This window comes from Catharus ustulatus, chromosome 35 (assembly GCF_009819885.2).
Source record: "Catharus ustulatus isolate bCatUst1 chromosome 35, bCatUst1.pri.v2, whole genome shotgun sequence".
Lineage (NCBI taxonomy): Eukaryota > Metazoa > Chordata > Aves > Passeriformes > Turdidae > Catharus > Catharus ustulatus.
In genome coordinates, this window is record NC_046255.1 from 1,210,707 (window position 1) to 1,416,447 (window position 205,741).

A 205,741-nucleotide genomic window follows, 5' to 3' on the forward strand; every position below is an offset into this window, starting at 1 on the left:
GCCGTACTTGCCGCACTCGTCGCGCACAGTCCTCGACGATCTCCTCGTACTCCTCGTCGTCCAGCAGCTCCTCGGGCAGGACCATGTTGAGCAGGCACAGCACCTCGGTGGGGTGTCCCCCCATCTGCACCTGGGAGCTCATCAGCCCCGGCACCTGCAGCGTCACCGGCGTCTGGTTGATGGTGCTCTGGGGGGGGGGAAATTTGGTTAAAAATTGGGGTTTTTAAATGATGTTCTGGCAGGGAAATTTGGTTAAAAATTGGGGTTTTAAATGGGAGGGGTGAGGGAAAAATTCTGAAAAAAAAGGGGAATAAAATTGGAGGAATTGGAAAAAAAATGGGATTTTTAAATGGGAGGGGCGAGAGTAAAATTGAGGGGAATTCTATAAAAAATTGGGGTTTTTTAAATGGGAGGGGTGAGAGAAAAATTTAAAAAAAAGGGGAATAAAATTGGGAGAATTGAAAACAAAATGGGATTTTTAAATGGGAGGAGTGAGGGGGAAATTGGGGGAATTCATTAAAAAAATGGGTTTTTGAATGGGAGGGGAAAATTGAGAGAATCAAAAAAAAAAGGATTTTTAAATGGGAGGAGTGAGAGGAAAATTAGGAGAATTTAAAAAAATAATTATTTTAAAAATGTTTTTTTTAAAAGGGAGGGGTGAAGGGAAAATTGGGGAGAATTCTTTAATAAATGGGGATTTTAAATGGGAGGGGTGAGAGGAGAATTAAAGAAGAGAAGGGGAATTAAATTGGGAGAATTGGGAAAAAAAATGGGGTTTTTAAATGGGAAAGATGAGAGGAAAGTTGGGAGAATTTAATAAAAATGGGGTTTTAAATGGGAGGGGTGAGGGGAAAAATCAGAAAAATGGGAGATAAAAATTGAAGAAATTAATAAAAAATGGGATTTTTAAATGGGAAGGGTGAGGTGGAATTGGGGGGAATTTGTTAAAAATTGGGGTTTTTAAATGGGAAGGATGAGGGGAAAATTTTTAAAAAATGGGGGATAAAAATGGGAGAGATGGTAGGAAATTTTTAAAAACAGGGAATAAACGGTGGGATTGAAAATAACGTGGAAATAAAAAAATCAGGGAAAGGGGGTGACCCTGGGGTGACTTTGGGGCAGTTTTTGGGATGTTTTTGGGGTGATTTTGGGGCAGTTTTGGGGTGATGTTTGGGATGATGTTTGGGATATTTTTGGGTGTTTTAGAATGTTTTTGGGGTGACTCACCAGGGTTGCTTTGGGGTGATTTTGGGTGATTTTGGGATATTTTTGGGTGTTTTTGGGGTCACTCACCAGGGTTGCTTTGGGATGATTTTGGGATGTTTTTTGGGGTGGTTCTGGGGCAGTTTTTGGGTGTTTTTGAGGTCACTCACCAGGGTTGCTTTGGGGTGATTTTGGGATGCTTTTGGGATGTTTTTGGGGCAGTTTTTGTGATGATGTTTGGGTGATTTTTAGGGTGATTTTTGGGATATTTTTGGCGCAGTTTTTGGATGTTTTTGGGTGACTCACCAGGGTTGCTTTGGGATGATTTTGGGATGATTTTTGGGATGATTTTGGAGCAGTTTTTGGGATATTTTTGGGTGATTTTGGGTGACTCACCAGGATGTTTTTGGGGTAGTTTTTGGGGTATTTTTTTGGGTGTTTTCGGGTGGTTTTGGGGTGATTTTGGGGTATTTTTTTGGGATGTTTTTGGGGTGATTTAGGATGTTTTTGGGTCACTCACCAGGGTTGCTTTGGGATGATGTTTGGGATATTTTAGGGTGATTTTGGGGTGATGTTTGGGATGATGTTTGGGATGTTTTTTGGGTGATTTTGGGCTGTTTTTGGGGTGATTTTTGGGCTGTTTTTGGGGTGATTTTGGGCTGTTTTTGGGGTGATTTTTGGGCTGTTTTTGGGGTGATTTTTGGGCTGTTTTTGGGGTGATTTTTGGGCTGTTTTTGGGGTGATTTTTGGGCTGTTTTTGGGGTGATTTTGGGCTGTTTTTGGGGTGATTTTGGATGTTTTTTGGGTGATTTTTGGGATGTTTTTGGGGTGATTTTTGGGCTGTTTTTGGGTGTTTTAGGATGTTTTTGTGGTCACTCACCAGGGTTGCATTCTTGGCCCCCACGCTCGCCCTCTGCACCAGCAGCTTCTTGTCCCCGAGCTGCATCCCATTGAGCCCCGCGATGGCCTGGGGGGGACAGGGGTGCACAGGTGTGTGTCAGGTGTGTGCAGGGGTGTACAGGTGTGTCAGGTGTGTACAGGTGTGTGCAGGTGGGTACAGGTTTGCACAGGTGTGTACAGGTGTGTGACTGAGCTCCCCAGGTGTGCACAGGTGTGTGTGAGTTCCACAGGTGTGTACAGGTGTGTCAGGTGTGTACAGGTGTGTCATTGAGCTCCCCAGGTGTGTGTCAGGTGTGTACAGGTGTGTGTGAGCTCCCCAGGTGTGCACAGGTGTGCACAGGTGTGACAGGTGTGTACAGGTGTGTGCAGGTGTGTGCAGGTGTGTACAGGTGTGTACAGGTGTGTGTGAGCTCCCCAGGTGTGTCCAGGTGTGTCCAGGTGTGTGACTGAGCTTCCCAGGTGTGCACAGGTGTGTGTCAGTTCCCCAGGTGTGCTACAGGTGGGATTGGGGATCAGGTGTGCACAGGTGTGTGACTGAGCTCCCCAGGTGTACACAGGTGTGTGTCTGGGGGGCCCAGATGTGCTACAGGTGTGTGCTTGAGTGCCCAGGTGTGTGACTGAGCTCCCCAGGTGTGCTACAGGTGTGTGTCTGGGTCCTCTAGATATGTCCAGGTGTGTGTTCGAGGTCCCAAGTGTGTGTTTGGGGTGAATTTGTGTTCCCCAGGTGTGTCCCAGGTGTGTCCCAGGTGTGTTACAGGTGTGTGTTTGTGTGCCCAAGTGTATCTCAGGTGTGTTTGATGTCTCAGGTGTCCTTACCAGGTCAGTGACATTGATATCCACGTATTCACAGCAGGCTCAGCCCTTGCTCAGCCCCGTGGCGCTGTCACTGCGGTGTGTGTGTGTGTGGTGTATCTCAGGTGTATCTCAGGTGTATCCCAGGTGTGTTTAGGGTTATTTACCTGGTCAGTGACGTTGATATCCACGTATTCACAGAAGGCATAGCCCTTGCTCAGCCCCGTGGCGCTGTCACTGCAGTGTGTGTGTGCACTCAGGTGTGTGTGGTGTATCTCAGGTGTATTCCAGGTGTGTGTTTGATATCCCAGGTGTATCTCAGGTGTATCTCAGGTGTATCCCAGGTGTATGTGGTGTATCCCAGGTGTATCTCAGGTGTATCTCAGGTGTATTTTGGGTTCATTACCTGGTCAGTGACGTTGATATCCACGTATTCACAGCAGGCTCAGCCCTTGCTCAGCCCCGTGGCGCTGTCACTGCGGTGTGTGTGTGTGCCCAGGTGTGTGTGGTGTATCTCAGGTGTATCCCAGGTGTATCTCAGGTGTCTCAGGTGTATCTCAGGTGTGTGTTTGATATCTCAGGTGTGTATTTACCTGGTCAGTGACGTTGATATCCACGTATTCACAGAAGGCATAGCCCTTGCTCAGCCCCGTGGCGCTGTCCTTGACCAGGTTGAAAGCCTTGAGGGGCCCAAAGGACGTCAGGAGCTCCTTCACCTGGGGGAAAGGGAATTTGGGATTGGGGGATTTGGGAAATTTGGGATTGGAGGATTTGGGGAATTCCCTCCTGGGATTGGGGGATTTGGGATTGGGGCAACCCCCCAGAATTGGGGAATTTGGGATTTGGGGGAGCTGGGATTGGGGAATTCACACCCCTGGGATTGGGGGATTGGGGAATTCCTTCCTGGGATTGGGGATCCCCCCTGGAATTGGGGAATTTGGGATTTGTGGGGGTGGGATTGGGGGATTTGGGATTGGGGGAACCCCCCAGAATTGGGGAATTTGGGATTTGGGGGAGCTGGGATTGGGGAATTCACACCCCTGGGATTGGGGGATTGGGGAATTCCCTCCTGGATTTGGGAATTTGGGATCTGGGGATTTGGGGAATTCCCTCCTGGATTTGGGGATTTGGGGATTCCCCCTGGATTTGGGAATTTGGGATTTGGGGAATTCCCTCCTGGATTTGGGAATTTGAGATTTGGGGAATTCCCTCCTGGATTTGCGAATTCCCTCCTGGATTTGGGGATTTGGGGAATTCCCTCCTGGATTTGGGAATTTGGGGATTTGGGGAATTCCCTCCTGGATTTGGGGATTTGGGGATTTGGGGAATTCCCTCCTGGATTTGAGGAACCCCCTGGAATTGGGGAACCCCCCTGGGATCAGAAATTTGGGATTTGGGGAACCCCCCTGGGATTGGGGAACCCCCCTAGGATTGGGGAATTCTCTCAGGAATTTGGGAATTCCCTCCTGGGATTGGGGAATTTGGGATTTGGGGATTCCCCCCTGGATTTGGGAATTTGGGATTTGGGGAATTCCCTCCTGGATTTGGGGATTTGGGGAATTCTCTCCTGGATTTGGGAATTTGGGGATTTGGGGAATTCCCTCCTGGATTTGGGGCATTCCCTCCTGGATTTGAGGACCTCCCTGGAATTGGGGAACCCCCCCTGGAATTGGGGAACCCCCCCTGGAATTGGGGAACCCCCTGGGATTGGGGAATTTAGGATTTGGGGAATTCCCTCCTGGATTTGGGATCTTCCCTGGAATTGCGGAACCCCCCTAGGATGGGGAATTCCCTCAGGAATTTGGGAATTCCCTCCTGGGATTGCGGAATTTGGGATTTGGGAACTCCCCCCTGAATTTGGGAATTCCCTCAGGAATTTGGGAATTCCCTCCAGAATAGTGAAACCCCACCAAAAGAAAATCCCAAAAATTCAAATTTTGGGCTTTTTTTTTTTTTTTTGAGAGGATTTTGAGGCGTTTTCCCCCCAGATTTTCTGGGATTTTTTGGGATTTTTTGGGATTTTTTTGGGGTTTTTTGGGGTTTTTTGGGTTTTTTGGCCCCACCCCCTCACCTGGTCATCGTTCAGGTAGTTGGGGAGGCCCCCGATGAAGAGTTTGTGGGCGGAGTCCGGGACCACCGTGGAGACAACGCCTGGAAAAGGGAAAGGGGACAGATGGGGTCACACCTGGGATCCCCCAAAATTCATACCTGGAAACCCCAAATCACACTTGGAAAGGGGAGGGGACAGATGGGGTCACACCTGGGACTCTAAAATCCCCAAAATTCACACCTGGAAAGGGGAGGGGACAGATGGGATATCACCTGGGACCCCAAAATTCACACCTGGAAACCCCAAATCACACCTGGAAAAGGGAGGGGACAGATGGGGTCACACCTGGGATCCCAAAATCCCCAAAATTCATACCTGGAAACCCCAAAACTCACACCTGGAAAAGGGAGGGGACACCTGGGGTCACACCTGGGACCCAAAATTCACACCTGGGATCCCCAAAATTCCCAAAAATCACACCTGGAAACCCCAAATCACACCTGGAAACCCCAAATCACACCTGGAAAAGGGGAGGGGACAGATGGAATGTCACCTGGGATCCCAAAAATCCCAAAAATTCACACCTGGGACGCCAAAATTCACACCTGGGACCCCAAAATCCCCAAAGTTCACACCTGGAAAGCGGAGTGGCACACCTGGGGTCACACCTGGGACCCCAAATCCCCATAAATCACGCCTGGAAAAAGGGAGGGGACAGCTGGGGTCACACCTGGGATCCCCAAAATTTACCTGGAAACCCCAAATCCACCCAAATCACACCTGGGGTCACACCTGGGACCCCAAAAATCCCCAAAATTCACACCTGGAAACCCCAAAACTCACACCTGGAAAGGGGAGGGGACACCTGGGGTCATACCTGGGATCACCTTGGGACCCCAAAATCCCAATAAATCACACCTGGGACCCCAAAATCCACACCTGGGATCACCTTGGGACCCCAAAATTCACACCTGGAAAAGGGGAGGGGACACCTGGGGTCACACCTGGGATCGCAAAATTCACCTGGGACCCCAAAATCCCCAAAATTCACACCTGGAAAGGAGAGGGGAACACCTGGGGTCACACCTGGGACCCCAAAATCCCCCCAAATCACACCTGGAAAAGGGGAGGGACACACCTGGGGTCACACCTGGGACCCCAAATCCACACCTGGGATCACCTTGGGACACCAAAATCCCCACCTGGAGACCCCAAAATTCACACCTGGAAACCCCAAAATCCCCAAAATTCACACCTGGAAAAGGGAGAGGGGACACCTGGGTCACACCTGGGATCCAAAATTCACACCTGGGACCCCAAAATTCACCTGGGACCCCAAAATTCACACCTGGGATCACCTTGGGACCCCAAATCCCCCAGAATTCACACCTAGGACCCCCAAAATCACACCTGGAAAAGGGGAGGGGACACCTGGGATCCCAAAATCCACACCTGGAAACCCCAAAATCCCCAAAATTCACACCTAGAAACCCCAAATCACACCTGGGGTCACACCTGGGGTCACACCTGGGACCCAAAATTCACACCTGGGACCCCAAAATCCCCAAAATTCACACCTGGAAACCCCAAATCACACCTGGGGTCACACCTGAGGTCACACCTGGGATCCCCAAAATGACACCTGGCACCCCAAAAACCCCACCTGGATTTATTTTTTGTGGAGAAGGAAGTGATTTTTTTGGGGATTTTTTTTTTTTAATTTTTGGGGGATTTGTTTGGGTGTTTGTTTTTTATTTCTTTGATGATTATATTTAGGAATTTTTTTAGGATTTTTAGGGAGGATTTTTTTGGGTTTTTTTTCAGTAATTTTGGGTTTTTTGGGGTCTCACCTGGCACAGACACCGAGGGGTTCTCAGACATGCCAGGCAGGGGCTGGGGGATTTTTGGGGATTTTTTATGACAATAATTTTGACGATAATTTTATTTTTGTGGGGATTTTTTTCAGGATTTTTTTGGGATTTCTCAGGGATATTTTGATGTAATTTTGGGTTTTTTTGAAGGTCTCACCTGGCACATAGACAGAGGGGTTCTCAGACATGCCAGGCAGGGGCTGGTAGTCGTGGGGCCGGCGGATTTTCAGGGACTGCCCCTGGAAGATGATCCCGTCGAACGCCATGGCCTGGGTGGTCTCGTCCACCGAGCGGAACTGGGGGGAAAAAACAAAATTTGGGGTCAGGGAGAGACAGAAAATCACAAATTTGGGGTCAGGGAGAGACAGAAAATCACAAATTTGGGGTCAGGGGGAGAGAAAACACACCTGGGGGGCCCAAAAATGGGTCTGGGGGATCGAAAAATGGGTCAGGGGGGTAAAAAAACCCAAAATTTGGGGTCAAGGAGAGACAAAAAAATCCCAAATTTGGGTCAGAGAGACCAAAAAAATCCCAAAATTTGGGTCAGGGGGGTAAAAAAACCCAAAATTTGGGGTCAGGGGGAGACAAAATGGGTCTGGGCACCCCAAAAATGGGTCAGGACGGTAAAAAATCCCAAAATTTGAGGTCAGGGAGAGACAAAAAATCCCAAATTTGGGTCAGGGGGAGGCAGAAAATCACAAATTTGGGTCAGGGGGGGTAAAAAAATCACAAATTTGGGTCAGGAAGCTCCAAAAAATCCCAAATTTGGGTCAGGGAGAGACAAAAAGTCACAAATTTGGGTCAGGGGGAACCAAAAAATCCCAAAATTTGGGGTCAGGGAGAGACAAAGTGGGTTTGGGGACCCCAAAAATGGGTCTGGGGGGCCAAAATTTGGGTCAGGGGGGTAAAAAAAAACCCAAAATTTGGGATCAGGGAGCTCCAAAAAATCCCAAATTTGGGTCAAGGGGAGGCAGAAAATCACAAATTTGGGGTCAGGGAAAGACAAAAAATCACAAATTTGAGTCAGGAGAGTAAAAAAACCCAAAATTTGGGGTCAGGGAGAGATAAAAAATCACAGATTTGGGGTCAGTGGGACCAAAAAATCACAAATTTGGGGTCAGGGAGCTCCAAAAAATCACAAATTTGGGTCAGAGGGGTAAAAAAAAACCAAAATTTGGGGTCAGGGAGAGATAAAATTCACCTGGGACACCCAAAAATGGGTCTGGGGGGCAAAAAAATGCCAAAATTTGGGGTCAGGACCCCCAAAAATTCCCAAAATTTGGGTCAGAAAACTGAAAAATCCCAAAATTTGGGTCAGGAGCCCCTCTGAAAAAATTGAGAGAATTTGGCAAAAATTTTTGGAGTTTTGAGGAAAAATCCTGAGTTGATTTGGAGGAAATTTGTGGGAATTTTGGGGCAGAATTTGGGATGAATTTATGGGAATTTTTGGGGCTGATTTTGGGAAGAATTTCCTGAATTTTAGGTCAGAATTTGGGTGAAATTCCTGGAATTTTGAGATGAACTTATTGCAATTTTTAGTGTTGATTTTGGGAAGAATTCCCTGAATTTTAGGTCAGAATTTGGGTGAAATTTGTGGGAATTTGGGGCAGAATTTGGGATGAATTTATTGCAATTTTTGGGCTGATTTTGGGAACAATTTCCTGAGTTTTAGGTCAGAATTTGGGTGAAATTTGTGGGAATTTGTGGGAATTTGGGATGAATTTATGGAAATTTTTGAGCTGATTTTGGGTGAAATTTGTGCAAATTTGGGGCAGAATTTGGGTGAAATTCCTGGAAATTTGAGATGAATTTATTGCAATTTTTGATGCTGATTTTGGGAACAATTTCCTGAATTTCAGATCAGAATTTGGGTGAAATTTGTGGAAATTTGGGGCAGAATTTGGGTGAAATTTGTGGGAATTTGAGATAAATTGATGGGAATTTTTGGGCAGAATTTTGGGGCAGAATTTGGGTGAAATTCCTGAAAATTTAGGATAAATTTATTGCAATTTTTGGGCTGATTTTGGGAACAATTCCCTGAATTTCAGGTCACAATTTGATGAAATTTGTGGGGATTTTGCCCAGATTTTGGTGCTGATTTTGATTTTTTTGTGTTTTTTCCCTCCCCCAGCCCCCAAATCCCCTGAATTCCCCCCAGAATTCCCCAAAATTCCCCAAAATTGCCCAACTCACCTCGAGGAAGGCGAAGTTCTTGTCCTGGTTGATCTGCACGGCCAGGACGGGGTTCCCTGGGGCCTGGGTGAGACCCCCCAGGCGCATCTGGGCGTTGAAAAAATCCATCATTGCCTCCTGAAAATAAATATAAAATATAAATAAATTAAATTAAAATAAAAATAAACATGATCTGGGGTTAAACACCAAATCTGGGCGTTGAAAAAATCCATCATTGCCTCCTGAAAATAAATATAAAATAAAAATATAAATTATTCTGGGGTTAAACACCAAATCTGGGGTTAAACACCAAATCTGGGCGTTGAAAAAATCCATCATTGCCTCCTAAAAATAAATAAAAATAAAAATAAATAAAAATAAAATAAAAATAAACATGATCTGGGGTTAAACATCAAATCTGGGCGTTGAAAAAATCCATCATTGCTTCCTGAAATAAATATAAAATTAAATTAAAATAAATATAAAATAAAAATATAAATTATTCTGGGGTTAAACACCAAATCTGGGCGTTGAAAAAATCCATCATTGCTTCCTGGAATTAAATAAAAATAAAAATAAATAAAAATAAAATAAAAATAAACATGATCTGGGGTTAAAAATCAAATCTGGGCGTTGAAAAAATCCATCATTGCCTCCTGAAAATGGAATAAAAATAAAAATAAATAAATATAAAATAAAAATAAACATGATTTGGGGTTAAACACCAAATCTGGGCGTTGAAAAAATCCATCATTGCTCCCTAAAAACAAATAAAAAGAAATAAAACCCCCCCAAAAAATCCCCAAAAAATCCCAAAAAAATTCAAAAAAATTCCAAAAAATCCCCCAAAAATTCCAAAACTCCCAAACCCCAAATAACTCTCCAAAATCCCTGACTAACTCCAAGAAAAATCCAAATCAATCCCAAAAAAACCCAAAAAAAACCTCAAAAAATCCCCCAAAAATACAAAAAAAATCACAAAAAATCCAAAAAATTTTAAAAAATCCAAAAAAAACCCCAAAAAAATCCCAAAAATCCCAAACAACACCCCACCCACCTCAGTGATGCCCAAGGGGACGTTCCCCACGTGGAGCCTCCTGGTTCAGCTGTGCTGCAAACCCCAAATAACCCCAAAAAACCCAAAAAACCTCAAAAACACCTCAAAAAAATCCCAAAAAAATTCCAAAAAAATTTCAAAAAAATCTCAAAACTCCCAAACCCCAAATAGCTCTTCAAAGTCCCTGAGTAACTCCAAGAAAAATCCAAATAACCCAAAAAAAATCCAAAAAAACCTCAAAAACCCTCGAAAAAACCCAAAAAAAACCCCAAAAAATTCCAAAAAAATCCAAAAAAAATCCAAGAAAAATTCCAAAAAATCCCAAACCCCAAATAACTCTTCAAAGTCCCTGAGTAACTCCAAGAAAAATCCAAATAAATCCAAAAAAACCCCAAAGAAAACCCAAAAAAATCCAAAAAAATCCCAAAAAAAACCCAAAAAAACCCCCCAAAAACCTCAAAAAAACCTCAAAAAAATTCCAGAAAATCCCAAAAAAATCTCAAAACTCCCAAACCCCAAGTAACTCTCCCAAATCCCTGATTAACTCCAAGAAAAATCCAAATAAATCCCAAAAAAAACCCCCAAAAAATCCAAAAAAATTCAAAAAAAATCGTAAAAAATTCAAAAAAAATCCCGAAAAAACCCCAAAAAAATCCCAAAAAATCCCAAAAAAATCCCAAAAAAATTCCAAAAAATCCCAAACCCCAAATAGCTCTTCAAAATCCCTGACTAACCCCAAGAAAAATCCAAATAAATCCCAAAAAAACCCAAAAAAACTCCTAAAAAATCAAAAAAAATTCAAAAAAAATCCAAAAAAAATCGCAAAAAATTCAAAAAAAATCCCCAAAAAATTCTAAAAAATCCCTAAAAAAACCCAAAAATCCCAAACAACACCCCACCCACCTCAGTGATGCCAAAGGGGATGTTGCCCACGTAGAGCCTCCGTGCCTGCTGCGTCATCTGTGCTGCAAACCCCAAATAACCCCAAAATAACCCCAAAAAAACCTCAAAAAATTCCAAAAAAAATCCCAAAAAAATCCCAAAAAATTCCAAAAAATTGCAAACCTCAAAAAACTCACCAAAACCCCTAACTACCCCAAAAAATCCCCAAAAAAATCTAAAAAAAAACCCCCAAAAAATTAAAAAAAATTGCAAAAAATTAAAAAAAAATCGCAAAAAATTCAAAAAAAATCCCAAAAAATCCCAAAAAAAATCCCAAAAAAATCCCAAAAAAATCCCAAAAATCCCAAACAACACCCCACCCACCTCAGTGATGCCAAAGGGGATGTTGCCCACGTAGAGCCTCCTGGCCTGCTGCGTCATCTGTGCCCCAAACCCCAAATAACCCCAAAAAACCCCAAAAAACCCCAAAAAACCTCAAAAAAATCCCCAAAAAAATTCCAAAAAAATCCCAAAAAATCTCAAAACTACCAAACCCCAAACAACTCTCCCAAATCCCTGAGTAACTCCAAGAAAAATCCAAATAAATCCCAAAAAAAACCCCAAAAAATCAAAGAAAATTCAAAAAAAATCCAAAAAAAATTCAAAAAAAATCGCAAAAAATTAAAAAAAAAATCCCAAAAAATTCAAAAAAAATCCCAAAAAAATTCTAAAAAATCCCAAAAAAACCCCAAAAATCCCAAACAACACCCCACCCACCTCAGTGATGCCAAAGGGGATGTTCCCCTCGTGGAGCCTCCGTGCCTGCCGCGTCATCTGTGCCGCAAACCCCAAATAACCCCAAAAAACCCCAAAAAACCCTCAAAAACATCCCAAAAAAATCCCAAAAAAATTCCAAAAAATCCCCAAAAAATCTCAAAACTCCCAAACCCCAAACAACTCTCCAAAACCCCTGATTAACTCCAAGAAAAATCCAAATAAATCCCAAAAAAACCCCCAAAAAATCCAAAAAAATTCAAAAAAAATCGCAAAAAAATTCAAAAAAAATCGTAAAAAATTCAAAAAAAATCCCAAAAAAATTCTAAAAAACCCCAAAAAAATCCCAAATAACCCCAATCAACACCCCACCCACCTCAGTGATGCCAAAGGGGATGTTGCCCACGTAGAGCCTCCGGGCCTGCCGCGTCATTTGGCTGCCGACCACGGGCACCGGCGTGGGGGTCACGGCCAGGCCGTCGGGGGTCATGGTGGGCAGCAGGGCTGTGGCTGGGATCTGACCTGCAGCTGGGGGGGGAATAGAGATTGGGGGGTCAGAGAGGTCACACAGGGGTCACAGGGGTCACACAGGGGTCACAGGGGTCACACAGGGGTCACAGGGGTCAGGGGTCACGGCCAGGCCATCGGGGGTCATGGTGGGCAGCAGGGCTGTGGCTGGGATCTGACCTGCAGCTGGGGGGGGGAACAGAGATTGGGGGGTCACACAGGGGTCACTGGGGTCACACAGGGGTCACACAGGGGTCACAGGGGTCAGGGGTCACGGCCAGCCCGTCGGGGGTCATGGTGGGCAGCAGGGCTGTGGCTGGGATCTGACCTGCAGCTGGGGGAGAAATTAGAGATTGGGGGGTCACACAGGGGTCACTGGGGTCACACAGGGGTCACACAGGGGTCACAGGGGTCAGGGGTCACGGCCAGCCCGTCGGGGGTCATGGTGGGCAGCAGGGCTGTGGCTGGGATCTGACCTGCAGCTGGGGGGGGGAACAGAGATTGGGGGGTCACACAGGGGTCACAGGGGTCACACAGGGGTCACACAGGGGTCACAGGGGTCAGGGGTCACGGCCAGGCCGTCGGGGGTCATGGTGGGCAGCAGGGCTGTGGCTGGGATCTGACCTGCAGCTGGGGGGGTAAAATACAGATTGGGGGGTCACACAGGGGTCACACAGGGGTCACAGGGGTCACACAGGGGGGTCCTGAGTGGATCTGGGGGTCCTGAGGAGGTCACAAGGGGTTTGGGGGGGTCACAGGGGTCACACAGGGGGGTCCTGAAGGGTTTCTGAGGGGTTTGGGAGGGATTTTGGGGGGTCACAGGGGGGTTTGAGGGGTCACAGGGGGATTTGGGGAGGTGTTGAGAGGGTTTGGGGGATCACAGTGGGGGTCCTAAGGGAGTCTGGGGGGTCCTGATGGGGTTTGGGGGGATTACAGAGGGGTCTGGGGGGGTCCTGAGGGGGTCTGGGGTGGTCACAGGGGGGTCCTGAGCAGATCTGGGGAGTCACAGGAGGGGTCTGGGGGGTCACAGAGGGATCTGGGGGGGTCCTGAGAGGATTTGTGGGGGTCCTGAGGGGTTTTGGGGGTCACAGAGGAGTCTGGAAGGGTCACAGGGGGGTTTGGGAGGTCACAGAGGGGTCACAGAGGGGTCTAGGGGGGTCATGAGGGGTTTTGGGGGGGTCACAGAGGTGTCTTGGGGGTCACAGAGGGGTCCTGAGATGGTCTAGGAGGTCACAGGGGGGTCACAGAGGGGTTTGGGGGGGTCACAGGGGGTCCTGAGGGGGTCTGGGGGGGTCACAGAGGGGTCCTGAGAATATTTGGGGGTCACAGGGAGGGTCTGGGGGGGTCCTGAGTGGATTTGGGGGTCCTGAGGGGTCACAGAGGGGTCCTGAGGGGGTTTGGGGGGGTCACAGAGGGGATTTGGGGGGGATTTGGGGGGTCACAGGGGGGTCTGGGGGTTCACAGGGGGGTCTGGGGGGGTCCTGGGGGGATTTAAAGGGGTTCTGGGGTGATCACAGACAGGTTTGGGGGGGATTTGGGGGATCACAAAAGAATTTGGGGGAGCACAAAGAGGTTTGGGGGGGTCCTGAGGGGGTCACAGAGGGGTTTGAGAGGGGTCACAGAAGGGTTTGGGGGTCGCAGGGGGATCCTGAGGGGATTGGGGGGGGTCACAGGGGGGTCCTGAGCAGATTTGGGGGTCACAGGGAGGGTCTGGGGGGTCACAGATGGGTTTGAGGGGGGTCCTGAGGGGTCACAGAAGGGTTCCTGAGGGGATTGGAGGGATCACAGGGGGGTCCTGAGAGGATTGGAGGGGTCACAGGGGGGTCCTGAGCAGATTTGGGGATCACAGGGAGGGTCCTGAGGGGCCACAGAGGGGTCCTGAGCAGAATTGAGGGTCCTGAGGGGTCACAGAGGGGTCTGGGGGGGTCCTGAGGGGGTCTGGGGGCATCACAGACAATTTTGGAGGGGATTTGGGGGGTCACAGGGGGGTCCTGAAGGGATTTGGGGGGGTCCTGAGGGGATTTCAAGGGGTTCAGGGGGGATCACAGACAGGTTTGGGGGAGATTTGGGGGATCACAAAGGAATTTGGGGGGGTTTTGGGAGGGTCCTGAGGGGGTCTGGGGAGGATTTAAAGGGGGTCTAGGGGAGATGTGGGGGGCAAAAAAAGGGTCTGGGGGCACCTGAAGGGAGTTTTGGGGGATTTAAAGGAGTTTGGGGAGGGTCTGGGGGGCTCACAGAGGAGTTTCGGGGGTCCTGAGGGATTTTGGGGGGGGATTTGGGAGATCCTGAAAAGTTTTGGGGGTTCTGAGAGAATTTGGGGGGGATTTTGGGGGGTCCTGAGGGGTTTGGGGGGGATTTTGGGGGGGTCCTGAGGGGTTTTGGGGAGGATTTTGGGGGGTCCTGAGGGATTTTGGGGGGGATTTTGGGGCCCTTTGAGGTCTCCAGGGGGATTTTTGGGGCAGTTTGAGGAGATTTGGGGTCCCTGAAGGGAACCTGGGGGGGGATTTTGGGGGTCCCAGGGGTAATTTGGGGAGGGGTCTCACCCTGCATGGCCTTGTACTGCATGGGGGTGATGTGCTCGAAGCCAGGGGGGGTTTGGGGGGGGGTCCCTGTGGATTTTGGGGGGTCCCTGTGGATTTTGGGGGGATTTTGAGGGGGTCTCTGTGGATTTTGGGGGGGTCTCTGTGGATTTTGGGGGGGTCTCTGTGGATTTTGGGGGGATTTTGGGGGTCCCAGGGGGTAATTTGGGGAGGGGTCTCACCCTGCATGGCCTTGTACTGCATGGGGGTGATGTGCTCGAAGCCAGGGGGGGTTTGGGGGGGGGGTCCCTGTGGATTTTGGGGGGATTTTGGGGGGGTCTCTGTGGATTGTGGGGGGGGTCTCTGTGGATTTTGGGGGGATTTTGGGGGTCCCAGGGGTAATTTGGGGAGGGGGCTCACCCTGCATGGCCTTGTACTGCATGGGGGTGATGTGCTCGAAGCCAGGGGGGGTTTGGGGGGGGGGTCCCTGTGGATTTTGGGGGGGTCTCTGTGGATTTTGGGGATCTCAGGGGGGTCCCTGTGGATTTTGGGGGGATTTTGGGGGTCTCAGGGGGGGTCTCTGTGGATTTTGGGGGGATTCTGGGGGGGTCCCTGTGGATTTTGGGGGGATGTTGGGGGTCCCAGGGGTAATTTGGGGAGGGGTCTCACCCTGCATGGCCTTGTACTGCATGGGGGTGATGTGCTCGAAGCCAGGGGGGGGCACATCCCAATATTTCCGAATTTTCTTTTTCTTCTCGTGCCGGGGGGAGCGGCTGGGGGGGAGCAAAAGGGGGGAATTTGGGGAGGGGGCAGCAGCCCCTGGACCCCCAAAAAACCCCCAAAAAATACCCCAAATATCCACTAAAAAACCCCCAAAAATATCCCAAATATCCACCAAAAAAACAAAAAAAAATCCCAAAACTCTCCCCAAAAAATCCAAAAAAACCCCCAAAAAATATCCCACATATCCACTAAAAAACCCCCAAAAAATCCCAAAAAAATCCCCCAAAAAATCCCAAAAATCCCTAAAAAAATCCCAAAAAATCCCCAAAAAAATACAAAAAATTCCCCAAAAAATAAAAAAAAATCCCCCAAAAAATCCCCAAAAATTCCCCAAAAAAATCTCAAAAAATCCCCAAAAATTTCCAAAAAATCCGCCAAAAAATTATCAAAAAATCCCCCCAAAAATCCCAAAAAAATCCCAAAAAATCCCAAAAAAAATCCCGAAAAATTCCCCAAAAAATCCCAAAAAATGCCAAAAAAATCCCAAAAAATCCCCCCAAAAATCCCAAAAAATCCCCCAAACCCCCCACTCACCTCAGGGGGCCCGAAAGGCTCAGGGGGGACCTGTGGGAAGGGGAGGGGGGGGTTAGAAGGGCTGAGACCCCTCCCCAAATTGGGGCTGGGGGCGTCCCACCCTGACCTGGGGCTCCCACCCCCATTTTTTGGGATCCCACTCCCATTTTTGGGGGCTCCCATCCCGTTCTTGGTGTCCCCAGGGCCATTCCTGGTGTCCCCAAGGCCATTCCTGATGTGTCCCACTGTTTTCCTGGTGTCCCAAAAGGCTTCCTGGTGTCCCCAGGGTGTCCCCATCCCATTCCTGCTGACCCCCTGGTGTTTTATTCCCATTCCTAGTGTCCCCCTGGTGTCCCCAAAGCCACTCCTGGTGTCCCCAGGGCCACTCCTGGTGTCCTCACCCCACTCCCACTGTCCCCATCCCAATCCCGATGTCCCCAGGGCCGTTCCTGGTGTCCCCATCCCACTCCTGGTGTCCCCCCAGTGATTTCCTGGTGTTTTATTCCCTTTCCAAGTGTTTTCCTGGTGTCCCCAGGGCCACTCCTGATGTGTCCCAGAGTTTTCCTGGTGTCCCAAAAGGGTTCCTGGTGTCCCCAGGGTGTCCCCATCCCAATCCCAATGTCCCCATAGTGTCCCCACCCCAATCCCAGTGATTTCCCAGCGTTCTATTCCCAATCCTGGTGTCCCTAAAGCCATTCTTGATGTGTCTCACTGTTTTCCTGGTGTCCCCAGGGTGTCCCCATCCCATTCCTGGTGTCCCCAGGGTGTCCCCATCCCATTCTCGGTGTCCCCAGGGCCATTCCCAGTGCTCTCCCAGTGTCCCCATCCCACTCCCAGTGTCCCCACAGTGTCCCCATCCCAATCCCAGTGATTTCCCAGTGTTCTATTCCCAATCCTGATGTCCCCAAGGCCATTCCTGACATGTCCCAGTGTTTTCCTGGTGTCCCAAAAGGGTTCTCAGTGTCCCCAGGGTGTCCCCAGGGACATTCCCAGTGTCCCCACAATGTCCCCATCCCACTCCCAGTATCCCCATCCCAGTCCCAGTGATTTCTTGGTGTTCTATTCCCATTCCCTGTGTCCCCACAGTGTCCCCATCCCATTCTCGGTGTCCCCCTGGTGTTTTATTCCCATTCCTGGTGTCCCCATCCCACTCCCAGTGTCCCCACAGTGTCCCCATCCCAATCCCAGTGATTTCCCAGTGTTCTATCCCCAATCCTGGTGTCCCCAAGGCCATTCCTAATGTGTCTCACTGTTTTCCTGGTGTCCCAAAAGGCTTCCTGATGTTCCCAGGGTGTCCCCAAGGTGTCCCCATGCCACTCCCAGTGATTTCCCGGTGTTCTATTCCCATTCCTGATGTCCCCAGGGCCATTCCCAGTGTCCTCACAATGTCCCCATCCCACTCCCAGTATCCCCATCCCAATCTCAGTGATTTCCCGGTGTTCTATTCCCATTCCTGATGTCCCCAGGGCCATTCCCAGTGTCCTCACAATGTCCCCATCCCACTCCCAGTATCCCCATCCCAATCATTTCCTGGTGTTCTATTCCCATTCCTGGTGTCCCCCTGGTGTCCCCATCCCATTCCCGGTGTCCCCCTGGTGTTTTATTCCCATTCCTGGTGACCCCAGGCCCATTCCCAGTGTCCCCCTGGTGTCCCCATCCCAATCCCCGTGATTTCCCAGTGTTCTATTCCCAATCCTGGTGTCCCCAAGGCCATTCCTGATGTGCCTCACTGTTTTCCTGGTGTCCCAAAAGGGTTCCTGGTGTCCCCAGGGTGTCCCCAGGGCCATTCCCAGTGTCTCCCCGGTGTCTCCCTGATGTTTTATTCCCACCCCCAATCTTTTATTGCCACTCTCAGTGTCCCCATCCCATTCCTGGTGCCTCATTCCCATTCCACCTGTCCCATTCCTGGCGTCCCCATCCCACTCCTGGTGTCCCCCCGGTGTCCCCAGGGCAATTCCCGGTGTTCTATTCCCTTTCTTGGTGTCTCCAGGGCCATTCCTGGTGTTTTATCCACAATCCTGGTGTCCCCCTGGTGTTTTATTCCCATTCCTGGTGTCTCCCTGGTGTCCCCATCCCATTCCCAGTGTCCCCAGGGTGTCCCCATCCTATTCTTGGTGTCCCCATCCCATTCCCAGTGTCCCCAAAGCCATTCCCAACGTCCCCAGGGCCATTCCCAGTGTCTCCCCGCTGTCTCCCCGATGTTTTATTCCCACCCCCAATCTTTTATTCCCACTCTCAGTGTCCCCATCCCATTCCTGGTGTCTCATTCCCATTCAACCTGTCCCATTCCTGTTATCCCACCCCCATTCCCAGAGTTTTATCCCGGTGTTTTATCCCATTCCCGGTGCGTTACCGGCGCCGCCGGCTGTCGCTGCGCTGGTTGCGGTTGTGTCCCCGTTATCCCACCCCCATTCCCGGTGGTTTATCCCCGTTACTGGCACCGCCGGCGGTCGCGGCTGACGCTGCGCTGGTCGCGGTTGTGTCCCCGTTATCCCACCCCCATTCCCGGTGGTTTATCCCCGTTACTGGCACCGCCGGCGGTCGCGGCTGACGCTGCGCTGGTCGCGGTTGTGTCCCCGTTATCCCACCCCCATTCCCGGTGGTTTATCCCCGTTACCGGTGCGTTACCGGCGCCGCCGGCGGTCGCAGTTGACGCTGCGCTGGTCGCGGTTGTGTCCCCGTTATCCCACCCCCATTCCCGGTGTTTATTTTACCGGCGCCGCCGGCGGTCGCGGCTGACGCTGTGCTGGTCGCGGTTCCGTTCCCCGTTATCCCACCCCCATTCCCTGTGGTTTATCCCGGTGGTTTATCCCGTTCCCCGTGCGTTACCGGCGCCGCCGGCGGTCGCGGCTGACGCTGCGCTGGTCGCGGTTGTGTCCCCGTTATCCCATTCCCGTTATCCCACCCCCATTCCCAGTGTTTATCCCCGTTATCCCACCCCCATTCCCGGTGGTTTATCCCGGTGGTTTATCCCGTTCCCCGTGCGTTACCGGCGCCGCCGGCGGTCGCGGCTGACGCTGCGCTGGTCGCGGTTGCGGCGCTCGCGGGAGCGGCTGCGCCGTTTGCGGTCGCGGCTGCGGGAGCGGCTGTGGGAGCGCTTGCGGTGCCGGTTCTCCTTGTCCCGCTCTGCAAACGGAACCACGTGGGGTCAGGAAACACAGAACGAGCAGAGAAAAACAGAAATTGTACAGGAAATAAATAAATTCTACGGAAAGAAACAAAATTCTAAATAAAAAACCCAAAAATTCCACAGAAAAAAACTAAATTCTACAGAAAAAAACAAAATTCTAAATAAAAAAAACCCCAAAAATTCCACAGAAAAAATCCAAAATTCTACAGAAAAAACCAAAATTCTACAGAGAAAAACCAAAATTCTACAGAGAAAAACCAAAATCCTACAGAGAAGAACCCAAAAATTGAAGAGAAAAAAAATCCAAAAGTGCACAGAAAAAAATCCCAAAAATTGCACAAAAAACCCCAAAATTCCACAGGAAAAAACCAAAATCAACAGAAAACACCCAAAACCCACAGGAAAATAAAAAAACAAGTTGCACAGAAAAAAACAAAGTTCTACAGAAAGAAACAAAATTCTAAATAAATAAAAACCCCCAAAAGTTCCACAGAAAGAAACCAAAATTCTACAGAAAACCCAAAAAACTGCACAGAAAAAAACAAAATTCTACAGGAAAAACCCAAAATTGCACAGAAAAAAACCCAAAATTCCACAAAAAAGAAACAAATTGCACAAAAAGAAACAAAATTCTATAGAGAAAAACCCCAAATTCCACAGAAAAAACCGAATTCCATAAAAACAAAAATCAAAGTCCTACAGAAAGAAACAAAATTATACAGAAAACCCAAAAAATTGCACAGAAAAAAGATTAGAATTGCACAGAAAAAAAACCAAATTCAACAGGAACAAAATCCTACAGAAAACCCCAAAAATTCCACAGAAAAATCCCAAATTCCACAGAAAAAAATTCCCAAATTCCACAGAAAATAATCCCAAACTCCACAGAAAATAATCCCAAATTCCATAGAAAAAAACCCAAAATTCCACAGAAAATAATCCCAAATTCCACAGAAATTTAACGCCAAATTCCACTCAAATTAACCCCAAAATCCACCCAAATTAACCCCAAAATCCCACTCAAATTAACCCCAAATCCCACTCAAATTAACCCCAAAACGCCCCAAATCAACCCCGAAATCCCCCCCAAAAATAACCCTGAACCCCCCTCCCCAAATAACCCAAACCCCCCAAATTAACCCCGAAACCCCCCAAAAACCCCCCAAAAAATCCCCCAAAACTCGGGGGAACCCCAACTTTTCCCCGAGCCTCCCCTTTCTGTGAGGAGACCCCCCCCAAAAAAAACAAAAATAAAACAAACGGGGCCACCCCTCAATTTGAGGGGGGGGTCACCCCAAAATTTGGGGGGGAATCAAGAACGGGACCCCCCTCACGGGGAGGAGGGGGAGGGGTGAGGGGGATGCGCCCCCCCCCCAAAATGGGGGTTCCCTCGTGAGGGGATGGGGGGGGTTTGTGTGGGGAGGGGGGGCGGGGCGCGGCCGCCGGTACCTTGCTTGTTCTCGTTCAGCTGCCGCTCGAACTCGTCGAAGTCGGACATGGCGGCGGGATCGGCGCGGCGCTCCCGGAGCCCTGGCGGCGCCTCCCGGCCCCTCCCGGTGCCTCCCGCTCGCTCCCGGCCCCGCTCAGGCCGCGGCGGCTCCGTCCGCGCTCGGCTGCGCTCGGCCACTTCCGGCCGCGCTTCGCCACTTCCGGCGCCGCTCGGGCCGCGCTCGGCTCTTTCCGCCGCGCTTCGGGGGCCTTTCCGCCTCGATTCGGCTTTTTCCGCTGCGCTTCGCGTTTTTCCGTCAGCGCTCGGGTTTCTCCGTCGCGCCTCGCTGCTTTCCGCCGGTGCTCGGCGCTTTCCGGCCGCGCTCGGAGCTTTCCGAGCTCGCCGTTCTCGGTCGCTGCTCGCCGCGCTGCGGGCACGCTCGGATCTTCCCCGTCGGTCTTCGCCGCGTTCCGCCGCCCTTCGGGGCACTTTTAGCCGCTTTCCCTCGCTTTCCGCCGCTTTCCGTCCCCGCTCCTCCCCTACGTCACTTCCCGCTCAACTTGCGGCCGAAGCCCGCCGGTAAAACCGGGCACCGAAAGCCCCGCCCCCTCCGGTTTGGCACCGCCTCTTTTCCCCTGATTGCCCCGCCCCTTTTCCGTGCTGGCCCCGCCCCTTTCCCCCCTCAGCGCCGCTTTTGGCGGGAAACGGGAGCGGTGAGGGCGCCCCCTGCCGGCCCCGGTGCCACCGGGAGCGTGCCCCGGGAATTCTCGCGGGAATTGCCCAAATCACGCGGGATTTACCCAAACCACGCAGGATTCACCCAAATCTCGCGGGATTTGCCTCAGTTTATTCGCCTCTTTTTGAGGCGCTTTTTTTTCGGGTTAAAAATGGGGAAAAATGGGAAAATCCCGAACCCAAATTTCGGGAGGGGTCTCCGGGGGGTGCAGGGGTGAGGGAGGTGAAGCCCCCTCCCCATTTTGGGGTATTTTTGGGGATTTTTCGTCTCTGTCCGGGTCCGGCTCTTGCACAACGCTCCCCGAGCTCCCCCGGCCCCGCCCGCTCCCGCCCCAGGGAGCGTCGGAAAATTCCCAGCCCCGAAAAATCCCGAAAAACAACCCCGGGGACCCGAATATTTTGGGGGTGGGGGCGCAAAACCCAAATTTGGGGGAGGGGGGCTCAGCCCTCCCTGGGGGGGTCACGCGTGGGGTGGGGGAGGGGGTGGAGGGGGAGGGCGGAACTGATGAGCGCGGGCGGAGTTTCCGGCCGGAACACAAACGCTGCGACACCGGCTCGAGGTTTTTTTGGTTCCCCTCCCCCCCCCAGCGCCCCCCGCCCCCACCGGGACCCCGGAGCGGAGCCCCCCCCCCAAAAACCGCCGGAGGAGCCCCCCAGGAGCGGAGCCCCCCATGAAGGGGAGCCCGGGCCGGAGGTAACGGGGGGAGGGGGGCGGAAATTGGGGAGGGGGCTCGGGGGGGGAAGGGGCGGGGACCCCCCAGAGCTCACCCCCTCCAAAATCCCCCCAGGATTTTGGGACCTGACCCCATCCCCCAAAACCGGGACTCCACCATTCCCTCTCCCCCCCACTTCCATTTTTGGGACCCCCAAATCTTCACAGAACCCCCCAGGGGACTCCCAGACCCTCCCCCAATTCACGGGACCCCCTCAGCAAACTCCACCCCCACCCTCGTGGACCCCAAAATCCAGAGACCCACCCCCCCCCAAAGGACCCCCGGAACCCCCCCAAAATCACCCCAAAACCCAAAAAAACACCCAAAATTACCCCCAAAATCGGGGAAACCCCACCCTTCCCCCTCCCCAAAAACCCACGAGGGGGATGGAAAAGGGGGTGGGGCTCCCCCATAACCCCTCCCCCCATTTTTTCTCCTTTTTCCGCAGCCCCCCTCGCCCCTCCCCCCACCCCGCCCCCTCCCCTTCCCCTCCCCCCTCGGGGGTGGGGCGGTACCTCTTGATTGACAGCCAGGGCCTGCCCTACACGGTGCTGGTGGCAACTTCCGGTTCCTGTGCCACTTCCGGTTCCTGTGCCACTTCCGGTTCCGGCTCCTGTACTGGTCTCGGTGCAACTTCCGGTTCCTGTTCATGTGCTGTTTCCGGTTCCGGTTCTTGTCCCGGTTCCGTTTCCGGTTCCTGTCCCGGTTCCGGTTCCTATCCCAGTTCCGGCTCCTGTCCCGGTTCCGTTCCCGGCCCGGTTCCGGTTCCGGTTCCGGTCCCGCCGGGCCGGGCGCGGTTCTGGTGCCCCGAGTGCGGGCGTTGCTTCGCGTACCTGTCGTACCTGCGGCGGCACCGCATCGCGCACTCGCCGCTCAAACCGCACCTGTGCTGCACCTGCGGGAAGCGCTTCAAGCGGGCCTCGCACCTGGAGCGGCACCGAGGCACGCACGGGGGAACCGGAACCGGGACCGGAACTGGGACCAGAACCAGAACCGGGACCGGGACTGGGATCAGAACCGCCTCGCACCTGGAGCGGCACTGCGGGACACACGGCGGGACCGGGACCGGGATCGGAACCGGGATCAGAACCGGGACCGGAACCGCCTCGCACCTGGAGCGGCACCGGGGCACGCACGGGGGAACCGGAACCGGAACCGGGACCAGAACCGGAACCGCCTCGCACCTGGAGCGGCACCGAGGCACCCACGGGGGAACCGGAACCGGGACCGGAACCGGGACCGGAACTGGGACCAGAACCGCCTCGCACCTGGAGCGGCACCGGGGGACGCACGGCGGAACCGGGACCGGGACCGGAACCGGGACCGGGATCAGAACCGGGACTGGAACCGCCTCGCACCTGGAGCGGCACCGGGGGACACACGGCGGAACCGGAACCGGGATCAGAACCGGAACCGGGACTGGAACCGGGACCAGAACCGGGACCGGAACCGCCTCGCACCTGGAGCGGCACCGGGGCACGCACGGGGGAACCGGAACCGGAACTGGGACCGGAACCGGGATCAGAACTGGGACCGGAACCGGGACCAGCACCGGGACTGGGACTAGAACCGCCTCGCACCTGGAGCGGCACCACGGGACGCACGGGGGAACCGGAACCGGGACCGGAACCGGGACCAGGATCAGAACCGGAACTGGGACCAGAACTGGAACCACTTTGCACCTGGAGCGGCACTGGGGCACCCACAGGGGAACCGGGACCGGAACTGAAACCAGAACCAGGACTGGGACCAGAACTGGAACCGGGACCAGAACTGGGACTGGGACTGGAACCAGGACTGGAACTGAAACTGGAACCGGAACCAGAACCGGGACCAGAACCGGGACCAGAACCGGAACCAGAACCGGGATCAGAACCGGGATTGGAACTGGGATCAGAACTGGGACTGGAACCAGAACCAGCATCGGAAGTGGGACTGGGATTGAGACCGGAACCAGGAGGACTGGAACTGAAACTGGAACCGGGACCGGAACCAGGACTGGAACTGAAACTGGAACAGAAACTGGAACCGGAACCGGGACTGGGACCAGGACTGGGATCGAGACTGAAACTGGGACTGGAACCAGAACTGGGACTGGAACCAGAACCATTATCGGAACCAGGATTGGGACTGGGACTGGAACCGGGACCAGGACTGGAACTGAAACTGGAACCGGGACCAGAACCGGGACCAGAACTGTTATTGGAACCGGGATTGGAACTGGGAGCAGAACTGGGACCAGAACCGGGATCAGAACCGGGACCAGGACTGGGATCAGAACTGGGACCGGAACCAGAACCAGCATCGGAAGCGGGACTGGGATTGGGCCTGGTGGTGGAACTGGGACTGGGATTGAGACCGGAACCGGGACCGGAACAGAAACTGGAACCGGGACCAGAACCGGGACTGGAACTGAAACCAGAACTGGGACCAGGACTGGGATCGAGACTGAAACCGGGACTGGAACCAGAACTGGGACTGGAACAGAAACCGGGACTGGGACTGGGATCGAGACTGAAACTGGGACTGGGGCTCCCAGCTCGATGTGAATTTTTTTTTTTTTTTTTCAATCATTAAACCACTGACCTCTGACCCACTGACCACTCGCTAATGACCTCTGACCCCTGACCCAGTGACCCCACTGACCTCTGACCCCTCCACCACCCACCCAAACTGGAGATGGAGAGGGAGGGGTGTGAAAGAGACCCCAAAAAACCCCAAAATCAACCAAAATAAAGTGCAAAAAACAACGAAAAATAACCCCAAATAAACCCAAAAATAACCCAGAAGTAGCCCAAAAATAATTAAAAAATAGCCCCAAAAAAATCCCCAAAACCAAGCAAAATAAACCCAAAATAACCCAAAAATAACTCAAAAGTAGCCCAAAAATAATAAAGAAAATAGCCCCAAAAAAATCCCCAAAATCAACCAAAATAAACCCAAAATAACCAAAAAATAATGGCCCCCAAAATCCCCAAAAACAACAAAAATGAACTCAAAAGTAGCTAAAAAATAAACCCAAAAATAGCCCCAAAATAGCCCAAAAAAACCCCAAAACAACCCCAAATAAACCTAAAAAAAGCCAAAATAAACCCCAAATCCCCCCAAAACAGCCCCAAAAAAACTCGAAAAAATAACCCCAAAAATCCCCGGACCCCGAAAACAGCAAATTTCCTTCAAATTCCCCCAAAATTCCCCCCAAAATCCCCAAAAATCCTCCCCCGGAGCGCAGCGCCGCCATCGCGGGGGGCGGGGCAAACCCTGAGCATCGGAAATGACGTCACGGTGACGTCACTGAGGGGGCGGGGAAACCCCCCCCCGAGGGCCGGGAATCGCGGATTTGGGGCGAAAAAACCGGGAATTGGGACAAAAAAACGGGGAGCTGGGAACCAAAAACCGGGAATTCGGGGTGAAAATCGGGAATTTTGGGGAAAAAAAACGAAATTCAGGGGAAAAAAACCGAAAATTTCACCCCAAAAACGGAAACACCGCACCGAAAAACGGCGGTGACGGCGCTTTACGACACCCCGGGTCACGTGCTTTACGGCGGTCCCTAGCAACGGCGTTTGCGACAATTCCGTGCTTTACGGCGCTCCATAGCAACGGCGTTTACGACACTTAAGTGCTTTACGGCGGCCCATAGCAACGGCATTTACGACACTTCCGTGCTTTACGGCGCCCCCTAGCAACCGTTTCCTCCCAAAAAAATCCGAATTTCCCCCCAAATTTTCAACATTTTACCCCAAAAACCCCCGAATTTCTCCCCTCCCAAAAAGTCCCTGAATTTTCTCCTGAAAAACTTCAAATTTTACCCCAAAAATCCCCAAATTTTCCTTCATCACCTCCAGCACTGGCACCACCCCAAATCCCCCTCCCCAAATAAACCCCCCCCAGCTGCAATTAATTAATCCTTGATTGCTCTTTATTGATCAGCACAAAATGGGGGGAGGGGGGCTGGGGATGGTTCTGGGGGTCTCCTCCCCTTTTTTGGGTAAATTTGGGGGGGTCCCTGGGGGTCTCCTCCCCATTTTTTGGGGTTCCTGGGTGTTTTTTTGGGGGTCTCCTCCCCATTTTTGGGGGTCCTGAGGTTCCTTAGGGGGGTCCTGGGGGGGTTTTGGGCACCTCTGAGCTGGGGGGGGTCACGGGGAGGGGGCTCCTGGGGGGATTTTGGGGAACCCTGAGAGGTTTTTGGGGTACCCTGAGGGGATTTTGGGAGGTCCTGGGATTTTTTTGGGGGGCTCTCCCTTTTTTTAGGGGGGTCCTGAGGCATTTTTGGGATATTCTGAGGAGTTTTTGGGGGCTCCTGGGGGGATTTTGGGGGGTCCTGGGGTTTTTTTTGGGGGGTATCCCCCTGATTTTGGGTTTCCTGGGGGGTCTCCCCCATTTTTTGTGACCCCTGATGGATTTTTTTGGGGGTCTCCCCCTCTTTTTGGGTTTCCTTGAGGGTCTCCCCCTGATTTTGGGGCTCCTGGGTTTTTTTTTTGGGGGTCTCCTCCTCTTTTTGTGACCCCTGATGGATTTTTAGGGGGTCCTGAGGGGTTTTTTTGGGGGTCTCATCCTTCTTTTGGGACCCCTGATGGATTTTTTTGGGGGTCTCCCCCATTTTTTGGGGTTCTTGGGGGGTCTCTGGGGTGGATTTTGGGGGGTCCTGATGGATTTTTTTAGGGGTCTCCCCCATTTTTTGGGGTCCCTGGGGGGTCTCCTCCTCTTTTTGTGACTCCTGGGTTGTTTTTTGGGGGATCTCATCCTTTTTTTGGGACCCCTGATGGATTTTTGGGGGGTCCTGGGGGGTTTTTTCGGGGGTCTCCCTCGTTTTTTGGGTTTCCTTGGGGGTCTCCCCCATTTTTTGTGACCCCTGATGGATTTTTTTGGGGTTCTCCTCCTCATTTTGGGACCCCTGATGGATTTTTGGGGGGTCCTGGGAGAATTTTGGGGGGTCTTGAGTGGATTTTTTGGGGGTCTCCCCCATTTTTTGGGGTTTCTGACAGATTTTTTTGGGGGTCCCATCCTCTTTCTGTGACCCCTGATGGATTTTTGGGGGGTCCTGGAAGAATTTTGGGGGGTCCTGGGAGATTTTTTTGGGGTTCTCCTCCTTTTTCTGGGTTTCCTGGGGGGTCTCCTCCTGATTTTGGAATTTTTGGGGTTCCCCCCCCATTTTTTGGGGTTCCTGGGGGGTCTCTGGGGCCGTTCCTGGGGGGTCCTGGGGGTTTTTTTGGGGGGTCTCCTCCTCTTTTTGGGTTTCCTTGGGGGTCTCCTCCAGATTTTGGATTTTTTGGGGTTCCCCCCCCATTTTTTGGGTTTCCTGGGGGGTCTCTGGGGCCGTTCCCGGGGGGTCCCAGGGGAAGGAGACCCCCAGCCCCTCCATGCGCTCCCGGTACACGAGGTCGAAGCGCCGGCTCTGCTCGGGGCTCAGGTGGTTCCTCCAGTCCCCTGAAATCCCTGAAAAAAAGGGGAAAAAATGGAATTTAAAACTTGCAAAAATATCCTGAAATTCCTCAAAAAAATGGGCAAAAAATGGAATTTAAAATCGCCCAAAATATCCTGAAATTCCTGAAAAAAATGGGGAAAAAATGGAATTTAAAAGTTAAAAAACACCCTGAAATTCCTGAGGAAAATGGGAATAAAAATGGAATTTAAAAGTTAAAAAAATACCCTGAAATTTCTGTGAAAAATGGGCAAAAAATGGAATTTAAAACTCCTAAAAATACCCTGAAATTCCTGAAAAAAATGGGAAAAAAATGGGATTTAAAACTTCCAAAAATACCCTGAAATTTCTGTGAAAAATGGGGAAAAAATGGAATTTAAAACTTCTAAAAATACACTGAAATTTCTGGAAAAACGGGAAAAAATTGGGCAAAAAATTGGAATTCCTGTGTAGAACTGTCCCTGTCCCCAATGTCCCCAAATCCCCTGGGTGTCCCTGATGTCCCCAGAGTGTCCCCAATGTCCCCTGAGTGTCCCCTGAGTGTCCCCTGAGTGTCCCCAATGTCCCCTGAGTGTCCCCTGAGTGTCCCCTGAGTGTCCCCTGAGTGTCCCCAATGTCCCCTGAGTGTCCCCTGAGTGTCCCCAATGTCCCCAATGTCCCCTGAGTGTCCCCTGAGTGTCCCCTGAGTGTCCCCAATGTCCCCAATCCCCCATTATCCCTGCTATCCCCTGGATGTCCCCAATGTCCCCTGGATGTCCCCAAGTGTCCCCACCTTTCCTGAGGAAGGGTCCCCTGTTCTGATCCAGGATGAACCTGGGGCTGAGGCTGAAGCTGTCCCCAATGTCCCCAGTGTCCCCAATGTCCCCATTGTCCCCAATATCCCCAAATTCCCTTGATGTCCCCTGAGTGTCCCCATTGTCCCCACTGTCCCCTCAATGTCCCCAATCCCCCATTATCCCTGCTGTCCCCTGGATGTCCCTGCTGTCCCTGCTGTCCCCAATGACCCCAATCCCCCATTATCCCTGCTATCCCCTGGATGTCCCTGCTGTCCCCAAGTGTCCCCAAGTGTCCCCACCTTTCCTGAGGAAGGGTCCCCTGCTCCTGTCCAGGATAAATCCCGGGCTGAGGCTGAAGTTGCTCATGGGGTTGTGGCTCATGGCGGCGAACGAGGCGTTGGTGACAACGGCGTCCAGGGCGGCGGGGGACAGCGGGTGACACAGGAAGGAGCAGAGGCGCTGCACACTGCCACGCAGGTCCTGGGGACACAGGGGACAGTGGGGACACTCAGGGGACACTCAGGGGACATTGGGGACACTCAGGGGACATTGGGGACACTCAGGGGACACTCAGGGGACACTCAGGGGACATCAGGGGACATTGGGGACACTCAGGGGACATTGGGGACACTCAGGGGACACTCAGGGGACACTCAGGGGACATCAGGGGACATTGGGGACACTCAGGGGACACTCAGGGGACACTCAGGGGACATTGGGGACACTCAGGGGACACTGGGGACACTCAGGGGACACTCAGGGGACATTGGGGACATTGGGGACACTCAGGGGACACTCAGGGGACACTCAGGGGACACGCAGGGGACATTGGGGACACTCAGGGGACATTGGGGACACTCAGGGGACACTGAGGGGACATTGGGGACACTGGGGACACTCAGGGGACATTGGGGACATTGGGGACACTCAGGGGACACTCAGGGGACACTCAGGGGACACTCAGGGGACATTGGGGACACTCAGGGGACATTGGGGACACTCAGGGGACACTGAGGGGACATTGGGGACACTCAGGGGACACTCAGGGGACACTCAGGGGACACTCAGGGACACTCAGGGGACACTCAGGGGACACTGGGGACACTCAGAGGACATTGGGGACACTCAGGGGACATTGGGGACACTCAGGGGACACTCAGGGGACATTGGGGACACTCAGGGGACACTGGGGACACTCAGGGGACACTCAGGGGACACTCGGGACACTCAGGGGACACTCAGGGGACATTGGGGACACTCAGGGGACACTCAGGGGACACTCGGACACTCAGGGGGACACTCAGGGGACACTCAGGGGACACTCAGGGGACACTCAGGGGACAGTGGGGACACTCAGGGGACACTCAGGGGACAGTGGGGACACTCAGGGGACACTCAGGGGACATTGGGGACAGCGGGTGACACAGGAAAGAACAGAGGCGCTGGACACTGCCACGCAGGTCCTGGGGACACAGGGGACACTGGGGACACTCAGGGGACACTCAGGGGACACTCAGGGGACACTCAGGGGACACTGGGGACACTCAGGGGACACTCAGGGGACATTGGGGACAGCGGGTGACACAGGAAGGAGCAGAGGCGCTGGACACTGCCACGCAGGTCCTGGGGACACAAGGGACACTGGGGACACTCAGGGGACACTCAGGGGACATTGGGGACACTGGGGACACTTAGGGGACGTTGGGGACACTGGGGACACTCAGGGGACACTCAGGGGACATCAGGGGACACTGGGGACACTCAGGGGACACTCAGGGGACATTGGGGACACTCAGGGGACAGTGGGGACACTCAGGGGACACTCAGGGGACACTCAGGGGACATTGGGGACACTCAGGGGACACTCAAGGGACACTCAGGGGACACTGGGGACACTCAGGGGACACTCAGGGGACATTGGGGACACTCCGGGGACACTCAGGGGACACTCAGGGGACACTCAGGGGACATTGGGGACATTGGAGACACTCAGGGGACACTCAGGGGACACTCAGGGGACATTGGGGACATTGGGGACACTCAGGGGACACTCAGGGGACACTCAGGGGACATTGGGGACACTCAGGGGACACTGGGGACACTCAGGGGACACTCAGGGGACATTGGGGACACTCAGGGGACATCAGGGGACATTGGGGACACTCAGGGGACACTCAGGGGACACTCAGGGGACACTCAGGGGACACTCAGGGGACATTGGGGACACTCAGGGGACACTCAGGGGACACTCAGGGGACATTGGGGACACTCAGGGGACACTCAGGGGACACTCAGGGGACACTCAGGGGACAGTGGGGACACTCAGGGGACACTCAGGGGACACTCAGGGGACATTGGGGACACTCAGGGGACATTGGGGGTGACATTGAAGTGACATTTAAGTGTCCCCACCTGTCCTAGGTGTCCCCAGGATGTCCCCAGGATGTCCCCAAATGTCCCCAAGTGTCCCCAATGTCCCCAAATGTCCCCACCTGCTGCAGCTCCTCGTAGCTGATCCAGAAGAAATTTTCCCTCCCCCGGAGCTGGAGCCACCCCCGGACGTGCTGGAACCAGGAGCCAAAGGGCACTGGGGACAGAGAGGGGACATTGGGGACAGGGAGGGGACATTGGGGACAGTGAGGGGACAGAGAGGGGACATTGGGGACAGGGAGGGGACAGCCCTGGCACTGCCAAAATCCCCAAATCCTGAATTTCCTGCCCTAAAAATCCCAAAATCTCTTCAAAAAAATCCAAAATCAGCCCCAAAATCCTGAATCCCCAGACCCAAAAAACCCCAAATCCCAAATTAACTCATCCCAAAAAACCTAAATCCCAAATTCCCCACCCCAGAAAACTCCAAATCCTGAATTCCCTGCCCTAAAAAACCCAAAATCCCTTAAAAAATCCCTAAAATGTCTTAAAAAAACCCCAAATTCCACCCAAAAATCCCCAAATCCTGAATTTCCCACCCTAAAAATCTCCAAATCCTGAATTTCTTGCCCTAAAAATCCCCAAATCCCTTAAAAAAATCCCCAAAATCTCTTCAAAATAACCCCCAAATCCACCCCAAAGTCCCCAAATCCCAAATTCCCCACCCCAGAAAACCCCAAATCCTGAATTTCCCATCCTAGAAAATCCCAAATCTCAAATATCCTGCCCCAAAAACCCCGAATTCCTTCCAAAAAACTCCAAAATCTCTTCAAAAAACCCCAAAATCAGCCCCAAAGTCCCAAAATCCCAAAATCCCAGAGCCAAAAAACTCCAAATCCTGAATTTCTTGCCCCAAAAATCCCAAAGTTCCTTACAAAATCCCCAAAATCTCTTCAAAAAACCCAAAATCAGCTCCAAAAACCCAAATCCCAAATTCCCAGAGCCAAAAATCCCCAAATCCTGAATTTCCTGCCCCCCAAAACCCCAAATTCCCTCAAAAAAACCCCAAATCCACTCCTAAATCCCAAAATCCCAAATTTCCAGCCCCCAAAAACCCCAAATCCTGAATTTCCTACCCCAAATCTACTCAAAATCACCCCAAAATCTCCCCAAAAATCCTCAAAAAATCCCTTTAAACCCCAAAATCCCCAATTTTATCTCCCCAAAACCCCCCAAAATTTCCTTTAAAATCCCCAAAATTCCCATTTTTACCTCCCTAAATTCCCCCAAATCCCCCCCAGTTTTTTTAAAACCCCCCAAAAATCCCAAAAATTCCCATTTTCCCCCAAAAAAAACCCTTTAAAATCCCAAAATTCCCAATTTCACCTCCCCAAAAATCCCCCAAAATTCCTTTTAAACCCCAAAATTCCCAATTTCACCTCCCCAAAAATTACCAAAAATCCCCAAAAATTCCTTTTAAATCCCCAAAAAATCCCAAAAATTCCCATTTTTCCCCCCAAAAATCCCCAAAATTCCCATTTTTCCCCCCAAAAAATTCCCAAAAATCCCCAAAAATTCCTTTTAAATCCCCAAAAATTCCCATTTTTCCCCCCAAAAATCCCCAAAATTCCCATTTTTCCCCCCAAAAAATTCCCAAAAATCCCCAAAAATTCCTTTTAAATCCCCAAAAAATCCCAAAAATTCCCATTTTTACCCCCAAAAAATCCCCAAAAATTCCTTTTAAACCCCCAAAAATCCCATTTTTCCCCTAAAAAGATTCCCAAAAATCCCCAAAAATCCCTTTAAATCCCAAAAATTCCCATTTTTCCCCTAAAGAAATTCCCAAAAATCCCCAAAAATTCCTATTAAACCCCCAAAAATCCCATTTTTACCTCCCTAAATTTCCCCAAATCCCCTCCAATTTTTTTAAAACCCCCCAAAAATCCCCAAAAAATCCCAAAAATCCCAATTTCACCTCCCCAAAATCCCTTTAAATCCCAAAATTCCCAATTTCACCTCCCCAAAAATCCCAAAAAATCCCAAAAAATTCCTTTTAAATCCCCAAAATTCCCATTTCACCTTCCCAAAAATCCCTTTCAAATCCCAAAATTCCCGATTTTAGTTCTCTAAAAATTCCCAAAAATCCCCCAAAAATTCCTTTTAAATCCCCAAAAAATCCCAAAAATTCCCATTTTTACCCCCAAAAAATTCCCAAAAATCCCCAAAATCTCCCCAAAAATCTCCCAAATCCCCAAAATTCTCATTTCTACCTCCCCAAAAATTCCCAAAAATTCCTTTTAAATCTCCAAAATCCCATTTTTACCTCCCCAAAAATCCCAAAAATTCCCATTTTTCCCCCCAAAAAATCCCAAAAATTCTCTTTACACCCCCAAAAATCCCATTTTTACCTCCCTAAATTTCCCCAAATCCCCCCAACTTTTTTAAAACCCCCAAAAATCCCCAAAAATCCCCAAAATTCTCAATTTTACCTCCCCAAAAATCCCTTTAAATCCCCAAAAATTCATTTAAACCCCCAAAAATCCCATTTTTACCTCCCCAAAAATCCCAAAAAATCCCCAAAAATCCCTTTTAAATCCCCAAAAATTCCCATTTTTACCTCCCTAAATTCCCCCAAATCCCCCCCAATTTTTTTTAAACCCCCCAAAAACCCCAAAATTCCCAAAAATCCCAATTTCACCTCCCCAAAACCTCCCAAAAAATTCCCCAAAAATTCCTTTTAAATCCCAAAAAAATCCCAAAAATCCCCAAAATTCTCAATTTTACCTCCCCAAAAATCCCCAAAAATCCCCAAAAATTCATTTAAATCCCCAAAATTCCGAATTTTACCTCCCCAAAAATCCCCAAAAATTCCTTTTAAATCCCCAAAATTCCCATTTCACCTTCCCAAAATAATTTTAAATCCCAAAATTCCCAATTTTATCTCCCCAAAACCTCCCAAAAATCCCCCAAAAATTCCTTTTAAATCCCCAAAAAACCCCAAAAATTCCCATTTTTCCCCCCAAAAAATCCCCAAAAATTCCTTTTAAACCCCCAAAAATCCCATTTTTCCCCTAAAAAGATTCCCAAAAATCCCCAAAAATCCCTTTAAATCCCAAAAATTCCCATTTTTCCCCCCCAAAAAATCCCCAAAAATCCCTATTAAACCCCCAAAATTCCCATTTTTACCTCCCTAAATTTCCCCAAACCCCCCCCAATTTTTTTTAACCCCCCAAAAATCACCAAAAATCCCAATTTCATCTCTATCAAAATCCCTTTAAATCCCCAAATTCCAAATTTTACCTTCCCAAAAATCCCAAAAAATTCCCAAAAATTCCTTTTAAATCCCCAAAATTCCCATTTCACCTTCCCAAAAATTCCCAAAAATCCCCAAAAATCCCCAAAATCTCCCCAAAAATCCCCCAAATTCCCAAAATTCTTAACTTTACCTCCCCAAAACCTCCCAAAAAATTCCTAAAATTCATTTAAATCCCCCAAATCCCCAATTTTACCTCCCCAAAACCTCCCAAAAATCCCCCAAAAATTCCTTTTAAATCCCCAAAAAATCCCAAAAATTCCCATTTTTCCCCCCAAAAAATCCCAAAAATCCCTTTTAAACCCCCAAAAATCCCATTTTTACCTCCCTAAATTTCCCCAAATCCCCTCAATTTTTTTTAAACCCCCCAAAAAACCCCAAAATTCCCCAAATTCCCCGTTCTGGCACCGTCCCCCTGCAGGAATTTGTCCATGAAGTCCCCGAGGCTCCCGGGGTCTCTGTAGGGCCGGAAGATTCGAGCGAAGTGGAAAAGGGAAACCAGCACGTCCTTGGGGTCCCGCACCGTGTAGATCACCTGGAGCACAAAAAAAATCAAATTTTAATTGAAAAATAAAATTTCTATTAAAAAAAATAAAAATCCTGAATTTTTAACTCAAATTGGGGCAGTGTAAATCACCTAAAATGTAAAAAAAAAAAAAAATTCAATTGAAAAAACTAAAATTTCAATTTAAAAAATAAAATTTCAATTAAAAAAAATAAAATTTCTGAATTCAAACAAATAAAATTTCTGAATTTTTATCCCAAATCTGGGCAGTGTAAATCACCTGGAGCAGAAAAAAAATCAAATTTCAATTGAAAAAATAAAATTTTAATTAAAAAAATAAAATTACTGAATTTTTTATCACAATTCTGGGCAGTGTAAATCACCTAAAACGTAAAAAAAATAAAATTTCAATTTAAAAAAATAAAATTTCTATTAAAAAAATCAAATTTCAATTTAAAAAAATAAAATTGCTATTAAAAAAATCAAATTTCAATTTAAAAAATAAAATTTCTATTAAAAAAATCAAATTTTTTGATTTTTATCACAATTCTGGGCAGTGAAAATCACCTAAAACACAAAAAAAACCCCAAAAATTCTGAATTTCACGCCAAATCTGGGCAGTGTAAATCACCTGGAACACAAAAAAAATCAAATTTTAATTTAGAAAAATAAAATTCCTGAATTTTTAACCCAAATCTGGGCAGCGTCAATCACCTAAAACACAAAAAAAATAGAAATAAAGAAAATTTAACCCAAAGCTGAACACTGTAAATCACCCGGAAACAAACAAAAAAAAATTAAACAAATTTTAAGCCAAAGCTGGACAGTGTAAATCATCAGAAACCCAAAAATCCTGAACTTTACCCCAAATCTGGGCACTGTAAATCACCTCAAACCCAAAAAAGTGAATTTCAATCAAGAAAACCCAAAAATCCCAAATTTTTCCATTAAAAATCCCCATTTTTTACCCCAAACCCCCCATATTTTATCATAAAATCCCCCACTTTCCTCCCAAAAATCCCTATTTTTTCCCCTAAACCCACCATTTTTTTTTGAACCCCAAATCCCCCTTTTTTCCCCTAAAATCCCTATTTCCCTCCTAAAAACTCCATTTTTTAACCCTTAAAATCCCATTTTTTTAAGCACAAAACCCCCGTTTCCCCCTAAAAACTCCATTTTTTCCCCTAAAAATTTCATTTTTTTCCCCCAAATCCCCATTTTTCCCTATAAAATTTCATTTTTTCACCAAAAAGCCCCATTTTTTAGCACAAAAATCCCCATTTTTAACCCTTAAAATCCCCATTTTTTTCCCCTAAAATCTCCATTTCCCCCCCTAAAATCCCAATTTTTCCCCTAAAACCTCCATTTTTTAACCCTTAAAATCCCATTTTTTCACCAAAAACCCCATTTTTCCCCCTAAAAATTTCATTTTTCCCCCTAAAACCCCCATTTTTTCACCCCAAACCCCCCATTATTTTTCCCCCCCGAACCCCAAAACCCCATTTTCCCCCTAAAATCCCCATTTTTAACCCTAAAACTTTTATTTTTTTCCGTAAAAACCACATTTTTTCCCCCTAAAACCCTCATTTTCCCCTAAAAACTCAATTTTTTAACCCTAAAAATTCCCTTTTTCCCCCTAAAAATTTCATTTTTTCACCAAAAATCTTTATTTTTCCCCTAAAACCTCCATTTTTAACCCTCAAATCCCCATTTTTAACCCTAAAAATTCCATTTTTCCCCCTAAAATCCCCATTTTCCCCCCAAAATCCCCAATTTCCCCCAAAAATCCCCATTTTTAACCCCAAAAATCTCTATTTTTCCCAAAAATCCCCATTTTTTAACTCTTAAAATTCAATTTTTCCCCTAAAAATTTCATTTTTTCACCAAAAATCCCAATTTTTCTCCTAAACCTTTTATTTTTTAACCCTTAAAATCCCATTTTTATCCCTTAAAATCCCCATTTTTGAGCCTAATAATTTCATTTTTTCACCTAAAATCCCCACTTTTTCTCCTAAAAACTCCATTTTTTTAGCATAAAATCCCCATTTTTTCCCTCCAAAACCCCAAACCCTCCATTTTTTCCCCCAAATCCCATTTTTTCCCCCCAGACCTTGGCCTTGGACCCAAAAAACGCTTTGGGGAACATGTGCACGGGCAGGTGGGAGCTGATGATTCGGGGCCGGGCGTTGGCGCGGGCGCGGCGCAGCCCCAGCAGCGTCTCCAGCCACGGGCCCCGGTCCCAGTTGGGGACAGAGCGGCACCAGCGCGGGTCCCCGTCCTGCCGGATCAGGGACAGGATCTCCAGCATCCACACTGTCCCTGGAAAAAAAATTTGGAATTTTTGGCATTTTTTTAGATTTTTTTCTGATTTTTTTTGCATTTTTTTCTGATTTTTTGGGGTTTTTTTGGTGATTTTTTGGGTTTTTCGGGGTCCCCGTCCTGCCGGATCAGGGACAGGATCTCCAGCATCCACAATGTGCCTGAAAAGAAAAACTTTAGGAATATTTTAGATTTTTTTTCCCATTTTTTGGTGATTTTTTCAAGATTTTTTAGTGATTTTTGCAACTTTTTGGTGATTTTTTGGGAATTTTTTGGTGATTTTTGGGGGGTTTGGGGTCCCCGTCCTGGCGGATCAGGGACAGGATCTCTAGCATCCACACTGTCCCTGGAAAACAAATTTCAAATTTTTTTAGATTTTTTTTCTGATTTTTAAATGATTTTTAAATACTTTTTTTGTGATTTTTTGGTGATTTTTTGCGATTTTTTGGTGATTTTTGGGGGGTTTTGGGGCTGATTTGGGTCCCCGTCCTGGAGGATCAGGGACAGGATCTCCAGCATCCAAACTGTCCCTGGAAAAGGAAAATTTTAGGAATATTTTAGATTTTTTTCTGATTTTTTTTGCATTTTTTTTTATATTTTTGCGATTTTTTCGTGATTTTTTAGGGGTTTTGGGGCTGATTTGGGGTCCCCGTCCTGCCGGATCAGGGACAGGATCTCCAGCATCCACACTGTCCCTGGAAAAACAAAATGTTAGTATTTTTTAGATTTTTTTCTGATTTTTTGTGAATTTTTTCTGATTTTTAAACCATTTTTTGGTGATTTTTTGGTGATTTTTAGGACTTATTAGATGATTTTTTTGGGTCTTTGGGTCCCCGTCCCAGTAGATTACAGACAGGATCTCCAGCATCCCCACCATGCCTTAAAAGGAAAATTTTAGGATTATTCTAGATTTTTTTTCTGATTTTTTTAGTAATTTTTTGGATTTTTTTGTGATTTTTTTGTGATTTTTTTTGAGATTTTTTGGAATTTTTTGTGATTTTTTTTCAGATTTTTTTATGATTTTTTGGTGATTTTTTGGGCGCGGCGCAGCCCCAGCAGCGTCTCCAGCCACGGGCCCCGGTCCCAGTTGGGGACAGAGCGGCACCAGCGCGGGTCCCCGTCCTGCCGGATCAGGGACAGGATCTCCAGCATCCAAACTGTCCCTAAAAAATAAAATTTGGGAGTTTTTTAAAAATTTTTTTGCATTTTTTTCTGATTTTTTTTGCGATTTTTTGGTGATTTTTTGTGATTTTTGGGATTTTTTTCATGATTTTTTGGGGGTTTTGGGGCTGATTTGAGGCCCCCATCCTGGTGGATCAGGGACAGGATCTGCAGCATCCACACTCTCCCTGGAAAACAAAAATTACAATTTTTAAAGACTTTTTTCTGATTTTTTTGGTGATTTTCTGGGATTTTTTTGGCTTTTTTTCTGATTTTTTTTCTGGTTTTTTAATCATTTTTTTGTGATTTTTAAAGATTTTTTAATGATTTTTTTGGGGGTTTCGGGGTCCCCGTCCTGGCAGATCAGGGACAGGATCTCCAGCGTCCAAACTGTCCCTGAAAAACAAAATCTTAGACAATTTTAGGATTTTTTTAGATTTTCTTCTGATTCATTCTGTGATTTTTCCCTAGGTTTTTTTTCAGATTTTTTTTTGCTATTTTTTGGAGATTTTTTGGGGGGTTTTCACTCCTCCCAAAAATTCAGAATATTCACCCCAAAAATCTTTGTATTTTCTCCCCAAATTTCAGAACTTTTCCCCCAAAATTTTGCGACTTCCCCTCCAAAATTTCAGGATTTTTGCTCTAAAATTTGAGATTTTTTACCCCAAAATTTCTTGATTTTTGTCCCAAATTTCAGGTTTTTCTCCCCAGAATTTCAGGTTTTTCTTCCCAAAATTTCAAGATTTTTACCCCAAAATTTCAGAATTTCCCCCCCAAAATTTCAGGATTTTCTCCCCAGAATTTTAGGATCTTTGCCCCAAATTTTAAGACTTTTACCCCAAAATTTCTTAATTTTCGTCCCAAATTTCAGGATTTTCACCCCAAATTTCAGGATTTTTTACTCCAAAATTTCAGGATTTTTTTCCCCACCCCCAGATTTATTTTTTTTCCCCAAATCCCCGTTTTTTTACCCGATTTCTGGTAGGTGACGTTGAAGACGTCGTCGTCCTCCACCGGGAACTCGCGCGCGGCCTCGAGGCTCCGGGGGGAGTAAAGGAGCCCCGGGAACGTCACCCCCCCGTGCTGGAAATACCCGTGGGACATCGGGGACACACCTGGGGACACCTGGGGACAGGTGAGATACACCTGAGACACACCTGGGCACACCTGGGGACACCTGAGACACACCTGGATACACCTGGGACAGGTGGGACACACCTGGGGACACCTGGGACACAACTGGACACACCTGGGGACAGGAACGTCACCCCCCCGTGCTGGAAATACCCGTGGGACATCACCTGGGGACACACCTGGGGACAGGTGGGACACACCTGGGGACAGCAGGGACACACCTGAGATACACCTGGGGACACCTGGGACAGGTGAGATAAACCTGAGACACACCTGGATACACCTGGGACAGGTGGGACACACCTGGGGACAGCAGGGACACACCTGAGACACACCTGGATACACCTGGGGACATCTGGGGACAGTAAAGGAGCCCCGGGAACGTCACCCCCCCCGTGCTGGAAATACCCGTGGGACATCAGGGACACACCTGGGGACAGGTGAGACACACCTGGGGACAGCAGGGACACACCTGAATACACCTGGGACACACCTGGATACACCTGGGACAGGTGGGACACTCCTGGGGACAGGTCAGATAAACCTGAGACACACCTGGGCACACCTGGACACACCTGGGACAAGTGGGGACAGACCTGAGACACACCTGCGGACACCTGAGATACACCTGGACACACCTGGATACAGCAGGGACACACCTGGGCACACCTGGGGACAGGTGGGACACACCTGGACACCTCTAAGATACACCTGGGACAGGTGGGGACACACCTGGGGAGAGCAGGGACACACCTGGGACACAATTGGACACACCTGGGGACGGGAACGTCACCCCCTGTGCTGGAAATACCCGTGGGACATCACCTGGGGACAGCAGGGACACACCTGGGTACACCTGAAATACAGCTGGACACACCTGGACACACCTGGATACTCCTAAGACACACCTGGGGACAGGTGGGACACACCTGGGATACACCTGGATAAACCTGGGGACACCTGGACAGGTGAGACACACCTGGGCACAACAGGGGCACACCTGGATACAGCTGGGATATACCTGGGCACACCTGGGACAGGTGGGGACACATCTGGGGAGGGAGCCCAAAAATCCCCGTCCAAACCTGATCAAAAATCCCGAAATTCTGCTCGAAATCCACGTGGAATTCTTGAAAATCCTGACTCAGGTTCTGCCCAAAAATCCCCAAAAAATCCCCGTCCAAACCTGCTCAGAATTCCTAAAATACCATCCAAAAATGTGCTCAGAAATCCCAAAAATTCCAACTCAAATCTGATCAAAAACCCCAAAATTCTGCTTGAAATCTGCATAGAATTCTTGAAAATCCTGACTCAAATCTGACCAAAAATACCCAAAAAATCCCCATCCAAACCTGATCAGAAATCCCTAAAACTCTGCTCAAAAATCTGCCCAAAAATCCTGAAATCCCATCCTAAAATCTGCTCAGAATCCCTGAAATTCTGCTCAAAAATCTGCTCAGAATTCCTGAAATTCTGACTCAAATCCATCCAAAAATCCCTGTCCAAATCTGATCAAAAATCCCAAAATCTGCTCAAAACCCGCGCAGAAATCCCAAAAATCCGCGGCCAAATCCAACTAAAAACCCCAAAATTCTGCTCAAAATCTGCTCAGAATTCTTGAAAATCCTGACTCAAATCTGACCAAAAATACCCAAAAAATCCCTGTCCAAACCTGCTCAGAATTCCTAAAATAACCACTCAAAAATCTGCTCAGAAATCCCCAAAATTCCAACTCAAATCTGATCAAAAACCCCAAAATTCTGCTCAAAATCCGTGTTGAATTCTTCAAAATTCTGACTCAAATCCACCCAAAAATCCAAAAAAAATCCCCGTCCAAATCTGATCAGAAATCCCAAAAATTCTCAAAGTTCTGACTCAAACCTGCCAAAAAATCCCCACCCAAATCCGACTAAAAATCCCCAAAATCTCTGTCCAAATCTGACCAAAAACCCTGAAATTCTGCTCAAAAATCTGCTCAGAATTCCTGAAATTCTGACTGAAATCGGTCCAAAAATCCCTGTCCAAATTCACCCAAAAATCCCAAAACTCCACTCAAAAATCTCACCAGAAATCCCAAAATTCTACCAAAAAATTTGCTTCGAATTCCTGAAATTCCTGAGTCAAATCTGCCCAAAAATCCCAAAAAATCCCCGTCCAAATCCACCCAAAAATCTGAAATTCCGCTCAAAATCTGCTCAGAAATCCCAAAAATCCCCGTCCAAATCTGACAAAAAAATCTCAAAATTCTGCTCAAAATCTTCTTGGAATTCCTGAAATTCTGCTCTAAAATCCGCCCAAAAATTCCCATCCAAATGAGACCAAAAATCCCAAAATTCTGCCCAAAAATCTGCCCAGAAATCCAAAATATTCCTGTCAAAATCTCACAAAAAATCTCAAAATTCCACTCAAAAATCTGCCCAGAAATCCCAAAATATTCCCGTCAAAATCTGACAAAAAAATCTCAAAATTCTGCTCAAAATCTGCTCAGAAATCCTGAAAATTTTAACTCAAATCTGCCCAAAATTCCCAAATTTCCACGCAAAAATCTGACCAGAAATCCCAAAATTCCATCCAAAAATCACCTTGGAATTCCTGAAATTCTGACTCAAAAATCCTAAAAAATCCAGGTTCAAATCTGACCAAAAATCCCAAAATTTCACTCAAAAATTTGCTCAGAATTCCTGAAATTCTGACTCAAAATCCGCCCAAAAATCCCCAAAATTCCATCCCAAAATCTGCTCAGAATTCCCAAAATTCTGCCCAAAATCCACCCAAAATTCCAGAAAATTCCTCACCCAAAATTCCTCCCAAAATTCCCAAAATCCCCCCAGACCCCTCGGTGCCCCCAGAAAAATTTGGGGAGATTTTAGGAACTTTTTTAATATTTTTTTCCATTTTAAGCTGAATTAAATTCAAATTTTCCTTGATTTTTAGGAAAAATTAAAGAATGTTTAAATCTGTTTTTTTTCTCTTAATTTAATTTAAATTTTTTGATTTTTTAGCAGAAATTTGAGAATTTTTTTTTTTTCCCCTTTCACTTAACAATAATTTTTTTCGGTTTTTTAAGGAGAAATTTTTTTCCTTTTTCTGTCGTTTTTTTTCTCAATTTGAATTTTTTTTCCCCTTTTTCCTTTGAATTTAAATTTCTGTTTTTTAGAAAAAATTACGATTTTTTTCCTCAATTTAATTTAAATTTTTTTCTGTTTTTTAACAGAAATTCGAAATTTTTTCCCCAGTTTTTCTTCAATTTAATTCAAATTTTTTTTAAGAAAAAATTTTGATTTTTTCCTTTTTTTTCCCCAATAAATCTAAATTTTTTTCTGTTTTTTAAGGGAAATTCGAAATTTTTTCCCCTTTTTTTTCTCAATTTAATTTAAATTCTTTTTAAGAGAAAATTTCGATTTTTTCCCTTTCTCTCCTCAATTTAATTCAATTTTTTTTCTGTTTTTTAACAGAAATTGGAAATTTTTTCCCCCTTTTTTTGCTCAATTTAATACAGTTTTTTTTAAGAGGAAATTTTGATTTTTTCCCTTTTTCCCCTCGATTTAATTCAATTTTTTTTGTGTTTTTTAAGGGAAATTTAAAATTTTTTTTCCCATTTTTTCCTCAATTTAATTCAAATTTTTTACAGAAAATTTTAATTTTTTTCCCATTTTTTCCTCAATTTAATTCAAATTTTTTACAGAAAATTTTAATTTTTTTCCCATTTTTTGCTCAATTTAATCCAATTTTTTTTCCGTTTTTCACGGGAAATTCCAAAATTTTTTCCCATTTTTTCTTCAATTTAATATAAATTTTTTTTAAGAAGAAATTTTAATTTTTTCCCTTTTTCCCCTCGATTTAATTCAAATTTTTTTCTGTTTTTAAAGAAAATCCGAAATTTTTTTCCCCTTTTTTTTCCTCAATTTAATATAAATTTTTTTTAAGAAGAAATTTTAATTTTTTCCCTTTTTTCCCCTCAATTTAATTCAAATTTTTTTCTGTTTCTTACGGAAAATCTGACATTTTTTCCCCTTTTTTTTCTCAATTTAATTTAAACTTTTTTTAGAGAAAACTTTAATTTTTTCCCTTTTTTCTCCTGATGTAAATTCAAATTATTTTTGTTTTTTTTCCGCCCCTCCCCCACCGCGCGCGGCTCCCGGGGCAACGCCGGGGGTGGGGGAGGGGCGGGGAGAGCTCAAAAACCTCGGCGGGTGGGGGAGGGGCAGCGAAACAACAACCTGAGGAGGGGGTCGGGACCTCCCCCCGCCCCTCCCCCACCCCCCAAAAAACCCCAAAAAAATTCCCACCCCTCCCCCACCCCCAAAAAAACCCCAAAAATCGATCCCGCCCCTCCCCCACCCTCACCTGCACCCGGAGCCGCGGCCGCACCTGAGCCGGGGTGGGGGAGGGGCGGGGCCTCGCTGGCCACGCCCACCCCCCCTCTGCCCCTCCCCCACCCCAGCCAAAAAATCCCCAAACCCCCCGGACCGGTTCTGCCCCTCCCCCACCCCGCCCCTCCCCCACCCCGCCCCTCCCCCTTCCAGAAATTTCCCAAATTTTTTGGCCCCTCCCCCACCCTCAATTTCAATTTTTTGGCCCCTCCCCCACCCCAAATTTTCCCATCCCGAATTTTTGATCCCCCCCCAAAAAAATTTTGGTTTCTTCCACCTTTTATTTCCAGCTCCCCCCTCCCAAATTTATTTTGGACCCTCCCAAATTTTTTTGACCCCCTCCGAACTTTTTTTTTGACTCCCCCAAATTTTTCTCCACCCCCAAAAATTATTTTGGACCCTCCCAATTTTTTTTGACCCCCCCCAAATTTATTTTGGACCCTCCCAAATTTTTTTTGGACCCTCCCAAATTTTTTTTGGACCCTCCCAAATTTTTTTGACTCCCATAAATTTTTTTGGACCCCCTTCCCCCCTAATTTTTAGACCCTCCCAAATTTTTTTGACTCCCCCTGAATTTTTTTTGGAATCTCCCAAATTTTTTGGACCCCCTCAAGTTTTTTTGGACCCTCCCAAATTTTTTTTGACCCCCCCCCAAATTTTTTTTTGGAATCTCCCAAAATTTTTGGACCCCCTCAAGTTTTTTTGGACACCCCCCTAAATTTTTTTGGACCCCCCCTGAATTTTTTTTGGAATCTCCCAAATTTTTTTGACACCCCCCCTAAATTTTTTTGGACCCCCCCCAAATTTTTTGAACCCTCCCAAATTTTTTTTTGGACCCTCCCAAATTTTTTTTGGACCCCCTCAAATTTTTCTCCACCCCCAAAAATTATTTTGGACCCTCCCAATTTTTTTTGACCCCCCCCAAAATTTTTTTGGACCCTCCCAAATTTTGACCTCCCTGAATTTTTTCTTGGAATCTCCCGAGTTTTTTTGGACCCCTCCCAACTTTTTTGGACTCCCCCTAAATTTTTTTGGACCCTCCCAAATTTTTTTGGACCCCCCCTAAATTTTTTTATCACCCCCCAAATTTTTTTGGACCCCTCCCAAATTTTTTTTACCACCCCCCAAATATTTTTGGACCCTCCCACATTTTTTTTTTACCGCTCTGAATTTTTTTTTGGAATCTCCCAAATTTTTTGAACCCCTCAAATTTTTTTTAGACCCCCCCTGAAAATATTTTTGGACCCCTCCCCCAATTTTTGAACCCCCCTCAATTTTTTTTTGGACCCTCCCAAATTTTTTTTGACCCCCCCTGAATTTGTTTTGGAATCTCCCAAAATTTTTGGACCCCTCCCAATTTTTTGGATCCTCCCAAATTTTTTTTGGACCCTCCCAAATTTTTTTTGACCCCCCTGAATTTTTTTTTGGACCCCTCCCCCAATTTTTGACCCCCCCCTAAATTTTTATGGACCCTCCCATATTTTTTTAAACCCTCCCAAATTTTTTTTGGACCCTCCCAAAATTTTTTTTACACACCATAAATTTTTTTTAACCCCCCCAATTTTTTTACCCACCCCCAAATTTATTTTGGACCCCCCCAAACTCTTTTTTAGATCCTCCCAAATTTTTTTGACCCCTGCCAAATATTTTTAAACCCTCCCAAATATTTTTTTTACTCCCCCAAATTTTTTTTACCCACCCCCAAATTTTTTTTTTGATCCTCCCAAATATTTTTTTTACTTCCCAAATTTTTTGTTGATTCCCCCCAAATTTTTTTAACCCCCCAAAATTTTTTTTACCCCCAAAAATTGCACCCAGAGCCCCCCCCCTTTCTTTGCTTTTATTTGATATAAAAACATAACTTACAAAGGGGGGGGGAGGGGCGGCCCCAAACCCCCCAAATTGGGGGAGGGGAGACCCCAAAAATCCCCCAAAAATTCCCCAAAAATCCCCAAAAATCCCCCCAAAATTTGGGGGGGGGAGGGGAGGAACAGCCCCAAAATCCCCCAAAATTCCCCCAAAATTTGGATTTTTTTGGGTGAGGATTTGGGGAGGGGGAGGGGAAATTTGAAGACCTAAATTTTAATTTTTTTTGGAAAAAATGAAATTTTGAGGTTTCCAAAACTAGAAAAAATTAAATTTTTAGGGGAAAAAATAAACAGGAAAATTCCCCAAAATTTTTTGGTGAAAAAAAAAGATTTGGGGAAGGAAATGAGGGAAAAATCCCAAATTTTGGGGTTTAAACGTGGGAAAAAAAACAAAAATTTGGGGTTACAAAATGGGAGAAAAAACCCAAAAATCTGGAGGGAAAAAATCCAATTTTGGGGTCCCAAATTGGGGATAAATCCAAAATTCAGGTTCCCAAAATGAGGAAAAAAAATCCAAATTTTGGTTCCCAAATATTAAAAAATCCACAAAATTCAGAATCCCAGAATGGGGAAAAAAACCAAAAATTTGGGGTCTCAAAATGAAGAAAAAAACCCAAAAATCTGGGTCCCAAATTTCTTCAAAAACCTCAAATTTTGGATCCTAAATAATGAAAAAAACACCAAAATTTGGGTCCTAAAATGAGAAAAAACACCCCAAAATTTGGATCCCAAATTACAAAAATTTGGGTTTTAAATCATGAAAAAAACCCCAAATTTGGGTCTTAAATTATGAAAAAACCCCAAAATTTGGGTTTTAAATTATGAAAAAAACCTCAATTTTGGGTCTCAAATTACGAAAAAACCCCAAAATTTGGGTTTTAAATCATGAAAAAAACCCCAAAATTTGGTTTCCAAATGGGGAAAAAAACCAAAAATTGGGTCTTAAATTATGAAAAAAAAATCTTAAAATTTAGGTCTTAAATCATGAAAAAAACCCCAAATTTTGGGTCTTAAATCATGAAAAAAATCCCAAAAGTGGGATCCCAAAATGAAAAAAAAACCCCAAAATTTGGGTTTTAAATAATGAAAAAACCCCAAAATTTGGGTCCTAAATTATGAACAAAAACCCAAAAATTTTGGTTCTCAAATTAAGAAAAAACCCCAAAATTTGGGTTCCAAATCATGAAAAAAACCCCAAAATTTGGGTTTTAAATTATGAAAAAAAACCTAAAATTTGCTTTTTAAATGGGGAAAAAAACCTCAAAATTTGGGTCCCAAAAAGAAGAAAAAAGCCCCAAATTTGGGGTCCCAAACAGAAGAAAAAAACCCCAAAATTTGGGTTTTAAATTATGAAAAAACCCCCAAAAATTTGGTTTCCAAATGGGGAAAAAACCCAAAAATTTGGGATCTCAAAATGAAGAAAAAAACCCCAAAATTTGGATTTTAAATTTCTTCAAAAACCCAAAATTTGGATTTTAAATCATGAAAAAAACCCCAAAATTGGGATCCCAAAATGAAGAAAAAGAGCCCCAAAATCTGGATCCCAAATTACAAAAATCTGGGTTTTAAACTATGAAAAAAACCCCAAAATTTGGGTTTTAAATTATGAAAAAAACCCCAACATTTGGGTCTTATATCATGAAAAAAAACCCAAAATTTGGTTTCCAAATGGAGAAAAAACTAAAAATTTGGGGTCTCAAAAATGCAGAAAAAAACCCCAAAATTCGGATTTTAAGTCATGAAAAAACCCTCAAAATTCGGGTCCCTAAATTATGAAAAAAAACCCAAAATTTGGTTTCCAAATGGAGAAAAAAACCCAAAAATTTGGGATCTCAAAATGAAGGAAAAAACCAAAAATTTTGGATCCTAAACTTCTTCAAAAACCCAAAATTTAGATTTTAAATAATGAAAAAAACCCCAAAATTTGCTTTTTAAATTATGAAAAGAAACCGAAATTGGGATCCCAAAATGAGCAAGAAACCCCCAAATTTGGGATCCCAAATCATGAAAAAACCCCAAAATTTGGATTTTAAATGATGAAAAAAACCACAAAATTTGGATTTTAAATTTCTTCAAAAAACTCAAAATTTGGGTCCCAAATCTCCCCCAAAAACCCCAAAATTCGAAATTTTCCAGCGTGCTTTTGCCGCCCCCTGGTGGCGACATCGCGGAACTGCAGCGCCCCAAAATTTCATTTTTTTTTTCGATTTTTTTTTAAATTTTTGGGAATTTTTTGGGGATTTTGGGGGGGATTTTTAGGGGATTTTTGGGGGGTTTTGGGGCGGATTTTTGGGGTGGGTTTGGGGGATTTTGGGGTCCCTAACGCATGCGGTAGTCGGTGGAGCAGGAGAGTTCACAGAGCTGCCCCTTGAAGTCCAGGTCGATGGTGAAATCCAGGTCGCGCTTTTGGGGGAAAAATTTGGAATTTTTGGGACGATTCCAGGCACAGAAATTCAGTATAAACCCTCCCAGGAAAAAATTCCACCCCAAAATTAAAAAATTGTATCCCAGGATGACCAAAATTTATCACAAAATTTAAAAATTTAGCCCAAATTCCCTCCCAAAATATAAAAATTCTATCCCAAAATCCCCAAAATTTACCCTAAAATATTAAAATTTACCCCAAAATAAAAAAACCTCCTCTGAAATCACCAAATTTATCCCAAAATATTAAAATTTATCCCAAATTCCCTCCCAAAATTAAAAAATCTTATTCCAAAACCCCCAAAATTTACCCCAAAATAAAAATATTCTCCCCTGAAATCACCAAATTCACCCCAAAATATTAAAATTTACCCCAAATTCCACCCCAAAATAAAAAAATCATATTCTAAAATCCCCAAAATCTTCAATTTTACCCCAAATTTTCTCCCAAAATCCTTCCCAAAATAAAAAATCCTTCCCCAGAATCCCCAAATTTACCCTAAAATTAAAAATTCTCCCCTGAAATCACCAAATTTATCCCAAAATATTAAAATTTATACCAAATTCCCTCCCAAAATTAAAAAATGCTATCCCAGAATCCCCAAAATCTTCAATTTTACCCCAAATTTCCTCCCAAAATCAAAAATCTTTCCATAAATTCCTCAAATTTATCCCAAAATATTCAAATTTACACCAAAATCCCCCCCAAAATAAAAAATCCTCCCCTGAAATCCCGAAGTTTACCCCAAAATTGTCCCCAAAAACCCCCCAAAATACTAAAAAATCCCTTAAAAAAACCCCCCAAAAAATCTCTTTTAAAAAATCCTTTAGGAACCCCCTAAAAACCCCAAAAAATCCCTCAAAAAACCTTAAAAAATCCCTTTAAAAAATCTAAAAAATCCCCCCAAAAACCCCTTAAAAAACCCTAAAATAAACTTTAAAGTCCCTTTTAAAAACCCTAAAAAATCTCTTTAAAAACCCCAAAAAATCCCTCAAAAACCCTAAAAAAACACCTTTAAAAAACCTAAAAAATCCCCCCAAAAAACCCCTTAAAGACCCTAATAAACACTTTGAAGTCCCTTTTAAAAACTCTAAAAAAACCCTTAAAAAACCTCTAAAAACTCTCTAAAACCCCTCAAAAAATCCTAAATATCCTTTCAAAAAACCTTAAAAAACCCCTTTAAAAAACCCTAAAAAACCCCTTTTAACAGAACCTAAAAAATCCTACTAAAAAACTAAAAAAAATCCCTTAAAAAAACCCCAAAAATCCTTTTAAAAAAAAAAAATCCCTTTAAAGATCATTAAAAAATCTCCTAAAAAATCTCTTAAAAACTCCAAAACACCCTTTTAAAGAACCCTTAAAAATCCCCTTAAATATCCTAAAAATCCCTTAAAAAAACCCTAAAAATCTCTTTGAAAAAACCTGAAAAAACCCTTTAAAAAACCCTAAAAACCCCTTAAAAATCCCTTTAAAAACCCCTAAAAAAATCCCTTAAAAATCTCTAAAAATCCATTTAAAAACCCTAAAAATTCTCTTAAAAAACCCTTAAAACCTCCCTTTAAAAATCCCTTAAAAATCCCATTAAAAACCCCTAAAACACCCTTTTAAAAAACCCCAAAAAATCCTTTTTAAAAACCCTAAATAACCCCTAAAAAAACTCCTAAAATCCCTTTTAAAAAACCCTATAAATCTCTTAGAAACTCCCAAAAAAACCCTTTATAAAACCACTAAAAAATCCCTTTAAAAAACCCTAAAAAATCCCTTTAAAAACCCCAAAAAATCCTTTTAAAAACCCCTTAACAATTCTTCAAAAAATCCCTTAAAATCCCTTTAAAAACCAAAAAACATCCCTTTAAAACGCCCAAAACCTCTTAAAAAAAACCCTAAAAAATCTCTTAAAAATTCTAAATATTCCTTCAAAAAACCCTAAAAAAAATCCCTTAAAAAACCCTAAAAAAATCCCAATAAAAATTCCTAAAAAATCCCTTAAAAACCCTAAAAAATCCCTTTAAAAAACCCTAAAAAATGCCAATAAAAATCCCAATAAAAATCCCTTATAAACCCCTAAAAAATCCTTTAAAAACCCTAAAAAATCCCTTTAAAAAACCTTAAAAAATCCCTTTAAAAAACCTTAAAAAAACCCTTAAAAACCCCAAAAATCTCTTTAAATCCCCCCAAAACCCCTTAAAAAAACCCCTAAAAAATCTCTTAAAAATCCTAAATAACCCTTTAAAAAACCCTAAAAAAATCCCTTAAAAAACCCTAAAAAATCCCAATAAAAATCCCTTAAAAACCCCTAAAAAATCCCTTAAAAACCCCAAAAAATCTCTTTAAAAAACCCAAAAAAATCTCTTTAAAAACCCAAAAAAATCCCTTTAAAACCCCCCAAAACCCCTTAAAAAAACCCTAAAAAATCTCTTAAAAATCCTAAATAACCCTAAAAAAATCCCTTAAAAAACCCTGAAAAATCCCAATAAAAATTCCTAAGAAATCCCTTAAAAACCCTAAAAAATCCCAGTAAAAATCCCTAAAAAATCCCTTAAAAACCCCAAAAAATCCCTTTAAAAAACCTTAAAAAATCCCTTTAAAAACCCCAAAAAATCATTTTAAAACCCCTAAAAAATCCCTTTAAAAACCCTAAAAAACCCCTTTAAAACCCCAAAAACCCCTTAAAAAAACCCCTAAAAAATCCCCCAACCCCCCAAACTTCCCCCAACCCCAATTCTGGGTCGGGAAATCCAAATTTTGGGTGTAAAAATCCGAATTTTGGGTGTAAAAATCAGAATTTTGGGTTCTCTCACGTTGTTCTTGGCGTTGGGTTTCATGGTGATGGTGCCGAAAATTTCCTCTCCGCTCTTCACGGTCAGGTATTCCTCCATGTAAAACACAGTCTGCTTCCAGTGTGTGTACGGGGATTCTGGGCCTGCAAAAACACAAAAATCATTCTTAAATTTTATCCCTTTTTTTGGGATTTTTTTCCCATTTTTTTCTATTTTTTTCTGATTTTTTTCTGATTTTTTCGCGATTTTTTTCTCATTTTTTTAGCATTTTTTCTGATTTTTTCGGGTTTTTTTCAGTGATTCTTAAGCTATTTTTTTGGGGATTATATTCTGATTTTTCAGTTAATTTTTTACATTTTTTTCCTGATTTTTTTTGACTTTTTTCCAAATTTTTTCTGATTTTTTTCTGATTTTTTTATGATTTTTTTCCCATTTTTCGCGATTTTTTTCTGATTTTTTCAGCATTTTTGCCCATTTTTTCTCTAATTTTTAAGCTGTTTTTTTGGGTTTATTTTCTCATTTTTCACTTAATTTTTCTCATTTTTTTCTAATTTTTTTTCCAATTTTTTCTGATTTTTTTTGGATTTTTTTCTGATTTTTTCGCGATTTTTTTCTGATTTTTTCAGCATTTCCGCCCATTTTTTCAGTGATTTTTAAGCTATTTATTCCTGATTTTTTTGAGTTTATATTCTGATTTTTCACTTAATTTTTCTCATTTTTTTCTAATTTTTTTTCCGATTTTTAAAGATTTTTTTCTGATTTTTTTCCCATTTTTCGCTATTTTTTTCTGATTTTTTCAGCATTTTCACCCATTTTTTGACAGATTTTTAAGCTATTTATTCCTGAATTTTTTTGAGTTTATATTCTGATTTTTCAGTTAATTTTCCTCATTTTTTCCTGATTTTTTAGTGATTTTTTCCCATTTTTTTCTGATTTTTTTCTGATTTTTTTGCCATTTTTTGCTATTTTTTTCCTAATTTTTTCAGCATTTTCGCCCATTTGTTCTCTGATTTTTAAGCTATTTATTCCTGATTTTTTTGGGTTTATTTTCTCATTTTTCAGTTAATTTTTCTCATTTTTTCCCTAATTTTTTAGTGATTTTTTCCAATTTTTAAAGAATTTTTTGTGATTTTTTAGCGATTTTTCCCCATTCAGTGTCAGGTATTCCTCCATGTAAAACACAGTCTGCTTCCAGTGTGTGTACGGGGATTCTGGGCCTGGAAAAATCCAAAAATAATTCCAAAATTTTATCCTTTTTTTTGGGATTTTTTTCCCATTTTTTTCTATTTTTTTCTGATTTTTTTCTGATTTTTTCGCTATTTTTTTGTAATTTTTTTAGCATTTTTTCTGATTTTTCCGGGTTTTTTTCAGTGATTTTTAAGCTATTTTTTTGGGGTTTATTTTCTGATTTTTCAGTTAATTTTTTACATTTTTTTCCTGACTTTTTTCAGATTTTTTTCCAATTTTTTCTGATTTTTTTTGGATTTTTTTCTGATTTTTTCGCTATTTTTTTCTCATTTTTTCAGCATTTCCGCCCATTTTTTCAGTGATTTTTAAGCTATTTATTCCTGATTTTTTTGGGTTTATATTCTGATTTTTTAGTTAATTTTTCTCATTTTCCTTCAGATTTTTTAGCGATTTTTTCCAAAAACCCAAAACCCCGCAAAAAAACCCCCAAAAAGTTCCATAAAAACTCAAAAAAATCCCAAAAAATCCCCCAAAAAACTGCAAAAAAATCATAAAAAATCCAAAAAAAATCCCAAAAAATCCCCCAAAAAATCCCAAAAAATCCCTCCAAAAAATCCTCAAAAATACCAAAAAAATCCCCAAAAAAACCTCAAAAAAATTCATAAAAAATCCCCAAAATTCCTCAAAAAACCCCCAAAAAATCCCCAAAAAAACCTCAAAAAAATCATAAAATATCCCTAAAAAACCACCAAAAAATCCCCAAAAAATCATAAAAAACCCCCAAAAAATCCTCAAAAAATCCCAAAATCCCCCCCCCAAAATCATTAAAAAATCCCAAAATTCCCAAAAAAATCCCCAAAAAAACCTCAAAAAAATCATAAAAAACCCCAAAAAAATCCCCAAAAAATCTCCAAAAATCCCCAAAATATCCCCAAAAAACCCTCAAAAAATCCCAAAAAATCCCAAAAAACCCTCAAAAAATCCCCAAAAAAATCCCAAAAAATCACAAAAAAATTCCAAAAATCCCAAAAAAATCCCCAAAATTTCCCCAAAAAGTCATTAAAAAATCCCCAAAATTCCTGAAAAAAATCCCCAAAAAAACCTCAAAAAAATCCCAAAAAATCCCAAAAAATCCCCAAAAAATTCCAAAAAAATCCCAAAAAATCCCAAAAAAAATCCCAAAAAAATCCCATAATTCCCAAATAAATCCCAAATTTCCCCAAAATCCCATTTTTTCCCCCAATTTGCTCACTGGTGGAGAAGCCGGTGCGCTTGTGGCAAAAAATCCTCCAAAAAATCCCAAAAAATTCCCCAAAAATAAAAAAAAAATCCCCAAAAATCATGAAAAAACTCCCCCAAAAAATCTCCAAAAAAACCCCAAAAAATCATTAAAAAATCCCCAAAAAATTAAAAAAAAAATACCCCAAAAAATCATAAAAAATAAAAAAAAATCCCCCAAAACCTCCCCCAAAAAATCCCAAAAAAAACCCCAAAAAACAAAAAAAAATCCCAAAAAATCCCCCCAAAATTCCCAAAAAATCCCTGAAAAACCTCAAAAAAATTCATAAAAAATGCCCCAAAAATCCTGAAAAAAACCCAAAAAACCCCAAAAAATCCCCCAAAAAATCCCCAAAATTCCCAAAAAATTCCTCAAAAATTCTTCAAAAAAATCCTCAAAAATTCTTAAAAAAACCCTCCAAAATTCCCCAAAAAATCCAGAAAAACCCCCAAAAAATCCCCAAAAAATCCCAAAAAACCCCCAAAAAATCCCCAAAAAATCCCAAAAAAAATCCCAAAAAATCCCCCCAGAAAATCCCAAAAAACCCCCAAAAAATCCCCAAAAAACCCCCAAAAAACGCCAAAATTCCCCCAAAAAATCATTAAAAAATCCCCAAAATTCCCCAAAAAACCCCCAAAAAATCCCAAAAACCCCTCAAAAAAATCATTAAAAATCCCCAAATAAATCCCAAAAAAATCCCCAAAACACCCCCAAAAATCCTCAAAAAAATCATAAAAAATGCCCAAAAGACCCTCAAAAAACCCCAAAAAATGCCCAAAAAATGCCCAAAAAACCCCCAAAAAACCCCCAAAAAATGCCCAAAAAATGCCCAAAAAATCCCCAAAAAATCCCCCAAAAAACCTCAAAAAAATCATAAAAAATCCCAAAAAAATTCCAAAAAATTCCAAAAAAATCCCAAAAAATGCCCAAAAAATCCCAAACCCCCCAAATTTCCCCAAAACCCCCAAATTTCCCCCCAATTTGCTCACTGGTGGAGAAGCCGGTGCGCTTGTGGCAGCGCGTGAACTCGATGTTGAAGTACGCCACCAGCGCGTGCACGTAATCGTTGCGCTTCACCTGCAGGCAGAACGGGGCCGTGAACGTCAGCTCCTCCACCTTCACTGTGTAGATGTCCACCTCCTGGGGGGAAAAAACAAAAAATTGGGAAAAAAGAGTGAAAAAATAAAAAAAAAAATGGTGAAAATCGGTGGAAAAATGGCGAAAATCTGCTAAAAATGGAGAAAATCCGTTAAAAAATGGCCTAAAAATGGAGAAAACGACCCAAAATGACCCAAAATGATCACAACTCCTCCACCTTCACCGTGTAGATGTCCACCTCCTGGGGAGAAAAAACAAAAAATTGGGAAAAAAGAGTGAAAAAATAAAAAAAAAAATGGTGAAAATCGGTGAAAAAATGGCGAAAATCCGCTAAAAAATGGAGAAAATCCGTTAAAAAATGGCCTAAAAATGGAGAAAATGACCCAAAACGACCCAAAATGATCACAACTCCTCCACCTTCACCACGTAGATGCCCACCTCCTGGAGAGAAAAAACAAAAAAAATGGGAAAAAAATGGGAAAAAATTTTAAAAAATGGTGAAAATTGGTGAAAAAATGGCGAAAATCCGCTAAAAATGGAGAAAATCCGCTAAAAAATGGAGAAAAAATGGAGAAAATTGATTAAAATGACCCAAAATGACCCAAAATCAACCTCAGCTCCTCACCCTGACTGTGAAATGTTCAATTCCTGGGGAGAAAAAACAAAAAAATGGTTAAAAATGGGAAAAAATGGAAAAAAATGGTGAAAAAATGGCGAAAATCCGCTAAAAAATGGAGAAAAAATGGAGAAAATTGATTAAAATGACCCAGAAAAAATGGAAAAAATGGAGAAAATTCCTGACTGTGAAATGTTTAATTCCTGGAGACAAAAATGGGGAAAATAGTTAAAAATGGTGAAAAAACAAAATAAAAATGTTGAAAATCGGTGAAAAAATGGCGAAAATCCGCTAAAAAATGGAGAAAAAATGGAGAAAATTGATTAAAACGACCCAAAATTGATCCCAAACTCAGCTCAATCCCAGCTCCTCCACCTTCACTGTGTAAATGTTCAATTCCTGGGGAAAAAACAAAAAAATGGTTAAAAATGGTGAAAAAATTTTAAAAAAATGGTGAAAATCGGTGAAAAAATGGCGAAAATCCGCTAAAAAATGGAGACAATCCGTTAAAAATTGGGTTAGAAATGGAGAAAATGACCCAAAATTGATCCCAAATTCAGCTCAATCCCAGCTCCTCCACCCTGACTGTGAAATGTTCAATTCCTGGGGAGAAAAAACAAAAAATGGTCAACATGGTGAAAAATGGAAAAAAAATGGTGAAAAAATGGCGAAAATCCGCTAAAAAATGGAGAAAAAATGGAGAAAATTGATTAAAATGACCCAAAATCAACCCCCAAATTCAGATCAATCCCAGCTCCTCCACCCTGACTGTGTAGATGTTCAATTCCTGGGGGGAAAAACAAAAAAATGGCAAAAAAGAGTGAAAAAATAAAAAAAAAATTGTGAAAATTGGTGAAAAAATGGCGAAAATCCGCTAAAAAATGGAGAAAATTGATTAAAATGACCCAAAATTGATCCCAAATTCAGCTCAGCCCCAGCTCCTCCACCCTGACTGTGTAGATGTTCAATTCCTGGGGAAAAAACAAAAAAATGGTTAAAAATGGGAAAAAATAAAAAAAAAATGGTGAAAATTGGTGAAAAAATGGCGAAAATCCGCTAAAAAATGGAGAAAATCCGTTAAAAAATGGCCTAAAAATGGAGAAAATTGAGTTAGAAATTATTAAAATGGAGTAAAATGACCCAAAATCAACCTCAGCTCCTCACCCTGACTGTGAAATGTTCAATTCCTGGGGAGGAAAACGGGAAAAATGGTTAAAAATGGGAAAAAATATTTTTAAAATGGTGAAAAAAATGGCGAAAATCCGCTAAAAAATGGAGAAAAAATGGACAAAATTGATTAAAATGACCCAAAATCAACCCTCAAATTCAGATCAATCCCAGCTCCTCCACCTTCACTGTGTAGATGTTCAATTCCTGGGGGAAAAAACAAAAAAATGGGAAAAATGAGTGAAAAAATAAAAAAAAAAATGGTGAAAATCGGTGAAAAAATGGCAAAAATCCGCTAAAAAATGGAGAAAAAATGGAGAAAATTGATTAAAATGACCCAAAATGACCCAAAATCAACCTCAGCTCCTCACCCTGACTGTGAAATGTTCAATTCCTGGGGAGAAAAAACAAAAAATGGTTAAAATGGTGAAAAATGGAAAAAAAATGGTGAAAAAATGGCGAAAATCCGCTAAAAAATGGAGAAAAAAATGGAGAAAATTGATTAAAATGACCCAAAATTGATCCCAAATTCAGCTCAATCCCAGCTCCTCCACCTTCACCGTGTAGATGTTCAATTCCTGGGGAGAAAAATGGGAAAAATGGTTAAAAAGAGTGAAAAAATAAAAAAAAATGGTGAAAATCGGTGAAAAAATGGCGAAAATCCGCTAAAAAATGGAGAAAATCTGTTAAAAATTAGGTTAGAAATGATCAAAATTGACTAAAATGACCCAAAATCAACCTCAGTTCCTCACCCTGACTGTGAAATGTTCAATTCCTGGGGAGAAAAAACCAAAAAAAATGGTTAAAAATGGGAAAACATGGAAAAAAATGGTGAAAAAATGGCGAAAATCCGCTAAAAAATGGAGAAAAAATGGAGAAAATTGATTAAAATGACCCAAAATCAACCCCCAAATTCAGATCAATCCCAGCTCCTCCACCTTCACTGTGTAGATGTCCACCTCCTGGGGGGAAAAAACAAAAAAATGGGAAAAAAGAGTGAAAAAATAAAAAAAAAATGGTGAAAATCGGTGAAAAAATGGCGAAAATCCGCTAAAAAATGGAGGAAATCCGCTAAAAATTGGGTTAGAAACGATCAAAATTGATTGAAATGACCCAAAATCACCCTCAGTTCCTTCACCCTGACTGTCAAATGTTCAATTCCTGGGGAGAAAAAATTAAAAAATGGGAAAAAATGAGAAAAAAATGGGAAAAAAATGGTGAAAAAATGGAAAAAAATTAAAAAAAAAGGTGAAAAAATGACAAAAATCATTGAAAAAATTAAAAAAAAAGGGAAAATCCCCTGGATTTTTGGGTTAAATTCTCCCAATTTTGGGTCATTTCCCTCTGAAATTTTTTTTTAATTTTTCAGTGAATTTTTGGGTCGAATTCTGTGATTTTTGGGTCATTTCCTCATTGATTTTTAGGATCATTTTCCCTTTTTTTCGAGCGATTTCCTTCAATTTTTTGCCATTTCTCCCTGAATTTTTGGGTTAAATTCCCCCAATTTTGGGTCATTTTTCCCTGGATTTTTTTTATAATTTTCCCAGGATAATTATTTAAAATTTTTTTGTGATTTTTGGGTTGAATTCTGTGATTTTTGGGTCATTCCCTCATTGATTTTTAGGATCATTTTCCCTTTTTTTGGAGCGATTTCCATCGATTTTTTACCATTTCCCTCTGAATTTTTGGGTTAAATTCCCCCAATTTTGGGTCATTTCCCCCTGAATATTTTTTATAATTTTCCCTGAATATTTTCTATAATTTCTCATGAATTTTTGGGTTAAATTCTGTGATTTTTGGGTCCTTTCCCCTGGATTTTTTGCCATTTTCCCCAGGATTTTTGGGTTATTTTCCCCAATTTTGGGTCGTTTTTCCCTGGATTTTTTTTATAATTTTCCCTGGATAATTATTTATAATTTTTTGTGATTTTTGGGTTGAATTCTGTGATTTTTGGGTCATTTTCACACAAATTTTTTTTCCCTTTTTCCCTTTTTTTGGAGCGATTTCCCTCAATTTTTTACCATTTTCCCCCGGATTTTTGGGTTCAATTCTCCCAATTTTGGGTCATTTCTTCCTGAATATTTTTTATAATTTCCCCTAAATATTTTCTATAATTTCTCATGAATTTTTGGATTAAATTCTGTGATTTTTGGGTCCTTTCCCCTGGATTTTTTGCCATTTTCCCTTGGATTTTTGGGTTATTTTTCCCAATTTTGGGTCATTTTTCCCTAAATTTTTTTTATAATTTTCCCAGGATAATTATTTATAATTTTTTGTGATTTTTGGGTTGAATTCTGTGATTTTTGGGTCATAGTCACATAAATTTTTTTTCCCTTTTTCTCTTTTTTTGCAGCGATTTCCCTCAATTTTTTACCATTTTCCCCAGGATTTTTGGGTTAAATTCCCCCAATTTTGGGTCATTTCCCCCTGAATTTTTTTTATAATTTTCCCTGAATATTTTTCTATAATTTCTGTTATTTTTGGGTTAAATTCTCTGATTTTTGGGTCATTCCCTCATTGATTTTTAGGATCATTTTCCCTTTTTTTGGAGCGATTTCCCTCAATTTTTTACCATTTCCCCCCGGATTTTTGGGTTAAATTCACCCAATTTTGGGTCATTTCCCCCTGAATATTTTTTATAATTTTCCCTGAATATTTTCCATAATTCCCCATGAATTTTTGGATTAAATTCTGTGATTTTTGGGTCCTTTCCCCTGGATTTTTTGCCATTTTCCCTTGGATTTTTGGGTTATTTTTCCCAATTTTGGGTCATTTTTCCCTGGGTTTTTTTTATAATTTTCCCTGAAATTTTTTTATAATTTTTCTGTGAATTTTTGGGTTAAATTCTCTCATTTTTGGGTCATTTTCACATAAATATTTTTTCCCATTTTTCCTTTTTTTGCAGCGATTTCCCTCAATTTTTTGCCATTTCTCCCTGGGATTTTTGGGTTAAATTCTCCCAATTTTGGGTCATTTCCTCTTGAATATTTTTCTATAATTTCTCATGAATTTTTGGGTTGAATTCTGTGATTTTTGGGTCATTTCCTCATGGATTTTTAGGATCATTTTCCCTTTTTTTGGAGTGATTTCCCTCAATTTTTTACCATTTCTCCCTGGATTTTTGGGTTAAATTCTCCCAATTTTGGCTCATTTTCACATGAATATTTTCTATAATTTCTCATGAATTTTTGGGTTAAATTCTGTGATTTTTGGGTCCTTTCCCCTGGATTTTTTGCCATTTTCCCCTGGATTTTTGGGTTATTTTTCCCAATTTTGGGTCATTTTTCCCTGGATTTTTTTTATAATTTTCCCTGGATAATTATTTATAATTTTTTGGTGATTTTTGGGTTGAATTTTGTGATTTTTGGGTCATTCCCTCATTGATTTTTTTTCCCATTTTCCCTTTTTTTGAAGCGATTTCCCTCAATTTTTTACCATTTCCCCCCGGATTTTTGAGTTAAATTTCCCCAATTTTGGGTCATTTCTCCCTGAATTTTTTTTTATAATTTTTTTGGGTTGAATTTTGTGATTTTTGGCTCCCACCTTGATGAGACAAGCGTTGGTCACCAACTGTTTGGGATCCACCACGTCCACCAGGGGCTCCTTGATGGCCACGTCCTTGATGCACGACATGTCGAACCCGTAAACGTTCTCCCACCCTTTGGGGCAAAAAAACACAATTTTGGGCAAAGTCACAAAATTCAGAATTTTAAAAAAACAATTTCTGATGCAAAACAGAAAAAAATTTGGGGTTTTTAGGGGTTTTTATGGTTTTTTTCTCATTTTTTTGGGTTTTTTTTCTGATTTTTTTCAGATTTTTTTAGTGATTTTTTTCGGTTTTTTTCTGATTTTTTTCTGATTTTTTCTGGTTTTTTTTGGGTTTTTTTGGTTTTTTTGTCTGATTTTTTGGGGTTTTTTTTGGGGTTTTTTTCTGATTTTTTTCGGTTTTTTTTCTGATTTTTTAGTGATTTTTTTCGGTTTTTTTCTGATTTTTTTGGGGTTTTTTTGGGTTTTATTCTGATTTTTTTGGGGTTTTTTTCAGGTTTTTTCTGATTTTTTTTGGATTTTTTTCTCATTTTTTTCTGATTTTTTTGGGGTTTTTTTCTCATTTTTTTCTGTTTTTTTTGGGTTTTTTTGGGGTTTTTCTCTGATTTTTTAGTGATTTTTTTCGTTTTTTTCCTGATTTTTTTGGGGTTTTTTTGAGGTTTTATTCTGATTTTTTTCGGTTTTTTTCTGATTTTTTTGAGATTTTTTTGGGTATTTTTCTGATTTTTTGGGTTTTTTTGGGGTTTTTTTCTGATTTTTTTTGGTTTTTTTTCTGATTTTTTAGTGATTTTTTTCGGTTTTTTTCTGGTTTTTTTGGGGTTTTTTTGGGGTTTTTTCTGATTTTTTAGTGATTTTTTTGGGGTTTTTTTCTGATTTTTTGGGGGTTTTTTTGGGTTTTTTTCTGATTTTTTAGTGATTTTTTTTGGGTTTTTTTCTGTTTTTTTGGGTTTTTTTTCTGATTTTTTAGTGATTTTTTTTGGTTTTTTTCTGGTTTTTTTGGGGTTTTTTTTGGGTTTTATTCTGATTTTTTTGGTGGTTTTTTTCTGATTTTTTTTCGGGTTTTTTTCTGATTTTTTTGGGGTTTTTTGGGGTTTTATTCAAATTTTTTTGAGGTTTTTTTTGGTTTTTTTCTGATTTTTTTTCGGTTTTTTTCTGGTTTTTTTGGGGTTTTGTTCTGATTTTTTGGGGGTTTTTTTCTGATTTTTTTGGAGTTTTTTTTCGGTCTTTTTCTGATTTTTTTGGGGTTTTTTTCGGTCTTTTTTTGATTTTTTTGGGTTTTTTTTCAGTTTTTTTCTGATTTTTTAGTGATTTTTTTCGGTTTTTTTCTGATTTTTTTTGGGTTTTTTTGGGTTTTTTTTGGGTTTTTTTGGGTTTTTATCCTGATTTTTTTTGTGGTTTTTTTCTGATTTTTTTTCGGTTTTTTTCTGATTTTTTTGGGGTTTTTTTTGGGTTTTATTCTGATTTTTTAATGATTTTTTTGGGTTTTTTTCTGATCTTTTTGGGGTTTTTTTGGGGTTTTTTCTGATTTTTTTGGGTTTTTTTGGGGTTTTTTTGGGTTTTTGGAGGTTTGAGTTTTTAATGAAATTTATTGGAATTGCCTCCAAAAAATATTTCTAAAAGTTGGTAAAAATAGCCTTAAAAATTGGTAAAAATATTCCTAAAAATTGGTAAAAATATCCTTAAAATTTTTTTAAAATAGTCCTAAAAATTCCTAAAAAAACCCAAAAAAACCCATCCAAAAATCTCTAAAAATTCCTAAAAAAATCCCAAAAAACCACACCCAGAAATCCCAAAAAAATCCCCAAAAAATCCCTAAAAATTCCTAAAAAATCCCCAAAACACCCCTCCAAAAATCCCCAAAAAATCCCAAAAAATATCCCTAAAAATTCCTAAAAAATCCCAAAAATCCCCTAAAAACATTCCCCAAAAAATCCCTAAAATTCCCTAAAAAATCCCAAAAAACCACACCCAAAATTCCCCCAAAAAATCTCTAAAAATCCCCTAAAAAATTCCCAAAAAACTCCTAAAAAAATCCCCCAAAAAATCCCAAAAATTAAAAAAAAAAAATCCCAAAAATTTTTGGGGTCCTCACAGCAGATTTGATCGTCTTTGTACTGCCTGTACATAATTTGGGGTCCTCACAGGGGATTTGGTCGTCTTTGTACTGCCTGTACATAATTTGGGGTCCTCACAGTGGATTTGCTCGTCTTTGTACTGCCTGTACATAATTTGGGGTCCTCACAGGGGATTTGGTCGTCTTTGTACTGCCTGTACATAATTTGGGGTCCTCACAGTGGATTTGGTCGTCCTTGTACTGCCTGTCCTTGATCCCAATAATGCCCAAAAAATTCCCAAGAAATTCCCAAAAAAATCCCCAAAAAATCCCAAAAAATATCCCTAAAAATTCCTAAAAAATCCCAAAAATCCCCTAAAAACATTCCCCAAAAAATCCCTAAAATTCCCTAAAAAATCCCAAAAAACCACACCCAAAATTCCCCCAAAAAATCTCTAAAAATCCCCTAAAAAAATCCCAAAAAACTCCTAAAAAAATCCCCCAAAAAATCCCAAAAATTAAAAAAAAAAAATCCCAAAAATTTTTGGGGTCCTCACAGCAGATTTGATCGTCTTTGTACTGCCTGTACATAATTTGGGGTCCTCACAGGGGATTTGGTCGTCTTTGTACTGCCTGTACATAATTTGGGGTCCTCACAGTGGATTTGCTCGTCTTTGTACTGCCTGTACATAATTTGGGGTCCTCACAGTGAATTTGGTCGTCTTTGTACTGCCTGTACATAATTTGGGGTCCTCACAGTGGATTTGGTCGTCCTTGTACTGCCTGTCCTCAATCCCAATAATGCCCAAAAAATCCCAAAAAATTCCCAAAAAAATCCCAAAAAAATCCCAAAAAAATCCCAAAAAATCCCCAAAAAATCCCAAAAAATTCCCAAAAATTTTTGGGGTCCCCCTCCCCAAATTCTGGGGTCCTCGCAGTGGATTTGGTCGTCTTTGCACTGCCTGTCCTCAATTGCAAAATTCCAAAAAATCAAAATAAAATTCCTAAAAAACCCAAAAAAAATCCCAAAAAATCCCCAAAAAATCCCAAAAAAATCCTAAAAATCCCCCAAAAAAATCCCAAAAATTTTTGGGGTCCCCCTCCCCATAATTTGGGGTCCTCACAGTGGATTTTGTAGTCCTTGTACTGCCTGTCCTCGATGGCCGTCACGTAGAGCGTGGCGCGGTCGGGGAAGATCAGCCCGTCCGGGGTCTGAAAAAATGAAATAAAAATTTAAAATTTTTGGGGTTTTTTTTGGGGATACCTAAAATTTTTAGGGTTGGTAAAAAGTGGGAGAGGGGTTTAGAAATTTGGGGGGATTTTTGGGGTTTTTTTTGGGATTTTTTTAAAATTTTTTTAATTTTTTTGGGATTTTTGGGGGAACTTTTTGGGATTTTTTTGGGGATTTTTTTAGGATTTTTTTTAAACTTTTTGGGATTTTTTGGGGGAATTTTTGGGATTTTTTTTGGATTTTTGGGGTGAATTTTTGGGATTTTTGGGATTTTTAGGGTGAATTTTTGGGATTTTTTGGGGGAATTTTTGGGATTTTTGGGGTGAATTTTTGGGATCTTTGGGGTGAATTTTTTGGGATTTTTTTGGGGAATTTCTGGGATTTTTTTGGTATTTTTGGGGTGAATTTTTGGGGATTTTTTGGGTGGATTTTTTTGATTTTTAGGGTGAATATTTGGGATTTTTGGGACTGAATTTTTGGGATTTTTGGGTGAATTTTTGGGATTTTTGGGGTGAATTTTTCTGGATTTTTAGAGTGAATTTTTTTATTTTTAGGGTGACTTGGGATTTTTGGGGTGAATTTTTGGGATTTTTGGGCTGAAGTTTTGGGATTTTTGGGGTGAATTTTTTTTTATTTTTGGGGTGAATTTTTGGGATTTTTTTTGGGATTTTTAGGAATTTTTGGGGTGAATTTTTTTGATTTTTTGGGGACTTTTCCCTGACAATTTTTGAGATTTTTCCTGGGATTTTTGGGGTGAATATTTGGGATTTTTGGGGTGAATTTTTTTGGATTTTTGGGGTGAATTTTTAAGATTTTTAGGATTTTTGGGGTGAATTTTTAGGATTTTTGGGGTGAATTTTTGGAGTTTTTGGGGTGAATTTTTGGGATTTTTGGGATTTATCCTGACATTTTTGGGGTGAATATTTGGAGTTTTTGGGGTGAAATTTTTTGATTTTTAGGGTGAATTCCCAGGATTTTTGGGGTGAATTCTTGGGATTTTAAGGCTGAATTTTGGGGGTCTTTGGGTGCATTTTAACCCCAATTTTTGTCCATAAATCCAATTTTCCAGCACCATTTTGGGTGATTTTTGAGTTCTGGTTCCTGAGAATTTTTGAGATTTCTCCTGGGATTTTTGGGGTAAACTCCCAGGATTTTTAGGGTGAATTTTTGTGATTTTTGGGGCTCTCTGGCTGCATTTTAACCCCAATTTTTGTCGATAAATCCGATTTTTAGGCACCGATTTGGGACGTTTTTGGCTTTCATTTCCTAAAGATTTTTGAGATTTTTCCTGGGATTTTTGGGGTGAATATTTGGGATTTTTGGGGTGAATATTTTGAATTTTGGAGCCTCACCAGCCACTTGTCCCTGGCATAGATGACAGTGTTGAGCATGGACTCATAGAACAGACAATATCCCATCCACTCGCTGATGATGATGTCGACTTTCTCCACCGGCAGCTCCACCTCCTCCACCTTGCCCTTGATGATGGAAACCACTGAGAAAAAAAAAATTAAAATTGGGAAAATTTGGGAAAAATGGAAAAAATTTAGGTTTGGGATTATTTGGGAATTTTTTTGGATTTTTTTGGGATTTTTTTGGGGATTTTTTGGGATTTTTTTGGATTTTTTTTGGATTTTTTTTTGGATTTTTTTGGGGTTTTTTTTGAATTTTTTTGGGATTTTTTGGGGGTTTTTTTTTAAATTTTTTGGATTCTTTTGGGATTTTTTTTTATTTTTTTGGGATTTTTTTGAAATTTTTTTGAATTTTTTTTTACTTTTTTGGGATTTTTTGGGGGTTTTTTTTGGATTTTTTGGGGGTTTTTTGGGGGTTTTTTTGGGGTTTTTTTAAAATTTTTTTGGATTTTTTTGGGGATTTTTTGGGATTTTTTTTGGGATTTTTTTGGGGTTTTTTTGGGATTTTTTTTTGATTTTTTTGGATTTTTTTTTAGTTTTTTCAGGTTTTTTTGGGGGTTTATTTGGTTTTATTTTAAACTTTTGGGGTTATTTTTAGGAGTTTATTTGAGTTTTTGGGGGTTATTTTTTGGGATTTTTTTGGGATTTTTTGGGGGTTTTTTTGGAATTTTGTTGGGTTTTTTTGGGATTTTTTTGAGGTTTTTTTGGATTTTTTTTGGATTTTTTTCAGGTTTTTTTAGGGGTTTATTTGGTTTTATTTTAAATTTTTGGGTTTATTTTTAGGGGTTTATTTTGGTTTTTTGGGGGTTATTTTTTGGGATTTATTGGGATTTTTTTTTATTTTTTTGGGATTTTTTTTGGATTTTTTTGGGATTTTTTTGGATTTTTTGGGGATTTTTTTGGGATTTTTTTTAATTTTTTTTAGGTTTTTTTAGGGGTTTATTTGGTTTTATTTTAAATTTTCAGGGTTATTTTTAGGAGTTTATTTTGGTTTCTTGGGGGTTATTTTTAGGGATTTACTTGTTTTTTTTTTTAATTTTTGGAGTTATCTTCAGGATTTTTTACTGGTTTTTGGGATTATTTTTAAGGATTTATTTGGGTTTTTGGGAGATTTTTTTAGGGATTTTTTTTGGTTTTTGGGGGTTGTTTTAAGGGCTTTATTTGACTTTTTAAGGTTATTTTTAGGATTTTATTTGGGTTTTTTGGTTCTTTTTGTTTTTTATTTTTTATTTTTGGGGGTTTTTTTAGGAGTTTATTTGGGTTTTTTATTTAATTTTAGTGGGTATTTTTAGGAATTTTTGAGGTTATTTTTAGGGGTTTTTGGGGATTTTTTTTTAGGGGTTTATTTGGGTTTTTTTCCAAATTTTAGGGGGTATTTTTAGAGATTTTTTTGGGCTTATTTTCAGGTATTCTTTTGGTTTTTGGGGTTATTTTTAGGGATTTATTTAGATTGTTTTGGAGGGTTATTTTCAGGATTCTTTTTATTTGGTTTTTTTTGATTTTTTTAGTGGTTCATTTGGAGTTTTTTATTTTTTTGGGGTTATTTTTAGGGATTTTTTTGGTGTTTTTTGGGCAGTTTTTAGGCTGTTTTGGGGCTGGTTTTGGTGTTTTTTTTGTTGTTTTTGGGCTGGTTTTGGCTGTTTTTTGGTGTTTTTCATTTTTTTTGGCTGTTTTTGGGATGTTTCTGGAAGTTTTAGGATATTTTTGGTGGTTTTGGGGTAATTTTTGGTGTTTTTTGTTGTTTTTGTCTCACCATGGTCCAGTTTGTTGGCCTTGACGATTTTCACGGCGTAGTCGGAGATGCTCGAGCACTCGATCTGGGGAGGGGGAGAGGGGCAAAAATCACCCAAAATTCACAAAAATCCACCCAAAATAATCCAAATTCACCCAAAATAATCCAAAATTCACAAAAATCCACCCAGAAAAACCCAAATTCACCCAAAAATCCCCCAAAATCCACCCAGAATGACCCAAAATCCACCCAAGGATCCCCAAATCTGCTCCAAACTCCCCCAAATTTTGCCCAAACTTCCTGAAACTTTTCTCAAAAATCCCAAAATCTCCAAAATCCCCCAAAATCCCTCCAGGACCTCCAAAATCTCCCCCAAAATCCCTCAAATCCCCCCCAAAAATCCCCAAAATCTGCTCCAAACCCCTCAAAATTTTACCGAAAATCCCTCAAATTTTACCCAAACTCCTCCAAATTTTGCCCAAACCCCCAAAAATTTTCCTCAAAAATCCCAAAATCTCCACAATCCCCCAAATTCCTCCCAAAATCCTTCCAGGACCTCCCAAATTTCCCCAAAATCCCTCAAATCTCCCCAAATCTCCCCCAAAAATTCCCAAATCTGCTTCAAAATCCCCGAAATTTTACCGAAATTCCCCCAAATTTTGCCCAAACTCCCCAAACTTTGCCCAAACCCCCAAAAATTTTCCTCAAAAATCCCAAAATCTCCAAAATCCCCCAAAATCCCTCCAGGACTCCCCAAAATCCCTCGAAAAATCCCTCAAATCTCCCCCAAATCAGCCTCGAACCCCCCAAAATTTTGCCGAAAATCCCCAAAAATCCCTCAAATTTCCCCCAAATTTCTCCCAAACTCCCTCAAATTTCTCCCAAACTCCCAAAAATTTTTCTCAAAAACCCCAAAATCTCCAAAATTCTCAAATTTCTCCCAAATTCCCTCAAGAACAGCTCAAAAATCCCTCAAATCTCCCCCAAAACTCCCCCAAATCTGCTCCGAATCACCCAAAATTTTACCAAAAATCCCCCAAAATTCCCCCAAAATCCCTCAAAATTCCCCCAAACTTTGCCCAAACCCCCTCAAATTTTTCCCAAAAATCCCAAAATCTCCAAAATCCCCTAAATTCGTCCCAAACTCCCCCAAATTTCCCCCAAAATCCACCAAAATCCCTCAAATCTCCCCCAAAAAATCCCCAAAATCAGCCCCAAACCACCCGAAATTTTGCCGAAAATCCCAAAAAATTCCCCCAAATTTTCCCCAAACTCCTTCAAACTTGTCTCAAAAATCCCAAAATCTCCAAAATTCCCCAATTTTCCCCCAAATTCCTTCCAAGACCCCCCCAAAATCCCCCCAAAAATCCCCAAAATCAGCCTCGAACCCACCGAAAATTTACCGAAAATCCCCAAAAATCCCTCAAAATTCCCCCAAATTTTCTCCAAATTTCTCCCAAACTCCCTCAACTTTTCCTCAAAAATCCCAAAATCTCCAAAATCCCCCAAATTTCTCCCAAAATCCTTCCAGGACCTCCCAAATCTCCCCCAAAATCCCCCAAAACTCCCCCAAATCAACCCCAAATCCACCCAAAAATCCCCAAAATCTTCTCTGAAATCCCCAAAATTTTACCGAAAATCCCCAAAAATCCCTCAAAATTCCCCCAAATTTTGCCCAAACTCCCCCAAAATCTCCCCAAACTCCCTCAAATTTTTCTCAAAAAACCCAAAATCTCCAAAATCCCCCAAAATCCCTCCAGGACCCCCCAAAATCCCCCTCAAATTTCCCCCCAAAATCCCCAAATCTCCCCCAAAAATCCCCAAAATCAGCCCCGAACCCCCCAAAATTTTGCCGAAAATCCCTCAAAATTCCCCCAAATTTTGCCCAAACTCCCTCAAATTTTTCTCAAAAACCCCAAAATCTCCAAAATCCCCAAAAATCCCTCCAGGACCTCCCAAAACTCCTCTGAATCTGCTCCCAAAATCCCTCAAATCACCCCCAAAAATCCCCCAAATCTTCTCCGAAATCCCCAAAATTTTGCCAAAAATACCCCAAAATTCCCCCAAATTTTGCCCAAACTCCCTCAAATTTTCCTCAAAAATCCCAAAATCTCCAAAATCCCCCAAATTCCTCCCAAAATCCCTAAAATCTCTCTCAAAATTCCCCCTAAAAATCCCTCAAATCTCCCCCAAATCAGCCCCGAACCCCTCAAAATTTTACCGAAAATCCCCAAAAATCTCTCAAAACTCCCCCAAATTTTGCCCAATTTTTTCTCAAACTCCCTCAAGTTTTTCTCAAAAATCCCAAAATCTCCCTAATCCCCCAAAATCCCTCCAGGACCCCCAAAATCCCCCCCAAATTTCCCCCAAAATCTCTTAAATCACCCCCAAATCAGCCCCAAATCCACTCCAAACCCCCCGAAATTTTACCGAAAATCCCCCAAATTTTGCCCAAACCCCCCCAAAATCTCCCAAATTTTTCTCAAAAATCCTAAAATCTCCAAAATCCCCCAAATTCCTCCCAAAATCCCTGCAGCACCCCCAAAATCCCCCCAAAAATCCCTCAAATCTCCCCAAAATCTGCTCCAAACCACCCAAAATTTTACCGAAAATCCCCAAAATTCCCCCAAATTCCCCCCAAATTTCTCCCAAACTCCCTCAAATTTCTCCCAAACTCCCTGAAATTTTTCTCAAAAATCCCATAATCTCCAAAATCCCCCAAAATCCCTCCAGGACCCCCAAAATCCCCCCCAAATTTCCCCCAAAATCCCCCAAAAATCCCCCAAATCAGCCTCGAACCCCCCAAAATTTTACCGAAAATCCCCCAAAACTCCCCCAAATTTCACCCAAACTCCCCCAAATTTCACCCAAACTCCCTCAAATTTTTCTCAAAAACCCCAAAATCTCCAAAATTCTCAAATTTCTCCCAAATTCCTTCCAGGACCCTTCAAATCCTCTCCAAATCTCCCCCAAAATCCCCCCAAAAATCCCCAAAATCAGCTCCGAAATCCCCAAAATTTTGCAGAAAATCCCCAAAAATCCCTCAAATTTCCCCCAAATTTCACCCAAACTCCCCCAAAATCCCCCAAACTCCCTCAAATTTCCCTCAAAAATCCCAAAATCTCCAAAATTCTCAAATTTCCCCCAAATTCCCTCAAGAACAGCTCAAAAATCCCTCAAATCTCCCCCAAAACTCCCCCAAATCTGCTCCGAACCACCCAAAATTTTGCCAAACATCCCTCAAAATTCCCCCAAATTTCACCCAAACTCCCCCAAACTTTGCCCAAACCCCCAAAAATTTTCCTCAAAAATCCCAAAATCTCCAAAATCCCTTAAAATCCTTCCAAGACCTCCAAAATCTCCCCCAAAATCCCTCAAATCCCCCCCAAAAATCCCCAAATCAGCCCCGAACCCCCCAAAATTTTACCAAAAATCCCTCAAAATTTCCTCAAATTTTGCCCAAACTCCCTCAAATTTTCCTCAAAAATCCCAAAATCTCCAAAATCCCCCAAATTCCTCCCAAAATCCCTAAAATCTCTCTCAAAATTCCCCCTAAAAATCCCTCAAATCTCCCCCAAATCAGCCCCGAACCCCCAAAAATTTTACTGAAAATCCCCCAAATTTTGCTCAAACTCCCCCAAAATCTCCCCAAACTCCCTCAAATTTCTCTCAAAAATCCCAAAATCTCCAAAATCCCCCAAATTTCTCCCAAATTTCCTCAAGGACTTCCCAAAACTCCTCTGAATCTGTTCCCAACTCCCCAAAATCCCCCCAAAAATCCCCAAATTCTGCTCCAAACTCTCCCAAAATCCCTCAAATTTTCTCCAAATTTTGCCCAAATTTCCCACAGTTTTTGCCTAAACTCCCTAAAATTTTTCTCAAAAATCCCAAAATCTCCAAAATCCCCCAAAATCCCTCCAGGACCTCCCAAATCCCTCCAAAAATCCCCAAAATCTGCTCCAAAAATCCCCAAAATTTTACCGAAAATCCCCAAAAATCCCCCAAATTTTCCCCAAACTCCTTCAAACTTCTCTCAAAAATCCCAAAATCTCCAAAATCCCCCAAATTTCTTCCAAAATCCCCCCCAAAATCCCTCAAATCCTCCCCAAAATCCCCAAAATCAGCTCCGAAATCCCCAAAATTTTACCGAAAATCCCCAAAAATTCCCCAAATCAGCCCCAAAACTCCCCCAAATTTCCCCCAAACCCCCCCAAACTTTGCCCAAACCCCCTGAATTTCGCCCCCAATCCGTTGCTCACCCCGATGACCCTCCTGGCGCCGGCCTTGGCAGCGAACATGCAGAGGATGCCGGTGCCGCTGCCCACGTCCAGCACCACCTTGTCCTTGAACAGGTGCCGGTTGTGGAACATGGAGTTGCGGTAGGTGAGCGTGCGCACCTCGTCCTTCAGCATCTCCTGGGGGGGGGAAAAAAGGGAGAAAATTATTTGGGGGGAGGTAAAATATAGCTGGGGGGTGTGGAAATATAGCTGGGGTTCAGAGAGTTGGCAAAAAACCCGAAATTTCCAGGGAAATCTGGCAAAATTTGATGAATTTTGAGCAAAATTTGGCAATTTCGGTTCAAAAATGGTTCCTAAAAATTCACCTGGGAACCCAAAATTTACCTGGGGAACCTTGAAGTTCACCTGGGGAACCTTAAAATCCACCTGGAATTTAAGGAGTTGGTAAAAAAACCCCAAATTCTCAGTGAAATCTTTCAAAATTTGATGAAAATCCAGCAAAAATTGGGGATTTTTGAGTAAAATTTGGGGATTTTGGATCAAAATGGTTCCTAAAAATCACCTGGAAAGTCCAAAATTTACCTGGAAAACTTAAAATACACCTTGGGAATCTGAAAATGTACCTGGAGTTTATGAAATTGGCAAAAAAAACCAAAATTCAGAGAAATTCTGATGAGATTCCAGCAAAATTTGGGGAATTCGGATCAAAATTGTCCCTAAAAATCACCTGGAAACCCAAAATTTACCTGGGGGAAACAAAAATCACCTGGGGGAACTTAAAATACACCTGGGGGATTTGAAAATATATCTGGGGTTTGTGGGGTTAATAAAAAACCTGAAATTCCCAGGGAAATGTGGCAAAATTTGATGAAATTCCAGCAAAATTTGATGGAAATCCAGCGAAATTTGGGGATTTTGGATCAAAATGGTTCCTAAAATTCACCTGTGGGACCCCAAAATTTATCTGGGGAACCTTAAAATACACCTGGGGAACCCCAAAATCCACTTGGGGGACACCAAAGTTTACTTGGAGTTCATGGAGTTGGCAAAAAACCCCAAAATTTAAAAAAATTTTGATGAAATTCCAGCAAAATTTGATGATTTTTGAGTAAAATTTGGGGATTTTGGTTCAAAATGGTTCCTAAAATCCCATCTGGAAACCCAAAATTTTCCTGAGGGACACAAAAATTTACCTGGGGGAACTTAAAATACACCTGGGGGATTTGAAAATGTACCTGGGGTTTATGGGGTTAATAAAAAACCTGAAATTCCCAGGGAAATGTGGCAAAATTTGATAAAATTCCAGTGAAATTTGATGATTTTCGAGCAAAATTTGGGGATTTTGGATCAAATTGATTCCTAAAAATCACCTGGGAACCCCAAAATTTACCTGGGGGAACTTAAAATCCACCTGGAGTTTATGGAGTTGGCAAAAAACCCCAAAATTTAAAAAAATTCTGATGAAATTCCAGTGAAATTTGATGAATTTCGAGTAAAATTCGGGGATTTTGGATCAAAATTCCACCCAAAATTCCCAAAAATTCCCCAAAAATTCTCTTTAATCCCCCTAAAAATAAATCCATAATTAATTTTAAATTAATTACAGATAATTTTGGGTTGATTTTAATCAATTTTGGGTAAATTTTGGGTTTTTTTGGTTAAATTTTGGGTGTTTTTACCTCGTGGATGTTGACGCGAGCGCAGGAATCGAACCCAAAAATCCCCAAAAATCCCCAAAAAATTCACTTTAATCCCCCTAAAAATAAATCCATAATTAATTTGAGATTAATTACAGATAATTTTGGGTAAAATTTGGAAAAATTTTGGGTAAATTTTGGGTTTTTTTGGCAGTTTTTACCTCGTGGATGTTGATGCGAGCGCAGGAATCGAACCCAAAAATCCCCAAAAAATTCCCAAAAAATTCCCTTTAATCCCCCTGAGAATAAATCCATAATTAATTTGAGATTAATTACAGATAATTTTGGGTTCAATTCAATAAATTTTGGATAAATTTTGGGTAAATTTTGGTTAAATTTTGGTTTTTTTTGGCAGTTTTTACCTCGTGGATGTCGATGCGAGCGCAGGAATCGAACCCAAAATTCCCCAAAAAAAATCCCAAAAAATTCACTTTAATCCCCCTAAAAATAAATCCTTAATTAATTTGAGATTAATTACAGATAATTTTGGGTAAAATTTGGAAAAATTTTGGGTTTTTTTGGTTAAATTTTGGGTGTTTTTACCTCGTGGATGTTGATGCGAGCGCAGGAATCGAACCCAAAAAATCCCAAAAAAATCCCAAAAAATTCACTTTAATCCCCCTAAAAATAAATCCATAATTAATTTTAAATTAATTACAGATAATTTTGGGTTCAATTCAATAAATTTTGAAAAAATTTTGTGTAAATTTTGGGTTTTTTTGCCAATTTTTACCTCGTGGATGTTGATGCGAGCGCAGGAATCGAACCCAAAAATCCCCAAAAAAATCCCCAAAAATTCCCTTTAATCCCCCTAAAAATAAATCCATAATTAATTTGAGATTAATTACAGATAATTTTGGGTTCATTTTAATAAATTTTGGAAAAATTTTGGGTAAATTTTGGGTTTTTTTGGCAGTTTTTACCTCGCGGATGTCGATGCGAGCGCAGGAATCGAACCCAAAATTCCCCAAAAAAATCCCAAAAAATTCACTTTAATCCCCCTAAAAATAAATCCATAATTAATTTTAAATTAATTACAGATAATTTTGGGTTCATTTTAATCAATTTTGGGTAAATTTTGGGTTTTTTTGGTTAAATTTTGGGTGTTTTTACCTTGTGGATGTTGATGCGAGCGCAGGAATCGAACCCAAAAATCCCCAAAAAAATCCCAAAAAATTCACTTTAATCCCCCTAAAAATAAATCCATAATTAATTTTAGATTAATTACAGATAATTTTGGGTAAAATTTGGAAAAATTTTGGGTGAATTTTGGGATTTTTTGGCAGTTTTTACCTCATGGATGTTGATGCGCGCGCAGGAATCGAACCCAAAAATTCCCCAAAAAAATCCCAAAAAATTCACTTTAATCCCCCTAAAAATAAATCCATAATTAATTTTAGATTAATTACAGATAATTTTGGGTTTAATTCAATAAATTTTGGATAAATTTTGGTTAAATTTTGGATTTTTTTGGCAGTTTTTACCTCGTGGATGTCGATGCGAGCGCAGGAATCGAACCCAAAAATTCCCCCAAAAAATCCCAAAAAATTCACTTTAATCCCCCTAAAAATAAATCCATAATTAATTTTAGATTAATTACAGATAATTTTGGGTTCAATTCAATAAATTTTGGAAAAATTCTGTGTAAATTTTGAGTTTTTTTGGCAGTTTTTACCTCGTGGATGTTGAAGCGAGCGCAGGAATCGAACCCAAAAAATCCCAAAAAATCCCCAAAAAATTCACTTTAATCCCCCTAAAAATAAATCCATAATTAATTTTAAATTAATTACATATAATTTTGGGTTCATTTCAATCAATTTTGGGTAAATTTTGGGTTTTTTTGGTTAAATTTTGGGTGTTTTTACCTCGTGGACGTTGATGCGAGCGCAGGAATCAAACCCAAAAATCCCCAAAAAAATCCCAAAAAATTTTCTTTAAACCCCATGAGAATAAATCCATAATTAATTTTAAATTAATTACAGATAATTTTGGGTTTAATTCAATAAATTTTGGGTAAATTTTGGGTTTTTTTGGCAGTTTTTACCTCGTGGATGTTGATGCGAGCGCAGGAATCGAACCCAAAAATCCCCAAAAAAATCCCAAAAAATTCACTTTAATCCCCCTAAAAATAAATCCATAATTAATTTTAGATTAATTACAGATAATTTTGGGTAAAATTTGGAAAAATTTTGGGTGAATTTTGGGATTTTTTGGCAGTTTTTACCTCATGGATGTCGATGCGAGCGCAGGAATCGAACCCAAAAATTCCCCAAAAAAATCCCAAAAAATTCACTTTAATCCCCCTGAGAATAAATCCATAATTAATTTTAGATTAATTACAGATAATTTTGGGTTCATTTTAATCAATTTTGGAAAAATTTTGCGTTTTTTTGGTTAAATTTTGGGTGTTTTTACCTCGTGGATGTTGATGCGAGCGCAGGAATCGAACCCAAAAATCCCCAAAAAAATCCCAAAAAATTCACTTTAATCCCCCTAAAAATAAATCCATAATTAATTTTAAATTAATTACAGATAATTTTGGGTTTAATTCAATAAATTTTGGAAAAATTTTGTGTAAATTTTGGGTTTTTTTGGCAGTTTTTACCTCATGGATGTCGATGCGAGCGCAGGAATCGAACCCAAAATTCCCCAAAAAAATCCCAAAAAATTCACTTTAATCCCCCTAAAAATAAATCCATAATTAATTTTAGATTAATTACAGATAATTTTGGGTTCATTTTAATCAATTTTGGGTAAATTTTGGGTTTTTTTGGTTAAATTTTGGGTGTTTTTACCTCGTGGATGTCGATGCGAGCGCAGGAATCGAACCCAAAATTCCCCAAAAAAATCCCAAAAAATTCACTTTAATCCCCCTGAGAATAAATCCATAATTAATTTTAGATTAATTACAGATAATTGTGGCAGGTTTTACCTCGTGGATGCCAAAGTGGGCGTAGGAATCGAAGTAATAATCCTTGGAGGTCATGTCCTCGGCCGAGGGTTTGGCGCTGCCCTCGGGGGGAGCCGAGACCTGGGGGATAAAAAAAATTAGAAAAATTCAAAATAATTAATTAAAAAATCATTAAAAAGTTGAGAGTTTGGGGGGATGGGGATAAAAAAGGGATAAAAATTCAAAATAATTCGTTAAAATCTCAAAGAATCCCCAAAGTCCAGAGAGAAATACAAAATTCCCAAGGAAATTCCATTAAAAATCTTATTTAGAATCCCATTAAAATGCCATTAAAATCCCATTAAAAATTTTATTAAAATCCCATTAAAAACCCCACTCAAATCCCATTAAAAATCCCATTAAAATCCCATTAAAATCTCAAAAAAACCCCATTAAAATCCCACTAAAATCTCATTAAAATCCCATTTAAAATCCATTAAAAATCCCATTAAAATTCCATCCAAAATCCCAATGAAGTCCCATTAAAAATCCCACTAAAACCCCACTAAAATCCCATTAAAAATCCCATTAGAAATCCCACTGAAATTCCATTAAAAATCCCACTAAAATTCCATTAAAAATCCCATTAGAAGCCCACTAAAATTTCATTGAAATCCCATTAAAAATCCCCATAAAAACCTCATTAAAAATCCCATTAAAAATCCCATTAAAAATTCCACTAAAACCCCACTAAAAATCCCATAAAAATCACATTCAATCCCACCAAAATCTCACTAAAATCCCACAGAAATCCCATTAAAAATCCCAACAAAATTCCACTGAAACCCCACTAAAATCCCATTAAAACCCCACTAAAATCCCATTAAAAATCCCATTAAAAATCCCATTGAAAATCTCATTAAAATCCCATTAAAAATCCCATTAAAATCCCATTAAAATCTCAAAAAAATCCCATTAAAATCCCACTAAAATCTCATTAAAATCCCATTTAAAATTCATTAAAAATCTCATTAAAATTCCATCCAAAATCCCAATGAAGTCCCATTAAAAATCCCACTAAAACTCCACTAAAATCCCATTAAAAATCCCATTAAAAATCCCATTAAAAATCCCACTGAAATTCCATTACAAATCCCATTAGAAGCCCACTAAAATCCCACGAAAATTTCACTGAAATCCCATTAAAAATCCCAATAAAAACCTCATTAAAAATCCCATTAAAAATCCCATTAAAAATTCCACTAAAACCCCACTAAAAATCCCATAAAAATCGCACTAAAATCCCATTAAAAATCCCTTTAAAATTCCATCAAAACCCCATTGAAATCCCTTTAAAAATCCCATTAAAGCCCCACTAAAATCCCATTAAAATCCCATTAAAATTCCATTATTAAACACCATTGAAAATCTCATTTAAATTCCATTAAAATCCCATTTAAATGCCATTAAAAATCCCATTGAAAAATCCCATTAAAGTCCCACAAAAATCCAACTAAAAATCCCACTAAACTCTCATTAAAATCCCATTAAAATCCCATTAAAAATCCCATTAAAATCCCATTAAAAATCCCATTAAAATCCCACTAAAATCCCCATTAAAAATCCCCAAAAAAATTCCATTAAAAATCCCACAAAAATCCCATTAAAGTTCCAAAAAATTCAATTAAGATCCCATTAAACTCTCATTCATTTCCCACTGAAATCCCATTAAAAATCCCATTAAAATCTCCTTAAAATCCCATTTAAAAATCCCATAAAAACCTCACTGAAATCCTATCAAAAACCCCATTAAAACCCAGTAAAATTCCCATTAAAATCCCACTAAACTCCCACTAAAATCTCATTGAAATCCCATTAAAAATCCCACTGAAATCCCATTTAAATTCCATTAAAATCCCATTAAAACCCCATTGAAATCCCATTAAAAAATCCCACTGAAATCCCATTAAAAATCCCATTAAAATTCCATTAAAATTCCACTAAAATCCCATTAAAATCCCATTGAAAATCCCATTAAAATCCCATTAAAATCTCATTGAAATCCCATTAAATATCCCACTGAAATCCCATTTAAATTCCATTAAAAATCCCATTAAAACCCCATTAAAATCCCACTAAAATACCACTAAAAATCCCATTAAAAACCCCATTAAAATCCCATTAAAACCCCACTAAAATCCCATTAAAATCCCACTAAAATTCCATTAAAATTCCACTGAAACCCCCCAAAATCTCATTAAAAATCCCACAAAACCCCACTAAAATCCCATTAAAATACCATTAAAAATCCCACTAAAATCCCACTAAAAATACCATAAAAATCACATTCAATCCCACCAAAATCTCACTAAAATCCCACAAAAATCCCATTAAACCCCAATAAAATCCCATTAAAAATCCCATTAAAAAATCCCAAAAAAATCCCCCAAAATCCCAAAAAATCCCATTAAAAATTCCATTAAAAATCCCATTTAAATTCCATTAAAATTCCATTTAAAATCCCACTAAAATCCCATTTAAAAATCCCACTAAAATCCCATTAAAAATCCCATTGAAAATCCCATTAAAATCCCTTTAAAAATCCCATAAAAATCACATTCAATCCCACTAAAATTCCACAGAAATCCCATTAAAAATCCCATTAAAAATTTCACTAAAACCCCCCAAAAATCCCATTAAAAATCCTAAAAATCCCATTAAAAAATCCCAAAAATCCCATTAAAAATCCCATTAAAATCCCATTAAAATCTCAAAAAAATCCCATTAAAATCCCATTAAAATCCCAAAAATCCCATAAAAATCCCACTAAAATCCCATTAAAAAATCCCAAAAAATCCCATAAAATCCCAATAAAAAATCCCAAAAATCCCATAAAAATCCCACTAAAATCCCATTAAAAAATCCCCCAAAATCCCATAAAATCCCATTAAAATCCCATTAAAAATCCCCCAAAATCCCAATAAAATCCCATAAAAATCCCATAAAAACCCCACTAAAAATCAAAAAAAAATCCCATAAAAATCCCAATAAAAATCCCAATAAAAATCCCCAGAAACCCCAAAAATTCCTGAATTTTTTGGGGCATTTTTTGGGATTTGGGGTTTTTTTGGGGGGGAGAAATTTTGGGATTTTGCCTCCAAATTTTGGGGAATTTTTAGGGGAATTTTTGGGGTTTTTTTTTTATTTTTGGGATTTTTTTCTGAGATTTTTGGGGTTTTTTTCTGGAATTTTTTGGGATTTTTTTCCTAAAATTTTGGGATTTTTTTTTTAATTTTTGGGGTTTTTTCCCTTCAAATTTTGGGATTTTTTTTCTGGGATTTTGGAATTTTTTCCCTCAGATTTTGGGGTTTTTTTAATCCAAATTTTGGGGTTTTTAATCTGAATTTTGGGTTTTTTAATCTGAATTTTGGGTTTTTTAATCTGAATTTTGAGGTTTTTTTAATCTGATTTTTGGGGTTTTTTTAAATCCAATTTTTGGGATTTTTAATCTGATTTTTGGGGGTTTTAATTTGAATTTTGGCGTTTTTTATAATCCAAATTTTGGGTTTTTTAATCTGAATTTTGAGGGTTTGAAATCTGAATTATAGGGTTTTAAATTTTAATTTTTGGGGTTTTTTTCCTCCAAATTTTGGGGTTTTTTTAATCTGAATTTTGAGGTTTTTAATCTGATTTTTGGGTTTTTTTAATCTCAATTTTGGGGTTTTTATTTTGAATTTTGAGGTTTTTTAATCAAATTTTTTTGGGTTTTTTCCTCCAAATTTGGGGTTTTTAAATCTGAATTTTGGGTTTTTTTAATCTGATTTGAGGGGTTTTTAATTTGAATTTTGGGGGTTTGAAATCTGAATTTTGAGGTTTTTTTTATTTGAATTTTGGGGTTTTTTTAATCCAAATTCTGGGTTTTTAAATCTGAATTTTGGGGTTTTTTTAATCTGAATTTTGAGGTTTTTAATTTGAATTTTGAGGTTTTTTTAATTTCAATTTTGGGTTTTGTAATCTGAATTTTGGGGTTTTTTAATCTGAATTTTGAGGCTTTTAATTTGAATTTGAGTTTTTTTAATCTGAATTTTGGGGTTTTTTTAATCCAAATTTTGAGGTTTTTAATTTGAATTTTGAGGTTTTTTTAATTTCAATTTTGGGTTTTGTAATCTGAATTTTGGGGTTTTTTTAATCCAAATTTTGGGGTTTTTTTAATCTGAATTCTGAGGTTTTTAATTTGAATTTTGGGGTTTTTTAATCAAAATTTTTGGGGTTTTTTAACCAAAATTTGGGGGTTTTTTAATGGGAATTTTTTTGTTTTTTAATCCAATTTTTGTGTTTTTTAAGGGAATTTTGGGGTTTTAATCAGAATTTTGGGCTTTTATTCAGATTCTTTGGTTTTTTTAATGAGAATTTGGGGGTTTTAATGAGAATTTGAGGTTTTTAATGAGAATTTTGGGGTTTTTTAATGAGAATTTGAGGTTTTTATTCAGAATTTTTTGGTTTTTAATGAGAATTTGGGGTTTTATTCAGAATTTTGAGCTTTTTTATGGGAATTTTGCTGTTTTTAATCAGAATTTTGGGGGTTTTTAATGAGAATTTGAGGTTTTTAATCAGAATTTTTGGGGTTTTTAATCAGAATTTTGATATTTTTAATCAGAATTTTGGGGGTTTTTAATGAGAATTTGGGGGTTTTATTCAGATTTTTGGGGTTTTTAATGAGAATTTTGGGTTTTTTTATGGTAATTTTGCTGGTTTTAATCAGAATTTTGGGGTTTTTTAGTGGGAATTCTGTTGTTTTAATGGGAATTTTACTGTTTTTAATCAGAATTTTGATGTTTTAATGGGAATTTTGGGGGTTTTAATCAGAATTTTGCTGGTTTTATTCAGAATTTGGGGGTTTTTAATGAAAATTTGGGGGTTTAATCAGAATTTTGGGTTTTTTAATGAGAATTTTGGGGGTTTTAAATCAGAATTTGGGTTTTTTAATGAGAATTTGTGGTTTTTAATCAGAACTTGGGTTTTTAAAATGAGAATTTGGGGTTTTTAATCAGAATTTTTGGGGTTTTTAATGAGAATTTGGGGGTTTTTAATCAGAATTTTGGGGTTTTATTCAGAATTTTGGGGTTTTTAATGAGAATTTTGGGAATTTTTTTAAGGGAAATTTGCTGTTTTTAATGAGAATTTTGGGGTTTTTAATGAGAATTTTGCTGTTTTTATTCAGAATTTGGGGGTTTTTAATGAGAATTTGGGGTTTTAATCAGAATTTTGCTGGTTTTAATGAGAATTTTGGGGTTTTAATGGGAATTTTGGGGTTTTATTCAGAATTTTGGGTTTTTTAATGAGAATTTGAGGTTTTTAATCAGAATTTTGGGGTTTTTAATCAGAAATTTGGGGGTTTTTTAAGGGAATTTTGCTGTTTTTAATGAAAATTTGGGGTTTTTAATCAGAATTTGGGGGTTTTTATTCAGATTTTGGGTTTTTTTAATGAGAATTTGGGGGTTTTTAGCAATATTTACATCTTCCCGAGGCGGCTGCAGGCTCATCCCGTTAGCCAGGGTGGCTACAAAACTCTGGGGAAAGAGGAACGGAGAGATGTCACCCCAGGGACCCCAAAAACGGGGTGGGGGGGACAAAAATGGGATTTTGGGGGGAAAAAATGGGATTTTGGGGGGTAAAAATGGGATTTTGGGGGGGAAAATTGGGATTTTGGGGGGTAAAAATGGGATTTTGGGGGGTAAAAATGGGATTTTGGGGGGGAAAAATGGGATTTTGGGGGGTGAAAATGGGATTTTGTGGGTTAAAAATGGGATTTTAGGGGTTAAAAATGGGATTTTGGGAACCTAAAATGGGATTTTGGGGGGGAAAAATGGGATTTTGGGAACCTAAAATGGGATTTTAGGGGCTAAAAATGGGATTTTGGCGGGAAAAATGGGATTTTGGGGGGGAAAAGTGGAATTTTGGGGGTTAAAATGGGGTTTTGGGGGGGAAAAATGGGATTTTGGGGGGTAAAAATGGGATTTTAGGGGCTAAAAATGGGATTTTAGGGGTCTGAAATGGGGTTTTGGGGGCTAAAAATGGGATTTAAGATCCCAAAATTGGGGTTGAAGACCCTAAAATGGGATTTTAGGGGCCAAAAATGGGATTTTAGGAGTCTGAAATTGGGTTTGGGGTCCCAAAAATGGGATTTTAGGGATCTGAAATGGGGTTTTGGGGGCAAAATTGGGATTTTGGGGGCCAAAAATGGGATTTGGAATCCCAGAATTGGGGTTGAAGACCCTAAAACTGGATTTTAGGGACCTAAATTGGAATTTTAGGGGTCTGAAATGGAGTTTTGGGAGTCAAAATTGGGATTTTGGGGGCCAAAAATGGGATTTAGGATTCTAATATGGGTTGGGGGGAGCCTAAAATGGGATTTTAGGAACCTAAATTGGGATTTTAGGAACCTAAAATGGGGTTTTAGGGGCTAAAAATGGGATTTTGGGGGCCAAAAATGGGATTTTAGGGGTCTGAAATGAGGTTTGGGGTCCCAAAAATGGGATTTTAGGGGTCTGAAATGGGATTTTGGGGGCTAAAAATAAGATTTTAGGGGTTAAAAATGGGGTTTGGGGTCTCTAAAATGGGTTTGGGGTCCCTAAAATGGGGTTGAGGACCCTAAAAAGGGATTTTAGGGACCTAAATTGGGATTTTATGAACCTAAAATGGGGTTTTAGGGGCTAAAAATGGGATTTTTAGAGGTTAAAATTGGGTTTGGGGTCCCAAAATTGGGGTGGGGGTCCCTAAAATGAGTTTGGGGTCTCTAAAATGGGGTTTGGGGGACAATAAATTGAGATTTTAGGGGTCAAAAATGGAGTTTTGGGGACAAAAATTGGGATTTGGAATCCCAAATTGGGGCTGGGGGTCCCTAAAATGGGATTTTAGGGATTAAAAATTGGGTTTGGGGTCCCAAAATTGGGGTTTGTGTCCTTAAATTGGAATTTTGGGAACCTAAAATTGGAATTTTGGGGTGGCTGGGGGAATCATGACCCCAATTTGGGGGGGATTCAAATCCCAAATTTTGGGAATTTTCGTGAATTTTGGGGGGGGGGTCTCAGCCCAAATTTTGGGGTCACCCCCAGATTTTTGGGGGAGCTCCAGCAGCTCCCCCCATCAATCACGACATCCCCTCAATATCGCGACAGGCCCCGCCCCTATCGCCTCCCCCACAAAAAAAAAAAATTAGATTTTTTTAAATTTTTTTTTTTTTAGGGGGGTCCGGACCCTCCACGTGGCTCTTGAGTCACGCGGACCCCCCAAAAAATTCGCTTTTAGACCCCAAAAATCGCCCCCAGACCCCAAAAATCGCTCGGATCCCCCCCAAAAATGAGCCCAGACGCTCAAAATTCACCCCTAGACTCATTAAAGTCTCCTCCAAGCCCCAAAATTTCCCTCAAAAATGCCCCAAAGTCGCCCCCAGACCCAATTTAACCCCTCAGGCCTCACCGAGCCCCCTCAGAGATTCCCCCTCAAAAATCTCCTCAAATCCCCCAAAACCTCCCTAAAACCCCCTCAGAGCCCCCCCAAACCTCATTAAATCCCCCCCAAACCTCATTTAAAAACCCAAACCTCACTAAAAAACCCTAAATCTCATTAAAAACCCCCAAATTTCATTTAAAACCCCCAAAATCTCATTAAAACCTCCCGGCCCCCTCAGCGGCCCCTCAGCGCCGCCCCCCCCCCACAGCTCTGAGGGCCCCTCAGAGCCCCCCCCCCCCCCCCCCCCCCCCCCCATCTCCCGAGCCCCTTCCGAGCTCATTTTCCGCCTGTTCGGGGTCGTTTTTCCCTCAGGCCCGGCGGATTTTTGCCCGATTTCGCCGTTTTTTCCCTCATTTTCGCCGCTTTCCCGCGGAGCCCCGCTCACCTCCATGATACAATTGGCCGCCTCCGCCATCTTGTGAGCGCGAGGAGCGGCCCCCACCCCCCTTTCCTTTTATAGCGGGGGCGGGGCCGCCGCGCGCCCCCCGCCTCTCCCCATTGGTTGGCGATTCCCGGTTGCCGCAGTCTGATTTGACAGTGGTGATGCCAATCAATAATAAACCACGCCCCACAGCGCTGATTGGATCATCTAATCAGCGAAACCACGCCCACAAGGTGGCGGGGTCAAAGCTCGTTTTCTGCGCGTTGATTGGTCGGGAGATGTGTCAATCATAGAGCCACGCCGGCTCGCTTAGCGCCGCCTAGCGGGCGAGGCGATCATTACAAATTCCATTTTAAAATCCCCAAAAAATCAAAAAAAAATCCGAAAAAATCCCCCAAAAATCACAAAAAAATCACAAAAAAATCCACTAAAAAATCACAAAAAAATCACCCCAAAAATCCCTAAAAAAGTCTCCAAAAATTCCAAAAAATCTTCCAAAAAATCCCCCAAAAATCCCTAAAAATCTGTAAAAAAATCACCAAAAAAATCACTAAAAATCACCAAAAAAATTCCCCCAAAAACCCCGAAAAAAATCCCCCAAAAATAAAAAAAAAATCCAAAAAAATCTCCCCCAAAAAAATCTCCAAAAATCCCCCATAAAACCCCGAAAAAAATCCCCCCGAAAAATCCCAAAAAAAAATCCCCAAAAAACCCCCCCAAAAATCCCCAAAAAATTTCAAAAAAAATCCCAAAAAATCTCCCCAAAAAATTCCAAAAAATCCCCCAGAAAATCCCAATAAACCCCCCCAAAAATCCCCCAAAAAATCCCAATAAAACCCCCCAAAAATCCCAAAAAAAAATCCAAAAATAAACCCCCCAAAAATCACCCAAAAGTTTCAAAAAAAATCCCAAAAAATCCCCCCCAAAAATCCCAAAAAAACCCCAAAAAAATCCCAAAATTTCCCAAAACTATCCCAAAAAATCTGCAAAAAAAATTGCCAAAAAATCCCCGAAAAACCCTCCAAAAAATCCCAAAAAATCCCCCAAAAAATCCCAAAAAAATCCCCAAAAAATCCCAAAAAACCCCAAAAAAATCCCAAAAAACCCCCAAAAAAATCTCAAATAATCCCCTAAAAAATAAAAAAAAATCCCCAAAAAAATCCCAAAAAATCCTCAAAAATCCCAATAAACCACACACAAAAATTTTTACAAACCAAACCTTTATTAAACTTTCCATACAAAAAGAGGAGACCCCAAAACCTCCCAAAATTTGGATTTTTTGGGGTTTTTTTTGGGGTTTTTGTCACCAGTCTGGGCTCCCAAAGCGCCCCAGCAGCTCCTGCTGAGCCTCCAGGTCCTTCTGAACCTTCCGGCGCATGTAGAAAATGGGGCAGTCCCGGCTGGGGAGGAAAAAATTGGGATTTTTATTTGAGATTTTTATTGGGGATTTTTATTGGGGATTTTTTTGGATTTTTTGGGAATTTTTTTTATTTTTTGGGGTTTTTTTGGGATTTTTTTTGGATTTTTTTGGGGTTTTTTTGGATTTTTCAGCATTTTTTCTGGGATTTTTTTATGGTTTTGTGGAGATTTTTTGGGATTTTTTGGGGATTTTTTTGGGATTTTTTGGGGATTTTTTGGGATTTTTTTGGGGGATTTTTTGGGTATTTTTTAAGATTTTTTGGGGGATTTTTTGGGATTTTTTTTGGGATCTTTTTATGGCTTTTTGGGGATTTTTTTGGATTTTTTTGGATTTTTTTGGATTTTTTTGGGATTTTTTGGGGATTTTTTTGAGATTTTTTTTGGGATTTTTTGGGATTTTTTTTGGGATTTTTTTGGGGATTTTGGGGGATTTTTTTTGGATTTTTTGGCATTTTTTTCCGGGATTTTTTTATGGTTTTTTGGGGATTTTTAGGGATTTTGGGGGTATTTTTCAGGGGTTTTTGGGGGATTTTTTAAGGTTTTTTGGGGATTTTTTTTTGGGTTTTAAGGGATTTTTGGGGATTTTTGGGGGATTTTTTTTAAGATTTTTTGGGGATTTTTTGGGGGTTTTTTGGGATTTTTTGGGGGATTTTTTTGGGATTTTTTTTGGGTTTTTTAGGGATTTTTGGGGGATTTTTCGGGGTTTTTTGGAATTTTTTTGAGGATTTTTTGGGGATTTTTTTGGGATTTTTTAGGGATTTTTGGGGGATTTTTGGGGTGTTTTTTGGAATTTATTTGAGGATTTTTTGGGGATTTTTTGGGGGATTTTTTGGGATTATTTTGGGATTTTTTTGGGGATTTTTGGGGGGATTTTTGGGGAGATTTTTTTTTTTTTCCGGCATTTTTTCTGGGATTTTTTTTTATTTTTTGGGGGGTTTTTTTGGGGGGAATTCAGGTGACACAGGTGTGACACAGGTGACACAGGTGACACAGGTGACACAGGTGACACAGGTGACACACAGGTGACACAGGTGAGGTGACACAGGTGACACAGGTGACACAGGTGACACAGGTGACACACAGGTGACACACAGGTGACACACAGGTGACACAGGTGACACAGGTGACACAGAGGTGACACAGGTGACACAGGTGACAGGGAGGTGACACTCACCTGGTACAGAGGACATCCTGGAGCAGGGAGCCCTGGCACCGCTGGGGGGGTTTGGGATGGGACAGGTGTGACAGGTGTGACACAGGTGACACAGGGAGGTGACACAGGTGACACAGGTGACACAGGTGTGACACAGGTGACACAGGGAGGTGACACAGGTGACACAGGTGACACAGGTGTGACACAGGTGACACAGGGAGGTGACACAGGTGACACACAGGTGACACTGAGCTCACACAGGTGACACAGGTGACACACAGGTGACACACAGGTGACACAGGTGACACACAGGTGACACAGGTGACACACAGGTGACACAGGTGACACTCACCTGGTGCACAGCACATCCTGCAGCAGGGAGCCCTGGCACCGCTGGGGGGGCTTGGGATGGGACAGGTGTGACACAGGTGACACAGGGATGGGACAGGTGTGACACAGGTGACACAGGTGTGACAGGGAGGTGACACAGGTGACAGGGAGGTGACACAGGTGACACACACCTGGTGCAGAGGACATCCTGGAGCAGGGAGCCCTGGCACCGCTGGGGGGGTTGGGATGGGACAGGTGACACAGGTGACAGACAGGTGACACAGGTGACACAGGTGACACAGAGGTGACACAGAGGTGACACAGAGGTGACACAGAGGTGACACAGAGGTGACAGGGAGGTGACACACAGGTGACACTCACCTGGTGCACAGCACATCCTGGAGCAGGGAGCCCTGGCACCGCTGGGGGGGTTGGGATGGGACAGGTGTGACAGGGAGGTGACACAGGGATGGGACAGGTGACACAGGGAGGTGACACAGGTGACACAGGGAGGTGACACAGAGGTGACACTCACCTGGTACACAGGACATCCTGGAGCAGGGAGCCCTGGCACCGCTGGCATTGGCTCCACAGGCGGGAGAAGCTTCGCTCCAGGTGCCAAACCTGGGACACCTGGGGGGGAAACAACAAAAATCCCAAATTTGGGAAACTAAAAATACCAAAAATTACAAATTTGGGATCTCAAAAAACACCAAAAATTCCAAACTTGGGAAATTGAAAATACCAAAAATCCCCAAATTTGGGAAACAGAAAACACCAAAAATCCCAAATTTGGGATCTCAAAAAACACAAAAATCCCAAAACTGGGAACCCAGAATCACCAAAAATTGCAAATTTGGGATCTCAAAAATCACAAAAATTCCAAATTTGGGAAATCAAAAACAACAAAAATCCCAAATTTGGGATCTCAAAAAACACAAAGAATTCCCAATTTGGGAAACCAAAAACATCAAAAATTCAAAATTTGGGACCCAAAACCAACAAAAAACACAAATTTGGGATCTCAAAAACAACAAAAATCCCAAATTTGGGAAACTAAAAACATCAAAAATCCCAAATCTGGGAAAACAAAAATCACAAAAAAATCCCAAATTTGGGATCTCAACAAAAAAATCCCAAATTTGGGGAACCAAAACCACCAAAAATCCCAAATTTGGGATCTCAAAAAACAGAAAAATCCCAAATTTGGGAAAACAAAACCAACAAAAATCCAAAATTTGGGATCTCAAAATCACCAAAAATCCCAAATTTGGGAAACTAAAAAACACCAAAAATCCCAAATTTGGGAAACTAAAATCACTAAAAATCCCAAATTTGGGAAAACCAACCCAACAAAAATCCAAAATTTGGGATCTCAAAATCACCGAAAATCCCAAATTTGGGAAACCAAAAACAACAAAAGTCACAAATTTGGGAAACTAAAAATACCAAAAATCCCAAATTTGGGATCCCAAAAAACACAAAAATCCCCAAATTTGGGATCTCAAAAAACAGAAAAATCCCAAATTTGGGAAACCAAAAATACAAAAATTGCAAATTTGGGAAACTAAAAATACCAAAAATTCTGAATTTGGGATCTCAAAAACACCAAAAATCCCAAATTTGGGATCCCAAAATCACAAATAATTCCAAATTTGGGAAACTAAAAACACAAAAATTCCAAATTTGGGAAACTAAAACCAACAAAAATTCCAAATTTGGGAAACCAAAAAACACAAAAAATTCCCAATTTGGGAAACAAAAAACACAAAAATTCCAAATTTGGGAAACCAAAAACAACAAAAATCCCAAATTTGGGATCTCAAAAATCACCAAAAATCCCAAATTTGGGAAACCAAAAAACAACAAAAAACACAAATTTGGGAAACAAAAATACCAAAAATCCCAAATTTGGGAAATCAAAAATACAAAAATCAAAAATTTGGGATCTCAAAAATGACAAAAATCCTGAATTTGGGAAACCAAAAACAACAAAAATCCCAAATTTGGGAAAACAAAAATACCAAAAATTACAAATTTGGGAAACCAAAAACAACAAAAATCCCAAATTTGGGAAAACAAAAATACCAAAAATTACAAATTTGGGATCTCAAAAATCCCAAAAATCCCAAATTTGGGAAAACAAAAGTACCAAAAATTACAAATTTGGGATCTCAAAAATACCAAAAATTCCCAAATTTGGGAAACCAAAAATACCAAAAATCCCAAATTTGGGATCTCAGAAACAACAAAAATCCCAAATTTGGGAAACCAAAAGTCACAAAAAATTCCACATTTGGGAAGCTAAAAATACCAAAAATCCCAAATTTGGGATCTCAAAAAGCACAAAAATCACAAATTTGGGATCCCAAAAACACCAAAACCCCAAATTTGGGAAACCAAAATTCCTAACTTGAATCCCAAACCCCCAAAACTCCAAAATTTTGCCCCAAAATCCCCAGATTTTGTCCTCAAAACCCCCAAATTTTTGCCCCAAAACCTCAAATTTTTACCCCAAAATCCCCAAATTTTTGCTCCAAATCCCCAAATTTTGACCCCAAACCCCCAAATTTTACCCCAAAATCCCAAATTCTTGTCCCAAAATCCCAAATTCTTGTCCCAAAACCCCGAAATCCCCAAATTTTCCCCAATTCCCCCCCCACCTCTTTCTGGTAGAGCTCGGACTCCCTCTGGCGGCAGAAATCGCAAACTGCACCTGGGGGGGGAATTAATGATGGGGTTGTTAATTAATTAGGGCTGGAATATTTAATTAATTAAGGCTGGGCTTGTTAATTGGGGCTGGGTTCATTAATTAATTAGGGCTGGGGTCGTTAATTAGGAAAAAAAGTTTCAATTTTTGGTGATCCCAGACAAAATTTTTGATTTTTTTGGGTCATTTTTGGCCGTTTTGGCCCCGTTTTTTTTTTAAATTTCAGATAAATTAGCCCTGGAGATGATTAATTAATAGCTAATTAACACAGGAATCATTAATTAGGGCTAGACTCATTAATTAGATAAAAGAATTTCAATTTCTGATGATCCCAGACCCCATTTTTCTGGTTTTTGGGTCGTTTTTGGGTCGTTTTTGGGTCGTTTTTGGCCGTTTTGGCCCCGTTCTTTTTTTAAATTTCGTGTTAATTTCGCCCTGAAGATGATTAATTAATAGTTAATTAGCACTGAGCTCATTAATTAGATAAAAGAATTTCAATTTTTAATGAACCCAGACCCAATTTTTCTCTTTTTTGGGTCATATTTGGGTCATTTTTGGCCGTTTTGGCCCCATTTTTTTTTCAAATTTCGTGTTAATTTCGCCCTGGAGATGATTAATTAGAGATTAATTAACACTGGGATCATTAATTAGGGCAGAACTGACCGTGGTGGGGCAGCAGGGCCCTGCAGCCCACGCAGCTGCTGCGCTTGGAGGTGAAGGCCGAGAGCGCCCCGGCCTTGGCGGTCAGGAGGGTTTTGCACCGCGTGTGTTCCCCCTCTGCAAGGAAAATTTGGGGTCAGAAAGGTGTCAAAAAATTTAAAAAAACCATAAAAAAAAATCCCTAAATTTTTGGGGTTATGGGAAGGTCAAAAATCTCAAAAATTTCCACTCAAAAAGTCAAAAAAAAGCAAAAAAATCTCATTTAAAAAGCCTCAAACAGCCCCAAAACAACCCCAAAAATCCCCCCAAAAAAACCTAAATTTTGGGTTTATAGGAGTCCCAAAAATCAAAAAAATCCCACTCAAAAATCCCAAAAACCAAAAAAAAAATCCCACTCAAAAAACCCAAATTTTTTGGTTTCTGGGAGGCCCAAAAACCGCAAAAATCCCCCCAAAAATCCCACTAAAAAAAAACAAAAAACAAAAAAAATTCCACTCAAAAAATCCCCAAAAACCCCCAAAAAATCAATTTAAAAACCCCCAAAAACCCTCAGAAATTTGGGATTTCTGGGAGCCCCAAAAACACCAAAAATTGCCCCAAATTCCACCCCCAAACCCCCCCGGACTCGAGGGTTTTGTTCCCCCTCTGGAACAAAAATTTGGGGTCAGAAAGGTCCAAAAAATTTAAAAAAACCATAAAAAAAATTCCCAAATTTTTGGGGTTATGGGAAGGTAAAAAAAATCAAAAATTCCCACTCAAAAAGGCAAAAAAAGCAAAAAAATCCCATTTAAAAAGCCTCAAACAGCCCCAAAACAACCCCAAAAATCCCCCCCAAAAAAATCAAAATTTTGGGTTTATGGGAAGGCCAAAAATCAAAAAAATCCCACTCAAAAATCCCAAAAACCAAAAAAAAATCCCACTCAAAAAATCCCAATTTTTTGGTTTCTGGGAGTCCCAAAAACCCCAAAAATCCCCCAAAAATCCCACTAAAAAAACTCAAAAAACAAAAAAAATTCCACTCAAAAAACCCCAATACCCCCCAAAAAATCCATTTAAAAACCCCCAAAAAACCCCAAATTTTTTGGTTTCTGGGAGTCCCAAAAACCCCAAAATTGCCCCAAATTCCATCCCCAAACCCCCCTGGACTTCAAGGTTTTGTTCCCCCTCTGGAACGAAAATTTGGGGTCAGAGGGGTCTCAAAAAATAAAAAAAAAATCCCCAAATTTATTCAACCCTCCCCCAAAAAATTTGGGTTTGTGGGAGGATCAAAAATCTCAAAAATTCCCACTCAAAAAGTCAAAAAAAGCAAAAAAATCCCATTTAAAAAGCCTTAAACAGTCCCAAAACAACCCCAAAAATCCCCCCAAAAAAATCAAAATTTTGGGGTTATGGGAAGGCCAAAAATCAAAAAAATCCCACTCAAAAATCCCAAAAACCAAAAAAAAAATCCCACTCAAAAAACCCAAATTTTTTGGTTTCTGGGAGGTCCAAAAACAGCAAAAATCCCCCCAAAAATCCCACTAAAAAAACCCAAAAAACAAAAAAAATTCCACTCAAAAAAAACCCAAAAACCCCCAAAAAATCCATTTAAAAAACCCCAAAAATCCTCAGAAATTTTTGGTTTCTGGGAGTCCCAAAAACCCCAAAATTGCCCCAAATTCCACCCCCAAACCCCCCCAGACTCGAGGGTTTTGTTCCCCCTCTGAAAATAAAATTTGGGGTCAGAAAGGTCCAAAAAATTTAAAAAAACCATAAAAAAAATCCCCAAATTTTTGGGGTTATGGGAAGGCCAAGAAATAAAAAAAAATCCCAAAATTCCCATTTAAAAATAGCAAAAATCCCACTAAAAAAACTGAAAAACAACAAAAAAATTCACTTTAAAAACCCAAAAATCCCCCCAAAACCCCCCAAAAAATCCCCAGAATTTTGGGATTATGGGAAGGCAAAAAATCCCAAAAATCCCTCCAAAAAACTCCAAAATTTTGGGATTATGGGAAGGCAATAAATCCCAAAAATCTCCCCCAAAAATCCCAAATTTTTTGGTTTCTGGGAGTCCCAAAAACCCAAAAAATCCCCTCAAAAATCCCCTCAAAAATCCCCCAAAAAACCCAAAAAACAAAAAAAAAAACCCACTTAAAAAACCCCAAAATTTTGGGTTTCTGGGAGTCCCAAAAACCCCAAAAATGCCACTCAAAAACCCCAAAAAACCAAAAAAATTCTCATTTAAAAAACTCAAAACCTCCCCAAAAATCCCATTCAAAAAACCCCAAATACCAAAAAAAATCCCACTCAAAAACCCAAATATTCACCCCCCAAAAAACCCCAAATTTTTTGGTTTCTGGGAGTCCCAAAAACCCCAAAATTCCCCCAAAATCCACACAAAATCCCTCAAAATTCACCCAAAAATTCACCAAAAATTCACCAAAAATTCACAAAAAATTCACCCAAAATTTCTCCTAAAATTCAAAAAAATTCCCCAAAAACTCACTCAAAATTCACTCCAAATTATCCCAAAATTCAAAAAAAAATTCACCCAAAATTTACCCAAAATTGGTTCAAAAATTTTACCCAAAATTCTCCCCAAAAATCCAAATTTTGGGTGAATTTTGGGTGAATTTTGGGTGAATTTTGGGTGAATTTTGGGTGAATTTTGGTCAATTTTCACTCAATTTTTGCCATAATTTCGCCATTTTTGCTTCAATTTCAATGCAAATTTTTGGAGAATTTTTGTAAATTTTGGGACTTTTTTGGGATCACTCAGAGCAGCCCTGTATGGGCTCATAAAAAAAAATAAAATAAAATTTTGGGTGAATTTTGGGTGAATTTAGGGTGAATTTAGGGTCAATTTTTCGTGAATTTCACTCAATTTTTGCTGTAATTTCACCATTTTCACCCCGATTTCGACGCCGTTTTTTTTTGAATTTTCAGGAATTTTGTGAGTTTTGGGATTTTTTTCGGATCATTCACACAGAGTAAACCTCGATGGGTTCAGAACTCCTCAGAAAAGAAAAAATTGGGTGAATTTTGGACCAATTTTAGATGAATTTTGGTCGATTTTCGCTCAATTTTTGCCGTAATTTCGCCATTTTTGCCCCGATTTCGACGCGGTTTTTTGTGGAATTTCGGGTTTTTTGTGAATTTGATGAATTTTTTGTGATCACTCACACAGAGCAAACCTGGATGGGTTCAGAGCTGCTCAAAAAAGAAAATTTTGGGTGAATTTTGGGTGAATTTTGGTCAATTTTTGCTCAATTTTTGCCAAAATTTTGCCATTTTTGCCCCGATTTCAACGCCATTTTTTTTTTAATTTTAAAAATTTTTTGGGATTTTTTTAGGATCACACAGAGCAACCCCGGATGAGCTCAGAGCTCCTCAGAAAAGACAAATTTAGGTGAATTTTGGGTGAATTTTGAGAGCATTTTGATCAATTTTCACTCATTTTTCGCCATAATTTCGCCATTTTTGCCCCGATTTCGACGCCATTTTTTTTGAATTTTCAGGAATTTTGTGAATTTTGGGATTCTTTTTGTGAATTTTTTGGGATCACTCACGCAGCAGCACCCCCTGGTCCTGGAGCTGCTCAGAAACGAAAATTTTGGGTCAATTTTGGGTCAATTTTGGGTCAATTTTGGTCAATTTTTGCCCATTTTTTACCGTAATTTCGCCATTTTTGCATCGATTTTGACGCCATTTTTTTAAATTTTTTGAATTTTTGGGGATTTTTTTAGGATCACTCACACAGAGCAGCCCTGGATGGGCTCAGAGTTCCTCAGAAAAGAAAAATTTGGGTGAATTTTGGGCCAATTTTGGGTGAATTTTGGATGAATTTTGGTCAATTTTTGCTCAATTTTTGCCGTAATTTCGCCATTTTTGCCCCGATTTTGATGCAATTTTTTGTGAATATTTTTGAATTTTGGGATTTTTTTGGGATCACTCACAGAGAGCAGCCTTGCATGGGCTCAAAAAATAAAATAAAATAAAATTTTGGGTGAGTTTAGGGTGAATTTTGGGTCAATTTTGGGTCAATTTTTCGCGAATTTCACTCATTTTTCGCCGTATTTTCGCCATTTTTGCCCCGATTTCGACGCGGTTTTTTTTGAATTTTCAGGAATTTTGTGAATTTGGGGATTTTTTGGGATTATTTCTGGAACCACTCACGCAGCAGCACCCCCTGGGCCCGGCCCTCGCCCAGGATGGGCTCGAAGATCCGCAGCAGGGGCCGGCTCAGCTGCTGCTCCAGGTAGTACCGAGTGTCGATGGGCAGGTTCTGCTCCAGGGCAAACACCGGGTCCTGGAAGTTTGGGGGAGATTTGGGATGGTTTGGGGTTTTTGGGGGATTTTTTGGGATTTTTTTGGGGTTTTTTGGGGGATTTTTGGGGATTTTTTTGGGATTTTTTTGGGATTTTTTGGGGTTTTTTGGGGATTTTTTGGGATTTTTTCAGGGTTTTTTGGGGATTTTTTGGGGATTTTTTGGGATTTTTTGGAGGAAGTTTGGGGGAGATTTGGGGACTTTTTGGAGATTTTTTTGGGGGTTTTTTGGGGTTTTTTGGGGATTTTTTGGGGATTTTTTGGGGGATTTTTTGGGATTTTTTTGAGATTTTTTTGGGATTTATTGGGGATTTTTTGGGATTTTTTGGGGATTTTTTGGGATATTTTGGGGGATTTTTTGGGATTTTTTTTCGTGATTTTTTGGGGATTTTTTTGGGTTTTTTGGGGCGATTTTTTGGGATTTTTTGGGGGTTTTTTCGGGATTTTTTCAGATATTTCGGGATTTTTTTGAGATTTTTTTTGGGATTTTTTGGGGATTTTTTGGGGAATTTTTGGGGGTTTTTCTGGGATTTTTTGGGAGATTTTTAGGGGAATTTTTGGGGGGATTTTTTTGGGGTTTTTTTGGGATTTTTTGGAGATTTTTTGGGATTTTTTTTGTATTTCTTGGAGTTTTTTTGGGGATTTTTTGGGGGAGGTTTGGTAATTTTTTTGGGATTTTTTTGGGATTTTTTGGGAATTTTTTTGAGATTTTTTGGGATTTTTTGGGGATTTTTTTGGGATTTTTGGAGTTTTTTTGGAGCTTTTTGGGGAATTTTTTGGGGAGTTTTTTGGGATTTTTTTGAGATTTTTTGGGGATTTTTTGGGGATTTTTTTGAGATTTTTTTGAGATTTTTTGGGGATTTTTTTGGGGTTCTTTGGGGGGTTTTTGGGGATTTTTTTGGGATTTTTGGGGTTTTTTGGGGGGATTTTTTTGGGATTTTTCTGGATTTTTTTAGGATTTTTTGGGGATTTTTTTGGGATTTTTTTTGGATATTTTGGGGGAGGTTTGGAGGTTTTTTGGGGGTTTTTTTTAGGATTTTCTGGGGATTTTTTTTATTTTTTCGAGACTTTTGGGATTTTTTTGGGTTTTTTTGGGGGGGAGGTTTGAGGATTTTTTGGGATTTTTTTGGGGGATTTTTCGGGATTTTTTTGGATTTTTTTGAGATTTTTGGGGTTTTTTGGAGGATTTTTTGAGGGATTTTTTGGGGATTTTTTTGAGATTTTTGAGGTTTTTTTGGAGGATTTTTTATGGTTTTAGAGGGATTTTTTGGGAGGTGTTTCTTGGAATTTTTTGGGGATTTTATGGGATTTTTGGGGATTTTTGGGGTTTTTTTGGGGATTTTTTTGGGATTTTTGGGGGATTTTTTTTGGGAGGTTTGGGGGAAATTTGGAGATTTTTTGGGATTTTTTTGGGAGGTTTTTAGGGGAATTTTTGGGGGGATTTTTTTGGATTTTTTTGGGGATTTTTTGGGATTTTTTTTGGGTTTTTTTGGGATTTTTTTTGGGATTTTTTGGGGATTTTTTTTATATTTCTTGGAGTTTTTTTGGGGATTTTTTGGGGGAGGTTTGGGGATTTTTTGGGATTTTTTGAGGATTTTTTTGAGATTTTTGGGAGATTTTTTTGGGATTTTTTGGGGGATTTTTTGGGGATTTTTTGGGGATTGTTTCGGGATTTTTTGAGGGTTTTTTTGGATTTTTTGAGATTTTTTTCGGGTTTTTGAAGATTTTTTTGGGGTTTTTTGGGGATTTTCTGGGGGGATTTTTTGGTATTTTTGGGGGATTTTTTTGAGGATTTTTTTGGGGGAGGTTTGGGGGATTTTTTTGGGGATTTATTTGGACTTTTTTGGGGGGCGATTTTTTGGGGCTCCCTGGTCCCTGAGTGACTCCTGTGTGACCCCTGACCTTTGACCCCTCACCTCAGAGCGTGTGTAGGCCGCCTGTCCCCTGGCCCCGGTGACGATGACGTACGGGACTGAGTGACCCCTGAGTGACCCCTTGACCCCTGAGTGACCCCCTGAGTGACCCCTGACCCCTCAGTGACCTTTGACCTCTCACCTCAGAGCGCGTGTAGGCCGCCTGTCCCCTGGCCCCGGTGACAATGACGTACGGGACTGAGTGACCCCTGAGTGACCCCTGAGTGACCCCTTGACCCCTGTGTGACCCCTGACCTTTGACCTCTCACCTCAGAGCGCGTGTACGCCGCCTGTCCCCTGGCCCCGGTGACGATGACGTACGGGACTGAGTGACCCCTGAGTGACCCCTGACCCCTGTGTGAGTGACCCCTGTGTGACCCCTGGATGACCCCTGACCTTTGACCTCTCACCTCTGACCGCGTGTAGGCCGCCTGTCCCCGCGCCCCGGTGACGATGACGTACGGGACTGAGTGACCCCTGACCCCTGACTGTGTGACCCCTGACCCCTGTGTGAGTGACCCCTGACCCCTCAGTGACCCCAGGATGACCCCTGACCTTTGACCTCTCACCTCTGACCGCGTGTAGGCCGCCTGTCCCCGCGCCCCGGTGACAATCACGTACGGGACGCGGTCCCCGAGCGAGGGGGCGCTGCCGGGGTCACGGCGCCGCAGCCTGGGGACAGAAACACAAAAAACACCAAAATTGGGAAAATTCAGAAAATTGGGAAAATTTGGGAGAAAAAAGCACAAAAATTCAAGAAAAAAATAAAAAAAAATTGGGGTGAAATTGAATTAAATTTGGGGGAAAGAAAAGGAAAAATTTGGGAAAAAATGACAAAAAAGTGGGGTAAAATTGGATTAAATTTGGGGGAAAAAAGCAAAAATTTGGGGAAAAAATTAATGAAATTTGAGAGGAAAATGCAAAAAAAAAAGGAGGAAAAATAATAAAAATTGGGGTAAAATTGGATTAAATTTGGGGGAAAAAAAGGAAAAATTTGGGGAAAAAAATCATAAAAATTGGAGAAAAATTGGCTGAAATTTGGGGGAAATCGGATAAAATTTGGGGGGATAATAGAAAAAAAATGAGGAAAAAAATCACAAAAATTTGGGAAAAAAATGACAAAAAATTGGGGTAAAATTGGATGAAATTTGGGGGAAAAAAGCAAAAATTTGGGGAAAAAATAAATGACATTTGAGAGGAAAATGCAAAAAAAATTGGGGAAAAAAATAACAGAAATTGGGGAAAAAATCACAAAAAAGTGGGGTGAAATTTGATTAAATTTGGGGGAAAAAAGTACAAAAATTCAGGAAAAAAATCACAAAAAATTGGGGTGAAATTGAATTAAATTTGGGGGAAAAAAGGGAAAAATTTGGGGAAAAAAATCATAAAAATTGGAGAAAAATCCGATGAAATTTGGGTAAAAAAAGAGCAAAAATTAGGGAAAAAAATAATGAAATTTGAGAAGAAAATTTAAAAAAATGGGGAAAAAATCACAACAAATTGGGGGAAAATCGGATTAAATTTGGGGAGAAAAAGCACAAAAACTGAGGGGAAAAAATCACAAAAAATGGGGAAAAAAAAGCAAAAATTTGGGATTTTGGGGCCGATTTTGGGGCGATTTTTACATTTTTTAAGGACGATATTTTGGTTATTTTTGTGAATTTTGGGGTGATTTTTTTTTTAATTTTTTGGGTATTTTGGGCTATTTTAGGATAATTTTGGGGTCCCACCTCTCAGCCAGAGCCACGTGGGCCTGGGGAGCCCTGAAGGGATTTTTGAGGATTTTTTTTAATTTTTTTGGGGTTGATTTTGGGATTTTTTGAGATTTTTTTAAATTTTTTTGGGACAATTTTTGAGTTTTTTTGGGGTTTTTTTTGGGGTTTCTAGGTCAGTGTTAATTTAAATTTTGGGGTAATTTTGGAGCAGTTTTGGGGGTTTTTTTTTGAGGTTTTTTGTGGCTGTTTTGGGTTTTTTGGGGCCGATTTTTACATTTTTTAAGGACGATATTTTGGTTATTTTTGTGAATTTTGGGGTGATTTTTTTTTAAATTATTTTAATTTTTTGGGGTAATTTTGAGGATTTTTGGGGTCCCACCTCTCAGCCAGAGCCACGTGGGCCTGGGGAGCCCTGAAGGAATTTTTGAGGATTTTTTTTTATTTTTTTGGGGCCGATTTTGGGATTTTTTGAGATTTTTTTTGTATTTTATTGGGACAATTTTTGAGTTTTTTTGGGGGTTTTTTGGGTTGTTTTTGGGGTTTCTGGATCAATGTTAATTTAAATTTTGGGGTAATTTTGGAGCAGTTTTGGGAGGTTTTTTTTGAATTTTTTTGTGGCTGTTTTGGGTTTTTTGGGGCCGATTTTTACATTTTTTAAGGACGATATTTTTGTTATTTTTGTGAATTTTGGGGTGATTTTTTTTTTAATTTTTTGGGTATTTTTGGATATTTTTAGAATATTTTTGGGGTCCCACCTCTCAGCCAGAGCCACGTGGGCCTGGGGGGCCCTGAAAGAATTTTTAAGGATTTTTTTTTATTTTTTTGGCGCCAATTTTGGGGTTTTTTGAGATTTTTTTTGTATTTTATTGGGACAATTTTTGAGTTTTTTTGGGGGTTTTTGGGGCTGTTTTTGGGGTTTCTGGGTCAAAGTTATTTTAAATTTTGGGGTAATTTTGGAGTAGTTTTTGGGGGGTTTTTTTGAGTTTTTTTGTGGCTGTTTTGGGTTTTTTGGGGGCGATTTTTACATTTTTTAAGGACGATATTTTGGTTATTTTTGTGAATTTTGGGGTGATTTTTTTTTAAAATTATTTTAATTTTTTGGAGTAATTTTGAGGATTTTTGGGGCTTCACCTCTCAGCCAGAGCCACGTGGGGCTGGGGGGCCCTGAAGGGATTTTTGAGGATTTATTTTTATTTTTTTGGGGTTGATTTTGGGATTTTTTGAGATTTTTTTTTGTATTTTATTGGGACAATTTTTGAGTTTTTTTGGGGGTTTTTTGGGCTGTTTTGGGGGTTTCTGGGTCAATGTTAATTTAAATTTTGGGGTAATTTTGGAGCAGTTTTGGGAGGTTTTTTTTGAGTTTTTTTGGGTTTTTTGGGGCCGATTTTGAGCCGATTTTTACATTTTTTAATGACAATATTTTGGTTATTTTTGTGAATTTTGGGGTGATTTTTTTTTTAAATTATTTTAATTTTTTGGAGTAATTTTGAGGATTTTTGGGGCTTCACCTCTCAGCCAGAGCCACATGAGCCTGGGGAGCCCTGAAGGAATTTTTGAGGATTTTTTTGGGTTTTTTAAGCGCAGTTTTTTGTGATTTTTTGGGGCTATTTTTGGAGTTTCTGGGTAATTTTTTTTTAATTTTTTTTTATTTTTTGGGGTAATTTTGGATATTTTTGGGGTCCCACCTCTCAGCCAGAGCCACGTGGGCCAGGGGGGCCCTGAAGGGATTTTTGAGGATTTTTTTGGGTTTTTTAAGTGTGATTTTTTAATTTTTTGGGTGCGGTTTTTTGTGGTTATTTTTGGAATGTCTGGGTCATTTTTTTTAATTTTTTTTTTATTTTTTGGGGTGTTTTTGGATATTTTTGGGGCCTCACCTCTCAGCCAGAGCCACGTGGGCCTGGGGGACCCTGAAGGGATTTTTGAGGATTTTTTTGAGTTTTTAAGTGCGGTTTTATTGTGATTTTTTGGGGCTATTTTTGGAGTTTCTGGGTCATTTTTTTTTTATTTTTTGGGGTGTTTTTGGATATTTTTGGGGCCCCACCTCTCAGCCAGAGCCACGTGGGCCTGGGGGGCGCTGTAGGCCGAGGCTGCCCGGGTCAGCTCCTTGGTGATGACGAGCTGGGAGATGTCGATGCGGTTACAGAGCAGGTCTGAGATCACCTCCTGAGCGTGGGCCACGGCTCCCTGCGGGTCCCTGAAAGCAAAAAAAATTACAAAATTTCACCCCAAATTCACTCCTAAATCAGCTCAAATTTTTGGGGATTTTTTCCTAATTTTTCAGATTTTTTCTTCATTTTTTGTTGAATTTTTTCCCATTTTTTTGTTGATTTTTCGCCTATTTTTGTTGATTTTTTTTCTTCATTTTTTGGTGTTTTATTTCCATTTTTTCTTGATTTTTTTCTTCATTTTTTGGTGACTTTTCTTTATTTTTTTGTGATTTTTCTTTATTTCTTTGTGATCTTTTTTCTTAATTTTTTGTCATTTTTCTCCCATTTTTTGTGATTTTTTTTGCTTTTTTTTGGTGATTTTTTCTCTATTTTTTCATTTTTTTACACATTTTTTGGTCATATTTTCCCCCATTTTTTGTGATTTTTTTTCTATTTTTGGTGATTTTTTCCTCTATTTTTTGGTAATTTTTCCTCATTTTTTTGTGGGTTTTTTCCCCCATTTTTGGTGACTTTTCCTCCTATTTTTCAGATTTTTTCCCCAGTTTTTGTTGATTTTTTTCCCCAGTTTTTGTTGATTTTTCTTTATTTTTTTGGGATTTTTTTCCCTATATTTTGTGATTTTTTTTCTATTTTTGATGATTTTTTTTCTCTGTTTTTTGGTAATTTTCCTTTATTTTTTAATGTTTTTTCCCCTGTTTTTGAGGATTTTTTTCTCCCATTTTTCAGATTTTTTCCCCTTTTTTGTGATTTTTTCCCCAGTTTTTGTTGATTTTTTTCCCCAGTTTTTGTTGATTTTTCTTTATTTTTTTGTGATTTTTTTCCCATTTTTTGTTGATTTTTTTGTTCATTTTTTGGTGATTTTTCTCTCATTTTTTGTTGATTTTTCTTTATTTTTTTGTGATTTTTTTCCTATTTTTTTGTGATTTTTCTCCCATTTTTTGTGATTTTTTTTCTATTTTTGGTGATTTTTTTCTCTATTTTTTGGCAATTTTTCCTTATTCTTTGCTGGTTTTTTTTCCCTGGTTTTGGTGATTTTTCCTCCTACTTTTCAGATTTTTTTCCCCAGTTTTTGTTAATTTTTTTCCCCAGTTTTTGTTGATTTTTCTTTAATTTTTTGTGATTTTTTTCCCAATTTTCTGTGATTTTTTTTTCTATTTTTGATGATATTTTTCTCTAATTTTTGGTAATTTTTCCTCATTTTTTGGTGTTTTTTTCCCATTTCTTGGAGATTTTTTCCCATTTTTCAGTGTTTTTTTCCACATTTTTTGGTCATATTTTCCCACATTTTTTATGACTTTTTTCCCTTTTTTTGTAATTTTTTCCCTTTTTTTCGTGATTTTTTCCCCATTTTTTGGTAATTTTTTTCCCATTTTTGGAGATTTTCTCCTCTATATTTTCATTTTTTTTTCCCATTTTTTGTTGATTTTTCTTTATTTTTTTGTGATTTTTTTCCCATTTTTTGTTGATTTTTTTGTTCATTTTTTGTTGATTTTTTCTTCATTTTTTGGTGGTTTTTCTCCCATTTTTTGTTGGTTTCTCTTTATTTTTTTGTGATTTTTTTTCCTAATTTTTTGGTCATATTTTCCCCCATATTTTGTGATTTTTTTCCCCCTATTTTTGCTGATTTTTTCCTCTATTTTTTTGTAATTTTTCCTCATTTTTTTGTGTTTTTTTCCCTGTTTTTGGTGATTTTTTCTCCCATTTTTCAGATTTTTTCTCCTTTTTTTGATGATTTTTTGCCTATTTTTTGTTGAATTTTTTCCCATTTTTTGTTGATTTTTCTTGATTTTTTTCCCCATTATTTGTTGATTTTTTTTTATTTTATGTAATTTTTTTCTCATTTTTTTGTGATTTTTTTTCCCATTTTTTGGCAATTTTTTCCCCATTTTTGGTGATTTTTTTTCTCTATTTTTTGGTAATTTTTCCTCATTTTTTGGTGTTTTTGTTCTCATTTCTCGGAGACTTTTTTTCTCCTATTTTTTTGTGATTTTCCCTCTTTTTTTGTATTTTATTTCCCCATTTTTTGGTGTTTTTCCCCATTTTTTGGTGGTTTTTTTCCCATTTTTTTTTAATTTTCCCTCATTTTTTTCCCTCCCAAATCCACCTCCTGAGCGTGGGCCACGGCTCCCTGGGGGTCCCTGAAAGCAAAAAAAATTACAAAATTTCACCCCAAATTCACTCCTAAATCAGCTCAAATTTTTGGGGATTTTTTCCTAATTTTTCAGATTTTTTCTTCATTTTTTTCTTGAATTTTTTCCCATATTTTGGTGATTTTTTGCCTATTTTTGTTGATTTTTTTTCTTAATTTTTTGGTGTTTTATTCCCATTTTTTCTTGATTTTTTTCTTCATTTTTTTGTGAGTTTTCTTTATTTTTTTGTGATTTTTCTTTATTTCTTTGTGATTTTCCTCCTAATTTTTGATGATTTTCCTTTATATTTTTGTGATTTTTTTCCCTATTTTTGATGATTTTTTTCTCTATTTTTTTGTAATTTTTCCTCATTTTTTGATGTTTTTTCCCCCATTTTTTGGTGGTTTTTTCCTCCCATTTTTCAGATTTTTTTGTGATTTTTGTTCATTTTTTTCTTCATTTTTTTGTAATTTTTTTCCTCAATTTTTGTTAATTTTTCTAGATTTTTTTGCAATTTTTTCCCCATTTTTTATTGATTCTATTCCCACTTCTGGAGATTTTTTTCCCCATATTTTGATTTTTTTTTCTCCTTTTTTTCGTGTTTTATTCCCATTTTTTAATAACTTGTTCCCCATTTTTTGATGATTTTTTTTCTCCTTTTTTTGTGATTTTTTTTCTCATTTTTTGACCGTTTTTAGCCATTTTTTCACCGATTTTCCCCATTTTTTCACCGTTTTTCCCCATTTTTTTTGGGCTCTCACCTGTGCAGCAGGATCCTCCTGAGGCAGGCTGTCACCAGGTTGGCAGCCAGGGGACAGTTGTCCCTCCTGACGGCCTCCAGCCCTTTGCAGTCCAGCTTGGGGGCGCCCTCGGAGCCCCCCGGGAAGCAGAGGCCGGCGTAGCGCTTCTTGCTGATCAGCAGGTAGGGCAGGTACACCTGCAAAGCACACCTGAGCATTTTATTCCCCTCTCCCATTTTTTACCAATTTTTTTCCCAATTTTCTCCCATTTTTTATCAATTTTTTTCCTGTTTTTTAGCAATTTTTTCCCATTTTTTAGCAATTTTTCTGCCATTTTTCTGCCATTTTTTAGTAATTTTTTCCCATTTTTTAGCAATTTTCCCCCCATTTTCTGCCATTTTTTAGCAATTTTTTTCCCCATTTTTTAGCAATTTATTTCCATTTTTTAGCAATTTTTTCCCATTTTTTAGCAATTTTTTTCCCCATTGTTCTGCCATTTTCCAGCAATTTTCTCCCACTTTTTAGCATTTTTTTCTCATTTTTCCTGTCATTTTTTAGCAATTTTTTTCCATTTTCCTCCCATTTTTTAGTAATTTTTTTCTCATTTTTCTCCTACTTTTTAGCAAATTTTTCTCATTTTTCTCCCATTTTTTAGCAGTTTTTCCCTAATCTTTACCCATTTTCCCCACCATTTTTAGCAATTTTTCCCCATTTTCCTCCCATTTTTTAGCATTTTTTTCTCATTTTCCCCCTATTTTTTAGCAATTTTTTCCCATTTTTAAGCAATGTTTTTCTCATTTTTCTGCCATTTTATACCAATTTTTTTCCATTTTTTTAGTAATTGTTTTCCCATTTTTCTCCCATTTCTTAGCAGTTTTTTCCCATTTTTTAGCAATTTTTTCCTCATTTTTCTGCCATTTTTTAGCAATTTTTTCTCGATTTTTAGCCATTTTTTCTCATTTTTCCTGTCATTTTTCAGTATTTTTTTTCCATTTTTTAGCAATTTTTCCCTACTTTTCTGTCATTTTTTACCAATTTTTTCTCATTTTTTCTCCCATTCTTTAGCATTTTTTCCCCATTTTTCTGCCATTTTTTAGTAATTTTTTCTCATTTTTTCTCTCATTTTTTAGCAATTTTTTCTCGTTTTTTCTCCCATTTTTAGCATTTTTAACCATTTTTCCTGCTATTTTTTAGCTGTTTTTAAACTCTATTTTAGTTCCTTTTTTTTTTCCCCTCCTGGGATTTTGAGACCCCTCCCCAAATTTTTGAGACCCCTCCCAATTTGAGACCCACCCCCAAAACCCCAAAATTCCCCCAAAATCCCCCCAAAATTCCCCCAAAATCCCCCCAAAAAACCCCAAAAATCCCCCTAAAAATCCCAAAACTCCCCCCAAGACCCCTCCCCAAATTTTCTCAGACCCCTCCCCAAATTTTTTGGGACCCCTCCCCAAATTTTGGGGCCTCACCTTCTCGAACTCGAGGCGGATGGGGGAGGGGAAGTGGCCGGAGACCCAGGCGGCCACCTCGCGTCCCAGCGCCGCCGCCTCGGCCACCGAGGCCACGCTCAGGCGGCACATCACCGAGTCTGTGTCACCGTAAACCACCTGGGGACCCCAAAATTGGGATCAGCACCCCAAAAAACCCCAAAAACCACCCCAAAAAACCCAAAAACCACCCCAAAAACCCCCCAAAGCCCCAAAAAACCGCCCTAAAAACCTAAAAATTCCCATTAAAATGGTCCAAAATGGCTGCCCAAGTGACATCACCGAGTCTGTGTCACCGTAAACCACCTGGGGACCCCAAAATTCGGGATCAGCACCCCAAAAAATCCCAAAAACCACCCCAGAAACCCTTCAAAACCACCCAAAAATCGCCCTAAAAACCTAAAAATTCCCATTAAAATGGCCCAAAATGGCCGCCCAGGTGACATCACCGAGTCTGTGTCACCATAAACCACCTGGGGAACCCAAATTCGGGATCAGTACCCCAAAAAACCCCAAAAACCACCCCAAAAACCCCCCAAAACCCCCCAAAAATCGCCCTAAAAACCTAAAAATTCCCATTAAAATGGCCCAAAATGGCCGCCCAGGTGACATCACCGAGTCTGTGTCCCCATAAACCACCTGGGGACCCCAAATTTGGGATCAGCACCCCAAAAAACCCCAAAAACCACCCCAAAAAACCCAAAAATCATCCCAAAATCACAAAAATTCCCATTAAAATGGCCCAAAATGGCCGCCCAGGTGACATCACCGAGTCTGTGTCACCATAAATCACCTGGGGACCCCAAATTTGGGGTTATGGACCCAAAATTTGGGATCAGCACCTCGAAATTTGGGATCAGCACCCCAAAAAACCCCAAAAACCACCCCAAAAACAAAAAAAACCCACCCTAAAATCCCAAAAATTCACATTAAAATGGCCCAAAATGGCCGCCCAGGTGACATCACGGAGTCTGTGTCACCATAAACCACCTGGGGACCCAAAATTCGGGGTTATGGACTCAAAATTTGGGATCAGCACCTCGAAATTTGGGATCAGCACCCCAAAAAACCCCAAAAACCACCCCAAAAACCAAAAAATACCACCCTAAAATCCCAAAAATTCACATTAAAACGGCCCAAAATGGCCATCCAGGTGACATCACCGAGTCTGTGTCCCCATAAATCACCTGGGGACCCAAATTTGGGGTTATGGACTCAAAATTCGGGATCAGCACCCCAAAAAACCCCAAACACCACCCCAAAACCCAAAAAAAACACCATAAAAATGCAAAAAACCCAAAAATCCAAAATAAAATGGCCCAAAATGGCTGCCCAGGTGACATCACCGAGTCTGTGTCCCCATAAACCTCTTGAGGACCAAAATTCGGGGTTGTGGACCCAAAATTTGGGATCAGCACCCCGAAAAACCCCAAACACCACCCCAAAAAACCCCAAAATCATCCCAAAATCACAAAAATTCCCATTAAAATGGCCCAAAATGGCCCAAAATGGCCGCCCAGGTGACATCACCGAGTCTGTGTCACCATAAACCACCTGGGGACCCAAAATTCGGGGTTATGGACGCAAAATTCGGGATCAGCACTCCAAAAAATCCCAAAAACCACCCCAAAAACCAAAAAATACCACCCTAAAATCCCAAAAATTCCCATTAAAATGGCCCAAAATGGCCGCCCAGGTGACATCACCGAGTCTGTACCCCCATAAATCACCTGGGGACCCAAAATTCGGGGTTATGGACCCAAAATTTGGGATCAGTACCTCAAAATTTGGGATCAGCACCCCAAAAAACCCCAAAAAACCCCAAAAACCACCCCAAAAACAAAAAAATACCACCCTAAAAACCCAAAAATTCACATTAAAACGGCCCAAAATGACCGCCCAGGTGACATCACCGAGTCTGTGTCACCATAAACCACCTGGGGACCCCAAATTCGGGATCAGCACCCCAAAAAACCCCAAAAACCACCCCAAAAACCCCCCAAAACCCCAAAAAACCATCCCAAAATCCCAAAAATTCCCATTAAAATGGCCCAAAATGGCCGCCCAGGTGACATCACCGAGTCTGTGTCCCCATAAATCACCTGGGGACCCAAAATTTGGGGTTATGGACTCAAAATTCGGGATCAGCACCTCAAAAAACCCCCAAAACCACCCCAAAACCCAAAAAAACCACCATAAAAATGCAAAAAACCCAAAAATCCAAAATAAAATGGCCCAAAATGGCTGCCCAGGTGACATCACCGAGTCTGTGTCCCCATAAACCACCTGGGGACCAAAATTTGGGGTTATGGACTCAAAATTTGGGATCAGCACCTCAAAATTTGGGATCAGCACCCCAAAAAACCCCCAAAAACCACCCCAAAAACCAAAAAATACCACCCTAAAAACCCAAAAATTCACATTAAAACGGCCCAAAATGGCCGCCCAGGTGACATCACCGAGTCTGTGTCCCCATAAACCACCTGGGGACCCAAAATTCGGGGTATGGACTCAAAATTCGGGATCAGCACCCCAAAAAACCCCAAACACCACCCCAAAACCCAAAAAAACCACCTTAAAAAACTCAAAAAACCCAAAAATCCAAAATAAAATGGCCCAAAATGGCTGCCCAGGTGACATCACCGAGTCTGTGTCCCCATAAACCTCTTGGGGACCAAAATTCGGGGTTATGGACTCAAAATTTGGGATCAGCACCTCGAAATTTGGGATCAGCACCCCAAAAAAACCCCAAAAAACCCAAAAAACAAAAAAAACCCACCCTAAAAACCCAAAAATTCTCATTTAAATGGTCCAAAATGGCTGCCCAAGTGACATCACCGAGTCTGTGTCACCATAAACCACCTGGGGATCCAAAATTTGGGGTTATGGACCCAAAATTTGGGATCAACATCCTGAAAAACTCTAAAAACCACCCCAAAAAACCCCTAAAACCACTCCAAAAATTAAAAAAATCCCATTAAAATGTCCCAAAATGGCCCCAAACGGCCCAAAAGGACGGGAACCCTGAGGGGACAAAAAGGGCGGGAAACCGTGAGGGGACAAAATGGCCGCCGACGTGAGGGGAAAATGGTGGCCGATGTGAGGAGAAAATGGTGGCCGAGGTGAGGGGAAAATGGTGGAAAAGATGAAGAGAAAAATGGAGGAAATGTGAGGGGGAAAAGAGCGGGAAAAGCGAGAGGAAAAATGGAGGAAAACATGAGGGGAAAAAGGGTGGAAATGTGAGGGGAAAATGGTGGGAAAAGTGAGGGGAGAAAAGGGAAACGTGAGGGAAAAATGGCAGGAAACATTGAGGGGAAAAAGTGGTGGGAAATGTGAGGGGAAAATGGTGGGAAAAGCGAGAGGAAAAATGGAGGAAAACATGAGGGGAGAAAAGAGCAGGAAAACGTGAGGGGACAAAATGTCAGAAACCGTGAGGGGACAAAATGGCGGAAACCGTGAGGGGTGAAAAAGGGCGGGAAAACGTGAGGGGACAAAAAGAGCGGGAAACCGTGAGGGGACAAAATGGCGGAAACCGTGAGGGGAGAAAAAGGCGGGAAATCGTGAGGGGACAAAATGGCGGAAACCGTGAGGGGACAAAATGGCTGCTGGTGACCGAGCTGCAGGTGAGGCGACATCGGAGACTTTTGGGGTGGATTTTGGGAAGGGGTTTTTTTGGGGGGATGTTTTTGGGGTGAATTTGGGACATTTTAGGGTGGTTTTTGTCCCCTCGTAGGCCCAAGTGTGCCCAGGTGTGTCTGTGTGTGTCCAGGTGTGCCCCAGGTGTGTTACCTGTGCCCAGGTGTCCCCCATGTGTGTTACCTGTGCCCAGGTGTGCCCCAGGTGTGCCCCATGTGTGTTACCTGTGCCCAGGTGTGCCCCAGGTGTGTCACCTGTGCCCAGGTGTGCCCAGGTGTGCCCCAGGTGTGTCACCTGTGCCCAGGTGTGCTCACCTGCACATCTGGGTATTGACTCTCCACCAGCTGCTTCGTCTTCTCGATCATCTGGCGCCCGAAGCCGGTGACGCTCTGGGGACACAGGTGAGGCTCAGGTGAGACCTGGGTGTGCCCAGGTGTGAGTTACCTGTCCCCAGGTGTCCCCAGGTGTGTGTTACCTGTCCCCAGGTGTCCCCAGGTGTGTTACCTGTCCCCAGGTGTGTGTTACCTGTGCCCAGGTGTGCCCAGGTGTGTTTTACCTGTCCCCACGTGTGTTACCTGTACTCAGGTGTCCCCAGGTGTGTGTTACCTGTCCCCAGGTGTGTGTTACCTGTCCCCAGGTGTCCCCAGGTGTGTGTTACATGTACCCAGGTGTGTGTTACCTGTCCCCAGGTGTCCCCAGGTGTGTGTTACCTGTCCCCAGGTGTCCCCAGGTGTGTTACCTGTCCCCAGGTGTGTGTTACCTGTCCCCAGGTGTGTGTTACCTGTCCCCAGGTGTCCCCAGGTGTCCCCAGGTGAGTCTGTTACCTGTGAGATCTCCAGGCAGGGCAGTTTCCCGGCCTGCGCCCCGGTGAAGCCGTACACCGAGTTGGCGCTGACCTTCAGCGCCAGCTGCCGCCCGTCCAGGACCTGGCGCCGCTCGGGGTCCTGCTCCTCGGCCAGCATTGCCTTCACCCTGCCAGGACCTGCAGGTGAGCTCACCTGGGCTCACCTGAGCCCCAAAAATCCCAAAAATATCCCAAAAATCCCCATGGAAATCCCCAAAAATTCACCCAAATTTCAGCCAGAGCTGCTTTTACCCTGCCAGGACCTGCAGGTGAGCTCACCTGGGCACACCTGAGCTCACCTGGGCACCAAAAATCCCAAAAATCCCCATGGAAATCCCCAAAAATTCACACAAATTTCAGCCAGTGCTGACTTTACCCTGCCAGGACCTGCAGGTGAGCTCACCTGGGCACACCTGAGCTTCAAAATCCCCCCAAAATCCCCTTGGAAATGCCTCCCCAAAATCCCCAGAATTTGGCCCAAAATTTCCCTTAAAATTCCCAGAATTTGCCAAAATTTTTTTCCAAATTTGCCCAAAATCCTCAGAATTTGCCCCAAAATTTGCCCTAAAAATCTCCTGAACTTGCCCCAAAATCCCCCAAATTTCCCCCAAAAATCCCCTGAATTTTGCCCAAATTCCCCAGAATTTACCCCTAAAATTCCCAAAAATTTCCCCCCAAAAATCCCAAGTTTTGCCCAAATTTGCCCAAAATCCCCAGAATTTTTTTAAAATTTTCCTAAAAATCCCCTGAATTTTACCCAAATTTGCCCAAAATCCCTGGAATTTACCCCAAAAATCCCCAAATTTCCCCTAAAACTCCCCAGAATTTGCCCCAAAAATCCCAAATTTTGCCCAAATTTGCCCAAAATCCCCAAAATTTGCCCCAAAATTCCCCCTAAAAATCCCCAGAATTTGCCCCAAAACCACAAAAATTTCCCCAAAATTTCCCTTAAAATCCCCTGAATTTTACCCAAATTTGCCCAAAATCCCTGGAATTTACCCCAAAAATCCTCAAATTTCCCCTAAAATTCCCCAGAATTTCCCCAAAAATCCCAAATTTTTCCCAAAATTTCCCCTAAAATCCCCAGAATTTGCCCCAAAAACACCAAAATTTCCCCCAAAATCCCCCAAAATTCCCAGAATTTGCCCCAAATTTTACCCAAATTTGCCCAAATTCCCCAAATTTCCCCCAAATCCCCCTCACCTGCTCCGCGCCGCCAGCAGCCCCTCCAGGACCCGGGGCAGGACCCCCCTGCGCACCTGGGGGGTCACAAAGAGCTGCCCCGTGGGGGTGCGGATGAAATCCTGCGGGCCCAGCCTGGGGACGCACCAGTAGGGACCAGTAAAGACCAGTATAAACCAGTACAGAACCAGTATAAACCAGTACGGACCAGTATAAACCAGTACAGACCAGTATAAACCAGTATGGACCAGTATAAACCAGTATAGATCAGTATAAACCAGTATGGGTCAGTATAAACCAGTATGGACCAGTATAAACCAGTACACACCAGTATAAACCAGTACGGATCAATATAGACCAGTATGGATCAATAGAATCTAGTATGGACCAGTATAAACCAGTATGGATCAATAGAAACCAGTATGGACCAGTATAAACCAGTACAGACCAGTATGAACCAATTAGAATCAGTATGGACCAGCATGGACCAGTATGGACCAGTATGGACCAGTATGGAACAGTATGGACCAGTATAGACCAGTATGGATCAACAGAAACCAGTATGGACCAGTATAAACCAGTACGAACCAATTAGAATCAGTATGGACCAGTATGGATTAATAGAAACCAGTACGGACCAGTATAAACCAGTACGGACCAGTATAAACTAGTATCAATCAATAGAAACCAATATGGACCAGTCTAAACCAGTATGGATCAATAGAAACCAGTATGGACCAGTACGGACCAGTATAAACCAGTATGGATCAGTATGGATCAACAGAAACCAGTATGGACCAGTACAGACTAGTATAAACCAGTATAGACCAGTACAGATCAACAGAAACCAGTATGGACCAGTACAGACTAGTATGGATCATTAGAAACCAGTATGGACCAGTATAAACCAGTACGGACCAGTATGGACCAGTATAAATCAAAACAGAGCAGTATAAACCAGCATAAACCAATAGAAACCAGTATAGACCAGTATAAACCAGTGAATTCCCAGTACAAACCAGTCCCCTCCAGTGCTCCCAGTTCCCTCCCAGTCCCCTCCCAGTCCCTCCCAGTCCCATTTAGAGCCCCCCCAGTCCCTCCCAGTTTATCCCAGTCCATCTCAGTCCCTCCCAGTCCCCTCCCAGTTCCTCCCAGTCCCATTTTTTGTCCCCCAGTCCCCTCCCAGTTCATCCCAGTCCCATTTACAGCTCCCCAATCCCCCCCAGTCCATCCCAGTCCCTCCCAGTTTATCCCAGTCCCTCCAAGTCCCCTCCCAGTGCAAACCAGTCCCTCCCAGTTCCCTCCCAGTCCCATCCCAGTCGCTCCCAGTCCCCCCCAGTCTCTCCCAGTTCCTCCCAGTCCATCCCAGTCCCATTTTAGAGCCCTCCCAGTCCCTCCCAGTCCCCCCCAGTCCTCACCAGTCCCTCCCAGTCCCCTCCCAGTCCCTCCCAGTCCCTCCCAGTTCCCTCCCAGTCCCTCCCGGTTCATCCCAGTCCCCTCCCAGTTCCCCCAGTCCCTCCCAGTCCCCCCCAGTCCCTCCCAGCCCCTCCCAGTCCCCCCCAGTCCCATCCCAGTCGCTCCCAGTCCCTCCCAGTCCCCCCCCAGTCCCATTTAGAGCCCTCCCAGTTCCCTCCCAGTCACTCCCAGTCCCTCCCCGTTCATCCTAGTCCCCTCCCAGTCCCCTCCCAGTCCCTTCCAGTCCCTCCCAGTCCCCCCCAGTTCCCTCCCAGTCCCCCCCAGTCCCATTTTAGAGCCCTACCAGTGTCTCCCAGTCCCCTCCCAGTCCCATTTAGAGCCCTGCCAGTCCCTCCCAGTCCCTCCCAGTTTATCCCAGTTCCCTCCCAGTCCCTCCCAGTCCCATTTTTTGTCCTCCCAGTCCCCCCCAGTCCCTCCCAGTCCCATTTTAGAGCCCCACCAGTGTCTCCCAGTCCCTCCCAGTTCCCTTCCAGTGCCCCCCAGTCCTCACCAGTCCCTCCCAGTCCCTCCCAGTTTATCCCAGTCCCTCCCAGTTCCTCCCAGCCCCTCCCAGTCCCATTTTTTGCCCTCCCAGTTCCCCCCAGTCCCATTTTTAGCCCCCCCAGTCCCTCCCAGTTCCTTCCAGTCCCTCCCAGTCCCCTCCAGTCTCTCCCAGTCCCTCCCAGTCGCATTTAGAGCCCCCCCAGTAACCCCCCAGTCCCTCCCAGTTGCTCCCAGTCCCATTTTAGAGCCCTCCCAGTTCCTCCCAGTCCCATTTTTTGTCCCCCAGTCTCCCCCCAGTCACTCCCAGTCCCTCCCAGTCCCATTTTTTGTCCCCCAGTCCCTCCCAGTTCCCTCCCAGTCCCATTTAGAGCCCCCCCAGTCCCCTCCCAGTCCCTCCCAGTTCATCCCAGTCCCCAGTTCCCCCAGTCCATCCCAGTCCCCTCCCAGTCCATCCCAGTCCCTCCCAGTCCCTCCCAGTTCATCCCAGTCCCTCCCAGTCCCTCCCAGCCCCTCCCAGTCCCATTTTTTGCCCTCCCAGTTCCCCCCAGTCCCATTTTTTGCCCTCCCAGTCCCTCCCAGTTCCTTCCAGTCCCTCCCAGTTCCTCCCAGTCCCTCCCAGTTCCCTCCCAGTCGCATTTAGAATCCCCCAGTAACCCCCCAGTCCCTCCCAGTCCATCCCAGTCCCATTTTAGAGCCCTCCCAGTCCCATTTTTTGTCCCCCCAGTCCCATTTTTTGCCCTCCCAGTTTATCCCAGTCCCTCCCAGTTTATCCCAGTCCCTCCCAGTTTATCCCAGTCCCTCCCAGTTCCCCCCAGTCCATACTGGTGTTTCTGGGCGCCCCCCGGCGGCAGCAGGGTGGTGTAGCAGAGGTTGTGAGCGATCATGATGGACGGGTACAGCGAGGAGAAATCCAGCGTGGCGATGGGAGAGTCGTAGTACCTGAAAAACAGGGAAAATTTGGGGATTTTTGGGGATATTTGGGGTTTTGGGAATTTTTGGAATTTTTTTGGGAATTTTTGGGATTTTTTTCGGGGAATTTTGAGGGATTTTTGGGGTTTTTTTGGATTTTTTTGGGGATTTTTTGGGGAATTTTTGAGGGTTTTTTGAGTTTTTTAGGGGTTTTTTTGGGAATTTTTGGGGCTTGCTTTTCAGGGAATTTTGAGGGATTTTTGGGAAATTTCTGGCATTTTTTCGGGGAATTTTGAGGAATTTTTGAGGGTTTTTTTTGGTTTTTTTTTATCTTTTGGGGAATTTTTTAGGTTTTTTTGGAGGTTTTTAGGGTTTTTTGGGGGAATTTTTGGGGTTTGCTTTTCAGGGAATTTTGAGGGATTTTTGGGAAATTTCTGGCATTTTTCTGGGGAATTTTGAGGGGTTTTTGAGGGTTTTTTGGGTTTTTTATTTTATTTTTTGGGGAATTTTTGAGGTTTTTTTGGAGGTTTTTAGGGTTTTTTGGGGGAATTTTTGGGGTTTGCTTTCAGAGAATTTTGAGAGATTTTTGAGGGTTTTTTGGAGGTTTTTTTTGGATTTTGAGGGATTTTAGGGGAATTTTCAGGGATTTTGGGGGGGTTTTGTGGTTTTTTCAGGGAATTTTCAGGGATTTTTGGGGTTTTTTTCAGGGAATATTGAGGGATTTTTGGGGGGTTTTTTTGGAGGAATTTTGAGACATTTTTGAGGAATTTTGAGGGATTTTTGGTTTTTTTTCCAGGGAATTTTGTAGGAGTTTTGGGGTTTTTTCAGGGAATTTTGAGAGATTTTGGGGGATTTTGGGGATTTTTGTTTTTTTTTGTTTTTTCGAGTTTTTTTCCGGGAATTTTGAGGGATTTTTGGGAGGTTTTTTGGAGGTTTTTTTCCAGGAAATCTTTGGGGTTTTTTTTTCAGGGAATTTTGAGGGATTTTTGGGTGGTGTTGAGGGCTTTTTTAAGGTTTTTTCTTTCCGGGAATTTTGAGGGATTTTTGGGGTTTTTTGGGTGGTCTTGAGGGTGTTTTTAAGGTTTTTTTTCTGGGAATTTTGAGGGATTTTTGAAGGGTTTTGGGGGATTTTTTTTCAGAGCATTTTGAGGGATTTCCAGAGGCTTTCTGGGGGTTTTTTTCAAGGTTTTTTTTGGCAGATTTTGTTTTTTTGTTTTCTTTTCTTTTCAGGCCTTTTTAGGAGGTTTTGAGGGGAATTTTTCCAGAGGTTTTTTTTTTGTTTTTTCAGGCCTTTTTCCAGGGGCTTCTTTTCAGGATTTTCTGGGGTCTTTTGGATTTTTTGGGGCTTTTTGGGTGCTATTATATTTGATTTTTTTTAAGTGCTGTTTGGGGGTTTTTTTTTGAGGAGGATTTAGGGAAATTTGGGATTTTTTTGAGACCCTCACCCTTTGAGGGGCTCGATCACCGTGGCCCCCTCAAAATCCTCTCCCCCCTCCGGCTTCACCACCGGCAGCAACAAATCCTCCTGCATGGCCTGTGAGGGACAAAAAAAACCCCAAAATGTCCCAAATTCACCCCAAAAACATCCCCCAAAAGAAATCTCATCCCAAAATTCACCCCAAAAGTCTCTGATGTTGCCTCACCTGCAGCTCGGTCACCGGCAGCCATTTTGTCCCTTCACGGTTTCCGCCATTTTGTTCCCTCACATTTTCCCGCCTTTTTCTCCCCTCACGTTTTCCCGCCCTTTTTCTCCCCTCAGGGTTCCCGTCCTTTTCTCCCCTCACGTTTTCCGCTCTTTTCTCCAATCATGTTTTCCTCCATTTTCCCTCCCGCTTTTCCCACTGTTTTCCTTCACATTTCCCATCACTTTCCCCTCACGTTTCCCCCATTTTTCTCCTCACATTTCCCACTATTTTCCCCTCACCTTTCCCACCATTTTCCCTTCACATCAGTGGCCATATTGCCTTCACATCGGCGGCCATTTTGCCTTCACATCGGCCGCCATTTTCTCCTTACATTGGCGGCCATTTTCCCTTCACATCGGCCACCATTTTCCTTCCACATCGGCCGCCATTTTCCCTTCACACCGGCCGCCATTTTCCCTTCACATCGGCGGCCATTTTCCCTTCACCTTTCCCCTATTTTCCCCTCACATCGGCGGCCATTTTCCCTTCACATCGGCGGCCATTTTCCCTTCACCTTTCCCCTATTTTCCCCTCACATCGGCGGCCATTTTCCCTTCACATCGCCAGCCATTTTCCCTTCACATCGGCCGCCATTTTCCCCTCACCTTTCCCCTATTTTCCCCTCACATCGGCGGCCATTTCCCCATCACATCGGCGGCCATTTTCCCTTCACATTGGCGGCCATTTTCCCCTCACATCAGCCGCCATTTTCTCTTCACATCAGCCGCCATTTTCCCCTCACCTTCCCACCATTTTCCCTTCACATCGGCAGCCATTTTCCCTTCACATCGGCAGCCATTTTCCCTTCACCTTTCCCCTATTTTCCCTTCACATCGGCGGCAATTTTCCCTTCACATCGGCGGCCATTTTCCCTTCACATCGGCAGCCATTTTCTTTTCACCTTTCCCCTATTTTCCCCTCACATCGGCGGCCATTTTCCTTCCACATCGGCCACCATTTTCCCTTCACATCGGTGGCCATTTTCCCTTCACATCGGCGGCCATTTTCCCTTCACATCGGCAGCCATTTTCTTTTCACCTTTCCCCTATTTTCCCCTCACATTGGCCGCCATTTTCCCTTCACATCGGCGGCCATTTCCTCCTCACATCGGCAGCCATTTTCCCTTCACATCGGCGGCCATTTTCCTTTCACATCGGCGGCCATTTTCCTCTCAACTATCCCGCCATTTTCCCTTCACATCGGCGGCCATTTTCCCCTCACCTTTCACCTATTTTCCCTTCACATCGGCGGCCATTTTCCCCTCACATCGGCCGCCATTTTCCCTTCACATCGGCGGCCATTTTCCCTTCACATCGGCGGCCATTTTCTTTTCACCTTTCCCCTATTTTCCCCTCACATCGGTGGCCATTTTCCTTCCACATCGGCGGCCATTTTCCCTTCACATCGGCAGCCATTTTCCCTTCACATCGGCGGCCATTTTCCCTTCACCTTTCCCCTATTTTCCCCTCACATTGGCCGCCATTTTGCCCTCACATCGGTCGCCATTTTCCCCTCACATCAGCAGCCATTTCCTCTCACATCAGCTGCCATTTTCCCTTCACATTGGCCGCCATTTTCCCCTCACATTCGCCACCATTTTCCTTTCACATCGGCCACCATTTTCCCCTCACCTTTCCCCCCATTTTCCCCTCATATTCACCATTATTTTCCCCTCACCTTTCCCATTTTCCCCTCACATCGGCCGCCATTTTCCCCTCACATCGGCCGCCATTTTCCCCTCACATTTCCCACCCTTTTCTCTCCTCACGTTTCCCGCCTTTTTTGCCCCCCTCACATCGGCGGCCATTTTCCCCTCACATTGGCCGCCATTTTCCCCTCACCTTCCCCCCATTTTCCCCTCACCTTTCCCACCCCCAACGTCCCCGGCGTCCCCGCGCTCACCTGGCGCAGGAGCTGTGCCACCACCTTGACCTGCTGTCCCCGGCTGAGCAGGTAGCTGAGCGGCACGGCCGTCACCCGCGCCATCTCCACCAGCGTCACCAGCGTCATGAGGCGCTCGAGCAGCCGCAGCGGCAGCACCGCGTCCTTCAGGCAGTACAGGGCCAGGCGGCGCCGCGTCTGCGCGTCGCCGTTCTGAGGGGACGGCGGGGACCGTGAGGTGTGGCACGTGGGGACATGGGGACATTGGGAATGGGATGTTGGGGACGTTGTTAATGGGATGTTGGGGACACTTGGGGACAGTGTTAATGGGACATTCAGGACATTGGTAATGGGGTGTTGGGGACGTTGTTAATGGGACGTTGGGGACATTGTTAATTGGAAATTGGGAACATTTGGGGACATTGGTTAATGGGACGTTGGGGACGTTGTTAATGGAACACTGGGGACGTTGTTAATGGGATGTTGGGGACGTTGTTAATGGGATGTTGGGGACATTGTTAATGGGACATTTGGGGACATTGTTAATGGGATGTTGGGGACATTGTTAATGGGATGTTGGGGACAGTGGGTCATGGCACATGGGGACATTGGGGACATTGTTAATGGGACATTGGGGACAATTGGGGACATTGGAGACATGGGTTAATGGGGAGTTGGGGACACTTGGGGACATTGTTAATGGGATATTTGGGACATTGGTTAATTAGACATTGGGGACATTTGGGGACATTGGTTAATGGGACATTGGGGACATTTGGGGACATTGTTAATGGGATATTTGGGGACATTTGGGGACATTTGGGGACAGTAATTAATAGGAAATTGGGGACATTGGGACATTGATTAATGGGACATCTAGGGACATTGATTAATGGGACATTTAGGGACATCGGGGACATTTGGGGACATTGTTAATGGGACATCGGGGACATTGGTTAATGGGATGTTTGGGGACATTTGGGGACAATAATTAATAGGAAATTGGGGACGTTGGTTAATGGGGAATTGGGGACATTTGGGGACATTGTTAATGGGACATTGATTAATGGGACATTTGTTAATGGAACAATTGGGGACATTGTTAATGGGACATTGGGGACATTTGGGGACAATAACTAATAGGAAATTGGGGACATTGTTAATGGGACATTGAGGACATTTAGGGACATTGTTTAACGGGACCGTGACATTTAAGGACACAGGTAACATTTGGGGCCATTTTGGGACCATTTGGCACCACACCTGTAACTGCAGGTGACCCTTGGGTGACCCCAGGTGACACTTGGGGACACACCTGCAGCTCAGTGACGACACAGGTGACCCCTGGGGCCATTTTGAGGCCATTTTGAACCCATTTGGGGCCATTTTGGTGCCACACCTGTAACTGCAGGTGACCCCTGGGTGAGCCCAGGTGACCTCAGGTGACACTTGGGGACATTTGGGGACACACCTGCAGCTCGGTGATGATGCCGTGGGGCACGTCCTCCTTCTGCTCGTGCAGGAAATGGGCGCTGACGGCGTTGAGCGAGTACGAGCGCAGCTTGTGCTCCCTCAGCAGCACCTGGGGAGCCAAAAATTCACCTGAGGGTCCCAAAATTCACCTGAGGGTCCCAAAATTCACCTGGGGAGCTCCAAAAATCCCCCCCAAATCACCTCAAACCCCTCCCAGGTGTGCCCAGGTGTACCCAAGTGTGTCCCAGGTGTGCCCAGGTGTGTCCCAGGTGTGCCCAGGTGTGTCCCAGGTGTATCCAGCTGTGCCCAGGTGTATCCAGGTGTGCCCAGGTGTGTCTGTGTGAGCCCAGGTGTGCCCAGGTGTGCCCAGGTGTGTCTGTGTGAGCCCAGGTGTGCCCAGGTGTGCCCAGGTGTGCCCCTCACCTGCAGCATGTCCAGGGTGACCCTCCCAGGTGTGGTGACCACCTTGCCCTCCCCCAGGTGTGCCCAGGTGTGTCCCTGGTGTGTCCCCAGGTGTATCCCAGGTGTGTCCCAGGTCTATCCAGATGTGCCCAGATGTGCCCAGGTATACCCAGGTGTATCCCAGGTGTGCCCAGGTGTGTCCCTCACCTGCAGCATGTCCAGGGTGACCCTCCCAGGTGTGGTGACCACCTTGCCCTCCCCCAGGTGTGTCCCAGGTGTGTCCCAGGTGTACCCAGGTGTGCCCAGGTGTATCCCAGATGTGCCCAGGTGTGACCCAACCCCTCCCAGGTGTCCCCAGGTGTCCCCAGGTGTATCCAGCTGTGCCCAGGTGTGTCCCAGCTGTGCCCAGGTGTGTCCCTCACCTGCAGCATGTCCAGGGTGACCCTCCCAGGTGTGGTGACCACCTTGCCCTCCCCCAGGTGTATCCCAGCTGTATCCAGGTATGCCCAGGTGTGTCCCAGGTGTGCCCCAGGTGTGCCCAGGTGTATCCCAGGTGTGCCCAGGTGTGTCCCTCACCTGCAGCATGTCCAGGGTGACCCTCCCAGGTGTGGTGACCACCTTGCCCTCCCGGCGGCCGAGCTGGCGGGACTGGAACGCCGAATCCTTCACCTGCGACGGGACCCCCCTGACCCGGCCCAGGTACGGGAACGAGCTCACCTGAAACAGGTGGGGCACAGGTGAGACACAGGTGAGACACAGGTGAGGCACAGGTGAGACACAGGTGAGACACAGGTGAGACACAGGTGAGACTGGGGAGGTCCTGAGGGGCACCTGGGGACACAGGTGAGGAAGGGACACACCTGGGAGAGATCTGGGGACACCCAGGTGAGCCTCAGGTGAGCCTCAGGTAACTCAGGTGAGACTCAAGTGAGTCCCAGGTGAGTCTCAGGTGACCCCAGGTGAGTCTCAGGTGACCCCAGGTGAGTCCCAGGTGAGCCTCAGGTGACCCCACATGAGTCTGAGGTGACTCTCAGGTGACTCAGGTGAGCCTCAGGTGATCCCAGGTGAACCCAGGTGACCCCAGGTGAGTCTCAGGTGACTCAGGTGAGCCTCAGGTGAGCCCAGGTGAGTCCCAAGTGACCCCAGGTGACCTCAGGTGAGTCCCAGGTGACCCCACATGAGTCTTAAGTGACCCCAGGTGACCCCAGGTGACTCAGGTGAGTCTCAGGTGACCCCAGGTGTCCCCAGGTGAGTCTCAGATAATTCAGGTGAGCCCAGGTGACCCCACATGAATCTCAGGTGACTTTCAGGTGAGTCTCAGGTGAGTCCCAGATGAACCCAAGTGAGTCCCAGGTGATCCCAGGTGACCTCAGGTGAGACTCAGGTGACCCCAGGTGACCCCAGGTGACCCCAGGTGAGTTTCAGGTAATTCAGGTGAGCCCAGGTGACCCCACATGAATCTCAGGTGAGCCCAGGTGAGTCTCAGGTGACCCCACATGAGTCTCAGGTGAGTCTCAGGTAACTCAGGTGAGTCTCAGGTGACTCCAGGTGAGCCTCAAGTGACCCCAGGTGACCCCAGATGAATCTCAGGTGACTCTCAGGTGAGACTCAGGTGAGTCTCAGGTGACTCAGGTGAGCCTCAGGTGACCCCAGGTGACCCCAGGTGACCCCAGGTGACCCCAGGTGACCCCAGGTGAGTCTCAGGTGACCCCAGGTGACCCCAGGTAACCCAGGTGACCCCAGGTGACCCAGGTGACCCCAGGTGACCCCAGGTGAGCTCACCTGTAACACCTGGGCCCTCTGGATCAGGTAGGGCAGGTCGAAGTTGTGGATGTTGTAACCCGTGATGACGTCGGGGTCCACGATGCGAACAAACTCCGCCCACGACTGCGGGGGAGGGGACAGGTGACACAGGTGACACAGGTGACACAGGACAGGTGACACAGGACAGGTGACACAGCACAGGTGACACAGGACAGGTGACACAGCACAGGTGACACTCCAAAATCCCACAAAAAAACCCCAAAAATCCCCTAAAAATCCCCCAAAATCTCTCTGGGACCCCTCCCCAAAATCCCAAATCCCCCAAATTCCCCAAAATTTGAATTTTTCACCCCAAAATTTGCCCCAAAATTTTCATTTTTCACCTCAAAATTTGGATTTTTCACTGCAAAATTTTAATTTTTTACCCCAAAATTTTCATTTTCCACCCCAAAATTTGGGTTTTTCACCCCAAAATTTTCATTTTTTACCCCAAAATTTTCATTTTTCACCCCAAAATTTTCATTTTTAACCCTAAAATTGTCACCTGCAGCAGCCCCTTGTCATTATTGAATCTCCTGATGATGGCTCCAAAATCCCACCCAAAAATCCCCCCAAAATTTCTCTGGGACCCCTCCCCAAAATCCCAAATCCCCCAAATTCCCCAAAATTTTCATTTTTCACCCCAAAAATTTTCATTTTTCACCCCAAAATTGGAGTTTTTCACCCCAAAATTTTAATTTTTTACCCCAAAATTTTCATTTTTCACCCCAAAATTTGGGTTTTTCACTACAAAATTTTAATTTTTACCCCAAAATTTTCATTTTTCACCCCAAAATTTGGGTTTTTCACTGCAAAATTTTAATTTTTTTCCCCAAAATTTTCATTTTTCACCCCAAAATTTTCATTTTCCACCCCAAAATTTGGGTTTCTCACTGCAAAATTTTAATTTTTTACCCCAAAATTTTCATTTTTCACCCCAAAATTTGGGTTTTTCACCCCAAAATTTTAATTTTTTACCCCAAAATTTTCATTTTTCACCCCAAAATTTGGATTTTTCATTGCAAAATTTTAATTTTTTACCCCAAAATTTTCATTTTTCACCCCAAAATTTGGGTTTTTCACTGCAAAATTTTCATTTTTTACCCCAAAATTTTAATTTTTCACCCCAAAATTGGAGTTTTTCACTGCAAAAATTTAATTTTTTACCCCAAAATTCGGGTTTTTCACTGCAAAATTTTAATTTTTTACCCCAAAATTTTCATTTTTCACCTCAAAATTTTCATTTTTCACCCCAAAATTTGGGTTTTTCACTGCAAAATTTTAATTTTTCACCCCAAAATTTTCATTTTCCACCCCAAAATTTGAATTTTTCCCCCCAAATTCCCACCTGCAGCAGCTCCCTCTCGCTGTCGAAGCTCCTGACCGTGGCTCCCCTCAGGGGGGCGCAGCTGTTCAGGGTGAACACCACCCTGAGGAACGGCTCCCGCGCGCCCTGCCGCAGCGCCACGGCCGCGATGGCGATCACCGGGTCCTGCTGCGGCTCGGGGAACACCCCTGGGACCCAAAATAAACAGAATTCACCTCAAAAATCGGGTTTGGCACCCAAAAAAACCCCAAAAACGACCCCAAAAACCCTAAAAATGATCCCAAAATCCTAAAAAATTGCCCCGAAAATCCCAAATTTTCGTGTCCCATAGCGACCCCCAGTGGCCAAAAAGTGAAACTGCAGCTCAAAAATCGTTAAAAATTGAGCTAAAAAACCCAAAATTTGGGTTAAAAATTCCTAAAATCTCCAAAAAACACCCAAAAATTGAGTCCAGGACCCCAAAAATCGAGTCCAGGACCCCAAAAATCGAATCCAGGACCTCAAAAAGCCCCAAATTGACCCAAATCTGCTTCAATTCGCTCCCGGCAGCGCCACGGCCGCCATGGCGATCACCGGGTCCTGCTGCGGCTCGGGGAACACCCCTGGGGTACAAAATACACCGATTTCACCCCAAAAATCGAGTTTGGCACCCCAGAAAACCCCAAAAACGACCCCAAAAACCCCAAAAACGACCCCAAAAAACCCAAAAAAGGCCCCAAAAATTCCTGTTCCACAGCGACCCCCGGTGGCCAAAAAGTGAAACTGCAGCTCCAAAATCGCTAAAAATTGAGTTTAAAAATCCAAAATTTGGGTTAAAAATTCCTAAAATCTGCCAAAAAACCCAAAAATTGAGTCGAGGACCTCAAATCCGATCCCAAAAAGCCCCAAATTGACCCAAATCTGTTTCAATTCGCTCCCGGCAGCGCCACGGCCGCGATGGCGATCACCGGGTCCTGCTGCGGCTCGGGGAACACCCCTGGGGTACAAAATACACGGATTTCACCCCAAAAATCGGGTTTGGCACCCCGAAAAACCCCAAAAACGACCCCAAAAACCCCAAAAACGGCCCCAAAAAACCCCAAAAACGGCCCCAAAAATTCCTGTTCCACAGCGACCCCCGGTGGCCAAAAAGTGAAACTGCAGCACAAAAATCGCTAAAAATTGAGCTAAAAACCCCAAAAATTTGGGTTTAAAATTACTAAAATCTGCCAAAAACACCCAAAAATTGAGTCCAGGACCCCAAAATTGAGTCCAGGACCCCAAAAATCGAATCCAGGACCCCAAAAAGCCCCAAATTGACCCAAATCTGCTTCAATTCGCTCCCGGCAGCGCCACGGCCGCGATGGCGATCACCGGGTCCTGCTGCGGCTCGGGGAACACCCCTGGGGTACAAAATACACGGATTTCACCCCAAAAATCGGGTTTGGCACCCAAAAAAACCCCAAAAACGACCCCAAAAACCCCAAAAACGACCCCAAAAAAGGCCCCAAAAAACCCTAAAAAACCGCCCTGAAAATCCCAGCCCACAGCGACCCCCGGTGGCCAAAAAGTGAAACTGCAGCTCAAAAATTGTTAAAAATTGAGCTAAAAAAAACCAAAAATTGGGTTAAAAATTCCTAAAATCTGCCAAAAACACCCAAAAATTGAGTCCAGGACCCCAAAAAACCCCAAATTGACCCAAATCTGCTTCAATTCGCTCCCGGCAGCGCCACGGCCGCGATGGCGATCACCGGGTCCTGCTGCGGCTCGGGGAACACCCCTGGGGCACAAAATACACGGATTTCACCCCAAAAATCGGGTTTGGCACCCCAAAAAACCCCAAAAACGACCCCAAAAACCCCAAAAACGGCCCCAAAAAAGGCCCCAAAAATTCCTGTTCCACAGCGACCCCTGGTGGCCAAAAAGTGAAACTGCAGCTCAAAAAATCGCTAAAAATTGAGCAAAAAACCCAAAATTGGGGTCTCCTTCCAGTCCCTCCCAGTTTATCCCAGTTTATCCCAGTCCATCCCAGTCCCCTCCCAGTCCCTCCCAGTTTATCCCAGTTTATCCCAGTCCCTCCCAGTGTCCCTCAATCCCCTCCCAGTCCATCCCAATCCCCTCCCAGTCCATCCCAGTTTATCCCTGTCCATCCCAGTGTCCACCAATCCTTTCCCAGTCTCTCCCAGTGCCCCCCAGTCCATCCCAGTCCCTCCCAGTTTATTCCAGTCCCTCCCAGTCCCTCCCAGTTTATCCCAGTTCCTCCCAGTCCATCCCAGTGTCCTTCAATCCCATCCCAGTCCATCCCAGTCCCATCCCAGTCCCTCCCAGTCTCTCCCAGTCCATCCCAGTCCCTCCCAGTTTATCCCAGTCCCTCCCAGTTTATCCCAGTCCCTCACCCTTCCTCCCAGTGCACTCAATGTCAAAGCTCAGTCCATCCCAGTTCATCCCAGTTTATCCCAATCAATCCCAGTGCCTCTCAATCCCCTCTCAGTCCCTCCCAGTTTATCCCAGTCCATCCCAGTCCCTCCCAATCCCCTCCCAGTTTATCCCAGTCCCTCCAAGTCCATCCCAGTTCATCCCAGTCCATCCCAGTCCCTCCCAGTTTATCCCAGTCCCTCCCAGTCTCTCCCACTCCCTCCCAGTCCATCCCAGTGTCCGCCAATCCCCTCCCAGTTTATCCCAGTCCCCTCCCAGTTTATCCCAGTCCCTCCCAGTTTATCCCAGTCCCTCCCAGTTTATCCCAGTCCCTCCCAGTCCCCACCTTTCCTCCCAGCACACTCGATGTCGAAGCTCAGCACCCTCCCAGTATCCCCCAGTCCCCTCCCAGTCCATCCCAGTGTCCACCAATCCTCTCCCAGTCCCTCCCAGTCCATCCCAGTCCCTCCCAGCTCCACCCAGTCCCTCCCAGTATGCCTCAATCCCTTCCCAGTCTCTCCCAATTTATCCCAGTCCCTCCCAGTCCATACCAGTCCCCTCCCAGTTTATCCCAGTCCCCTCCCAATCCCCTCCCAGTTTATCCCAGTCCTCTCCCAGTCCATCCCAGTCCCTCCCACTTTATCCCAATCCATCCCAGTCCATCCCAGTCCATCCCAGTGTCCCTCAATCCCCTCCCAGTCCATCCCAGTCCATCCCAGTCCCCCCCAATCCCCTCCCAGTTTATCCCAGTCCCTCCCAGTCCCCACCTTTCCTCCCGGCGCACTCGATGTCGAAGCTCAGCACCCTCAGGGGGGGCAGCCCCAGCCAGGCCCCCTCGGGGGGGTGACCCCGCAGGGACCCCCAGGTGACATCGGCCTCCAGCTGGCACAGGGTGGCCTTGGGGGGGGCCTGGGGGTCCCACAAGGAATTTTGGGGGTCCCTGGGGGGATTTTGGGGGTCCCAAGAAGGATTTTGGGGGTCCCTGGGTGGATTTTGGGGGTCACAAAAAGAATTTTGGGGGTCTTGGGGTGAGTTTTGGGGGTCTTTGAGGGATTTTTGGGTGTCCCAAAGTGGATTTTGGGGGTCCCCAGAGGAATTTTGGGGGTCTCTGGGTGAATTTTGGGGGTCTCTGGGTGATTTTTGGGGGTCCCCAGGTGATTTTTGGGGGTCTTTGGGGAGATTTTCGGGGTCTTTGGGGGAATTTTGGGTGTCCCCAGGTGATTTTTGGGTGTCCCAAGGTGAATTTTGGGTGTCCCCAGTTGATTTTTGGGGGTCTCTGGGGGAATTTTGGGGGTCTTTGGGGGAATTTTGGGGGTCTCTGGGGAGGTTTTCGGGGTCCCCAGTTGATTTTTGGGGGTCCCCAGGGGATTTTTGGGAGTTTTTGGGTGATTTTTGGGGGTCTCTGGGTGAATTTTGGGGGTCTTTGGGTGATTTTTCGGGGTCCCTGGGGAGGTTTTCGGGGTCCCCCCTCCAGCGGAAGCTCCCCGGGGGCAGCTCCACCCAACAGCAGCCGACGAGCCCCGAGTCAGCCATGAACCTGGGGGGAAATTTGGGAAAAATGTGCATTTTTTATAAAAATTTGGGTTTTTTATAAAAATTTGGGGGGTTTGAGGAGGAATTTTGGGGGTTTAGGGGGGAAATTTGGTAAAAATTTGAAGTTTTTATAAAAATTTGGGGGGTTTGGGGGCGGTTGAGAAGGAATTCGGGGGGAAATTTGGTAAAAATTTGGGGTTTTTATTAAAATTTGGGTTTTTTATAAATATTTGGGATTTTTTATAAAAATGTGGGGGGTTTGAGGAAGAATTTTTGGGGTTTAGGGGGAAAATTTGGTAAAAATTTGGAGTTCTTATAAAAATTTAGGGGAATTTGGGGGCGGTTTGAGGAAGAATTTGGGGGTCTGGGAAGGGTCTTGAAGAAAAATTTGGATTTTTTAATAAAAATTTGGTGGTTTTTATAAAAATTTGGGGGGTTGAGAAAGAATTTGGGCGATTTTGAGGAAAATTTGGGGAGGTTTTGGAGATTTTTGGGCTGTTTTGGGTTAATTTTGGGGATTTTTGGGGCAATTTTGGGGATTTTTTGGGTCATTTTTGGGTCAATTTTTTTACATTTTTAGCTGAGATTTTTGAGGATTTTTGGGCCAAGTTTTTTACGTTTTTGGCTGAAATTTTTAGGGATTTTGGGTCAATTTTTTTACATTTTTGGCTGAGATTTTTGGTGATTTTTGAGTCAATTTTTTTTGATTTTTGGATAAGATTTTTAGGGATTTTTTTGGCTGTTTTGCAGGTTTCTGGGTTGATTTTTTTACGTTTTTGGTTGAGACTTTTGGGGATTTTTGGGTCAATTTTAGGTTGATTTTTTTACATTTTTGGCTGAAATTTTTGGGGATTTTTGGGTCAATTTTTTTACATTTTTAGCTGATATTTTGGAGCAGTTTTTGGGTTATTTTTGGTGTTTTTTACCTGATCTCAAAGTCGATGTTGGCCTCGTAGGGCGGCGCCGGCTGCACCCCCAGCCCCCAATTTTGGGTTCATTATTTTACATATTTAGCTGATATTTTTGTGTATTTTTAGGACAGTTTTTAGGATTTTTTGGTGTTTTTTACCTGATCTCAAAGTCGATGTTGGCCTCGTAGGGCGGCGCCGGCTGCACCCCCAGCCCCCAATTTTGGGTTCATTATTTTACATATTTAGCTGATATTTTTGTGTATTTTTAGGACAGTTTTTAGGATTTTTTGGTGTTTTTTACCTGATCTCAAAGTCGATGTTGGCCTCGTAGGGCGGCGCCGGCTGCACCCCCAGCCCCCATTTTTGGGGATTTTTGGGTCGATTTTTTTACATTTTTGGATCAGATTTTTGGGTGATTTTTGAGGATTTTTGGTGCAGTTTTTGGGACAGTTTTTAGGATTTTTTTGGTGTTTTTTACCTGATCTCAAAGTCGATGTTGGCCTCGTAGGGCGGCGCCGGCTGCACCCCCAGCCCCCCCCAGCGCAGCCCCCGCTCCAGGAGCCGCCGCGCCGGCGCCACCAAACGGGGCAGGGCCAGCTGCACCCGGACAAAGAGGGGCTGCAAATCGCCCTGGAAACCCAAAATACCTAAAAAGAACAAGAAAAAAGAGTTAGCCCAAAAAAAACCCCAAAAAAATCCGAAATCGGGGAAAAAAACGGCGAAAAAATCCCAAATAAAATTAAAAAAATCGAAATAAATTCCATAAAAAATCCCAAATAAATTCTAAAAAATTCCTGAGCAAATTTTAAAAATTCTCAAATACATTGCATGAAAAGTCCCAAATGAATTCTAAAAAAATCCCAAATTTTAAGAGTTACCTAATAAAATTTCGAATAAATAGATTTAAACTCCAAAAAAATTCCATAAAAAACTTCAAATAAATTCCATAAAAATTCCCAAATAAATTCTAAAAAAATCCCCAAAAAATCTAAAAAAAAATCCCAAATAAATTCTAAAAAAACCCCAGAAAATTCTATTTAAAATCAAAAAAAATCCTAAAAAAAATCAAAAAAAATTCAAAAAAATCCCAAATAAACTCTAAAAAAATACCAAATAAATTCCATTAAAAATCCCAAATAAATTCTAAAAAAAACCCAAAAACATCCTAAAAAATCCCAAATAAATTCCATAAAAAACCCCAAATAAATTCCAAAAAATCCCCTAAAAATTCTAAAAAAATCCCAAATAAATTCTAAAAAAAACCCCAAAAAATTCCATTTAAAATCCAAAAAACATTCTAAAAAAAATAAAAAAAAATTCCAAAAAATCCCAAATAAATTCCATAAAACCCCAAATAAATTCCATTAAAAATCCCCAAAAAATTCCATAAAAAACCCCAAATAAATTCCATTAAAAGTCCCAAATAAATTCTAAAAAAACCCCCAAATAAACCCTAAAAAAACCCAAATAAATCCCATACAAAAACCCAAATAAACTCTAAAAAAATCCAAATAAATTTCTTAAAAAACCCACATAAATTCTAAAAAAACCCAAAAAAATTCCATTTAAAATCCAAAAAAATCCTAAAAAAAATCCAAAAAAATTCCAAAAAAACCCCAAAAAATTGCCTTTAAAATCAGAAAAAATCCCCAAAAAAATCCAAAAAAATTCCAAAAAAATCCCAAATAAATCCCATAAAACCCCAAATAAATTCTAAAAAAATCCCAAATAAATCCCAAATAAATCTTAAACATTCCCCAATAAAATCCCAAATAAATTCTAAAAAAAATCCCAAATAAACTCTAAAAAAACTTAAATAAATTCCACTAAAAATCCCCAAATAAATTCTAAAAAAACCCAAAAAATTCCATTTAAAATCCCCCAAAAAATCTAAAAAAATTCCAAATAAATTCTAAAAAAAACCCAAAAAAATCTATTTAAAATAAAAAAAAATCCTAAAAAAAATCTAAAAAATCCTAAAAAAATCCCAAATAAATTCTACAAAAAACCCCAAAAAATTCAATCTAAATTCCAAAAAAAATCCTAAAAAAAACCCACAAAATTCCATTTAAACTCAAAAAAAATCCTAAAAAAAATCCAAAAAAATTCCAAAAAAATCCAAAAAAATTCCAAAAAAAATCCAAAAAAAATTCCAAAAAATCCCAAATAAATCCCATAAAAACCCCAAACAAACCCCATAACAAAACCCCAATAATTTTATTTAATCCCCCCTAAATTCTGTATTTTTCTCACTCTGTTTCCTGAGCAGCTGCAGCCCCAGGACGTTCCTGGGGGGTCCCAGGTTGGGATTTCCCCCCCTCTGCTCCCTCCTGAGCGCGGCCTCCAGCTCCTGCTGCAGCGCCTCCAGGTGGGCTGGGGTCACTCCTGGGAGAGAAAAATCCAAATTATTGGGGTGGGAAAAACAAAATTTATAAAATTCATAAATTTATTGGATTTTGGGGTCTCACCTGGAGCTGCCAGAGTCGATTTTTGGGGCGATTTTGGTGGTTTTGAGCCAATTTTGAGCCATTTTTGACCCATTTTTGAGCCATTTTTGACCCATTTCAAGCCGGATTTTTGGGATTTTTTGCAGAAATTTTGGGATTTTTTTGGGGTTTTTTCTCTCAGTGATTTTGGGGTGAATGGTGTTGATTTGGGGACTCACCTGGAGGGCACAGAGTTGATTTCTGGGGCAATTTTGGCGCTTTTGAGTTATTTTGGAGCCATTTTTGACCCATTTTTGACCCATTTTGAGCCAGATTTTTGGGATTTTTCGCAGGAATTTTGGGATTTTTTTGGGATTTTTTTGGGATTTTTTGTCTCAGTGATTTTGGGGTGGATTGTGTTGATTTGGGGACTCACCTGCAGGGGCCAGCACGTAGAAGTAGGGGCTGAAGCCGTGCAGGTGCAGGCACACACTGAGCCCCTCCCCCGTCACCCCAAACATCCTCAGGATGGGGGAGGGGTGGGGCCAGCCCGGGAAGCCGCGGGGAGGGCAGCCTGGAATGGAAAAAAAAGGGAAAATTTGGGGGAAATTTGGGATTTTTGGGTTTTGGGGATTTTTTGGGGGAATTTGGGATTTTTTGGGATTTTTTGGGGGATTTTTGGGATTTTTTGGGATTTTTTGGGGGAATTTGGGATTTTTTGGGGATTTTTTTGGGATTTTTTTGAATTTTTTTTGAGATTTTTTGGGATTTTTTTGAGATTTTTTTTTATTTTTGGGGGGATTTTTTGGGAGATTTTTTTTTTGGGGGGATTTTTTTGGGATTTTTTTGAGATTTTTTTTATTTTTTGGGGATTTTTTGGGGATTTTTTGGGATTTTTTGGGGGTTTTTTGGGATTTTTTTTGAGATTTTTTTTATTTTTTTGGGAATTTTTTTGAGATTTTTTTGAGACTTTTTGGGGATTTTTTTGAAATTTTTTTTATTTTTGGCAGATTTTTTTGGAGATTTTTTGAGATTTTTTGGGGATTTTTTGGGGATTTTTTTGGGATTTTGTTTTATTTTTTGGGGATTTTTGGGGATTTTAGGGGAAATTTTGGGGATTTTTTGGGGGATTTTTTGGGATTTTTTTGGGATTTTTTTTTTTATTTTTTGGAGATTTTTTTGGGAGACTTTTTGAGATTTTTTGGGGATTTTTTGGAGATTTTTTGGGGATTTTAGGGGAAATTTTGGGGATTTTTTGGGATGTTTTGGGGGGTTTTTTGGGATTTTTTTTTTATTTTTTGGGGATTTTTTGGAGATTTTTTGGGATTTTTTGGGGATTTTTTGGGGATTTTTTTGAAATTTTTTTGAGATTTTTGGGGATTTTTTTGAGATTTTTTGGGATTTTTTTGGGGATTCTTTTGGGGTTTTTTGGGGGTTTTTTTTTTATTTTGTGGGATTTTTTTGGGGTTTTTTTCGGGGTTTTTTTGGGATTTTTTGGGATTTTTTTGAGATTTTTTTTTTTTGGGGGGATTTTTTTGAAATTTTTTTGATATTTTTTGGGATTTTTTTGAGATTTTTTTTATTTTTTGGGGATTTTTTTGGGATTTTTTGGGATTTTGGGAGGTTTTTGGGGATTTTTGGGATTTTAGGGGAATTTTTGGGGATTTTAGGGGAAATTTTGGGGATTTTTTGGTGGAATTTGGGGATTTTTTGGGATTTTTTTGGGGTTTTATTGGGATTTTTTGGGGGTTTTTTTTGGATTTTTTGGGATTTTTTGGGGTTTTTTTGGGGGGGTTTTTTGGGATTTTTTGGGGTTTTTTTGGGGTTTTTTATGGATTTTTTTTTTATTTTTTGGGGATTTTTTGGGAGATTTTTTGGGGGTTTTTTGGGGTTTTTTTTTGATTTTTAGGGATTTTTTGGGGATTTTTTGGGGTTTTTTTGGGATTTTTTGGGATTTTATTGGGGATTTTTTTGGGATTTTTTTGAGATTTTTTGGGGATTTTTTTGAAATTTTTTTGAGATTTTTTGGGATTTTTTGGGGATTTTTTGGGATTTTTTGGGGGGTTTTTTTTGGATTTTTTTTTATTTTTGGGGGGTTTTTGGGGATTTTTGGGGTTTTTGGGGGGTCTAGGGGGGATTTTAGGGGAAGATTTGGGGGATTTTTAGGGGATTCGGGGATTTTTGGGGTTTTGGGGGGGATTGGGGGAAGATTTGGGGTATTTTGGGGAGTTTAGGGGAAATTTTGGGGGATTTTTGTAGATTTGGGGAGGTTTAGGGGGATTTGTGAGAAATTTTGGGATTTGGGGGGAGATTTTGGGGATTTTTTTGGGAAAATTGGGATTTTTGGGGGATTCTGGGGGGATTTTTTGGAGTAATTTGGGATTTTTGAGGGATTTTAGGGGAAATTTTGGGGAATTTTGGGGATTTTGGGGAAGTTTAAGGGAAATTTTGGGGGGATTTGGGGACTTTTGGGGTTTTTGGGGGGATTTTTGAGGGATTTTTTTGGGATTTTTGGGATTTCTGTATCTGTAATTTTTGGGTTAAATCCTGTAGATTTTGGGTTTAATTTGAGGAATTTAAAGAGGATTTTTTGGGGATTTTTTTGGGATTTTTTGGTATTTTTTGGGATTTTTTTTTATTTTTTGGGGATTTTTTGGGGTTTTTTTTGGGGTTTTTTTTGGGGTTTTTTTTGGGATTTCTGTATCTGTAATTTTTGGGTTAAATTCAGTGTATTTTGTGTCCCTTACCCACATAGTGATCGATGTCCAGCTGCAGGAAGCTCAGGCTCTGGGGGGGTTGGGCAGGAGGGGCCGGGCGGCGCCAGCGGGGGGGAACCTCCCCCACAAACAGAGAACCTGCAAAAAAAGGGAGAAAAACAGGAAAAATTGGATAAAAATAACCAAAAAATTATGAAAACAACTAAAGATAAATTAAAATACATGAAAATAGCTTAAAATACATTAAAATAAATTAAAATTAAATTAGAAACGAATTAAAATAAATCAAAGTAAATTAAAATAAATCAAAATAAAATTAAAACAAAATAAATTAAAATAAATCAAGATAAAATTAAAATAAGTGAAAACACATGAACATAAATTAAAATAAATGAAAATAGTTTAACATAAATAAAAATAAATTAAAATTAAATTAAAAACAAATGAAAATAAATCAAAATTAATTAAAATAAAATAAATTTAAATTAAATTAAAAATGAATGAAAATAAATCAAAATTAATTAAAATAAATAAAAATAAAATTGAAATAAATAAAAATAAAATCAAAATAAATCAAAATAAAATTCAAATAAATTCAAATAAAATTTAAAATAAATGGAAATAAATGAAGATGCATTAAAATAAATGAAAATACCTTAAAATACATAAAAATAAATTAAAATTAAATTTAAAATGAATGAAAATAAATCAAAATAAATTAAATTAAAATAAAGTTAAAATAAATCAAAATAAAATTAAAATAAATGAAAACAAGTGAAGATAAATTAAAACAAATGAAAATAGCTTAAAATAAATTAAAATAAATTAAAATTAAATTAAAAACGAATGAAAATAAATAAAAACAAATTAAAATTAAATCAAAATAAGATTAAAATAAATCAAAATAAAATTCAAATAAATTAAAATAAATCCAAATAAAATCAAAATAAAATTCAAAAAAATCAAAATAAATTAAAATCAAAATAAAATTAAAATAAATTAAAATAAAATTAAAAATAAATGCAAATAAAATGAAAAATAAAGGAAAATCAACCCCTCTGACCTGTGGGCTGGCTCTGGGGGTCCGGGGGGGGCCCCTCCCCCAGCCCCAGCTCCTCCTCCAGCTCCTCCAGTTCTCCCAGTTGGGCCAATTCCTGCTCGAACTGGGAGGGGCCCTGGGCACCCCCCCGGCGCCGTTTGGGGGGCGGAGCCCCCGGGGCTGCCGAGCGCTCCATGCACCTGGGGAAAAAAAACGGGATTTTTAGGGGTTTGTGTAGGAATTTTGGGGGATTTTTTGGGATTTTTTTTGGAATTTTTGGGGATTTTTTGGGGTTTTTTTGGGGAACATTTGGGATTTTTTGGGAATTTTTGAGAATTTTTGGGGATTTTTTGGGGATTTTTTGGGATTTTTTGGGGATTTTTGGGGATTTTTTGGGGAATTTTTGGGGATTTTTTGGGGAATTTATGGAGATTTTTGGGGAATTTTTGGGGGAATTTTTTTGGGATTTTTTGGAGAATATTTGGGATTTTTTGGGAATTTATGGAGATTTTTTGGGGATTTTTTGAGAATTTTGGGGGATTTTTTGGGGATTTTTTGGGGATTTTTTTGGGATTTTTGGGGAATTTTTGGGGATTTCTTTGAGATTTTTTGGGAATTTTCGGGGGATTTTTTGGGGTTTTTTTGGGATTTTTTGAGAATTTTTGGGGATTTTTTGGGGAATTTTTGGGAATTTTTGGGGATTTTTTGAGGATTTTTTGGGAATTTTTGGGGAATTTTTGGGGATTTTTTGGGATTTTTTGGGAATTTTTGGAGATTTTTGGGGGATTTTTGAGGATTTTTTTGGGGATTTTTTGGGAATTTTTGGGAATTTTTGGGAATTTTTGGGGGATTTTTGGGGATTTTTGGGGAATTTTTGAGATTTTTTGGGGTGTTTTGGGGCAAATTTTTTGGGAATTTTGGGGGATTTTTTTGGGGAAAATATCGGAATTTTGGGGGGATTTTCTTGATACTTTTGGGGATTTTTTGGGGGAATTTTTGGAGATTTTCTCAGTGAATTTTTGGGAATTTTTGGGGATTTCTTGGGGGAATATTTGGGAATTTTTGCGGGAAGTTTTTGAGATTTTTGGAGGAGGTTTTCGAGATTTTTTTGAGAATTTTGGGTAAATTTCGGGGATTTTTTTGGGATTTTTTGGGGGAATTTTGGGTAAATTTGGGGGATTTTTGGGGTGTTTTGGGGGATTTATGGAGATTTTAGGAATTTAGGGGGGAATTCCCGAATTTCTCCCCAAAATCCCCTCATGGATCCCCAAAATCCCCTCAGAAACCCCAAAAATCTCCTCAGAAACCCCAAAATCCCCTCAGGGACCCCAAATTCCCTCAGAAACCCCAAAATCCCCTCAGAAACCCCAAATTCCCCTCAGCGCCCCCCCCTCCCCTCACGTCCCCTCACGATTCCCGCGCCGCCTCCGCCTCCCTCATTTCCCCTCAAATCCCCCCAAAACTCATCCGAGACCCCACTAAACACCCTAAAGATGCCATAAAACCCCAAAATTCCCCCAAAAAATCCCAAAATTTTCCCAATTTTCCCCTCACGGACCCCCCGGCAGCGCTCACCCAGCTGAGGATCTCCCGCCAAACGCGGGCCCGCCCCGGAAACGCGCCGTGATTGGTTGGTTTCTAACCACGTGACTTGTTGTTGCCAGTTTATGGGCGCCGCCATTTTACGTAACGCTCAAGTCACAACTGGGCGCCGCCATTTTGAGGAGGAAACCGGAAGTCGCAGCCTGCGCGCCGCCATGTTGAGAAGGGAAAATCGCGACCGCAACAAGATGGCGGTAGCGACGTGACCGGAAGTTCAGCCATTTTGAGTGTGGCCTTCACTCCACAAAAATTTGGGCTAAAATCCCCGAATATCCCAAATTTCCCGTTCCCAAAATTCCGCGTTTTGTGCCCCCCCACCCAAATAAAAACCAGAGACACTTTTTAAAATTAAATTTTTTTTATTGACAGGAATTTCCCTCAGTACCCCCCAAATGTTGGGTGGAGTCACCTGCAAAAAAAAAAATTAAAAAATGTTAATTCCATCCAAAAATTACCCCAAAAAATCTGAAATTTAAATTTTGGGGCCCCCTCAGACCCTCCCCGAGTGGGGGAGAGGCACAGGAATCCATCAGGAGGGGTCAGAGCCCAGTGCTGCCATCATGGGGGGCCCCCAGTCCCAAAAAAATCCCAAAATTCCACCCCCTTTAACCCCAAAAAATTTGTTTTAATCTGCAAAAATCCGTTTCAACACCCAAAAAATCCCTGAGAACCCAAATTTCCTTTAAATCCGAAAAAATCTCCTTTAAATCCAAAAAAAATCCAATTAAAACCCCAAGAAAATCACCTTTAAACCCCTAAAAAATCTTCTTGAAATTGAAATAAAAAATTTCTTTTAAATCTAAAAAATTTCTGTTTTAACCCCAAAAAAAACCCTTTTAATCCCTTAAAAAATTCCTTTTATCCCCCCCACAAAAAATCCACTTTAAACATCCAAAAGAATTTTCTTTAAACCCTCAAAAAATCCCTTTTAAAACCTGCAAAAAAATCCCATTAAAACCCTAAAAAATCTGTTTTAAACCCAAAAAAAATCCCCCCAAAAAACACATTAAAACCCAAAAAAATTCCCTTTAAACCCCAAAACAATCCCCCAAAAAATCACAGTAAAACTCAAAAAAATTTCCTTTAAACCTGCAAAGACTGCCCCAAAAAATCCCATTAAAACCCCAAAAAATCTGTTTTAAACAAAAAAAAAATCCCCCAAAAAATCCCATTAAAACCCTAAAAAATCCCCTTTAAACCCCAAAACAATCCCCAAAAAAATCACAGTAAAACCCAAAAAAATTTCCTTTAAACCTGCAAAGACTGCCCCAAAAAATCCCATTAAAACCCCAAAAAATCTGTTTTAAACCCAAAAAAAATCCCCCAAAAAATCGCCTTCAAACCCCCCAAAAAAATCCCCAAAAAAATCCCATTAAAACCCCTAAAAAACGCCCCAAAAAATTCCATTAAAACCCAAACAAATTCCCTTTAAATCCCCCCAAAAAAAACCCTAAAAAAATCCACTTTAAACCCCCAAAAAATCCCATTAAACCCCCCAAAAAATGCCCCAAATAAATTCCATTAAAACCCAAAAAAATTCCCTTTAAATCTCCCAAAAAATCCCCTAAAAAATCGACTTTAAAATCCCAAAAAATCCCATTAAAACCCAAAAAAATCCCATTAAAACCCCCAAAAATCCCCCCAAAAAAATCACATTAAAACCCAAAAAAATTCCCTTTAAATCCCAAATAAAATCCCCTAAAAAATCCACTTTAAAATCCAAAAAAATCTCATTAAAACTCAAAAAAATTCCCTTTAAACCCCCAAAAAATCCCCCAAAAAAATCACATTAAAACCAAAAAAAATCCCATTAAAACCCAAAAAAATCGCCCAAAAATCCCATTAAAACCCCCAAAAAATCATTTTAAAACCCAAAAATATCCTCTTTAAATCCCCAAAAAATCCCATTAAAACCCAAAAAAATCCATTTTAAACCCCAAAAAAATCCCATTAAACCCCAAAAAAATGCCATTAAAACCCCAAAAAAAATCCCTTTAAACCCCCAAACCTCCTCCAAATTTCCCCAGCAGCTCACTTTATTTTTTGGGCTCAATTCCTGCCCTTTTGGGGCTCTCAATCCTCCTCCTCATCCTCAGCTCCTCCCGCTCCTCCCTGGCCCTTCTTGGCGTTTTTGCGCTTGACGCGCCCGGGCCGGCCGCCGCCGTAGGGCGAGCGCAGCGAGAAGTCGATGTGTTTTTGGGAGTCCAGGCGCACGATGAACGATGGGATGTTCACCACCTGCTTCCTCACCCTGAAATTCAAACATTCCCAAAAAAAACCCGGGGTCAAAACTCCAAAATTTGGATTTTTTACGATTTTTTATGCGTGAAAATCGCCATTTTTTGCACTAAAATCCAATTTTTTGGGGAAATTTATGTGGTTTTTGGGAGTATAAACACAAGATGAACGAGAGGATGTTCAACACCTGCTTCCTCATCCTGAAATTTAAAGATTCCCAAAAAAAACCCGGGGTCAAAACTCCAAAATTTGGATTTTTTACGATTTTTTTTACGATTTTTTTACCGCGCGAAAATCGCGTATTTTGGGAAAATTGTGGTTTTTGGGAGTATAAACACAAGATGAACGAGAGGATGTTCAACACCTGCTTCCTCACCCTGAAACTGTGGAATTTTTAAAAAAAACCCCAAGTTAATATCTCAAAATCTGGATTTTTTACGATTTTTTAACGCCTTTTTTACCGCGCAAACATCGCCATTTTTTGCGCTAAAATCGAATTTTTTTGGGAAATTGTTGTGGTTTTTGGGAGTCCAGGCGCACGATGAACGAGGGGATGTTCACCACCTGCTTTCTCAATCTAAAGTTCTGAAATTTTCAAAAAAAACCCCAAATTAATACCTCTAAATTTGGATTTTTTACGATTTTTTTACAATTTTTTTTACCGCGCGGAAACTGCAATTTTTTGCGCTAAAATCGAATTTTTTGGGGAAATTGATGTGGTTTTTGGGAATCCAAACACAAGATGAAGGATGGGATGTTCACCACCTGCTTCCTCACCCTGAAATTTAAACATTCCCAAAAAAAAACCCGGGGTCAAAACTCCAAAATTTGAATTTTTTACGATTTTTCATGTGCGAAAATCGCCATTTTTTGCGCTAAAATCGCATTTTTTTGGGAAATTCATGTGGTTTTTGGGAGTATAAACACAAGATGAACGAGAGGATGTTCAACACCTGCTTTCTCACCCTGAAATTGTGTAATTTTTTTAAAAAAACCCCAAATTAATATCTCAAAATTTGGATTTTTTACGATTTTATATTGCTTTTTTTACCACGCAAACATTGCCATTTTTCGCGCTGAAATCGAATTTTTTGGGGAAATTTATGTGGTTTTTGGGAGTCCAGGCGTACAATGAACGAGGGGATGTTCACCACCTGCTTCCTCACCCTGAAATTTAAACATTCCCAAAAAAAACCCGGGGTCAAAACTCCAAAATTTGGATTTTTTACGATTTTTTATGCGCGAAAATCGCCATTTTTTGCGCTAAAATCGAATTTTTTAGGGAAATTTTTGTGCTTTTGGGAGTATAAACACAAGATGGACGAGGGGATGTTCACCACCTGCTTCCTCACCCTGAAATTTAAACATTCCCAAAAAAAACCCGGAGTCAAAATTCCAAAATTTGGATTTTTTACGATTTTTTATGCGCGAAAACCGCCATTTTTTGCGCTAAAATCGCTTTTTTTGGGTAAACTTATGTGGTTTTTTGGAATCCAAGCACACAATGAATGATGGGATGTTCACCACCACCTTCCTCACCCTGAAATTGTGGAATTTAAAAAAAAAAAAAGAAGTTAATATCTCAAAATTTGGATTTTTTATGATTTTTTTACCGCTGCAAGAATCCCTTTGCGGTACGTTCCAAAAATGATAAAAATTTGCAAAAAAATCACAAAATTTGGGATTTAACCCCAAAGTTTTGGGATGCAAATTTTCTAAAGATCCCAAAATTTAATCACAGGAATCTCCCATGGTGGTTCCCATAAAAAATTTGGGGAAAAAAAACCAAAATCTGGGACAAAACACCCAAAATTTACGCTCCAAAAAACATTCGAAAAAACGATAAAAATTCAGAAAAAAACCCATAAAAATTTAGAAAAAAATCACAAAATTTCAGATTCAACCCCAGAATTTTGGGATGCAAATCCTGTAAACATTCCTGAATTTGTTCAAAATATTCTCATAGAATGATTCCCATAAAAAATCTGGGGAAAAAATCAAAATTTAAGACAAAAATCCCAAAATTTACGCTCCGACACACGTTCAAAAAACAATAAAAATCTAGAAAAAAATAATAAAATTTGGGATTTTAACCCCAGAATTTTGGGATGCAAATCCTGTAAACATTTCCTGAATTTGTTCAGAACATTCTCATGGAATGATTCCCATGAAAAATTTGGGAAAGAAAAACCAAAATTTAGGACAAAAATGCCAGAATTTACGCTCTGAGAAACGCTCGATAAAACGATAAAAATTCAGAAAAAAAACCCATAAAAATTTTGAAAAAAATCACAAAATTTGGGATTCAACTCCAGAATTTTGGGATACAAATCCTGTAAACATTCCTGAACTTGTTCAAAATACTCTCATGTAATGATTCCCATAAAAAATCTGGGGAAAAAAATCAAAATTTAAGACAAAAATCCCAAAATTTACGCTCCGAGAAACGTTCGAAAAACGATAAAAATTTGCAAAAAAATCACAAAATTTGGGATTTTAACCCTGGAATTTTGGGATGCAATACCTGTAAACATTCCTGAGCTTGTTCAGAACATTCTCATGGAATGATTCCCATGAAAAATTTGGGGAAAAAACCCAACATTTGGGATAAAAAAATCCAAAATTTGGCTTTGGAGAGCTGAGAATCGCAACCCGAAAACGACAAAAAATTGGGTAAAAAACTCAAATTTTAGGATTTTAACCCCAAAAATTTGGGATGCAAATCCTGTAAACATTCCTGAACTTGTTCAGAACATTCTCATGGAATGATTCCCATAAAAACTTTGGGAAAAAATGACAAAATCTGGGACAAAACACCCAAAATTTACGCTCCAAAAAACATTCGAAAAAACGATAAAAATTCAGAAAAAAACCATAAAAATTTTGAAAAACACACAAAATTTGGGATTTTAACCCCAAAATTTTACCCTGCACACCCCAAAAAAATGCAAATTTTGGATCTATTTTTACAACTTTTACCTTTTTTTTACCTTTTCTCCACCCCGTTCCCTTCGCAAGGTGTACGGCGCTGCCGCAGTGACCCTTGCCGATTTTTTTTTTTTGCCCAAAATTGGGATTTTTTCACCCAAAACTAGGATGCAAATTGCCAGATTTATCCAGAAGAGTCTCCCACCGTGACTTCCATCAAAAATTTGGGGGAAAAAAGCCAAAATTTAGGACAAGAAAGATCCAAATTCGCTCTCCAAAAATCGCTTTGAAGAACGCAGAAATATGATAAAAATTTCCCAAAAAAATCACAAAATTTGGGATTTAACCCTGGAATTTTGGGATGCAAATCTCAAAAACATTCCAAAATTTATCCAGAATGGCGTCCCACAAAGATTCCCATTAAAAATCCGGGGACAAAAAGCCAAAACTTGGGACAAAACAACAAAAATTTGGGAGAAAAAACCCAAAAATTTCTACTCAGAGTTGCCGGGAAAAGCGGTTAAAAAATGACAGAAATTTGGGTAAAAAAATCAAAATTTGGGATTTTAACCCCAGAATTTTTTGCTGCAAATTCTACAAACATTCTTAAATTTATTCAGAACGTTCTCATGGAATAATTCCCACAAAAAATTTGGGGTAAAAATCAAAATTTGAGACAAAACAACTAAAAATGGCGGACATAGAGTCAACGCTAAAATGATAAAAACTTGGGGGAAAACCACAAAATTTGGGGAAAAAATCACAAAATTCAGGATTTAACCCTCACACTCTAAAATCATCCAAAAAACTTCGAATTTTGATTTTTTTAAATTATTTTTTACCTGCAGTTCCCCTTTTCCCCAGGAGGGGGCGCCCTTCGCAAGGTGTACGGCGCTGCCGCAGTGACCCTTGCCGATTTTTTAATTTTTTGCCCAAAATTGGGATTTTTTCACCCGAATTTGGGGGTTTTTCGGGCGGGAACGCACCGGATGTGGCGCTGGCGGATGAGCACGCGGGCGTGGTGGATGGATTTGGCCAGGCCCAGTTTGAACACCTGGGTCTGAAGGCGGCGCTCCAGGAAATCCTCGATTTTCAGGCCCAGGATGTAATCCAGCTTCATCTTGCCCTCGTCCAGCACGCCGATACGGACCAGGCGGCGGAGGAGGGCGTTGCCTGGGGGGAAAAAATGAGATTTTGGGGGAAAAAATGAGATTTTTGGGGAAATTTGAGGGGAGTTTGGGGGTTTGGGGAGAAAAAACGGGGAAAAAAAGTGAAAAAATGGTGAAAAAATCATGAAAAACAGTGAAAAAATGGGGAAAAAATGGAGGGAAATAAGAAAGAAAAATAGGGAAAACTAGAAAGAAAAATGGGGAAAAAACTGGGAAAAATAAGGGAAAAATACAGGAAAAAATGGAGGAAAAAATGAGAATCAAAATAGGGGGAAAAATGAGCAGGGGGGAAAAAAGGAAAAAAAATGAAAAAAAAAACCAATGGAAAAAATGTTGAAAATACAGGGAAGTGTTGTTGAAAAATCAGTGAAAAATTGGCAAAAAAAATGGTTAAAAACAGTGAAAAAAAACAGTGGGGGAAAAAAAAAAGTGGAAAAAAAAAAAGGGAAAAAAAACAGGGAAAAAAACAAGGGAAAAAAAACAGTGAAAAAAAACAGTGGGGGAAAAAAAAAAGTGGAAAAAAAAAAAACAGGGAAAAAATGAGAAAAAAACGGTGAAAAATCAGGGAAAAAATAATGGGTGAAAATGAGAAAAAAACAAAGAAATAACAGTGGAGAAACTGTGGAGAAATGGGGAAAAAGGAGAAATTGGAGGATTTTGGGGAATTCATCTTGCCCTCGTCCAGCACGCCGATACGGACCAGGCGGCGGAGGAGGGCGTTGCCTGGGGGGAAAAAAGGAGATTTTGGGGAAATTTGAGGGGAATTTGGGGGTTTGGGGAGAAAAAAAGGGGAAAAAAGGTGAAAAAATGAGGAGAAATGGTGAAAAAATGGTGAAAAAATAATGAAAAAAGGTGGAGAAATGAAGAAAAAATGGCAAAAAATGAGAAAGAAAAATGAGGGAAAAATAAGGAAAAATTGAGGAAAAATTGAGGAAAAACTGAGGAAAAAATTAATCAAAAAACTGAGGAAAAAACTGAGGAAAAAATTAAGGAAAAAAATGAGGAAAATTTGAGGAAAATTTGAGGAAAAAATTAATGAAAAAACTGAGGAAAAAACTGAGGAAAAAACTGAGGAAAAAACTGAGAAAAAACTGAGAAAAAACTGAGAAAAAAATGACAAAAAAATGACAAAAAACCGAGAAAAAAAATGAGAAAAAATCGAGAAAAAAAATGAGAAAAAATCGAGGAAAATATGAGGAAAACAAAGAGGAAAAAACGAGGAAAAAACGAGGAAAAAACGAGGAAAAAACGAGGAAAAAACGAGGAAAAAACGAGGAAAAAACGAGGAGAAAGTGAGGAGAAAATGAGGAAAAAAATGAGGAAAAATGAGGAAAAAATGAGGAAAAATTGAGGAAAAATTGAGGAAAAATTGAGGAAAAATTGAGGAAAAATTGAGGAAATAAAAAAGAAGAAAATAGAGAATAAGAAGAAAAAAAGAGAAAAAGAAAAAAAAAGAGAAAAAAAGGGAGGAATTGGAGAATTTTGGGGAATTCATCTTGCCCTCGTCCAGGACGCCGATGCGGACCAGGCGGCGGAGGAGGGCGTTGCCTGGGGGGAAAAAAGGAGATTTTGGGGAAATTTGGGAGTTTGGGAGAAAAGAAATGGAGAAAGGGAGGAAAAAAGGTGAAAAAATCAGGAAAAACGGTGAAAAAATGGTGAAAAAACAGTGAAAAATCTGTGGAAAAACTGTGGAGAAAAGTAGAAAAAAGGAGGAAAAAAGGGGGAAAAATGAGGGAAAAAAATGGGAGAAATGGTGAAAAAATAGTGAAAAACAGTCAAGAAATAGGGAAAAGGGGGAGGGAAATTAGAGGAAAAATGAGAAAAAAAGGTGGGGAAAATACCTAAAAAGCAAGATTAAAGTATGTTAAGCAACAAATAAAATACCATAAAGAAACTGTGAAAAAGTGGAGAAAAGGAGAAAAAAGTTAAGAAAAATAAAGAAAAGTGAACACAAAAACTTCAATAAAACTTAAAAGGTGAACAAAAGTGAAAAAGGAAAAAAAACTAGGAAACCCAAAAGAATCACAGGAAAAAATCACAATAAACCCCAGAAAAATTCAGAACGGAAAAAAAAAAATTCCAGAATAAAAACTCCTAAAAATTCAGAATAAAACACCACAAAAACCCCAAAAAGATCACCAAAAAAAAAAATCAGAAAACCCAGGAAAAAAAAAAATTAAAAAACCAAAATCAAAACAACCATAAAAAATTCAGAAAAAAACCCCTAAAAATCCAGAATAAAAATACCAAAAAATCCGAAAAAAAATTAAAAAAAACCAGCAAAAAAAACAGAAAAAAAATCAGAAAAGAATTACAAAAGAACCAGAAAAAAACCAGAAAAAAATCAGAAAAAAATCAGAAAATCCAGCAGCTGTGAGGAAAATAATTTGGATTTAAAAACTGCAATTTTGGATTTTTTCCTGACCTTCAAAGAGCCGTTTGGGGTCCTTCTCGTCCAGGGTCAGCAGCTCCCGCGCGGCTTTGCGGATTTTGGCCAAGGTGAATTTCACCCTCCACACCTCGCGCTTGTTCCTCAGCCCATACTCCCCTAAAAATCCAAAATTTGGGAAAATTCTGATTTTTACATCCTCAAAAAAGTTTTTCCCAAAAAAAATCCCGCTTTTCCCCCCAAAAAATCCCTTTTTATTCCACCTAAATATCAATTTTTAACCCCAAAATTGCATTTTTGGCACTAAAAAATCTCATTTATTCCCCTTAAAATTTTATTTTTCCCACCCATATTCTTTTTCACTTTAATTTCTCCATCAAAAATCATTTTTTAACCCCCAAAATCTCAGATTTTCCACCCAAAAATCCCTTTTTTCTCCTCAAATCTCTTTTCCTCAAAATCCCTTTTCCCCCCTCATTTTTCCCCCCAAAATTCCAATTTTCCCCTAAAAAATCTCAATTTTTCCTCCCCAAAAATCCAAATTTTTACCCTCAAAATCCCAAACTTTCCCCCTCAAAAATCCCAATTTTTCTCCTCAAAAATCCCAATCTTCCCCTCAAAAAATCCCAATTTTCCCCCTCAAAAAATTCCAATTTTCCCCCTCAAAAAAATCTCAATTTTTCCCCTGAAAAATCCCAGTTTTTCCCCTCAAAAAATCCCAATTTTCCCTCCCAAAAATCCCAATTTTTCTCCTCAAAAAAAATCCCAATTTTCCCCCTCAAAAATCTCAATTTTTCCTCCTCAAAAATCCCAATTTTCACTCTCCAAAAACCCAATTTTTCTCCTCAAAAATCCCAATTTTTCTCCTCAAAAAATCCCAATTTTCCCCCTCAAAAAATCCCAATTTTCCCCCTCAAAAAAATCTCAATTTTTCCACCCCCAAAAAACCTCAATTTTCCCTCCCAAAATCTTAATTTTTCTCCTCAAAAAAATCCCAATTTTCCCCGTCAAAAATCCCCATTTTCCCCCTCAAAAATCCAATTTTTCCCCCTCAAAATCCCAATTTTTCCCCTCAAAAATCTCAGTTTTTCCCCTCAAAAAATCCCAATTTTCCCCCTCAAAAACCCAAATTTTTCCCCAAAACTCCGCAATTTTTACCAGAATCCTCCCAAACACAATTTTTTCCCCCTTAATCCCCTTTTCACCCCCAAAATCCGAATTTTCCCCCTCACAAAATCCCATTTCACCCCCATTTTACCGATCAACTTTAACTCCTGATCGAGCCGCGACTTCTCGAAGGGTCTCCGCGGGGTCACGTAGGTCTTGCGACACACCCAGCTCCTGGCCACGGGCATCGCGACTGCAACGGATATCGCGATAGTCGACAAAAAAAACCCAAAAATTCCCGAATTTACCCCAAAATTTCCCAAATTTTCCCCAAAACGCGGCGCCCCCCCCACACCGCGTGGCGCGCGCCGCGCATGCGCGAACCGCCCCGCCCGCTAGGGGGCGCCCTCGCCACGCGCGTTCCCCTCAGAGCACCGCGTAGGCCTCAAAGCCTCGCCGAGGCCTCAACCGCGCCTCAGAGCGCTGCAAACGTAACCGGTAAATCCCGGGGAACACCGGGAAATCTCCGGGAGCGGCGGAGGGGACGTTGGGAGGAATCCACGGTACCGGTGGCGAGCGCGGACTCACCTCAGTGCGGCCGCGACCGCGTGCACAGAAAGAGAGGTCCGCCCGCCAGCGTGGCTTTATATATGACGATAAATCAAGCCACGCCCATTTCTCATCTCTCAGCCAATCGGAGGGCGCGGCGGGGGCGGTGCTGACCAATCAGTGGGCGGGGCGTGGGGATCATAAAGATGAGGAGAGGCCGCGCGGGCGCCGCCATGTTGCCGTGAGGGAGGGGGTGAGCGCGGGGTCCTCCAAGGGGGAGCGGGGAGGTTTTTGGGGGTATTTTGGGGCATTTTTGGGACATTTTTGGGACATTAAGGGGTCGCTCTCCTATCCAGCTGTGCCCCCAGGTGTGCTGAGGGTGTGGCTTTGTCTCCTCGCCACCGTGCCCTTCGATGTCTGAAAACCATCTCCACAAAAATCCCCGAAACTCCCGCCCGAATTCGCCTTAAAAACCCCTCACATCTCTCAGCGAGCCCAATTCCACCCAAAATCCTTTCAAAATCCGCCGAAAACGCCACAAAAACCCCAAATCCCCGTCCCCATCCCTTGTTGCCATGACAACCGCGAAGAGCGCCCCGCCCCTCCCTTCTTCCCGTTGATTGACAGCACCGCCAGCCAATCAGCGCCTGACTCTGGTTGGGCGGGACCATTCGCTGCGCTGGGAGCGGGGGGGGCCGGGGGGTTTGGGGGGGGTCGCCGTCGGTCGCGATCGGTCGCGACAGCGGCGCCTCGGCCGCCTCCGCACCCGGGGACCCCCCCGGGACCCCCCCCCACCTTTTGGTGCCGCCCCCTCCCCTTTTTTCCACCCCCCCTCTTTGTCCCCCCTCCCCTTTATCCCCCCCCCCCCCGCAATTCCCGGTTTTCCAATCTTTTTTTTTTTTTTTCCCTTATTTTTCCCGTTTTCCCTCGTTTTTTCCCCTCCCTTGAATTCACCTTTTTTGCCTCTTCAATCCCTTTTAAACCCCGCCCTAAATTCCCTTTTTTTCCCCGTTTTTGCCCCATTTCCCTCCTTTTTTATCCCATTTCCCTCATTTTTCCCTTTTTTCCTCCATTTTCCCTCCTTTCCCCTCTTAAATCCCCATTTTCTCCTCCTGTTTTTTCCTTTTATCTCTTTTTCCTCCTCCCTTTTTTCCCATTTTCCTCCCTCTTTTCCCTTTTTTCTCTCCAATTTTCCCTCCTTTCATTCCCTAATTTTTCCCAATTTTTACTCATTTTTCCCTCCTTCAATTCCTTATTTTCCCCCGTTTTTTCCCATTTTTCCCTCCCTTAATTCCCATTTTTTCCTCATTTTACTCCATTTTCAACTCTTTTTATTCCCATTAAATTCTCCTTTTTCCCCCCAATTTTCCCTCCTTTAATTCCCATTTTTTTCCCAATTTCCCCCCAGATTTTTTCCCCAATTTCCCCCCTTTTCCACCCAAAATTTCCCCCCCTTAAATTCCCATTTTTCCCCCCAAATTTCCCTCCCCTCCCCCCCCCATGCCCCATCCCTCCCCTCCCCCCTCCCCAAAAAAGGGGGCGGGGCTTTGAGGGGATGAGGGGGGCGTGGCCTCCCCTCCCCTTTTGGCCACTCCCCCTTTCCCCCTTCCCTCACTGGCTCCTCCCACCTTGGCCCCGCCCCTTTTTTCCTCTCCCTAATTGGCTCCTCCCTCCATGGCCCCGCCCCTTTTTGCCCTTCCCTGATTGGCTCCTCCCTCTGCCCCTCCCTGATTGGCTCCTCCCTCCCTGGCCCCGCCCCTTTTTGCCCTTCCCTGATTGGCTCCTCCCTCCTTTGTCCCTCCCTGATTGGCTCCTCCCCCGCTGGCCCCGCCCCCGCTGGCCCCGCCCCCTCTGGCCCCTCCCCCCGTTGCTGGTGGCCGCCATGGCGGCGCTGGGACCCCCCGGGGCGCTGGGGGCGCCCCCGGCCCGCGGTGAGTGATTGATTATCGGTTATTGATCCGTATCGGTTATTGATTATCGATTGGGAATCGATTATCTGTTATTGGTTATTGATTATCGATTATTGATTGGTATCGGTTATCGATTATCGGTTATTGATGGGTATCGGTTATTGATTGGGTATCAATTATCGGTTATTTATCGGTATCGGTTATCGGTTATTGATTTGGGATCAATTATCGGTTACTGATTGGTATCGGTTATCGGTTATTAATTGGTATTGGGGATGGATTATTGGTTATTGAATGGTGTTGGTTATCGATTGGGGATCGATTATTGGTTATAATCGATATTGACTATTGATTATCGATTGGGGGTTGATTATCGGGTATTGATCGGTGTTGGTTATCGATTTGGGATCAATTATCAGTTATTGATTGGTATCAGTGATCGGTTATCAATTGGGGATCAACTGTTGGGTGTTGGATAGTGGTGAGAGATTGATTATCGGTTATTGATTATCAATTGGGGATCGGTTATCGGGTGTGGGGTAGCAGTGAGTGATCGATTATCAGTTATTGATTGGTATTGGCTATTGATTATATATCGGTTATTGATTAGCACGTGTCAGGTACCAATGAGCCAGTATTGGTTATCAGGTATTGGCTATCGATTATCAGCTATTGATTATCGGTTATCGATTTTTAGTTATTGATTATCGGTTATTAATTATCAGGTATTGAGTACCAATTAGTGACTACTGCTTATTGGTTATTGATCAGTGGCTATCGATTAGCAGCTATTGATTAGTGAGTATTGGGCACCAATTAGAGAGTATTGATTATTGGGTATTGATTACTAGGTATCGATGATCAGCTATCGATTATTGGCTATCGATTATTGGATATCGATTGTCAGCTTATTGGTTATTGATCAGTGGCTGTTGGTTATAGATTAATGGGTGCCTTCTATCGATTATCAGTTATTGATTATCAGCTGTCTGGTTTCGATTATCAGTTATGGATTATCGACTCTTGATTATCGGCTATCGATCATTGATTATCGATTATCAAGTATCGATTATTGGCTATCGATTAGCAGGTATTGATTATCAGCTCTCGGGTCTGGATTCTCGGTTATTGATTATCAACTCTTGATTATTTGCTATCGATCATCAGCTACAGATCATCAGCTATCGGTTATCGGTTATCGATTATTGGCTATCGATTATTGATTATCGATTATTGATTATCGATTGTCAGATTTTGATTATTGGGTATTGATTAGCACCTATTGATTATCGGTTATCCCTCCCAAAACCCCCAAAATTCCCAAAAAAATTCCAATTTTTTCCCCGTTTTTCGTCATTTTTTCCCCGTTTTTTGCCGTTTTTTCACCGGTTTTTTGCCGTTTTTCGCCGTTTTTTGCATTTTTTTCACCGTTTTTTGCCGTTTTTTGCCGTTTTTTGCCATTTTTCGCCGTTTTTTGCCGTTTTTTGCCGTTTTTTGCCGTTTTTCACCGTTTTTTCACCGTTTTTTCCCCTTTTTTGCCGTTTTTCGCCGTTTTTTCACCGTTTTTCGCCGTTTTTTGCCGTTTTTTCGCCGTTTTTTGCCGTTTTTTCACCGTTTTTTGCCGTTTTTTCGCCGATTTTCGCCTTTTTTTGCCGTTTTTTCACTGTTTTTTGCCGTTTTTTCAGTTTTTTCTGACTTTTCCCGTTTTCCCCGTTTCTGTCCCCATTTGCAGGCGCCCCCCCCCGCGGGCCGGGGGCCCCTCCCCCCCCCCTCGGCCGCGCTGCTCCTCTCGTGCTCGGGGCTCGTGGCCTTCGTGCTCCTCCTCCTCACCTGCCTGTGCTGCAAGCGCGACCTCGGCTTCAAGGTGAGACCAAAAAACACGAAATTCACCCCAAAAAATAACAGAAAACACAAAAAACCCGAAATCCACAAAATTCACCCCAAAAAACCAAAAAAAACCAAAAAAATTCATCATAAATCCTCAAAAATTCGCCCAAAAAATCCCAAAAAAACTCAAAATTCACCCCAAAAAAACCAAAAAAAAAATCAAAAACCCCCCAAATCCCCAGAGTTCATCCCAAAAATCCCAAAATCCACAAAATACACCCCAAAATTCACCAAAACCACCAAAAAATTAATCACAAAAATCCTAAAATTCACCCTAAAAAACCACAAATATTCACCCCAAAAAACTCATAATTCACCCCAAAAAAGACAAAAAAATTTCATCACAAATACCCAAAAATTCGCATCCTAAACCACAAAAATTCACTCCAAAAAGACCCAAAAAAACACAAAAGAATTCACCACAAATATCCAAAAATTCACCTCCAAAAATGCAAAAATTCACCCCAAAAAAACCTCAAAAAACACCAAAAAATTCGTCACAAATCCCAAAAAATTCTCCTCAAAAAACACGAAAACACAACTCAAAAATCTTAAAATTCACAACAAAAAAACTAAAAAACCAAAAAAAAATTCATCACAAATCCCAAAAAATTCACATTCAAAAACACAAAAATTCAACCCAAAAAACCCCAAAATTCACCCTAAAAACATAAAAAAATTTCATCATAAATTCCAAAAAATTCGCATCCAAAAACGCAAAAATTCGCCCAAAAAAATCCCAAAATTCACCCCAAAAAACCACAAAAAACACTGAAAAAATTCATCACAAATCCCAAAAAATTCACATTAAAAACACAAAAATTCAACCCAAAATCCCCAAAATTCACCCCAAAAAACACAAAAAAATTCATCCTAAAAAACCCAAAATTCACCCAAATTCACACAGAAAAAAACCAAATTAAACCCAAAAAAACCCACAAAATCCACAAAAAAATTCACCAGAAATCCCAAAAAATTCAACTCCAGAAAGGCAAAAATTCACCCCAAAAAATCCCAGAATTCACCCAAAAAAACACAAAAACCACAAAAAAATTGGTCACAAATCCCAAAAATTCGCCTCAAAAAACCGTGAAAATTCAACTCAAAAAACCCCAAAATTCACCCCAAAAAAAACCCAAAAAACACAAAAAATTTCATCACAAATCCCAAAAAATTTGCCTCAAAAAACACAAAAATTCAACTCAAAAAACCCCAAAATTCACCCCAAAAAACACAAAAAATTAATCACAAAAATCCTAAAATTCACCCCAAAAATATGCAAATATTCACCCCAAAAAACCCAAAATTCACACAAAAAAAGACAAAAAAATTTCATCATAAATACCCAAAAATTCACCTCCAAAACCACAAAAATTCAACCCAAAAAACCCCCAAATTCACCCCAAAAAAGCCCCAAAAAACCCATAAAATTTCACCAGAAATCCCAAAAAATTCACCTCAAAAAACCCCAAAATTCACCTCAAAAAACCCCAAAAAAGCCCAAAAAACACCAAAAAATTCATCACAAATCCCAAAAAATTCACCCCAAAAAACCCATGAAAATTCACCCCAAAAAAACCCCAAAATTCACCCCAAAAAACACCAAAATCCACAAAATTTACCCCAAAAAACCCACAAAAAACCTGAAAAAAACCACAAAAAAATTCACCAGAAATCAAAAAAATTCACCTCCAAAACCACAAAAATTCAACTCAAAAATCCCAAAATTCACCCCAAAAAACACCAAAAAATTAATCACAAATCCCAAAAAATTCACCCCAAAAAAACCATGAAAATTCACCCCAAAAAAACCCAAAAATTCACCCCAAAAAAACCCCAAAATCCACAAAATTCTCCTCAAAAAACCACAAAAAACCGGAAAAAGAACACAAAAAAATTCACCAGAAATCCCAAAAAATTCACCTCCAAAAACCCCAAAATTCACCCCAAAAAACACCAAAAAATTCATCATAAAAACCCAAAAATTCGCATCCAAAAATGCAAAAATTCAACCCAAAAATCTCAAAATTCACCCCAAAAAACCCAAAAAACACAAAAAAAATCATCACAAATCCCAAAAAATTCTCCTCAAAAAACGCCAAAATTCACCCCAAAAAAACCCCAAAAAATCAAAATATTCAAATAAAAAATTCCAAAAAAATTCTAAAAAATTCTAAAATTCAAAAAATTTATAAATTTACCAAAATCTCCCAAATTTCCCCCAAAATTTGATTTTCAGGAGCTGGAGAACCCCGAGGGCGACGCCGATTCCGGGGGTTCCTGCCCCTAAAAAATAAAAAAAAAATTTAAAAAAAATTTTAAAAATTAATTAAAAAGTCAAAAAAAATTCCAAAAAAATTTTAAAAATTCCAAAAAATCCCAATTTTCCCAAAATCTCCCAAATTTGCCCCAAAATTTTACCCCCATCTGCTGCAGAACCCCAAGGATGACAATTTTCACCCCTAAAAAAATAAAAAAAATTCAAAAAAAATTCAAAAAAAATCCAAAAAAAATTCCAAAAAAATTCTAAAAAATTCTATAAAATTATAAAAATTATATAAATTTATGAATTTACCAAAATCTCCCGAATTTCCCCCAAAATTTGATTTTTAGGAGCTGGAGAACCCCGAGGGCGACGCCGATTCCGGGGGTTCCTGCCCCTCCCCCACCCCCGAAGTTTTCGTGGTGCCCCTGGAGCCTCCCCCAGGTAGGAAAAAAATTTGGGGTGAAAAACGAGAAAATTGGGAAAAAATTAAAAATGGGAATTTGAGGGGAAAAATAAAAAAAATTTGGATTTTTTGGGGGGGAAAAATGGGATTTTTTTGGCAAAAAATGGGGAAAAAATGAGATTTTTTTGGAGGAAAAAAGGAAAATTTGGATTTTTGGAGGGGGAAATTTGGGGTGAAAAACGGGGAAATTGGGAAAAAAATAAAAAATGAGAATTTTGGGGGGAAAAATAAAAAAATTTGGATTTTTGGGGGAAAAATGGGATTTTTTGGGGTAAAAAACTGAATTTTTTGGTTAAAAAAAGTAAATTTTGGGGTATTAAAATTAAATTTTGGGGTGGGAAATGTGAATTTTGGGGTGAAAAATGCAAATTTTGGGTTAAAAATGAATTTTCTGTTTAAAAAGTGAATTTTGGGTTTAAAATGTGAATTTTGGGTTAAAAAAGTGAATTTTGATTTAAAAATATAAATTCTGGGGTGAAAAAAGTGAATTTTGGGTTAAAAAATTGAATTTAGGTTTTAAAAATGGAATTTTGGGGTGAAAAATGCAAATTTTGATTTTAAAAATGAATTTTGTGTTAAAAAAACTGAATTTTGGGTCAAAAAATGTTAATTTTGTGTTAAAAAAGCAAATTTTGGGTAGGAAATGTGAATTTTGGATAAAAAAAATTGTATTTTGTGTTAAAAAAATTGAATTTTTTTGCTTAAAAATTTAAATTCTGGGGTGAAAAAAAGTGAATTTTTGGGTTAAAAAAAGTGAATTTTGGGTTAAAAATGTGAATTTTGGGGTTAAAAATTGTATTTTGTGTTAAAAAAAATTGAATTTTGGGTTTAAAATTTGGAATTTTGGGTTAAAAAAGGGAATTTTGGGTTTAAAAATGCGAATTTTTTGGTTTAAAAATGGAATTTTGGTTTAAAAATTTGAATTTGGGGTTTTAAAAATGTAAATTTTGAGTTAAAATTTGGAATTTGGGGTGAAAATTTGGAATTTTGAGTTAAAATTTGGAATTTTGGGTTAAAATTTGGATTTTTGTGCCCAGCCCCGGGGGTGCAGCTGCAGCTCCTGCGCGAGATGGGAACGGCCTGGTTCGGAAAGGTGGGAAAAGAATTTGGGAAATTTTGGGGAAATTTGGGAAATTTTGGGAATTTTTGGGAATTTGGGAAAAAATTTGGGAATTTTGGGGCAAAAATTTGGGAATTTTTGGGGAATTTTTGGGAAATTTTGGGTTTTTTGGGGGGGGGTTGGGGCAAAAAATTCAGATTTTTTTGGGGAATTTTTGGGAAATTTTGGGGAATTTTGGGAAATTTGGGAAATTTTGGGAAAATTTGGGGAATTTGGGGAAAAATTTGGGAATTTTGGGTGGAATTTGGGGGAAAAAATTGGGATTTTTTGGGGAATTTTTGGGGTTTTTTGGGGCAAAAAATTCAGATTTTTTGGGGATTTTTGGGAATTTTTGGGGAAATTTTGGGGAATTTGGGAAATTTTGGGAATTTGGGGAATTTGGGAAAAAATTTGGGAATTTTTGGGGAATTTTTGGGGTTTTTTGGGGTTTTTTTGGGGGTTTTTGGGGCAAAAAATTCAGATTTTTTGGGGAATTTTTGGGAAATTTGGGGGGGATTTTGGGGAGGTTTTAATGGGATTTTTAATGGGATTTTAAATGGGATTTTTTGTTATTTTTAATGGGATTTTTGAGATTTTTAATGGGATTTTTTGGGGTTTTTAATGGGATTTTTTGGGTTTGTTTTAAGGGGAATAATTTGATTTTTAATGGGATTTTTTTGTTATTTTAATGGGATTTTTTTTTTGTTTTAATGGGATTTTTTTGTTATTTTAATGGGATTTTTTTTGTTTTTAATGGGATTTTTTTGGGGATTTCTAATGGGATTTTTTGGTTTGTTTTAATGGGATTAATTTGATTTTAATGGGATTTTTAATGGGATTTTTAATGGGATTTTTTTGGGTTTTTAATGGGATTTTTAATGGGATTTTTTGGGGTTTTAATGGGATTTTTTGGGTTTGTTTTAAGGGGAATAATTTGATTTTTAATGGGATTTTTCTGGTTTTTTAATGGGATTTTTTGGGGATTTTTAATGGGATTTTTTGGGGAATAACTTGATTTTTAATGGGATTTTTTTGTTATATTTAATGGGATTTTTTTTTGATTTTTAATGGGATTTTTTGGTTTGTTTTAAGGGGATTAATTTGATTTTAATGGGATTTTTAATGGGATTTTTAGTGGGATTTTTAATGGGATTTTTTTTGTTATTTTAATGGGATTTTTTTGTTAATTTTATGGGATTTTTTTTGGTTTTAATGGGATTTTTAATGGGATTTTTGGGGGTTTTAATGGGATTTTTTGGTTCTGTTTTAAGGGGAATAATTTGATTTTTAATGGGATTTTTGTGTTATTTTAATGGGATTTTTTTGTTTTTAATGGGATTTTTTTGTTATTTTAATGGGATTTTTTTGTTTTTAATGGGATTTTATTGTTATTTTAATGAGTTTTTTTGTTTTTAATGGGATTTTTTTTTGCTTTTAATGGGATTTTTGGGGAATTTTTTAGGGTTTTTAATGGGATTTTTAATAGGATTTTTTGTTTTTAATGGGATTTTTAATGGGATTTTTTTTGGTATTTTTAGCGGGATTTTTTCTGTTATTTTTATGAATTTTGGGGCCGTATTTAATGTGATTTTTTTGGGGTAAATTCTGATTTTTTTTTGTGTCCCCAGGTGCTGCTGGGGGGGATCAATTTGATTTTTAATGGGATTTTTTAATTATTTTAATGAGACTTTTTTTAATTTTAATGGATTTTTTTTTGTTTTTAGGGGAATTTTTGGGGGGTTTTTAATGGGATTTTTTGGGCTGTTTTAGTGGGATTAATTTGATTTTTAATGGGATTTTTTTGTATTTAATGGGATTTTTTTTGTATTTAATGGGCTTTTAAATGGGATTTTTTGGTTATTTTTAATGGGATTTTAAAATTATTTTTAGGAGATTTTTGGGGTTTTTTAAATGGGATTTTTTGGGATTTTTTTTATTTTTAATGGGATTTTTTGGTTTGTTTTAAGGGGATTAATTTGATTTTAATGGGATTTTTAATGGGATTTTTAATGGGATTTTTTTTGTTTTTAATGGGATTTTTTTTGGATTTTTAATGGGATTTTTTGGGTTGTTTTAATGGGATTAATTTGATTTTAATGGGATTTTATTGTTATTTTAGTGAAATTTTTTTGTTTTTAATGGGATTTTTTTTTTGCTTTTAATGGGATTTTTGGGGAATTTTTTAGGGGTTTTAATGGGATTTTTAATAGGATTTTTTGTTTTTAATGGGATTTTTAATGGGATTTTTTTTTGTATTTTTAACGGGATTTTTTCTGTTATTTTTATGAATTTTGTGACCATATTTAATGTGATTTTTTGGGGTAAATTGTGATTTTTTTGTGTCCCCAGGTGCTGCTGGGGGGGATTAATTTGATTTTTAATGGGATTTTTTTAATATTTTAATGGGATTTTTTTTAATTTTAATGGAATTTTTTTTGTTTTTAGGGGAATTTTTGGGGATTTTTAATGGGATTATTTTGGATTATTTTAATGGGATTAATTTGATTTTTAATGGGATTTTTTTCGTTTTTAATGGGATTTTTTGGGCATTTTTTTGGGGATTTTTACTGGAATTTTTTCTGTTATTTTTATGAATTTTGGGGCCGTTTTTAATGTGATTTTTTTGGGGTGAATTCTGATTTTTTTGTGCCCAGGTGCTGCTGGGGGGGATTAATTTGATTTTTAATGGGATTAATTTGGTTTTTAATGGGATTTTTTTGGGGATTTTTAATGGGATTTTTTGGTTTGTTTTAAGGGGATTATTTTGATTTTAATGGGATTTTTAATGGGATTTTTTTGTTATTTTATTGGGATTTTTTTTTGTTTTTAATGGGATTTTTTATTATTTTTAATGGGATTTTTTTGTTATTTTAATGGGATTTTTTTTGTTTTAATGGGATTTTTAGGTCTGCTTTAATGGGATTAATTTGATTTTAATGGGGTTTTTTTGTTATTTTTAATGGGATTTTTTTTTATTTTTAGGGGAATTTTTTGGGATTTTGGGGGGATTATTTTGGGCTGTTTTAATGGGATTAATTTGATTTTTAATGGGATTTTTTTGTTATTTTTATGGGATTTTTTTGTTTTTAATGGGTTTTTTTGGGTTTATTTTAAGGGGATTAATTTGATTATTAATGGGATTTTTTTTGTTTTTAATGGGATTTTGGGGGAATTTTTGGGGGATTTTTTTGGGATTTTTAATGGGATTTTTTTTGTTTTTAATGGGATTTTTACTGGAATTTTTTCTGTTATTTTTATGAATTTTGTGACCATATTTAACGCGATTTTTTTGTGGTAAATTGTGATTTTTTTGTGTGCCCAGGTGCTGCTGGGGGGGATTAATTTGATTTTTAATGGGATTTTTTTTGTTTTTAATGGGATTTTTTGGGCTTTTTTTTTGGGATTTTTACTGGAATTTTTTCAGTTATTTTTATAAATTTTGGGGCCGTTTTTAATACAATTTTTTGGGGTAAATTGTGATTTTTTTTGTGCCCAGGTGCTGCTGGGGGAGCTGCGGGGGGGTCCCGGCCCCGCCCCCGCCCGGGTGGTTGTGAAGGAGCTGCGGGAGGGGGCGGGGAGCCCCGAGAGGAGGAGATTCCTCAGCGAGGCCGAGCCCTACAGGTACAAAAAATATACAAAATATGTCCTAAAATATACTGAAATTATCCTGAAAATATCCTGAAATTATCCTGAAATTATCCTGAAATTATCACAAAAATATCCTGAAATTATCCTGAAATTATCCTGAAAATGTCCTGAAATTATCACAAAAAATATGCAAAAAAAATTCAAAATAACGGCAAAAATATCCTCAAAAATATTCAAATAATCACCAAAAATATCCTCAAAAAATCCCAAATATATCCCAAAATATCCTAAAAATATCCTGAAATTATCACAAAAATATCCCCAAAAATATTCAAAAAAGAACCAAAAATATCCCAAAAAAATTCAAGATATATTCCAAAAAATACCCTGAAAATACCCTAAAAATATCCTGAAATTATCACAAAAATATCCTGGAATTATCATAAAAATATCATCAAATTATCCTGAAATTATCACAAAAATATCCTGAAATTATCACAAAAATATCCCCAAAAACATTCAAAAAATATTCAAAAATATCCCCAAAAAATCCTCAAAAATATTCAAAATATATCCCAAAATATCCTGAAAATATCCTGAAAATATCCTGAAAATATCCTGAAAATATCCTGAAATTATCACCAAAATATCTTGAAATTATCCTGAAATTATCACAAAAATATCACAACAATATCACAAAAAATATTCAAAAAATATCCAAAATAACCCCAAAAAATCCTCAAAAAATTCAAAATATATCCCAAAAATATCCTAAAAATATCCTAAAAATATCCTTAAAATTTCCTGAAATTATCCTGAAAATATCCTGAAAATATCCTGAAATTATCCTGAAATTATCTTGAAATTATCCTGAAATTATCACAAAAAATATAGAAAATAACCCCAAAAATATCCCCAAAAATATTCAGAAAATATTCAAAAAATATTCAGAAAATATTCAAAAAATATCTCAAAAATATCCCAAAAATATTCTAAAAATATCCTGAAAATATCCTGAAAATATCCTGAAATTATCTTGAAATTATCTTGAAATTATCACAAAAAATATAGAAAATAACCCCAAAAAAATCCTCAAAAATATTCAAAATATATCCCAAAAATATCCTGAAAATATCCTGAAAATGTCCTAAAAATATCACAAAAAATATTCAAAATAACCCCAAAAATATTCAAAAAATCACCAAAAATAGCCTCAAAAAATTCAAAATATATCCCAAAAATATCCTAAAATTATCCTGAAAATATCCTGAAATTATCACAAAAATATCACAAAAAATATTCAAAAATAACCAAGAATATCCTAAAAAAAATTCAAAATATATCCCAAAAATATCCTAAAAATATCCTGAAAATATCCTGAAAATATCACAAAAATAACACAAAAATATTTTTAAAAACCCAAAAAAAATCCTCAAAAAATTCAAAAAATAACCAAAATATCCAATGGAATTTTTGAGTTCCCAGGATGAAATTTTGGGATTTTTGGGATGAAATTTTTATTATTTTGGGGGTAAAATTTGAATATTTTGGGGTGAAATTCTGTATTTTGGGATGAATTTTTTGTTATTTTGGGATGAATTCTCAGGATTTTTGGGCTGAAATTTTGAATTTTTGGGCTGAAATTTTATATTTCTATATCCCAGGATGTGATTTCTTTATTTTTCAGATAAAATTTTTGTTATTTTGGGGTAAAATTTGAATATTTTGGGGTGAAATTTTGTTATTTGGGATGAAATTTTTGTTATTTTAGGATGATTTTTTAGGATTTTTGGGCTGAAATTTTGGATTTTTGGGCTGAAATTTTGGATTTTTGTGTCCCAGGATGGAATTTATTTATTTTTGGGATGAAATTTTTGTTATTTTGGGGATAAAATTTAAATATTTTGGGGTGAAATTCTGTTTTTTGGGATGAAATTTTTGTTATTTTGGGATGAAATCTCAGGATTTTTGGGCTGAAATTTTGGATTTTTGGGCTGAAATTTTATATTTCTATATCCCAGGATGGAATTTATTTATTTTTGGGATGAAATTTTTATTATTTGGGTATAAAATTTTTAATTTTTGGTGCCCCCAGGTCCCTGCGGCACCCGAACGTTCTGCGCTGCCTCGGCGGGAGCCGCGCGCGCCCCCTGCGGGTGGTGCTGGAGAACTGCGAGCTGGTAAAATTGGGATAAAAAATGGGATAAAAAACCCAAAAAAAGTGAAATTTGGGGAAAATTGGGGAAAATTCAGAATTTTGGGGTGGTGCTGGAGAACTGCGAGCTGGTAAAATTGGGATAAAAAACCAAAAAATTGGGAAAATTTGGGAAAAAAATGGGAAATTTGGGGAAAATTGGGGAAAATTCAGAATTTTAGGGTGGTGCTGGAGAACTGAGAGTTGATAAGTTTGGGATAAAAAATGGGAAATTTGGAATAAAAACCCAAAAAAATGGGAAATTTGGGGAAAATTCAGAATTTTGGGGTGGTGCTGGAGAACTGCGAGCTGGTGAATTTGGGGAAAAAAATCGGAAATTTGGGAAAAAAATGTGAAATTTGGGGAAAATTGGGGAAAATTCAGAATTTTGGGGTGGTGCTGGAGAAATGAGAGCTGGTGAATTGGGGAAAAAACAAAAAAAATGGGAAATTTTGGGAAAAAATGTGAATTTTGGGGAATTTTGGGGTGGTGTTGGAGAACTGTGAGCTGGTGAATTTGGGATAAAAAACCCAAAAAATGGGAAATTTGGGAAATTTGGGGTGGTGCTGGAGAACTGAGAGCTGGTGGGTTTGGGTTAAAAAAACAAAAAAATGGAAAAATTTGGGAAAAAATGTGAATTTTGGGGATTTTGGGGTGGTGCTGGAGAGCTGGGAGCTGGTAAATTTGGGGAAAAAAAACCAAAAAAATGGGAAAAAAAAACAAAAAAATGGGAAAAAAAACCAAAAAAATGGGAAAAAAAACCAAAAAAATGGGAAAAAATGGGAAATTTGGGAATTTTGGGGTGGTGCTGGAGAACTGAGAGCTGGAGAATTTGGGATAAAAAACCAAAAAAATGGGAAAATTGGGAAATTTGGGGAAAATTCAGAATTTTGGGGTGGTGCTGGAGAAATGAGAGCTGGTGAATTTGGGGAAAAAAACCAAAAAAATGGGAAAAAATGTGAAATTTGGGGAAAATTGGGGAAAATTCAGAATTTTGGGGTGGTGCTGGAGAACTGCGAGCTGGTGAATTTGGGATAAAAAATGGGAAAAAAAACCAAAAAAATGGGAAATTTGGGAAAAAATGTGAATTTTGGGAATTTTGGGGTGGTGCTGGAGAAATGAGAGCTGGTGAATTTGGGTTAAAAAAACAAAAAATTGGGAAAATTTGGGTTAAAAAATGTGAAATTTGGGGAAAATTCAGAATTTTGGGGTGGTGCTGGAGAAATGAGAGCTGGTGAGTTTGGGGAAAAAACAAAAAAATCGGAAATTTGGGAAAAATGTAAAATTTTGGAATTTTGGGGTGGTGCTGGAGAACTGTGAGCTGGTGAATTTGGGATAAAAAACCCAAAAAATGGGAAATTTGGGAAATTTGGGGTGGTGCTGGAGAAATGAGAGCTGGTGGGTTTGGGGAAAAAAAAAATTGGGAAAAAAAACCAAAAAAATGGGAAAATTGTGAAATTTGGGGAAAATTCAGAATTTTGGGGTGGTGCTGGAGAAATGAGAGCTGGTAAATTTGGGTTAAAAAACCAAAAAAATTGGTAAATTGGGGAAAATTCAGAATTTTGGGGTGGTGCTGGAGAAATGAGAACTGGTGAGTTTGGGATAAAAAACCAAAAAATTGGGAAAAAAAACCAAAAAAATGGGAAATTTGGGGAAAATTGGGGAAAATTCAGAATTTTGGGTGGTGCTGGAGAAATGAGAGCTGGTGAGTTTGGGATAAAAAACCAAAAAAATGGGAAATTTGGGAAAAAATGTGAAAAAATGGGAAATTTGGGAAAAAATGTGAATTTTGGGAATTTTGGGGTGGTGCTGGAGAACTGCGAGCTGGTAAAATTGGGGAAAAAAATGGGAAATTTGGGAAAATTGGAATAAAATTTGGGACATTTTGGGAAATTTTGGGGGAATTTGGGGATTTCAGGGAGTTCTGAAGGAAATTTTGGGGAAAATTTGGGGGAAATTTGGGAAAATTGGGGGGTTTGGGAGGGATTTGGGGGAAAATTTGGGGGATTTAAGGAGGATTTTGGGGCAATTTTGGAAATTTTAGGGGAAATTTTGGGGAAATTTTGGGGAGATTTGGGAAATTTTGGGGAAAATATCAGGGAAAATTGGAGGAATTTGGGAAGGATTTGGGGGATCCTGGAGGAATTTGGGGAAAAATTTTGGGGAATTTTGGGAAATTTTGGGGAAATTTTGGGGGAAATTTCAGGAAAATTTTGGGGAAATTTTGGGGATTTTGGGAAAATTTTGGGGGAATTTTGGGGAGATTTTGAGGGAATTTGGGGGAAAATTGGGGAAATTTGGGAAGGATTTGGAAGATCCTGGAGGAATTTGGAGGGAAAATTTTGGGGAGATTTTCGGGAAATTTTTTGGGGAAAATTTCAGGAAAATTTGGGGAGAATTTGAGGAAATTTGGGAAATTTTGGGGGAAATTTTGGGTGAAATTTGTGGAAATTTTGGGGGAAATTTTGGGTGAATTTGAGGAAATTTGGGAAATTTTGGGGAAAATTTCAGGAAAATTTGGGGAGAATTTGAGGAAATCTGGGAAATTTTGGGGAAAATTTCAGGATATTTTGTGGAGATTTTGGGGGAAATTTTGGTGAAATTTGTGGAAATTTTGGGGGAATTTTGGGTGAATTTCAAGGAATTTTGATGAAATTTTGGGTGAATTTGGGGGAAAATTTCAGGGAAATTTGGGGAGATTTTGAGGAAATTTTGGGTGAATTTGTGGAAATTTTGGGGGAAATTTTGGGTGAATTTGGGAAAATTTTGAGGAAATTTTGGGTGAATTTGGGAGAAAATTTCAGGAAATTTTGGGAAAATTTTGAGGAAATTTTGGGTAAATTTGTGGAAATTTTAGGGGAAATTTTGGGCGAATTTGGGTGAATTTTGAGGAAATTTTGGGAAATTTTGGGGAAAATTTTCAGGAAAATTTGGGAAAATTTTGAGGAAATTTTGGGAAATTTTGGGGGAAATTTTGGGTGAAATTTGTGGAAATTTTGGGGGAAATTTTGGGAGAATTTGAGGAAATTTGGGGAAAATTTTGGGTGAAATTTGTGGAAATTTTGGGGTAAATTTTGGGTGAATTTGGGAGAAAATTTCAGGAAATTTTGGGAAAATTTTGAGGAAATTTTGGGGAAATTTGGGAAATTTTGGGGAAAATTTCAGGAAAATTTGGGGAGAATTTGAGGAAATCTGGGAAATTTGGGGGAAAATTTCAGGAAATTTTGGGGACATTTTGAGGAAATTTTGGGTGAATTTGTGGAAATTTGGGGGAGTTTTTGGTGAAATTTGTGGAGATTTTGGGGAAAATTTGGTAAAATTTGTGGGGAAATTTGGGGGAATTTTGAGGAAATTTTGGGTGAATTTGGGGAAAATTTCAGGAAATTTTGGGGAAATTTTGAGGAAATTTTGGGTGAATTTGTGGAGATTTTGGGGGAAATTTTGGTGAAATTTGTGGCAATTTTGGGGGAAATTTTGGGTGAATTTGGGAAAATTTGGAGGAAATTTTGGGTGAATTTGGGAGAAAATTTCAGGAAATTTTGGGGACATTTTGAGGAAATTTTGGGTGAATTTGTGGAAATTTTGGGGTAAATTTTGGGTGAATTTTGATGAAATTTTGATGAATTTTTGGGTGAATTTGGGGGAAAATTTCAGGAAAATTTGGGAAAATTTTGAGGAAATTTTGGGTGAATTTGTGGAGCTTTTGGGGAAAATTTTGGTGAAATTTGTGGAAATTTTGGGGTAAATTTTGGGTGAATTTGGAGGAAATTTTGATGAAATTTGGGGAAATTTTGAGGAAATTTTGATGAAATCTGCGAAGATTTTAGCGCCATTTAATTTTAATTTTATTTCACCATCCCATATCATTTCTGGCTCAATTTTCTCCCTTTTTTTGTTAAATTTCCATTTTTAAATTTTATTTTTTCCCCCCCAGGGGGACCTGAAGCGTTTCCTGCGGGGGGAGGGGCCGGGGGGTGGGGGAGGGGCGGGGCTGCCCCTCCCCCCCCGGGATTTGGGGACCCTGCAGCGCTTGGCCCTGGAGGTGACGCGGGGGCTGCGGCACCTGCACCGCCACGGCTTCGTGCACAGGTACCCAAAAAACCCAAATTGCACCCCAAAATCTGAAATCCTAAAAAAATCCCACAAAAATTGGTGAAATCCCAAAAAAAATCCCGTTAAAATCGCATTAAAAATGGAAAAATCCCATTAAAAATAAAAAAAAAATTCCATTAAAAATCCCATTTAAATCCCATTAAAAATCCCATTTAAATCCCATTAAAAATCCCATTTAAATCCCATTAAAAATCACATTAAAATCCCAATAATATCCACCCAAAAAATCCCATTAAAATCCCACTAAAAATTGCATTAAAAATGGAAAAATCCCATTTAAAAATCCCATTTAAATGCTATTAAAAATTCCATTTTAAAATCTTGATAAACTTCCCATTAAAATCCCATTAAAAATGGAAATATTCCATTAAAAATCCCCCCCAAAATCCCATTAAAATCCCATTAAAATCCCATTCAAATTGCCATAAAAATCCCATTAAAAATCCTACTAAAAATCCCAATAAAAATCCCATTAAAATCCCATTAAAAATGGAAAAATCCCTTTTAAGATGCCCAAAAAAATCCCATTAAAAATCCCATTAAAATCCAAAAAAAATCCCATATGAAAATCCCGTTTAAAAATCCCATTTAAATCCCCAAAAAAATCCCTTTAAAAATTATAAAATCCCATTAAAAATCCCATTTAAAAATCCCATTAAAAATCCCATAAAAATCCCATTAAAACCCCATAAAAATCCCAATAAAAATCTCATTAAAATCCCATTAAAATCTCATTAAAAATCCCATTAAAATCCCATTAAAAATCCCATTAAAATCCCATTAAAAATCCCATTAATAACTGATAAAAACACCATTAAAATCCCATTAAAATCCCATTAAAAATCCCATTAAAATCCCATTAAAATCCTATTAATAACCCAATAAAAATCCCATAAAAATCCCATTAAAAATCCCCTCCCCCCCCGGGATTTGGGGACCCTGCAGCGCTTGGCCCTGGAGGTGACGCGGGGGCTGCGGCACCTGCACCGCCACGGCTTCGTGCACAGGTACCCAAAAAACCCCAAATTTCATCCCAAAATGAAATCTTAAAAAAATCCCATAAAAATCCCACCAAAATTGGCGAAATCCCAAAAAAATTCCCGTTAAAATCGCATTAAAAATGGAAAAATCCCATTAAAAATAAAAAAAAAATTCCATTAAAATTCCCATTTAAATCCCATTAAAAATCCCATTTAAAATCCCATTAAAAATCACATTAAAAATCACATTAAAATCCCAATAATATCCACCCAAAAAATCCCATTAAAATCCCACTAAAAATTGCATTAAAAATGGAAAAATCCCATTTTAAAATCCCCTTTAAAATCCCATTAAAATCCCATTAAAATCCCATTCAAATTGCCATAAAAATCCCATTAAAAATCCTATTAAAAAATCCCAATAAAAATCCCATTAAAATCCCATTAAAATCCCATTAAAAATGGAAAAATCCCTTTTAAGATGCCCAAAAAAATCCCATTAAAAATCCCATTAAAATCGCATTAAAAATGACAAAATCCCATTAAAAATCGCATTAAAATCCCATCTAAAATTCCATTTTAAAATCCTGATAAAAATCCCATTAAAATCCCATTAAAAATGGAAATATTCCATTAAAAATCCCCCCCCCAAATCCCATTAAAATCCCATTAAAATCCCATTCAAATCCCATTCAAATTGCCATTAAAAAATCCCATTAAAAATCCCATTAAAAATCCCATTAAAATCCCATTAAAATCCCATTAAAAATGGAAAAATCCCTTTTAAGATCCCCAAAAAAATCCCATTAAAAATCCCATTAAAATCCAAAAAAAATCCCATAAAAATCCCATTTAAAAATCCCATTAAAATCCCCCAAAAAAATCCCTTTAAAAATTATAAAATCCCATTAAAAATCCCATTTAAAAATCCCATTAAAAATCCCATTAAAACCCCATAAAAATCCCATTAAAAATCTCATTAAAAATCCCATAAAAATCCCATTTAAAAATCCCATTTAAAAATTGGAAAATTTGATTTTAAAATCCCATTAAAAATGCCAAAATCCCATTTAAAATCCGCCCCAAAAATTCCATTAAAAATCCATCAAAAATCCCATTAAAAAAGCAGAAAATCCCATTTTAAAATCCATTAAAAAATCAGAAAATCCCATTAAAAATCCCATTAAAAATCCCATTAAAAATCCCATTAAAAATCAGAAAATCCCATTAAAAATCCCATTAAAAATCCCATAAAAAATCCCACAAAAATCCCATTAAAAAATCAGAAAATCCCATTAAAATCCTATTAAAAATCCCATAAAAAATCCCACAAAAATCCCATTAAAAAATCAGAAAATCCCATTAAAAATCCTTTCAAAAAATCCCATTAACATCCCATTTAAATCCCATTAAAAATACCACAAAAATCCCATTAAAAATCACATTAAAATCTCATTAAAAATCCAATTAAAATCCCATTTAAAAACCCACAAAAATCCCATTAAAAAATCAGAAAATCTCATTAAAAATCTCATTAAAATCCCATTAAAAATCCCATTTAAATCCCATTAAAAAATCAGAAAATCCCATTAAAAATTCCATTAAAATCCCATTAAAATCCCAATAAAAATCCCACAAAAATCCCATTAAAAAATCAGAAAATCCCATTAAAAATCCCATTAAAAAATGTCAAAATCCCGTAAAAAATCCAAAAAAAATCCAAAAAAAATCCCATAAAAAATCCCAAAAAAATCCCATTAAAACCCCCTTCCCTCCCTATTTCCATTTTTACCCAAAATTTCCATTTTTTACCCCAAAATTTGTTTATTTTTTCCCCTCTCAGTGACCTGGCTCTCCGGAACGTTCTGCTGACGGCCGAGCTGACGGCGCGGGTCGGCGACTACGGCCTGGGCCCCCACAACTACCGGGTGAGTTTGGGAGGAAAAAATGGGATTTGGGGAAAATTGGGAATTTTGGGAATTTTGGGATTTTTGGGCATTTTTTGGGATTTTTTTGGGGATTTTTGGGATTTTTTTGGGGATTTTTTGGTGATTTTTGGGGATTTTTTGGCAATTTTTGCGGATTTTTGGAGAATTTTTTTGGGACTTTGGAGGAAAAATTTGGGGGAAAATTTGGGGATTTTGGGGAAAATTTGGGGAATTTTTTGGGATTTTTGGGGAATTTTTTGGGATTTTTTGGGGGATTTTTGGGGGATTTTTTGGGGATTTTTGGAGGAATTTTTTTGAATTTTTGTGGGAAATTATTGGGAATTTTTGTGGGAAATTTTAGGGATTTTTGGAGGAAATTTGGGTGATTTTGGGGATTTGAGATTTTGGGGATTTGGGGGATTTTGGGGGGATTTGTGAACATCAAAATCTCTGTAATTTTAGGGGGATTTGGGGGGAATTTTGGGGAGGAATTTCAGGATAAAATCTCGGGAATTTGGGGGGAATTTGGGGGGAATTTTGGGGTAAAATCTCAGGAATTTCATGGGAATTTTGGGGTAAAATCTTGGGAATTTGGGAGGAATTTTGCTGAAATGTTGGGGTAAAACCGTGGGAATTTGGGTGGAATGTTGGGGTAAAATCTCAGGAATTTGGGGGGAATTTGGGGATGAAATCATGGGAATTTTGTGGGAATTTTGTGGGAATTTTGGGGTAAAACCTCAGGAATTTGGGGGAATTTTGCTGAAATTTTGGGGGTAAAACCTCGGTAATTTGGGGGGAATTTTAGGGTAAAATCTCGGGAATTTGGGGGAATTCGGGGGGAATTTTGGGAGGAATTTCAGGATAAAATATTGGAAATTTGGGGGTAATTTGGGGGTAAAATCGTGGGAATTTCATGGGAATTTTGGGGTAAAATCTCAGGAATTTGGGAGGAATTTGGGGTAAAATCTCCTAAATTTGGGTGAATTTCATTGAAATTTTGGGGTAAAACCTCGGGAATTTCATGGGAATTTCATGTTAATTTCGTGGGAATTTTGCGTGAATTTTGCGGGAATTTAACGGGAATTTTGTGGGAAGTTCGGGGTAAAATCTCAGAAATTTGGGAGAATTCCACTGAAATTTTGGGGTAAAACCTCGGGAATTTCATGCGAATTTCATGGGAATTTCACATTAATTTTGCGTTAATTTCGCGGGAATTCGTGGGAATTTTGTGGGAATTTTGCAGGAATTTCGTGGTAAAATCTCAGGAATTTGGGTGAATGTCACTGAAATTTTGGGGTAAAACCTCAGGAATTTCATGGGAATTTCACATTAATTTTGCGTTAATTTTGCGTAAATTTCGCGTGAATTTTGCAGGAATTTCGCGGGAATTTTGTGGGAATTTCGTGGTAAAATCTTGGGAATTTGGGTGAATTTCACTGAAATTTTGGGGTAAAACCTCAGGAATTTTGTGAGAATTTCGTGGGAATTTCACTGCAATTTCACTGCAATTTCACTGCAATTTCATGGGAATTTCATGGGAATTTCATGGGAATTTCATGGGAATTTCTTGGGAATTTTGCTGAAATTTAGGGATAAAACCTCAGGAATTTTGTGGCAATTTCACGGGAGTTTTGTGGGAATTTCTCATGAATTTCGCTGCAATTTCTTGGGAATTTTGTGGGAATTTCATGGGAATTTCTTGGGAATTTTGCTGAAATTTAGGGATAAAACCTCGGGAATTTTGCTGAAATTTTGGGATAAAACCTCAGGAATTTCGTGGCAATTTCAAGGGAATTTTGTGGGAATTTCGCAGGAATTTTGTGGGAATTTCACGGGAATTTAATGGGAATTTCACGGGAATTTTGTGGGAATTTCTCATGAATTTTGCTGCAATTTCTTGGGAATTTTGTGGGAATTTCACGGGAATTTTGCAGGAATTTCGCAGTAAAATCTCAGAAATTTGGGTGAATTTCACTGAAATTTTGGGGTAAAATCACAGGAATTTTGCGGGAACTTCGCTGCAATTTCATGGGAATTTCGCGGGAATTTTGGGGGAATTTCACGGGAATTTCACTGCAATTTCATGGCAATTTCACGAGAATTTCACAGGAATTTCAAGGGAATTTTTGTGGGAATTTCTCATGAATTTCACTGCAATTTCTTGGGAATTTCATGGGAATTTCTTGGGAATTTCGCTGAAATTTTGGGATAAAACCTCGGGAATTTTGCTGAAATTTTGGGATAAAACCTCAGGAATTTCGTGGCAATTTCACGGGAATTTAATGGGAATTTCATGGCAATTTCACGGGAATTTCATGTGAATTTAATGGGAATTTTGTGGGAATTTTGTGGGAATTTCTCATTAATTTCGCTGCAATTTCTTGGGAATTTTGTGGGAATTTCATGGGAATTTCTTGGGAATTTTGCTGAAATTTAGGGATAAAACCTCGGGAATTTTGCTGAAATTTTGGGATAAAACCTCAGGAATTTTGTGGCAATTTCACGGGAATTTTGTGAGAATTTCACGGGAATTTCACAGGAATTTTGTGGGAATTTCATGGGAATTTCACAGGAATTTCATGGGAATTTCGCTGCAATTTCTTGGGAATTTCGCTGGAATTTCAGGATAAAATCTCGGAAATTTGGGAGGAATTTCACTGAAATTTTGGGGTAAAATCTTGCTAATTTCACGGGAATTTCGCAGGAATTTCTCATTAATTTCCCGGGAATTTGGCGCCGTTTTCCCCGATTCCCTCTCGATTTTCCCCTCGTTTTTTTTGGGTGCAATCCCGGCGGTTCCGGTGACGTCACAGGAGGATTATTACGTCACCGCCGAGCGCGCCCTGGTCCCGCTGCGCTGGGTGGCCCCGGAGCTGGTGACAAAGGGACCCCGGGGGACGCTGGAGGTGGCGCCGCAGAGCCGGGAGAGCAACGTCTGGTCGGGAATTTGGGGACATTCTGGGAATTTTGGGGACATTTGGGGACAATTTGGGGACATTTTGGGGACATTTTTGTGATTTTTTTGGGACATTTTTGGGGACATTTTGTGGTTTTTTGCGGGGTTTGGGACATTTGGGGACATTGGGGACATCGCTGAGGACATTTGAGGACAATTTAGGGACATTTTGGGGATAATTTGCAATTTTTTGGTGACTTTGGGGACATTTTGTGATTTTTTGGTGACATTTTGGGGACATTTGGGGACATTTTGTGATTTTGGGGGACATTTTTGGGGACATATTGTGGTTTTTTGTGGGGTTTGGGACGTTTGGGGACATCACTGAGGACATTTGGGGACATTTTGTGATTTTTTTGGTGACATTTTGGGGGTTTTTTGGAGACATTTTGCGATTTTGGGGGACATTTGGGGACATTTGGGGACAATTTAGGGACATTTTGTGATTTTTTTGGGACATTTTGGGGACATTGGGGACATTTTTGGAGACATTTTGGGACACTGAGGTGACAATGGTGACTCTCAGGTGACCCTGGTGACCCTGAGGTGACATTGGTGACACTCAGGTGACCCTGGTGACACTGAGGTGACAATGCTGACACTGAGGTGACACTGAGGTGACAATGGTGACCCTGAGGTGACAATGCTGACCCTGAGGTGACAATGGTGACAATGACAACACTGAGGTGACAATGGTGACTCTGAGGTGACAATGAGGACCCTGAGGTGACATCGGTGACACTGAGGTGACACTGAGGTGACAATGGCGACCCTGAGGTAACCCTGAGGTGACCCTGGTGACCCTGAGGTGACAATGGTGACCCTGATGGTGACCCTGATGTCCCCTCAGGGCCCTCGGTGTCACCCTGTGGGAGCTCCTGGAGCGGGGAGGTGACAATGGTGACACTGAGGTGACATTGGTGACAATGATGACCCTGAGGTGACAATGGCGACCCTGAGGTGACAATGGCGACCCTGAGGTGACAATGGTGACCCTGGTGACCCTGGTGACAATGGGGACACTGAGGTGACAATGGTGACACTCAGGTGACAATGCTGACCCTGGTGACACTGAGGTGACAATGGTGACCCTGGTGACACTGATGTGACAATGAGGAGACTGAGGTGACCCTGAGGTGACTCTGGTGACCCTGAGGTGACCTTGGTGACACTGATGGGACACTGAGGTGACAATGATGACAATGAGGTGACAATGGTGACATTGAGGTGACAATGGTGACCCTGAGGTGACAATGCTGACCCTGGTGGCACTGAGGTGACCCTGGTGACCCTGATGGTGGCATTGTCCCCTCAGGGCCCTGGGTGTCACCCTGTGGGAGCTCCTGGAGCGGGGAGGTGACAATGGTGACACTGAGGTGACCCTGGTGACCCTGAGGTGACATTGGTGACACTGAGGTGACAATGCTGACCCTGGTGACACTCAGGTGACACTGAGGTGACACTGATGGTGGCCCTGTCCCCTCAGGGCCCTGGGTGTCACCCTGTGGGAGCTCCTGGAGCGGGGAGGTGACAATGGGGACATTGAGGTGACAATGGTGACACTGAGGTGACCCTGAGGTGACATTGGTGACACTGAGGTGACATCAGTGACACTGAGGTGACCCTGAGGTGACAATGAGGACACTTAGGTGACCCTGGTGGCACTGAGGTGACAATGGTGACAATGACGACTCTGAGGTGACAATGCTGACCCTGAGGTGACAATGGTGACCCTGAGGTGACAATGGTGACCCTGAGGTGACCCTGAGGTGACAATGGTGACCCTGAGGTGACATTGGTGACCCTGGTGACCCTGGTGACACTGAGGTGACAATGCTGACCCTGGTGACACTGAGTTGACCCTGAGGTGACAATGGTGACATTGGTGACCCTGAGGTGACATTGGTGACATTGCTGACCCTGAGGTGACCCTGAGGTGACCCTGGTGACCCTGAGGTGACACTGAGGTGACAATGGTGACCCTGAGGTGACATTGCTGACCCTGAGGTGACAATGCTGACCCTGAGGTGACCTTGGTGACCCTGAGGTGACAACGATGACCCTGGTGACACTCAGGTGACCCTGAGGTGACATTGCTGACCCTGAGGTGACATTGCTGACCCTGAGGTGACAATGGTGACCCTGAGGTGACCTTGGTGACCCTGAGGTGACAATGGAGACACTGAGCTGACCTTGGTGACCCTGAGGTGACAATGGAGACACTGAGGTGATCCTGATGTGACCCTGGTGACACTGAGGTGACCCTGGTGACATTGAGGTGACAATGGTGACATTGAGTGACCCTGGTGACCCTGAGGTGACCCTGAGGTGACAATGGTGACACTGAGGGTGGCCCTGTCCCCTCAGGGCCCTCGGTGTCACCCTGTGGGAGCTCCTGGAGCGGGGAGGTGACAATGGTGACACTGAGGTGACATTGCTGACATTGCTGACCTTGAGGTGACCCTGAGGTGACAATGGTGACATTGAGGTGACAATGCTGACCCTGAGGTGACATTGGTGACCCTGAGGTGACACTGAGGTGACAATGGTGACCCTGATGTGACCCTGGTGACCCTGAGGTGACCCTGATGGTGGCCCTGTCCCCTCAGGGCCCTCGGTGTCACCCTGTGGGAGCTCCTGGAGCGGGGAGGTGACAATGGTGACAATGACGACTCTGAGGTGACCCTGGTGACCCTGAGGTGACCCTGGTGACCCTGATGGTGGCACTGTCCCCTCAGGGCCCTGGGTGTCACCCTGTGGGAGCTCCTGGAGCGGGGAGGTGACAATGGTGACACTGAGGTGACAATGCTGACCCTGGTGACACTCAGGTGACCCTGAGGTGACCCTGATGGTGGCCCTGTCCCCTCAGGGCCCTCGGTGTCACCCTGTGGGAGCTCCTGGAGCGGGGAGGTGACAATGGTGACCCTGGTGACACTGAAGTGACAAAGGTGACCCTGAGGTGACAATGGGGACACTGAGGTGACATCGGTGACACTGAGGTGACATCGGTGACACTGAGGTGACCCTGAGGTGACCCTGAGGTGACAATGAGGACACTTAGGTGACCCTGGTGGCACTGAGGTGACAATGGTGACAATGACGACTCTGAGGTGACAATGCTGACCCTGGTGACACTCAGGTGACCCTGAGGTGACATTGCTGACCCTGAGGTGACATTGGTGACCCTGATGGTGGCACTGTCCCCTCAGGGCCCTGGGTGTCACCCTGTGGGAGCTCCTGGAGCGGGGGGCGCGGCCCCTCCCCCACCTCTCGGACCGGGACCTCCTGGGGCGGCTCCGGAGCCAAAATCCGCCGGAGCTGCCGCGGCCGCGGGTGGCGCTGCCAGGGACATGGTGAGGGGACAGCGGGGACGCTGGGGGGGATGTCACCGACACCAAAAAATCCCAAAAATTCAAAAAAAATCCCCCAAAAAATCCCTAAAAAATTTCAAAAAAATCTCTCAAAAAATCCCAAAATTCCCCCAAAAAATCCTTAAAAAATTCCAAAAAAATCCCTCAAAAATTCCCCAAAAAATCAAAAAAAATCCCAAAAAAATCCCTAAAAATTTCCGCCAAAATTCAAAAAAAAATCCCTCAAAAAATCCCCCAAAAATCCCAAGAATTCCCAAAAAAATCCCTCAAAACATCCAAGAAAAATCCCAATAATTCCCAAAAAAAACCCCAAAATCAAAAAAAAATCGCCCAAAAAATCCCTAAAAATTCCCCACACACAAAAACATCCCTACAAAATTTCCCCAAAATCCCCCAAAAAGTCCCCAAAAAATCCCAAGAATTCCTCCAAAAAATCCCCAAAATCCCCCACAAAAATCCCCAAAAATAAAAAAAATCCCTAAAAAATTTCCAAAAATATCCCTAAAAAATATCCCTAAAAAAATTCCCCAAAATAAAAAAAATCCCCCAAAAAATCCCTAAGAATTCCCCCCAAACATAAAAACATCCCTAAAAAATTTCCCAATAATTTCCCAAAAAATCCCAAGAATTCCCCCAAAATCCCTCAAAAAATAAAAAAAAATCCCTAAAAATCCCTAAGCCCCCCAAAAATTCCTAACAAATCCCCCATAAAATTAAAAAAAAAATCCCAAAAAAATTCCCCAAAAAATCCCAAAAATGTCCCAAAAATTTTCCCAAAAATTCCCCAAAAAATCCGAAAAAAATCCTCCCAAAAATCCCCCCAAAAATAAAAAAAATCCCAAAAAATCCCCCAAATTCCCTTAAAAAAATCCCAAAACATCCCCAAATAATCCCCCCAAAAATCCCCAAAATAAAAAAAAAATCCCAAAAAAATCCCCAAAAAACTTCCAGAAAATTAAAAAAAAATCTCAAAAAAATCCCAAAAAATTTCCCAAAAAACCCCCAAAATCCCAAAAAAAATCCCCAAAAAATCCCCCAAAAATTCAAAAAAAATCTCAAAAAATCCCAAAAAATACCCCTAAAACCCCTTAAAAAAATCCCTAAACACCCCCCAAAAATCCCTTTAAAAAATCCCAAAACATCCCCCAAAAAATCCCCCCAAAAACCCCCAAAATCCCCAAAAAATCCCAAAAAATCCCCCAAAAAATTTCCAGAAAATTCAAAAAAAAATCTCAAAAAAATCTCAAAAAATCCCCAAAAAAATCCCAAAAAATCCCCCAAAACCCCTTAAAAAATCCCTAAACACCCCCCAAAAAATCCCCCCAAAAGCCCCCAAAATCCCAAAAAAAAATCCCCAAAAATCCCCAAAAAACTTCCAGAAAATTCAAAAAAAATCTCAAAAAAATCCCAAAAAATCCCCCAAAAAATCCCAAAAACCCCCCAAAAAATCCCCCCAAATCCCAAAAAAATCCAAAAAAAATCCACAAAAAATCCCCAAAAATCCCCAAAAAATCCCCAAAAAATCCCCAAAAAATTTCCAGAAAATTCAAAAAAAATCCCAAAAAAATCCCCAAAAAATCCCAAAAAATTCCCCAAAAAAATCCCAAAAAATCCCCAAAAAATCCCCCAAAATCCAAAAAAAATCCCCAAAAAATCCCCAAAAAATTTCCAGAAAATTCAAAAAAATCCCAAAAAAATCCCAAAAAATTCCCCAAAAAATCCCAAAAACCCCCAAAAACCCCAAAAATCCCCCCAAAAAAATCCCAAAAACCCCAAATTTCCCAAACAGGTTCGACCTCCTCCGCTCCTGCTGGCTGCCCCCTCCCCAACGCCCCGACCTCGAGCAGCTCCACGATCGCCTCTCCTCCCTGCTGTCCTGTCCCCAAAAAACGTCCCCGAAATCGTCCCCAAACCCGGCGGAATCGCCCCAAAAATCGCCGTTCCCGCTGCTGGACGCGCTGCCGGACGCCGAGGACGTCCTGACGGTCACTCAGGGCCGGGGCGGCGGCCTGGCCTTGGAGTGCGCGTGGCGCCGAGGGCGGTGTCCCAATTTTGGGGACGTCCCCAAGTTGTCCCCCGGGGTCCTGCCGGTGTTGGGGGCTCGGAGCCCCTCGGGGGGATCGGAGTTTTTCGTCCGGTTGGAGGAAGTGACGTCGGAGGTGACGTCGCCGTGTGGGTGTGGCCGGGAGGGGGGAGGGGAGGGGGCGGGGGGGGCGGCGGCGTGGGGACGAGGGGGGGTGTTGGGTCATGAGGGGTCATCGTTGGGTCAAGAGGGGTCAGCATTGGGTCAAGATCGGTCATCGTTGGGTCAAGATTGGTCATCGTTGAATCAAGATCGGTCATCGTTGGGTCAAGATCGGTCATCATTGGGTCAAGAGGGGTCATCGTTGGGTCAAGACTTGACATTGACCCAAGGTTGGTCATCGTTGGGTCAACACCAGACATTGACCCAAGACCGGTCATTATTGGGTCAAGACCGGTCATCGTTGGGTCAAGAGGGGTCATCATTGGGTCAGGACCGGACATCGACCCAAGGCCGGTCATCGTTGGGTCAGGACTGGACATTGACCCAAGATCGGTCATCGTTGGGCCAAGAGGGGTCATCGTTGGGTCAAGACTGGACATTGACCCAAGGCCGGTCATCGTTGGGCCAAGAGGGGTCATCGTTGGGTCAAGACTGGACATTGACCCAAGGCCGGTCATCGTTGGGTCAGGACCGGACATCGACCCAAGGCCGATCATTGTTGGGTCAAGATCGGTCACCGTTGGGTCAAGAGGGGTCATCGTTGGGTCAAAAATGGACATTGACCCAAGACCGGTCATCGTTGGGTCAGGACCGGACATTGACCCAAGACCGGACATCGCTGGGTCAAGATCGGTCATCGTTGGGTCAAGACCAGACATTGTTGGGTCAAGACTTGACATTGACCCAGGGCTGGTCATTGTTGGGTCAAGAGGGGTCATCGTTGGGTCAAGACTGGACATTGACCCAAGGCCGGTCATCGTTGGGTCAGGACCGGACATTGACCCAAGGCCAGTCATCGTTGGGTCAAGAGGGGTCATCGTTGGGTCAAGATCGGTCATCGTTGGGTCAAGACTGGACATTGACCCAGGGCCAGTCATCGTTGGGTCAACGTCGATCATTGTTGGTTCAAGACTTGATATTGACCCAACACCGGTCATCGTTGAATCAAGATCGGTCATCGTTGGGTCAAGATCGGTCATCGTTGGGTCAAGAGCGGTCATCGTTGGGTCAAGACTTGATATTGACCCAACGTTGGTCATCGTTGGGTCAAGACCGGACATCGGCCCAGGACCGGTCATTGTTGGGTCAACATCAATCATCATTGGGTCAAAACTGGACATTGACCCAAGACCGGTCGCCATTGGGTCAAGAGGGGTCATTGTTGGGTCAGGACCGGACATTGACCCAAGAGCGGTCATCGTTGGGTCAATGTCAGTCATTGTTGGGTCAAGGGGGGTCATCATTGGGTCAAGAGTTGACATTGACCCAAGGCCGGTCATCGTTGGGTCAAGATCGGACATCGTTGGGTCAAGACCGGACATTGGCCCAAGACCGGTCACCGTTGGGTCAGGACCGGTCATTGTTGGGTCAAAACTGGACATTGACCCAAGACCGGTCATTGTTGAATGAAGATCGGTCATCGTTGGGTCAAGATCGGTCATCGTTGGGTCAAGAGGGGTCATCGTTGGGTCAAGAGGGGTCATCGTTGGGTCAAGACTTGACATTGACCCAAGGTTGGTCATCGTTGGGTCAAGAGCGATCATTGTTGGGTCAAAACTGGACATTGACCCAAGACCGGTCATCGTTGACTCAAGACCGGACATTGACACAGGACCGGTCATCGTTGGGTCATGACCGGACATTGACCCAAGACCGGTCATCGTTGGGTCATGACCGGTCATCGTTGGCCCAAGATTGGTCATCGTTGACCCAAACGAGGTCACCGGCCAAAGGGACGGCGCCGTTGTCCCTTGAGATGACCCCATGGGGACGCGGCCGGACATTGGCCCAAGATGGGTCAGCGTTGGGTCAAGACCGGTCATCGTTGGCCCAAGACTGGACATTGACCCAGGACCGGTCATCGTTGGCCCAAGATTGGTCATCGTTGGGTCAAGAAAGGTCAACGGCCCAAGGGACGTCGCCGTTGTCACTGGAGATGACCCCATGGGGACAAGGCCGGACATTGAGCCCGGAGCGGTCATCGATGACCCCAGACTGGACATTGAGCCAGGCCCGGTCAGTGCCGGCCCCGGAGCCGCCCCCGGTGCCCCCCAGGACGTCGCCGTTGTCACCGGCGGTGGCGCCTTGGGGACAAGGGACACTGAGGCCACCGGAAGTGACCCAGAGGCCACCGGAAGTGACCCCGAGGCCACAGGAAGTGACTCCAAAACCACAGGAAGTGACTCCGAGATCACAGGAAGTGACCCCGAGGCCACAGGAAGTGACCCCGAGATCACAGGAAGTGACTCCAAATCCGCAGGAAGTGACCCAGAGGCCACAGGAAGTGATCCCGGGACCACAGGAAGTGACCCTGGGGCCACAGGAAGTGACTCTGAAACCACAGGAAGTGACCCTGAGGCCACAGGAAGTGACCTCGAGATCACAGGAAGTAACCCCAGTGACACCGGAAGTGAATCCAAATCCACAGGAAGTGATCCTGAGACTCAAGGAAGTGACCCTGAGATCACAGGAAGTGACTCTGGGGCCACAGGAAGTGACCCCGAGATCACAGGAGGTGACCCCAGTGACGCCGGAAGTGACTCCAAATCCACAGGAAGTGACCCCGAGGCCACAGGAAGTGACTCCAAAACCACAGGAAGTGACTCCAAAACAACAGGAAGTGACTCAGAGGCCACAGGAAGTGATCCCGAGATCACAGGAAGTGTCTCCAGGGCCACCAGAAGTGTCCCCAGGGCCACCGGAAGTGACCCCGAGACCACAGGAAGTGTCACCGAGGCCACCGGAAGTGATCCCAAAGCCACAGGAAGTGACTCCAAAACCACAAGATGTGACCCTGAGGCCACAGGAAGTGACCCCGAGATCACAGGAAGTGACTCTGGGGCCACAGGAAGTGACCTCAAAGCCACCGGAAGTGTCCCTAGGGCCACCGGAAGTGACTCCAAAACCACCGGAAGTGACCCCGAGGCCACAGGAAGTGAACCCAGGGCCACCAGAGATGTCCCCGATGCCACCGGAAGTGACCCAAAGGACACCAGAGATGTCCCCAAGGCCACCAGAAATGCCACCAGGAGCTGGGGACCCCCTTGGGGACACCCCCAGGGACGCCCCGGGTGGCACCGCAGTGGAGGGGTCCCCAAAAATGTCCCCAGTGTCCCCAAAGGGGTCCCCAATGTCCCCAAACGGGTCCCAGATGTCCCCAAAAAAGTCCCAAATGTCCCCAAAATTGTCCCCAAAGTCCTCAGAGGGGTCCCAAGTGTCCCCAAAGGGGTCCCCGACGTCCCAAATGTCCCCAAAATTGTCCCCAATGTCCCCAGAGGGGTCCCCACTTTTCCAAGTGTCCCCAAAATTGTCCCCAAAGGGGTCCCCAGTGTCCCAAATGTCCCCAAATGGGTCTCAAATGTCCCCAAAATTGTCCCCAACGTCCCCAAAGGAGTCCTTGATGTCCCAATCGTCCCCAAACAGGTCCCAGATGTCCCCAAATGGGTCCCCAATTTTCCAAGTGTCCCCAAAATTGTCCCCAGAATTGTGCCCAATGTCCCCAGAGGAGACTCAAGTGTCCCCAATGTCCCCAAATGGGTCTCAAATGTCCCCAAAATTGTCACCAACGGGGTCCCAGATGTCCCCAAAGGGGTCCCAGATGTCCCAAATGTCCCCAAATGGGTCCCAGATGTCCCAAGTGTCCCCAAAATTGTCCCCAAAATTGTCCCCAACATCCCCAAATGGTTCCCAAGTGTCCCCAGAATTGTCCTCAATGTCCCCAAAGGAGTCCCCCATGTCCCCAGAGCGGTCCCAGATGTCCCCAAATGGGTCCTCAATGTCCCTGATGTCCCCAAAACTGTCCCAGATGTCCCCAAAATTGTCCTCAATGTCCCCAGAGGAGTCCCCAATGTCCCCAAAATTGTCCCAGACGTCCCCAAAGGGGTCTCCAATGTCCCAAATGTCCCCAAAATCGTCCCCAAAATTGTCCTCAATGTCCCCAGAGGAGTCCCAGATGTCCCCAGAGGGGTCCCAGATGTCCCCAAATGGGTCTCAAATGTCCCCAAAGGGGTGCCAGATGTCCCCAAATGGGTCCCCAGTGTCCCAGATGTCCCCAAAATTGTCCTCAGTGTCCCCAGAGGAGTCCCCAATGTCCCCAAAATTGTCCCAGACGTCCCCAAAGGAGTCCCAGATGTCCCCAGAGCGGTCCCAGATGTCCCCAAATGGGTCCTCAATGTCCCCAATTTTCCAAGTATCCCCAAAATTGTCCCCAAAGGGGTCCCAAATGTCCCCAAAACTGTCCCCAATGTCCCCAAAGGAGTCCCCAACGTCCCAAGTGTCCCCAAAATCGTCCCCAAAGGGGTTCCCCATGTCCCCAAAGAAGTCCCTGACGTCCCAAGCGTCCCCAGAGGGGTCCCCAATTTTCCAAGTGTCCCCAAAAGTGTCCCCGGTGTCCCCAAAGGGGTCCCCGAGGAGGTCCCCAAAGAGGGGCCGGGGGTCCCCGAGGAAACGCCGCGAGGTGGCCCCGAAAACGTCCCCAAAAACGTCCCCAAAACCCTCCAGGGGGTCCCCAAAAATGTCCCCGAGGGGACACAGGGACCCGTCCCCAAAAATGTCCCCAAAACGCCCCGAGGTGGCCCCAAAAAGCCCCGAAATGTCCCCAAAAAAGTCCCCGAGGAGACACCCGGAGATGTCCCCAAAAGGCCTCGAAATGTCCCCAAAAATGTCCCCAAAAATGTCCCCAAAAGGCCTCGAAATGTCCCCAAAAATGTCCCCAAAGGGGTCCCCGAGATGTTCCCAGATGTCCCCGCAAAGGTCCCCAAAAAATCGCGAAATGGCCACAAAAATGTCCCCAAAAAATCAGGAAATGTCCCCAAAAATGTCCCCGAGGGGGTCCCTGGGACATCCCGAGATGTCCCCAAGAATGTCCCCAAAAATGTCCCCAAAAAATCGGGAAATGTCCCCAAAAAATCAGGAAATGTCCCTGAAAAATCGGGAAATGTCCCCAAAAAATCAGGAAATGTCCCCAAAAAATCAGGAAACAACCCTGAAAAATCAGGAAATGTCCCAAAAAATGTCCCCAAAAATGTCCCCAAAAAACCAGGAAATGTCCCCACAAATGTCCCAAAAAATGTCCCCAAAAATATCCCCAAAAAACCAGGAAACGTCCCTGAAAAATCAGGAAATGTCCCCAAAATCCAGCCCAAAAATGTCCCCAGAAAATCACGAAAAGGCCCCAAAAAGCCCCGAAACGTCCCCAAAAACGTCCCCGAGGGGGACCCTGGGCCATCCCGAGACGTCCCCACAAATGTCCCCAAAAATGTCCCCACAAATGTCCCCAAAAATGTCCCCACAGATGTCCCCAAAAGGCCCCGAAACGTCCCCAAATCCGCACGGCGGGGGCGGGGCCGTGTCCCGGGTGACCCCAGGTGTGACCCCAGGTGTGTCACTGTCCCCAGGAGTGTCCCCTCCCCCCCAGGTGGCCCCGGGGGTCCCGCAGGTGGCCCAGGAGCGGCTCCAGGTGTCCCTGACCGAGGGGGTCTCGCGCCACCTGCTGGGGGTGGGGGAGGGGCGGCGGGGGGGAGGGGCCGGAGGAGGCGGAAAAGGACACGCCCCCACGCGAGGCCACGCCCCCACGGCGAGCCACGCCCCCAATCGGGGCTCCTCCCCTTCTCAGAGCTCCTCCCCTTCTCAGAACCACGCCCAAATTCCGAGCCACGCCCCCTCTCAGAGCCACGCCCCCTCTCAGAGCAACGCCCCAAGTCCAAGCCACGCCCCCTCTCAGAGCCCCGCCCCAAATCGGGGCTCCTCCCCCTCTCAGAGCCCCGCCCACGCGCCGAGCTCCGCCCCCACGCTAAGCCACGCCCCCTCTCAGAGCCACGCCCCCTCTCAGAGCCCCGCCCCCACCCGGAGCGGCCGCAGCAGCGCCGAGATCAGAGGTGGGGGAGGGGAAATTTTGGGGAATTTTGGGGGGGGAAAAAATTTGGGGAAATTTTGGGGGGTTTTGGGAAAAAATTGGGGATTTTGGGGGAAAATTTGGGGGATTTGGGGGGAAATTTGGGGATTTGGGGGGAAAATTTGGGGAAAATTTGGGGATTTTGGGGAAAAATTTGGGGAGAATTTGGGGATTTTGGGGGAAAATTTGGGAATTTTGGGGGGAAAATTTGGGGGATTTTGGGGGAGAATTTTGGGGATTTTTGGGAATTTTTGTGGGAATTTTTGTGGAATTTTGGGGGAAATTTTGAGGATTTTCAGGGGAATTTATGTTTTGGAGGATTTGGGGATTCTGGAAAAAATTGCGGAGAAATTGGGAGGAAATTTGGGGATTTTACGGAAAATTTAGGTAAAAATTGGGGTATTTTGGGGAAAATTGGGGGATTTGGTGATTTTTATGGGAAAATTTGGGGGGGTTGGGAAGAATTTTGGGAAATTTGAGGGGATTTTGGGGATTTGGGGAAAGAATTTGAGGATTTAAGGGGAAATTTGGGGGGAAAATTTGGGGATTTGAGGGAATTGGGGAGGAATTTTGGATTTAAGTGGAATTCGGAGGAAATTTGGGAATTTGGGGGTAAATACGGGGATTTTGGGGATTTTTGTGGGGAAAATTTAGGGATTTTTGAGGGAAATTTGTGAATTTTGGGGGGATTTGGGGGGAATTGAAGATTTCCCTCATTTTACACCAAATTCTCCTAATTTCTCCCCATTTTCCTCCCAATTTCGCACATTTTCTATCATTTTACCCCAATATTTCCCTCATTTTACTCCAAATTTCCCTCATTTTACCCCAAATTTTTCTCATTTCACTCTAAATTTCCCTCATTTTACCCCAAATTTCCCTCATTTTACCCCAAATTCCCCTCACATTCCCCTCATATTCCCCTCATTTCCCCCCATTTTTCCCCTTTTCCCCTCAGCCAAGGCCTCCCGCCTCTCGCTGCCGCTGCCGCCCCTGGCCCTGCGGCCTCTCCCGCTGCGCTGGGGGGACCCGGCCGAGGCCGAGGAGGACGAGGAGGACGAAGACGAAGCCGCGGGGCCCGAGGAGGCCGCACCGGGGCCCGTCCCGCTCGTGGTTTCGCGCTGGGACGGGCGCGGCCTCCGCGGCCTCCTGAAACCGCCGCGGCGCCCGCCGGAAGTGGGGCTGAGCTCCAACCGGAAGCGCAAGGCGGTGTCGTTCTTCGATGACGTCACGGTCCACCTCTTCGACCAGGTGATTGGACGCGCGGTTTGATTGGCAGCGCGGCCGGCCAATCAGAGGCTGAGCGCCGCCATTTTGTCCGCAGGAGACGCCGACCAACGAGTTGAGCGGCCAGAGCGCCCCCGAGGCGGCGATGGCGCCCCCTGACGGCCTGGGTGGGTTTGGGGGAGTTCGGGGAATTTTTTTGGGGTAAAATTTGGGAATTTTGGGGAAAAAGCTTGAGGAGAAATTGGAGATTTTTGGGGGGGAATTCGGGGATTTTTGGGGCGGAAGGTTTGGGAATTTGGGGGTTTTTTGGGGGTAAAATTTGGAAAAATTTGGGATTTTGGGGAAAATTTGAGGAGAAATTTGGGGTTTTTTGGGGAAATTTGAGGAGAAATTTGGGGGTTTTGGGGAAAAATTTGAGTAAAAATAAAGGGGGGGGTTGGGTTGTTTTAGGGAGAAATTTTTGGGATTTGGGGGGAGAAATTTTGGGAATTTTTGGGAGGATCCAGGGAGGAATTTGGGGGAAAATTTGGGAAAAAATTTGGGGGGAGAAATTTTGGGAAGTTTTTGGGAGGAATTTGGGTAAATTTAAAAATAATTTGGGATTTTTTTGGGAAAAATTTTTGGAATTTTTCGGGGATAAAATTTTTTTTTGGGGGAGGTGAAGAAATTTAGGAAATTTTTTGGGGAAAAATTTTGGGGAAAAATTTGGAAATTTTGGATTTTTTTTTTTGCAGCCGCCGTCGAGAACTGACCCCGAGCGGGGGAGGGGCGGAGCCGAAGCCCCGCCCCCTCCTCAGGCCCCGCCCCCTTTTCCCTCCCAGCCCCTCCCCCCAAGTTTGGGGGGGGGGGGAGGGGCGGAGTTTTTTGGGGAGGGTGGGGGAGGGGCGGAATTAAAGAATTCCAGAATTCCTGGATTTTACTGGGAATGGGCGGAGTCGGAGTGGTTTGTACTGGTCTGGACTGGGAGGGACTGGGAGGGACTGGGAGGGATTGGGAGGGACTGGTTTAAACTGGTTTGGAGTGGTTTATACTGGGAGGAAGTGGGAGGGTCTGGTTTGGACTGGGAGCCCCAAACTGGGAGCCCCAAACTGGTTTGAACTGGTCTGAACTGGGAGCCCAGAACCCCTGGACTGGTCTGAACTGGGAATTCCAAACTGGTTTGAACTGGGAGCCCCAGAATCACCAAACTGGGCTGAACTGGGAACCCCAAACTGGTCTGAACTGGTCCAAACTGGGAGCCCAGAACCCCCAAACTGGTTTGGACTGGGAACCCCAAACTGGTTTGAACTGGGAATTTCAAACTGGTTTAAACTGGGAGCCCCAGAGTTGCCAAACTGGGTTGAACTGGGAGCCCCAAACAGGTTTGTACTGGTCTGAACTGGGAGCCCAGAACCCCCAAACTGGGCTGAACTGGGAATTCCAAACTGGGAGCCCAGAACCCCTGGACTGGTCCGAACTGGGAATTCCAAACTGGTTTAAACTGGGAGCCCCAGAATCCCTAAACTGGTCTGAACTGGGAGCCCCAAACTGGTTTAAACTGGGAGCCCAGAGTCGCCAAACTGGTCCGAACTGGGAATTCAAAACTGGGTTAAACTGGGAGCCCCAGAATCCCCAAACTGGTTTGGACTGGGAGCCCCAAACTGGTCCGAACTGGGAATTTCAAACTGGTCTCAACTGGGAGCCCCAAACTGGTTTGAACTGGTCTGAACTGGGAGCCCAGAACCCCCAAACTGGGCTGAACTGGGAACCCCAAACTGGTTTGTACTGGTCCGAACTGGGAACCCCAAAACTCCCAAACTGCTTTGGACTGGGAGCCCCAAACTGGTCCGAACTGGGAATCCCAAACTGGGATCCCAGAACCCCTGGACTGGTCTGAACTGGGAATTCCAAACTGGTCCAAACTGGGAACCCCAGAATCCTCAAACTGGTTTCGACTGGGAGCCCCAAACTGGTTTAAACTGGGAGCCCCAGAATCCCCAAACTGGTCCGAACTGGGAGCCCAGAACCCCCAAACTGGTTTGGACTGGGAGCCCCAAACTGGTCCGAACTGGGAATTCCAAACTGGTTTAAACTGGGAGCCCCAGAATCCCCAAACTGGTCTGAACTGGGAGCCCCAAACTGGTCCGAACTGGGAGCCCAGAACCCCCAAACTGGGCTGAACTGGGAACCCCAAACTGGGAGCCCAGAACCCCTGGACTGGTCTGCACTGGGAATTCCAAACTGGGTTAAACTGGGAGCCCAGAACCCCCAAACTGGTTTAAACTGGGAGCCCCAAAACCCCCAAACTGGGCTGAACTGGGAGCCGCAAACTGGTTTGTACTGGTCTGAACTGGGAGCCCAGAACCCCCAAACTGGGCTGAACTGGGAATTCAAAACTGGGAGCCCAGAACCCCTGGACTGGTCTGAACTGGGAATTCCAAACTCGTTTAAACTGGGAGCCCCAGAATCCCTAAACTGGTCTGAACTGGGAGCCCCAAACTGGTTTGTACTGGTCTGAACTGGGAGCCCAGAGTTGTCAAACTGGTCTGAACTGAGAGCCCCAAACTGGTTTAAACTGGGAGCCCCAGAACCCCCAAACTGGTCTGAACTGGGAACCCCAAACTGGTTTGAACTGGTCTGAACTGGGAGCCCAGAACCCCCAAACTGGTTTGGACTGGGAATTCCAAACTGGGTTAAACTGGGAGCCCCAAACTGGTCCAAACTGGGAACCCCAGAACACCCAAACTGGTTTGTACTGGGAGCCCCAAACTGGTCCGAACTGGGAATTCAAAACTGGTTTAAACTGGGAACGCCAAAACCCCCAAACTGGTTTGGACTGGGAACCCCAAACTGGGAGCCCCAAACTGGTCTAAACTGGGAATTTCAAACTGGTTTAAACTGGGAACCCCAGAATCCCCAAACTGGTCCGAACTGGGACCCCCGAGCCCCCAAACTGGTTCATACTGGTTTATACTGGGCAGCTCCGGCCCCTCCCCCCTCCTGGCCCCTCCCCCTCCCTTGAGCCGCTCTGATCCCCCCCCGCCCCTCCCCCCCAGTAAATCCCAGTCCGGAACCAGTAAATCCCAGTAAGGACCAGTACGGAACCAGTCCGGACCAGTTGGGACCAGTTTGGGACCGGCGGAGAGGGGAGGGGGCGACCCAGGTGAGGGGGGAGGGGCGGGGGGGGGGAGGGGGCGAGAATTGGGGTGGGGGAGGGGCGGGAAAGGTGAGGGGTGGGGGAGGGGAAATGGGGGGGAGGGGCGGGATTGGGGGGTGGGGGAGGGGAGAGGGGGGAGGGGGAGGGGTCAGAGAGGTGGGGGAGGGGTCACGGGGTGGGGGAGGGGTCTCAGATTTAATGGAGGGTCCCTCACCCCTCCCCCACCCCCATTTTTTTTCCCCTCCCCCCTCTCCGCAGCCGCCCGGACGCCGCCCCTCCCCCACCCTGCATTAATTAATTAATTAATCAATCATCAATTAAGCCCCGGCCATGCCCCGCCCCCTCCCCCTCCTCCCCCTCCTCACCCTCCTGGCCGCCGCCGCCCCTCCCCCACCCCCCCACCCCCCTTCCCCTCCCCCCCCTCCCCCCCAGCTCCGCTTCCTGTGCACGCCCCTCCCCCCCGCGCACGCGCCGGAAGTGGGCGTGGCCTGGCCGGAGGGGGGCGGGGCCTGGGGGGGAGGGGCGGGGCGGTGCCGGGGGGAGGGGGAGGGGCAGGAGGAGGAGGAGGAGGAGGCCGAAGGGGCCCTGAGGGCGCTGCAGGGGCTGCGGGAGCGGCTGCGGGAGCTGCAGGTGAGGGGGCGGGGCTAAAGGGGGCGGGGCTAAAATGGGAGGGGCTAAAATGGGCGGGGCTTAAAGGAGAGGGGCCTAAATGGGAGCAGCTTGGGGCGGGGCTTAAATGGGAGTGGCTAAATGGGGTTAAAGGGGCGGGGCTTAAACGGGGCTAAAGGGGCGGGGCTTAAATGGGAGGAGCTAAATGGGGTGGCATCTAAAGGGGAGGGGCTAAATGGGGCGGGGCTTAAATGAGAGGCGTTAAGGGGCGGGGCTGAAGGGGGCGGGGCTTAATGGGAGGGGCTAATGGGGGAGGGGCTTTAAATGGGGGGGTAAAATGGGTGTGGTTAAAAGGGAGGGGCTTAAAGGGGCGTGGCTAAAGGGGCGTGGCTTAAACGGGAGGGGCTAAAAGTGGAGTGGTTGAAGGGGGAGGGGCTAAATGGGGAGGGGCTTAAAGGGGTGTGGGAGGGGCTAAACAGGGAGGAGCTAAAGAGGCGGGGCTTAAAGTGGTAGAGCTTAAAGGGGAGGGGCTAAAGGGGGCGGGGCTAAAGGGGAGAGGCTTAAATGGGAGGAGCTTGGGGCTTAAGGGGAGGGGCTAAAGGGGAGGAGCTAAAAGGGGCGTGGCTAAAGGGGGCAGGGCTAAATGGGGTGGGATTTAAAGGGGAGGGGCTAAAGGGGGTGGGGCCAAATGGGGAGGGGATAAAGGAGGAGGGGCTAAAGGAGGCGGGGCTAAACAGGGAGGGGCTTTAAATGGGAGGGGTTAAAGAGGGAGGGGCTTAAATGGCAGGGAATTAAAGGGGGAGGGACTAAAAGGGGAGGGGCTAAAGGGGAGGGGCTTAAATGGAAGGACGTTTAATGGGAGGGGCTAAAGGGGGAGAGGCTAAAGGGGGAGGGGCTTAAATGGGCGGGGCCTCCAGGGGTCATTTTGAGGTCACTTTGGGCTGATTTTTGAGGTGATTTTTTTTGTGATTTTGGGTCGATTCTGGCGTGAGTTTCTCTGATTTTTTTTGCTGAATTTGGGCTGATTTTGGGGTGATTTTCTCTGATTTTTTGGGCTGATTCTGGGGCTGTTTTTGGGGAGATTTCCTGTGATTTTGGGGCGGTTATTGAGCTGATTTTTAAGTCGCTTTGGGGCTGATTTCGGGGTTGATTTTTGCTGATTTTTGGCCGATTTTGGGGCCGTTTTTGGGGTGATTTTCTCTGATTTTGGGGTGATTCTGGGATAACTTTTGGGCCGATTCTGGGGCCGTTTTTGGGGTGATTTCCTCCGCTTTCGGGGCAGAGCCGGAACGTGTCGGGGCTGCGCGAGGCCCTGCAGAGGAAAATCGAGGCCCTGGAGCTGCAGCTGCGTCTCCATGGCAACGGCTCCCATCACCACGGCAACCATCACCATGGCAACCACCACGGGGACCACCATGGCGACCACCATGGTCACCATGGCAACCATCATGGTCACCATGGCGACCACCACCAGCAGAAGCACGGGGACCACCATGACGGTCACCATGGCAACCACCACGGTCACCATGGCAACCACCATGAGGAGAAGCATCCCCACGGTCTCCATGGCAACCACCATGAAGAAAAGCATGGGGACCATCATGACGATCACCATGGCAACCACCATGAGAAACATCTCCATGGCAACCATGATGGTCTCCATGGCAACCACCACGGTCACCATGGCAACCATCACGAGGAGAAGCATCCCCACGGTCTCCATGGCAACCACCACCAGGAGAAGCATGGGGACCACCATGATGGTCACCATGGCAACCACCATGAGAAACATCCCCATGGCAACCATGACGGTCTCCATGGCAACCACCACCCTCACGGTCACCATGGCGACCACGAGAAGCATCCCCACGGTCTCCATGGCAACCACGACCACCACGATGGTCACCATGGCAACCACCACCATGAGAAGCATCCCCATGGCGACCACGAGGGTCACCATGGCAACCACGACCATCACGGTCACCATGGTGACAATGAGAAGCATGGGGACCACCATGACGGTCACCATGGCAACCATGACGGTCACCATGGCAACCACCACCATGAGAAACAGCCCCACGGTCTCCATGGCAACCACGACCACCACGGTCACCATGGAGACCAGGAAAAGCATCCCCACGGTCTCCATGGCAACCATGACGGTCTCCATAGCAACCATCACCAGGAGAAGCATCCTCATGGTCTCCATGGCAACCACGACGGTCTCCATGGCAACCACCATCAGGAAAAGCATCCTCATGGTCTCCATGGCAACCATAACAATCTCCATGGCAACCATGACCACGAGAAGCATCCCCACGGTTTCCATAGCAACCATGACCACCATGGTCACCATGGCGACCAGGAGAAACATCCCCATGGTCTCCATGGCAACCATGAGGGTCTCCATGGCAACCACCACGAGGAGAAGCATCCTCATGGTCTCCATGGCAACCACGACAATCTCCATGGCAACCATCACCAGGAGAAGCATCCCCACGGTTTCCATGGCAACCACGACCACCATGGTCATCATGGAGACCAGGAAAAGCATCTCCATGGCAACCACGATGGTCTCCATAGCAACCATCACCAGGAAAAGCATCCTCATGGTCTCCAAGGCAACCACGATGGTCTCCATAGCAACCATCACCACGAGAAGCATCCCCACGGTCTCCATGGCAACCAGAACGGTCTCCATGGCAACCACCCCGACGGTTTCCATGGCAACCAGGCCAAGGCCGCCGACCCCTCCAAGCCGCACGGGCTGCTGCTCGGTTACCATGGCAACCACAGCAGCGCCCTCCATAGCAACCACCCGCCCGGTTTCCATGGCAACCACGGCAAGCCCGGCAACGGGCTGGAGCACGGTAACCATGGCAACCACGATCTGCACGGGAATCACTACGGTAACCATGGCAACCATCACGGGAACCATCACGGTAACCACGGCAACCACGAGCATCCCTGGGGCCGTCGCCATGGCAACGAGGAGGGGGAGGGGCCGGAGGAGGAGGAGGAGGAGGAGGAGGAAGAGCGAGAGGAGCGGCCGGGTGAGGGGGGAGGGGATTTAAAAATTGAATTTTGGGATTTTTGGGGTTTTTTGGGATTTTTTTGGATTTTAAAAAATTTTTATTTTGGGATTTTTGGGGATTTTTGGGGATTTTTTGGGATTTTTTGGGGAATTTTTTGGGATTTTTTTTGGATTTTTGGGGGATTTTGGGATTGGAGTTTTGGGATTTTTTTTTTATTTTTGGGGCAAATTTTGGGCAAATTTCAGAATAATCCTGGGGGATTTCAGGGAAATTTTGGGCAAATTCTGGGATAATTTCAGGTTAATTTTGGGAAATTTCAGGGAAATTCTGGACAAATTTTGGGGTAATTTCAGGATAATTTAGGGAAAAAGTTTGGCAAATTATGGGATAATTTTGGGGAAATTTCAGACAAATTTTGGGCAAATTCAGGGAAAATTTGAGGAAATTTTGGACAAGTTTGGGCAAATTTTTGGCAAATTTCAGGCAAATTTTGGGATAATTTCAGGATAATTTTGGGGAAATTTGGGGCACATTTTGCACAAATTTTGGGCTATTTTTGGATAAATTTCTGGCAAATTTCAGACACATTTTGGGCAAATTTCAGGATAATTTCAGGATAATTTCAGGGAAATCTCAGGTAAATTTCAGATAAATTCCAGGATAATTTCTGAACATTTTGGGCAAATTTCAGGGAAATTTTGGGATAATTTCAGGCAAATTTCTGGCAAATTTTGGATAAATATCAGGATATTTTCGGAGAAATTTCAGGGAAATGTCAATGAAATTTTGGGATAATTTCAAGATAATTTTGTGGAAATTTCAGGGAAATTTTGGGATAATTTCAGGTAAAATTTCAGGATAATTTCAGGATAAAATTTCAGGGAAATTTCAGATAAATTTTGGAATAATTTCAGTATAATTTTGTGGAAATTTCAGACACATTTCGGGCAAATTTCAGGCAAATTTTAGGCAATTTTCGGACAAATTTCAAGATAATTTTGAGAAATTTTAAGGAAATTTTAGGGAAATTTTGGAGAAATTCCACACAAATTTTGGGCAAATTTCAGGATAATTTCAGTGAATTTCAGGGAAATCTTGGGTAAATTTTGGGCAAATTCCAGGATAATTTCTGGAAATTTCAGGCAAATTTCAGGCAAATTTCAGGCAAATTTCAGGCAAATTATGGGATAATTTCAGGATATTTTCGGGGAAATTTCAGAGAAATTTTGGGCAAATTTTGAGATAATTTCAGTATAGATTCAGGATAATTTCAGGGAAATTTCAAGGAAATTTCAGGCAAATTTCAGACAAATTTCAGGATATTTTCAGGATAATTTCAGGGAAATCTCGTGTAAATTTCAGATAAATTCCAGGATAATTTCTGAACATTTTGGGCAAATTTCAGGGAAATTTTGGGATAATTTCAGGCAAATTTCTGGCAAATTTTGGATAAATATCAGGATATTTTTGGAGAAATTTCAGGGAAATTTCAATGAAATTTTGAGATAATTTCAAGATAATTTTGTGGAAATTTCAGACACATTTCAGGCAAATTTCAGGCAAATTTCGGGCAATTTTTTGACAAATTTCAAGATAATTTTGAGAAATTTTAGGGAAATTTCAGGGAAATTTTAGGCAAATTTTGAGATAATTTCAGGATAATTTCAGGCAAATTTCAGGGAAATTTCAGTGAAATCTCAGGTAAATTTCGGACAAATTCCAGAATAATTTCCAGGAAATTTCAGACCAATTTCATGATAATTTCAGGATAATTTCAGGTAAATTTCGAGCTATTTTCAGACAAATTTCACACAACTCTCCCCATGATTTTAACCCTTTATTTCTCTCTCCCCAGCCCGCCGGGGCGGGTTCCGCGTCGCTTTCCCCCTGCGCACCAATTACCAATTCGCTCGGGTGCGCGGCCCCGTGCGCCGCCCCCTGCGCGCGCTCTCCGCCTGCCTCTGGCTCCGCCCCGGCTCCGCCCCCAACCTGGGCACGCCCTTCTCGTACGCGGCCCCCGCCCAGCCCAACGAGCTCGTGCTGCTCGCCTGGGGAGGGCGGCCACTGGAGCTGCTCGTCGATGATCAGGTGAATATTGGGAAATTTTGGGATTTTATTGGGATTTTTTGGGGATTTTTTTGGATTTTTTTTGAATTTTTGGGGATTTTTTTGGGATTTTTTTTTATTTTTTTGAGATTTTTTTTAATTTTTTGGGGGTTTTTTTGAGAATTTTTGGGGAATTTTTAAGGTATTACTTGAGAATTTTTTTAGGATTTTCTGGGATTTTTTTGGGATTTTTTGGGTATTATTTGGGGGTGTTTTTTTTAGTTTTTTTTTTATTTTTTAGGAGTTTTTTGAAAATTTTTGGGGTTCTTTTGGCGTTTTTTTGAGATTACTTTTTGGATTTTTTGGGGATTTTTTTTTTGTAGTTGTGTGGAATTTTGGGGGATTTTTTTGGAATTTTTTTTTATTTTTTAATGATTTTTTGGGGATTTTTTAGGGATTTTTTGGGATTGTTTTGGGATTTTTTTTCGTATTATTCGGAATTTTTTTTAGGATTTTTTTGGGGATTTTTTGGATTTTATTGGGATTTTTTGGGGAATTTTTTGGAATTTTTTTTAGGATTTTTGGGGATTTTTTGCAAATTTTTGGGAATTTTTTGGGAATTTTTTGGGAATTTTTTGGGAATTTTTTTGGATTTTTTAAAATTTTTTTGCGTATTATTTGGATTTTTGGGGGGATTTTTTTACACATTATTTGGAATTTTTTGGGGATTTTTTGGGACTTTATGCAGAATTTTTGGGATTTTTTTGGGGGGATTCTGGGATTTTTTTGGGTATTATTTGGGACTTTTGGGGGATTTTTTTGGGATTTTTAAAGGAATTTTTGGGATTTTTTAGGGATTTTTTAGGGCTTTTTTGGGGGATTTTTTTTCAATTTTGGGATTTTTTTTAGAATTTCTGGGGATTTTTTTTTATTTTTTGGGATTTTTGGGGAACATTTTGGGAATTTTTACTTTTGTTTATTTGTCCCCCCAGGCTGTCCCCCTGTCCCTGTCCCCCGCCCCGGGCAGGTGGCAGCACCTGTGCGTTACCTGGGGATAATTTTGGATATACAGTAATTTCACGATTATAAACCGCACCATCTTGACTAAAATTTTGGTCTGAACCAAAGTGCGGCTTATAATCAGGTGTGGTTTATATACAGACAAAGAACAAAAAGTTGCTGTTTTAGTGTCCCAAAAAGATAAAGAACACTGCCCCAGCTGGTTTATAAACCACGGCCATGAACAGGAGATATCCCATGAGATAAAGAACACTGCCCCAGCTGGTTTATAAACCACGGCCATGAACAGGAGATATCCCATGAGATAAAGAACACTGCCCTGCCTGGTTTATAAACCATGGCCATGAACAGGAGATATCCCATGAGATAAAGAACACTGCCCCAGCTGGTTTATAAACCATGGCCATGAACAGGAGATATCCCATGAGATAAAGAACAATGCCCTGCCTGGTTTATAAACCATGGCCATGAACAGGAGATATCCCATGAGATAAAGAACACTGCCCTGCCTGGTTTATAAACCATGGCCATGAACAGGAGATATCCCATGAGATAAAGAACACTGCCCCAGCTGGTTTATAAACCATGGCCATGAACAGGAGATATCCCATGAGATCAGGATCACTGCCCCACCCTCAGCAGATGGTGATAGAACAGAAACCTTTGATCACTCTCTGGATTGTAACCTGTGGTTTATAATCAGGTGTGGTTTATCTATGGACAAAGAACGGAAAGTTACCGACACCCGGAAGTGTGGTTTATAATCAGTGCGGCTTATAATCGTGAAATTACTGTAATTTTGTATTTTCTCTCTCCCCAGGCTGTCCCCCTGTCCCTGTCCCCCGCCCCGGGCAGGTGGCAGCACCTGTGCGTTACCTGGGGATAATTTCTGTTATTTTCAGGCTATTTTTGGTTATTTCAGTGCGGTTTTTTGGGGTTTTTTGGGGATATTTTGGATAATTTTGGATGTTTTCTGTCCCCTCCAGGCCGTCCCTCTGTCCCTGTCCCCCGCCCCGGGCAGGTGGCAGCACCTGTGCGTTACCTGGGCGGATTTTTGGGGATAATTTCTGTTATTTTGGGTTATTTTGGGTTATTTTGATGCCGTTTTTTGCGGTTTTTTGGGGATATTTTGGATAATTTTGGATGTTTTTTGTCCCCTCCAGGCTGTCCCCCTGTCCCTGTCCCCCGCCCCGGGCAGGTGGCAGCACCTGTGCGTTACCTGGGCGTTACCTGGGGATAATTTGGGTTAATTTTGGTTTATTTTGGTTTATTTTGGTTTATTTTGGGTTATTTCAGTGCAGTTTTTTGGGGTTTTTTGGGGATATTTTGGATAATTTTGGATGTTTTTTGTCCCCCCCAGGCCGTCCCCCTGTCCCTGTCCCCCGCCCCGGGCAGGTGGCAGCACCTGGGCGTTACCTGGGTGTTACCTGTGCGTTACCTGGGGATAATTTGGGTTAATTTTAGTTAATTTTGGGGTATTTTGGGTTATTTCGGTGCGGTTTTTTGGGGTTTTTTGTGGATATTTTGGATAATTTTGGTTATTTTTGTCCCCCCCAGGCTGTCCCCCTGTCCCTGTCCCCCGCCCCGGGCAGGTGGCAGCACCTGTGCGTTACCTGGGCGGCCGCCGGCGGCTCCTGGCGGAGTTTCCAGGACGGGATCCCCCGCGGGAGGGGGGAGGGGCTCGCCCCGGGCCACGCCCTGCGGCCACACGGGGTCCTGGTGCTGGGACAGGAACAGGTGAGGGGACACACCTGGGCAGGTGAGGGGGGACACACCTGGGACAGGTGAGGGAGGGACAGGTGGGGACAGGTGAGGGGGACACACCTGGACAGGTGAGGGTGGGGTGGGACAGGTGAGAGACACCTGGGACAGGTGAGGGGGATGGGGACACCTGGAGCAGGTGGGGACAGGTGAGGGGAACACACCTGGGACAGGTGAGGGTGGGGTGGGACAGGTGAGAGACACCTGGCACAGGTGAGGGGTGTGGGACAGGTGGGGACACCTGGGACAGGTGGGGACAGTGGTACAGGTGTGCTCAGGTGTGACTGTGTGCCCAGGTGAGTCACCTGTGTGTTAGATCCATGCCTAGGTGTGTGTTACCTGTCCCCAGGTGAGTTACTTGTGTTCCCTGTGTGACTGTGTGTGTGCCCAGGTGTGTTACCTGTGTTACCTGTCCCCAGGTGAGTTTCCCCAATTACCTGTGTGACTGTGTGTGCCCAGGTGTGAGTTACCTGTCCCCAGGTGAGTTATCTATGAGATTGTGTGTACCCAGGTGTGTCTCACCTGAGTTTTACCTGTCCCCAGGTGTGTTACCTGTGTTCCCTGTGTGACTGTGTGTGTGGCCAGGTGAGTTACCTGTCTCACCTGTCCCCAGGTGTGTTACCTGTGTTACCTGTGCCCAGGTGAGTTCCCAGAGTTCCCTGTGTGACTGTGTGTGTGCCCAGGTGAGTTACCTGTGTCACCTGTCCCAGATGGATTTTACCTGTCCCCAGGTGTGAGTTACCTGGTCCCAGGTGTGTGTTACCTGTCACCTGTCCCCAGATGAGTTTTACCTGTCCCAGGTGTGTTACCTGTCCCCAGGTGAGTTCCCTGAGTTCCCTGTGTGACTGTGTGTGTTCAGATGAGTTACCTGTCCCCAGGTGAGTTACCTGTGAGATTGTGTGTGCCCAGGTGTGTCTTACCTGTCCCCAGGTGAGTTTTACCTGTCCCAGGTATCTCACCTGTCCCCAGGCGAGATCCCTGAGTTACCTGTGTGACTGTGTGTGCCCAGGTGTGTTACCTGAGTGTCACCTGTCCCCAGGTGTGTTACCTGTGGCCAGGTGAGTTCCCTGAGTTCCCTGTGTGACTGTGTGTGTCCCCAGGTGTGAGTTACCTGAGTTACCTGTCCCCAGGTGAGTTCCCTGTGTTACTGTGTACCAGATTAGTGTTACCTGTCCCCAGGTGTGACTGTGTGTGTGCCCAGGTGAGTGACCTGTGTTACCAGTCCCAGATGGATTTTACCTGTCCCCAGGTGTGAGTTACCTGTGTCACCTGTCCCAGATATCTCACCTGTCCCAGGTGTGTTCCCTGTGTGACTGTGTGTGTTCAGATGAGTTACCTGTCCCCAGGTGTGTTACCTGTGAGATTGTGTGTGCCCAGGTGTGTTACCTGTCCCCAGGTGAGTTTTACCTGTCCCCAGGTGTGTTACCTGTGTTCCCTGTGTGACTGTGTGTGTGGCCAGGTGAGTTACCTGTCTCACCTGTCCCCAGGTCTGAGTTACCTGCCCCCAGGTGAGTGTTCCCTGTCCCAGGTGTGTGTTACCTGTCCCCAGGTGAGTTCCCCAAGTTACCTGTGTGACTGTGTGTATCCAGGTGAGTGTTACCTGTCTCACCTGTCCCCAGGTGAGTTACCTGTGTTACCTGTGCCCAGGTGAGTTCCCAGAGTTCCCTTTGTGACTGTGTGTGTGCCCAGGTGAGTTAGCTGTGTTACCTGTCCCCAGGTGTGTTACCTGTCCCCAGGTGTGTGTTACCTGTGTTCCCTGTGTGACTGTGTGTGTGGCCAGGTGAGTTACCTGTCTCACCTGTCCCCAGGTGTCTTTCACCTGTCCCCAGGTCTGAGTTACCTGTCCCCAGGTGTGTGTTACCTGTGTTACCTGTCCCCAGGTGTCTTTCACCTGTCCCCAGGTCTGAGTTACCTGTCCCCAGGTGTGTGTTACCTGTGTTACCTGTCCCAGGTGTCTCACCTGTCCCCAGGTGTGACTGTGTGTGTGCCCAGGTGAGTTACCTGTGTTACCTGTCCCCAGATGTGAGTTACCTGTCCCCAGGTGTGTGTTACCTGTGTTACCTGTCCCCAGGTGAGTTCCCATCCCCAGGTGAGTTCCCTGTGTGACTGTGTGTGTTCAGATGAGTTACCTGTCACCAGGTGTGAGTTACCTGTCCCCAGGTGGGTTACCTGTGTTACCTGTGTGACTGTGTGTGTCCAGGTGTGTTACCTGTGTTACCTGTCCCCAGGTGAGTTCTCTGTGTTACCTGAGTTCCCTGTGTGTTAACTGTGCCCAGATGAGTTACCTGTGTGACTGTGTGTGTACCAGGTGAGTTACCTGTCCCCAGGTGTGTGTCACCTGCCCCCAGATGAGTTTTACCTGTCCCAGGTGTGTGTTACCTGTCCCCAGGTGAGTTCCCTGAGTTCCCTGTGTGACTGTGTGTGTTCAGATGAGTTACCTGTCCCCAGGTGAGTTACCTGTGAGACTGCGTGTCTCACCTGTCCCCAAGTGTGTCTCACCTGTCCCAGGTGTGTGTCACTTGTCCCCAAGTGAGTGTTACCTGTGCCCAGGTGTGTTACCTGTGTGACTGTGTGTGTGACCTGTGCGAGGTATCTCACCTGTCCCCAGGTGTGTGTTACCTGTCCCCAGGTGAGTTTTACCTCTCTCCAGGTGAGTTACCTGTGCCCAGGTGTGTTCCCTGTGTGACTATGTATGTACCAGGTGTGTGTTACCTGTCCCAGGTGTGTCTCACCTGTCCCCAGGTGTGTGTTACCTGTCCCAAGGTGTGTTACCTGTGTTCCCTGTGTGACTGTGTGTGCCCAGGTGTGTTACCTGAGTGTCACCTGTCCCCAGGTGAGTTTTATCTGTCCCAGGTATCTCACCTGTCCCCAGGTGAGGTCTCTGTGTTCCCTGTGTGACTGTGTGTGTGCCCAGGTGTGTTACCTGTCCCCAGGCGTGTGTTACCTGTCCCCAGGTGTGTCTCACCTCTCCCCAGGTGTGTGTTCCCTGTGTGACTGTGTTACCTGTCCCAGGTGAGTGTTACCTGTCCCCAGATGAGTGTTACCTGTGCCCAAGTGAGTTACCTGAGTGTTACCTGTCCCAGGTGTCTCACCTGTCCCCAGGTGAGTTCTCTGTGTTCCCTGTGTGACTGTGTTACCTGTCCCAGGTATGTATTACCTGTCCCCAGGTGTGTGTTACCTGTGTTACCTGTCCCAGGTATCTCACCTGACCCCAGGTGTGTGTTACCTGTCCCAGGTGTGTCTCACCTGTCCCCTCCCCGTTCCAGGACGCGCTCGGGGGCCGTTTCGACGCCACCCAGGCCTTCGTGGGGGAGTTGGCCGAGCTGCACCTGTGGAGCCGCGCCCTGGCCCCGCCCGAGGTGGCGGCGCTGGCCAGGTGTGCCTCACCTGAGCACGGCGACCTGCTGGCCTGGGGCCGGGCGGGGCTGGAGCTGCACGGGGGGGTGACCACGCTGCCCTTTGACCCCTGCGCCTGAGGGCACCTGGGGACACCTGGGGACACCTGAGACACACCTGAGACACTCCTGGATACACCTGGGAACCCCAAAACTCACCTGGACACACCTGGATACACCTGAGAGCACCTGAGAGTACCTGGGGACACCTGGGGACACCTGGGGACATCTGAGACACACCTGGATACACCTGGGAACCCCAAAACTCACCTGAGACTCACCTGGACACACCTGGGGATACCTGGGAACCCCAAAACTCACCTGGACTCACCTGGATACACCTGGGGACACCTGGGAACCCCAAAACTCACCTGGGGACACCTGAGACACACCTGGGCACACCTGGGGATACCTGGGAACTCACTTGGACACACCTGAGAGTACCTGACACACCTGACAGCACCTAAGAACTCACCTGGGGGGGGATGACCACGCTGCCCTTTGACCCCTGCACCTGAGACTCACCTGGAGACACCTGGGGACACCTGGGAACCCCAAAACTCACCCGGACACACCTGAGACACACCTGGGGGAGGTGACCACGCTGCCCTTTGACCCCTGCACCTGAGACACATCTGGGGACACCTGGGGACACCTGAGATGCACCTGAGACACCTGGGAACCCCAAAACTCACCTGGACACACCTGAGACACACCTGAGAGCACCTGAGACTCACCTGAGAACTCACCTGGGGGAGGTGATGATGCTGCCCTTTGACCCCTGCACCTGAGACTCACCTGAGACTCACCTGGGGACACCTGGGGACCCCAAAACTCACCCGGACACACCTGAGATTCACCTGGGGACACCTGAGAGCACCTGGGGGAGGTGACCACGCTGCCCTTTGACCCCTGTGCCTGAGAGCACCTGGGGACACCTGGGGACACCTGAGACACACCTGGGAACCCCAAAACTCACCTGGACACATCTGGACACACCTGAGACTCACCTGGGGACACCTGGGGACACCTGAAAGCACCTGAGACACACCTGGGAACCCCAAAACTCACCTGAGACACACCTGAGACACACCTGGGAACTCACCTAGACTCACCTGGGGGAGGTCACCACGCTGCCCTTTGACCCCTGCGCCTGAGAGCACCTGGACTCACCTGGGGACACCTGAGACTGACCTGGACTCACCTGGGGACACCTGGGGACACCTGAGACTCACCTGGGGACACCTGGGGACACCTGAGAACCCCAAGATGCACCTGGACTCACCTGAGACTCACCTGGGGGAGGTGATGATGCTGCCCTTCGATCCCTGCACCTGAGACTCACCTGGGCACACCTGGGAACCCCAAAACTCACCTGGACACACCTGGATACACCTGAGAACACCTGAGATTCACCTGGGGACACCTGAGAACTCACCTGGACTCACCTGGGGGAGGTGATGATGCTGCTCTTTGACCTCTGCGCCTGAGACTCACCTGAGACTCACCTGAGACACACCTGGGGACACCTGGGAACTCACTTGGACACACCTGGACACACTTGGGGACACCTGAAAGCACCTGAGACACACCTGGGAACTCACCTGGACACACCTGAGAGCACCTGAGAACCCCAAAACTCACTTGGACTCACCTGAGACACACCTGGATACACCTGAGAACACCTGAGATTCACCTGGGGACACCTGAGACACACCTGAGACTCACCTGGGGACACCTGGGAACCCCAAAACTCACCTGAGACACACCTGAGACAATTGAGAGCACCTGAGACACACCTGGGGGAGGTGACCACGCTGCCCTTTGACCCTTGTGCCTGAGAGCACCTGGGGACACCTGGACACACCTGAGACACACCTGGGGACACCTGAGACACACCTGGGGACACCTGGGACACACCTGGGGACACCTGGGACATACCTGAGACACCTGGGAACCCCAAAACTCACCTGGACACACCTGAGACACACCTGGGGATACCTGGGGACACCTGGGAACTCACCTGGACACACCTGAGAGCCCCAAAATCCCCAAAACTCACCTGAGACTCATCTGGGACTCACCTGAGATTCACCTGGACACACCTGGGACATCCCAAACTCACCTGGACACACCTGGAAACCCCAAAACCGCCCCAAATTCCCCCAAAATCTCCCCAAAATTTCTCCCAAACACCGAAAATTTGCCCAAAATTTCCCCAAATCCCCCCCAAAAATCGGCCCCAAATCCCCAAAATCTCCCCAAAATCCCCCAAAATTTCCCCAAAATTCCCCAAATTTCGCCAAAATCTCCCAAAATCTCCCAAAATCCCCCAAAATTTCCCCAAAATCTCCCAAAATCTCCCAAAATTTCCCAAAATCTCCCAAAATCTCCCAAAATCCCCCAAAATTTCCCCAAAATCAACCCCAAAATACCCAAAAATCGTCCCCAAATCCCCAAAATTTCCCCAAAATCTCCCAAAATCTCCCAAAATCCCCCAAAATTTCCCCAAAATCAACCCCAAAATACCCAAAAATCGTCCCCAAACCCCCAAAATTCCCCCAATATTTCCCAAAATCCCCCAAATTTCCCCCAAATTTCCCCCAACCCGGCCCCTCCCCCTCCCCCCATTCCCAAAAAATCCCAAATTCCCGAATTCTTTCCGAGTTCTGGTTTTTTATTCGGGGCCATAAATAAAGGGGGGGGGGAGGGGGAGGGGCTGGGACCCCCCAGGAGCCCCAAAAAGGGGAAAATTTGGGGGGAATTTGGGGGATTTTGGGAAATTTTTGGGAATTTTGGGGGAAATTTGGGGGATTTTGGGAGGAATTTGGGGGGAATTTGGGAAATTTGGGGAGAATTTGGGGGTTTTGGGAGGGAATTTTGGGGATTTTGGGGCTCCCCAAATGGAATTTTTGAAATTCCCAAATGGAATTTTGGGATTTTGGGAAGAAATTTTGGGATTCCCAGAGGGAATTTTGGGAATTCTGGGGTCCCCAAATGGAAATTTTGGGATTTTTGGGGCTCCCAGAGGGAAATTTTGGGATTTTGGGAGAAATTTGGGGATTTTGGGAGGAAATTTTGGGATTTTTGGAACTCCCAGGGAGAAATTTTGGGGATTTTGGAGTTCCCCAAATGGAATTTTTGAAATTCTCAAATGGAATTTTGGGCTTTTGGGGTCCCCAAATATAAATTTGGGGATTTGGGGAGAAAATTTGGGATTTTGGGAGGGAATTTTGGGATTTTGAGGCTCCCAGAGAAAATTTTGGGATTTTTGGAACTCCCAGGGGAGAATTTTGGGGATTTTGAGGCTCCCCAAAGGGAATTTTTGAAATTCCCAAAGGGAATTTTGGGATTTTGGGGCTCCCCAAAGGGAAATTTGGGGATTTGGGGGAGGAAATTTGGGAATCCCAGAGGGAAATTTTGGGGATTTTGGGGCTCCCAAAGGGAATTTTTGAAATTCCCAAATGGAATTTTGGGATTTTGGGAGAAAATTTGGGATTTTGGGAAGGAATTTTGGGGATTTTGGGGCTCCCCAAAGGGAAATTTTGGGATTTTGGGAGAAAATTTGGGATTTTGGGAGAAAATTTGGGGATTTTGGGGCTCCCAGGAAGGAATTTTTGAAATTCCAAAATGGAAATGTTTGAGATTTTTGGGAGGAAATTTTGGGAATTCCCAGCCCAGAGGAATTTTTGGGGCGAATTCCCCCAAATTTGGGATTTTTTTTGGGGGGGGAATTTTGGGGGTCCCGCCCCCTTTTGGGTTTTTTTTTATTTTTTTGGGTTTTTTTCAGGGGTTTTCGGGTTTTTTCTTGACTGAAATTCGCTTTTTCCGCGCCGCCAGCATCTCGTAGAACGGATCCACGCTCACAGCGGCCCTGGGAAAGGAAAATTTGGGGAAATTTGGGATTTTTGGGATTTTTGGGAAATTTGGGATTTTGGGGGATTTTTTAGGATTTTTTTTAAATTTTTTGGGGATTTTTTTGGGGATTTTTGGGATTTTTTGGGGGTTTTTTGGGGATTTTTTGGGGGGATTTTTGGGGATTTTTTGGGATTTTTCTGGGATTTTTGGGGATTTTTTGGGGATTTTTTGGTGGGATTTTTTTGGATTTTTTTGGGATTTTTGGGGATTCTTTGAGACTTTTTTGGGAAATTTTGGGATTTTTTGGGGGATTTTTGAGAATTTTTTGGGATTTTTTTTGGGATTTTTTTGGGTTTTTTTGGGATTTTTTGAGAATTTTTTGGGATTTTTTTGGGGGATTTTTTGGGGGATTTTGGGGAGATTTTTTGGTGATTTTTGGGGATTTTTTGGGGATTTTTTGGGGATTTTTTGGTGGATTTTTTTGGGATTTTTTGGGATTTTTGGGAATCTTTTGGGGGGATTTTTTTGGGATTTGGGGAGATGGTTTTTTTATTTTTGGGGGATTTTTCGGGGGGATTTTTGGGATATTTTCAGGGAGTTTTTGGGGGATTTTTTTGGAGGATTTTTTGGGGATTTTTTGGGGGAGTTTTGGGATTTTTTGCGATTTTTTTGGGGATTTTTGGGGAGTTTTTTTTTTGGGGGGGGGATTTTTTAGGAACTTCTAGGTTTTTTTTTTGGCTCTCACTGGATGGATTTGACCCCAAAAAATCCCCAAAAAATCCCATTTTAACCCCGAAAAATCCCATTTAAAATCCCAAAAATCCCACTAATCCACCCCAAATTTTCTGGAAATATTTCAGAATATTTTAGGATATTTTACTATTTTTCTAGGGTTTTTTGGTCCAAAAAAATCCCCAAAAAATCCCATTTAAATCCCAAAAAAATCCCATTTTAATGATGAAAAATCCCATTTAAAATCCCAAAAATCCCATTTAAAATCCCAAATTTTTGGAGAACATTTTTAAAATATTTTAGGATATTTTAGGATATTTTAAGAATTTTTTAGGATTTTTTTTGGCTTTCACTGGATGGACTAGACCCCAAAAAATCCCATTTTAATGACGAAAAATCCCATTTTAACCCCGAAAAATCCCATTTAAAATCCCAAAAATCCCATTCATCCCCCCAATTTTTTGGGTGGAATATTTTAGAATATTTAGAATATTTTACTATTTTTTAAGAGTATTTTTGGTCCCTAAAATCCCCAAAAAATCCCATTTAAATCCCAAAAAAATCCCATTTTAATGGCAAAAAATCCCATTTTAACCCGGAAAAATCCCATTTAAAATCCCAAAAATCCCATTCATCCACCCCAAATTTTCTGGAAATATTTCAGAATATTTTTTGATTTTTTTAGTATTTTTTTAGGGATTTTTTTAGTCCCTAAAATCTAAGTAAAATCCCATTTTAATGACTAAAAATCCCATTTTAACCCCGAAAAATCCCATTTAAAATCCAAAAAATCCCATTTATCCACCCCAAATTTTCTGGAAATATTTCAGAATATTTTAGAATATTTTAGTATTTTTTTACTGTTTTTTGGTCCCTAAAATCCCCAAAAAATCCCCAAGAAATCCCATTTTAATGACGAAAAATCCCATTTTAACCCCGAAAAATCCCATTTAAAATCCCAAAAATCCCATTTAAAATCCCCAAATTTTTTTGGGATATTTTACAATATTTTAATATTTTTTTTCTCACTGGATGGATTTGATCCACTCCTCCTTCTGCTCCTTGGTGGGGGCAGAGATCCTGTACACCACGTGGTTCCCCTCCACCACTTTGGGATATTTTAAAACATTTTAAAATATTTCAGAATACTTTAGAATACTTTAAAATATTTTAGAATATTTTAGGATTTTTTTAGGATTTTTTTAGGATTTTTTTAGGCTCTCACTGGACGGATTTGACCCCAAAAAATCCCAAAAAAATCCCATTTTAATGACGAAAAATCCCATTTTAACCCCGAAAAATCCCATTTAAAATCCCAAAATCCCACTTATCCACCCCAAATTTTTTGAGAATATTTTAGAATATTTTAGTATTTTTTTAGAGGTTTTTTTGAGTTTTTTGGTCAAAAAAAACCCCAAAAAATCCCATTTAAATCCCAAAAAAATCCCATTTTAGTGACGAAAAATCCCATTTTAACCCCGAAAAATCCCATTTAAAATCCCAAAAAATCCCATTCATCCACCCCAAATTTTCTGGAAATATTTCAGAATATTTTATGATTTTTTTAGTATTTTTTTAGGATTTTTTTGGTCAAAAAAATGCCCAAAAAATCCCATTTTAATGATGAAAAATCCCATTTTAACCCCGAAAAATCCCATTTAAAATCCCAAAAATCCCATTTAAAATCCCCAAATTTTCTGGAAATATTTCAGAATATTTTAGGATATTTTAGTATTTTTTTAGTGTTTTTTGGTCCCTAAAATAAAAAAAAAATCCCATTTAAATCCCCAAAAAATCCCATTTTAACCTCTAAAAATCCCATTTAAAATCCCCAAACCCCACTTATCCACCCCAAATTTTTTGGAGCTATTTTTACAATATTTTAGAATATTTCTGTATTTTTTTAGGATTTTTTTGGTCAAAAAAATGCCCAAAAAAATCCCATTTTAATGACGAAAAATCCCATTTTAACCCCGAAAAATCCCATTTAAAATCCCAAAAATCCCATTTATCCACCCCAAATTTTTTAAGAATATTTTAGAATATTTTAGTATTTTTTTAGTGGTTTTTTTGAGTTTTTTGGTCAAAAAAATCCCCAAAAAATCCCATTTAAATCCCAAAAAAATCCCATTTTAATGACGAAAAATCCCATTTTAACCCCTAAAAATCCCATTTAAAATCCCAAAAATCCCATTTATCCACCCCAATTTTTTTTTTAATTCCTAGCAATATTTAGAATATTTTAGTATTTTTTTAGGGGTGTTTTGGTCCCTAAAATCTAAGTAAAGTCCCATTTTAATGACGAAAAATCCCATTTTAACCCCGAAAAATCCCATTTAAAATCCCAAAAATCCCATTTATCCACCCCAATTTTTTTTTAATTCCTAATAATATTTAGAATATTTTACTATTTTTTTTAGGGTTTTTTGGTCCCTAAAATCCCCAAAAAATCCCATTTAAATCCCAAAAAAATCCCATTTTAACCCCGAAAAATCCCATTTAAAATCCCAAAAATCCCATTTATCCACCCCAAATTTTTTCTTTAATTCCTAATAGTATTTAGAATATTTTACTATTTTTTTTAGAATTTTTTAGTCCCTAAAATCCCAAAAAAATCCCATTTAAATCCCCAAAAAATCTCATTTTAACCCCGAAAAATCCCATTTAAAATCCCAAAACCCCCATTTAAAATCCCCAAATTTTTTTGGGGACTATTTTAGGATATTTTAGTATTTTTTCAGGATTTTTTTTCTCACTGGATGGATTTGATCCACTCCTCCTTCTGCTCTTTTGTTGGAGCAGAGATCCTGTACACCACGTGGTTCCCCTCCACCACGCGCCCGTCGGCCTCGGTCTTGCAGGCCTTGATCAGCTGGCCCTTGTTGTTGGGGATGTAGAGCTCGAAGCAGTGCTGCAAAAACCAGTAAAAACCAGTTAGGACCAGTATAAACCAGTTGGGAAAAAATCCTGAAAATTTGGGGGGTTTGGGATGGAAATTAAGGGGAAAAATGGGGGAAAAAAATGAGAATTTTTGGGAATTTCGAGATCTTAAAAAGGTCTGGAAGGGGTTAAAAACCAGTACAAACCAGTCCAGACCAGTAAGAACCAGTAAGAACCAGTTGGGAAAAAATTCCTGAAAATTTAGGAGTCATGGGATGGAAATTAAGGGGAAAAAATGGGGAAAAAAAGAGAATTTTGGGGGAATTTTGAGATCTCAAAACGGTCTGGAAGGGGTTAAAAACCAGTAAAAACCAGTACAAACCAGTTTGGACCAGTAAGAACCAGTATAAACCAGTTGGGAAAAAATCCTGAAAATTTGGGAGGTGTGGGAGCGAAAAAAATGGAAAAAAATGGGGAAAAAATGAGAATTTTTGGGAATTTTGAGATCTCAAAATGGTCTGGAAGGGGTTAAAAACCAGCACAAACCAGTAAAAACCAGTTTAGACCAGTAAAAACCAGTAAGGACCAGTATAAACCAGTTGGGAAAAAATCCTGAAAATTTGGGAGGCGTGGGAGCGAAAAAAATGGAAAAAAATGGGGAAAAAATGAGAATTTTGGGGGATTTTGAGATCTCAAAATGGTCTGGAAGGGGTTAAAAACCAGTACAAACCAGTTTGGACCAGTATAAACCAGTACAGACCAGTTGGAGAAAAAATCCTGAAAATTTGGGAGGTGTGGGTGCAAAAACGCGGCAGAAAAATGGAAAAAAAGGGAGGAAAAAAAAGAGAATTTTGGGGTTTTAACACAGTGTGGAAAGGGTTAAAAACCAGTTTGGACCAGTTCAGACCAGTAAGAACCAGTAAAAACCAGTTTGGAAAAAATCCTGAAAATCTGGGAGGCGTGGGAGCAAAATAAAGGGGAAAAATGGGGAAAAAACGAGAATTTTGGGACTTTTTAGGTGGAGATTTGGAGCTGGAAGTTGATTAGAAATGAAGAGAAACCAGTACAAACCAGTTTGGACCAGTACAAACCAGTACAAACCAGTTTGGACCAGTAAGAACCAGTTGGGAAAAAATCCTGAAAATTTGGGAGGTGTGGGAGCGAAAAAAATGGAGAAAAATGGGGAAAAAATGAGAATTTTGGGGGAATTTTGAGATCTTAAAAAGGTCTGGAAGGGGTTAAAAACCAGTTTGGACCAGTATAAACCAGTACAGACCAGTAAGAACCAGTAAGAACCAGTTAAGAAAAAATTCCTGAAAATTTTGGAGTCATAGGATGGAAATTAAGGGGAAAAATGGGGGAAAAAATGAGAATTTTGGGGTGAATTTTGTGAATTTTGGGGTGAATTTTGGGTTTTTTTAGGGTGAATTTTGTGAATTTTTGGGGTGAATTTTGGGGATTTTTGAGGTGAATTTTGGGTGAATTTTGTGAATTTTTGGGGTGAATTCTGTGAATTTTTTGGGCGAATTTTGTGATTTTTGGGATGAATTTTGTGAATTTTTGGCTGTTTTTGGGTTGTTTTTGGGGGTTTTTGGGGTGAATTTTGGGGTGAATTTTGGGGTTTTTTGGGTGAATTTTTGGTTGTTTTGGGGTGATTTTTTAGGGTGAATTTTGTGAATTTTTGGGGTGAATTTGGGGAATTTTTCAGGTGTTTTTGGGGTGAGTTTTGTGATTTTTTGAGTGAATTTTGGGTTGTTTTTGGGGGTTTTTGGGGTGAATTTTGGGTGATTTTTGGGGTGAATTTTGTGATTTTTTGGGTGAATTTTGGGTTGTTTTTGGGGGTTTTTGGGGTAAATTTTTGGGTGAATTTTGGGGTTTTTTAGGGTGAATTTTGTGATTTTTGGGGTGAATTTTGGGGGAATATTTGGTTGTTTTTGGGTTGTTTTGGGGGTTTTGTGGGGTGAATTTTGGGTGAATTTTGTGAATTTTGGGGTGAATTTTGGGTGAATTTTTGGCTGGTTTTGGGTGAATTTTGGGGGTTTTTGAGGTGAATTTTTGGGTGAGTTTTGTGAATTTTTGGGGTGAATTTGGGGAATTTTTCAGGTGTTTTTGGGGTGAATTTTGTGATTTTTTGAGTGAATTTTGGGTTGGTTTTGGGGGTTTTTAGGGCGAATTTTTGGGTGAATTTTGGGTTTTTTTAGGGTGAATTTTGTGAATTTTTGGGGTGAATTTTGTGAATTTTTGGGGTGAATTTGGGGTGAATTTTGTGATTTTTGGGGTTGCTTTTGAGGTGTTTTTGGGGTGAATTTTGGGTGAATTTTGGGGTGAATTTGGGGAATTTTTCAGGTGTTTTTGGGGTGAATTTTGGGGTGAATTTTGTGATTTTTTGGGGTGAATTTTGTGAATTTTTGGCTGGTTTTGGGGTGTTTTTGGGGTGAATTTTGTGGTTTTTGGGGGTTTTTGGGGTGAATTTTTGGGTGAATTTTGGGGTTTTTTAGGGTGAATTTTGTGAATTTTGGGGTGAATTTTGGGTGAATTTTTGGCTGTTTTTGGGTGAATTTTGGGGGTTTTTGAGGTGAATTTTTGGGTGAATTTTGTGAATTTTTGGGGTGAATTTGGGGGATTTTTCAGGTGTTTTGGGGTGAATTTTGGGGTGAATTTTGTGATTTTTGGGTTGTTTTGGGGTGAATTTTGGGGTTTTTTGGGTGAATTTTGTGATTTTTGGGGTGAATTTTTGGTTGTTTTTGGGTTGTTTTGGAGGTTTTGTGGGGTGAATTTTGGGTGAATTTTGGGGATTTTTGAGGTGAATTTTGGGTGAATTTTGTGAATTTTTGGGGTGAATTTTGGGGTATTTTTCAGGTGTTTTTGGGGTGAATTTTGGGGTGAATTTGGTGATTTTTGGGGTAAAGGTTTGGTTGGTTTTGGGGTGAATTTTGGGGCACTTCTGGGGCGAATTTTGGGGTGAATTTTGTGATTTTTTGGGGTGAATTTTGTGAATTTTTGGGGTGAATTTGGGGAATTTTTGGGGTGAATTTTGTATGAATTTTTGGCTGTTTTTGGGCTGTTTTTGGGGGTTTTTGGAGTGAATTTTTGGGTGAATTTTGTGAATTTTTGAGGTTTTTTTGGGTGAATTTTTGTCTGTTTTGGGGTGAATTTTGTGGTTTTTGGGTTGTTTTGGGGTGAATTTTGGGGTGAATTTTGGGTTTTTTTAGGGTGAATTTTGTGAATTTTTGGGGTGAATTTGGTGAATTTTTGGCTGTTTTTGGGTGAATTTTGGGGGTTTTTGGGGCGAATTTTTGGGTGAATTTTGTGAATTTTTGGGGTGAATTTTGGGTTTTTTTAGGGTGAATTTTGTGAATTTTTGGGTGAATTTGGTGAATTTTTGGGGTGAATTTTGTGAGTTTTTGGGGTGAATTTGGTGAATTTTTGGGGTGAATTTGGTGAATTTTTGGGGTGAATTTTGTGAATTTTTTGGGTGAATTTTGTGAATTTTTGGCTGTTTTTGGGTTGTTTTTGGGGTTTTTTGGGGTGAATTTTGGGTGAATTTTGTGATTTTTTGGGGTGAATTTGGGGAATTTTTCAGGTGTTTTTGGGGTGAATTTTGGGGTTTTTTGAGTGAATTTTGGGTTGGTTTTGGGGGTTTTTGGGGTGAATTTCTGGGTGAATTTTGGGGTTTTTTAGGGTGAATTTTGTGAATTTTTGGGTGAATTTTGTGATTTTTGGGGTGAATTTTGGGTGAATTTTTGGCTGTTTTTGGGGTGAATGTTGTGATTTTTTGGGTGAATTTTGGGTTGGTT

General features: G+C 42.2%; 7 protein-coding genes and 1 non-coding gene across 13 annotated transcripts in view; 2 read left to right on the forward strand and 6 right to left on the reverse strand.

The window, feature by feature from the left end:
- Positions 1–20,745, reverse strand: part of LOC117009716 (splicing factor U2AF 65 kDa subunit-like) — a 21,388-nt gene extending 643 nt beyond the window's left edge. Inside the window, 12 exon segments of the mRNA XM_033084034.1 lie at positions 3–27; positions 29–187; positions 2,084–2,170; positions 3,489–3,611; positions 4,967–5,046; positions 6,974–7,112; positions 9,010–9,126; positions 12,078–12,229; positions 15,397–15,500; positions 16,045–16,074; positions 19,014–19,149; positions 20,603–20,745. Coding sequence (XP_032939925.1) covers positions 3–27; positions 29–187; positions 2,084–2,170; positions 3,489–3,611; positions 4,967–5,046; positions 6,974–7,112; positions 9,010–9,126; positions 12,078–12,229; positions 15,397–15,500; positions 16,045–16,074; positions 19,014–19,149; positions 20,603–20,651 — 1,201 coding nt within the window. The 5' untranslated portion in view covers positions 20,652–20,745.
- Positions 20,746–23,923: 3,178 nt separating this feature from the next.
- Positions 23,924–39,018, reverse strand: SULT2B1 (sulfotransferase family 2B member 1). The gene is made up of 8 exons (XM_033084035.1): positions 38,871–39,018; positions 37,759–37,901; positions 36,530–36,787; positions 34,323–34,449; positions 30,724–30,818; positions 28,531–28,711; positions 27,243–27,469; positions 23,924–24,124 (listed from the first exon to the last, which is right to left on the reverse strand). Exons 1-8 carry the CDS (start codon positions 39,001–39,003, stop codon positions 23,924–23,926), a joined length of 1,365 nt encoding a protein of 454 aa, XP_032939926.1. The 5' UTR covers positions 39,004–39,018.
- An 8,499-nt stretch (positions 39,019–47,517) lies between these two features.
- Positions 47,518–82,574, reverse strand: PRMT1 (protein arginine methyltransferase 1). 2 transcript variants are annotated; one of them, XM_033083992.1, is made up of 11 exons: positions 82,524–82,571; positions 80,143–80,196; positions 74,669–74,767; positions 70,061–70,216; positions 65,823–65,886; positions 64,010–64,152; positions 62,551–62,638; positions 59,371–59,486; positions 53,936–54,086; positions 50,501–50,622; positions 47,518–47,677 (listed from the first exon to the last, which is right to left on the reverse strand). In XM_033083992.1, the coding sequence occupies exons 1-11, from the start codon at positions 82,551–82,553 to the stop codon at positions 47,594–47,596; spliced, it is 1,107 nt and encodes a 368-aa protein (XP_032939883.1). In that variant the 5' UTR covers positions 82,554–82,571; the 3' UTR covers positions 47,518–47,593. The 2 variants fall into 2 exon arrangements, with proteins under 2 accessions (XP_032939883.1, XP_032939884.1); XM_033083993.2 differs by lacking the exon at positions 80,143–80,196 and having other exon boundaries at positions 82,524–82,574.
- Positions 82,575–83,725: 1,151 nt separating this feature from the next.
- Positions 83,726–132,810, reverse strand: POLD1 (DNA polymerase delta 1, catalytic subunit). Its single transcript, XM_033084036.1, has 27 exons — positions 132,782–132,810; positions 131,395–131,570; positions 130,362–130,469; positions 128,051–128,188; positions 127,442–127,573; positions 125,667–125,835; positions 124,213–124,281; positions 123,512–123,654; positions 120,372–120,538; positions 119,003–119,107; positions 117,797–117,937; positions 116,817–116,927; positions 115,367–115,558; positions 113,225–113,313; positions 111,693–111,809; positions 108,933–109,046; positions 107,710–107,857; positions 107,200–107,274; positions 103,232–103,369; positions 101,787–101,962; positions 98,770–98,922; positions 95,583–95,685; positions 92,951–93,083; positions 88,796–88,909; positions 88,086–88,138; positions 85,958–86,055; positions 83,726–83,920 (listed from the first exon to the last, which is right to left on the reverse strand). Exons 1-27 carry the CDS (start codon positions 132,808–132,810, stop codon positions 83,824–83,826), a joined length of 3,288 nt encoding a protein of 1,095 aa, XP_032939927.1. The 3' UTR covers positions 83,726–83,823.
- Positions 132,811–133,316: 506 nt separating this feature from the next.
- Positions 133,317–143,499, reverse strand: RPS9 (ribosomal protein S9). Its single transcript, XM_033084007.2, has 6 exons — positions 143,392–143,499; positions 142,955–143,056; positions 141,733–141,855; positions 139,125–139,311; positions 135,008–135,223; positions 133,317–133,381 (listed from the first exon to the last, which is right to left on the reverse strand). The coding sequence occupies exons 2-5, from the start codon at positions 143,049–143,051 to the stop codon at positions 135,046–135,048; spliced, it is 585 nt and encodes a 194-aa protein (XP_032939898.1). The 5' UTR covers positions 143,052–143,056; positions 143,392–143,499; the 3' UTR covers positions 133,317–133,381; positions 135,008–135,045.
- On the reverse strand, positions 133,456–133,542 carry LOC117009759. The gene has a single exon (XR_004420525.1). It is a non-coding gene; the product is annotated as a small nucleolar RNA SNORD88 (small nucleolar RNA).
- Positions 143,500–172,835: 29,336 nt separating the features above from the next.
- LOC117009681 lies at positions 172,836–175,637 on the forward strand. 5 transcript variants are annotated; one of them, XM_033083998.2, is made up of 5 exons: positions 172,857–172,925; positions 173,046–173,101; positions 173,141–173,644; positions 173,786–173,954; positions 173,994–175,637. In XM_033083998.2, exons 1-5 carry the CDS (start codon positions 172,905–172,907, stop codon positions 174,024–174,026), a joined length of 783 nt encoding a protein of 260 aa, XP_032939889.1. In that variant the 5' UTR covers positions 172,857–172,904; the 3' UTR covers positions 174,027–175,637. The 5 variants fall into 5 exon arrangements, with proteins under 5 accessions (XP_032939887.1, XP_032939889.1, XP_032939888.1 ...); XM_033083996.1 differs by having other exon boundaries at positions 172,836–172,936; positions 173,057–173,644; XM_033083997.2 differs by having other exon boundaries at positions 173,046–173,647; positions 173,810–173,954.
- Positions 175,638–190,833: 15,196 nt separating this feature from the next.
- LOC117009685 (neuronal pentraxin-1-like) lies at positions 190,834–194,595 on the forward strand (the record flags this gene model as incomplete). Its single annotated transcript, XM_033084005.1, has 2 exons — positions 190,834–191,055; positions 194,346–194,595. Coding segments are annotated over 2 exons (432 nt in total), but the record flags the coding sequence as incomplete, so codon positions are not given.
- Positions 194,596–205,741: the final 11,146 nt, after the last annotated feature.

Excerpts from the sequence above, each read along its gene's own strand:
- SULT2B1 (XM_033084035.1), bottom strand. The coding sequence starts at position 39,003 with ATGTCCCACGGGTATTTCCAGCACGGGGGGGTGACGTTCCCGGGGCTC. Across the intron at positions 36,788-37,758 it reads CCCAAAAAATCACCAAAAAA|TCAGAAAAAAATCTAAAAAA; the intron begins TCATAAAAAAAT and ends ATGCAAAAAAAA. Across the intron at positions 28,712-30,723 it reads GCTACGAGGAGCTGCAGCAG|GACCTGCGTGGCAGTGTGCA; the intron begins GTGGGGACATTT and ends CTGTGTCCCCAG.
- PRMT1 (XM_033083992.1), bottom strand. The coding sequence starts at position 82,553 with ATGGCGGAGGCGGCCAATTGTATCATGGAG. Across the intron at positions 80,197-82,523 it reads CGGCCAATTGTATCATGGAG|AGTTTTGTAGCCACCCTGGC; the intron begins GTGAGCGGGGCT and ends CTCTTTCCCCAG. Across the intron at positions 47,678-50,500 it reads AACCCAACGCCAAGAACAAC|CGCGACCTGGATTTCACCAT; the intron begins GTGAGAGAACCC and ends TTCCCCCAAAAG.
- POLD1 (XM_033084036.1), bottom strand. The coding sequence starts at position 132,810 with ATGAGGGAGGCGGAGGCGGCGCGGGAATC. Across the intron at positions 124,282-125,666 it reads AACATCGACTTTGAGATCAG|GTTCATGGCTGACTCGGGGC; the intron begins GTAAAAAACACC and ends ATTTCCCCCCAG. Across the intron at positions 117,938-119,002 it reads AGAGGGCCCAGGTGTTACAG|GTGAGCTCGTTCCCGTACCT; the intron begins GTGAGCTCACCT and ends CACCTGTTTCAG.
- LOC117009681 (XM_033083996.1), top strand. The coding sequence starts at position 172,905 with ATGGACATTGACCCAAGACCGGTCATCGTTGG. Across the intron at positions 172,937-173,056 it reads CCAAGACCGGTCATCGTTGG|GTCAAGAGGGGTCATCGTTG; the intron begins GTCAGGACCGGA and ends GGTCATTGTTGG. Across the intron at positions 173,645-173,785 it reads CCGGTCATCGTTGGGTCAAG|ATCGGTCATCGTTGGGTCAA; the intron begins ATCGGACATCGT and ends CGTTGGGTCAAG.
- RPS9 (XM_033084007.2), bottom strand. The coding sequence starts at position 143,051 with ATGCCCGTGGCCAGGAGCTGGGTGTGTCGCAAGACCTACGTGACCCCG. Across the intron at positions 141,856-142,954 it reads TCAGGAGTTAAAGTTGATCG|GGGAGTATGGGCTGAGGAAC; the intron begins GTAAAATGGGGG and ends TTGGATTTTTAG. Across the intron at positions 139,312-141,732 it reads CCCCAAACGGCTCTTTGAAG|GCAACGCCCTCCTCCGCCGC; the intron begins GTCAGGAAAAAA and ends TTTTCCCCCCAG.